The sequence below is a fragment of the Grampus griseus genome (genome assembly GCF_964374135.1).
Source record: "Grampus griseus genome assembly, chromosome: 5".
NCBI classification, from domain to species: domain Eukaryota; kingdom Metazoa; phylum Chordata; class Mammalia; order Artiodactyla; family Delphinidae; genus Grampus; species Grampus griseus.
In genome coordinates, this window is record NC_138998.1 from 65,440,342 (window position 1) to 65,728,699 (window position 288,358).

Sequence of the window (288,358 nt, forward strand, 5' to 3'; positions counted from 1 at the left end):
AATTTGCCTGCCAACTCCTCATGCTTCAAGCCTCTGAGAAACTTTTCTTTGATTCCTTTACCCCTTATTCCCAGTCCCCATGCAAATCATGTCACCCATCATGATATATTTTCCAACTTGCCTTTACTTTTTCCTCATGGCAAACATCACAGTTTTAAATATGTTTACTTGTATGATTATGTAGCACCTGCCTTCTCCCCTACACCGTAAACTCCGAAAAGGTTGCAATTCTGTCTGCTTCATTTATTGTGAAAATCCCAGCACTTGGCGGAGAGCCTGGTTTATGTTGGGAATGAATGAATGATTCCTAGAGCATACTGTTTTCTTTCTTCCTTGCTTACATTTGTATGTGGCCTTGTTGTTTTCAAAGGGTTTTCAGGTTCCTGTCATTTTAGGTAGGGAAGGGTGGTCATTACTGTCCCAATTTTTGTCTGATGAAACTGAGGTCCAGAAAAAGGAACTAACACACACTCACTTAGCTGGTGACATGTGGAGCTGTTGACTCAGTTTAGTGCTTTTGTTTTAATTAAAATAAATTTTTTGATTTGAAAAAATTGTTTTGTTCTTTTATTTATTTGTCTAGTGCTCTTTCTATTAGTAATTTTTAAAAATAGTTTCTTTTAGAAATGATTTAATGCCCACAATTGAATTTTTTTTTAACCTGGAAAAAAATAGTAACCGCTTCCTAGAAAGATCTAGGTAAAATATAATCTAATTTTTTTTCCCAGTATACTTATTTTTTTAGAGCAGTTTTAGGTTCATGGCAAAATTGAGCAAAAGGTACAGAGAATTTTCCTTTGTCTCCTGCAACCCCATGACTTTTAAAACTTGATTTCTTCATGTGACCTATGCTAGAGAAGAATGTGAGGGGAGGATTTCACTGACTTGATCCCATTTCTTTGGGGTTCACAGAACTTCACACAGGCTGTATGTAATATATATTGATTAAAGGAAACAGTGTCTCCATCTGAATACATTTAATGTATTTTTCTTATGAGAGCAATTGGTCAAAATGAAAACATTAGTTTTTATCAAGCCAGTGGCTTAAAAAATTAAAAATACTCTCAAACATATCTTTTGCATCACAATATGTCTATTACAAATTATGCTTTTTTTCCTGTTGTTTACTTCACTTTGTCATTGCTTTGCAATAATGTAGAGACTTGAAAGCAATGCAAGAAATTCCTCTATAGAAATTCCATACATTAGCCTTTTTTTCCCCACTGAGTCATACTACTCTTTCATTGTTTCAAATTAGTAAGGTCTATTGTTTATTCTCCTACAGTCAGAAAACCATAGAAACCCAGAACAGTCATAGAACACAAACTTAGTTCAAATGAAGAGTTATGTATATCACTACAAGTATTTCACTGAATTGATGTATATTAAAAAAATACTCCTTAATTTGTATACTATCTCTGATTTATATCTCAGGTTATATAATTCCTGAATATGGTATCATTTATTTTCATTTCTGTATGGAATCAGCCAGGCTTTGATTCATTAAGGAAGAGAAATTTCTTATCATGTAGTATTTTTTTCTCACTTCTTTGAAAAAAGGGAAGTTCATAGAATCATAAGATCTTAACGGTGGCAGGAGATTTTATAGGTCATTTAGACCAACTGCCTTTGAATCTCCTCTACACTGTGTCCTCCAGAGTCATCTTTTGCCTGCTTGAGTGCTTTGTGTGATGGGGAAGTCACCGCCTCACTTCTACCATATACACCCAGGGGTAAACCAGGTCGGTTGCCTACCCGACTAAATGTGGTCCCTCTAACCCTCCAGCGAGTTGCTGGCTTGTGCAGTACGGGGCTTCATTATGTCTGGACAGTAGCTTCCCTGAATCTTGGACACCTGGAGAGTGCTCTCTGCTCTCAGAGCCAGTGTGCGATTGTTTGGACTGTCTGGTAGCAAGGCAGGCTGACTTCATGTGGGGCTGGAAGCATGGGTAAGCTGACAGCAGCTTTCAGAATATGGAGATTCCGGGCTAGCTGTTTGCTAGAAAAAGACTGTTTTAAGTGAGCCTGGGGTTCAAGATGTCCCCCTCAAAAGTACATGACTGCCAGTGGGGAGGATTAAAAAAAGGGGAATATGTAAATATGTGAATTAATTAGTCTTTTTCACTGATTATTTTTTATTTACCGTTGGGCAGTACAGTTTTAATAAATTGTAGTTTTTAGGATCTCTTTTTCTTTTTTTTTTTTTTTCTTCATAACAACTGTCCAGAATGCTGATAGAACCACAACTTTTTTTTTTTTTTTTTTTTTGCAGTACGCGGGCCTCTCACTGTTGTGGCCTCTCCCGTTGCAGAGCACAGGCTCCGGACGCGCAGGCTCAGTGGCCACGGCTCACGGGCCCAGCCGCTCCGCGGCATGTGGGATCTTCCCGGCCAGGGCACGAACCCATGTCCCCTGCATCGGCAGGCGGACTCTCAACCACTGCACCACGAGGGAAGCCCGGAACCACAACTTTTCTAAGTAAGATTTTATGCACATTCTTTGTCACTTGTTGGTTCACACATTATTCCTTACATTCGTTTCTGCATTCTGTAGAATAACATAATTTATAACATAATAACATAATTTTAACCATGTCAAATCAAAACCCAACATTTATGGTACCTTGTGAAATGATGTGGTTTGCTCAGATATTTCCATCTTCCTGTAGAGGAAACTGCAATAAAGGTAGCACCTTTAGATTTTTTTTATCCAAATGAGATGGAGTAATATTTTGAGATTTTTTTTTTTTTTTTTCCAACCAGTGTTTCTCCCTTCCCTCTCTCTGCACCCCTGTAGTTAACTCAGCACTTGATGGCTTCAGGGGAGGCAGGGAAAGGGCTGAGCTCAGAAATAGCCTGCTTGTCCTTCTGACATTTGTCACGGAAAAGCCTAAGCCCTCAGGGGAACTTTGAGAGTTTTGTAGAGAAGGTGAAAGGTTGGTATTTAAGGATATAGACAAAGTATTTTGGCCAGAAGCAGGCAGAGGAGAGAGCAGAGTATTCCTCTGGGCACTTTGTAAGCCTGTGAGGGTGTGTGGGTTGGGAGAGAATGGGGGAGGGAGAGAGAGGGAAAGAAAGAGAGGAAAAGGGAGAGGGGGAGAGAGAAAGGATGACTCAAAGAGCTCTGTGGTCCAGAGGGAAGAAGGACCCCTCCCCGCTACTTCCCAGCAGCACTGATGGAGCAGTAAGGATATCCTAAAGAGAAAATGGCAGCCTCCTGCATGGAATACAATGTAAAAATTGATATGCAGCAGCCTTGTAAGAAAAATTTCTTTTCCCCAAGAGTGATAGGGAAACAATGGAGAGTTATCAGATATAATGAGCCATGCACCATGGGACAGTGGATACAGCAACTCAGGTGGACTTATGACTGTAACTCTCTTGTAATTGCCCTCTCACCTTGCTACTGCATATGGAGTCCTAACTATGGCATAAGCTTGGGAGAGACAAGGAGAGGGGGAGAAGTCTCAGGAAGAACTGGCAGTAAGTTTGTCCACCAACCCACCAGAATAGAAACTCAAGATAGAAATATTACATTGAATTATAGAAAATGAATGCTTATTGTATACCTAGGTGAGAGGACTGAGAGGCATACTTGCGGTACAATCAAGAACTGTTTTTCTCACTTAAAAAAATTAAGGTAAAATTTACAAATAGTAAAATTCATTCTTCTAGTACAAAGTTCTGTGAGTTTTGGCAAATATTTAGTCTTTAATCATCACCACAATCACGATATAGAACAGTTCTCTCACTCCCCTGAATTCCCCAGTGTTTCTTTGTAGTCAGTCCCTCTCCCCTGGCAACCATTGATCTGTTTTTTCTCCCTGTGATTTTGGCTTTTCAAGAATGTCACTTAAATGGGATCAAAACTATTGAAGCCTTTTGAGTCTAGCTTCTTTCACTTAGAATAACGCGTCTGAGATTCATCTGCATTATTGCAATGTATCAATAGTTTGTTCCTTTTTATTACTGAGTAGTATTTGATTGTACATATGTACCATGGCTGCTTCCAGGTTTGGGTGACTGCAAATAAAGCTGCTATAAACGTTTACACACAGGTTTTTGTGTGGACATAGGTTTTCATTTTACTTGAGTAAATACCTTGAAATAGGTTTGCTGCACTGTGTGATTTATGCCTAACTTTATAAGATACTGCCACATCAATTTCCAAAGTGGCTACAACAGTTCACATTCTCATCAGCAATGTGTGAGAAGTTCTACCTGCTCCACTTTGTATTGTCAGTTTGTTTGTTTTTTATTTGTTAATCTAATGAGTATGTAATGGTACTACATTGTGATTTTAATCTGCATGACTTACTTGCCATTTTTATATCTTTGGTAAATTATCTGTTCAAATGTTTTACCCACTTTTAAATTGTTTTTTAGTTTAGTAGCTGAATTTTGAGAGTTTTTAATATATTCTGGCTACAAGTTCATAATCAGACATATCATTTGGAAATACTTTCTCCCAAACTATGCCTCGTATTATGCTCTTACCAAGTGTCATTAAAAAGCAGAAGTTCTTACATTTGATAAAGTCCAATATATCAAATTTTCTTTTATGGCTTATGCTTTATCTAATAACTCTTTGCTCATTCCAAAGATATAAAGGTTTTTTCCCCCTTTTTCCTTCTAGAAGTTTTATAGTATTTACATTTAGGTCTATGACCCATTTTAAGTTTTGCATAAGGTACAAGGATCTATGTTCTTTTCGTTTTGTTTTGTTTTGTTTGCTTGTTTGTTTCTTTGCAAGTGGACATCCAGTTGTTCCAGGACTTTTTGTTGAAAAGATGACTGTTGAAATTGCCTTTACACCTTTATTGAAACTCAGTTGACCATGTGTGGGTCTGTTTCAGAGTCTCTGCTGCATTTCATCAGTCTGTATGTCTAAACTTTCTCTATATACCGAACTGTTTTGATTATTATAGTAGTTGACTATATATAGTATCCTATAAATAGTAGTATAAATCTTCCAACTTTGTTTCTTCTTTCAACATTGTTGCCTTCTTTGCCTTTCTTTGTAACTTTTAGAAGCAGATTGTCAATTTCTAAAAAAAAATTCCCACTGGGTTTTGACTGGAATTGCTTTAAATCTGTAGATCAATTTAGGGAAAAATTAACATCTTAATAACCTTGAGTAATCTGACCCATAAACATAGTATATAACTCCATTTATGTAGGTCTTCTTTGATTTCTTTCATCAGTATTGTATAGTTTTCAGCAAAGGTCTTTTATATAATTGGAAAGATTTATACATAAGTATTTCATGCTTTTTGCTACTATTGTAAATAAGACTTTTACATTTTAAATTTCTAATTATCCGTTGTTAGCATGCAGAAATATGATTGACCATATATCCTGCACTCTTGCTCAACTCATATGTTAGTTCTGGTTACTTTTTTGGATACATTTTGAGATTCTGTCTTTATGCAATCATCTTACTTGTGAATAGAGACTCTTTTATTTCTTCCTTTCTATCCTATATTCCTTTTTCCCCCTTGCCTTGTTGCACTGGCTTGTACCTGAATAGAAGTGGTGAGGACAGACATTCTTTTCTTGATCCTGGTCTTAGGGGAAAAGCATTAGGGAGAAAGTCTTTTATCATTAAGTATGATGTTAGCTTAGCTCTTTGTGAGTACTCTTTAGTAGATTGTGGAAACTCACTTTTATGCCCAGTTTACTGAGAGGTTTTCTTTTTAATCAGGATGGATGTCAGATTTTGCCAAAAAATTTCTCAGTATTTATTGAGGTGATCTATTTTTTCCTTGTTTATTCTGTTGATATGATGAATTACACTGACTGATATTTAAATGTTGAACCAGCCTTGCATTCTTGTGATAACTTTATTTGGTCATGATGAATACAAAAAGGATCAATTGAATCCTTTTTATATGCTATTGGATTCTATTTGATAGTAATTTGTGGAAATTTTGCATCTATATTCATAAGAGATATTGCTATATAATTATATTCTCTCCTTCCTTCTTTGCTTCCTCCCTTCCTTCCTTCCTTCCAATGGCACCAGCTCTAGGGCAAGCTTTGCTGCTTTTGGAGAGAAGGAAACCAATTTGTTGGGCACAGAGATTATGCCAGACATCTAGGTGCTGTGTATTCAGGTTATCTTTTTTGACTTCAAAAAAATTTCATAGGTGGGGAACCAGTACTTCCTAAAATCTGGTAATTTTCTTCTTATATGAACTTGTCCAAATGATAACACTGCACTCTTTTTTAAAAAAATGCTCTAGTGTTCTTTTCTGATTTTAAAGATAATGCATGATTGTTATAGAAAATTTAAATTAGAAATAAAAATAAGGGGCTTCCCTGGTGGTGCAGTGGTTGAAAATCTGCCTGCCAATGCAGGGGACACGGGTTCGAGTCCTGGTCTGGGAAGATCCCACATGCCGCGGAGCAACTAGGCCCATGAGCCACGACTACTGAGCCTGTGCGTCTGCAGTTTTTGGAGATATTAAAGTGGGAAATGTTTTTATCTCCCTTATGCTTTCCAGAGCCTTTCCCAACCATTCAGGCACTGGAGGTAACTTTTCTTAATAGACAAAGATAATATTTTGAGAAAGTAAAGTACGTAAAGTAGGGATTTCTGTTTTTGCAGAAGTAAAGGGAAGACAACACTTATTTTTGCTCTAGTCACCTACTGTTGGAGAGGCTTGATCCCAGGACATACACACACACTGCTTGGTGGGAGCTTGTGGTTATATTGCCCAGCTCTGCTTAAGGCAGGATATATGTGTTCAATTCAGGAGTGGAGCATGAAACTGAGGAGGAAGAAAAGCCCTTTCTATGTAGTAAAACTGATATTTTGATCTTTGATGATTCCTGAGTCATTTCTTAAATGGATCAGATCTTGAGAGGAGAAAGGAGTGTTACGTACTGTCTCCCAATGCAAACTTCAACAGATTGGTACATGGGCTGGGCACCTTGAGCAATAATCCCAAGGGCTGATGTTTGGAAGCTGACCTCCGGGAGAAATTGAGCCTTGCACAATAGCTAGAGCAATAGGTGTAGGCTTTGATACTTTGGTAAGCCAAATTCTTGTGTGTATCTGACTTAGGTGATTGGCACTGGCTTACCTTTTACCCATGTAGCTGGATTTCCACTAGTACACACATCTACAGTGTACTTTGGACAAAAGAAGGCATAGATTTGTACAATGCAGTTGGTGTTTCATTATACAAACCTTTAAAGTATTAATAGTTGACCAATGGTTCCCTGCTGTGTATTTTTCCAGGATTGCAGGCTGTGTTTTAAAATTATAAAAGCTAAAACTGAGTTCCACAAAGTAACAGTAGGTGAGACACGGTGTCTAAATTGTATTAGGTGTTAGCCTTTAGCATTAGATCAACGTGCCTTATTTCCCTTACTCTTTATCTTATTTGAAATTGCATTTGGTTCTGGGGCAAAGGAGAGAACAATAGAGTTCTAACTCTTATCATCATCCCTCTCTTTCTCTGTGAGACTTTCCTTGGGCTCATTACCTGTTTGAATCTACTATCAACTGAAAAATCTCTTTTAAAAATCCCTCTCAAAGAAATGCAAATCAAAACTACACTGAGATTCCACCTTACACCCATTAGGATGGCAACTATAAAATAGATAAATACAGATATAGCAAGTTTAGGCAAGGCTGTGGAGAAGTTGGAACACTTGTGAACTGTCGGAAGGAATGTAAAATGGGGCAGGTACTGTGGAAAATGGTATGACAGTTGCTCAGAAATTTAAAAATAGAATTAACTTATGACCCTGCAATTCTACTTCTGGGTATATACCCAAGAGAAGTGAAAGCACAGTTTCAAAAGGATATTTGTACATCCATGTTCATAGAAACATTATTCAGAATAGCCAAAGGGTGGAAGCACCCCAAGTGTCCATTGACAGGTAAATGAATAAATAATATGGCATATACATACAATGGAATATTATTCAGCCTTAAAAAGAAAAAGATTCTGAAACATGCTACAGCGTGCATGAATCTTGAGGACATTTGCTAAGTGAAATAAGCCAGGCACAAAAAGACAAGTACTGTATGTTTCCATTTATATAAGCCATCTAGAGTAGTCAGACTCATAGAGACAGAAAGTAGAATAGTGGTTGCCAGAGGCTGGGGGAAGGGAGGAATGGAGACCTGTTTAATGAGTGTAGTGTTTCAGTTTTACAAGATGAAAAGAGTTCTGGAGATTGGTTGCGAAACAATGTGAATGTACTTAACACTACTGAACTGTACATTTAAAAATGGTTAAGATGATAAAATTTATGTTTTACATATTTTAACACAATTTAAAATAAAATAATAAAAAAAGGCACTAAAAATATTCTTCTCAAAGAGAAGTTAGAGTTGGCTGTATCCCCCTTTCCTTTCATATCAATTTGCCTGTCCTCCATGATCTCAAACTTTCCCTTAAGGAAATCTCTCTTTCTCTAGTTCAAACAGTCTTTCTTCCTTCACCTGAGGCAAAGTTTAATACAAATACTTCACTGGGAGGTACAATCTCAGGCAGAGAGAGTGAGGGAAAAGAGGGTAAAGAGGAAAAGAGGGTAAGGAAATACAAGGTGGGAGTTACTGAGCTGTCCACATCTTCATAAGCAATCAGTTGTTGTTCAATCAGGGGGGTCATCTCTGGAAGGAGGAGGGAGAGGAATTAACCTGTCAGCTCCTTACAACCACCTGTTACTCAAACTTCTCATTACAGAGAGACTCCCTTGTACTTAGTCCTTGGGGAAGCCGGGTTCCATACCCTATGGGTTTGCACTGCATCCAAGTCCAGAAGTGGTAGAAGGAAGCAGCACCTTTGTGACCTGGCTTCTGGAGCTACTCTGGTTGTAGCCAGAGCAGGCACAGTGGAGACCCTGTTAGCAGATGAGGAGGTGTTGGAGATGGCAGAGGCATCCCGAGCTCTCCATGGGGAAGAGCTGAATATCTGGGAAACAAGTGAGAAAGTGTGAGACCTGAAAGGGCATTTTAACTGTGCCAAACACAGAGACATACTAAAGGAAAAATACCAAATCGATAGAGATGGTGTCCAGCCTTGATAAAAATATTAATCTGATGGTACAGCATGTTCAAAATCTGACCATGGAATGCTGGGAGACGTGGACAGACCAGATCCTGTTGAAAATAAACACAATTGGAAAACTCAGAACTCATGACTTCATAACTTTCTCTGTGAAGGAGTCCCTATGTTAGTAAGGGTAAGTGATACCAGCTGCTGTAACAAAACGCCAAATATCAGTGTTTGGGTTCTAAGCATCTTTGCCACAAGCATTTTTGCTGTATAACTAACTTGCTGTAAAAGAGAAAATCATGAAAAATAAAAGAGGGAATTAAAAAGAATGTAATGAAACATGAGATATGAATAACAAAATTAAAAAGACTCCATTGTGAAATACAAAATATTTGAATACATTTAAAATGTGTGTAGGTTCATGGCAATACTGTGCAAATAAATGGCTTTGTTTTGTGGGTTGTACCTAAGCATTTGTCTTTCAAGTCTTTGGTTCATAGTGTTTATACATTTTTTTTTTTTTGGCGTGTTGATTCGTCTCCTTGTTCGGCATCACACTTTTTCTTTTTCGCTAAAATTTCTTCCTTCATTAAGAGAGGTATCAGTGCCAAATACTAGGATGAATGTTTGTAACTGAGCTTTGTATTGTGTTGTTTGCTCTTAGCATCTTGTCACATGTTTGTTGACAGACATTCTGGAGTTCTATGGGAAATATGGGTTCAACTCTGCACCTATGAGGCCCTGGGCCTCTCTCCTCCGATGTAGTGTATTTCAAAATAAGAAACCAACTCTTGGGCTAAATCAACATCATCTGTCAGCTCAATAAAGCCATCAGTAATATCAGTAACTGGAAGAAATACTAACACATTTCAACCAGTTAAAACCAAACTGTCAAACCAAAAACTGTCAACAAGTGATTTTATCTTTCACAGCAAAACTGCCTTAAGATAATTAGTTATGCAATGAAAAGTTTGTGGCAAAAATGTCTATAGCAAAGGTGCTTACTGCAAAAACACTAGACATGCAGTGTTTGTCAGAGGCAGTGGCAATAGCCACTATGCTTACAATGCCTGCTTAAGATAGAGTGTGGAGGCTATATTAGCTCTCAATCCAGAGCTGATGTATCAGGAGCACAGGTTCAAGGTAGAGTTGACTATTTTTAGAGGTTTAGTATGTTGGATTGAGGAAAACAAACAAACTCAACAATGACTGATGCCTGGGGCTGCGACCACTGAAAATTTCTAAACCTGGAAAAAAAGCAAGAAAGTCAGTCTCTGAAGAAAAGTTGAAAGTATGCACAGGTGAATTCTCCCCACATGCAGTTAGGGTAAATATCCTTATTCTTAATTTAGTGATTTTTATTCTTACCAAGTATAAGTTCCAAGTTTTGTTCAAAGTAGACTCTGGGCAAAGAGATTGGTAAGGCTGAAAGGTGTGGATATTATTTTTTTCTCTTTACTCTCCTCTACTCAGATATCCTGGTTATCTGCTTGTGCCCTGGCAACAGCTACATGTCTTAATGTTCTATACTTGAGATCTAGGGCATCATTTTCACTGGTGTCTTTGTGCTAGGGGCTGGGAATTTGCTTGTGGTTTTTATATTTTGATGGTGTGGAGCAGGCATTGTGATATTTGTGTCTATTAACTTTCTGGTGTTTAAAACTCGTGAGCCACGAGAAAGCCGTGATTAGATTAATTTAATTTGGAAGGTATTTAAGGAACTACCCTATTCTATTAACAGAGTTCAGGCTGAGGATGATACCGGAACTCAGACTCTGTCCAGGGTTCTGAGCCAATCGACCTTCTGGCTGAAATGAAAAAGAAATAGGGAAGATTTTGTCTCTTGGTACAAAACATACAATAAGAAAGGACATTAATCTTTGGATCTCAATTTCTGCATGAGAATTTGATAATAGGTTGAAATTCTTATTGTTCAAATCTGAAACATTTTTATATTGAATTTTAAAAAAAATTATCTTTACTTTGACATTTGATCTCATTGTCTCTCTATATATTGAATGATGCTAAAGGGAATAATTTAGAATGACAAGAGAATGTTTGGTCTACAGTATAATATGAATTCCTCTTCTTACCCATTTGAATATTTTATAGGCAAAAGGTAAACTGCCCACCTTGGTCCCAGAAGATACACAAAGGAACAACTTGGTTGTTTAAGAGTAACTGTCATAAAGGTGGGAGCTATATTACCCCAAGAGTCTGCTGGTCTCTTCCCTCAAAGTGAACAGCTAGTCTGTCTTCAGGTGGCCTGTAATGTAAAATGGTTAAAAGACTTTCTCACACTATAAGTGTGATAATAAACAATATCCAATTTGAGCTATAGACCACATTGTGATTTATCTAGGAAGAGGTTTGCTATCCTCTTCTTCCAAAGGCGAATAATGAAACACAGGGTGTAAGAATTTGCCAAAAGTCATGCAGCTACTTTATGGTCTATAAACTATTAGTCATTGATATTCCTGAACAATTATATGAAATGGGAGATAGACTGGAAACAGAGTCTTCAAGATAAGATTTGAAACAACATAAACACACAAGAACAGATTTAAAGATGTAAAAATTTATTGTGTGTTCAGATATAAAATTCTACTCTATGTTGTATCTACACTCAATTCAACATACATTTGTAGGGTATAATATCTACAACGTATATTTAGGAATCCTACTACACATAGGGCAGTGAACTAAGTATTGAGAAATACACTAAAACTAAAAACTAAAACACAGTATATTCCTTGTCTCAAGGGTTCACCATCTAGTTAGAACCATAAGAAAAAGACACTATGACACAAAATCACATATATTCAGTGCTATAAGAAAGACCCCATGTATTATATAGGTCCTATGATTATGGAGTATGACCACTTCTAAGTTGAGGTGACCAGAGCAAGTTTTGTGAAAGAAGTGTTGTTCAAGTGTGCCTTGAAAGTCATTGCTCTTTTCCAGAGGTAATCCTTCTGAAACTTTCTTATTCCCATCTACATGGACTTCAGTGGTGATCACCAATTGCCACACTCTTTGGCCTCCCTTAAATTACTCCAAAATTTATTTAGCTGCTACTTTTCCTTATTCATGCATGCATTCATTCATTCATTTATTCATTCAACAAACATGGTTTTGAGGATCTACGTGGCTTTAGGAGATGGAGACACAATGACCACCACCGCCACCACCATCACTGCCACCAGAACTCATCTTTATGTCAAAGAGCTTACAGTTTAGTGAGGAATACTGACCACCTCCCCATCGGGGGGAAAAAAAAATTGATGCTTTGAACACAGAGCATGGCAATTGCTATGAGAAAAGTAAGAACTGTGTACTTTGAGTTCACATAAAAGGGACACCCAAACAGACTTTGGAGGCCAGGAAAGCCTCCCAGAGAAAAGTGATATCTAGGTTTAGACCTGAAAGATGAATGAGGGTTGGTTGGCTAAATGGGGCTGGAGAGGCAAAAATGTTAAGAGGACTCAGGAAATTTTGTCTAAATTATAGCTGAAAGGCACACCTGGTCAACCTTGATGGTGTGGGTCAACGGACTTCAGGGTTTTGAAATCTAAATTTCTCCTCATTGTCAGACACTCTGCCTGAGCCCAGGTTATGTTGAGATCTCTGCAGTTTCAAAGGAATGTGGGAAAATGGGAAAATTTAGTTGACTAGGAAAGCATTTTATTGTGTAATGGAGAAAGGATTACACTTGTGGGAAAGCTAAATTATTAAATTGTGCAGAACTGTATGTGCAGAAGTCTTTTATCTCAGAATGAGATAAGTGACAATAAAGGCACAGATCTGTATATTTTAATTTTCTTGGGGGATAAAACCGTAAGAATTATAGGAACAGTTTAAGTAGGAGTGGATTTTGTCAGTTAGGTAGAGAACCCTGAGTGGTTGTGAATCTTAGTGCCTGATAAATTTCTTTTAATAGGATAAGATAATCTAATTTAAGTATCAGTCCTTATGGCTCTGAGTCCTTATGGCTCTGAGTCTTTTCCTGGATACATTAGAAGGCTACATCTCTCAGCAGCCTCCATGAAGCTAGATTAGGACTGAGTGACTGATTAAGATTAAGGATTAGATTAGGATTGTGTGACTGAGTTTTAACCAGTGGAATGTAAACCACTTCTAAGCTTGGCCTGTGAAAGTATCTCATATATTGTCTGCCTTTCTACAATATATTTTTTGTATCTAAAAAGCAGAAGCAACTGAATCCCTGAATCATGGCTTAGGAGAACCACTGAGTAGAGATAAACTACGTCAAACTGTATCATGAGCAAGAAGTAAATGTTTGCTGTGTTAAGCCACTGATATTCTGGGGATTATTTGTTACTGAGGCATAGCTTGGCATACTCTGACAAATACACTCCTCCACTTAGAGGTATTCCCGTGCCCTTCTTTGGATTTTGTGAGGGTCATTTATAAAAATAAGGCTTGATCAATCATTGGACATAGAAGGTGAGGGAGCAAAACTCAAGAAAAACTTTTGCGTTTTTTGGTTTGTGTAAGTGAAATGGTGAATTGAAATGAGTAGGTCTGAGAATTAAAAGTATGAAATTAATTTTGGACATGTTATGTTAGAAGAATATTTAGCTTTATATCATGAATGATCTTATAAATATCACTGAGGGTATTTTGTGTATATACTTGTGGTCTTATAGGTTTAATTTCCTGTAGAATCTATGGATATAACACCTACATTTGTTGATGGGTTTGTTCCTTCACGGCTCAGCTGAATTCTGGAGGAATTTTTCTGATTCCTTGGTTCAATGAATTCCCCAGAGAGCTGTGAAGATGCTTATTCTTTCTGTGCTGGAATGGCCTTGAGTTGTCCACCCACTCAAAGGGAGTAGATTGTTTAAATCATAACAGCATATTTGTGCTCCTTTCTCCTCGACTCCCCCTCCCCCCAAATCTACATTTTCCTGAACATTTTTATGCACCATACTCTTGCTCTTTTTAAAGATAGTTCTCCTTAGATAGATGGTAAAAGCCAACACAAAATGTCAAATCCAAGTTTGTTGCACAAGCAGTTTGGAAGGTCAGAATGATGTCCACAAGATATGTACCAGCAGCTAACTCAATTTTTGATTTCCCCAAATGACTTTTTTCTTGTGAAATCTGCTTTTCACATCTTCCCATGTTCTTCGCTTAATGGCTGCTTTTATATTTCAAAAAATAACCAGGAAGAAGTACTTTAGAAAAGTTATTGTTTTTGTTTTTCTTTGAAATCTCTTCCATTATTCCTTGGTGTTTTTTCCTAGAAGAGTATTTTGCATAGAGTGGGGACTAACTACGTATTTGCTGACTGGTTTAAAGATCTTAGTTTGGGCTGGAAAGAAATTTAGGGATCATCAAGTCCAAGCCTATCTGTTTATAGATGATGAAATGAAAGCCTAGGGAATGGGAATGTTTAGTCCAAGGTCACAGGAGCTGATTAGGTACAGACCCTCTGTTATTACTAATGCTGTTGCTTCTTTAATTATGTGCATAACTCAACAGTTTCACAAAGCCATTATTTATCTCTTCTGATCCTTACAATAACTATGTAAGCTGGAGAACACAGACATTGTCAATCCTTTTGGGTTTTCACAAACAAGGAAATTGAGGCCCAGAAAAAGCAAGTCAAATCGTTGAATTATCTTATTCGTTTATTCCACAAATATTGATTGAGCCCCTTTTGTGGTCCAAGGACTGTTCTTGTTTTGTTATAATTATGAATGAAACAGACAAAGTCTCTGCCCTCCTTTTATCCAGGAGAAAGAGAGAGAAAGCACTATAATAAATAATAGCTGAAATGAGCGAGCTTGCCTCCTGACACTAATCCAGTGGTGTTTTTGTTAATTAACTAAAACAAATGAAATATTTGATTGATTGATTAATTCTCTTTTAATAAGGAGAAATAACCCCTTCAAAAATTATTCTGTAAAGAATGCAAAGCCTTTTAGATGCAGCAATAAAAACAGGGCTTCAGAGAGTTGTATAATTTTATGTGCTCAAGAGAATATGGGGCAACGTCAGTACATGTTCCCTTTCTCTCCAGCTTTTTATGATTGGTCTGTAACAATAATAATAACAACCAAATATTTGTGCAAGAAATGTATTTGATTCAGTGGGTAACGTTTGACAGCCTTAACTCATGAAATATTGAAAAGTTCTTGCAGGAAGCTCCAGCAGAATATGGAATACACAAGAAGGTATTCAGAGAACAGAAAAATAAAATCAAAGGAACCTGCTACCCAGTCTGTTTCATTAAATATGAAAATTAAAATGCCTTAACAAAATGCTTTCTCTTCCTCTCTCCTCCCAACAAACAAAAGCTTTGGTAGGCAGCCTGAAATTACTCATCAAAGAAAAAGACCAGGCTCAGATTCTAAATGGCTTCTTTTGAATTAAGCAATTAATGCTAAAAGGAACATGTTGTCTCCTCAGCATTTGTAAGGTAAAACATTCATTGTACTTCCTGGCACTCTGTCAAGGCTTTCCTTGGCCTAAGCCAGCAGAGAAATGGTTTGCTGCCTGTGCTCTTGACCTCCGGTAATCAGGAGAATTTGGCTGGTTCACTTGACAGCAGCCATGCTCCTTAAGGACAAGAATGTGCCTGGGAACGATTCTCCGGGGGCCCTCTCGCCCAGACCCTGACTTGCTGGTCTTGGCAGGTCCATCGAAGCGGGCGTCTCCTCCATTTACAAAATAGGGATGTTCCCCTATGATCAGTTAGGTCTCAAAACGCATTAGAGCGATGCCACAGAATATTGTCTTTCCCTGATTGTATTTGTTCTGATCAGATCTTTCAGGAATGTTGCCTTCCCCCTTAAAGATACTTATTGTTCATTCGCTCACTCACTCATTCAGACTTCTATTCAGAACGCATTAATGAACGGATTCCAGAGTGTGGGAGACAGTATGGGGAAGGCTCTGGCGTGGGGGCGTGAAATAAGACATGGGACCTGTCCTCAAGGGCTGCTCAGTCTGATGGGGTGTGGGGGAGGTCAGGCAGGAAAACTCCTTATGACAGTAAAACGCAGTGGCTTAGAAGAGAGGCAGTTGCAACGTGCACAGGGGGCTCGGAGGGGCCTGAGGGCTCTCCTGTACAGGGAATAAAGCAGCGGTTCCCTAATGGGGCTCTGGCAGGAGAAGGCTGGAGACAGGCTGACCAGAAGGGCTTGGCTAACTCTTCTGCCGTCCCCGCCACCACCCGCCTCCCCTCAAGTGAAGACTTCCTCTTTTTCTTGCTTTGTATGGACATATTTCTTAATGAGTTTTTTTTTTTTTAACATCTTTATTGGGGTATAATTGCTTTACAATGGTGTGTTAGTTTCTGCTTTATAACAAAGTGAATCAGTTATACATATACATATGTTCCCATATCTCTTCCCTCTTGCGTCTCCCTCCCTCCCACCCTCCCTATCCCACCCCTCCAGGCGGTCACAAAGCACCAAGCCAATATCCCTGTGCCATGCGGCTGCTTCCCACTAGCTATCTACCTTACGTTTGGTAGTGTATATATGTCCATGACTCTCTCTTGCCCTGTCACAGCTCACCCTTCCCCTTCCCCATATCCTCAAGTCCGTTTTCCAGTAGGTCTGTGTCTTTATTCCTGTCTTACCCCTAGGTTCTTCATGACATTTTTTTTTCTTAAATTCCATATATATGTGTTAGCATATGGTATTTGTCTTTTTCTTTCTGACTTACTTCACTCTGTATGATAGACTCTAGGTCTATCCACCTCATTACAAATAGCTCAATTTCGTTTCTTTTTATGGCTGAGTAATACTCCATTGTATATATGTGCCACATCTTCTTTATCCATTCATCCGATGATGGGCACTTAGGTTGTTTCCATCTCCGGGCTATTGTAAATAGAGCTGCAATGAACATTTTGGTACATGACTCTTTTTGAATTTTGGTTTTCTCAGGGTATATGCCCAGTAGTGGGATTGCTGGGTCATATGGTAGATCTATTTGTAGTTTTTTAAGGAACCTCCATACTGTTCTCCATAGTGGCTGAACCAATTCACATTCCCACCAGCAGTGCAAGAGTGTTCCCTTTTTTCCATACCTTCTCCAGCATTTATTGTTTCTAGATTTTTTTGATGATGGCCATTCTGACTGGTGTGAGATGATATCTCATTGTAGTTTTGATTTGCATTTCTCTAATGATTAATGATGTTGAGCATTCTTTCATGTGTTTGTTGGCAGTCTGTATATCTTCTTTGGAGAAATGTCTATTTAGGTCTTCTGCTCATTTTTGGATGGGGTTATTTGTTTTTTATTATTGAGCTGCATGAGCTGCTTGTAAATTTTGGAGATTAATCCTTTGTCAGTTGCTTCATTTGCAAATATTTTCTCCCATTTTGAGGGTTGTCTTTTGGTCTTGTTTATGGTTTCCTTTGCTGTGCAAAAGCTTTGAAGTTTCATTAGGTCCCATTTGTTTATTTTTGTTTGTATTTCCATGTTTCTAGGAGGTGGGTCAGAAAGGATCTTGCTGTGATTTATGTCACAGAGTGTTCTGCCTGTTTTCCTCTAAGAGTTTGATAGTTTCTGGCCTTACATTTAGGTCTTTAATCCATTTTGAGCTTATTTTTGTGTATGGTGTTAGGGAGTGATCTAATCTCATACTTTTACATGTATCTGTCCAGTTTTCCCAGCACCACTTATTGAAGAGGCTGTCCTTTCTCCACTCTTATGAGTTTTTGAGAGCAAAGGACTTTATAGAAAAAATACGGGCAAACAATATAAGTTGTCTTTATTAACTCCTGGTAGCACGAGTCAATATCCTCCACGTTTCACACATGAGGAAAATATTTATCTTAAATAAATATTTGCTCTTTTGTAGTCATTGTTAAAAATAGTAATCCTTAGTTCTTCCTCCATGAAACCTACCTACTGAAGTATTTTTGCATTCAATTTGGGAAGGTTAGCAACTGGCTAGGAGCAAGGTAAATATTTGTTTTGTTTTGTTTTGTTTTTGCGGTACACGGGCCTCTCACTGCTGTGGCCTCTCCCGTCACGGAGCACAGGCTCCGGACGCGCAGGCTCAGGGGCCATGGCTCACGAGACCAGCCGCTCCGTGGCATGTGGGATCTTCCCGGACCGGGGCACGAACCCGTGTCCCCTGCATCGGCAGGCGGACTCTCAACCACTGCGCCACCAGGGAAGCCCTTAAATATTTGTTGAATGGGTGAACCATTGCAGTGACTAGACCTATTTTCGTATAGAAGACCCACGTTAAAGAAATCGTGACATTTAGTCTGTTATCTTGAAAGTGAAATAAACTTTATACCAAAGCAACAATAGATCTTGCAATGAGATCCTAAGTGATTCATCCTGACTCAGTTTAATAGGTGATCTTTTAGGTACCTGCCTGCACTAAGTGCTCGCTTATACCTTCTGTTTTCTCATCTTGGATGATAAAGGTAGATTTTATTCACTTGATTAATTTCTATGCAGCTATATGAAGAATTGTGCTTATACTCAAACCATAAGTGTTATTGTTTTAAGCATTTACTTTATGATAATAATGTTGCATAATGGGGGGAAACCCGTATTCTAGAGTCAGAGAAAGTGCTCCAAATTCCTGTTCTGTTACAAACTGGCTGTGTAACCTTGGCAAAATTTCGTTCCTTCTCTGGGTTTCAGTTTTCTCCCATATGAAATGGGGATTCTAATCCCAGCTGACTTCCCTTATTGTTTTTGAGGATCAAAAGAAATAATCTAACTGGAAGTGTACTGTGAACTATAAAGTGTTACATAAGTGAAGGTGCTTATTATTTGTTGAGCCCTGGGCCTGCCAGACCATATGATCTTTTCCAGGGTTGTTTGTTTATAGTTGATTAATTCCTCCCTGCTTCTCCTGCTTTCTGAGGTCCACAGACGTAGGGGATTGGCAAAGAAATGAAAAGCTACAGCTTCATGTAAACAGCTTCTCTCCCACTTAATCCTTCTTTGGTCTCCCTATTCATGTGTCTTCTTAATAACAGGCACAAAGGAAACAGCACCTTCCAGCCCCACGTTAGGATCCTGGCAGTTCCAGGACCTCAGACCTCTGAGCAGACCATCCTCTTCTTCTGCAAGATGCTTCATGGCAGATTTTACATTTTTTTTTCAGTGAGAGATTTCATTATCTGTTCAGAAAATGGAGCTTCTGGTTTTTAGCTGTTGTTATATTTTGTTTTATTTTGAAAATGTCTTTCATGATCAGCAAAGTGCTTCTGCGGGAACATCGCCCTCGTGGCTTTCCATCTTTATTGTCTCATGTCAGAGTAACTTTCCTGACAAAGTGCAAGGTGGATTTCTCCCTGCCAACGCAACAGGCACTGCTGATGCCTGGAACAGAGGTCGGCTCCTTCCCTTAGTTTAGAGCATCATTATAGATAATAACAATTCTGGAAGCAGGACTTTCCTGGCAGTTTAAGTTTGGGGGATGATACATGAGACAGAAAAGCCCATTTCGAGCTATGAGGTGCTGACATCGGGAAAATTCCTTGTTCCAGAGGAAATAAGTCAATTTGACTCAGAAGACACATGGAGGGGAGAGCCATGCTCTTGTTAGGTGGCATGACCTTCTTCTAGTATTAAAAATATATACCATTCTACTTTCAGACAGAGCTTGAAGGTTATGACTTTCTCTTTTTCTTTTTTTGCAATACCTTTTATTCTTTTTTTACATAAAAATTATTTATTAAAGTATAGTTGATCTACAATGTTGTGTTAGTTTCTGCTGTACAGCAAAATGATTCAGTTATGCACAGATGCAAACTATTATATAGAGAGTGGATGAACAACAAGGTCCTACTGTATAGCACAGGGAACTATATACCTCTTTCTTTAGTTGAGGGAATCTGGTCACGGAACCAGGCAATGAGTTTGGCTCCTAGTTTTACAGCTTACTAGCTGGACAAAAATAGGTCCGATCTATGTTTATTTATAAAGTGAGGATAAAAATATCTGCGTTACCATCCCCTGATGTGTTGTGAGGATTAAGTGACAATTCCTTCATGTGCGTGATGCCTTCTGATTTTAAAGCATTTTCTTGTAAGAAGTGGGGAGCACGAGGTTAAGAGCATGGGTTTGTGGGGCAGCAATGCATCTGTATCCCATTCCAATTATATCCTAGCTTTGTGGCCTTGCACACTTTGCTTAAACCTACTGAGCATGGATTTCCTCATTGTTCAAATGAGAATTGTAATACCAAAGTTCCAGGGGCATTAGAAGGATTAAATGATACATGTGAAGTACCCAGTTCCTGGCTTGTGATGTGCACTTTCTACGTGGTTACTAGTTATATCTTATTTGATTTCTACCTAACACTGTGAGGAAAGAAGAGCATCTCTTTTTCACACGGTTTCCATTGTGGAACAATTGGTAACCTAAGGCCCCGAAAGATGAAATGTAATTGAAGTTACTCTACTTAAATCTAGCAGGAATATTCTGTAAAGCAACATATAAACTTAGAGCCTGTGACCACTGCTGGTTAGAATTAAACTACATCTTCCCTTTGAGGCAGCAAACATCATTCCTGAAGATGACCTGGGGGAAAAGGCAGCCGAGATTTAATGCTGTGGATTCACGGAAAGCCTACTGCTCACTCAGTGGCATGCTTGGAGCCTGGGGCATCCCCTACAGAAGATCCTGGCTTTTAATATTTCTGATACACCTCCGAGGTGGAGAGAAGGAATGCGGGAGTCTCAACCTAAAGGGAAGATTGTGATACGGGAAGTTGTTTTCAGTAACCAGGCAGCGCAAGACCATTACTCAGATGCCTGCTCCGTCAGACATCAGGGTCCCGGAGTGCAGGATGTCAGACCTGGAAGGATCTTAGAAATCATCTAGGCAATTATATATGTGAATAAACAGACACTATTTACCGATGTTGAAATTCTACCTGTAACAGTATGTACTGTTACCAGTGGGCCAAGTTCGTGGTTAATCTGAACCAGGACTTGGCCTCTCGATCCCCAATTTAGAAAGTCTCACCTTTGCTTGGAGGTACTGTAGGAAATCTTGGCATGAACATAACACAGTCTTTGCCCTCAGAGCCAAAAAACGAGATCAGATGTGGACATGTGTGACTACAATCCCAGGTAAAGGTCTTAGTTCTTTTCAAAGTAATGTGGAAAGTCAGAAAAAAAAACAAACCATACCTGTTTTGGAGAATCGGGGGGAAGACTCAGAAAAAGAGGTAGCCCTTGAGCAGAACCTTGATGACCACATGATGGAGGAATAAGAAGTGTATGCAGTGAAAGACCTAAAGCGAAAAGATGGTCATGTCCTTATAAGTTTAAGAGAGTCTGAGTTCTTCGTCTTCCCTCAGCCTCAGTTACTCAGGAAAGAGAGAACAGGCTTACTTCCCCACGTGATTAGGTGATGTATGTGAAAGTGTTGTGCTCAGTGCTCCCTCTTTTTCTCATTCCCTCCCCAAACCAGACCACAGGTCTCAAGAGGTGGTCTATCATCTGGGCTGTTGGTTGTTCCGATTTTTCCTTGTGGCTTAAAAATGTGCCTAAGACTATCATTGGGCTGTTGAGAGCGGTGAATCATAAAAATACCCTAACAATTAAAAAATAAATTGCGTACAATCACAAGTCAGAGAGAAGGGATTCCTCTGAGTCACACATTCCCTGTGAACTCACTTTGCCAGAGTTGCATCCCGTTATGACTAACCTTCGTGGGTTATTCCTGGAGCAGGGACTGCTGTAGTGCATAGGTGGAATCTTTGCGCTAGAGGATGCTCAGAGCCGAGAGCATCAGCAGTGTATAGAGAGACTGGATGAGCGAAGGAATGGCTGTCTTAAAGAAAGGGACAGAGTATTGGAAGTTGGGTGGAGGTACCACTGACAGATTTGGTAAATGAAAATATAGGACACCCAGTTACATTTGAATTCCAGATAAACAAACATACGGTTTTTAAGTGTATCTCAGTTATCATGTGGGACATACTTATACTAAAATCTATTATTTATCTGAAATTCAAATTTAAGTGGGCATCCTGTATTTTATCTGGCAACCTTAGGTGGATGAGGCAGAAAAGTCTAAGGGGGGTAAATGATAATAAAAACACCTTTTTAAAGAAAGAGTTTATAATTTTAAAAGTGCCCTTAGTTCTCTTGTCTCATTTTGACCTCACATTAACGAATAGCAGGACAGGTCTCCTAACTTTAGAGATGGTGAAAGGTGAAGGTCCCAGAGGTTAGGCGACTTACCCAAGGACATGACATGGATGGTGGCAGTTAGCACCCAAGTTTTGAGATTTCAGGTTTACCAAAAAGTTGCAAAAATAGTACAGAGCATTTATGTTTACCCTTCACCCAACTCCCCCTAACATTAATGCCTTGTATAACCATAGAACAATAATCAAAACTAAGACGTTAACCTTGGTACAGTATTATTCACTGAAGTACAGACTTTATTCAGATTTCACCAATTTTTCCACTAATATCCTTTTTCTTTCCCAGGATCCAATTCTGATTCCCACACTACTGTCACTGCCACATCTCCTTCGTCATCTGCCGCCATCTGGAACCGTGCCTCACAGTTTTTCCTTGTCTTTCATGATCTTAACACTTTTGAAGAGTACTGATGAGTTAGTTTGTAGAATAACCTTCAATTCTGGCTTACCATGGTTTTTTTTGTGATTATACTGAAGGTATTGGGAAGGATAATGCAGAGGGGATGTATATTTCTCAAGGCATATCAGATTACGTTGATAGGTACTACTGGAAACATTAACATTAATCACTTGGTAAAAAAAGGCATCTGCTGGATTTCTCCACTGTAAATTTACTATTTTTTTTTCCTTTGTGATTACTAAATATTTTGAAAGGACATGCCTTGAGGAGGTATAAATACCATGTTTCTGTTTAAACTTTCACCAACTAATTTTAGCATCTATTGGTGGACCTTGCTTACCGCACGATTACTGTGGTATTCTGGCCATTTTCTATTTTTCTTATTCCTTCTACATTTATTAATTGAAATTCTTCTGTAGGCAAGAGTTGTAGCTTTACTCTCATTTAAACTCAGTTATTGTAATTCTGAGTTTATTGCTCCTGTCACTAAAGCACAGGTGAAAGAGAAAGTAAAAGGGTTTGGTTTACTGTAAACGTATGGTTGTTTCAAGTGTGCCTTGGAAAGGGAATGGGAATTATTTTGTTCACTTCACAAGTATGGATCAAACACTTATTTCTAGATAAGGCATTGGGTGAAGCACTGTGAAGAAAAGAAAGATGTACACATATCTCAAGGAGGCTGATAAAGGTCAATACTTAAGGCACTTTATGAAAGTGATAATGAAGCTTTTCAGTTGAATACTGAACGGATAAATGACTGCTTTGGTGGTTATGGCAAGAGCAGGTGTATCCAGAATGCAGTTATCAAGCTCTCACTGCAAGGTCCGCTCTGCGTAGTGTACAGCAACCCCAGCCATATGATGATGTATGTGCAGATCTTGGATGCCTTCGTTCATAGAGTTATAAGCACCGTAGTCTCTCTTAATTCATAGAGAGAAGAACCCAACTAAAAGATAACCATTTGACTGCCTTTGGGGCACACAATTCCTTTCCTGCCTGAGAGAAACTAGGAGGCTTCAGAGAATTCAAGCATTGTTCCTCAGTAGGAAATTGGAAATTACTTGGAAAAGTTAAACTTCTGTTCTTGGTGCTTTCTTTCTTAACAGGGGACTGAAACAGACCATATAGGTATAATCCCAGTGACCCAGATATCATCAGAGGATAAAGGACTGGCATGGTCAAACGATTTCTAAGCTGTAGCCTGTTATTTTAAGCAGCAGTCAATAAAGCTAAAGGACAGCTTTAAAGAGAACACTAATTGTCCTTTTATGTGCAGTGTAATGAGATCCATCTAGGGGCAGATGTCGCTTCTCCCTGTGTGGGTCAGTGGTTTACTGTCCTGCCTCCTGTTGGAGGAATGCTTTGCATATTCAGGCGCAATGTGAATTGTTTAGAACACCCCATGAAGAATGCTGATGTGAGGAGAACCCAGCTCCATTGCACTAATACCATTAAAAAAAACAAAAAAATCTTCCCAACTGTTGAGCTTATTCCAACTACAACAGGCCTTCATTTACATTCTTACTCAAATGCAGATAAGTTTGCGATTCAGGTAGTAGCCTGTATTTTAAAATGAAGAAACTGAAGTCCAGTGCTCTTCTGTTATTTTTGCTAACAATGGTGGATCCCGATCTTGGACCGAAATGCTCTGATTCTAGAGTGTGTATTTTTTACCTTAGGCAGTGTTGCCTGGGGGCAGTGATATTTCAAAATTCTTTATGACTGTACGTAGAGTAGCCATATGTCCCACTTTGCCCAAAACGGTTCAGATTTATGCTTTCTGTCACGGCATAATTATCAATAGTTTGACTTTCTACTCTAAAAAAATGCCCTGTTTTGGACCAGAGAACATAGGGTCACCCTATTTATAGGACGGCTCAGAGAAATTCCAACTTGGGTTGCATGCAGTCTTTAAACTTATGTTAAGGAAATCACTAATAAACTACTTAAATATTTAAAAAATGATTGTCATTTAAATATATTATGATGCATTCTGATGGAATAGTATGCAGATATATATTATATACATATATTAAATGACCTGGGAAAAAAGCTCACAAAAAAGGCAAAATTATAGTAATTTAGTCCCAGTGTAAGCATGTGGTTATAGCTGGGTAATGAGATGGTTGATTTTCTTTTCTAAAAATACGTTTCTGGATTTTCGGGTAGTCTACAACGAGCATGTGAAACATTTGTAGCAAAAAATAATCTTTAAAATCTCTCATTTAGAATTAAGGGGTCTCCTTTGATAGGAGACTATGAAATCACCAAGTTGAAGAAAATAAGACCCTATAAGTGGAAGTCTAACAACATAATAAAATCCTTTTCACGAGTAGAACAGAGCTTTATATTGCCAAGAACTTTCTGACCATGTTTTCTCATTTAAACTTTATAAGAAAGCTCACAGTCAGTAAACGAATTCCCTCCCCATTTTGCAGGTGAAGCCAAAATGCAGGTGTAGAGTGAATGAGGCAACTCTGGGACCCCAGAGGTTGTCCTACTTAAGACTCAACACCACTGACTCTTTTGCTAATCCTATATTGGCTTTTTTTTTTTTTAACATCTTTATTAGAGTATAATTGCTTTACAGTGGTGTGTTAGTTTCTGCTTTATAACAAAGTGAATCAGTTATACATATACATATGTTCCCATATCTCTTTCCTCTTGCGTTTTAAAGCTATAAGTGTGACACTGAGTTTATAGTTAGAGTTTGTAGTTAGAGGCTAATTCCTTTGCTCATGCTGCTAGTCTCTCATTGTGAGCACAGCTAAAGGAGAACGTAATGCTGCCACAGTATCACACAGGGGAAATTAAGAGAAGCTTTTCCTTTCTGTAAGCCACCATTTAGCCAGCTGTTAATTTCTATCTCGACCCATTCAAAAGTAGACTGACTACAATGTAGAGACTTAGGCCCCAAGCCTGACTTTGTTGTGATTATGCCTGCCCGGTGATGATTTATGACGACTTGCTTTTTTTTCTCTGGTCCTGGATTTCTCCATCCACAGAATGAAAATGGGTAACCGGATCATCTCTATGGTTCTCTCTGGCTCTGAGAGGGTGTGATTCCAAGCTTCTGAGCTTCTGGGGAAAAGAGTGGATTCCAAAGCTCTATTCCAGAAGCACCCTGTCTAATTGGGGCTCTACTTTTCTTTGCATCTGGAATGAGCCCAAAGAAAAGGTCATTTTTGCATACATCTTGAGGTTGTGCTCCAATGTCCTCATTAAATAACAGGAGCCCAGACTGGCAGACCCAGGGGAATATTCAGTCAAGGAGAAAAAGGCCAAGTCGTTACCAGAACACTATCATCAGAGCTGTAAACACAGCATTCATTCATTCCTGGGTTTTAGCTGAAAGCCTGTTCCATTCTGCTCACTCTCTCCTCATACAGGTTCCGTTTGTCAAATGTGTGTGACCAGTCCGATAAGTCACCATAGGTGGGAAGGGAGAAAGAGAAAGAAAGAAAATTACAACCGTAAATAGACTCTGAACATAGAAAGATCAAAATAGACAGGCTCTGGCTTTACTGGATGAGTCACCGCAGCAGCCCAGACCTCAAAAACAAGCGTGGCTTCTCTCCTTAGCAGTCTTCCTGTCTGGAAAGGAAATGCCGCTCTGATTGGAGGTATTGGCCATTTTACAGACTTCAAAGCAACTTAGGCAACTGAACAGACAAGAGAGGGAACAGGTAAAACAGTTTTTCCAAGTGCTTGTCTGGAGAGCCAGCTACTTAGCTCTGATTTGAAGCTGCATGGAACTGCTCTCATCTTTAGCCAATGGTGTTTTGTTTTTGTTTTTGCTTTTGTTTTTGAGTATGGTGGTCTTCAGTTCTGGTGCAGTGTGTGTATCTTTTTTTCTCTCAAATAATATGTTATTTTCTGGCTAAGACTTGGTTTTCAGTCACTGAGCTGAGTGCAGTGGGGGATGGATATGAGGACCATCTAATGAGGAAGTGGGACAAGTACACACATCACGGTATTATGAAAGAAAATGTGCGCTGAAAACAGGAAAAACATGAGACTATGAAAGTGCAAAGGAAACAGAGGTGGACCTTGACGAATGGCCTACCAGAGTGTGAGATTAGTGTGAAGGAAGGCCTGTGTGTATTCAGGATTCAGTGAAGAGTCCAGGTTTAGTTTGGCGTGTCGGGTACAAGTAAGGGAGTAGAAGAAATAAATCTTGAAAGACAGATTGGGACCAGATCCAAAAAGCTTTTGAAGGCCAAGATGAAGTTTTGGGTGTTGCCCTGTATTCTGTGGAGTTGGGGAGGGGGAGAAGTGTGACGCTATGGAAGATAACAAGTCAAGTGTGGGGAGAAGAGATGAAAGAGAAGTCAGATCCAGGAGGGTCACTTAGGAGACACTGCCTAAATCAAGTGGGACCACTGTGGCATAATAAGGAATATACACTACTCAGTTTTTGTCCCTGGTTCTTCGCATAGAGCTCCTCAAACCCTTGTCATTTCTTGAGTGATAGAAGTAATAAGAGCATCTTTTGCTCTTCTGACACAGAGCTCCTAAATCCCTTGGAATTTCCTGGGTGATAGGAATGTCTTTTTTTTTTTTTCAGTGAGATGACTGGTGTTTGGGGGTCCCTAGATAGCTTCAGGATTGGTGCTGGTTGCCAGAAAGAGAACAAGATATGATTAGAGGGTTGGTACTTTCAGCCCTATCTCCCAGCCTCTGGAATGGGAAGAGGTGCTGGAGGTTGAATTAAACACCAATGGCCAAGGATTTAATCAACCACGCCAACGTAAGGAAACCTCCATAAAAGCCCCTAAACAATGGGGTTTGGTGAGCTTCCAGGTTGGTGAACATATTGAGGTACTGGCAGGGTAACACACTCAGGGCAGAAAAGCTCCATGCTCCTTCCCCCATGTGTTGCCCTATGCGTCTCTTCCATGTGGCTATTCCTGACCTGTATCCTTTATAATAAATCTGTGATAGTAAATAGTGTTTTCTTGAGTCCTGTGAGTTACTGTGGCAAATTATCAAACGTGAGGAGAGGCTTGTGTGAAGCCCCTGAATTGATAACTCTTTGGTCAGAGGTATACATGGTAAAACTGGCATCTGAAGTGGGGACAGTCTTGCGGAAATGAGCTCTTAACCCGTGGGGTCCACCTTAATCCTGAGTCATTAGCGTTAGATAGCTGGACAATTGGTTGGTGTAGGAAACCATCCCACACACAGTTGGTGTCAGAGGACAGCTCGTGGCTCCCCACCTAGAACATTCCCTCTGGGGTTAGAGAGGAGAATATCTACAAGAGAGGGTGAAGTTCATATGTCTAAACTTCTCATCGAGTCAGTGAAGATATCAATGTAAAAATGCTCATCATCATAGAATGTGTTAGTGTATGTTGAAGTCATTGAGCTGAGGGGTCAGGGAGACTCAGCTGCGGCCAACTCAGCTTGACACAAACAAAGGAAGATTGCTCAGTTTGTAGAAATATGGGGTAAATAGGTTTTAGCTGGCCTACTCACACTGAAGGCTTGATTTGCTGGTTGGGGTTCTGAATACTATTGGTTGGCTACTCAACCACATTTTTTTCCAGCCTGTGGTTCCTTTCCAACCATGGTCCCAGTTCTTGGTCTTTGGAAGGCAGTGGTGCTTGGAAGGAAGAGCACATACCTATATGCTGGGTTTGCTCTGCTGCCTGTCTGATCTTGGGTAAATCACCTGCCCTCCTTGGGACTTGATTTCCCATCTGCACAATGAGCCTGTTCTGTGATTCGGTGTCCAGGGCCCCATGAGACTCCACTAGTTTAAGATGTATATTTAGAACAGGCGGTCTCCATTGTTAATATTATCTTTCACAATACAAACCCATCTCATTGAACCCTCCTGACAACCTTAGGAATAAGCAGTGAGGGTAACATTATTTTAACATATTTTACAGATGTGTAAATCGAAGCATGGAGACACATAGAATGTAGGTAATTTCCCGAAGGATGTAAAGTGGTTTAATGATACAGTCAGGACCTCGGCTACCTGACTTTCAGCCCAGTGCTGTCTCCACTCTCCCAGGCTGCATGGATACCTAGGAAGGGTCAGTGAAATACACTGAAAGGAACACACTCAATTTCCATGATGGTTCTTGAATATCCTGTACTTCCATTGTTTCTCCCCAGTGAGGCCAGGCCATAAGAAATCGAACCATTTTACGGGGTCATTATAAAGTTTTACTAGTAAAAGACATTTCTTTAAAAACCACTTCCATTCATTGGGATGTGTGCAGATGTCAAACTCCTCTGCAATCATTACTTCCATGACCAGCTGCAAGAGGTTATGCACTTGGACGTGATCAGCAGGCAGAGGCTGGACCATCTGCACTCCTCAGTGTGGGCCCCTCTGGCCATAAAATCATACTAGTTCTGGGCCAAAAGGGACCTTGGAGCTTATCCAATCCCATGCCCTGTCCAGCGATTTATCTTTTCCATAATGGTTATAATTGTTGTCCAGCAACTTCTTGAACTACTTCTGGAACCTAGACCTGTATTGTCAGCTCTCTGTTAACATCTTCACATGGTTGCCCCATTGTCAGCTCACATTCAACAGGACTGAAGCAAAATCTGTGCTATCTTCCTCAAATACTTCTCTTCTCAAATTGCACTGCCACCCATTCAGTCCAACAAGCTAAAACTTGGTCCTTTTAAATCCCTTCCTCTTCTGCATTTAGTAAGTCTTGATTATGCGTCCTCTGAGATCTCTCTCACATACATGCTCTTTTGTCCTCACTTCCACTGCCCCTCTTCAGGGCCTGTGCCATATTTCCCTGGACTAGCTATGTAGTTTCCTAACTTGTTTCTCAGAGACTTTGATAGGCAAATAGGCATTTTAAATTTCTAAATGGGAATACAGGATGCATTTCCAGTACTTATTGGCCATAGAGCATTTTTTTTCCAGAGCATCTCCTGGAAAATACTAGTTTAGCCATTCCAGATGAATTGTAGCCCCCCATCACTGGCACATGTGTCCACCCCTCTTTGTCACTGCATTTGTTATTTCCTCTGCTTAGAATGCCCTTCTCCCTGACTCTGGCCATCTGGGGAAGTCCTACACATATTTCACGGCCCAGTTCAAATGTCTCCTACTCCCTGAAGCCTTCTTTGATCCCACGTCCCAGAATGATGTCTGAGCTCTCAGAGGACCCTGTACTTGTGTCTCTTATGATGTTTAAGTTATATTCTAGTTGTGTGTGTTAGTTTGTATCTCCCAACAAATTCTAAGCTCCTTAAGGGCTGGGGACTATATTTTATTCATTTCTTTGTCACAAGTCTGGAATGGTGATTCTGTTCCCTTTCAGTGCCTTTGACATTCATTGAGTAATTTATGGTGGATGCTTGATGAACTTCATGTAATACACAAGCTTACAGTTCTAGGACAGTGCTCTCCAGCCTCTTCACCTCCACCACTACTACCTGGTCTGGATGGCAACCTGTGGGGGTTATGTTGGGACAGGGGAGCATTGAGAAAGGGAGATGGGATGAGTCTATTGGCAATTACAATACAATACAATTACAGTACAAGATCTGTATGGGAGGGGACTTCGGGGAAAGGAGAGCCACTCCTGGAGAGAGGATATTGGGGAAGATTCCTGAAGCTTCAGTATCAAATCTTATATTTACTGCACCTTCTCTGTGCAGGGCATTGTGCCAGAGCTGTGGGAACATATGAACCCTCAAGGAGCATCTCGCAAGTAGTTGGGTTGGTAAAGACTCCTAGTTCCCATGAACAGAAACCCAACTCTGCTAGCCAGGCTACAAAGATAAATTTATCTGGGTGTCAGAACCCAGGGGCAAGGAAGTAACTAGGTCTTGAACTGAGCTGGAACCAAAGGATGGAGAGCCATAGGGAACCCAAGAAGCGGCTCTACTTTTGCCCTTGTTCTTTCCGTGTGCCTTTTCTGTGTTTTAATCTTCCTTCTTGCTATAGGCCAATATCATTGTTCCCAGCTCTTTGTGATTCAGAAAGCTGTGTTCGGAATGTGGCTAGCACTGAATATCACACCAGCTGAGTTACCTTGGGCACATCATTTTCTTAATTCTCCTCCCATCAATGAGATGAGAGATTCGACCAGCTCAAGTGTCAGCTGGGATGGTCTATTTTGACAAGTAAGTCATTTTTCAGACTCGGTGGGATTATAAATAAATATAAAACACATTAAGAAATAATGACTCCCTGGGAAAATCCTTATCGGACTCTAGATTTCAGTGACGTTGGCCAGCCAATAAAACCTGTTCTGCTAGAACAAGTGAGCATAAGATTCCCTTCTGGCATGTAACTCTTCTGCTTTGGAACATTCCAGGCCTCTCTAACACATGCTGCTTTCTCCTCTCTTCATCTTTGTTAAGACAGCAATTACCTCTCCGCCCTGTCTCCCATTTGAATTGCATCCCTGGGCCACTCCAAGGATAGTATGCATATTTGAAACGTATTTGCCGAAGTATCTTTCAATATCTTAAAATAGCTAAGCAACTCTCAATTTGAGGACAGTCCATGCATTCCCCATCTGTGCAATAATAACGCTTTCCTGGGTATACCACTACAGGATTTACAAAGATTTTTTTATGTCTATTACCTTATTTGGTCTCTACAATAGACAGTCGGTCACCGAACAATCCTTATTGAGGGCTTACAACATACCAAGCACTGGGTGTGTTCAGTTTTGAACAACATGGACATGACCCCTGCCCTGATGGAGCTTACAGTCTAGAGGGACCGAGTTCATATTTTTATTCGTAGAGACAAGGAGACGAAGGTGAAATGATTTGCCCCTGGTAGGTGATAGAGCTGGAACTCAGCTGGACTGCCCATTCCCAATCCAGGACCCTAATGTAGCCATCCTTGTGTCTCACCGCCGTTGGAAAATCCCTGAGCTTCCCCTAGGTGTTAGCTGAAAAAAATAGTTAATGCCACCGCAGATGGACGTGAGAGCAGCAAATAGAAAAGCCCAAAGTAACAAATAGAAGAAAGTAAGTAAATAAAGCAATTCTTGAAAACCCCAAAGTGGGGGAAGGGGAATAGATCACAAACCAAAACAAGGACAAGAGCAATAGCCACTGGAAAACAAAAACAAGAATGGTTTGTTCCCTTAGAGCTGGGACCCAGCAGGGTGTCCTTAAGTTGTACAAAGCGGTGTTTGATGCGAGCATCTCATCCTGCTGTGGACAGAGCTCTACATTTGTATCTTCCAAGCATCCCTGATTGACAGGCTGAGCTGGACTCCGATGTGAAAAGGGCATGGTTTTACCTCTTGCCTTTTGAAGGATGATCAATAGGGGTTCCAGTGGGGTGACAGTGGGAGACGGGGTGAGCAGGGAGAGGGAGGAGGCCTCCATTCATGGGGCATGCTTCATGCCCATGATACATTCTGTAGGCTTTTCTCAGGCCAGTACCCGCCCCCTCCTCACATCTCTGTAGGTATCAAGTGCAGGGGTGGGTGGATGCATAGAAAGAGAGATATGATCTTTCTTTTCCTGAGCTGTAGGGAGAGAGCTTGTAAAGTTAAATGGGCATTTACATTTGCCTCTGTGCTCTTCCATCTTTCAGCTGAAGATACAGCCCCAGGGCCCCCAATCCCACAGCTAGTGGACGAAAGAAAACAGAAGCAAAATAAGAAAGATGCTTTCTCACACAGTCACTGAGGGTTTGAGTGAGACAGTTTCTCTGCCTTAAGAGGAGGGAGATGTATGTCAACCATAATTCCACTATAATCCAATAAGGGGCATTTACAAGTTCTGTGAAACCCCCCCAAAAGAAAGCCATTAACTCCATCTGAGTGGGTTCTTCAGAGCTGAACCCTGGAAGTAGGAGTTTGCTCAGTAGAAAAGTATATAGTTGGGGTTGAGGGGCATGACGGAGGCAGAGGAAACGTGTGAATGTGCGTGCTGTGTTGGGGGTGTGTTTGATGAGATACTCATTGTGTTTCTGGTAACAGTACATTTTATATGGTGAGATAAAATAGATGATTGCTTGGGTTTTATGGTAGGCTACCGACTTTAACAACCAACCAATGAACCTCAGTGGATGAAGAGAGTAGACTTTCATTTCTCACTCAGTTCAGACCCTAGAGCAGGTTGGCAGGGAATTATGCTCCAGATAGCCATTCAGGGGCCCAATTTCCTTCTATCTGTGGCTCTGTCCTCCCGTAGATCCTTGAGTCTTTGCCACTCAGCTGGTGGATGGCAACAGAGAATGAGGCAAGAAGTTTAAAGATAAGACCAGGGAGTCGTAGACTTTACTTCTGTTCATATTCCTGTGGCCAGAACCTAGCTACGTGGCCACACTTAGCTGCAATGGGGTTCTGGGAACTAGCGGTTAAGGGGAGAACATGTATTGTTGAATAGAACAGTCTCTACCACAGCTTGGAATCTGGAGTACAGGAGGGTGGAGAGAATAAAGGCATTCTGCATCCTTGATGAGAGCTGATGAAAGCCTTCTAGCTTCCCTATGGGAAAAGCACCTGATAAAGGAGTCAAGTCAGGCTCTGGGTGAGAGGTGCCCGGTTGCCAGACTCCTCAAAGAAAGAAGATGGATGATCCTAACTGAAAAGTGTTTGTACCTAGACAAAAAAATTCTGCTCCAGGCACGAGACAATGGACAAGAAATCATTTCAGCTCAGCTCTTAAAATGGGAACAAAAAGAAACGCAGCCAAGTAGGCAAATTATAGCCCCAACATTTAGAGCACCATGTGTTTACTGTATGTTCACACACCAGCTCTCAGCTGATCTTCAAAATATCCTTGGAAAGAGGACCTGGTTGAATATTATCATCCCCATTTTAGAAGTGGAGAAACCTATGCCCAGAGTGGTTAGATGACTTACCCGGGGTTGCACAGCAAGTAAAGATAGACCTGCAACTCAAACCCATATTGTGCTCTTTCTATAATTCCACAGATCCGCCTCTGCATGGGGGAGATACTGACCACACTTTAGGAAGCTGACCCAGATCCAGTCCTGGATATGAAGCCAGGAGCCTGGGGAAATTCTCCTCCATTACCCGCCCTTCTGTCTGCTTAACTTTTGGAATTAGTGAACCAACTCCTCATTCAGAGAGCACGTACGTGTTAGCTGTCAAACAGCACATGAAGCATCTGATAGCCCTGATATCACTGTTTGTATTATCAGACAATTACCAGCCGAGCTCATATTCATAATTTGACTAACAACTCGCGACAATGATTACTTTTCCTTTCCTGGCAAAACAAATATAGCAGCATTTTCTTTTCAGCATCAGCGCTGATGCTCCTTGGCATTCTATCAGCTGAAGGATTTTTTTTTTTTCAAAAAAAAAAATGTTAGTCGTACTCCCCCACATCTCGCTAACTTTACAGTCCCCCATGGCATCTGTGTGCAGTGAACTGAGCTGTTGAGACTAAATGTAATTTGCAGTCAAGCTTCTGTTAACATGGAAATGTACCGGCTGGTCTGCTGCAATATGGGTTCTCATTCTGTCTAGCATATGGTTGCATTAAATCCAGTCTCCAGAATGTCTCTTGTTACCACATTGTCAATCCGTGCAGAGCAGAGAACCCTAAAAAACCACTAAAGGAACATATTTTTGGAATTGGCTCTTCTATTGGATCTTGACAAGAGCTGTCCAAAGACATACTTGGTTACTTGAAATGAACTAGCCCTGTCAGATCTATACACACAGAGACACACGGGAAACTTGAAACCTGGTTAGATGCTCTGTACTCACAAGCATAGGCATTACACTGGAGGACAAAGGAAGGGAGAAGGCAAAGGACTCACTCAGCTCCATGAGTTACATTTGAGACTGGTTTATTGATTTTTTTCCTTGATATCTCTGTGTTCAAAATGTCACAGAATATTAGGTTTGCAAGGGACTTTAGCAGTCTTTGGAGCACTGGCTCTGAAGTAGGGTGAACCTGGGCATGAATCTTGATGCCATCCCTGGATTGATGCCATAGGGCACTTTCTGAAGCTTCGTGTAACTCAGTTTCTTCATCTATGAAATGGAGGGTGTTAAGAGTACCTTCACAACTTAGGATGTTGTGAGGATTAAATGCCTAAGCACACACCTGACTCAAGCAGTTATGCCCCTTAGTATTCACTACCTCTTCCCTACCATCCCCATTCCCAAATCAGATGTTTCACGTCTCTTACAGATTCACCCTTCATTGTTCTCTTGTTCTGGTCTTGCATCCCTTTGGTGTCCAGGATGTCAGTCTCTTCTAAGGCAGCCCATTCTCTTCTGTATGACTCTGTGAAACAGTTTTTCCTTATATTAATCACAAATCTCACCCCCACCTTGAGCCTTTCTTCTGGGACACACAACAGAAGTTGAATTGGGTGGTAGCCCTTTGGTATTTGGAGAGGCTATCAGGCACCCTGCAAACATTCTCTACTCTCATGCAGCACCTCTTATACCTTCAGCTTCCTATTCTGGTGCATTTTTTTTTTTAATTTTTAAATTAAATTTAATTTATTTTTTTATACAGCAGGTTCTTATTAGTCATTCATTTTATACACATCAGTGTATACATGTTAATCCCAATCTCCCAATTCATCCCCCCACCCCCCGGCGGCTTTCCCTCCCTTGGTGTCCATACGTTTGTTCTCTACGTCTGTGTCTCAATTTCTGCCCTGCAAACCGGTTCATCTGTTCTGGTGCAGCTTTGAGCCCCGCCTCCAGCCTGGCCGCTCTTCTCGGACTTGCTTGGGGTGTGTCCATGCCACAGTGAGCACAATATTTGGAGGGGGCGTGTTATCTGCTGGGTCCTATCTGGTGATGAGTGATGTTTTGCCAGACTACATCAAGCTTTACAGAATAGACGTCTCCTTGGGAAATTCAAAGATACCAATTTTCAATAAATCACATGATGCTTTAAATTCAGTGGGAGAGGGAAGCTTCATGCCTCCAGGTCTTTGCATCATTTTGTGGAGAAAAATCATTATTTCAAGGTAGTTGATGCTCTCGTTGTGCAACTATTCTGTAAATAGGAAGTTTTATACATTTTACTGGATGTGCTCCAAGCGGGAATCACAGGCATAGAAGGTGTATGAAACACCAGAGACCTGGGACATAATATTCTTTCAACGTTTGAAGAGTACTTTGGAGGATCGGGACAACATGGGGGAAGAAATTCTACTCATTCATTCATTGATTCATTTAGTCTCTTAAAAATTATTTGTGGGCTTCCCTGGTGGTGCAGTGGTTGAGAGTCCGCCTGCCGATACAGGGGACACGGGTTCGTGCCCCGGTCCGGGAAGATCCCACATGCCGCGGAGCGGCTGGGCCCGTGAGCCATGGCCGCTGAGCCTGCGCGTCCGGAGCCTGTGCTCCGCAACGGGAGAGGCCACAATAGTGAGAGGGCCGCATACCGCAAAAAAAAAAAAAAAAAAAAATTATTTGTGTGCCAGACACAGTGCTAGGCACTAGGGATGTAGTGGTAAATAATCCATTCCTGCCACAAGGAAGCTGGCAGACAGATTAAGCCACAATTTATTACTTGTTACTCACTTCAAAGCTTCCATATGTGTAATGAAGGAAGAAAACAGGATTCTAGCTGACAATAAGATAGGGCCCTGATTTAGATGCGGTGGGGCGTCAGGGAATGCTTCTCTATGCTGTATTTAAGTGGACACCTGAGAGTTGAGTAGGAACAAGAATGGGAGAGACAGGAAAGTGCATGCGCAAAGTCCCACAGGCGAATGAGCACAGAGAGTTTGAAGAACTGGGAGAAACAGAGTGACCAGAAGGGGTGACCGGGAAGGGCTTTGACCATGTGGCCTCACTAAGGATGGTTCTCCAAGGCCAGAGGGAAAAACAGTGCATTTCAGGCAAAAGGGGCAGCGCGCGCACACACACACACACACACACACACACACACACACACACACACACACACACACACACACACACACACACACACACACACACACACACACACACACACACACACACGGGTCTGAAAGGGCACTCCAGGTCTGAGAGAAGCTCCATCCTCGCCCCTTGGGTGTGCTGGCGAGAAATTCAGGGCGTGGCCAGAAATGGAGAGGGAGGCGGGGCCATGTCATAACTGGCTTCATAAACTATGCTGAGGGATTGCTTATATCTGGAGACACAATGGAAGCCCTGAGGATGCTCTAAATTGTCTTTTAATTTTTTTTTTTTTTTTTTTTTTTGCGATACGCGGGCCTCTCACCGCTGTGGCCTCTCCCGTTGCGGAGCACAGGCTCTGGACGCACAGGCTCAGCAGCCATGGCTCACGGGCCCAGCCGCTCCGCGGCATGTGGGATCCTCCCGGACCGGGGCACGAACCCGCGTCCCATGCATCGGCAGGCGGACTCTCCACCACTGCGCCACCAGGGAAGCCCCTTGTCTTTTAATTTTTAAAAATCATATCTATTTCCTCAACTTGTTCGAAAGCTTGTAGGAGGAGGGCAGGACTATGCCTTTTATATCTCTGTATCCTACTCCGCACCTCCAGGCTCAATGAATGTCACTTAAATTAAATTCCATCTCCTCTTTGCCACTTTGTTCTGATCCGTGATCTAGGGTGGCTTTCACTTTGTGATTCTCTGTACCTCGTCGTGACATGATGCTAAGGTCCCTCGTCACGAGGAATCTGCAGCTTCTGAAGACCCCAGAGGATCTGACTTCAGCCCTGCGTGGTGCTTGCGACTTGCTGCCTTCTGCTGCAAAGGTTTCACCCAAAGGTGTGAAGGATGAGTCACCCCATGATGCAGGTTATTTTCAGCTGCCAGTTGGCCATTTCTTATTGAGATCACAGCAATCTGAGGCTTGTTCGACTGTTTAGCCCAGCACTGAGGCTCAGTGGAGAAACTCATTGGCTCCATTTAATTAGGGAAAGCAAACACTTCCAAACTTCCTTTACTCTCAGCCTGCTTCCCACCACTTCATGAATATATTTTAAAAAAATTTTGCACTTTTAATGTGGTAATGATTTCCTTAATTCTTTCAGCATCAGAACTCTGTAGATTCAAGCTATTTAGCTAGACAACAAGTAGAACAATTAGACAAGTGGTAGTATGAATTGTTTGTGACAATATCTTTTGGTATTACTAAATAGCAGTGTTTTGGACTCAGTTTTCTGCGTACAAGCTAGACAAAGGCAGTCTTGCAAGTTTAGTCTTAACTATTGCAAATATTAAGAACATCTTTATTTTTTTTCAGAGCATTTTACAGTTTTCAAAAAGCTTTCACATTAATCACTGATTCTCATAAAATGCTGAAATCAAGTGGGGCAGGTGGAGTCGTCTCCATTCAACAGATGAGAATAAGGGGGCTCAGAGCAGAGAAAAGATGTCTCAGGATGGCAGTTATCTGCATCAGTTCTCTCCATCCCTACCCCCCCCCCCCCCACTTAGACTGGTAGAGGGTTGATAATGAAGACACAGATTTCAGGCTCAAGTGGCTTGAGATACAGTTCTATCAGTAACAGAAATAGGGATGACTGATTCTCTGTGAAAGATTCTAAATTCAATTTAGGAGGTACTGAGTTTCCGTGGACTGGAGGACCCAGAGCTGGATGGGTAGTGTATGGCTTTGTCTCTCAGCTGCTCCAATACTGCATAAGCACTGTCTTCTCAACCTGGTGGGGATCAACGTTTCTCCTAAGTCAGAAACATTTCAAGTTGGCCTGAAAGCTCACGGTTAGACAGCGGTCTCTTAATCCATCCCAGCTATATTCTTGTGATCCACTGCTCTTCTATTCAGGCTGACCCCAACACAGATTTGGGTGTAGGTGACACTGATTTGATACAGTGCTTTCATATTCTTTATCTCATTAGATGCTCACAGCGCTTCTGTGAGATGTGACTTCTTATTTCTGTCACGTCACTTAGGATTGAGGCTCTGTTAAGGTGTGAGGTTTATTCAAGGGCAAACAGCCAACAGTGGACACTGGAGGCTTAAACCCTGGACCTCTGTCTCCAACATTATAGCTTATTCTACTGTTTCCAGTGCAGCTCCCCGGCCCTTCTACTTTTCCCTTCCCTTTCCTCTCTCCGCAGCTTTCCCATCCTCCCATCCTTCCCTTTTCAGGAACTCTTCCTGCAGTCTTCCAACGAGACCTAGTTTCTAGGAAGTCTCTCAGGTCAATCACACATAATTTAGTATGAGTTCGAAACTTTGAGTTCCCTCTCCTAAAGGTATACGTACTTTCGTATTTTTATTCTTTGGTCTGCAGCTGCTGTATCTTCTCCCCACTTGCTGTAAAGAATACTTCCTGAGCACTTACTATGCTCCTGGCACTGGGGATACAATGATGAACAATCTGACCTCACCCACATCCTCCTGGATTTAACACACTTGGGGCAAGAAAGCTGTTTTCTGTAAGTGGACTTCTGAGATCCGCATACCTCATAGGCAGCCATTTATTCCTACAATTTTAAAGAGCTTTTAGCCTTCAATCTGGGGGTTAGGGAAATCTGCCAGGTGACAAATAGGCAATGAAAGAAAAAGGGACATGAAATACAGATGTGACGTCGTGCACCAAAATGAAGAAGCAGGAGGTTCTGCTGTCAAACTGAGCATTCGACGTAACTGGTGATGTTTCTCAATAGCCCTGGGAACAGGTAACATTTTGACAAGTTCGTAAGGGTTTCCCCTTTGAATAAAGGGGTCTACTTGGCATCCTAATACAGGACTAAACGCTGAAGCCAGGAAATAATGAGTTTTATCTAGGTTCCTGCTGAAATTTTGAAACAGATTATTACACAGCTGATCTGTGGGCATTTTGAGGAAAAGGCACTGATCACTGGAAGTTCATGCAAGTGTACCACTAACGGGTCATGCTAGACACACCACATTTTCTCTTCTTATTGTGCCACTAAATTGGTGAATCAGCAGGATGAGGAAGTTTTAGCAACAGACTTCACACGGCTTCCTGTGATGTGATTTTGCATAAGATGGTGACATATGAGCAGGATTGTGTCATGCATTCACTGGTGTCACAGTTAGGTAATAAAAATGTCTCTTAAGGGTTGCTAACAGCTCCATGTCGGCTAGAAAGAGATCCCTGGCGAGGACCAAAGGCTTTTTTCAATATTTTTTATTCATGACTTGAAAGGTTCTCTAGAAGGAGAAATGTCCAAATTTGCAGATGACACCAAACTAAAATGAAAAGCAAATGCCACAGACTGGCACAAAGAGATGGCCTTGTACATACAGTGGAAGGAGGCCTGGTCTTGGAGGAAGGCTGGGTTGACCTTGTCTCTTGTCTCTGACCCTTAACAGCAAGGTAACATTGAACAGGGGTTAATCTCTGGTGGTTCAGTCTCATTACCTATAAAGAAGCAATATAGTTGCTTGCCCTTTCAGTTCAATATGAGTATCTAAAAAGAAGCCTAATATGCTTGGCATGTATTTTTAATAAATTAATGCAATATTAATAACAATAATGAAGCTTTAGTATCTAAAATGATCTAGAACCTCTAGAACGTGGGACTGAAACCAACATGATGAAATAAATCAAAACTTAGGTATGTGAATGCTGGTGGTGGTGGAGGTATCAGGAGTAAATTTATGACACTCAAAGCTTCTAAGAACCCACAAGGACTCAGAGGCAAAACATATAGAAATCAATTTGCACTGCAAAATAAAGGAGCTGTTATAGCGGAGGATTCCTGGACTGAATGTCAATATTATGACGTAGTATGAGTGTGTTTCGTGTTTGGTAATTGCAGTCATTGTTGCTTTTGTTGTGGTCACCCATTTACAATGCTTGGTGTCAGTTTATTTATCTCTTGTAAAAATAAAGTACAGTGTGTGTGTGTGTGTGTGTGTGAGAGAAAAAATCCAGTGAATACTCTCTGGGGATGTAATAACTGATTAATTTATTTTTCTTTGGGGAGAAGGGAGCCTCCCATTCCATTTCCTCATCTCCCCTCCAGAGGTAACCACTATCGTAAATTTGTCTACCATTCACCATTTTCTTGCTTAGGAAGAAATTGGACGAAACGTGAATATATCTCTATGAAAAAAAAGAAAAAAAGCTTCTAAGAAGAACTCAGCGTATGTTAGGCACTTAAATAATGTGTGTTAATGATGGCTTAATTAGCTGTGTGTGTTTGAAGAGGAAAAGCACAAAGGAGGATTTTATATTGATATTATATTTTTCTGATATCTTCATTTATTTGAAGGGCTGCCGTGTTGAAGAGAATAGGAACGTATTTATTCTGCATTGTTCTAAAGAGAAAAACCAGGCCCAAACTGGTGGGCGTTAGTAGGAAAGAAGCTTCAGATGACATTAGAAAACTTGCTGTGGCAATAGAGCATTCCTATAATGGATCCGGGTGATTTGACGGATGGCAGACCTTCTATTTGGCCAGCTGAGTTTCCCTGGACTGGCTGAAATAAGGCCAGTGCTAGTTGCAAGGGGTGGGACGGTGTGGGGAGCATGGAAGCAGGTTTCATTTGTGCATCACCATTGCTGAATGCCAGTTGTGCACTGGCCACTGAGTCAAGTGCTGAGGGCCAACGTGGAAGTGTGCAGGTCCCACTTTCAGTGAGACCACAGCTACTTGGGGAGAAGAAGCCCCGAAGTCTCCTTGGGGGGACTGAGGAAGACTTCTCACAGGATGCCACCTTTAGGCAGACACTTGGAGGATTGGTAGGCGTTTTCGAGGCAGGCGGGCATTCCATAAAAGAGCATGGTCAGTGCCAAGTTTAGATGTCTGAGATATCATAATGTATCATCATTGCTCCCATAATGTATTTCTGGGAGCAGACGCTGACAGGAAGGCAAGGGTTAGAGCATGAAGGATGGCAATGCCTTGTCATCAGGTCTCAGGCTCCTTCCCTCTGCATCTGCTGTATCATGTGCATTCCCAGGTTAGAGCACGGATCCCACTACACTATAATTGCTTATGGGTGGGCTTCTCCATGCGCTGTGAGCTCCTTGAGGACAGAGACCATGTCTCATTCAAACGGGTATCTTCATGGCCTCCCCCGAGCTTGCCCCAGCTTATAGACTCAGTTAGATCTTATTGAACGAAAGACTAAATAAATAAAAGCAAAACGGCTCTCATTTAAGGGATGGGTCCTGACACAATTTATGAAGAGCTTTTGGGTTCTTTAGATGTTTCTGAAGCTGTGCTGAGTGTAACACCAAGAATTACTCCTAGGGAGCTGTGTCTTCTGCAGGGTATTTCTGTTAATACTTGTAGTGATTGCTAGCATTTATTTAGTGCACCTTGAACCGGTAGTGTGCTAAACACTTTACATACATGTCATTTAACTAGCACAGCATCCCTCTGAGCTCTGTAGATACTCTCCCCATTCTATAGATGAGGAAACAAGGATTCGGAGAGGCTCAGCAATTCACCCATGGTCACACAGTTAGGACGTGGCATAGCCAGAACTGGCCCAGGTCTGCTGACTCCAAAGCCTGAGTGTTAACCACCCTGCTATTCACTGAATGAGGCATGTCGCCCAGGGCGGGGCAGAGTTAGCCAGTGAGTCCCATCTCCAGGGAGACCCCCCTTAGAAATGAGAGCCTTGCATGGTTAAAAGAAGCTGAACTGTCCAGAATCTTCTTGACTCACATCCCATTATAAATTCTGCTCTAGCAGTGAGAAAGGAGAGGTCTGTAAGAATAGGATGAGTTTAGAGGAGCTAGAGCATCTAGGATGATGGCAGAAACAACATAGAAGCTTTCAAAGTAGCAAGAAGGGAAGGCTCCTGCCTTCCAGGGCTGTGGTGAGGAGAGAGACTCACAGAAACAGAAGGACGTGAAAAGGTGAGGCCCCTTTTGCCCCTGGGCGTTTTTAGTCTGGGACCTTCTTTGGAGATGTTTCTCATTGCTTTTCATTTGGACTGGGGATGTCTTCCATTTGGGAGCCCTTTGCTTCTGAGAAGCTCCAGAGCAGAGCACAGGGTCCCCAGGTAAAGAGGGGAGGTGCTCTATGCTCAGAGCACCTCAGGTCTGCTGAGCTGACCATCCCAGTACTCTCAAGTGGAGAAGGCAGGAACCCCAGGAAGACACTGTCTTCATAAGTCAGCCTGCAAGTTTGGCTGACTTTTGCTTGCTGCCTGGGTCTGGCAGACAGGGGTGGGCAGGAGGTTAAAGAACCTCGACAGATGGCAGCAATCAGTGGGTGTTGGTGGCCATTTTTCCTAAGTGCTGAAAAGATGGTCACCTTGTGCCTGTGACGATCAAACTCAACTCCAAGTTCCTCTGTCCTTCCTAGAACACAGCAGCATAATCCTTCCCTAGCCTCCAGGAGGAACGTTTGCAGAGAGAGGCAGTATCGAGGGAATGCAACGGCCGCCTGAGGTTCTGATTCAGCGATGTGAATTCTCCTGCCCAGTCACAAGCCCTGATGTCTGCAGAGATTTGCTTGTCGGTCTGCAAGGGCAGAGATGAAAGGCAACTTGCCCTAAACCCTTCCCCTCCCTTCTGATTGGTATCCACACACTGCCATCTGGTGGGAACTGTTGGTCACTGCAATTTGAATGAGAACGTTTACTCAACGAACGCTTTGTTACGAAGCAGTAATGAACAAAACATGGTTCCTGCCTTTGAAGAGTTCCCAGTCTAATGGAAGCACTTGACATGTTAGCAAGTAATTTTAACTTAAAAAGCACCATTTTAGGAGTGTAAAGTGTAAGTTGTTAGGTAGTCTGGTTGGTAAGTAAGGAACGTGGGAAAGAAGCTATAGACAAAAAGCTGGAAGAAGTCTGAGGCCAGACCACGAAGGACCTTGAATGTCTGAGCAAGGGAATGAGTCCACTCAAGATGAGTTAGCAGGAAAAGATGGGATCAGATTTCGTTGGTAAAGTAATATAGACAAGTGTCTGTACGTATGATTTTAAGCATCTGGACCCTCTTGTTTATTTGAAATCTTCTATGGAAATCCATTATGTGAACGAGGTGAAGCCATAGATATTCAGATTGAAGCAGAAGTGACAGTCCAGAGCCTGAAGAATTGTCTCCCATCTCCCATCTCCCATCCTTGGTATATACGGATGCTCTGGGGCAATATTAAGGCCCAGCAAAACATGGTTTGATACCTACCACTGTGGAGGGTCCCTTAGCTAACATGATCATCTCTGCCTGGTTTTGAAGGTAACTACATCCTTCCCTCCTATGACATGGGTCTTCATATACTAGGTTCTAGATCTTTTAAATTAATCAAAAAAATGTGTTGCTTATTTTTGATTTTTAAAAATACTCTTTTTTTTTTTAGAGTAGTTTTAGCAAAATTAAGAGGAGGGTGCAGACATTTCTCATATACTCCCTGCCCCAACACATGTATAACCTCCCCCATTATCAACATCCATCACCAGAGGGGTACATTTGTTACAACTGGTGAACCTCCATTGACACATCATAATCAACCAATGTGCACAGTTCGCATTAGTGTTTCACTGCCCTAAAAATACTCTGTGCTCTGCCTGTTCATCCCTTTCCCCACTCCCTGGTAACCACTGACCTTTTTACTGTCTCCAAAGTTTTGCCTTTCCAGAAAGTCATATAGCTGAAATCATGCAGTATGTACCCTTTTCAGATTGACTTCTTTCCTATGCCTTTTACTAGAGTTGCTTACAGTTTTGAAAACCCCATTTTATGGTAACCCCCATTTTATGAGTAAATTAACTTTCTTAAACACTAAACCTATATCACCCGGTCCCTAGCTCCCGTTATAAGAGGGCATCTGTAGCAAGGTGACTAGACACCAGTCATCTCTGCAGTGTCTATTAAGCATCATTTGTCTACTGCCCAGTCTATTAACTCACATTCAGTATCTACAGCATATGTTCCATCCTCAGCCCACAGACCATCTATGAAGGAGTTTTGAGAAGGAATCTTCTGGCTCTCACTAATGTCATGCAACTTGTTGCTTTCATTCTAAGAACTGCACTCTGGGAAAGTATTCAAGAGCCTTTTGATGAGTGGCTGAATTATGGAGAGCTGCAGATCTTTCTGTTCTGTAAAGATGCGTAGCCTCTGGATGGCATTTGCCACAAGGAGAGGGATTTCAGTCTAATTGATCAATAGTGACTGTTCCCTTGATGGCCCAAAGCTGCTTTGTTCCCCTGATGTGGTTATCCTTCTACCCTTTCAGATCTACACTTTCATATTCAAAACACAAATGCCACCCACCCTACAGCACTTCCTCTCATTCCTTCTCTTGCTCCTTGTCTTTCCTCACGCCTTGCCCACTCTTTCTGCACGATGGGGTCAGTTTGCTCTCACCTTCCCACACTAGCTTCTCTGTTTCAGGCTTGTGTCCGGAACTGCCTCCTTCTTGCCATCTGGCAGCTGACATCTGCCACATCTTTCCAACTCAGGCTCCCACCTTTTCTTGGAAGCTTTCACAAAAAGATGTTAACTTCCATTCAGACTTTTCCCAGGACTTGATTATGTACCCAGAATTTTCCACATGGTTGAACAGGTACTTTAGCATAGACTCTTGCCTGTATTCCTTAAGTTAATTGTTATTTTCCTGAGGACACATTGGCCAGTGTCCTTTTATGCACCCAGTGCCAAGTTCAGTAAACATTAACCGAGTGAATAGCACACTTTGGAGTGAATGGGTTGGGGCCGTTCTGTTTTATTAGAGAAAGTGGAAACGTAACTTAGCCTATAGCCCTTGACGAGCAGCGAGGCGAGGCCGGAAGGTCTTTGCCCACTGTCTAGCTTTCGTATGAATATCCACTGCTCACTGACCTCACTCAGTTGTAACTGTTGGTTTTGATGCTCGTCTCCCTTTGTTAAACTCTGAACTCCTCGAAGGAAGAAGCCTTCAGTGCTTGGATTGGGACCTGGCTCACAGTACATGATCAATAACTACTTTTTCAATGGATTTTCAATATAAGAACCCATATGGATACAGAAGACATGTGGGCCCTCAGTAGAGTTTCCTTAAGACCGGATGTCCCTTTTTTTTTTTTTCTGGAATAATTTCAAATGAAAATCAATAAGTAAACACAATGCAGTGCTACTCATGCATTGGGGTTGTTCAGCTTCCTTTGTAGCTCCCTGAGGGCAGGGAGGGGTGGATGTTGAGGGAGCGAGGCGGGGCTGGAGGTTCTGACGTCTGTATTAGAGCCCTGGCTCTCCCAGCTCCTGCATACGTGACCCTGGGTAAGTCACTCATTTTAGGGCCTCAGTTTTCCCACCTGTGAAATAAGGACATCGACTCTCCAGGACCTTCCATCTCTGACAGTGCCTTGGATTTCGTTGGTTTTGTCTCAGGTACCAAAAAACCCCCAACGTTTTGATTGAAACTGCTGAGTAATTTTCAATTAGTAAAAGTCCAGTGTTGGCTCCCATCCGCTTCTCAAGATGTCTGGGCGAAGATCAGTGGAGATAATTCAAATGGCATGCATGCCTCCAAAACGAGTCCCTTAGCGCTGCTTGTCCTTGGGGTGCAATAGGTTCGAGCATTCAGAAGAGCAGGTGGGTTTTGCAGTTCCTGTACTATTAGGCACTCACCAATGCTGAAGAAACTGATTTGACTTGAGAGGGAGAGCTGATATCCAGTAACAGTCTTCTCACTTTGTAATGTAGGTACGTTGGAGATGTTCTATGGAGTCAAAACTGACCCGAAATATAGCTAAAACCACTGCACTGCAAAGGCCTTTAGAATAGGGTACTACTTTGTACTTAGTAACTGAGGGTGTTAAGTTCCCTTGGTTGGGACAAAGGGAAAGTCACTCCAGTTAGATCGAGCGATGGAGGATTAATTTTAAGGGTGCATACATGTGAAAACAGGCCTCTGGGTTCACTGGAAGCCAGGTGAATCTTAACCATCGGGCCTCACCCAGCGCCTGGAAAGGGAAGGCGATCTGGATCCAACAGACTGACTTAGACCTGCTCTAAGGACTGTGGGAAGGAAGGCACACCTGCTTTGATCCTGCGCTTCGTCTTCAGTGCAGCTCGGCTGCTGTCATGTCTGCTTCTCTCAGAATCTATCCTTTTCTCTCCATGCTACCAAGCTTCGTCATTTAGTCCACGTTATAAAATCTGGTGAGACATGATCTGATTACTGTGGTTAATTACCATAACCCCTGGCTGGGTAGATTGTTTTCTTCAAGTCATTCCATAGTTGTTGATTAGCCTATATTTCAGCAACCCTTAGGTCATGGGCACTTCCTGGTCTAAACAGCTTTGGCCAGAAGCCAGGTTCTAGCCTATGAACATAACTACTCTAAACCCAGAGGGAGATCCCATCACTCAGTGAAGACGGTACCAGGGTAGTTTCCTTTACAGAGGACTGTGTGATGGTGGGGCAGTTGTGTCTGCTTGACTGGGAATGTTCGTTCGGTGAAGAGAACACCTTAGAAGAACTAGGATTGCCACACTGGTATTTACACAGCTATCTTATGGAAGTGGTATCAGGTGTGTCTCAGATCACTCTAGAGGAGAGAAATAGGACAAAGGAACAGGACATATATAGGGAAACATCTTTTAACTTAAGGAAAATATTTCTTCTGACAGTCAGAGCACAATATAGATGGAGTTGGAGGTTATATCAGATAATGAGTTTACCATTGCCAGACTTTGACAGGTATCATCATTAGCACTGATTGGGCGTTTACGTGCCAAGCATGGCTAGGGTTGTTTCAAGTAAATATTTTAGTTCTCTTCATCTGGTTATCAGTCAAGATCTGTCTTAATTCAGGTTCCTTAGAATCAGAAACTGAGAAGGGATTTGGGTGCACATGGTGAATTGAGGGTATGCTCTGCAGAAAAATGTCACCAAGGGAATGAGGAAAGGGAAGGAGAGGGAAGGGAAGAACCAAGCAACAATGTGATCTCAGGTGACATCAAGGCTTGTTCTGATTCAGGGCAGGTGTGGAGTAGAATTCACACAGGAGAGTGGTTCCCACCTGAAGCAAGAGGTCTGGGCTTCTTGACTCCTGGATCAGTCAGTCATTGAATATAAGGGGTGAGGGATGGGGTAATCTCGCAAGTGTCTCTGGGGAGTCAGCTTCCATTAGCCCAGGGTGGTTCTTTGAACATCACGTGTGTAAACTGTTAGCTGCACTACCTTCAGGGGCTGCAAGATGGGTGCACCAGTTGGCAAGCGGGATCTGGATGGGGCACCAGTAGCATCTATTCCAGATCTCCCCCCTGAGTCTACTACAGGGGCTTGGCTGCAGGCAAAAAAATCTCTGGCTAGCGTAGGCAAAAGAAGAACTGATTGGAAGCCATAGAGGGCTGACTGATTTGAGGAGAGGGAGGGGGACTAGATTTGGACCATTGGCAGAAGCCAACGCAGTCTTAAGAGGGCCAAGAGGATCACGTCTCAGAAGACCCTCAGTGCAGTGAGGATCTTTCAGCCATAACTGACTAGCTAAGACAGCACCATGTCTAGATGCCACTGGACTGGACCAGAGCCTCTGTGAGTAAATCCCATCATGCCTTCAAAGCCGACCCTCTGGTTAGAAGCATCTGTTGGCCAAATCGAGATCATATGTCCATTTACCGAATGTCTGGACATAAAGAGAGGGAAACTCTTTTGTTTTTCTTGGATGGGAAGAAGACACTTCATCTTATCCATAACTCACGTCCTGGGATATTCTTCAGAAATAGAAAGAAAGGTTGGATGCTGGACAGAAAATGGAAGGCATGTGCAAAACACCTCCTGAGAAACTTGCAAAATGGCTATTGTTACTCCCATTTTATAGGTATGAAAACTGAGGTTCAGAGGAGTAACTTCATTCACTGATTTAGAGAGGTTAAGAACCTTCAATCATTTATTCATCAAATATTTGTGGAGTGCCTACTGCGTGTTAGGTACTCTTCTAGGTGCTGGGGTTTCAGCTGTGAGCAAAATCGTCAAGAATCCCTGCCCTCATGTAGTGTACATGTCTGTGTGTGTTGGGGGTGATAGAGGCAGAAAATAATAGATAAGTAAATCCTGCAGTATATCAGATCAATATAAATACTAGAAAGAAATATAACTCAGGGAAGGAGAGGAGGGAAGCGGCCTTATTGTGAAGATTTTGCCATTTTAAGTTGGGCAGTCAAGGGAGGTCTCGCTAAGACAGTGACGTTTCATCAAAGACCTGAAGGAGATAAGGGGGTGGGCATGTGAGGGTCTGGAGAGGAGTGTTCTCAGGCAGAGTGGACAGCACGTGCAAACTGCTATGAGGCACGGCTGCACCTGGCAAGCTCAAGGACCTGCATGGAAGCCAGTGTGTTTGGGGCAGAGCGAGCAAGGAATAGAGTGGCCAGAGGAGGTAACTGGGCTAGATCACAGGGGCTTTGGAGATCAGAAAATGTATGGAGCAGAGAACTGACGTGATCTGACTTACATTTCAAATAAATCACTCCGACTGCTGTTTCTAGAAGAACTCCTGTGTGTAGGGCTGGGGGTGGGGGAGGGCAGTGTTGGTAGAGGGATGGCAAAAGCAGGGAAACTGGTTAGGATGTTACTGCAATAGACCAGGTGAGTGATAATGGAGGCTAAGCTTGCTGAGAATATAATCAGAGTTGGGCTCTGCGGGAGGCTACATAATGGTCCCCAAACATGTCCGTGTTCTAATCCCTAGAGCCTTATGGCAAACAGGATGTTACAGGTGTGTTTAAAGATCTTGAGGTGGGGAGATTATTCTGGGTTATTGGATGAGCCCAGTGTAATCACGAGGGTCTTTATAAGAGGGATGCAGCTGAGTGAGAAAGAGAAAAAACAACGTGAGGATAAGAGAAGGAGAGAGAGAAGATGTTACACTGCTGGCTTGGATGATGGAGGAAGGGGCCGTGAGACAAGGAATGGAGCTGGCTTCCAGAAGCTTCTCTGAAAAGTCAAAGAAAAGGTTTTCCCCTAACGCTTCTAAAAGGAATGCAGCCTTGCAGACTTCTGGCCTCCAAAGCTATAAGACAAAATAAATTGTGTTGTGTTTTTAAGCCACTACATTTGTGGGGATTTGTTATAGCAGCAACAGGGAAGAAATATAAGCTATATTATAGCGTTAGAACCAACAGTGTTTACTGATGGAATGGATGCAAAATGGGAGAAAAAGGAAGTCGGGGATAACTTTAAGAGTCTGATGGAGTCACTGGAAGGATGTCCTTTATTGTGATGGGGAAGACCTGCTCTGTGACAGTGAGACCAAGTCCATCTGGCTGTGCCCTTTCTCCCCTTACTATGCGAAAGAGCTGAGCCAGGATGACATTCATGGGAGATGCACCCAGCTCAGTTGGTCAGATGGGTTTCTCCACTGCCATCACCCTTCCCCTAATTTCCCGGCAGAGTTCACACTCTGTTGCAGCTTCTCTCTATCAGCACTCCCTCACTGTGCTCTGATGCCAGCAGGTAGCACAGAGCTGGATGAGATTAGACACATATATTTTATTTTAAGGCACAGCTGAGAAAACACTCAGGAAATAAAAGTCATTTTGACGTAACCTGTATTATCTGGAGGCCTGTTGATGGTCTGCTGATGGGGTTCTCAGGCTGTGGGATAGATTCCTTACACAGAGCATCACTGAAACAGCCGCCTACAACACTGCCCTTCTCTGGCTATCCTCAGCAGGTGACCAGAGTCCTATTAGAGTAGTGAGGGGAGTGACAGGCCCCTCTGACTCTGGCTCTGGCTCTGGCTCTGGCTCTGCTACTCACCTGCTGTCCCTCTCTCATCTTCAGCTTCAGTTTCCTCATCTGTAAATTGAGAGTTCCGGAGCCAATGTTTTCCATGAGGCTCCTTGAACCTGGTTCTCTGGTTCTCACCAATATCAGCGGTGTGTCTTAGAAGCTTGAACGAGCCTTCAGCCAGCCATGGTTCTGTCTTGCATTCTGAGGAGCAGGCACTGACCTGCTTCTCTCATCTTCTCTCCCCTGCCGTCCCACTGGGCTTTATTCTGACCCTGGAGTGATCATTTCTTAGGCTGCGTTAGAGGGCTTGTTTCTGTTCCAAGTGGTCCGCGATTCACATGTCCACAGGACTGAGCTGTGAGGCTCTATCTATTCAGTAGAGTCCAAGGCAGATGGCCACACTTCCTTTCCAGACTGGACATCAAATGCCAGGGACTCGGTGAGGGGCACCTTCCTTCTGGCTCGGAGCTCTCTGAGGCAGACACACAGGGCAGGTTCCGGCCACCTTCTGTTCTGGTTTGCCTAATGATGCTTTTGGTGAAAGACAAGGAAGAAGAGAAAAAGCAAAGAAGGAAGAGATTAGACTGTTTAGAGAGTGTGGCAGAAATCCTTTACCTTTAGGGAGGACATGTCCATGAAAATAAGACACAAAACAAAACACCCTCCTGCTGCCTCCCAGGAGGATGGGCACACCTGCTTTGTGAATGTGCCCCCCATCTCCTTCCCTGGACCAGGTTGATGAGTTGGAGCTTGCTGGGTCTACGTGACAGAAGTTCTCATAAATTCCACCGTCCTCTCTCCTTTCTGGCTGTGGGGAACCTGATCTGTCTAACAACACCAAAGACTGAATTACTAGTGCCGTGTATTGTGCAATGTGTATTATAGAGACTAATAAAAGCTTGAATAAATAAGCAAATGGATTAAAAGGATATTGTCTGTTTACTGCAGGACTTTATTAATGTTACATCACTCTGTTCTCAGGGATTACATTTATAAAACAAAGACTCTGCCCAAACCTTTTGTGATGGAAAAGATATTGAATGACGACCTCATAGTTATTCACCATCACCACGGGAGAGTCCCTCAAACCATCTCATGTAGGAAATAGTCACTATCATTATTTCCTGGTTTTCAAACTGTTCTTACTAATTTGTATCACTCAGTCCACCAAACAGCCCTTGTGAACTAGGTTTCATTATTATTCTCTTTGGACAGCTGTGGAAACTGAGGCTCCCAGAAATCAAGTGGACCTAAAGCCTTTTAATACCATCAAATGGGAAGAGCAGGCATCACCTTTCTTAAACCATCCTTCCCACCAACGTGGAATTACACTGGCCTCCATTTATTTAGTTCAGTTTGCTCCCATCTTGTTGGCTTCTCTCTGTTTTCCTTCTTTTCACAGCTCTGTTGGCTTCTTTTCTCATTCCCTCTTCTGAGGAATAAAACCAGATTACTCTCATTTTCACTGCAGAGGTTTGCCCACTTCTCTGAAGCTGTCCGCAAAAACACATTTTCTATCTCAAGAGCTTATCAAGGTATTTCTTTTTCTTTTTGCCCTAGACAAAGGCAAATTTCTTCTTAAGAAGAATTATTGTGAAAGCTGTGAAGACAATAAAGCTTATTGCCTCCAGACTTTTCTTCAGAGTAGCTGGTAGTTATTCTTAAAATGATAAAAATGTACTCCACTCACACCACATTTACACCCTGCTGCCCTGGGTCTGTGCCATTCTGTGCTCACAACTTTTTGCTTCAATGTTGAATCAAAGTATACTCTTTAAAAAATATTTTAAATGGTAATTAATCTGAGCAATACACTTAAAAAAAGATAAAGTTTCTTTCCAGCTTTTCAGATAAAGAGATAAGCAAGGGAAGAACCAACTCTGAGAATTACAAAAGTTACCCAAGGAATAGGTCTCCGAAGGTGGCATATTTCATCAGGTAAAGGAAGAGATGGCGGTGGTATTTCAGGTAGAGGAAATAGGATGGACAAAATTAGAGAAGCATAAGCAAGCATGGTGTGTCAAGATCATAGAGAGGGAGAGACCAGGGGAAAGTGAGAGATGATTCTGGAGGAGGAGGGCTGGGAAGATAGAAGGACAGAGTTATATCCCCAGTCCTGGTGATTTCTTAGAACTGACGGCAAGCCCAATAGAGATGAATGATGGGAAGCTTTCATAGACTATGGAGCGCTGCACTAATATAAGGCAGCTGCGTTTGCTCATACCGATATTGTTATTCACGTGTTCTTGTCATTGTTATTATCAATGACTTGAAGTCAGCCACGAGTCCCACACAGGAATGATTTGATTCAGTGGCTGGTGTTTTTAAATTATCTTCTATGTTGTTCTTGGTCTTAGGAAGGCAATGTGGGATGGGCAATGAGAAACAGGACTTCTGTTTTTCTCAGGTCCTGCAGGTTCATACCCGTAACTTTGGGGTAAAGTCTGTTGTGGTAGGTGATGCTTTGATGGAAAGTTTTTTTGTGGAGTTTGAGCTGCAAAGATTCACTGTCATCAGTCTTGTAAGCATTGCAAAAGAGTGTAGGAGGTGGCCTTCTCAGACATTGCCACTCTCTGCTTCATGTCATAATAAATTCTAAAATTCAAATTCCAAAGGAACACCTCTCTGGTGGTTGGGTGGGCAGATGGGTGGAGGGGTAGACATTGCTGAGAAGGAAGTGGGTGGAGTTGTCAGCCTGAACTGAGATGGGCTACAGACCTCACTGGGACTTACAGATGTCTGGGATGTCAGTTAGCACCTCTTGACAAATGATCTATGAGTTGAATTTTCTGAAAGAAAAATAAAATTGAGTGGAAGGACCCTAGGCAGTCTGTGAGTTGACTCTGGGGATCTGATTGGGCGATTTCTTCTTCACGGTGGGAAGATAATCCCACATGGGCATCAAGGGGGTGGGGACCCCCTGCAAGGTGCTGCTGTATTATTTACAATAATCTTTGGTTGGCGGAATACAATAGACTTTGGTGCTCAATAAACCCCTTCCTTAATTAGAAGTCTTAGGATCGGTCGTCTATTTTGTACTGTTATTTTCTTTGTTTACTTTTAGGTTTTTCTCAGTGTTTGGTAAATTTTCATCTTGAATATGTCAGCCTGTCTCAGTTGTGCTAAGAAAAACAAGGAGAAAGATTATGTTTACCTTGAGTGAAGAAGAAAAGCGGGGAAGTATTTCTCTCTCATCCTCCTTGCCTCCCCAGCCCTGGGAGATGGGGACTTAGCTTGGTGGTGGCAACAGGCATCAAAATAAAAGAACTCCAGGGAAAGGTGAAAGCTCAGAGGAAGTGTTGGGATGCTGGCGTTGCCCCACCCTCTTCACCTGCCAGAACTGTTTCCATGTATATTCTTCTCTGGGGGATAAAAATGTAGATCACCAAATGGAAAATTCTTGTGTGCTTCATATTCAAAGCAATGATTCCTTCTAGGGTGTTTTGTTTTTGTTTTTGTGTTTAAATCCCTTATGAGTAGAATCTATGGAGTAGAGGAAATGAGCTTTAACTGAAAGGGCACCTCATAGAGATCCGGGTTGGATCTTTGGCTTTGCACGGTGGCATGACCATGGACACATCCCCGAACTTCAGTTTCCTTCCCTGTAATGATATTTGTAATACCTACCTCATGGGATGATCAGGAAATTTTAGGACAGTGTGTGTGAAGTACCTATTCACTGAGTACGTGGTAGACATGTACATGTACAGCTTTTATCGTTATTTTTTTTATTATTATTTTTTGCGGTACGCGGGCCTCTCACCGCTGTGGCCTCCCCCGTTGCGGAGCACAGGCTCCGGATGCGCAGGCTCAGTGGCCATGGCTCACGGGCCCAGCCGCTCCGCGGCATGTGGGATCTTCCCGGACCGGGACACGAACCTGCGTCCCCTGCATCGGCAGGCGGACTCTCAACCACTGCGCCACCAGGGAAGCCCTATCGTTAATTTTTTATTACATATGACTGCTGACGTAATCTAGTAGAAGATCAGCATGGAGGGCAAGATTAGAGGGAATAGGCACCGTGGTCTTTCTCCCCTTTCTTTTGTTACGAGAAACCACATGCTTCGGGAAATAGCACATGCATTAGAATCAGACTGCCTGTGTGGCCGTGAGCAACTAATTCATTCACTCTTTTTTTTTTTAACATCTTTATTGGAGTATAATTGCTTTATAATGGTGTGTTAGTTGCTGCTGCATAACAAAGTGAATCAGCTATACGTATACGTATGTCCCCATATCTCCTCCCTCTCCCTCCCAACCTCCCTATCCCACCCCTCTAGGTGGTCACAAAGCACCGAGCTGACCTCCCTGTGCTATGCAGCTGCTTCCCACTAGCCATCCATTTTACATTTGGTAGTGTACATATGGTAAGCTGGGACGACGTGAGAGAGTGGCATGGATATATGCATTCACTCTTGCTTCTCCTAGCTTTCTTCAGCCATCGAATGCAGGGATCTTGTGAGAACCAAACGATACAAATATGCCAACTGCCCAACAGAGTACTTGGCTCCCTAGCTTAATAAATAGTAAGTTCTTCCTTTTGTCCTTCTTATCCACATCTGCCTGCCTCCCCTCACCAACTACTTTTTTTCAGGTGCCACGACTGTACAAAATATTTCATTCTCTAGGATCAAAAGCCCCTGGCACTAGGTCTAAATGATTGTGCCTAGGTCTTTATCTGTTTTTTTTCACCTTTTATTTGTTCCATTTTATACCATTCCTTTCCATGAAATAAATGTTAATTGAGCACCTATTATATGCCAGGGATGACAGGACTTACTGTGACTAAAGTGACAGTTCTTCTCTCAAAGAGCTCCCAGATCAGGGAATGGCAGAGTCCAGAAATAATTATATAATGAGACAGAGACTGTATGTGCTGGAAAAGAGGTGAAAGAATGTCGAGGGTAAAAGTCGAGGCAGGTAGCACCTGAGCGGTGGCAGGTTGGTGACAATTGGAGGAAACTCGGTGGAGAAGGTCAGTTGAGAAAGTCTCGGGCTATGAAGACTTCCTCTAGGTGGAGGTGATGGGGAGGGGCTCCAGGCAGAGGGAACATCCTGAGAAAAGGCTTGGGTGTAGAAGCGCATGAGACACATTTGGGGAATGGTGACAGTTTGGTTTGGATGGAATATATGATATATAAAGGGACATAATGGGGAATAAAGGTGAGGCGTTATTGTTAAGAGTCGTTAATGACAGGATACTAATTTTGTACTCATTTTGATTTGCAATGAGGAAACACTAAGAGCTATTTTGAGAGGACAAGAAAGGTACAGTGAGTTGTATCAGAAGTGATGTTTACATCTGGCTCTAGCAATGGCCAGGTAATGGTATTTATCTGGGTCTGTGATGGCTAGTATGGCAGCATTCCAAGTTCTAAGTCAAGCAGACAGTAAGGACTCAGAGGTGGGAAAGCCTTGGGAATCGTTTGAAAACAGATTAATCCAGGATGCTGTGAATATAAGATACAAGTAGGGGAACTGACCAGATGAATTTAAAGTAAAGACAATGGGATTCTGAGGGTTCATATCAGTGATGCTGGTTTCTATTTTAAAAGAGATCAGAGTATGTGTAAGTCTATCAAAGAAAGAACCTAAATAAGTTAACTTTGATTACTGCTTCCTTGAAGTCAGTTTTCTTGGAAGGTTCGTATGCTATTAAAGTTTTGTTTAAATTGCTGTAAAATTCACATAACATAAAATTACCATTGAACTATCAAATGCATTTACATGTTGTTGCAACCATCATCTATTTGGTTTCAGAACTTCTCCATCACCCCAAAAGGAAATCCATAACTATTAAGCTGCCACTCCCTACTCTCCCCTTCCCCCACCCTTTGACAAACACAGATGCATGAATGGATAAACAAAATCTGGCGTAGCCATACAGTGGAATATTATTTAGCCCTAAAAAGAAATGAAGGACTGATACATGCTCCACCATGGCTGATGACCTTGGAAAGCATTATGCTATAGAAGCTTTTATATTTTGTATTATTTCAGTAGTAATGACAAGCGGCATCAATTTTGATGCTGTGCAGTGATAATTTGCAGTTGCAAATATTTGCGTAGGTCACAGCAATTACATTTCAACGTAGTGATTTTTGAATAGGGCTCTGGTAACTCAGAGATTTTTGATGTATTTCAGAGGTTCGCGCCACTATTGTTTTTTTTCTTCCTTGTAAAACCTGTCCATACATTTCTCAAGTTTGAAAAACTGAGGGTCTGCCAAGGATCACTTGCCACGGGGAGCCTCCCGGAGTATCCTGCCCAGCAGCTCAAGCTTAAGTGCTTCACGGAGCCAGGCTAGAAACATAACGGCACGAAGCCAGCTGGGTGTCCGAAGATGGGAAACCACGACATCCTGGAAAGGGCATATGCCTCCTCTAAAGAGGGAAGCCTCCTACCAACTCTGGATTTTTCATGGGAATTTCTCAGTTAGTAGATTTCAGCATCTCATTCAAAAAAAATTGTAAAAACACTCTGGGCAAAACAAACAAATCTGCAGGAGTCAGTTAAAGAACGCTACTAGAATACACATCGTGTGGTGAGATAAATCTGCTTTTGAATTCCAACTCTACCTTTTAGGTTCCCATAACTTTGGGCCTATTTCATAACCTTTCTATGCCTCTTTCCTCAGCTGCAAAACGGGTCTAATGATGCTGTCTCCCTAATAGACTTGTCATGCCTTTAAGTATATTAACGCGGTGCTGGCAGACTACAAGACCTTGATATTAGATGATATTATCAGCTGAATGTTAATAATGAAATGAACGGCACAGATTCTGATTGGTTCTGCTTTTTGGAGGTCTTGGAGTAACTTCGGAGGAGGTTGGGGAAATAATCCTGATGGCGATCTAGTACCCCTTGTGTTGAATGTGACCTAGGAGACTGTCTCTGAGACTCGTCACTCTGAACAGCTGTGTGATCGTGGTAACTAAGGGTTACTTAGTCTCCTGGGGAGCAGCTCTCCCACCTGTAAAATGGCAATGATATATAGTACCTTCCTCACAGCGTTTTTGTGGGGATGAAATAATTAATATTCGTAAGTCGCTTACAGCAGTTCCCGGCACATAGCAAGCAACGACACAGGTATTTGTTAAATAATTAGAAATAAATGAATATAGGACACACGTTGATCCAACATAAGGTTCTTATGAATACATCTTCCTCTGAGTGACTTCTCTCTGAGGCACTGATTCAACTTGACGGTGCCTTACTTTAGTTGCTATTTTGAATAACATTTTAGAAGGTGCTAGCTCAAGTTATCTGTGTTGTGATTCAAGACGGAGCTGTGATCAACACTGACATTATTCAGCTCATCTGGAGACCTTTGAGAATGTCAGGCTTGTTCAACAAGAAAATGTTTTGCGATTTACCTTCGGTTGATGATTATTTCTGAGCTGGGCATTATGACTGGTTATTTTAATGATTGATTTCAGGCTTAAGCCCTAACTTTTCTAGGAGATGAACAAGCTTCTTTAATCAAATTCTGTGGGGCAATAAGGTACAGTGTAAAAGGAAATACTGGACTAAAGCTAAAATATATGACTCTGGGGAAGTCACTTCTCTGTGTTAGTTTCCCAAAATGTAAAATTAAGGAATTAGGCTTCTGTGTATACTGAGACCTCCGCCCAACTTCTTAAAAATTAAATCCTATAAGTACCTCCAATATATACCCTGGGGGGAGTAGCATCGTGCTGGGTGACTTGGGATGGTCACCCCCCAGCTCTACCCTTTTGGGCTCAGCCTATGTCTCATGGTAGCCCCCAAGACATCTTGGTTGACCCAGGGCCCCCTGAATCTCATTCTGAAAACAACTGGGTAAGATGATGCTTTTAGCTAACAGACTCTGCTTCTAAAAAATATACATTTATTTTCAAATAAGGTGAACTTCTTTTTGCGTGATAACTAACTAAATGATAAATATATACAGACAGGAATAAATTTACTTGTATTTTACTCAGAGCTGGGGATTTTGCTATGTAAATGGACCCCACGCTAAAATGAAACATTCTTTTGTAGTACGAACAACTCCTGGATGTCTCTGTTTTCTAGATTCTGTGCTTTCCTCTTCTTCTTAAAGTGGGATGCTGTGGGCTTGGTACACGTTTGTGAAAACTTAGGATACTAGATTTTTTGGTTCGGTTTCTAGTTTTTGAGTCACTGGCATTTGTCCTTCTTTTTACCTCTCTTCAAAATTGGGATCATCTGAAAGAAAAAAAAAAGCTTCCATTTAAAAAAAGGTATCTGAAATTTCACAAAGTATGCTGGCATCACAGCATCCCATGAATATTTAATCATCATCATCAAGACAGGAGGTTGGAGAAAAAAATCAGGTTGTGATATTTGGGAACAGCAGGTGTGGGAAGGAGGGTGTTGACACCCTCTGAAAACGGATATGGCATGTTGTGTGGCAGGTTCCCTCTGCAGTCCCACGTCACCTGGGTGCTTTAAGAAAACTCTAGAGAGTGGCAGCCTGTCCTCACTGACCCCACACCTGAACGTGGCAGAGAGCCTCTCTAGAAGCACGGATGGCCAAACTCCTTCCTTTCACTAGAGCCTTCAGGCTTTCTCTCTTGTGAACCTTCCCATCATGTGGGTGGCTCTGGCCCCTGTCCCTTGCATCTTTAATTCTTATTATCGTTGCTAAGCAAGCACCTCTCTTGTGTATAATAAGGCAGTGAGAGAACAGGAATCCAGCTATGAATTTGGGATGGAGAGTGTTGAAACTCAGAGTTCACCTAAGACCTCTAGCATCCTGGAGTCAGGAGCAAGACAGAAATAAAAGGGCTGTGGGTCATCTATGGACAAATTATTTGTCTTCTAACTTTATCACACACTCCACTCTGCCCACCGCTCAGCTGCATGGGTTTCACCACTGCCTCCTTGCAGGCAGATGGATTCAGCCTCGAAGCTCCTGCCCCTGAGTTTTTCACAGGCTGTTCCATTTTGGAATTTTCTTGTAGTAGATTGAGAAAGTCTAACACTCTACTTCTCAAGCTTTTGTGTACAGAACAGCTCTCTGGCAGAACTTCTTAACATGGAGATTCCTGGGCCCACCCCAGGGGTTCTCACCTAGCAAATCAAGAATGGGACCCGAGAATATGCATTTTTAGTGAAAAGTTCTCAAGCCAGTGGTGCGGACTGCCCGCACATCAAATATCTTCAGGGTTGTCTTTCCTGGACCCGGCACTAAAGGATGCCCTGAGCTGAAGGTATGGCCTGAGACTGGGGTCATGAAGCCCACACTGCAGCTCTGGCTTTGGTTCAGATGTCACAGAATGTTTCCGACATGCCAGATCCCTCATGTTGCAGGAGTGTGGCTGGGTCAGGGATGAAGTGAGACAAAAGGGACACTCCCTCCCCTTCCCCATGGGATTGGGGAGGCTATCTGAGGCTGTCACATCTCACAGGAACTCATCAACTGTCAAGACAATCAGGGAATATGGTCCTTAAAACATAATAAAGATGAAAGTTAAGACCAAATTTCTTGGCCTAGTGTTGAAGTCCCTCAGTAATATGGCCTTGGCCTCAGAGGCCACTCTTCCCTTCATCTTCACATGTCCCAACAGAACAGAATGACTGTGCAAGTGACTGTGCTTGGGCTGGGGGTGTCAGTCCAAACTGAGTCACTTGGGAGTGGGAGCCTTATTGCCCAAGGCTTGATCTGGGGGCCCAACCCACTCCGATATGCTTTTGTCACTCAGAGTTGTATCCTCTTTGGCATCAGAAGAATTCTGTAGCAGTTTCTTCTCTGGGTCACTTCCTATAGTCAGAGCTCAACTTTTTGAATTGAATTCTTTTGCTGTCTTCATTATTTTGCCACACCAACTTAGGTTCTAGAATGTAATCTTACTCTGAAGATCAGTCTTTTGGTCATGACACTGACATGGAGGTGATAACAGTTGGTACTTAGAACCATAGAATGCCAGCCCTCGAAGGGACTTCACTTTGAGTGTGTCTGATCGTCTTCATGTGGTTGACCAGGAAGCCAAAGGCCAGAGAGAGAAACTTTCTCAAAGATGTATTTGCTCAGGAACACCCGGAGAGAGTTAGTGAACTAGGACCCAGAAGTAACTCTCCATACCTACACAGATGTACAATACCTTTTATCCTAACCAGTGCCCTTCCTATTTTCCTTGGAGTCTCAGTGTTTCAAAAGCATGTCTTATTTGCATTGTAGTTTATATTACTCTATTTATTTACGTGTTTAAATTTGGTCAAGCTTCCCCCCCTCCTTTGATTTCTTTCCCGCTGAGACATGTGAAATGACTCAGGCTCTCAGAAGAACTTGGGATAGGAGAAGAGACCCAATGGTAATCATTTCATCTTGCTGCAGTTTTAAGATATCAGGATCATCTTTGATTTAATTTGACCAATATAAATTGAGGAGCGGAACCTGCTGGTCTCTGCACTGGGTGTGGGAGTATGTTATCTGTGGGACCGAAGAATAGTATTTTTCCCCCCGTGTGGATCCCAGCTACATAGAAATGGGAAGGATCTAAAAGAGAATCAATGACAAGAGCAGCCGGGAAGCTGACTCACAGTGTGAACTTGGGTCAGTCCTTTCTCTAATCTGCTGCGGTTTGTTTCACTGATAAAGGAAGTTGGGTTGTGACGGCTGTCTGGGTTCTTCTCTGAGATCCTGCCCAGCTCTGCCATGTCAGGTGGTGTTTGGATGGTTTCCACATCCACTCCAGGGCAGCCCACGTTTCCACCTGAGCCCTAAGAGCAGGGAGGAGCCCAGTACTTAGCAGGAATGGTGAGACACCCTGGCATGAGTCAGGCCCCCAAGCCTCCCAAGAGGGAGAAGGTTGATACAGAGGAAGCTTATGGCCAGTTCCACGTTCTGGTTTTCTATGTATAAGGAAGGGAGGTCCATGGCAAGGCTCTGCATTGGGGTGATCCCTTCAGGGCCATTCCTGCCTGGCAAAGCTGCCCCATTGTTGCCCTCTTCCTAACGATTCTTAGTTTTCTTGCTTTGGGGGGCTGGGGGTGGAAGAGAAGGGGCAGGACTGACTACATAGTTTGTGACCCCAGTGCAAGATGAAAATGCAGGCCCCTTGTTCAAAAATTATAAAGGCTCTCAAGATGGTGACAGCAGAGCAAAACCAAACATGGGGCCCTTCGGTAAGCTGGGCTGTGTACAATGTTCAGACTGCAGGCCCGAAGCTGCCCTGCGGGAGGGTGGCTCAGGGAGTGGGGTGGGAATCTGGGGTGGAGAGGGAGGGACTTGACTCGGCCAGTAGACCCCAGACCATTGCCTCGAACCAAAGCCAGAAGTGACGAGAAGTCTTCCCCAGCTGCACTGAATGTGGAAAATGGCACAAGGGTGACTACAGCCTGGTGCCCCGAGAGTTTCAAGCAATTGCCCTTAGATTCTGTGGCAGTCAAGAGCAGACTTTATTTTGCAAAGGAGAAGCACACCAAGATAGGAAAGGGGATTCCTGGAAGGTCACACTGCTGGTGAGTGACAAATGGGGATTAAATCTCAGACCTTCTAGTTTCCGTGCCCTTTCTCAGCCTGGAGCTGAGTAACAACAAAATTGTGCTCTCTCATTGTGGGTTAAATTGGAACTTGAGAATAAGAGCGAGATGCAGGAAGGGAAATGAGATAAATGATAATTGAATGGAGAAAACAAAACAGTTTAGGAAGCCAAAGCAGTTTGTCTGAATCCTATCTGATGCACAACACACAGCAAAGCAGACAAATGTCTGTGCAGCAAAACAAAACTGGAAGAAGATGATATTTTCAAATAAAATACGCATATTTCCAACCAGCCTTGAGCTCATCTGATAAGGGACAGATTGTCCAGAGTAAATAGAGAGAGGAAAAAAGATGCTTTGGGCTGAATTTAGTTCCATGTCAAAATCATGGGGGAACTTATTGCTTCTTTCTCCTGCTTGTCATCTCTCAGGCATCAGGACCTCATGGAGCCAGGAAGGGGAGCCCAGTAGATCACATATTCGTGCATTTATTCATCCTTCCATCTATCAGGCATCTCTTGAGCACCTCTGTTTCCTTAGTGGATGGTACCTCTAGCTCCTGTACCATGCTAGATCCTGAAAAGAATGTTTACGAGATCGCCCCTACCTTTACAGAAAGTAGACAGCTTTGTATGAGGGGAGAAAACTAACCACAATGGGAGTAATACTAGCAATGCCTGCTGTGTGCTATTGGAACTCAGGAGAAGGAGAAAGTCATACCACTTACATGCCTCAGTTGATAATCAGCCTGCTGGTTCCTGTTTGCTCCAACAACTGCTGCCTGGATCTATTTATCATCACTGTGCTCCTTTTTCCTAAAAGACTCCTGGGGAGGGCGCATAGCTGGGGAGTAGGGATGTGGGATTCTTATAGACAGAATCTATTTATCCTCAGTGATGCATGGCTATGTACCAATCCTCTGCACTGGGGGTGGGGGGAAAGCTAGGGTGGAAAAGGTGGTTCTGGTTCAGATGTGGTGAGGATCCGTGCCTACTCATGCTTTCTCCTGTCCATCTGCTGCCCCCAGGACGTATGTAAGAGAATAGCCCTGCGGAGGCCAGGATGAGAGCTAGCTGAGTGCGCATCAGGGTGTTACTCCATCTCCATCTGAAAACTGGCGGGAGAGGAGGAGGTCTAATAAACCAGTGTTTCCTAACCCAAATAAGGAACAACTTAACATTCTCTCCCAGGGAGCACAGGATTGAAATAGCGGAGGAAGGGGAATCAATTGTAAAGGCTGTTGCAAAAGAGAGAGAAGAAGCAACACTCCAAGAGAAATGATCTCTAAGTGCCTATCTAGTAAAATTTTTCTGTGATTCTGTGCTCCTCAGCTGTTGATTATGTTCTCATCCACCAGGAGATCTGTACATAGCTTGTGATACAACTGGGAACAGTAGACATGAGGCAAATCCCACGTGTCATCATATGTCCCATCATAATAGCACTGCCCACTCATGCCTAAATATTAGCATTTACAAAGCTGGCGTTACCTCCAGAATCTCGCCCAGGGAGGTGGGTGGGGTCTGTATTATAATTCTTATTGCACAGAAGAGGAAACTGAGGCTTGGCGAAGACTAAGGTACTTGCTGCCGATCCCCTTGGGCGGCGGATGAGGGACCAGAGCCCATGTTTTCTGTGTGACGTTCTTTCTTCTGATTGTTGTCTTTCCTGGATGTATATTGTTTCCTGCTCCAGTTACCGCAGGCTGCAATGTGACAGGAGTGCAGCAGGAGCTGGGAGGAGGGTTCAGCAGCCCCTGGAAACCAGTGATAATTAGATAGCCGCCACGTGGACACATGGTGTCTTTTCACAGAGCATCTTGCCCTTTAAACTAACTCAATGCAGCAATAACTTCAACAGCAATACATTGGTTGGTCCCCCTCCTAAATGACCGGGCTGGGATCCAGCATCTCTCTGCTCCTCTCCGCCTTTTGCCCCCATCCTGAGCCATCATAAAGACACTTGGAGCTCAGTGGGAACAGTATTTGTCTCGCAATTACTTCTAATGGCCCTGTAGTTTTGTGGTGTGTAAGTGGTGTGACCTACATACCAGTTACGTGAAACTTTTCATCCTGGAGTCTATATTAAGGAGGACAAAAATCAGTGAGATCAGGGAACAGTGGCTCAGTCCATCCCACAGTTAACATTTATATCCAACTCCATTGTCTATACTTGTTGAAATGACAGCTCTTCTTAACAGCCCAGAGTGAAGGCTGCCTCTTCCTCTGTGAAGCCTCCCTGGATTGCTCTTTCCTGTGACTCACCACAGTGCTTGTTCTGATCCTATCTGAGGTGTTCATCATTTTTCTACATATTTCATCTTCCTGACTCCTTATGTCAGAGGCTGTGTCTAGTTCATTTTCCGATCCTTGTCTGCTCTGAGAGCTGAGACTGGCCAAGGTCCTTGCTCAGTTAACTACTTGCTGCATGAAAGCATAAACTGATTACATCATAGATACTGTGGAGATGTGTAAAAAAGACACGTGGACCTGTGATTCTCTTCACAGCTCATATTTTACTTTATAATGACTCTCTAAGTAGTAAACTTTTATTTGGGTTTCAAAATCTAAGATTCAATTACATTTTCTAGCCATTGTTGCCATGTCAAGTCTTATCCTACATTCGTTTTCATAGGCTGCCTTTCAAATTCCATCCACATCCCTGAAGGAGGAATGATATCCTCAATTTACAGAAATATCAGCTCAGAATGGTAAAAATATGACTTGCCATAAGTTGCAAAGCCATTAAATGGCAGATCAGGATTCACTGACTAGATACTAATTGATCACCATTCATTCAATATGCATTTATTTGCTGCTTGCCACATACTGGGCATTGTGGGGAATCTATGGGAGAATAAGATGTGGTCCTTGCCTTCAAGGAGCTCATAGTCTAGTGAGAGGGACATCCACTTAAGTGGAAAAGAGTGTCATGTAGCAAATAGTCTAATAGGAATACTGACCGGAGAGTTTGTGTTTGTTCTTATAGACATACTGCTCTACATGCCTCTCCTCTCCTGATCTGAAAGTGATGGTGATACTCAAAATCACAAATAGCCAAAAACCCAACTCATCGATAATGTTAATAAAAGGAGGATAGTCTTCAGGCTTAAGCTTTCTTACTGTGAATGGGAAGCATACAGATGCCAGGGAAGAATGGACAGCAGGCTGCTTCTGCCCACGCCATCATAAGAGGTCAATCAAAGAGGGAGTGGGCAGAAAAATCCAGGACTTCTTGAAGGAGTGGACAGGAGAGAGAGGTGTGTCATTGTAGAACAAGAAAAGCTCCACCCACAAACCCAGTTCCCCATCTCTGACAGGTGGAGTTCCTCCCTGTAAATATCTCCAGTCCTTTCATTTGACCCTTCGTTGGAGGTTGAGCACGTCACTCTCAGCCCTCTGGGTGAGGCAAGATTCAGACCGAGTGGGGTGACAGCACGAAAACACCCTCTTGTTTGGCTTCCTCTGAGCCAACCACATCTCCACTGGCCACTGTCTGTGGTCTGGCCCCGTTTGTCCAAGAAGAGAGGAAGATCCTTGAGGACTGGCCAGAGTCTACTCAGGTAAGGCCAGGTGGCCTGTCACTGGTTCTACAAAGAGATGGGGCTCCTCTCTATGAGCTGATTCCTCTTGTCCCCAACTTGTGTCTCGCGTCCCCTCCACTACTGCCTTGTAGTTCCATCTAGACTCATATTCTCCATGACCCGATGAAAAATGCTCTATTCCTTACTGCTCAGGGTTCATGAGATTTGTAGACCAGCATTTTCAGCCTACAAAATCCCTGGACATACTTCTCTCTCTATTGATTTTGATCTTAACTGCCCTGTAAGAACCTTCTCTATTCAGTGGCTTAGGAACTGAGGCTCAGTGAATAGAAGTGATTTGTTCAAGTTTGATCTGCAGACTAAGGCCAAGATTAGATCTGATGCCTCCTTCTCTCTCCCTCTCTGCTGCACCCCCTGCACCCCGCCCCCCCAAGCAGGTCACACCTTTTCTCTAAAAGCCAAGAGAAGTGAAAGGGCTTCCTGAACTGTCAAATGGCAAACAAAAGGTGTTCTTTTCTTTCAGGCAGATTGAGAGGGATATTTTGAATTCATCTGAGAGAGATTTTCTAGTGATATCTAGGCTTCATCAAATGGACTATTTTTAGAGAATGGATGAGAATATGTACGTAAGGTGGCCTTGTTAACTGAACACTGTTATGCAAATTGGAGAATATCACTACGAGGAGCCTGACACATGCTTTGGCTTTCATTTGGGGCTGAAGTTTATAGCAATACAGTCCTACCTTAAGAAACAGGAAACATCTCGAACAAACAACCTAACCTTACAGCTAAAGCAATTAGAGAAAGAAGAACAAAATAATCCCAAAGTTAGCAGAAGAAATCATAAAGATCAGATCAGAAATAAATGAAAAAGAAATGAAGGAAATGATAGCAAAGATCAATAAAACTAAAAGCTGGTTCTTTGAGAAGATAAACAAAATTGAGAAACCATTAGCCAGACTCATCAAGAAAAAAAGGGAGAAGACTCAAATCAATAGAATTAGAAATGAAAAAGGAGAAGTAACAACTGACATTGCAGAAATACAAAGGATCATGAGAGATTAGTACAAGCAACTCTATGCCATTAAAATGGACAACCTGGAAGAAATAGACAAATTCTTAGAAATGCACAACGTGCCAAGACTGAATCAGGAAGAAATACAAAATATGAACAGACCAATCACAAGCACTGAAATTGAAACTGTGATTAAAAATCTTCCAACACACAAAAGCCCAGGACCAGATGGCTTCACAGGCAAATTCTATCAAACATTTAGAGAAGAGCTAACACCTATCCTCAAACTCTTCCAAAATATAGCAGAGGGAGGGACACTCCCAAACTCATTCTACGAGGCCACCATCACCCTGATACCAAAACCAGACAAAGATGTCGAAAAGAAAGAAAACTACAGGCCAATATCACTGATAAACATAGACGCAAAAATCCTCAACAAAATACTAGCAAACAGAATCCAACAGCACATTAAAAGGATCATACACCATGATCAAGTGGGGTTATCCCAGGAATGCAAGGATTCTTCAATATACACAAATCAGTCAACGTGAATGACAATTTCTTAATGTCAACAACAGTGTTATGAGGCACCGATTAAAACAGCCCTGGGGAAATACTTCAGCTTTTCTGTCTTACTGTGGTATGTGGAAAAACAAATCTCAATAGGGGGGGGAAAACATCCCCAAATCCTTTCAGATTGACTCCTACAATTTCCTCTCTTATGACAGCTATCATTATATCTCATTGTTCTACAGTTTTAAGAAAATCTCATCTTCAGTGATTATGTAGTTTATTTTTTTAAGATGCTAATTTTAGCTATCATTTTTTTTCTTCATGCGCTAAAGGTTGTATCTTTCTTAGTTGTGGAAGGAAATGTTTCCTTTGTGTGTGTGTGTGTGTGTGTGTGTGTGTGTGTGTGTGTGTGTGTCTGTTTGAGTTTGTTATGACAGTACTAATATTCATCCCCGTGGGCCCACCACAATGCAGTGGGTTGCAATGTTATGTAATTTATAGCAGGCTTCTATATATTCTTAAGTGTCTTTCTGGCTGTAAGGGTCTTGAAGAAATCACTTAACCAATTACCTTATTCAAAATAGAGAAACTGAGGCTCAGAAAGATGACACGGTGTGCACAAGGCCAGGCAGCCAGTAGTCTCTGGGGCTGTAACTCTTTCACTGCCCACTACATGTAGTGAATGGTGCTGGGCACCCCTAAGTAGAAGCATTAGCTCTGTCATTTTGGGGACTATACCTAGATGCCCTTTAAGACTCCTTTCAATTGCAAGTTTTAGGTACTTTGACTTCTCCTTAGCGTCTAGATGATTGCTGTGGAAGCTTGGACACGCGGGTAGTGGTGGAGGTGGTAAGAAGTGTTTCGACCTGTGTTTGATTGATTTAATGGGGAGGAATGAGACGGGAAGGAGACAAGGATGACTCCAAGATTTTTTTGAGCAACTGGTAGGAAGGAGTGGCCTTCATTGGGGTCGCAGAAGACCATGAGAGGAGCAGGTTTTTGGAAGGAACAGCAGGAGCTTACTTTTGGAAGATGATGGAAATGAACTTTATTTATAGAGATTGTAACTTGATTGATCCACAGAGTATTTTATTTTCTCTCTCCTACCCCTGTAAGTAGTCCTGGTAAGGGTTATTGCTTACTTTTTTTTTTCTTTTTTTCAGGGAAGGAAAATAAGGCTCAGGGGGTTGAAGTCATCTGCTCTAAATCACAGAGCAAATTAATACCAGAGGGGATTCACACCTGGGTTCAAAAAGTCGAATTCCCCTTTCTCTTCACTGCCACTGCCTCATACTAAACAGATAATTTTGGAGGTCACTTATAGTTTTAGAACTCTCTATGAAGTTCTAGAGAACTTTCACTTTGTTATTATTTAAGGACCTTTCCTAAATCCCAGGAATTCACACTTCTCAGGTATGTCTCCTGAGCTGCATGTGCTGTTATACCAGACGCAGGATGTTTGGGATCCTAGGAGGCAACTAGAACTCAGCATCTGCATCAATGGAAACTTGCAATATTAGGAAAGAGCGTTTCAAATATGGTCAACACAGGGCTTCAGGTTGAACCATCTGCCTGCTGGGGGGTGGGAATGCACTTTCTTGGGCGGGTAATCTTGGACTGATTCTCACATCAATCTCTTCCTCTAGTAGTGAATTTCAATCTGCTTGCTGACATTCATGGTACATTCTTAATTCTGTCTGCTTTCTGTCCACTTGAGGTTGATACACTGTTAAAGTTCTTTCTGTTTACGTGGAGCCCCAACCACACATTTCAGGGTCAGGATATTGCTAGTCCCTAAACAGGGATACAGTGAAACACATATTATTTGATCCAGCCCTGGACAATGCAGGTTGTTAACCAAAATTGCAGAAAAGGAGACCTGCTTGAAATAAAGAGACGTTTACTTTGGGTTTGTTAGGACCGCTGGACAGCGAAATAGAGGAAGCTTATAAAGGCAAAAGCTGCAGGGCTATTGAGTTACACAAGTTGTTTGTCAAGAAGTAGAATCGCAGCTGGCAAGAAGTGAGAAGCTTGTTAAGCAAGGATTGGTTGCGATCTGAAATGGTTGATAGTTACAAAGCAGGACCTTGACACCATAAAGTTGCAGCTGTTGGCTGTTGTTCTGAGTATGCTGGTGGTGTCCTTGGGTAAAGAAAAATTCAGGTTCTCAGTGGTGACAGGGACATGTCTGAGACCAGATCCTCAATGGCCACTCCATTCCATTTTTGTCTACCTGAACTATGATTATTCCATTATAATGGCAATTTGTCATCAATGTCTAGAATAAAAAACTTTGCATATCATTTGTCCCCTCCCCCCCTCAGCCCCCCACCCTCCTGCCTGCTGGCAGGTGTTCTCTCCCATCACTGATGGCACCAAAAGGAAACATAAAATATAGCTGTTATCTTTCAGCAGCAGGTCATACTGGGTCCTTGGCGCCTGTTTTGCCTTGTGCAAGAGCTCTTCGATCCAAATGTATCTAGATAGCTTAGTGTGATTCTTTGGTGCCCCTAGAATGCTCCTACTGCACTAGGCTTTATCCAGCCCTCTTGTAATTATCTATTTGCAGATCTAATTCTAATTCTTTCACCGACAGCGTGCTCCTTAAAAAAAGAAAGAAATTATATTTGCAGGTTTTCTTCTACTTTCCACCTCTCTCTCTCTCTTCCCTAGCACAGTGATTGGCACAGAGAAAGTCCCCCCCAAATGTGTTTGAAATATTAAATTAAATGAAACAATTTGTACCATGTAGAGCTTCACGATGGAGGTTAACCTAAGTCACATAAGAAAAAAGTAGAGTATCCAAGTTAAGATATCCTTATAAACAGAATTAATGAATGAGGCAAATCAAATCTCTAATTTGGAAGCTAGCTGGTGTGGTTCATTTTGCTCTATAGTTAGGGATACATAAACCTGTATAATGGATGTGTCCGTTTTGAAATTTTCACATCATCATTACTCATGCCTATAACCCTCAGGAGTGCCAGTACAGTCATTAACAGCTGTTGGTGTCATAAACATTCGTTTGATTGTTAATGTATTTAATAAATGAAGAAGTCTTGTGGATCAATAAGACGAAGGAGATGAAACTAATAAAAATGTTCAAACATACACTCCCCTAACCTTTCAATCTTACAACTAAAAAACAAAAAAGCATTGCAAATTTAAACAAATATTGTGCTATTTTAAACTATTTATTGCCAAATATATATTTTTAAATTATGAAACCCTCTCCTGACCTGCAGAAAAATGGGCTTCATATTCTTTTAAAATCTTTTTGTAATTTTTAAAAAATTGAGGTAAAATTGACATCTAACATTATATTGGTTTCCGGTGCACAATACGCTGATTTAATATTTGTATATATTGGGAATTGATCACCACAATAAGTCCAGTTACCATTCATTACCACACATAGTTACACATTTTTTTTCTTGTGGTAGGAACTTTTACGATCTACTCTCTTAATAACTTCCAAATATGCAATAGAGTGTTATTAACTATAGTCACCCCCAAGACTTATTCATTTTATAACTGGAAGTTTATATCTTTTGATCCCTTTTACCTATTTAGCCCCCTCCTCACCCTCTACCCCCAGCAGTCACCAATCTGTTGTCTGTATCTGTGAGCTTTTTTTTTTTTAAAAAAATGATTCCACATATAAATAAGCTTCATAATCTGCTAAGACTTAAGCTGCTACAACATTGCTGGGAGGGGCAGTTTGGCCATGTATACCAAGAACCTTAAATCTACAAACTCTTTGACCCAGCATTTCCATTTCTAGGAATTTATGCAGAGGAAAAAATTAAGGATTATGAAAATCTGTACCTACACGGATGTTCAGTGCATGGTCATTATAAAAGCAAAGGGGGAAAAAAAGCAACGTGAACAAGTAAAAATAAGGGGTGAGTTAAATAAGTATGGATGATTATATAATGGAACCCTACACAGTCACTAATGTGCTGTTGTAGAAAATTATTCATGAACTGAGTAGTGTAGCACAGTGGTGGAAAATAGGGGCTTGAAATCTGAGAGATATTTGATCAACTTAAAGCTCTTATCACTGACTGTGCAAACGAGCAAATTCCTCAACCTTTCAGAGTTTCAGCAGACTAATCTGGAGAATGAGGATCATTGTAACTAATCTGGAAAATGAGGATCCTTGTAATACCTGGAGCACAGGGCTATGGTGAGTGTGAAATGAGCCAATGCAATTAAAGCCCAGTGTTCGGTACATAGTAAGTGCTTAATAAACATTGCTGCCGTTGTCAGTGTCAGCATCCTCGTCAATATGTTAAGTGTAAAGCGCAGCTTTTGAAACGATGTTTACAGCATAACTCAGTTTTTGAAGTAGAGAAAATAACATTATCTGTCATAAATGTAGAAGAAGTCTTAAAGGATATACATCAAAATGATTGACTTTCATTTTCTCTGCACGGTCGATTTAAGGAAAGATTTCTTTTCCTTCTTTGGCTTTTATGTATGGCCAATAATGTAATAAGAAAAGTTAAATGGGTCCAATGAATCATTAACATCCATCCCTAAAAATAAATGAACATTTATCAATGCAGTAGTTCTTTGCCTGTGTTATCACCGTTTCCTCATTGTCAAGTCACTAAAATCTCTCCATACTATTGTTAGGAAGGCTATATATCCAATGGTTGGTAGTGCTTGGTTGATTACCTCCAGGTCTCCCTTGCTCCTCTATCCTTGTCCTTCTGCCATACCCCATGTGGTGTGCACCATAAATACCTGTTCTGTTCAGAACACTCAGTGTTGACAGTGGGGTGTCAAGCAGCACAGAGGGTGGTTTCTGACCTAGAGGAGTTTAGAGTGCCCTAGAGGGAAAGGACATTTACCTTAATGGTGTATGTTTCATCTTCATCTTGTTGAGGTCCTTCATCTTGTTGGGAAGGTCCATCTGTCGCAAATGAGTTTTGGTAGCTAGGGAAACCTCCTTTAAGGAGGTAGGGCTGAACGATTATTAGATGGACTTTAAAAGCAACTATGTTTCCATAGCCCACAGGTGTAGTCATCTTTGACTAGGATGGAGTCCTTCTAAGCTCCTTGTGTCACATTACCTTTGATGAGATTTCTTGTATGACTGTTTCTTTACCCACCACTTTTTGGGGTCTTTGATTTTTATTCTATTTCAATTAATTTCTTTTGTAGCCATAGCCCTATGACTCTGACTTATATTCACTTGGGATACTTCCTTGAATATATTTTCCCTCAATCATAAGTATTATGTATGTTCAGTGCCAAAAAAAAATTGGAAAATTTAGAAAGATGTAAAAAAAATGTAAAAATCATCCATAAGTTAGTCATGCAGAAATAATCATTTATAACATTTTGGTGCATGTGCTTCCAGTGCATGTGTGGGTGAGTTTTAATATTATTTTATAAGCTGCATTTCTGCTTCATAATAATATATCTTTTTGTGACAATTAATATTTGTCTACAGAATTATTCTGTGAGATCTTTTATAACCTCCCTCTCCTAAAGATAAACTCCTTTTAACACTTCAATATGTGAATTTCTAGTATCTTTATTTGCCTATTTGTATATACTTGTGGTTTTGAAAATAAAACCATAGGATATGTGTAGCTTAGGACCCTACTTTTCACTTAGCGTTATTCTGTGAATATTTTTCTGTCATTTAATTGTCTTAAAAAATACCATCTCTGAGGGTTGCATAATATTCCACTATGAGTGTGTACATATAGTGTAATATAATAAGTACCTCTAATTTAGGATTGATGCTTAAATCATGATCTCCTCTTCTAAGTTCTGAACTCCATGCAGGAAGATCCAGTTTTGATTCTTCTTTGTAGTCTTGTAGTCAATTGACAAAGATAAAATCCTTTGTTCTAAGTGAAATGAACTCTAAGTGGAAGCCTTTATGATATTCAGGGATCCAGGAAGCTGTGACTGGGTTATTTCAGAGACTGGTAAAGAGGCTTTACTCACAATGTTGTAATTGGGTTGGTGGGAGGGAGAATTTTACTCTGGGTGGACCAGGTCTAGCTGGATGATGTCCCAGCCTAGAAAGGTCAGCCCTCTCTGAAGTGCCGCTCTCATAGGTTGGAGGAATCAGCTAACGAAACCAAACAAGAAGTTCTTACCATTCAGTGTTCCTTGCCTGTTAAATTCAAAAACAAAAACAAGCTAGTAACTTGGTCTCTTGTTCTTATTCGTTTCTTTTCCAGGATGCTCTTAAAGATGCAGTTTTCTTTAAACATACAACCAAGGACTAGAAAGTTTTGATTTGTAATGGGATAAAGGTGATACAATTAAAAATATTCCAGCCTTATTATTGTTGGTATTTGACCTGCTTTGCAGATGACCTCTTAGCTCTCCACCTTGATTTAGAATGGAGACTCCCCATCAGGTCTGTGTGGAGTCCTAGACTACCAGAGCTAGAAGGAAATGTGGGAGTCAAGTGGTTCATACCCTCTTAGTAAAGGTGAAAAAATGATGCCCAGAGAGAAGAAATGACTTACATCTGAACCCAGATTTCCTGACTCCTATCACTTTAAGGCATTTTCCACCATCACTAGTTAGTGTAGCGTCTTCTCCCAGTTGTTCAAAGTTGCTCTCACATAGATTCAGTTGATTATTAGACTCCTTCTATCCATCCTTTTCCTTAAACCTTTAAAACTATGTTTTGAAACCCCACTATATTGTAAGTACTTTGTTAGGGAGGCCTTTAGATCCGTTAGCTCCCCTAATTCTTACACTGTCCTACAAGGTAAATATTGGATCCATTTCACGTTTGAGAAAACTGAAGCTCAAAATGTTTAAATTGCTACCCAGCCTCAGGCAGCTGGTAAGTTGTGGAGTCTGGATTGAAGCCCAGGTCTGTCTGACTCCAAAGCTTTCTCTGCTATGCCAGCCTACTTCCTGATACAGGAATTGATTACATGAAATGAATCAATTTATGTCTTTACTGTTCCTTATCCATTATCTTGTGGAAAGGTTGGCTTCATTAATTCTCCAAACATTATTGTGTCTTTGAGTTGTAGGTGAGTGATCTTGACACATAGCCCACAAAGTTGTGTTTAAATAAAAAATAAAGGCATCTTTCAGGTTCCAATGGAGGAAGCTAAACTGCATGGCTTAGCCCCTCCTACTGATTGGCTAAGCTCCCAATGAGCTAAACTGCGTGGCTTAGCCCCTCCTACTGATTGGCTGAGCTCCCAATGAGCTAAACTGCGTGTCTTAGCCCCTCCTACTGATTGGCTGAGCTCCCAATGGAGCTCAACTCAGTGTTTTTTGGATTGGTTGAAGATGGCGGAGTAGAAGGATGTACGCTCACTCCCTCTTGCGAGAGCACCGGAATCACAACTAACTGCTGAACAATCATCGACAGGAAGACAATAGAACTCACCAGAAAAGATACCCCACATCCAAAGACAAAGGAGAAGCTGCAGTGACACAGTAGGAGGGGCACAATCACAATAAAATCAAATCTCATAACCGCTGGGTGGGTGACTCACAAACTGGACAACAATTGTACAGCAGAAGTCCACCCACTGGAGTGAAGGTTCTGAGCCCCACGTCAGGCTTCCCAGCCTGTGGGTCCGGCAACGGGAGGAGGAATTCCTAGAGAATCAGACTTTGAAGGCTAGAGGGATTTGATGACAGTATTGGGGGAAACAGAGACTCCACTCTTACAGGGCACACACTATGCAGTGTGCGCATCAGGACCCAGGGGGAAGGAGCAGTGACCCCATAGGAGACTGAACCAGACCTACCTGCTAGTGTTGGAGGGTCTCTTGCAGAGGTGGGGCGTGGCTGTGACCCACCGCGGGGACGAGGACAGTGGCAGCAGAAGTTCCGGGAAGTAATCCTTGGCGTGAGCCCTCCCAGAGTCTGCCATTAGCCCCACTAAAGAGCCGGGTAGGCTCCAGTGCTGGGTCGCTTCAGGCCAATGGAGCTCAGCTAAGCTTCAATTAGGATTGAAGCTTAACAATGGAAAACAAACAATAATTAAAGTTTTGCAAAAGTTGAAGAAAATAGAAGCATGAAAGGGAAAGAAAGAAAAAAAACCTTTTTCAAGTTAAGTAATGGCATCTCTACTAAGAGAGAGAATGTATTCAGGGAGAAGCGCTGATGTCAGAAGAGTCATGGAAGAGTTAGCAGGCTTGAAAGAAATGTAGGGCTATGTTTTGGGATGTGGATTCCCTTGGCCAGGCATTTTTTCTTGACCTTTTTTCACAGAAAGATGGGCTATACCACGACTTCTAATTCTTTTGACGTAACACAGGAGGAAAAAGGAAAATTATTTTCCTCTAGTTCGTTTCAGACCAATGTTTTTGAAGCTGGCCTAGGTCAAGGTTAGGGTGGATGGAATGGCTCCCGTCCACAGCCCCCCAACTGTGCCTCCCCAAGGTTACTCTTTAAAACAGGGTCACTGCCACCCCTTTCCTGTCCAACTCCACATAACTTGCTATGACCTTTTGCTGGGAAAACTAGAACTTCTGCCAAATTATTCTGTCCAGTCCCTCTGTAACTAAGGGCTTTGTTCTCAGAGGATCTGTTCACTGGAGGTGCATTGGACTTATCTCTCTAAGACAATATTTCTCCCACCTTTTTCCATTACATAATTTACATAAAGAGTTTGTAACTTCTCGGCCCACATAGCAGTTTCATAAATTCTTGTGATAAAACTTGCCCAAGAGACACTATCTGTCACCATCTCTCAAAACGTCTTTGATTTTATTTCCTGAATGCAGCTTTTGCATATTAGTGGGCAGGTAAAAGTCATTGCCCAAAAATACAGTTATCTGTGTATAGGAAAGTCTTTATTTGGGTATGAATTTTAGTCTTCTTTTGACTTTAATTTTTGGAAAATTTCTGAGGGCTAAATTTTGGTGTATTTACTGTATGAAACTATTTTTTCCCCTTGTACTGGAGAATAGGTAATGTGTGATGAAAATGTGAATGCTTAAAAAACCTTTACGTTTTCAAATGTTATGACTAGTGCCAATAATTTTTTCTTATTTTATCTTCTTTATAATATTTTCATTGTAGAAAATTAGAAAAGATAATTAAGTAAAAAAAAACTATAATCTAAATTACCCAGAGAAAACCTATGTTAACATTTTTGTGGATATTCTTGTAATACATTAGTTACACATAATGATATTTTGTTTTGATAAAAACTAAGATCATTCTATGTCCTATTTTATAACTTTCAAAAATATACTGTGGATGTTTTCCTATTGTATTTGTACAATGTTAATTATAACAGCTACATAATATTTTATCTAAACTACATTTAGGTGGTTTAGCTATTAAATAAAATATAATATAGTATCGCTATTTTCAAAAGGGCATTGGCATAAGGAATGTACTTAGATTTGCCACTGGAAGATGATGAATTAAAAAGATAGCTAGATATATCACTTGTTTTAAATGATCTCTCTATTTTGTATGTTAAAATATACCATCACAGTTTCTAATGATGTACTGATTAATCCCACTTCCTTTGTCATGAGACCTAAATCTATAGATAGGTAACGTTATTAGAAAACCAAAGTGACCAGCTTAGAGATACCTGCTGGATATGATGTTGAACTATCTAAGGTCCCTGCTAAATTCAAGATTCTACATTCAGTCAGTCCCAACAGGAGAGCTGGTTTTAGCTCTCTCTGTAGCATTTTCTAATAAGTTTATCCACTGACTGGGCTTTGGTGGGAGAATTACAGAGTTTCACAGTCAAACATTGATGGTATTTGGAACCTGGCATTACCTATTTTCAGGGGATTGCAAGAGAAGAAGTAATGAATAACATTAAATAGGAATAGTACTGGTTATTGTAGATTGGTCCCAACTCATTAAGAAAGGAAGATGGGGGCTTCCCTGGTGGCGCAGTGGTTGGGAGTCCGCCTGCCGATGCGGGGAACACGGGTTCGTGCCCGGTCAGGGAGGATCCCACATGCTGCGGAGCGGCTGGGCCCGTGAGCCATGGCCACTGAGCCTGCGCGTCCGGAGCCTGTGCTCCGCGGCGGGAGGGGCCACAGCAGTGAGAGACCCGCGTACCGCAAAATAAATAAATAAATAAATAAATAAATAAATAAGAAAGGAAGATGGAACTTCCCTTACAGATAACAGGGAATGTATTTTGGAGATGTGTCAAACATTTCCTTGATCTCTTTAAATACCATGCAGTGTCACAGTTGAAGTTCTTAGATGCAGAGATACAGCCAAACAGTTATACTGTGAACTAACCTACTTTGGTGACACTTATCTCAAAAGAGAAGCTTTAAGGAGTGGTCAAACTTATCCATTCAGTTGAATTTCTCCATCACAAATAGGACATAAAGCCACAGATGTTCTTCCACTGCTTTTGTATTCTGAAAGGATACTCTAGAGCAGGAATTGACTCAGGAAGTATGTGTGCAAGTAACTTGGGCAGCATCAAATTCTGGCCCTGTGGACTTTGGTTTCCATTTGTTCCCCAGGGCTGGGTGGGAAGATGGCCTCCTGGGAAGGTTTGGCACAGCCCTGGTCTCAGTACATTGCCTCTCCTCACCATCACCCACACCCACACATCTTGCCAGTAATTTCAACTCAGTCAATATAGAATTGACCTTCCCTAAAACCTTTGGGCAGTGCCACTCTCCCTTTGGCATCTTTCAGAGACTGCAAATAGCACTGCTCAAATATTATTTTATTGCCTTCTCCTCCTATGATAATATACTAATGGCTCTTCAAAAGATGCAAGATCAAGGCACTCCATCATTTACAAAGTACTTTCACAACTTTTTTATTTGATCTTTACAAAAAAATCTCAGAAAGTAAGCAAGGTAGGTGTCTCCATGCACATTTTTGCAGATAAAGAAGTTGAGAGGTATTACTAGGACATATGCATACACTTAGTATATGAAGATGACATTACTGACCACACTTAATAATGTTTGTTTTCCCTGGTCCATATGCTACCCCTATCTTGATCACTCTGAGTAAAGTCATACATTTACAGAAAGGCTGATCAAAACCAAACATCAGGGCTTCCCTGGTGGCGCAGTGGTTGAGAGTCCGCCTGCCGATGCAGGGGACGCAGGTTCGTGCCCCGATCCGGGAGGATCCCACATGCCGCGGAGCAGCTGGACCCGTGAGCCATGGCCGCTGAGCCCGCGTGTCCGGAGCCTGTGCTCCGCAATGGGAGAGGCCACAGCAGTGAGAGGCCCGTGTACCGCAAAAAAACAAAAAAACAAAAAACGGAAAACAAACATCCTCTCTCCCGAGTTAGCCAGCCTTGAGATACACATTCACAGAACCAAGGAAATCAGAGTATCAAGGTAGCATTTTCATTTTCTCAGTGCATTTACTATTTATTCTGGCTAATGTTGCTGGTTGCTTTAATAGTAGTTGTAGCAGGTCACACATAAATATACATTTATCCTTACTTTCTAAAATTATGCACTTATAGGTGTGTATAATTCTATTTTCTTAGACACATATTTTTGTTTTGTTTTCTTGCTGAAATACAGAAACAAGAAAAAGCCTTTCTGGACAGATGTTACTGTTCTTCACCTGTGTCTCTTATCTAACTACCTTCAGCAAGCTAATATATATATACTCTATATATACTCTCTATATATACTATATATGCGTACTCTATATACTATATATATATTTTTTTAATTTTTATTCTTTAGCATTCTGAACCGTGCACTTTTCTTAAATCATCTTGTAATGAATCTGAACTGCTTTGGTTTCTCTATACTTGTATCCTGGCCTTCATTATTTTCATGAGAGCTACCCCTTTGCTCTAGTTCTCTTGCCTTTTCTCTCTCTCTGGTGGAACTCTCTAGACCTATTTAGATCTTCTTGCACCTTGTAGAACAGACTGAATTTCTGTTTACATTCTCGCCTAGTAGGAGTGAAAAAGGGTCAAAGTTGCCTTAGAATATTCCTCTAACACTTTCTTGTATTACTTATTTTGTCCAATTAGGTGTCTTGTTTAGCATTCAGCATTTTAGGAACTCAATGTACACTTCATTATTAAACCACAGACTGTCCTTCAGGGATGGTGACCCACAAGATGAGAAGGTAGCAGTATTGTTTTTGTGACCCTAGACGCTCTGCTTTCTGGTCTTTTCCCACCCCTTTCAAATGCCTGCTCCCCAACAAGTATTGCCCTTTGGTTTTCAGATAAACTCTCCTCTATTCCCTCCATCCAGCTCTTAGGAGAGGCTCTCATATTTGCCATTTACCCCGCAGGGTAGTTTCAGGCAGAAGTGAGCTTTTCCTTGTTCTGTGTCTCTTGTGGTATAGATATCTTCTGTGACATCCTCTGTGACTGAGCTCAGTGTGCCAAACACAGGGTCCAGCATCCTGTGAGCATCCAAGAGGACAAGTGAGGGCATGGTCCCTTCCCTCACGGAGCTCACGATCTCCTCATGGAGACCAATTACAGGCAATGACTAAAGAACTGGTTGATAAAAGATCATGGTGTCTGTGGAGAGCACAGGTCAAATTGCATTTCTAAATTGCCATTTATGCTAAACTTGAGGGAACTGGTGAGCTTGGAGCTTTGTCTAGAAGAAAGGGTTTCAAATCATCACTTGTCAGGTCCCACTCCATCACATCTGAGGAGAGAGACTCTCTAAGATGAATCTCCTTTGTATTTTCCGCCACGGGCGCTCCATGGAGTACGGATGTTTATTATTGATCCATTTGTTCAGTTGATACATAATGAATGCTTTCTATGTGCTCCACTTGGTGCTAAGGATACTGTAGTGAAAAAACGCAAAATCCTGTCCCTATCATCAGGGATCTTACGTACTAGTGAGGAGGCTGTGAAAGTTAAGGCAAGTTGACAGGTACTGTATGATAAGTTCTGTTGTAATGATAAATACGGTCTACAAGGAGAAATAGTGGAGAGGCATATAAGTCATGAGATGACATTGGCCAAGGAAGCCTACAGCTGCTTTCCAAGCTGAGACAAATAAGGGAAATGGGAGTTAATCAGGTAAAGGAAATGAGCAGGAGGTTGGTGAATTTATGAGTCTACAGGTAGAGTAGTACAGCTGAAGCATAGGATATAAGTGCGTGGTGGGGTGAGGAAGATGGGAGAAGAAGAGGGAGAAGATAAAGGAAGGAAAAGACTTGGTGAGACATGAATCTCTACAGGTTAGTAGGAGTTCAGATCATGAAGGTCTTGCCTACCATGCTCAGGAGTCAGATTTTATCTAGAGGGCAGTGGGGATTCATTGAATGGTAAGTGACTAGTGACACGATACAGTTTGTATTTTAGGAAGATGAGTCTTCCCTCTGTGTGCTGCATACATTTGAGAGAGTAATATTGGAGAGAAATCAGTTAGAAGACCTTTATGATGATCCTCAAGAGATGAACGAAGGCTATGGCAAGGAGTGGAGCAAAGTAGAGAATTCAGTAGCTACTAAGGAATTAAAAACTGTGGGACTAAGCAGCTGATTGGTCAGTATTGGGCAAGAAGAGGGAATCAGGCAGCTCTCTGGCCTGGGCAACTGTATGGCTGTGATCTCCTTCACTGAGCTTGGAACAAAAAGGGGGAGCATGTTTATGGGGGAGGTAAGAAGATGATAAGTTCATCTTTGGACAGGAAGAATTACCTGTGGGCCAGCAAAGAGGACAGATCTAGTAGGCAGTTGTGTAGATGGATTTGGGGCTTGGAAGAGAGATCTGACTGTAGTTGTAGATATGGGAGTCATAGATCTACAAACTGTGGTTAAACAATGAGAACAAAGGAGATAGCTTAGTGAGAGCATACAGAGTGATTTCTGGCAAACATCAACATGACAGGCATGGAGGTATAGTTTCCATGAAGGAAACTATAAGCCATGAGCAAGGAAGTAGGAAAAAAAAAACAGAACTGGGAATCTGCCATGCCCAGGAACAGAAGGAAACAAGAATTTCAAGAAGCATGAGTCAGCAATCAACAGTGCAAAAGAGATCAAGGGAGATAAAGAGTGGAAAGTATTGGCTTAAGTCATGAGAGCTTTGTTGAGATTATTTCAAAGATGTGCTAAAATCTGTGGATTAAGGGGTGGATGAGATAAAATGAGAGACAGCAAGAATGGACCATTTTTTTTGAGAAACTTGGTCATGAAAAACAAGAGATCCATTCATCCTTCTTGGACTTTCTAAGGTCAAATGAAATAAATGTGCTCTTTTCCTCCTGGGAAGCTTTTAGATCTCCAAAGAGAATGATCAGAGTCCTCCACATTTTCTCTCTTCTCAACTCAGTTTCTCCAGTTCCCTCTGTTGTTCTTCCTGTGACGCAGTTAGTGGTCACTCACCGTCCATGTGATAACTTCTTTAGAAAAGAGGAAGGCCATCTCACAGGCCGTGGGTCCAAATGACCAGTCTGGTAATGGAAAAAGAAGAGGGAGGATTTGAAGAGCATCTGTTGATAACAGGAAGTGTCTCTTCATTAATTCACTTAACAGTTTACCGTGTGTTGGAAGTATACCAGGCACTCTGACAGAGGAAAGTGATGATCTGTGTAGCTTTCAGAGCAGTGTCTTCAGGACAGGTCCTCAGAGCCTGGCTTCGTGGGGACAGGAGAGGGCTGACCTCAGACTCCTGGAGAAAGGAGTCACCCAGCAAGTTCCTCTTGCTTCACAGGCCAGCTAAGGCTTCCTAGGAATTGAAGGCAATGAAAGCAGGAAAGAGGGCCCTGAAACCCTGGTACTTCCTCTAACTTGCTTTGTGACCTGAGGTGGTCACTTCCCTGATCCCATGGGAGCATCTGGTTTCTTATTTGTAAACCGAGGGTGTTGAGTTAGATGTCAACTGTCTGGCAGTGATTCCATTAAACCAACTGAATATTCACTTTGAGAAAAATAATCCTATCAGGGTGCCAGTAATGTGGTGTTTCTTGACCTATGTGATGGGTCCATGCGTGTGTTTATTTTTATGATACTTCCTTGATCTGCACACTTACGACTTTTGGAATGCATGTCCTACTCAATAAAAATGTTTATAATGAAAACGTCATTAATATAATAAAGGCTGTAGTTTTTATTTGGGGGAGAAAAAGGCTGTTGTTAGCATTTGGATGAATGTCTTTCCCTGAATTTCATGAACCTGTACGTGAGAAGTCACAGTTGGCCTAGCAGGAAACCCAGGCTCTGGGACGACTTCCTGAAACAGAGCTCCCAGACAGGAACACCTGGTTGAGGAATGTGTGCTAGTGCCCCTCTCCCTGGCACCAGGATTAATGCTGGGTAGGTAGTAATCCCTGGTCTCATAACCCACACACTCCCCTGGGACGTCCCAATAACTGGGAAAGAGGCTGGCTCTAATTTCTAGGCATTGTCACCATCTAGTTTCTGAATCAGCAGACTCAAAATCAGGGATCTTATTACGTTAGAGAGAGAAAAACATGGAGCTGCTGCCAGCTGAATTGTTGGCCTTTGTTGATTCTTTTCATTTCTTTGCTCCTTTCTTTTTCACTTGTACAGGAAAAAAAATATTTGAGTGCTTACAAGACCCCCAAAGTACATTGTTGGGACCAATGTCTTTAACCTGGTCAGTTCCTCGCATGCTTCTTTATTCTTTCTTTGGAGCATGTAGGGAGGCTGTTGATTTAGCCTTAATTATTCTCTTCCGCAGGAGGAGAATGCCACCACTTTCCTGTCCCCTCTCTGCCCTAGGCCAGCTGCAAAGTAGATGCTTCTGCTACTGCCTGAGATAAGTCATTACCCTTGATGTCTGGCTTATAGGTTGGATGCCTTCTACTTTTTCAGACACATCTCCCTGACTCACAAATCCTTGTACAGGTTTATATTAATACTTACCTCCAGAATTCATCTCGGTGGGGGAATTCCATTTATTCTGGGATGTTGAGGGGAGAACCTGAGAGATCAGGTTATGTGGATAAAATAGATAAGTGTTTCAAATAATGAAAACACACACAAAAACAGAAATTGTTATCCTGGACAGAGAAGAAACAAATGAAGGGGCAAATTTGGACCATACACAATGTGACTCACCTCTCCACAACTGCTCTAAATCTTTAAGGAAATTGTTAATCTCATGAAGTTCTTGAAGCAAGTGGAATCTTACAGTGCTGAGCCCAGACACTGCATCTGGGTTGACTGTGAGGGACCTATACCAGCAGGGATGGAGGTGTGACAGCAGAGAGAAGGGAATACAGAGGACGCATGAGGAGGATTCCAGAGTTTCATCCTGTCAGAGAGCCGAAGTTTTAACCAAGTGTTACCAGCTCTTCAAGGGGTAGGGGCTGGATGTGGGCAGCTGACATCTGAATTACACGCACCATATTACCCACCATCCTTTGAACACACCCTTCTCCTCACACCTCACACCTTTGCACCTTTGCCAGGAATGTCCTCACCCATCCTCTAACATGCAGTCAGCTCTGAGACACCTTTCTCCATAGCTCTAACTTTCCACCCTCCCCAGCCTCTCTCTCCACTCACTTCTGTTTCCATTGTATTTGTGCACATTCTTTTTTTTTTTTTTTTTTTTGCGGTACGCGGGCCTCTCACTGCTGTGGCCTCTCCCCTTGCGGAGCACAGGTTCCGGACGCGCAGGCTCAGCGGCCATGGCTCATGGACCTAGCCGCTCCGCGGCATGTGGGATCTTCCCGGACCGGGGTATGAACCCGTGTCCTCTGCATCGGCAAGCAGACTCTCAACCACTGCGCCACCAGGGAAGCCCATGTGCACATTCTTGTATTCCGGCTCTATCATATCGGTCTGCAGTTATCCACTTATGTTTCCATCACCTCCACTAGACTATGAGCTTCTATAGATGAAAGACTGTGGAATGTGTTTCGATGTGTGTCTGAGTGTAAGTGCACGTGTACAGAGCTATTTCCATTCATGCCCCACAAAGGGCTTCATTACTCAGTGCACAAGCATTTACTGAGCACTCATGGATGACGCATGAGGTAATGTGCAAACAACAACGGATCAGACATAAGACTTGCCCTCAGATCTCCGACCTAACAGAGAAACAAGCAAGACATCCCTTCATGCATTTGAGAACTTGTTCTCAGTGCCTGTTCTGGATCATCCCATGCCAAGTGCTGTCTCTAGAGATGAAGATAGCACAGTCCCTGCTCCAGAGTTGCTCACAGCCCAGGAGTGAAGCCAGGAGAGCAAAGTAAATGGTGACTACAGAACAGCGTGACATACACTACAGGAGTCAGGAACTCCAGCGTCAGTGTAACCTGGACTGGGTGAGTGGTGGAAGTGTTCATGGAAATGGGCAAAGTTAATTTCAAGGGATCTATAATCTCACCGAGTTCTCTAGCCAATATCCTTATCTTAATCTTTTCCGTATATTTTTGAGGAAGCCCTTCTAAAAATTAATGTTTTGTGTGAGAAGCTCAGCAAAATTCTAAATTTTTCCTTTCTTAAATGCAAGAATAGATATTGAGGATCTAGCATGTCTCTGGCCATGGTGCAGGTGGGGTGTCCAATGTTCCACTGTGGGTGTCCCTAACATCTCTGGTCGTTGGGGATATCCACTTGCATTAGAGGTAAGTCAGAGGCCAAACCCCAGAATTTCCACAGTGGGTGCCTGAATTCACGACTGCCAGCACAGTCCTCCTCCTTTGACCTCACAGCATTTGCATCACAAGGAAGTAACCTGCTCAGCTGGAGAGGGGATGGGGAAGCCATATTGAATGGCCTCTGTAGGCTTAAATCTGGAATCTTCTGGGCACTGGAGAAAAATGAAATCTTGTGGAGTGATTGAGCTGGAAGGAATAATTTAGTCCAACAACTTCAGACTTCAATACATTTTCCCCCGGCAAATGAAAGCTTCAGAGGAAGTACAGAAACAGATAAGTGGGTCTGTTTTGATTGAAATGGGTGAGTCATTTTCAGGAGTACACATTTGCCAACCATAAAGTCTGCCCCTCATTTTGTAGATGAAGAACTGCTTTGCAAAAGGGGGGAAGCAATTGCCCAGGGTTACCCAGTGAGGGAGGCAGGGAGTGGGGGCCCACACTTCTTTATCCGGGGCCTGTATTCTCCCCTCATCCTCCCAACCCCGTCTACTGAGTGAAAGTTCAGGTAGCAGAGCAGAGGGCCCCGCCTGGCAGAAGAGAAGCTGGGAGGGAAGAGACCCTCCATAAATTCCACTTTCTCTCAGGACACAGAGCAGCCCTGCTGGCATGTTATCACTAATGTACAAATGTGAAATTGTGAAGAATTGTTTGCCAATTTTCTTATCTCAACTGGCACAGAGTTTCGAGGTGTTAGAGTACTGTTGTGTATCCACTGCACATCCCTCAGCTGTTCTCACAGAGAGACCCAGGAAAGGCTGCACACATAAATTACCTTTATGAAATGTCAAAACTAAAAGCAGATTTTTATTTGGGGACTGTGCCTCGAGAAAGTTAACCCCTTCACGTGGGTAGAGGCATCACCATCAGAAAAACACAGTTGACATCTTTGAATGCAACCCAAGCCACAGGAACTAAGGCTCACACTTCCTCCCCAGCCCAGCGCTACCTCCCCTGCAAGAGGGGAGCATTTCTTGGTAACAAATCATAGACTGGGGGCTTCCCTGGTGGCGCAGTGGTTGACAGTCCGCCTGCCGATGCAGGGGACACGGGTTCGTGCCCCGGTCTGGGAGGATTCCACATGCCGCGGAGCGGCTGGGCCCGTGAGCCATGGCCGCTGAGCCTGCGCGTCCGGAGCCTGTGCTCCGCAACGGGAGAGGCCACAGCAGTGAGAGGCCCGCGTACAGCAAAAAAATATAAATAAAATAAATAAATCAATAAATCTCAGGGAGACTTAATGGAGCTCTTAGGAGACAGGCATGGAAAGTAAAGAAAGCAAGGTTGAGACTGGCCGCGCGGGCTCTCCAGAGTGGCAGAGAGAGCAGGGAGCCGGGAAGGACTTTTTAAAACTAGATGGACAAAGAGGAAAAATCGTGTTGTGGAAATGGAGAGTACATTGCCCTAAGAAGGGGTTCACCGTGAAACAGCCCCGAGTTTTACCAGTATCTCTATGTAATGTCAGTCCTGCTTTCTTGATCAGAAATATGATGCTTTTTGTTATGTCCAAACTGTTCTATAGTAAACTCTTGAGAGAGGGAAAAAAAATCCCCAGACTCCACGTTTCTTTGCCTCTGGCTGGGGTTGTGGCCACTCAGGCTGATTAGTAGAAGTTCTCAGGGTAGTTATTCATCTTCTCCGGGAGACACATATTCATTGGAGGTTGACTATGCTGGATCTCCCTTTGATTTTAAGAAAGCAAAAATAGTTATCTCAAGATTGTACAGTTTGTCTACAAGGACAGAAATCTCCCAGTGCATCGTAGAACAGAGTTTTCCAGGGCAAGTGTTACCGAACCGCGTCCATATTGACAGAAGCACAGCAAGTCAAAATGCTGATGCGCCCAGCGTTGCAGCAGAGAGAAGGCTTATTCAGAAGGCAGCCAAGCCAGTCTCACATCTGCCTCCTTGAAGGCGAGGGGCTCTGAGTATTTACGTGATCAAGAACAAAGAAGCGGGGTGGTCTGAGGAGTGGAGAGCGCGGGGAGTGTGGGGAAAAATGATTGGAAAAAGATGCAGTAATTGACAGACATTCTGCGCAGATATAACTAGCCCACAGGCCTTTCATGTTCACAAATGGAGGCGCTTAGCATGATCTGAGAGTGGAGTCTTGGCTCTCTGGCATCAGAATGTCAGAAAGCAGATGGACACTTACACATGCCCAGTTGGAGGGTCAGTGGTCCTCTCCAGTCCTAAATGACTCAGCTCGAACTAGCCACAGCTGACTCCAAGTTCCTGGAACACACCTCCGGCAAATATCTTCTCACTTAGGCTACATGCTGCTCAGAGGACATGCAAAATCTTAAACAACCTTGATTAGTGAAGGCAGGGGAGATGGATTTGACTAATGATTACCCATGGTTTTATAAGGAGATTGGAAAGTGCTAGAATGTGGGGATGTTTCTGGCTCTGATGGTCTAGTGTGGAGCCCCAGAATGGAATATTAAGCAGGGAATGTGAGTTGTGGGATACAGATTCAAGTCAGGTCCACATTATGACTTCTATGGGCCTAAACCTCTTTTGCCTTTGTGAATGTCTCTACCAAAATAATATCACTATTGAAATTTATGTTTCTATAACTGTACCTAGTTCAGTTTCTTATTAATTACTTAATTAATTAATCTATTTTGGTTTTTAGGCAAAATGTAATAGATTTGGGGTGACCTACGAATTTCATCTTTTCTCTGATATGAGAAAAAAACAACAACATTTTTTTGACCTTAAAATTTCATTTTTCTCTTCTGATTTTAAAATACATGAAAACATTTCCCGAGCCGCTAAAAGTTTTGTGGACCCAGACACTGTGCTTCCTGTGCCTAAGGATAAGTCAGCCTGATGCCAGGTGAAGGAGGAAACTTCACCTGCAGTGTTGGGTGGGGGAAAAGCTGGAGAGAACCCCTGCTTCACGGGAGCTGTATCTTCCATCCCAAAGCAAAGCAAGGCTGACAGACTGCAGGCATTTGGCAAAAGTGTCTTCAGTTTACCAATGTGTAAGTCTGATAACTGCTTCTCTGCTTTTCTTCTAAATGCTACAACTTGAAGCAGTGAACTAGAGCCCCAGAGTCTGATTCTGTGTTTTGATTCTATTTAGCTGTGTCACCCTGGGCAAGTCTTTTACATCCATGTTCCAAAATTTGCAGAATGAAGGGGTTGGACTGGACAATAATTCTCTAGCTATCATTTATGCCCTATATGCCTCTGAAATATTCTTAGAAAAAGTCCCAGAGAGATACATGAAAGCAGGTACAAAGGGAGGCAGGTATACTTAGACGAGGATCCAGAAATAAGTTATTTACTGCAATACAATATTAAATTTAGCTATGAATTTGCTGGAAGCTGAGAAATGTAGAATTCTTATTATCTGACCAAAAAAAGGGTAGCACTTCTTTATGGATTTATTTGGCATTGTTGGAGGAGGTCATCCAGAGGACATGGTTGCTAGCTGACCGGCAAGTGGACTGGGCCATGGGCGGTTCCTCACCCCTGCCCTGTCCATGCAATGTACATGTACATTTCACCCACCATTCCCACCGTGGCAGCTCTTTTTGAGGACACAGCCTTGAGAGAGCAGTGTGGTATTGAGACCATCTGGACTGAATACATGACTGGACCCAGTTAAGGCCTCTCTATAAGCTTTTAAGATGCTGGCGGGCAGGTGTGGAGATCTACTCACCTTGAGGCCACCCAAGACAAGCCTGGTATGTAAGTTCCCTTGCTTATGAACCCTGCCACCTGCCAATCTGGAGTGGTCTGCTGCTTTCTTCGGTCTCTTTTGGCCTTTCTGTACAGGGCTCAGTTTCAGATTTCACCCAGGAAGCTCTCCTGAGTTTGTGAATCAACACATTTATTCATATATTTTATTTTTTATTACTAAAGCAGAACTAACATGATATAAAGTTTAAAAAAACCCAAATATTCATTTATGATCAATCTATCAATAAATCCAAGTATTTCCCTTCTGGTCTTTACCAATGTAAAGATTATTCAATCATCCCAGAGAAAATCTGTTTTTTGCTTTTCTTGACCCAAGAAGATACATCCTTTACTCCAGCTGCTGCAACACATATTTTAAATGTCTGCTCAATATCAGTTGGGTAGCTTAGCAATTCCTTGGCCACTGGGTGTTTAGCTGGTTCCCAATTTTTCATTACTGCCTAGAATATGAAAGTAGTGCAGTGTTGTAGGCTTTTCTGTTTTTAGGATAACTTTCATTACATGAATTCCCTCAAATGAGAAGACGAGGTCAAAAAGTATGGACATAATTCTTTGCTAAGCCTTGACCCTTTGCTTCCTTTAGAAATTATACTGCCTTTACTTTCTTGAGCACCACATGCTAAGATAAATTTACTGGGCAATCTTAGGGAATGATGATCCTTTTCAAATCTAAATGGCTCTAGATGGGTCTGAGGCAAGGCGTAATTTATCCAGGTACAAGCTTTTAGTATTTCAATGTATATAGTCTGGTTAAGCAGAGATAGGAGGATGTGTTTTATTGAATTGGGAATAAACATTGTCTGGGCAGGTGGCGCTGAGGACCGTTGGGGGCTGCTTCGACGCATGGCACTTCTCTCATATCCGGGAGGCTGTTGAAGAAGTTACGTTCATTGTGCTTGCAAAGATGCCCCCATGACTGCAACAGAGCTGGAATCATTCTGCACTGAGGTGGCTGGGCTCAGTTTTTCTACGCTTCATGACTGTCAGAATTTAACTGGAGCTGCGAGTTTCCTTCTTCCTGGACCTCAAAATCTCAGTCTCCAAGTGCTTCACTTCCCTTCTCCAAGTATTTCCAGAGAAGACAGCCTGAGGGAGAGGAAGTGGTGCTAATTAAATCCTCCCTCTGTTTTCCAGGCACTGGAGCCTTTCACAGATGCCTGTTGTTAGGCTCCAGTTCACAGAATTCTGCAAATGCAGAAGCAGGCTTTCCTTCTCCAAAGGCACAAACCTTCCTTCACAGGTTACAGGGAACTCTAGAAACACACATCCTCCCAACAGCCACTGTAATAGAGGCGGCAGACCTGCAAAAATAGAGCATGCAGTTGCCAGGGAGGCCGCAGTGCCTCAATGCTCTCTCTCTCTCTCTCACACACACAGTAAATTTCTCTTGCTTTTCCATGCGTGCCCTTGTATTTCCCACAGGCTAATAACTTTAAAAAATCATCTGAAAACTCAGCGAGGTCCTTTCTGTTGTGAGACAGTGTGCATCATGGTGGGCTTGTTGGACTCCAATCGTGGTTGGGAGTCCTGAGTGGAAGGCTGTGTGCTGTCACTACTATCTAAGTGTGCCCTGGGGGGGGGGGTCCCACCAATTCTGGGATCCCCAGAGAGATGGAGATAAAACCATCCTTCTAGGGCTGCTGGGAGAATCAGAGGAAATAACCTGTAGTATGATCTACAGAGGGTTTTTCACTCGTGAGTCCCTAACCAGCTGTGTTTTCCCTCCACTGAAGCCCCTCGGGGTGACTGTGTATGTTTACATTTTCCTGAGACAATGCTGGTTTACTCCTATAATCCTGGCATGATTGTTAATAACACTTTTTTCATGCTCAAAAGTGTCCAGGGTTAGGCAATAAATTATATGCTCATACTATTTTTAGCTCTCTTGAATACTTGAATTATTCCCAGTTTCAATAATGCAAACTTGCCATGGGTAGGGGCCATTGCTCACTTTCTGGTATTTCACAAGAACAAAGGAATGGAATTTGTCTGATTAAGAACTCTGAGGCAACCTTGACACTAAGATGGCATTTCCAGTCCCACTGTGATGCTGTGTGTGAGACCCTCCTACCTTGTAGCATTGGTGGTGTGCGTGCTGTAGCCATAACTATGTGGCCTCCGCTTGAGAATGGCCACTTGACTGAGGGCACTTTTTGCTAAGCTAGCATGTACCTTCTATTTTGTTTTGCTTTGTGTTACTTCTTTATATTTACAAAATATAAATAAATCTATTGTGTTTCTATTTATTTTAAGTCAGATGTAGTCATTGTAAGCATCCAGAGACTTATGAAAACAGAAAATAAAAATCACCTGTAACCCTATCACCCAGAGATAATCATTTATTTTTTAATTGAGGTAGAGTTGGTGTACAATATTATATAAGTTTCAGGTGTACAACATAGTGATTCATAATTTTTAAAGATTATAATCCATTTATAGTTATTATAAAATACAATACCACATTCCCTGTGCTAAACAATATACCCTCATAGCTTATTTATTTTATACATAGAAGCTGGTACCTCTTAATCCCCTACCCCTTTCTTTTTTTTTTTTTATTTTTTATTGGAGTATAATTGCTTTACAATGGTGTCTTAGTTTCTGCTTTATAACAAAGTGAATCAGTTATACATATACATATGTTCCCATATCTCTTCCCTCTTGCGTCTCCCTCCTTCCCACCCTCCCTGTCCCACGCCTCCAGGCGGTCACAAAGCACCGAGCCGATCTCCCTGTGCTATGCGGCTGCTTCCCACTAGCTATCAACCTTACGTTTGGTAGTGTATATATGTCCATGCCTCTCTCTCGCTTTGTCACAGCTCACCCTTCCCCTTCCCCATATCCTCAAGTCCATTCTCTAGTAGGTCTGTGTCTTTATTCCTGTCTTACCCCTAGGTTCTTCATGACATTTTTCTTTTCTTAAATTCCAAATATATGTGTTAGCATACGGTATTTGTCTTTCTCTTTCTGACTTACTTCACTCTGTATGACAGACTCTAGGTCTATCTACCTCATTTCGTTTCTTTTTATGGCTGAGTAATATTCCATTATATATATGTGCCACATCTTCTTTATCCATTCATCTGATGATGGACACTTAGGTTGTTTCCATCTCTGGGCTATTGTAAATAGAGCTGCAATGAACATTTTGGTACATGACTCTCTTTGAATTATGGTTTTCTCAGGGTATATGCCCAGTAGTGGGATTGCTGGGTCATATGGTAGATCTATTTGTAGTTTCTTAAGGAACCCCCATACTGTTCTCCACAGTGGCTGTATCAATTTACATTCCCACCAACAGTGCAAGAGGGTTCCCTTTTCTCCACATCCTCTCCAGCATTTATTGTTTCTAGTTTTTTGATGATGGCCATTCTGACTGGTGTGAGATGATATCTCATTGTAGTTTTGATTTGCATTTCTCTAATGATTAATGATGTTGAGCATTCTTTCATGTGTTTGTTGGCAGTCTGTATATCTCCTTTGGAGAAATGTCTATTTAGGTCTTCTGCCCATTTTTGGATTGGGTTATTTGTTTTTTTGTGATTGAGCTGCATGAGCTGCTTATAAATTTTGGAGATTAATCCTTTGTCAGTTGCTTCATTTGCAAATATCTTCTCCCTTCTGAGGGTTGTCTTTTGGTCTTGTTTATGGTTTCCTTTGCTGTGCAAAAACTTTGACGTTTCATTAGGTCCCATTTGTTTATTTTTGTTTTTATTTCCATTTCTCTAGGAGGTGGGTCAAAAAGGATCTTGCTGTGATTTATGTCATAGAGTGTTCTGCCTATGTTTTCCTCTAAGAGTTTGATAGTCTCTGGCATTACATTTAGGTCTTTAATCCATTTTGAGCTTATTTTTGTGTATGGTGTTAGGGAGTGATCTAATCGCATACTTTTATATGTACCTATCCAGTTTTCCCAGCACCACTTATTGAAGAGGCTGTTCTTTCTCCACTGTACATTCCTGCCTCCTTTATCAAAGATAAGGTGACCATATGTGTGGGGGTTTATCTCTGGGCTTTCTATCCTGTTCCATTGATCTATCTTTCTGTTTCTGTGCCAGTACCATACTGTCTTGATTACTTTAGCTTTGTAGTATAGTCTGAAGCCAGGGAGCCTGATTCCTCCAGCTCCATTTTTCATTCTCAAGATTGCTTTGGCCATTCGGGGTCTTTTGTGTTTCCATACAAATTGTGAAATTTTTGTTCTAGTTCTGTGAAAAATGCCAGTGGTAGTTTGATAGGGATTGCATTGAATCTGTAGATTGCTTTGGGTAGTAGAGTCATTTTCACAATGTTGATTCTTCCAATCCAAGAACATGGTATATCTCTCCATCTATTTGTATCATCTTTAATTTCTTTCATCAGTGTCATAATTTTCTGCATACAGGTCTTTTGTCTCCTTAGGTAGGTTTATTCCTAGATATTTTATTCTTTTTGTTGCAATAGTAAATGGGAATGTTTTCTTCATTTCACTTTCAGATTTTTCATCATTAGTGTATAAGAATGCTAGAGATTTCTGTGCATTAATTTTGTATCCTGCTACTTTACCAAATTCATTGATTAGCTCTAGTAGTTTTCTGGTAGCATCTTTAGGATTCTCTATGTATAGTATCATGTCATCTGCAAACAGTGACAGCTTTACTTCTTCTTTTCTGATTTGGATTCCTTTTATTTCCTTTTCTTCTCTGATTGCTAAGGCTAAAACTTCCAAAACTATGTTGCATAATAGTGGTGAGAGTGGGCAACCTTGTCTTGTTTCTGATCTTAGTGGAAATGCTTTCAGTTTTTCACCATTGAGGATGATGTTGGCTGTGGGTTTGTCATATATGGCCTTTATTATGTTGAAGAAAGTTCCCTCTATGCCTACTTTCTGCAGAGTTTTTTATCATAAACGGGTGTTGAATTTTGTCAAAAGCTTTTCCTGCATCTATTGAGACGATCATATGGTTTTTCTCCTTCAATTTGTTAATATGGTGTATCACGTTGTTTGATTTGCGTATATTGAAGAATCCTTGCATTCCTGGCATAAACCCCACTTGATCATGGTGTATGATCCTTTTAATGTGCTGTTGGATTCTGTTTGCTAGTATTTTGTTGAGGATTTTTGCATCTATGTTCATCAGTGATATTGGCCTGTAGTTTTCTTTCTTTGTGACATCCCTGTCTGGTTTTGGTATCAGGGTGATGGTGGCCTCGTAGAATGAGTTTGGGAGTGTTCCTCCCTCTGCTGTATTTTGGAAGAGTTTGAGAAAGATAGGTGTTAGCTCTTCTCTAAATGTTTGATAGAATTTGCCTGTGAAGCCATCTGGTCCTGGGCTTTTGTTTGTTGGAAGATTTTTAATCACAGTTTCCATTTCAGTGCTTGTGATTGGTCTGTTCATATTTTCTATTTCTGATTCAGTCTTGTCAGGTTGTGCATTTCTAACAATTTGTCCATTTCTTCCAGGTTGTCCATTTTATTGGCATAGAGTTGCTTGTAGTAATCTCTCATCATCTTTTGTATTTCTGCAGTGTCAGTTGTTACTTCTCCTTTTTCATTTCTAATGCTGTTGATTTGAGTCTTCTCCTTTTTTTCTTGATGAGTCTGGCTAATGGTTTATCAATTTTGTTTATCTTCTCAAATAACCAGCTTTTAGTTTTATTGATCTTTGCTATTGTTTCCTTCATTTCTTTTTCATTTATTTCTGATCTGATTTTTATGATTTCTTTCCTTCTGCTAACTTTGGTTTTTTTTTTTTCTTCTTGTTTCTCTAATTGCTTTAGGTGCAAGGTTAGGTTGTGTATTCGAGATATTTCCTGTTTCTTAAGGTAGGATTGTATTGCTATAAACTTCCCTCTTAGGACTGCTTTTGCTGCATCCCATTGATTTTGGGTTGTCATGTCTCCATTGTCATTTGTTTCTAGGTATTTTTTTATTTCCTCTTTGATTTCTTCAGTGATCACTTCATTATTAAGTAGTGTATTGTTTAGCTTCCATGTGTTTGTATTTTTTACAGATCTTTTCCTGTACTTGATATCTAGTCTCATAGCGTTGTGGTCGGAAAAGATACTTGATACAATTTCAATTTTCTTAAATATACCAAGGCTTGATGTGTGACCCAAGATATGATCTATCCTGGAGAATGTTCCATGAGCACTTGAGAAAAATGTGTATTCTGTTGTTTTTGGATGGAATGTCCTATAAATATCAATTAAGTCCATCTTGTTTAATGTATCATTTATAGCTTGTGTTTCCTTATTTATTTTCATTTTGGATGATCTGTCCATTAGTGAAAGTGGGGTGTTAAAGTCCCCTACTATGAATGTGTTACTGTTGATTTCCCCTTTTATGGCTGTTAGTATTTGCCTAATGTATTGAGGTGCTCCTATGTTGGGTGCATAAATATTTACAATTGTTATATCTTCTTCTTGGATCGATCCCTTGATCATTATGTAGTGTCCTTCTTTGTCTCTTCTAATAGTCTTTATTTTAAAGTCTATTTTCTCTGATATGAGAGTTGCTACTGCAGATTTCTTTTGATTTCCATTTGCATGGAATATCTTTTTTCATCTCCTCACTTTCAGTCTGTATGTGTCTCTAGGTCTGAAGTGGGTCTCTTGTAGACAGCAAATATATGGATCTTGTTTTTGTATCCATTCAGCCAATCTTTGTCTTTCGGTGGGAGCATTTAGTCCATTTACATTTAAGGTAATTATCGATATGTATGTTCCTATTCCCATTTTCTTAATTGTTTTGTGTTCGTTATTGTAGGTCTTTTCCTTCTCTTGTGTTTCTTGCCTAGAGAAGTTCCTTTAACAGTTGTTGTAAAGCTGGTTTGGTCATGCTGAACTCTCTCAGCTTTTGCTTGTCTGTAAAGGTTTTAATTTCTCCATCAAATCTGAATGAGATCCTTGCTGGGTACAGTAATCTTGGTTGCAGGTTTTTATCCTTCATCACTTTAAATATGTCCTGCCAGTCCCTTCTGGCTTGCAGAGTTTCTGCTGAAAGATCAGCTGTTAACCTTATGGGGGTTCCCTTGTGTGTTATTTGCTGTTCTTCCCTTGCTCCTTTTAGTATGTTTTCTTTGTATTTAATTTTTGACAGTTTGATTAATATGTGTCGGCATATTTCTCCTTGGATTTATCCTGCATGGGACTCTCTGTGCTTCCTGGACTTGATTAACTATTTCCTTTCCCATATTAGGGAAGTTTTCAACTATAATCTCTTCAAATATTTTCTCAGTCCCTTTCTTTTTCTCTTCTTCTTCTGGAACCCCTCTAATTCGAATGTTGGTGCATTTAATGTTGTCCCAGAGGTCTCTGAGACTGTCCTCAGTTCTTTTCATTCTTTTTTCTTTATTCTGCTCTGCAGTAGTTATTTCCACTATTTTATCTTCTAGGTCACTTATCTGTTCTTCTGCCTCAGTTATTCTGCTATTGAACCCTTCTAGAGTATTTTTCATTTCATTTATTGTGTTTTTATCGTTGCTTGTTTCATCTTTAGTTCTTCTAGGTCCTTGTTAAATGTTTCTTGCATTTTGTCCATTCTATTTCCAAGATTTTGGATCATCTTTACTATCATTATTCTGAATTCTTTTTCAGGTAGACTGCCTATTTCGTCCTCATTTGTTAGGTCTGGTGGGTTTTTATCTTGCTCCTTCATCTGCTGTGTGTTTTTCTGTCTTCTCATTTTGCTTATCTTACTGTGTTTGGGGTCTCCTCTTTGCAGGCTGTAGGGTCATAGTTCCCGTTGTTTTTGGTGTCTGTCCCCAGTGGCTAAGGTTGGTTCAGTGGGTTGTGTAGGCTTCCTGGTGGAGGGGACTAGTGCCTGTGTTCTGGTGGATGAGGCTGGATCTTGTCTTTCTGGTGGGCAGGTCCATGTCTGGTGGTGTGTTTTGGGGTGTCTGTGGACTTATTATGATTTTAGGCAGCCTCTCAGCTAATGGGTGGGGTTGTGTTCCTGTCTTGCTAGTTGTTTGACATAGGATGTCCAGCACTGTAGCTTGCTGGTCGTTGAGTGAAGCTGGGTACTGGTGTTGAGATGGAGATCTCTGGGAGATTTTCACCGTTTGATATTATGTGGAGCTGGGAGGTCTCTTGTGGACCAGTGTCCTGAAGTTGGCTCTCCTACCTCAGAGGCACAGCACTGACTCCTGGCTGCAGCACCAAGAGCCTTTCATCCGGCTCAGAATAAAAGGGAGAAAAAGTAGAAAGGAAGAATTAGTAGAAGTAGAAAGAAGGAAAGAAAGAAAGAAAGAAAGAAAGAAAGAAAGGAGGGAGGGAGGAAGGAAGGAAGGAAGGAGGGAAGGAAGAAAGAAAGATGATAAAGTAAAATAAAATAAAGTAAGATAAAATATAATAGTTATTAAAATAAAAAAATAATTATTAAGAGAATAAAAGAAAAAAATTAAAAAAAAAAAAGATGGACAGATAGAACCCTAGGACAAATGGTGGAAGCAAAGCTATACAGACAAAATCTCACACAGAAGCATACACATACACACTCACAAAAAGAGGAAAACGGGAAAAAACCATAAATCTTGCTCTCAAAGTCCACCTCCTTAATTTGGGATGGCTCGTTGTCTATTCAGGTATTCCACAGATGCAGGGTACATCAGGTTGATTGTGGAGCTTTAATCCGCTGCTTCTGAGGCTGCTGGGAGGGATTTCCCTTTCTCTTCTTTGTTCTCACAGGTCCCGGGGCTCAGCTTTGCATTTGGCCCTGCCTCTGCGTGTAGGTCGCTGAACGGCGTCTGTTTTCTGCTCAGACAGGACGGGGTTAAAGGAACCGCTGATTCGGCGGCTCCGGCGCACTCAGGCCGAGAGGAGGGAGGGGCACGGAGTGCGGGGCGGGCCTGCAGCGGCAGAGGCCGGCGTGACATTGCACCAGCGTGAGGCGCGCCGTGCGTTCTTCCGGGGAAGTTGTCCCTGGATCCCGGGACCCTGGCAGTGGCGGGCTGCACAGGCTCCCCGGTAGGGGGGTGTGGATAGTGACCTGTGCTCGCACACAGGCTTCTTGGTGGCGGCAGCAGGAGCCTTAGCGTCTCCTGCCCGTCTCTGGGGTCCGCGCTTTTAGCCGCGGCTCGCGGCCGTCTCTGGAGCTCCTTTAAGCAGCGCTCTTAATCCCCTCTCCTCGCGCACCAGGAAACAAAGAGGGAAGAAAAAGTCTCTTGCCTCTTCGGCAGGTCCAGACTTTTCCCCGGACTCCCTCCCGACTAGGCGTGGCGCACTAACCCCCTGCAGGCTGTGTTCACGCCGCCAACCCCAGTCCTCTCCCGGCGCTCCGACTGAAGCCCGAGCCTCAGCTCGCAGCCCCGCCCGCCCCGGCGGTTGAGCAGACAAGCCTCTCGGCCTGGTGGGTGCCGGTCGGCCCTGATCCTCTGTGCGGGAATCTCTCCGCTTTGCTCTCCGCAGCCCTGTTGCTGTGCTCTCCTACGCAGACCCGAAGCTTTCCCCCTCCGCCACCCGCAATCTCCGCCGGCGAAGGGTCTTCCTATTGTGTGGAAAACTTTCCTCCTTCACAGCTCCCTCCCACTGGTGCAGGTCCCGTCCCTATCATTTTGTCTCTGTTTATTCTTTTTTCTTTTGCCCTACCCAGGTACGTGGGGGGTTTCTTGCCTTTTGAGAGGTCTGAGGTCTTCTGCCAGCGTTCAGTAGGTGTTCTGTAGGAGTTGTTCCACGTGTAGATGTATTTCTGATGTATCTGTAGGGAGGAAGGTGATCTCCGCGTCTTAGTCTTCAGCCATCTTCCCCCCACCCCTATCTTGCCCCTCCCTTTTTCCCTCTCCTCACTGGTAACCACTAATTTGTCAGAGATAATCAGTATTAATACTTTATTTTATTTCCTTTTAGATTGTTTCTAACCTCTGTCCTACCACACATGTATATACATATGTAAGTCCAGGTAATATTCCTTCCTTCCCTCCCTCCCTTTCTCCCTTTCTTCCTTCCTTCCTTCTTTCTTTCTGAATTATTGTAACAAATTTGAATAACATTATTCATAATATTTTATAACATTTTTTCCACTAACAATTGTTTTTTTGGACATCATTCCATGGTAAAAATATATCCTCACATTTGTAATGACCACATTGTATTCACTGTGCAGTATAACGTGTCTTATTTAGCCAATTCTCTGCTGATGGATCCTTAGTTTCACTATATTTTTTTGGTATTAGATGCAATGTTGTGTGAGTGTGTAATGTTGCTATTGTACACAATGTTTTGCTATTAGACATAAAATTATGTACTTTTCTACTGTTAGACACAGTGTTGTAATGTACAACCTTCTATATTTATGTCTTTGCATTTGTCTGAATTATTTCCTTAGGATACATTTTTATTTATTTATTATTAAAATTTTTTACTGAAGTATAGTTGATGTACAATATTATATAAGTTACAGGTGTACAATGTAATGATTCACAATTTTTTAAGATTATATTCCATTTACAGTTGGCTATATTCCCCGTGTATCCTTGAAGATACATTTTTAGAATTGCAGTCTTGCGGTTAAAAATATGCTCAGTTCTAAGTGCTTTCGTGCCCTATTACTACCCAAGAAGTACACAAGAAGGTGCAGTATCATTGCTTTTAACTCTTAAATAAGCTTGCAGGCTAGTAGGTTTTCAAGCAAAAATGCTATGAAAACTTGAAGAGAAATTGTCTGATAATGATCTCATACTGCTGTTCCCTTGTTCAGCTTCCTGTCCCTGGGAATAAAGACGGGGAAAATGGAAATACTTGCAGCTTCCTTTTCTCTGTCCAGAGGGTCTCTGCTCCTTTCCCCTGGTAAACGTCCACAGAGGACTGCAGAGTCTGTGTTATTGAACTGCATCCATCAGTGCCTCTGCTTAGTTAATGTGCGGTGGGTTTGTCAGTTTCAGGAGCATCATTTGCTCATCATACACTGTTTTGTCATAGCTAGGACACAGGCGACTTTTTTTTTTTTCTGAGAAGATTGTTTCTTCCTTTGTTTTAGGCTGAAGAAATGTCAACCATTGGGAGTTTTGAAGGATTGCAGCCTGTGTCTCCGAAGCAAGAGGGAGATGACCAAAACTCTGAGACTGATCAGCTGTCCACGGAGGAGGGTGACCCAGGCACTGTCTCAGGGCCAAGGCAGACTTCAAGGCTTCCAAGTGTGACCGAATCAGCACTCTACCCCAGTCCCTATCACCAGCCTTATATCTCACGGAAGTACTTCATTACACGGGTAAAATAATAAAATCATGAATTTAAATACTACATAAAACTTCTCCTTAAAAATATCCTAATATCCTTCCATATACCACATGTTTTACCAACTGTTTTCATGTTCGTTATCTTGTGTAATAGTCACAATAACTGTGAAGTAGTCATCCTTATCTCCATTTTATAGGCGGAAGATCTGAATTTCGGAGAAGTTAAGGGTCTATTTTTGACTACCAGATAGTATCAAGGAGAAGCATGTTCTCCAGCCTCCATGAGTCTTTGGCTCCTGAGTCCTGTATTCATGCTAGACCTGACCTCAATAAATTAATGCTCTATGGAGAGAGAACCAGACTGGCTAGAATATAAGGCTGGGAGCCCAGAGGGAATATTTGTTGTAAGTCTGGAAAAGACATGGGTGATGGAGTGGAAAGTGTTACTGAGCATGGGCTAAACCTCAAGGGTCTACACGGGCATGCTGGTATAACACTACGGGGACAAACACTTTATTCCAATCCTATAGCTGCAGTTTGGAGCTGAGCTTCTTCCGTGTGCGTCAAAGCAGTGAGCTTGTAGGCTATCATCAACTGGGGGCAACACTGCAGATTGTGCTCTGTGGCAGCAGAGAGCTTCTTCAAGTGTACATGGAACATCTCTTTGTTGAAAAAAAACTTTTCAACTCAACTGCTAAATAAGTGGTGGCCAAGAGTTTGAGACTATTTATAATGCTTTAACTAACAAACCCTGATTTGTTAGCCTTTAAAATATATCTTTGGTTAAGATAAAGTTGTAGCTAAAGAGACTCAATATGCGTGTGTGTGTGTGTTTGAAGATATATACCTATATTACCTGTATTCAGTGACTCATATGTGCAGAGTGCTTTGGCATGTTCTATACTATGTGTGTGTTTGTGTGTTTTTGCATAGGGAAAGAAAATGGTTTATTTTCTAAAGTATAAGAACTTTATTGAATATGCAAAGTTAAGCTTAAGATATAGCTGGGAAAGAAATCAAAGCATCCCTTAGAGTGTCCTTTTCTTTGATAGTGATGATGAGAGATGAACAGGATTTGACGAGAGAAGAACAGTGATGAATGATATAGAATAAGGGCTTTATCATTGGAAGCTGGTTCAATTAAGAGAGCTGCCTGAGAAGTCTATGCAAAGCTGTTGTCTTTGCATCTGATGATGGGTCTGAAGTTGCTATAGATCAACCAATTGGCTGTTGTGAAGTAGGAATAGGAAATAGGGAATAACCTCAACCTGGATGGACAAACTGGAATTCCTTTTGACCGAGCGGCTCCCACCATGGAAAAATGGAACCTGTGTTTGTCTCCCACCAAGTTTGAACTTGAAGATGTGAGTCACTTTCAGGAGAAGCCAGTGCTCTTCTCCACCGAGTGAGCTGCACACTTACCCAGTTCAGGGAAGGAGGATCTGAGGGAGGAGGTCTGACTGTAGCAAAAGGAGCTGTAGGTCCAGGGGCTTCCCCACCCCCTCCCATGCCATCAAGTAAACAGGAGGTTGGCAGCTGTGAACATGAGCTGCACTTGGGCCTGATTGTCCTGCCCTCATCTTCAATAAGGAATCATGACTGATGTTTCACTTCTGCCTTTCAAATCTGACACAAACGTCTCTTGTGGCCAACACTAGTTTAGAAGCAGACAGGAAAGGAAATTCTAGAAAATGTAGTTCTAGCTTAGCTAAACTGACACAGTCTAAAGCTACAACAGAGCTTTTGTTTGTTTATTTATTTATTTACATGATGCTTTTATGTGTGTGGCTCTATGTAGCTTATAAAATACAGTCCCCTGGAGAAGCACTGTGAGGTAGGCAGGAAGGGGCTTATCACTCTTGTTTTAGTGGTAAACATATTGAAGTTTCAGAGGAGTGAAGTGACCTAAGCCACGTAATATTAGTGTAAGAGCTGTAGCTAGACTCTGTACCTTCTGTCTCTAAGTCCGGTGCTCTTTCTGCCATAATGTACAATTGAACGTATGGCCCCCTAGTAAAGATTTTCAGTGATTGACTACGATTCATGTAAAGAACATCTTCTCCAATAGGTGTATAGAAAGTAACTTTAAGTTCTCAAGAGCTTGGGAAAGGAAAACCTTCTTCTAATCTTATCAGTGAGTCTGAAGTAGACCTGAGGACTCTTTAGGAGGTATCTGTAAAGGCTACGTTCCCAAGCAGTCAGCATTAACTTTCCTTCAGACCAAGAGACAAAATATGAAGAGGTTTTTTCTTTTTTAGCATGTGAGTATAATGAACGTGCTTTAATGCATATGAGGATAATGAAAATACAATTGTTGGTTCGACTGAAACAATGATAAATATTATTTTGAATAAATAATGATCCAGTTTTACTACCTTGTAAACCACAAATCTGCTGATGTGGTGGTAGCTGAGGAAATGGGAGGAGACATTGTATGTATGTATATGTGTGTGTGTGTGTGTGTGTGTGTATATATATATATATATACACATATATATAAATTTTCTCATCTTCAAAGTATGGATAAAATGTCAGTTTTATATGGGAGTTTAAGCTAATTTTTAAAGAGTTCTTAATACAGTGTAAGACACATCTATTAACATTTCATAAACAGCATCTCTTGCTATTCTAAATGCTTTCTTTCTCTTTTTTGCTGACTTGGCATTCACATTCCTGTTATTGGTAATAGGAATGATATTAAGATGCCCATGACCTCACCATGACCCCTAAGGTGAGATACAAATGTAGACCTATAGGGTCTGTAGCAGGAAAGAGGTTCAAATGAAGGAAGCTAACTGATTTTCTCAAGGGATAATTAGATCAGGCCAGGGCTCTGAATGACTCAGATCTATGAAACATACATCATAATGTTTTGCTTCTTAGAGCTGAAATGAGATCTAAGGATGATATGGGCCAATGCTTCTCAGTCTTTATCGTGCAAACGGATCACCTGGAGAGCTTGTTAAAATACTGGTTTGATTCAATGGGTCTGGGATGAGGCCTTAGATTCTGCATTTATATAAACTCTCTGGCAATGCTCATGCTTTCTGTCCACCTACCACACTTTGAACACCAAGTTGCTAGTCAATTCTCTAATTTTTAGAGGCAACTAAGGTCCAGAGAGGGGCAGTAGCTCACCCAAGGTCCTAACAGTTAGTGGGCACTGACTTGCCCAAGAGGTTAGTAAGTAGCAAAGCTAGGGTTAGAACAAATGTTCCCCAATTCCCATTCATAGTTCTGTGATCCCATGCAGTGATTTAAAATAAATCAGTTTATTACAGTGTAAGAATTTTAAGGATATATCTTGCAAATTCAGAAAAGCAGTAAGTGACTGAGTGGAGAAATTCCTTAGCCATGCATTTTATTTTATTACAGGGTTCTAAAATAATTTCACAGGAGGTGGTTTATTGAAAAAAATTGGAAGATGTGGGCAAGCAAGATAAAAGTCACCATAATTCCACAGTTCAAAGTTAACCAAAATATATGAATGTGCTTTTATACATTTTGGTGAATAACCTTACTTTTTCTTACATGTACATTTTATTGTGCAAAGGAATAGAATTACATGCCAAATATTTATTATGTCAATAACTGTAGTTTCATAAAATCATTTTTAACACTCTATAATATCCCGCTATGGAGATGTAGTACAATCTATGTAAGTTTTGCTGGATATTTAAGTTGGTTCTTGTTCATATCTGGAAAGGAAAGTTATTCCTTGGCTTGCTGAGGCAGGATGGCACTCAGTTACTCAGCTGCCAGGAGTGGACACCCAATGCTATAATAAGAAAGAGGATCAGTATATGAGTTTCAAGCTGGTTATGCAAAGATGTGACTGATATGAAAGTATAGATCAATTTAAGACAAACAAGGCATTTTTAGCATCATAATATCGTGCATTAGATCACATCTCTGAATACCTGGTCGTAAAACAAACCAGTCTGGTCCCTTCAACCTCTTGTGTTCTTTTATGGGTCACTCTGGGTTGTTGCTTTCTTCCCTCAGGCTTCCAGCCAATTATTTATTTACTGCAAATTTGCCGTTCTGATACAGCTTAGCATTCTTTCTCAGAGCCAGGAGGGGCCTCATAAAATATCCAACCCCACCCCTGAGACACATAAAGAAGATGTGACTTGTCCAAAGACAACCAGCAACTTAGGGGTCATAGCAGGCCAGGAACCCAAGACTCCTGGAACTTTCTACCACCCATCCACTGCCTCTGGCCTTGGACAATGAATGAGGAGTCACAGTAATGAAGGTCTGAACCACTTGCTATCAGTGTGCTTGGATAACCTTTTCCTCATATTTTTGTTCATCTGCTATTATTGCTTAGACATATCTAAAAATGGCCTACTGTCTTCTCTCAACAAAAGTACCCCTCAAGGCTAATAACTTGAGGTATATTATGATAATCACTTTAGTCGTGGAGAGTGATATTCAAAAGCAACTTCTTATGAAAGGAACAATACTTGATCCGCATGGGGAAAGATATATTTAAACTCCCTGTAGGACTCTGTATTTGCAGATACCTTATCAGAAAGTTGAAAGCGATTAGAGATGGGGAATTATCTCTAAATTTATACTTGAGAATGTAAATTACATACAAACTAATGGGACTAAAACTCTTTGATCTTTTAATATTTAATTAATGGTTCCCCATGGCCTTTTTATAGCCTGTGTTCTATTGTGAGCAACAAGATTTTAATAAGCAGGTTTGGGACTTCCCATTGTGTGGCAAGATGTTGTTGCCTTTATGACACTAATTTGACTTTCATACTCTCTCCTTTTCCCTCTTCTCTTACGACACGCTTCCCCATGTCTTGCTCTTGTACTGGGAACAACTAAATATATTAGTTGTATTGTTATTGTCTGTATGAGCTTCTTTGTGATTTAGAAATTATATATCTCACTGGGCAAAGTGTTTCTTGAATCCCCTCCTTACACTGAAATCCTTTGAAGATGGTAATAAAGTTGATGTTTCTATCTGAGGGCAGACACTTAACAATCATGAAATAAGAAGCATTTCCTTCATTTTCAGGGAGAGACAAATCTGTCTGGGCTTTACAAATCACATCCAATTCACAGCAGGTTTTCTTACCTTATGAAGATACCACAAAGTAAACTCTTGGTATGACGACACCCTCAAGGGAGAGTTGATTGTGTCTAAGTCCCTAGGAGCATTCCTTTCTATCTTGTCCCATCCTCTCACTGTCTAGCTAAGGGGTCCAGTACATGGGAAAATATTAGTAGCAGACATGAATATTGTTTGTGTGGCTCCTGGCCCTGGGCTATTCTAGCTCGAGGAAACACAAGGAGACAAATACATATGTCTTTGAACTTTCCTCAGTACGTTTGTTTTGATTGAAAATATTTAGTGCTAGACTATTAGAGAAAATATTGACCATTAAGCTATGTAGTGACTTATAAGTAAGCATCCCCCTAATGATTTTTTCTTAAAATTTAGAATTAGAAATGTATTTGTACTCTCTTGCCAGGCTTTCTCTGGTCGAGTGATGAGTACATATCATTCCATTATACTTTCGTATGAGTCTTAGAGTGCAAGGAGTCTCAGAGCTAATTGTTCAGTAACCATTTGATCCCCCAATCCTGGTACAATGATTTCCCTTCTATTTCATGTTAACAAGAAGAATGATAATGAAGTCTTTTATTCTTCAGTGTTACCAAATGTTTTCACCATTCCCTAACAGCTGTTACAGTTAATGATATCTTATCCATCTAACAAATGCTTACACCGATGCATGGAATGACAAGGTGACTTACCATGGGTCTCACAGCCAGCAGAAAGGCTGAGATTTAAAACCTTGTCCCAGACACAAGTCAAAGTGTTCACACACTTTATTTCATTTTTGACACTAAAAGGCTGAAGTTAATTTATCATAGTAACCAATAATAACAAATGGAGGAGAGTAAAATACTCTATCAGGATATGATGCATAACTGTTCCATAGAGGCATAACTGATATTTCTGCTGAAGGTAAGAATTCAGGCAGTGAGGACACGGACAGAACTCCAGAGACTTCCAAACTGTTCTATAAGGAATACACTTCATTTTTAGTGTTTAACTTTTGAAAATGTGTATAGCCAAACAACACCCATCCACTGGCTCCATCCACCAAGTTCCTTCCCTACCCTTAGGGAACCGCTGTTAACATTTTCTATGTATCCTTCTAGAGTGACTTTAGGCCTGTACAAACACAAATACTTATTCTTACCCATTCTCCTCCTTTTCACACAAAAAGTTGCCATATTTACCCTTTCTTCTGAACATTTTTTTCCTTTCACTTAATAACGTATTTTGAAATCAAAGATTAGTACATGTTTCTTCATTTTTTACATATTTATCATATTTCATTGCATGGATATGTCCCATAATATATCTAACAACTCTACTATTGATAGATATTTGCATGGTTTCCAAGTTTTTGCTATCCACAAACTAGGCTGCAAAGGACACTTTATACATATGTCATTTTGTACATATGCAAGAGTATCTATAGTATAACTTCACAGAAATGGAATGTGTGGATCGAAGATTAGATCATTTTGATAGCTTTTGCCAATTGCCTTCCATAGGGAAGACAAGTAAGGTTTTGAAAAATTCTACATTCTTTTATTCATCTTTACATGTTTTTGGCAAAGTATCTGGCATAAAAGCATCCAACAAAATGCTTATTTTAGGATTATTTCATTATTCTCCAATTCCACTTATAATGTTTTTCTTCTGAAAAGTATTAGTTTCACTACCAAGTTATATTAGCTTGAGGCAGAAATTATGTGACTACACGAAAAGAGACAGGAAAAATAGCCATGATGAGTCATCAAAGAAAGCATCATTTTTTAGAGAACTTTGACCAGTGGGCCTAGTAGAGTCAGGCTGTATCACGGGGAGCCAAGGATGATGGATGATGGGAGAATTGTCACAGAATCAGGAAATTTCCCTGCAGGGTAGTCCAGCTGGATTACTGGAAACCAGTGATGTCGACACAATCTCCTGTGTCAGTGGGAGCTCAAGGCATATTTGACTAGTGTCCCAGAACTTACTGATTTTGTGACACACAGGTTTCAGCAAGCACGGGGTACCATACTAGCTTTCTGACAATCCTTTAACCAGCAGCAGAGGATGACAAAAGAGTTGGAAATCATTCAGTCCCCTGGCTGACTGTCCAATCCAACAGGAAACTTGTTAAAATTGAAAATTAGAATCTCTCAGTGTAAAAGGCTATGGTCATATTTTCTTAAAGATTTCCAGGAGGTTTTGATCATCAGCTTGGCTCAGAAAGCTTTGGTTCAGTCTATTCAGTTGTCTTATAGATAAAGAAATGGAAGCCAAGGAAAGTTAAATAATTATCTGTAGGCCACAGAATTTATTCATGACATATCTGGAATATGAACACAGGTCACTCAATTCCCTGTAGTTGTCCTATCCATTTCCTGGATGACTTGTGCTGTGTGGAATGAGTGGAAGGGAGGGGGACAGATAAGTACTTGAAGTTCTGTACCATTTACTACCACTTCATCTGAAGCAGCTCCATTCTTTTCCTGTATTTTACATGTGGACTCATCTAAGATTTTTCTTAACTGGTGGACTCTGTGGCTATAGTCTTTCAAAGCCTTTTATTGTAGTTTGAGAAAACAAGCAAACCAAAATCCTACAATCACCTCACCTCTGAGAGAAGATATTTGAATGGGTCCTAGCTAGGCTAGTATCCCCATTTCCTTCTGGGAGAGAAAGGTCTCAAGCTAGGAGGATTAGGAATGTTAATGTTTGTGGAAGATTAGGTGTCTAGCATAAAGCCCTATTACATAGAGACTATATGAGAACTTGTAACATACTAGTCCCAGGGTTGGGCATGAGACCAGCACTATGTTGTAGGCCTAGAAGTGGAATGTCTGGGTTTCCTGTCTTGTCTCTGTCACTTCTTGGCCGAGTGAACTTGACGAGTTATATACTTCCCTACACAGACCCCTGTTTTCACACTTATAAAATGGGATGGCTTCTAATAGATAAGCCCTTGGTGTAGTGGTTCTCAACCTTGGCTATACATTGGAGTTATCTGGGATGCTTTAAAAAAATCCTGATGTACTGTTAGGTGAATCCAGTCCACTGAGTATCTGATATAATTGGCCTGGTGCACAGCCCTGGCATTAGGATTTTCAAAAGCTCTGCCAGTGATTCTGATGGGTAACCAAGGCTGAGAGTAACTGCCTAGAGAACAATGGTTCTTATAGTAGAGTCCCACACCAAGAGCATCACCCAGGAACTTGTTAGAAATGTAAATTCTCAGGCCCACCCCAGAACTACTGAATCAGAAACTCTGGGGACAGTGCCCAGAAATCTGTTTTAAGACACATTTCAGGTGATCCTGATGTGTGCTGAAGTTTAAGAATCACTGAGCTAGAGGGTCTATGAATGTATTATTAAGACAGGGTTAATCCATTTTTAAGCTAGAGGCAGGCTCATAGTAGGAATTCCTTTTGGGATAAAGGTAAAAAAAGAGAGGTAAGGAGACAAAAAATTCATTTCCCAGAGCCAGATAAAACTATAGTCAGAATACTGGAAGAAGCTTTCCTCTTTGTGTTTTATGACCATGTACTCTTTGAAGAGAGAAAGGTTAGATTTTAAAAATGTATGTATTGCTAAATGCATTGAACTTCCTGATACACATTTGTTTATTAGAAAAACTGGTGCTCTGAAAATAGCTATCTTCATTTCTATGAGAAAATGTGAGTAAGATTATAGAAATCTCACAGGACTTGCATCACTTTTGTCCCACCCAAGGAGAGCAACTTAGTGAATACCAGAGTTTAAGACTAAGCTCTCCAGCAGGCAGTGCCTACAACAAACAGGCAACTCCAAGAATTATCTTTCCTGGTCAACTTTTTGGAGGAATTGCTGGGATATAGTAATTAATCATAAGCATGAAGAGGACTCAGTCTTCTCTAAACTAGGTATTCTCTTTCTCCTACTCAGCCAGGGGCCATTGAGCCTGCCACGGAAGACTTGAAAGGCCACATTGCCAAGACTTCTGGAGAGAACATTCAAGGCTTCTGGCTCTCGACAGAGTGAGTAGTTATGACTAAGTGAAGGGCAGTGGAAATCTAGCCTTTTCCTTGACAACACCATAATAGAATAGGAGATGGCCCAGTGGAAGAATTTCTCCTGCTTACAGTGAGATAATTGATTGACATATCGAGCAGGAGAGTAAAGTTTCATGGTGCCCCATGGCTGATGGTATGACCAGGTTTGACTTCTACCACTGTTTTCCAGGCTAGTTGCTTCACTCAACCATCACTGTGACTACCTTAGGTCAGGCCCTCATCAGGGCTCTCAGGGACCATTGTATTAGCCTCCTAACTGATCTTTCTGGTTCCAATCTCTGTTTCTTGTAAGCACTCTCCCTCCAACCACATCAGGCTACTAACCATCCCACTCTGGGTACAGTGGAAAGGAAGGTTGGGAAAGAGGATGAATGAGGTCAACATATACATTGTGAATTTTATCATTAGGTAAATTGGGTACAATAACATGAGCAACAAAACTAGGGAAATCATGCAGGATAAAGACAGGCCACCTTGGAGGCGGGGAGGGATAGATTGGGAGTTTGGGATTGACATGTACACACTGCTATATTTAAAATTGATAACCAACAAGAACCTACTGTATAGCACAGGAAACTCTGCTCAATATTCTATAATAACCTAAATGGGAAAAGAATTTGAAAAAGAATAGATACATGTACATGTATAACTGAATCCCTTTGCTCTACACCTGAAATTAACACAACATTGTTAATCAACTATACTCCAATATAAAATAAAAATTAAAAAAAAACAAAACAAGCAAATAAAAAGCCCTCAAAAGAAAGGCCACCTGTCCAGAGTTAAGATAAAAACCAAATCTAACACTTAAGTGCTTGTCATTTTAATGACTGCTCCATTCACCCTCAAGGCTTATCTTAGCTACAGGGGTTTTCATTGCCAGACACAATGAAGATGGTTAACTTTCTGTCCTACCCTGACACTCTAGTGTCTGTGTGACCTTTTTTTCACCCACCAGGTGACTATTAGGAATGCCATAGTCCTTATAGTAGTAAGTAAAATATGCACATAATAAGGGTAAGAGGCATCTCTTTTCTTCTGCAGAATCCATGATATTAAATGGAGATGCAATTAGAACTCCATTTGAGATACTTCATTGGTTCAGTAAGTTTTCTTGGTAGTACAAGCACCAAAGGTTCCAGCCGAAAAGCTCAGTCATTTCTACACCTGAGTGAAGAATCATTTTATCTTTCCCTTCTGGGAGGGACATCTTCTTTGAATAAATTTTAGGAGGACAACACTGGGATGTTTAACCTTCCAGTCGAGCAGAACAAATCCCTCAATCAAAGGAATGCAGAAACCAAATAAACTGTGAGTCCATCTTTCTGACCACCATAGCATATTTTTGTTTCAAATGGGTTCCAAAACTTGAATTAAAATGAATTTTTGAAAACCAAGCTGACAAGTTCTGAGCATTTGTGTCTTCATCTATGAATTGCAGATAATGATATATACCTGACAAGTTGTTATGAAGACTAAACAAGATAACATTGTAAAATTCTTAGCAAAGTCCTTAGCACATAGTGGATTTTCAGTGGACATCAGTGTCCTTCCTCTGTTCTCAAGTACTAACTATTGGTAAAAGGCAATACTTTTTGATGTTGTTATTGGTAGCCTCTACCTTTATTTCTATCTTGTCCATCTCTATCTCTATCATCTCTGGGTTACCTTTAATGAAAAGTCTTTTAATTTATTCACTTTCACCAACTTATATTTTATTCTCTACTCTCCACCTCCCATCTGCAGAGTAAAATATGATTTGTGCAAATGAAAAGGCTGCCTTGGGCTTCCCTGGTGGCGCAGTGGTTGGGGGTCTGCCTGCCGATGCGGGGGGCACGCGCTCGTGCCCCGGTCTGGGAAGATCCCACATGCCGTGGAGCGGCTGGGCCCGTGAGCCATGGCCGCTGAGCCTGCGCGTCTGGAGCCTGTGCTCCGCAACGCGAGAGGCTGCGGCGGTGGGGGGCCCGCGTACCGCAAAAAAAAAAAGAAAGAAAGAAAAGGCTGCCTTGATTAAGCAAGATGTCTACATAAATTCTGAAGGTCACGTCAGAAGTAAACACTTACCTATTTTGTTTCTACAATGTATCTCACTTTTTTCTACAATATATCTCATTTCATTTCTACAATGTATCTCATTTATAAGAAAGAATGCACAAACATGGTCTTTCAAATCCAGTGGTGGCTACTTTTGAATTCTCAAATAATAGAATCAGTAATTTCTTTAAGGATGCATATTTTGTTTGGTTTTATTTGTACAGAAGTTTGACTTGTTTTTTTGTTTGTTTGAATGTTTCTGCTCAGTGATTGCAGTGGCCTGTAGATATCAATTTTTGGAAGATAAATCTGATTGTGTGATCTGCATTGAGGTTTAGCACTATAATTGTGTGCTTGATTTAACATCAGCTAGGATGATTGCTAACACCAGCAGTTTTCAGGTAAATATGAACAGCTTTGCCCCAAAGACGCAAGCCTTGTACTTACCTCTGAACCTAATAGGACGTTCAGAAAGTTGGTAAGAAATCTCTGGCAACTAGTTTTCTATTTCTCTTTTGTCTTGTGGTACCCATTTATATTAAGGACAATAATGAGGCATGTATCCTATGCATGTAGAATTTCAAGCAATCATATTTGCTTATTTGCTATCAGACTTTCTTCCTTTGCACATTGGAACCCATTTCTCCTTTTTAAATGGTAGTGATTTTGTTTTCTTTTTTGGTCATTCTTCTCTCTCAAAATTCTTTTACTTCTCCCACAACCCTCCATCAAAATCTACTTTCAGGAAAAGATCTGATTCCAGTCGTTTTTACCAGTGTAAGACATTGCCAGTTTCTTTTCTTTTCCTGTTACTCTTTGTAGCTGGTTCAGACTGCCTTCATGTAATGGAAGGAGGAGGTACCAGTTGTAAAGAAAATGTTCAGGCATCTGGACTAAATGAATGGGCTCCCATTCACTGTGACTGTTCAAGCAGAAGATAGGAAGCTGTTTGTCAAAGGAGGGGCATGCATACGTTCTGAATGACCTTTCAGACTTAAGTCCTCTGTTTATTTGTAGTGCAGCAAAAAACAGCAACAGCAAAACCAATCAAACAAAAAACAAAACCTCCAAAATAACAACAGCAAGACTAAACAAAACAAATGTATAAACACACAGGCCCAGAAAGGTGAGAACCTGGGCTGCTCTTGTCCCCTTTCCTCCTTTTTCTAATGGAATAAGACCCATCCATTCCTGAGAGTTACAGGGGCTGTAACATAGACCTATTTCCCCAGCCTTACCAACCACACAAGACTCTTTTCAAGCATAACACTTTTTTTGTATGTGACAGAAAAGGCTGGGCTTCATGTACATCAACTTTCAGCTCCTTCTGGGGAGATGAGAAATCCCTGGCTACTCATCAGTGGTTTAAAGAATATCTGCTTTCAAACCAGTATTCCAGTTTCAGAATGATGAATAGTAAAAAACCTTTTAATGTAGTATATAGCACATGTAAAAGTATCTTCATGTCCATGAACTTGCTTTACCTTCCCTACATCCTTGTTAGTTGTATGATTCCCATTTTATAGATGAGAGGTGGAGACTAGGGAAAATGAAGTGGCCAGATGAAGATCCCATAAGTGATAGAGCAAGAAAGATGGACCACCACACTCCTGCGTTAGCTGGGTTCTGATTCTTTCCCCAAGTATATACAGTGTAGATGAGGGGTAACTGATAAGCCCAGCTCCATCTTTAGTCATGGTTTGTCAGACTCCTAGAAGTAGTTTGATATAGGAGGGCAAGGTGGGAGCTGTTGAGAGGAAACTTGAAAAGGACTTATGGGCCTTGTGTATCATGTTTAAGAACTTCGATTCTATCCCTTAGGTGATCCGGAGGCTCTGATGGGTGAGGCTCTGTATTTATATTTTATGAAGATCACTGAAAGTCCACAATCCCTTATCCAAAACCCTTGCATCAGCTGAGAATTTTTCATATTTTGGAAATGTAAAACAATGCATATGTTGTTTATTTTATGCCCCAAGTGGAGGTCTGGGACTACCCACCCTAATCAAACATATTAATCTCTTTTCAGGGAAACATGTGATATTAAAAATAGAATAAATCGTCATCTGGTTCAGATCTGGTTTTACCGCAAAGTGAGTTTGCACCACGGCTGCAATTTTCAGAGCTTTGTTGAATTTGAAATTGTGGATCAGGGTCTGTGGCCCGTACATGTTTGAAATGTGGAGGATCAATAAATGGGTGGGAGTTTAGGTGACACCTTAGATACTTATGCAATATCCATGAAGGTCTGATCCAGTGGCATGCTGGAGCTGGTTCACACTTGCTCATAAGAGGTGAATGGTAGGATTTCAGGAATTTTGACAGTCAGTTGTTAATTCTTAAATTTAAATTAAATAGTTTTACAAGTTATTATTATATGTAAAATTAAATAAAATTAGTTTCACCCCCAAATAAATTTTTTTTGTATTTTATTTTATTTATTATTATTATTTTAAACATCTTTATTGGAGTATAAGTGCTTTACAATGGTGTGTTAGTTTCTGCTGTATAACAAAGTGAATCAGCTATATGTATACATATATCCCCATATCCCCTCCCTCTTGGGTCTCCCTCCCTCCCTCCCTATCCCACCCCCCTAGGTGGACACAAAGCACTGAGCTGATCTCCCTGTGCCATGCAGCTGCTTCCCACTGGCTATCTATTTTACATTTGGTAGTGTATATATGTCCATGCCACTCTCTCACTTCGTCCCAGCTTACCCTTCCCCCTCCCTGTGTCCTCAAGTCCATTCTCTAAATCTGTATCTTTATTCCTGTCCTGCCACTAGGTTCTTCAGAACCTTTTTTTTTTTCTTTTAGATTCCATATATATGTGTTAGCATATGGTATTTGTTTTTCTCTTTATGACTTACTTCACTCTGTATGACAGATTCTAGGCCCATCCACCTCACTACAAAATAACCCAATTTCGTTTCTTTTTATGGCTGAGTAATATTCCATTGTATATATGTGCCACATCTTCTTTATCCATTCATCTGTCAGTGGACACTTAGGTTGCTTTCACATCCTGGATATTGTAAATAGAGCTGCAATGAACATTGTGGTACATGACTCTTTTTGAATTATGGTTTTCTCAGGGTATATGCCCAGTAGTGGGATTGCTGGGTCGTATGGTAGTTCTATTTTTAGTTTTTTGTTTGTTTGTTTGTTTGTGGTATGCAGGCCTCTCACTGTTGTGGCCCCTCCTGTTGCGGAGCACAGGCTCCGGACGTGCAGGCTCAGCAGCCATGGCTCACGGGCCCAGCTTCCCTGTGGCATGTGGGATCTTCCTGGACCAGGACACGAACCCACGTCCCCTGCATCGGCAGGAGGACTCTCAACCACTGCGCCACCAGGGAAGCCCTATTTTTAGTTTTCTAAGGAACCTCCATACTGTTCTCCATAGTGGCTGTATCAATTTACATTCACACCAACAGTGCAAGAGGGTTCCCTTTTCTCCGCACACTCCCCAGCATTTATTGTTTGTAGATTTTTTGATGATGGTCATTCTGACTGGTGTGAGGTGATACCTCACTGTAGTTTTGATTTGCATTTTTCTAATGGTTAGTGATGTTGAGCATCCTTTCATGTGTTTGTTGGCAATATGTACATCTTCTTTGGAGAAACATCTATTTAGGTCTTCTACCCATTTTTGAATTATTTTTTGTGTGTTTTTGATATTGAGCTGGACGAGCTGTTTGTAAATTTTGGAGATTAATCCTTTTTAAGTTGCTTCATTTGCAAAAATTTTCTGCCATTCTAAGGGTTGTCTTTTTGTCTTGTTTGTGGTTTCCTTTGCTGTGCAAAAGCTTTTAAGTTTCATTAGGTCCCATTTATTTTTGTTTTGATTTCCATTTCTCTAGGAGGTGGGGCAAAAAGGATCTTGCTGTGATTTATGTCATTGAGCGTTCTGCCTATGTTTTCCTCTAGGAGTTTGATAGTGTCTGGCCTTACATTTAGGTCTTTAATCCATTTTGAGTTTATTTTTGTGTATGGTGTTAGGGACTGTTCTAATTTCATTCTTTTACAGGTAGCTGTCCAGTTTTCCCTGCACCATTCATTGAAGAGGCTGTCTTTTCTCCATTGTATAGTTTTGCCTCCTTTATCAAAGATAATGTGACTGTATGTTCATGGGTTTATCTCTGGGCTTTTTATCCTGTTCCATTGATCTATATTTCTGTTTTTGTGCCAGTACCATACTGTCTTGATTACTGTAGCTTTGTAGTATAGTCTGAAGTCCAGGAGCCTGATTCCTCCAGCTCCATTTTTCTTTCTCAAGATTGCTTTGGCTATTTCGGGTCTTTTTTGTTTCCATACAAATTGTGAAATTTTTTCTTCTGGTTCTGTGAAAAATGCCATTGGTAGTTTGATAGGGATTGCATTGAATCTGTAGATTGCTTTGGGTAGTATAGTCACTTTCACAATGTTGATTTTTCCAATCCACGAACATGGTATATCTCTCGATCTGTTTGTACCATCTTTAATTTCTTTCATCAGTTTCCTATAGTTTTCTGCATACAGGTCTTTTGTCTCCTTAGGTAAGTTTATTCCTAGGTATTTTATTCTTTTTGTTGCAGTGGTAAATGGAAGTGTTTCCTTACTTTCTCTATCAGATTTTTCATCACTAGTGTATAGGAATGCAAGAGATTTCTGTGCATTAATTTTGTATCCTGCTACTTTACCAAATTCATTGATAAGCTCTACTAGTTTTCTGGTAGCATCTTTAGGATTTTCCATGTATAGTATCATGTCATCTGCAAACAGTGACAGTTTTATTTCCTCTTTTCCAATTTGGATTCCTTTTATTTCTCCTTCTCTGATTGCTGTAACTAAAACTTCCAAAACTATGTTGAGTAATAGTGGTAAGAGTGGGCAACCTTGTCTTGTTCCTGATCTTAGTGGAAATGCTTTCAGTTTTTCACCATTGAGAATGATGTTGGCTGTGGGTTTGTCATATATAGCCTTTATTATGTTGAGGTAAGTTCCTTCTATGCCTACTTTCTGGAGGGTTTTTATCATAAATGGGTGTTGAATTTTGTCGAAAGCTTTTTCTGCATCAATTGAGATGATCATATGGTTTTTCTCCTTCAATTCATTAATATGGGTTATCACATTGATTGATTTGTGTGTATTGAAGAATACTTGCATTCCTGGGATAAACCCCACTTGATCATGGTGTATGATCCTTTTAATGTGCTGTTGGATTCTGTTTGCTAGTATTTTGTTGAGGATTTTTGCATCTATGTTCATCAGTGATATTGGCCTGTAGTTTTCTTTTTTTGTGACATCTTTGTATGGTTTTGGTATCAGGGTGATGGTGGCCTTGTAGAATAAGTTTGGGAGTGTTCCTCCTTCTGTTATATTTTGGAAGAGTTTGAGAATCATAGGTGTTAGCTCTTCTCTGAATATTTGATAGAATTTGCCTGTGAAGCCATCTGGTCCTGGGCTTTTGTGTGTTGGAAGATTTTTAATCACAGTTTCAATTTCAGTGTTTGAGACTAGTCTGTTTATATTTTCGATTTCTTCCTGGTTCAGTCTCAGAAGGTTGTGCTTTTCTAAGAATTTGTCCATTTCTTCCAGGTTGTCCATTTTATTGGCATATAGTTGCTTGCAGTAATCTCTCATGATACTTTGTGTTTCTGCAGTGTCAGTTGTTACTTCTCCTTTTTCATTTCTAATTTTATTGATTTGAGTCTTCTCCCTTTATTTCTTGATGAGTCTGGCTAATGCTTTATCAATTTTGTTTATCTTCTCAAAGAACTATCTTTTAGATTTATTGATATTTGCTATTGTTTCCTTCATTTCTTTTTCATTTATTTCTGATCTGATCTTTATGAATTCTTTCCTTCTGCTAACTTTGGGGGTTTTTTGGTTCTTCCTTCTGTAATCGCTTTAGGTGTAAGGTTAGGTTGTTTGTTTGAGATTTTTCTTATTTCTTTAGGTAGGATTGTATTGCTATAAACTTCCCTCTTAGAAATGCTTTTGCTGCATCCCATAGGTTTTGGGTCATCGTGTTTTCATTGTCATTTGTTTCTAGGTATTTTTTGATTTCCTGTTTGATTTCTTCAGTGATCTCTTCGTTATTTAGTAGTGTATTGTTTAGCCTCCATGTGTTTGTATTTGTTACAGATCTTTTCCTGTACTTGATATCTAGTCTCATAGCGTTGTGGTCGGAAAAGATACTTGATACAATTTCAATTTTCTTAAATGTACCAAGCCTTGATGTGTGACCCAAGATATGATCTATCCTGGAGAATGTTCCATGTGCACTTGAGAAGAAAATGTATTCTGTTGTTTTTGGATGGAATGTCCTATAAATATCAATTAAGTCCATCTTGTTTAATGTATCATTTAAAGCTTGTATTTCCTTATTTATTTTCATTTTGGATGATCTTTCCATTGGTGAAAGTGAGGTGTTAAAGTCCCCTACTCTTATTGTGTTACTGTCAATTCCCCCTTTTATGGCTGTTAGCATTTGCCTTATGTATTGAGGTGCTCCTATGTTGGGTGCATAAATATTTAAAATTGTTATATCTTCTTTTTGTATTGATTCCTTGATCATTATGTATTGTCCTTCTTTGTCTCTTGTAATAGTGTTCATTTTAAAGTGTATTTTGTCTGATATGAGAATTGCTACTCCAGCTTTCTTTTGATTTCCATTTGTATGGAATATCTTTTTCCATCCCCTCACTCTCAGTCTGTTTATGTCCCTAGGTCTGAAGTGGGTCTCTTGTAGACAGCATATATATGGGTCTTGTTTTTGTATCCATTCAGCCAGTCTATGTCTTTTGTTTGGAGCATTTAATCCATTTTCATTTAAGGTAGTTATTGATATGTATGTTCCTATTTGCATTTTCTTAATTGTTTTCGGTTTGTTATTATAGGTCTTTTCCTTCTCTTGTGTTTCCTGCCTAGAGAAGTTCCTTTAGCATTTGTTGTAAAGCTGGTTTGGTGGTGGTGAATTCTCTTAGCTTTCTCTTGTCTGTAAAGGTTTTAATTTCTCCATCAAATCTGAATGGGATCCTTGCTGGGTCGAGTAATCTTAGTTTTAGGTTTTTCCCTTTCATCACTTTAAATATGTCCTGCCACTCCCTTCTGGCTTGCAGAGTTCCTGCTGAAAAATCAGCTGTTAACCTTATGGGGATTCCCTTGTATGTTATTTGTTGTTTTTCCCTTTGTACTTCTAATATTTTTTCTTTGTATTTAATTTTTGATAGTTTGATTAATATGTGTCTTGGTGTGGTTCTTCTTGGATTTAGCCTGGATGGGAGTCTCCGCACTTCCTTGACTTGATTCTTTCCTTTCCCATATTAGGGAAGTTTTTGGACTATAATCTCTTCAAATATATTCTCAGTCCCCTTTTTTTTCTCTTCTTCTTCTGGGACCCCTATAATTTGAATGTTGGTGCGTTTAATGTTGTCCCAGAGGTCTCTGAGACTGTCCTCAATTTTTTTCATTCTTTTTTCTTTATTCTGCTCTGCCATAGTTATTTTCACTATTTTGTCTTCCAGGTCATTTATCTGCTCTTCTGCCTCAGTTATTCTGCTAATGATTCCTTCTAGAGAATTTTTAATTTAATTTATTGTGTTGTTCATCATTTTTGTTTGCTCTTCCGTTCTTCTAGATCCTTGTTAAACATTTCTTGAATTTTCTCCATTCTATTTCCAAGATTTTGGGTCATCTTTACTATCATTACTCTGAATTCTTTTTCAGGTAGACTGCCTATTTCCTCTTCATTTGTTTGGTTTGGTGGGTTTTTACCTTTCACCCCAAATAAATTTAAAACAAAGGTAATATACTCAAAATGCCTCATCCTCTGATGATTTTACTTCACTTTGCTGTTATGTATGCTCTGGGGGTTATTTTTGCCTATTCTATTTGTGTGGTGGAAATAATACAGGACAGTGTGTTCCTGCCCCTTTCTACCACCTGGATGTTCAGTGATATCAGGTTGGTAGCTTGGAATTGGCCCCGGTGGCAGCAATTATCCCGTGAAAATAAGCCAACTAGAGGTCAGAGTTTGATTTATTGTTTTGTTTATTGTCTAAACTTAAGAAAGTAATAGAGTATATGTTAACAATGCAGATTAAGTTTAAAAGTGAGTCGTGTCTGTGGCTATAATATTGTCATAGCACAAAAAATTTGAGGAAATATTCTTCCAGAATTCAAAAACTATTATCCAATTTAGCAAAAAGTCACCTTTTTCATTGGTGAATGGATGAAGTCTGTACAGGTGGCTGAGGAAAGATGAACGCCAAGCAGAGGTTGCAGGGTTGCAGAGGGTCTGTGTTCTGGCTGGGGCAGAGGCCATTGGCTGTTCTCGCATCAACCTGCTGACTCCCAGCCTAAGCTGGATATTCCAAAAGGCCTCTTCTTCCTCTGTATCCCTCTAGTGCTCTCTACTGCAAAATCGTAACATGGGGGCACACTTGAAAGCAGAAGTGCTTAAGAGAATCTGATGTTTATCATAGAGCATATACTGAAGTGTGCATTAGGAACTGAGAAGCAATAAGTTGATAACTGACATAGCTGGGCTTTGTGGATCTTTGTGTTTAATCATCTAGGAGGAAGGAGTTCAGGGTAATGCTTGGGCTTTGGCCTGGCAAGCTGATGGGCTGTCTGTGCCACAATTCTAAGTTAAGAAGGACATGGTAACTCTACCTTATTGAGAAACCACCATATGCCAAACTTTGGAGGAGAAACTGTGCACACAGTCTCACTTAATCCTCCCAACAGTCTTGTCATTCACTTTTTACAGAACTTGTTGTATAAAGTTGTGGGGAAAAAAATGTGCCTGAGGTATCCATCGTGCCTCCTCATAGTGGTATTGAATAGATGGTTCTACGTATGTGTACAGATGCCCTCTTCATTATTTTTCAAAAGGGACAGTAATCCTGACGTATTTATATAGGCCTGCCTTCTATAGGTGCTAAGGGCATGAAATAACATTAAGTCAGTCAAAGCATTTTCCAAGGGATATCACCCAAACTAGTGCAGATTAAATTCTTTGACATGTTCTAAATTTAGACAGATATATCATTCAGCAGATTAGAAAAATGAGTTTGAAGGCACTTGGGTAGCAAATACAAGGAGGATGGACAGAGAGACCAAAAGGAGAACTGGAGAGATGCTATCAGCTCCAGCGAGATCCCAGTTAGCTGAAACCATTAAGAATACCCTAAGGTATTCTTAAAGTGTACCATATACACTAATATGTATAAAATAGATAATTAATAAGAACCTGCTATATAAAAAATAAATAAGTAAAATAAAATTTAAAAATTCAAAATTCAAAAAAAAAGAATACCGTAAGGAGACTTCAAGTGAGACTCAGGCTTCCAGCCCAGCCCAGCCCATTTAGGAATTTTATAACTTTATAGCTGTAAAGACAGGATGATGTTTATCTCCTCCTCGTACTGTCTTTCTTGGCCCTCTGGGAAAGGACTTTTACAATAAATAGTGCCTACGCTTTTAGAAGTGATCCATTAAGCCAGTACCAAGGAGAACATCTTGACACTCTGTGGAGTCTCAGAAAAGTGCGATACGATGGCAATGACGTGGCTCTTCAGTCAAATGTACTCAAGATGTCTTTGTCTGCGATGGTTAAGGAGGCGGGAGGAGATGAGATCTTCCCTCCACACACATTAGTGTGAAGTGGTGGTGAGGGTTGTTGTTCTCATTCCCCTTATTCCTGAAGGAGAGGACTTGCCTCTAGTGGCTGGGATCAAGTAACTCTTGCTCTTCATCTTCATGGCAAATACTTTCAGCATGTTTCATTGCCTACCTCTCCTGAAACCCACCTAGGTTTTTATCCTCAGACTTTGGTGAAATCCGACTAATTATCTGTGTTGGACATAAAGACAGTAGAATGAAAGTGAGGTCAAGGAAGCAGCCTGGTGTCATAGAAAGAGTCCTGAATTTGGAATCAGAAGACTTGGGTTTGATTCCTGGCTCTGCTACTTATTATCAGTGTAGCTAGGTGAACTTGAGTGGGCTTTCCATTTTGTTTTTCTAAATTAGTGAATTTGTTTTAATACAGTCTTTAATCCATTAGAAATCCACTGCTCTTGAAAGAAGCACAGCTACTATTAATGTTTGGTATATATCATTCCAGCTTTTCTCCATGCAATCTTCTGTCAAAGATTGTTATAATATTAATAGATAACATTTACTGAGCACTTAAACTGTACCTTGCGATAAGTGCTTTCCATGCATTTGCCGTTATATTTGTATAATTTATATAATTTTGATGATCTCTAAATGGCATTTTTCTTAGGGATTTTTCCTCGTATTTTTCTTGGTTATCTTGTAGTTTTTGTAAAGTATTAGACAGTTACTTTTAAACTGTCAGTGGCTACACAAATGTAAAGGTTTATATTATCTTTTTAGAATTGAAGCACCAAGTAAGGGAGAGTTACCAGTGGGCCAGAGTAACATTCCACAACTGGAAAGAGAAATGAAAATGTATAAAGCATTCCCCACTTATTTTTTGATAAAAAATAGTAGGTAATATTCCTGTAGCACTTTATAGTTTAAAAATTACTCTTCTTCATTTAATTCAATCTTCAGAGCAATTGTCTGAGGCAGGAAACATGAACTCCAATTTGCAGATGAGGAAATCAAAGCTCAGAAGAGTAACACATACAAAATAGATAAACAACAAAGACCTACTGTATAGCACAGGGAACTATACTCACTATCTTGTAATAACCTATAATGGAAGAGAATGTAAAAAAAGAATATATATGTATATATATGTATATGTATGTATTGTATAACTAAATCACTTTACTGTACACCTGAAACTAACACATTATAAATCAACTATATTTCAATAAAAATTTTTGAAAAAGAAGAGTAACACAGCTCTAAAGTAGCAGAGACAGGGCTCCAATGCATTATTCTGCCCTGACTTTTGCTAAAATGATCTTTTGCTACTGTGCCCAGATTCCATGTGTGCCCCTTCTCAGACTGTAACCCAATGGTTAAACTCAGAATTCTGTTTCTTGGGCTTGGTGGGGTAAGTGGAATTGTGCAGGGCATCTCTGCTTAATTTAGAATGATTTCCCAGAAGAAAGAACTATCCTAGATGTTTAAATAAAAAGAAAGGCATCCGGGAAGCGAAGCAATGTTGAGGCAGAGGAGACCAAACGATTTCCCAGGCACAGGGTGCCACTGGAGTTCACTGGTCCCCAAAGCAATGCCTGTGTTTGCTTTCACACCTGCACTCATGTTTGATCCTCAAACAGACCCAGGGAAGAAGGCAAGAAGGAACTATTGGTTTTATTTTCTGGTTGAAGAAACCCAGAGATTAAACGACTTATCTAAGGGCAACCACTTATTAAGGGTCACAGGACAGCTTGACTTCCCGGGACCTCTCTCTCAGCCCAGTTGTCTTCTCACTGTACTGCTCTTGCTGCCTTTTGTGATTTTTTTTCATCTCCCAACACAGCCATCACCACGGTTTAAATTGGTTAAATGATCTTTGTGCCTGTGTCTGGTTTCTTCATTGATTGTCTGTTGTTTTCAGGGAGGAGGACAGTGATTCGTTGGGCAGGTTCAGAGACCTTTTCCTCTTTTCCTCTCCAGATCTTTCTGGCCTTGTGTTGTCCATTTGACTTTATTTAGTCTTTTCCCAGAATCAACTAAAAAGTCAGATACTTGTAGGGAATGGTGGCTGCCGTTGATGGGCTAAGGTCAATCATACTTTATCTTGTCACAGTATAATTAGGAATGCTGAACTACTTTTGTAATGAAAAACACTGCTACTAATAATTTAAAAAATAAAGACACACATAAAACAAAAACCCCAAGTAAACTGAGGAATCGGGGATTGCTAAACATTTTAGTCATGAATAATAAATGTAATATACAAATTAACAACCTGAAATGTATCTCCTCCCCAACCCCACTCATTTTTGCATCCTTTCATTTATTCTAGACTTTGCTACTCAAAGTGTGGTCTTGGAATCAGCAGCAGCAGCATCACCTAGGAGCTTGTTAGCAATGCCGACCCTCAGGACCCACCCCAGTCATACTAAACCTGGGTCTGCATTTTCATAGGATCTCCAGTTGATTCCTATCATTAAAGTTTGAGAAGCACCGGTCTAGATCACTCTCATGCTCATGCTCTGAGGATATCAGTGGATTCTCACTGCCTATATACCCTTCTGTTGCATCTTTAAGACCCTACATGTCATGGACCGAATTTCCCTTTCCAACCTTATTTACCATTATGCCCTTTAACAAATGCTGCCAATCAGATTGAATTACCTGCCGTTCCCCCAGAGTTCCTGACACAATACCTTGGCTTCATGATTGTACTCATCCAATTTGCTCTATCTGGTATGTTTTCTCTCCTTCCTGTTCATCCAGACCTTTCCTGTCCTTCAGGGACACTGTGCCTGTAAAGCCTTTCCATATTAATTCAACCAGAATAATCTTCTCTCCCTTCTCTGTGCTCACCTTATACAACATAATATAGTTCATGGTGTACATTGTGAGGAAAGCATTCCTTAAGTCAGGGCCTGATTCGGAGTCACCTTTGTCCAAGCCCAGCTCGGCCCACCTCCCAGTACTTAGTACAGTGTCTGGCATTTGGTAGGGGCTCAGAACTGATCATGGGCTTGACTTGCATCTAATTCTGATAGAGCCATCTATTGCCTGAAGCCCTTCACTGACACTAGCAGGGTCCATCCATCGAGTCCTAACTCTATTACCCTGGGCCTCCAAGCAGCTCAAAGCCCAACGAGACTTCCTCCATCCTTGGGTGAAAGCACTCAGGCTGAAAATGCCTCAAATCTATCAAGATGTTAATGACCTGTGGCAGGACTCTGGCAGGAACAAAAGCACCTCTGTTGCCAGAATCCATTTATACTGGGTGGGTGTTTTCGACAACCACTTAATTAAACACATTGCTTTTCTCTATAAATTCCTCCATGGCAACAGCCTCAACCAGATAGCTAATGGTCCCTAAGTAACCTGAATTACAGGACAGTGAGAGCATTTAGATGCTGCAGTCACAAACGTACTTGGAAGTGTTTGTTTTCCCAAGACTGCTACGAGTTAAGGAGGTGTCAGGAAGAGCCAAGAGGTGAAAAGAAAGTCTGATGAAGCTAAATGCCCAGCTCCATCATTTATTAGCTACGTGACCTTGGTATGTTAGTCTCTTACGTCCTCTGGGCCTCAGTTTTATCATTTATAAGATGACCATGTAAAGAGGGATATTAATTTAAGAATTAAATTACTTAAAATATATACAATGCTTAGACCAATTTTGGCCACATAGTATGTGCCACCTAAGAGTTTGCTTTTATAATGGTTATTATTATTAATAATAATATTCACCCATTTATACAATCATTTACGTGTTTACTGAGCTCCTTACATAAGCCAGACTCCGCCCTAAATGATGAAAATACAGAAACAAGTAAGACAAAATTTCTGTCTTCAAGGAACTCTCAGTCTTGTGGGGAAGGAGGACATGTAAAGGAAGTCACAGCACAGTATGACACTTGCTGATACACGGTCTTACAAATTATTCTGTGGGAGCTCAGAACTCAGTGTGTCTGTATTGTTGACATAGGTCAAGGGAGGAAGAGAAATTTCCAAAAAAGATATGATGGGAAAGAACATCTCAGGAAGAGGGAAGAATCTGTGCAGAGTAACTGAGACAGGCTCAGGGAACCACAGACAGTTCTCTATAGCTGGATTAATGAGCAAGAGTCAGAGAACTAGAAAGAAGTTGGAACGTCAGGAAGGAACCAGAAAGGAAAGAATTTTGAACACCAGGCTAAGGAGCATGGATCACATTTTTTTCTTGAGTCACAAATTGGAGATCCATAAGCCATTTCCACCCTGCTAAGTATTTTTCAAAATTTGAATTTGAATGTTTTTAGTTAAGGTATGTGCTTCCAGTTTGCCAACACCTTGTCACTTCCCATTGTCTCACACTGGCCCCTCTTCATTCCCTGATGCAGTGGTGTGTGCTCGGCTCTCCCACTCATGATGGCCAGCTGTGTGCATCTCTTCCAACTCCAGGTCCAGTGACGTCACCTTGGGATATTGAAATCAGTCATGACAGGAGAATTTATACCAAGGAAATAAAATCAGGGCTTCATCATTATCATTATTGTTACTTTAGAATGTGTTTACCATTTACAGCACACCACTGCCTTTGTTTCCTTCATGACCACTATATAGGCATTGCTGTCTTGAGTTAAATAGGGTGTTGACATTATTAGACAGGCAATAGATTCTGGAAATAGTTGCCCAATAATTTAAACTTAGTCTTGATTATTTAGGGGACTGCCAATGTGTGGTTTATTAAAGAAAACAAATAAGACCTCAACCTTAATATTGAGGCTATCAACACATTTAGGTCACTACAGCTGTTATACAGACAACTATTATAGTCTCTTACGAATAAACGTGCTGCCTGATACACAAAGAGGAAATTGTCTCCACTCTATTGGGTCCCTAGGTTATCCCAAAATGCCCTGTTGTAGGGAAAGTAGGTTGGGTTTAGGAAGAGTAATCAATGTGAAAGAGAAAAGAGCCTCTGCTTCCACTAGTATGTTCAATGGAAAGAACTACCGAGTTTAAGAATTGCTGTGGCTTCTGAAAACACTGTGCTATGTGAATTAGTAAAAGTGTAATCTTCTGAGCAAGGAAACTTACCAGGGAAATTGAGAGGAAACTGTATAATGATGAAAGGGTCAATCCTTTCATCCAAGAAGACAGAGAAATCTTAAATATGTATACACCAAATAATAGAGCTGCAAAAGTTTTGAAATGAAACTGATAGAAATGAAAGGAGAAATAGACAAATCCATGATTACAGTTGGAGACTTCAAGACCATTCTTTCAATAATTGATATAAAAAAATGGGCAAAACTTCAGCAAGGATTTAGAAGAACTTAACAACACTATGACCCAATCAGCATTCATAGAACTCTCCACCAAGTAACAGCGGAATACATGTTCTTTTCAAACACCCACAGAACATATACCAAGATCCACCATATCTTGCACTACAAAGCAAACGTCACCAAATTTAAAAGAATTGAAATCATACAGGATATGTTCTCTGATTACAGTGGAATCAAAGAAGAAATCAGTAATAGAAAGATAACAGAAAAATATCTAAATGCTTGGAAACAGAACAACATACTTCTAAATATGGGTAGATAATCCTGAGGTCAAAGAGAGCATTTCAAAGAAATTAAAAAGTTCATTGAATTGAATGCAAATAAAGACAAAACATATCCATAGCTGTGTGGGATACAGCTACAGCCGTCCTGAGAAAGAAATTTACAGCATTAAAGGAAAAGTGCTCAAATCAGGTGAAGGAACATCCTAAGTCAATAGTAGAAGCCTCAGCTTCAAGAAATTAGAAAAAGAAGAATAAACCCAAAGCTGAGAAGGAAAGAAGTAATAAAGATAAAAGTAGAAGTTAATAAAAAACAAAAACAATGGGAAAAATTAAAGAAGCAAAAAGCTGGTTCTCTGAAAATTTCAATAAAGTTGACAAACTGCTAGCAAGGATGACCCAAAAAACAAAAAAAGTCATAAATTACGAATATTAGGAATAAAACAGGGGCTATCACACAGACCCGACAAACACCAGAGAGATAATGAGGAATTATAGCCAACAACTCTACACACATAAATGTGACAACTTAGATGAAATGAACCGTTTCCTCAATACACACACCCAAGATGAAATAGATAATTTAAGTAGCCTTATAACAATTAGGAAATTAACTTTGTGATTAAAACCTTCCCCAGGGCTTCCCTGGTGGCGCAGTGGTTGAGAGTTCACCTGCCGATGCAGGGGACACGGTTTCGTGACCCGGTCCGGGAAGATCCCACATGCCGCGGAGCGGCTGGGCCCATGAGCCATGGCCGCTGAGCCTGCGCATCTGGAGCCTGGAGCTTGTGCTCCGCAATGGGAGGGGCACAGCAGTGAGGGGCCCGCGTACCGCAAAAAAAAAAAACAAAAAAAAAACCTTCCCCAAAAGAAACATCTAGGCCTGGATGGTTCTACTGGAGGATTCTATTAAGCATTTAGAGAAGAATGAACACCAATTTACATAATCTTTTCCAGAAAATAGAAGAGAAAGGAATGCTTCCCAGCTCATTCTATGAAGCCAGTATTAACTTGATACTAAATCCAGACAAAAACAGTACAAAAATAAAACTACAGACCAATACCCCTCATGAATATAGATTTAAAAATTCTTAACAGAACTTTGGCAAATAGAATTCAGCAATATAAAAAAAATAATTATGTACCATGACCAAGTGGGGTTTATTCCAGTGATTCAAGGCTAGGTCAATATTAGAAAATTAATCCATGTAATCCACCATATTAACAGGCTAAAGAAGAAAAATCATATGATCAGATCAATAGATGCAGAAAAAGCATTTGACAAAATTCAACATACCCATTCATGACAAAATCCCTCAGAAAATAACAGAGAGGAACCTTTTCAATTTGATAAAGAACATCTATATCAAACCTATAATAATTAACATCATGCTATTGGGAAAAGACAATGTTTTCCCCGTAAAATTGGGAACAAGGCAGGCGTCCACTCTCACTACCAATATTCAACACAGTCCTGGAAGTTCTAGTCAGTGTAACAAGGCAAGAAAAGTAAATAAAATGCATACAGGTCAAACAGCAAGGAATAAAAACTGTTCCTAATTGTAGATGGCATGATAGTCTATGTTGAAAATTCCAAGGAATCTACCAAAAAGTTTCCAGAACTATTAGATGAGTTTAGCAAGTTTGCAGGGTACACGATAAACATACAAAAAATATTTTAGTAATAATTTTTTAAAAATAAAAAATCAATTATATTTCTATACACTAGCATTGAGGAGGTACAAACAAAAATATAATAACATTTATAATCACTCAAAAAAAGAAAAATATTTAAGTGTAAATCTAACAAAATATGTATAGGACTTACACACTGAAAGCTACAAACTGCTGATGAAAGAAACAAAGATCTAAATCCCATGTTCATATATTGGAAGAATCAATATAGTAAAGATGTCAAATTTGACATACAGGTTCAACATAATTCCTTTCAATCTCAGCAGGATTTTTGTAGGTATGGACAAAACTATTCTAAATTTTTTTTTCAGTTTGCCTGTTTTATTTTTTTATTTTATTTTTAAAATATTTATTTATTTATGGTTGCATTGGGTCTTCGTTGCTGCACGCGGGCTTTCTCTAGTTGCAGTTCACAGGCTTCTCATTGCAGTGGCTTCTCTTGTTGTGGAGCATGGGCTCTAGGTGCACGGGCTTCAGTAGTTGTGGCATGCAGGCTCAGTAGTTGTGGTTCGCGGGCTCTAGCGTGCGGGCTCAGTAGTTGTGGCACAAGGGCTTAGTTGCTCCGTGGCACGTGGGGTCTTCCCGGACCAGGGCTCGAACCTGTGTCCCCTGCATTGGCAGGCGGACTCTTAACCACTGTGCCACCAGGGAAGTCACTATTCTAAAATTTTTATGGAAAAACAAAGGAATTAGAATAGTTAAAACAATTCTAAAAAAGAAGAATAAAGTGTTTCTCACTGGCAAATCCTATTTTCTACTCTATAACTTCAGCCCCTGGCCAGAGCTGATTGGACAAATGGGGGCTAATCGGTTAGCTGATGTGAGACTCAAGAAGATAACTCAGAGGAATGATTTGGGCTAACAGAATCCCTTATCTTGAGAGTCTGAACTGGGAGATTTAGGACAACAGAGGCCAGTTAGCTACGAGAGCAGATTCTGCAAGTTCATGTATAGTCAGGACTAAGGAAACAATAAGGTCATAGGTAAGGTGGAATTAAAGAGGAGCAAACACTGGCAGTAGGCAGAAGGCCACATCAGTCAGGAGGAAACAGATGAGATGCATGGAGCGATACACAGACATCATGAGAGAGACAGCCCCTCGAGAGTGCATTTCATTCCTTGTGACTTTCTAGGTTTCCTAAATCCCTACTGTGTTATGGTTCCTGTTCGTAGATTTCTGTGGGATTCCTCAGAGTATTTTTGTAACACATCTCCTCTTCCTGGACTTGCCTGATGTGGGATGTGTCTCCTGTACCCAAGGAGGTGTAACTAACACAGTACAGTAAGCAAAAATCTCTCCCATTTAAAAGAATAAAACAAGGGAGGTGGCAAGATGTGAGCGTTTGTTGTATCCCATCCCTCTGTTCTTCCCTCTCTGTTGCCTCCTCAAAATTAGTCCTTGTTCTCCTGCCGCTTCTTTGGCTTCTGATCAAGTGAATCCCCTAAAGTGAATTTGGGGGAGGCGGGGAGGAGAGAGCCCCTCGGGGGTGGGCCTCTTATTAGAACCTGGTGTGCCCAGTAGCTATGCAACAGCTATTTAGTTGTTTTGTGGGAAAGAGAGAAGGATGGGGTGTGCCCAGAGTCTTCTCTTTTGTGTAGCTTTTAAAATATCCTCTTACTGATGGTACTGTGGTGGGGGAGAGCACAAATGCCTGCTGCACGGGGAAGACACGTGGGAGAAGCCGCTAGATGGAATGTATATGGCCTGGGCTTGGGGGGTCAGAAGTGCTGGATTCTCACCATGGCTCTGTCATTGGTACTAGATGCATGTCACTTTATTAAGACTTGGTTCCTCCACCTGTGAAGTGGGGATAATAACCATTTAACGTGAAAACATTCTCAAATTGCAAAGAAATCGTGGTGATTTCAGCACGAGATGTGGCTTCTGCTTAAATCTCCTTCCACTCTCCTCCTTGTTCCTTTTGCTGTGGTCACGCTGGCTTCCTTGCTGTTTCATAAAACGTGATGGATCCCATCTTGTGGACTTTGTTTTCCAGGGGGAAAAGTGACCATTGTTTTTTTCTGCACTCAATTGGAGCAATATGAAATTTCATGGTAGGACTTCTCTTACTCAGTCAAAAAGTAGTTCTGTGGATACAAAAGTGGATGTTTCCAGGTTCATCCTTGTCCATATTTTACGGGGACACTTTGTCCTATACTGAGTGGTACGTGTTAAAGATGTGTTGGAGAAATGAATAAATATTCCTGAGGCCTTTTTAGTGTACCTCCAGAGAATCATCCGTACTTTGCAACTCATGCTTTTCCAACACTGAGATCTTCACCAAACAGCAGGAAATGAAAAGCTGATAAGAGAGTCTTCTTTAAGGACATCAAATAGATACCTAGGGTTCCTTTTCCTGAGCCCTGTGGGCAATGGGCTGGGAATCCAGACACCTGAGTCTGTGGACCTGTGTTCTCATTATCCAGTCTCATCATACCCATTAACTCTTCCTTAGGTGATTTCACCTCACATCTTAGAGAACTGTGTATTCCTTAAGAGTTGAATGTTTTTCTCAGTATTCCCAGTAGCTAAGTGCGGGGCCAGGTACATGGCCGGCTGCATGGGGTAGTGGGAAAAAAATGAACCACAGGAAGTCAAGTCAGGGGACGGGAACAAGGAAGGTTTGTGGACATCGGGTTTTTATTAGAATACTGTGTTTACTTGGAGGGTCCCCTATTTTAAACATATTGGAGAGGCCCAGGGAGAGATTAACCAAATGATTGAAAGAACTGCATGTGGGTTATTTAGCTAAATGTTTTATAAGACTTCACTTAACTCAGGGGGAGGCAAATTGCTCTGCTTCAATGCCATGCATTTTTCATCTGTTTGTGTTTGAATTGTAAACCCAAACTGGATTCTCTTCAGGGCCTGGAACCCAGTGGGTGCTCAGGGAATATGTGTGGAATGAATGATTCAGTGTTTTCCTCCTGAGTTGCTGATTCTTGGCTAGCCAAGGAGCTGTCTTCCTCTTTCAAGAGCTGGTTATTCTAAGAGGCTAGAGGGGCACAGGAAAGAAGATTGATTTGTAAATCAGGCATAATCATTCTATTCAATATCAGAGACGATGTCTTAGTGGTGTGTGTGTGTGTGTGTGTGTGTGTGTGTGTGTGTGTGCGTGTGCATATTCGGGGGAATAATATTAGAAGAATATATTTGGGGGAGAAAAATCATTTCCAAACCATAAACTGATTTGACACAGACTTAAAAGAGCAACTGAGAGTATTGTTAGGAGTAGGGCTGGGGCGACTGGCAAAGCATCTGGGATGGTTTGAGTAATGGGGTGGGGGTCCTGGAAACTTGCTCGGATGGGTCCCACCTGTCATTGGTGGTTCGCTGTTGCCCTCTGCTGGCCAAACTGTTGTAGTACCAGGAAACTGCAAATCTCCGGGAGCAACTAGGTTCCCTGTTTTCACCAGGAGGTCTAGGCCCCTTTCCCATCAAAGACGGGAAATGCAGCTAGTGCTGAGGAACAGCAGTGGTAGGAGAATGTAGCAAATTCTCTGCCAGGAGAGACAGGCTCTCATCACTGTGGGGATGAATCTTATGATTCTAATTTTTTATTCCATGCTCTGTTCATTTACTAAGACCTTGCTCTCTCTTTGGCTCTATGCTGGGCACAGTGAGGAGACCCAGATAGGGCTCAGTCACTGACTCTACACCATAGGGTCTTCCATCATGTGTGTGGGGAACGGAAGGAGAAGTACAGAAAATTGTGACTAAGGCCACAATTGAAACCTTGATAAAGGTTGTGTGTATTTAACGGAAAGAGAGATGGTATCTACTTGGGGGCGAGGGAGGTGAGGGGAAGGTGCCATTAAACAGATAGCATTTAAGCTGGGAACCTGAAGGATAGGTGATTTTTTTACTTAAAAAATATCTCTTTTAATATTACTCAGCCATAAAAATGAATGAATTCACAACATTTGCAGCAACATGGGTGGACCTAGAGATTATCATACTAAGCAAGCAAAGACAAATATCACATGATATAACTTATGTGTGGAATCTAAAAAAAATAAAAGATACAAATGAACTTATTTACAAAACAGAAATAGACTCGCAGACATAGAAAACAAACTTATGGTTACCAAAGGGGATAGTGGGAAGGGGATAAATTAGGAGTTTGGGGTTAAAATACACACACTACCATATATAAAATGAATAGCCCACAGGGACCTGCTGTATAGCACAGGGAACTATACTCAATATCTTGTGGTAACCTATGAAGGAGGAGAATATAAAAAAGAATATATATATTTATATATGCGTGTATGGCTGAATCACTTTGCTGTATACCTGAAACTAGCACAACATTGTAAATCAACTGTATTTCAATAAAAATTTTAAAAGATATATCTCTTTTACCATAAAAGTAGAAAGTTTATCATAAAAAATTAAACTTTGGCTAATAAAAGCATGAGAACAAATGAAAGTCTCTTGAAATCCCAGCACTCAGATATAATCAGTGTTAACATTTTGATCTATATATTTTGCTGTTGTTACAAAATTGGAAGTACACTGAAGGTACCATTTTGTATCCTCCTCTTTCTCACTCTTTTTGTATGAACATTTTCCCAATGTTACTTTTTTTTTTTTTTTTGAAAATGTGCTATTTTATGGGGGAGTATTTCAATTTGTACAACTGTGGATAGGATTCTTCAAGCAGCATGAGGAAAAGCATATAGGTTGCACTGCACAAGAATTGTTAATTCTTCACCAATTCATTTCAGAAATAGTTTTTGGACACCTACGACAGTGGTGACACCATGCTAAGAACTGACTCTCTCTTTGTGATGTTTACAGTATAGGAGAGAAGACTGACATGAATTAGGTAATCACAGAAATAACTATAAAATTGCATCTGGGAGAAGTGCTGTGAAGGAGAGATGTGAAGTTCTATGAAAGTATATATTAGAAAGAAGAGAAGTAGTCCTGGAGGTCTGGGAAAGCTTTCCAGAGTAAGGAGTAATTGAGCTCAGCACTATAGGAGTTAATTAAGTAAAGAAGATCAAGAAGAACGTGACCGGCAGAGGGAACAGCACGTGCAAAGTCCCTTCAGCAGGAGTGGGCGTCGTTGAGTCCAAGAAACTGAAAGTAGATCAAAGAGAAGGGAGTGCAGAGGTCTGAAATGTCGTTGAAGAAATAGGTAAGGCCTGACCCTACAGAGCCTCTTAGACCAGGTGAATATTGTCATTTCTTGTAAGAGCTATGGGGAACCGTTGAAGTGTTTGAAGCCAGGGTTGGGAGGTAAAGGACAGACAGATTTGTTTTTATTTATTTTTTTATTTATTTACTTTTGGCTGCGTTGGGTCTTGGTTGCTGCGTGAGGGCTTTCTCTAGTTGTGGCGAGCAGGGGCTACCCTTCGTTGCAGTGTGCGGGCTTCTCATTGCGGTGGCTTCTCTTGTTGTGGAGCACAGGCTCTAGGTGTGCGGGCTCCAGTAGTTGCGGCATGTGGGCTCAGTAGTTGTGGCTCGTGGGCTCTAGAACGCAGGCTCAGTAGTTGTGGCACATGGGCTTAGTTGCTCTGCGGCATGTGGGATCTTCCGGGACCAGGGCTCAAACCCGTGTGCCCCGCATTGGCAGGTGGATTCCTAACCACTGTACCACCAGGGAAGCCCCAGATTTGTTTTTAAAAAGGTCTACCTCATTGCAGTATGTATGAGGCTGGGAGGGAAATAAAGTATATGTAGATAAACCAGGTCCAGGTGGCTAGTTGCCCAAGCCCAGTGAGAAGGGGACTGCACGAGTCCAGGCAGGAGATGTGGGAAGACTGGATTAAGATAGTGAAAGTCTAGTTGGAGAGAAGTGGATGGTTTTGAGAGATGTCTGGGTAGTAGAATGTTTAGGACTTGGCATGTGAGGTGAAGAAATAGGATGTGTCCCGAAAGACTCCTAAGTCTCTAGCATACATAACTGGATAGAAGAAGGGTTTTCCCCCATGATAGGAACACTGGAAGAGGTCAAAGTTTGGAGGGGACAGTCATAGATGTTTGCTTTGTTTCCCAGAGATAACATTTTCAGGAGTGGTATAGATCATCACATCAGCTCCTTCCAGAGATAGCTCTTACCACACTTGCACACCACACTGAAGGGTCCTCTATTTGGGGGTGAGTGGTCCCATGGAGAAAGCAAACACTATGCCTGGATTTGCTGTCTCCATACTTATTTCAGGGCCTTGAACTACTACTTGCTAGGTGTCAAGCATTGGGCAAGTCATTTTAAGGGTCTCTGGACCTTAGTTTCTTATCCTTAAAATGAGGGTAATAGCTTTTAGTCCAAAAGATCGTTGGGAGGATTAAACAAAAGCATTGATATTCAAGAGCTTTGTGAATGTCCGTGGACTACACAAACACAATATGTTATTGTTATTTCTACTCCTATATTTGTTCTGAATATTACCGCCAAACTTATATTAATATTAGGAATATAAAATTCAATGTTTTCTCCAAGAGTTCTCTGGGAAAAAAGGTGTGATTGAAGTCTAAATAAATAAATCTACCACCCAGAAGCTAGAGATGGTGGCCCCAAACTATGTATAAGCCTGTGTGTGTACTTGGATTCAGACTTTTCCGACATGTAAATTATGCAGTCTGTGTCACAGCAGAGCACTCTGTTCCTAAAAAGAATTCTCTCTCTTTTTTTTTTTTCCTGAATCCATCCTCTACCTTTTAAAATAAATCTCATTATGGAGTGCTGACATTTTCAGTAAAACCATTAAACTAAAATCTGAGGATTTTTTAGACTAAAAACAAGTCTGGTTTATTAGGCAGCAGCTTATAACTTGCTGCTAAGTAGATACAATCTATTTAGAGAAATTTATGTAGATATCTGATACAACATTTCAGAATCCTCGTCTCTTTCTGACTAAGACGGAGAATGTTAAACAGATTATCAAGAATTCTTTCCTTCTCTTGGTGGAGTAGAAGTTGAATATTGCAGCATTGTTAGAGCGGATGGAAACCATAGGACCAAGATTTAAACCAGATCTCTTGACCCTACATCACTAACACTAGTGATGTACACTACTACCGTATTCTAGTTCAGTGGCTTTCAATGTGACTTTCTTCAAAGGGTGGTGGGGAGATGTAGAGCTAATACTTGTACAAGCATAAGGGCCGGCATATAATAAGGCATGATCTCATCTTTCTTTCTTTCCTTTTGTTTCTCCCTATTTCTTCCTCCTTCATCTCCCTTTTTCTCTCCTTCATGTCTCTTCCTGTTCCTCTTCCTGTTGATTAAACTTTTAATTTTGTCTCGCCTGTCTTTAGACTGCATTGAGGAATGGCACATATTGGGGTTACCCAAGGACACTTAGGTCCCTGACAATGATAATAACAGCTCATTTACAAACCACCGATTGAGAATCATGTCCCTTAATCCTCTCCCCAAACTTAGGCGATGAGTACTGTCTCCATTTCACAGATAAGGAATGTAAGCTACAGACAGGCTCAACAGCCAATCTTACAGAGTTAGTTAGCTGGAAGTTTTCATCCCCAGTTACTCACCCAGCCCAAAGGCCTCCAAAATGATTATGATTGGCACTCCTTTACCACTCAACAGCTATTTATTTAGAGCAGGCTGTTTGACAGGAACAGAGTAAATAGCCCCGCAGGCACAGTCACAGCCCTCATGGAACACACACACACACAAAGACACGACACACACACACATAGGGATGATCCTCAGATGACACTCACTGGCATTGCCCTACCCTCTGTACTTTGGTGTCCATTCTGATTTGTCAGTGTTCATGTGGTACCAGTTACTAAACTTTTAAGATATCATTCCTTCTTACAAACTATGAGAAGTGCTGAAAATGGAAAAGGATCAGAAAGCTTAAAAAAATGTAATAGGGGGACAAGTTTATATCGGAGTTTAAGAAATCTCCTTTGAGTGAGGCATTTGAACCATGACTTGAACAATGAGTTTCTCAGCCTACTATGAGATGGTGCTGGGCAGAGGCCAGACCATACAGGGACCTGTAGTCCATATTATGTAACTTGGATTTGATTCTGAAATCAAAAAGATGTCATTTAATAGAGTGAACAGGGGAGTAACATCATTCCTTTTGTATTTGAAGAATAGCACTCTGGTTACTATGTGAGAATGGATGGGAGCAGGGTGCCCAGTCCTAATTTTTACATTAGATTGACTCTGTGTAGTGGGGGTTCAGATATGAATCAGTCACAAATCATCCTTTTCTGTCTCTTAGGGAAGACAAAACATGCACTGAAACGGTTATCATATAAGTCATGCAGTGCTATATACAAAGGCTGTAGCAGACAGACAGCAAAAGCGTTGAGAGTGAGGAGAATTTCAGACCATGCTCCCTTTCTTTTAACCAGAAGCATTGCTTCTGGTTCTCTCTGTTCTCTCTGTTGGAGAGATTCTTAACTCAGAATTTTCCATGCATATCCTGAAAGGCTCTCAAATCTGAAGCAAATCAATTCAGTAAACACTTACCCAGTGTCTGCTTTGTCTTTGGCTTGTAAGAATCTCAGTTCACTTGTTTCACTATGTTTATACCATAAGAAAATGACAGAATGAGCTTGAAATAGTGATGGCTTGGGTGGAGGTCACTGGACCTATATTCAAGTCTCCTTTTTTTTTTTTTCTATTTTGTGGTACGTGGGCCTGTCACTGTTGTGGCCTCTCCCGTTGCTGAGCACAGGCTCCGGATGCGCAGCCTCAGCGGCCATGGCTCACGGGCCCAGCTGCTCCGTGGCATGTGGGATCCTCCCAGACCGGGGCACGAACCCGTGTCCTCTGCATTGGCAGGCAGACTCTCAACCACTGCGCCACCAGGGAAGCCCCAAGTCTCCATTTTATCTTCAGTCAGCAATGCGACCTTTGGAGATTAGCATAAATTAATGCCTAGTGAGTCATCCAGATTGAGTTAGAACAAAGATTATTTTTGGTGTGCTTTGAGGAAGATGTGCTCCATGAAGGCTTTCTAGAGAACTGGGAAGACATGGAGGAGCATGAATCAGTTGACTGCCAACATGATACAATCTTGCTATTCCCCTAATAGATCCTGTCAAGGCTAATCATCTCTGAGCTCTGTGGCCGTAAAACCTCTCCCTGTGGACTCCCCTGGTGGCACGGTGGTTAAGAATCCACCTGCCAATGCAGGGGACACAGGTTCGAGCCCTGGTCCGGGAAGATCCCACATGCCACGGAGCAACTAAGCCCGTGCGCCACAACTACTGAGCCTGCGCTCTAGAGCCCGTGAGACACAACTACTGAGCCCGCATGCCGCAACTACTGAAGCCCGCGTGTCTAGAGCCCGTGCTCCGCAACAAGAGAAGCCACCACAATGAGAAGCCCGTGCACCGCAACAAAGAGCAGCCCCGCTCACCGCAACTAGAGAAAGCCCGCGCGCAGCAACCTAGACCAAACACAGCCAAAAAAACCAAAAAATAAAACGAACAAAACAAAACAAATCCTTTCCCTGTGATCCTCCACTTCCCTCCTCCCTTGGTCATGGGGCTGGAATGAGAGAGAAGGGATGGCATTCTTCAGCTTCTCTTTCTTCCGAGGTGATCAAACCTCATTATTTTCTGTGTCAGTAGATATGTTTCAGACAATTCCATTATTTTCAACTTGGAAAGATTATGCAAATAACTTTTGTTCTCTGTGGTGATTTTTTACAGGACAGACCACTGGAACAATGAGGAGAGGATTTTGCTGGTCACAGACAGGATTCTCTTGATCTGCAAATACGACTTCATCATGCTCAGCTGTGTGCGGTTGCAATGGATTCCCCTGAGTGCTGTCTATGGCATCTGCCTGGGCAAGTTTTCCTTCCCTACAATGTCACTGGACAAGTGAGTATGATGTCTTAGACTCAGGAAAGTGGTGCAGTGGGTGTGGGGCAGGCAGGGGAAACAATCACCACGTTCAGTTCAGTGCTGTAAGCTGGGAGAATCCAGGGGAGAACAGTGACGCTGTCGCCGAATTCATCAAACAATCCTTGAGTTTCCACGCTACGTCAGACACCAGGGATACAATTTTAAGTACATTTGTACTTTAATATGAGTACCTGACAAGTCAGTGGTTGAATGTAAAGTGGAAAGAGCTGTGGGGACATGGAGGAAGCGGTTTTCACCTAATCCCTGTGGCAGAGATTAGAGAAGCTTTCCTGGAGAAGAGCTTGAGCCAATATTTGACATGGGGTAGGAGTCAGCCGAAGAACAAAAGCTTAAGAATATTCCAAGCAGAAGGAAGAGAGAGCAACCAAAGGAATGAAGGTAGGAAAAAGTTCTGTAGAGTAAACACCATACAGTACCACTCCCATCTGTGAGGTAAGCCTGAATACCCCCCTCTCCTAAGAGTGCTGTCACCTGCAGAATACCCAGCGCTTTTAATTAAGGCAGTCTGGTTCTAGACACCTTGGTGCCTTTATTCGTGACATTTTAACCCGTGGCTTCTAGCCCCAAGCAATTGACCATTTCTACCCTTCCTTGCTGTACAATGTTCCTGCAACTTTTTCTACAAAGGTAATGCCTACCACACAGGGTCAACCAGGTCTGAAACATTCCAGGGAGAGGTGCGGCCAAATACACCAGTGTGGCTTTATAACAGCAACCACTGGAGGGCCTTGTTCTTGGGGTCCTGCTGCCATCCTCACCCCCAGCAGCTGTCACTTGCCTTTGGGAATTGAAATTATTCTACAAAGCTTAATGAACAGAACCCAAGATGGCTAATAAGACTTCTTGAAAGAAGTCTCTTTGGGATCTTTCCTGGAAGCTTAGTGGAGGAGGGGACATCACCTCTCTCGGAGAGGTTGACAGTTACCAAGAGACCTGGTGAGGTCTATAGAGGAGGGTTGCTGAACTGAGCAAATTCTTGTTATGGTCTCAGGAAGAACTGACTTTCTTCAACATTTTAAATCTAAGCCGGAGGACAGCTGTCTTCCTCTGAACCTCTGAATGTGAACTCTTCCCATGGAACTGTGAGCTCTTTTAGGGCAGGTACCTTTTGTTGTTGTCCTTCTTTAAGCACCTGGCTGAAAAATCTTTCTAAAATACTGAAAAAAGTATAGGCCGATCAAGTGATTGGGTTTCCTTACATAAAGCATATCATATCAGAAACCTATTTCTTATTTGCTCTTTTCATGGATGCTAGAAATGATTGATTTAGTTCACTGACTTTTTTGAACTGGTGGATTTTTCAATAATATAGGCACGTGGTAAACATCTATTTAAATATCGCAAAAAATTATTTATTGTCAGGATATCTCTCCTAACCCAGACTTTCAGTTTTCCAGAATTATTTTCAAAGGTGATAGTTAGCAGTTTCGTGTGTTTTATGCTTTTTTTTTTTTTTGAGAAATAATCTGCAAATATATAAGGATAAAAATGTCTTTGTATGTATATATGTGGGTTTACACATATTTGTAATATTGATATGCACATACATTTATCACAAATTATTTTACCCAGCGGGTACACATACCATAAAATGTCCTGCCTGGAGACTTTATTATGTAATCATGGAAAGATTAACTTCAGTCCTTTTAATAGTGCAGAATATTCCATTTCAAGTCTAATCTATCTATCCAGCCCCTTATTCATGGATATTTATTTTTATCTTCTCTACTACAAACAAAGCTGCTATAAATATCCTTGTCTACAGGACTTTGCGCATATGTGCAAATGTATCTGTAATGTAAATTTCTGCAAGCGGAATTATTAGGTCAAAAGTCATGTGAATTTCAACTGACAGCTACTGTCAAATTGCCTTCTAAAAAGGTGATGCCAGTTCATGCTCCCTCAGTGTGTGAGCATCCTTTTTCACACACTGTCACCAATATCCTGTATTATGAAACTCTTTTTCTTTGCCAGGGAAATAAAGAAAAATGTCTTACTTTTGTTCTAATTTCCATCACTAGAATTTGAAGGAAGTTGAGAGTGTTTATCTTAGGTTAGAAAGTAATTTTATTTCTTTTTCTGTGAACTGCCTATTTTTCATCAGAGCCCATATGTTTTCTATTGAGATATTGATTTTTCTCTTACTGATTTGTAAGAGCTCCTTATATATCAAAGAACTTGGTCCTGTTTCTGCCATATATATTGCAAATTTTTTTTCCCGTTTGTCATATCTCTTTTAACTTTATAATGCTATGTTTTACTGTCTTTGAGTTTTAGGTTGTCAAATGTATCAATCTTTCAAGACTTCTGAGTTTATTTCTTTTTGAGAAAGGTTTTCTCCACACTGAAATTATAAAATATATTTCCACCTTTTCTTCTAAAGTTTTTACAATTTATTTTAAAAAATAGTTAAATTTATGTTTCATCTGGAATTTACCTTAAGTAAGAAAAAAGATAAGCAATCAACTTTATTTTTTTAACCAGATGGCAGGCTAGATTTCTCAACATCATTTATTCAATGCTCTCCTTCATCAATATATATTTTACCATGTGTATTTGTGTTTATTTCTGGATTATCCATTCATCTGTTTACTAGAGTACAAAATGATTTTAATTATTATAACATTTTATTACATTTTAATATCTGGTAGAGTTACTCGCCTCTTATTAATTTTTTACAAGAATTTATTTATTTATGCATATTTAGTTTTCCATCAGCTTGCCTAATTTAAAAAAATCCTATTGTTAATAGGATTTTCGAATGTTAAATCAACCTTTCAGTCTTAAACACACTTAGTCATGGTGTATTATCTTTTCTATACATTGTTGAATTCAGCTTGCTAATGTTTTATTAGAGAGTTTTGTGTCTATGTTCATGAGGATATTAGTGTATTATTTTCATTCTTTTGTAATGTCTTTGCCAGGTATTTGTGTTATGCTGGCCTCAGAAAACAAGCTGGATAGTGTTCCCTTCTCTTTTATTTTCTAAGAGATTTTGTGTATAGCTGGTGTTCTCTCTTCCTTGAATGTTTGATAGAACTTACAAAGGAAATTTTCTGGGCCTGAGATTTCTTTGTGGGATAGTTTTAGATAATAAAGTTAATTTGTTTTATAAATATTGAGTTACTCGTATTTTTTTCTTCTGTGTTAGTTTTGGTAAATTATATTTTTCAAGGAATTTGTTGTTTAAGTTGTTTTATTTGAAAGCATATAGTTGTTAATATTCCATTGTTATCCATTTAATGTCTTCTTTCTTAATTTTCGTGACCTGCATTCTCTCTCTTTATTTTTTCTATTGATGAACCTATTGATTTTTTTTTTTTGGTTTTAACAAGAACATGCTTTTCACTTTGCCAATTTTCACGATTGATTCTATGTAGTTGATTTCTACTATTCTATTTTTTTCTTTCTTCTACTTACTTTTTGGTTTACTTCTCTTTTTCTTTTTTTAACTTCTTAATGTGGAACCTGAGGGCATTGATTTTAGGCCTTTCTTTGTTTCTAACGTGAGCATTTAAATCTATAAATTTCCTTCTACACACTGCTTTCCCTACATCTCACAGATTTGGGTATGTTGTGTTTATACTATCATTCAGTTAGAAAGATTTTCTAATTTTCCTTGTGATTTCTTCTTTGACCCATGGATGCTTTAGAAAGTGTACTGGAAATTTTCCATATATTTTGGGTTTTCCTAAATATTTTAACATTACTGAGTTTTAACTTAGAGAATATACTGTCTTTGACTTTAATCCTTGTAAATGTATTGGGACATTTTTATTGACGCAACTATATAGTACATCTTTCTGAATGTATCATGTGCATGTGAAAAGAATTTTGTGTTTAGTTTTCTATAGATATCAATTAATTCATTGAGTTTGATAATGTTGTTTAGATTATGGGTTTACTGATTTTTGTCTACTATTTTTTTTTTATTGGTTACTGAGAGGGGAATGTTAAAATCTGCTATTATTGTGGGATTTTCTCTTGTCTCTTTAATTTTATTATTTTTTGCTTCAGGTATTTTGAGAGTCTATGTTAGATGCACACACATTCATGATTGGTATGCCGTTTTGATGAATTGAGCCTTTTTTCATTATGAAATGTTGCTTTTTATCTCTGGCAATACTCTGTCTAGAAATCTATTTTGTATCTCATATTATTATAGGCACTCTATCATTTTTATACTTATTTTTACATAGTATATATATTTTTTCATCCATTTACTATCTCTCTTTGTATTCAAAGTGCATTTCTTGTAGGGATCACATAATTGGGTCATACTTTTAATCTGTTCTGATCATCTCTGCCTTTTAATTAGAGTGTTTAGTTCCTTTTGTAATTTAGTAATTTTGATATGATTGAAGTTAAGGATACCTATTACTTGTTTTCTCTTTCCCCCTTCTACTTTTAATTTCTTTGTACTTTTTTCAACCTTCTTTGTAAGTATATAAATATTCTTCAAATTATATATATAATTACATATATATAATTCTTCATAATTTTATATTGGGTTGGCCAGAAAGTTCGTTCAGGGTTTTCCATAAGATCTTACAGAAAACCTGAACAAATTTTTTGGCCAACCCAATACAATATATATAAGCTTTTTAGCTATAACCTTTTACATAATTTTGTAGTTGCTTTAGGCAGATTTTCTCAACCTCAGCACTATTTACACTTTGATCAGGATCATTCTTTGGCGTGGGAATCTGTTCTGAGCACTGTTGGATGTTTAGCAGCAACACTGGCCTCTACCCACTGGGTGCTAATAGCACCGTGCCTCTGTGTTATGACAATCGAAAATATCCCCAGACATTGCCACACGTGCCCTGGGGGTAAAATCACTCTGAATTGAGAACCACTGTTCTAGAAGTTATAATATAAATACTTTTCACCATGCACTTAGAGTTAATATTATAACACTACACTTAATATTATAACACTACACTTAAAACATAGAAACCTTGTAAATACATTGTTCTAAGAATGTAAATGTTGGAAATGACATGATAAAGTCAGTGTAGTCACAGGAGGTAACAAGAATGAGGCTTTGAAGGAAGAAGTTTATTACACTCACAAGTCCCAGAAAGGGAGTCACCATTTGCCATGTAGGGCCATAAGGGAAGACACAGTGTCCATCAAGAAGCAGAGGGGCAGGAGCTGGGGGACAACTTAGGCCATGATCTTTTTTAGAGTTTCCACAGGAAAGGCAAGGCAGGGCAGGGTAAACAGTTTATGATTGGCCAGTATGAATAATTTTGATAGACTTTAAACTGCAGGTGGTTCCTGGTTGCCTGGTCCCTGGTTCTTAGCTAAGGCAAAAGAATATTGCCTTATGGGAAGTATGGGCCAGATAGAGGAGGTATGCCTCTGGATTATTTAATTTGCATATCAAAGTCCATGTGTTGGGCATTTTGCTATCTCTAAGAGTTGGCTACCCCTAAGAGGGGCAGTCTCTTCCCTGCCAGAAAGATGTCAGAACATTATAATACACAGAAAATTAAAATATATGTATACAATATACATATAGCTCCATTTATATCCCCTCCTCACTGCCTTTTACATTGCAGTTGTCATGCATATTACTTTCATGTGCATTTTAAACTCCACAAGATAACATTATAAATTTTACTTTAAGAAATCATATGTATTTCAAAGAAATTAGAAAATAAAGTTATCTTTTATATGCACATGTTTTCATTTCTGATGCTCTTTGTTTGTTCCAGAAGATTCAAGTTTCTCTTTGAGGTCATATTCCTTACACATGAAAAATTACTTTTTAGCATTCCTTGTAGTGTAATCTACTATGATAAAATTTCTTATTTTTTATTTTTGGGGAGGTCTTTATTTAGCCTTTATTCTTAAAGAATATTTCCTCTGGTTAGAGAATTCTGACTTGACATTTGTTTCTTTCAGCATTCGCAAGATGTTGTTCCACTGTTTTCTGGCCTCCATAATTTCTGGACAGAAGTCCACAGTCATTTGACCTGCTATTCCTCTGTGTATTCTCTAGCTGCTTTCAAATGTTACCTTTATCTTAGTTTTCAGAAGTTTGACTATAATGTGCCTACTCCCTTGAGTTCTGCTATTAATTTCTAGTTTTAATATTATACTGTGTTTAGAAAATGTCTTCTCTACTATTTCTACTCCTTGGGATTTACTGAATATTTTTACATTTCAATTGTTAATTTATATCAACATTTCATAAATACTTGAATGTGCAGTCTCTGCTTTCTTTGTATAGAATTCGATAAATGGTACTTAGATCCATTATCATTATGTTCTTTGTGTCTTGTTTGTCTTTGCCTATTATTCATTAATTAAGTTTTTTTGGCTACTTGATCTACTCATAGACTGAGAGAGGAGAATTAAATTTTCCTTAACTATTATGCTTTTTTTTTTTAACTTTGTGACTTAACATTATGAATGTTCGTATTGTCTTGTTTGATGTAGGAACATTTATAGATGTTGAATCCTTATTTTAGATTATACTCTTTTTCATTATAAAGTTTATCTCCTTTAATGTCTTCCTTGCTTTTGGTCTTGTCTGCTGAATATTGCAAACCTTATGTCCTTTTTATTTGAATTTTCTTCATATATTTCTGCCTGTTTTTTACTGTAAACTTTTGGAGTTTCTTTATTTTTTGGTGTGTTCTTGTATGCAGCATATGATTGAATTTTACTTTGTGATCCAACCTGAGGGTCTTTTCTTTTAATTGGTAAGATTAACCTGTTTATACATATTAATGTGACAGTTACAGTCTTAGTTCTGCCATCTTGATTTTTGTATTATTGCATTTTTCTAAATATATTACCGTATTTTCTATATTTCCTTTGTTTTCCATTGAGCATATTTTTCTTTAATCAAGAAAGTTTAGAGTCTTTTTCTACTAGTGACTATAAGTGTAATTTATAGTAATCTTAATTCTATCTTTTTTGAATATTATCTATTTACTTCCTAAGATAAACTCATTTACATTAACAACCCACTTTTTCATCTTCTTTTTATACTTCTCTATCATTCATTTTTTAAAGTTGCGTATAATTATTATTATTAGTTATATCATGGTTATTTATTTAAAGAATATGCTTCCACTTGATATGCCATCTTCGGCAGTGTATATTAAAGCTCCATGGTGAGACATAAGAAATCTGCATATTCATACTATTCTCACATCCTCTCATCCTTCACCTCCCTTCTTTCATTAGTTTTACCAGACAAATTTCACTTTTTATGGCTTGTTTTATTTGATTTCCCATGAGGCACCTGGTTATTACCATAGAGAGTTGGTGTATTTCTGGGCCTCCTAATTAACTTGTGTGGCTTTATTCAGATTTTCATCCTGGGTTAGAGTAAGAAAGCGTGTCCCAGCAGCTAGCATGCTGTTAAAAATTAAAATGCTTATTCTGGGTGCCCCCCAGGTGTAGAAACATGGTGTGATGAAAGGGTGGTTTTTAAAGTTCTGCTCAGTTTTTTTTAGCAAACCTCCATAGTAGAGTTCTGAACAGAGGATAGAGTCTTGGATTTCAGTCCTAATTTTACAACTGTTAACTTTGTTTCCTCATCTTTCAAAAGGTCGTTCATACTGTCATTCTGTTTCATTAATAGTCTTATTGTACAGCTCTAATGAGATAATTTGAAAGCACTTTGTAATATGCCTTATAGATATCACGTGTTAACAAGTTCTGATTTTTCTCCCAGATGAAAGCTTTTGTTAACATGGAACTAAGTAGATTAATTTGATTTTTTATCTTTATTTCCAAGTCAGTTAGCCCTTCTTGGTTGGGCATTAAGTCACCATTATAAGTCAGAGTTCATCAGGCAGGGAAAGGAGGAAGAGGCAAGGGAAAAGCACCTGCTAAATAATCATAAACTGAATCCAGAGGAAAGCCTGAATAGAGTGAGCACATTCCCTTGTTATAAGAAAATGCAGTGACTTAACATTAGCACCTGCTGGCTGCAGAAGGCAATGCTGACACTGTTTACCAAGAGCTCTTACCTCCCTCGTGCCATTTGACCTTCAACAGCAAGAATAAATAGCATGGACTGACTGCATTTTAGAGATGAGAGAAGTGAGACCGAGAGGGGTCCAGGGATTCATTGCGCCATCAGCTATTTAGTATTAGAGTTGGGCTTCAACATCAATTCTTCTAACTTCCTGTCCAGTGTTCTTTTCCTTTAATAAATAATATTTTATCTCCTTTTCTTCTCCCTCCCCTCCCCTCTCCTCCCCTCCCCTCCTTGTCCCTTTCTTTCCCTTCTCTCTCCTCTTTCTCTGTCTATGATCTTGCTTCTGTGTTTTCATCCTCTGTCCTCTCCTTTCCTCCTCTCTGTCTCTCTGGGTGAAGATAACCTTCACCAGAAGCAGAAGATAGCTTCTGCTTCTCTTAAGAAGCTGTGAAGAGGTCTATTGGAACTTAGCAGAACCTGTGCCAGTGTATCCCACGTATTGGTACTTACAAAACAGAGTTGTTCTGTTTTATTCACTGATTTGCCTTTGGCTTAATATGAAGTGAGAGTGTGATGGGAAGAGACACCTACAGGCTATGGATCATTTATCCGTGAGATGAAGGAAGATTCTCTTTGGGTTAGAACATTCACCAGACACAAAACCAGGAAATGGTAAAAGGTCTGGTTGATCTTACAGAGTAACTAGCTTAATTAGTTGCTAGTACATAGCCTTTATTGTTCCTTATCTGAGATGAGAACCCTATATCTTATTTCTATCATAATTGGATTCATTCCCAGATTTTAATTAAAATTTAATTTTTGTAATCCTGCTGTGTCTATAACCTCCCAGAAAAGTGGAGGAGGGAGAGGAAGACTCCGTTTCTATGAGATTAACCATTAGGTTAAAGCTATGACCAATTTTAGCCACAGCAATTTTCTTACTGCTTGAATTTAGACAATTCATTTTAATTCCTGGGCTCTCAATTTCTGATCTATAAAATGTCAATAATAAAAATCCCTGTCAGGCCTAACTCATAGGTCATTATAGATTTAAATAAAGGATATAAAAGTGTTTTGTAAATTGTAAGGTGTTAAAATAATTGTTACTTAAAGAGTTCTAAAAATCCATATTTACTTGCTAACTCTCCCATTTTTAAAAATATGCCCACAAGAGATAATGATGAGGAAACTGAGTGGTCAAGTGACTTGTATGTAATCAAACAGATAACATGATGGTGGGGTCTTGAACATGAGATCCTCTGATTTCAACTCCTCCCTTTGTCATGCACCTAGTTCCTACTGGTCCTCAAATGCATTGTAATTTTTGAGGATAAATGGGCCCCATTTCATGACCTCTGTTCCTATCTGAAGTCTGTAATCAGGAGGTAGAGGGTAAGTAGTTTAGAGCTTAGAGAGCAGGTTCTGAAGTCAGGCTGCCTGGGAGCCAATCCTAGATCTGCTTCTGGGTGACCTAGAGCAAGTCACACAACAATCTGTGCCTCAGTCTCTTCACCTGGAAACTGGAGAGGGTAATAGTATCTATCTCAGTCCATGTTGAAGATTAAATGAGATAATACGTATAAAATATTTAGAAAAATATCTGGTATGTAATAAGCACTTGAAGGATGTAAGCTTCTATAATAGGTTTGGGAGAAAGACACTGATTGAGGATTCAGGGATCAGGGTCCTGATCTACCTTCTTAATCAGGAAAGTCTCCTCCCCTGGCTGAATTTCAGTTTCCTCACTTATAAAATCTCTGAATTTTTTTTATGAAGTATAATGTCTGGGACGCCCTCCTCTTTCATGTCTTCCTCATGCTGATACTAAGTCGACAGGGGGCAACTCCTAGCATTTACAATGTTGTATTAGTTTCAGGTGTACAGCAAAGTGATTCAGTCATTCATATATATATATATATATATATGCATGCACACATGTACACACACACATATGTATTCTTTTCCAGATTCTTTTCCCTTATAGGTTATTACAAAATACTGAATATAGTTCCCTATGCTATACAGTAGGTCCTTGTTGCTTACCTATTTATACATAGTAGTGTGTATACATTAATTCCAAATTCCTAATTTATCCCTGAATCTCTAAATTTTTTTTCCTTTTTTAATTTTTTTTTTTTTTGGTCTTGAAATCCTATGCTTTGTGGTACTCTATTTATGTAGCAATTTCCCCAAGTCATTCATCTTAGAGGGCTGAATGATTTCACCTAATCAATTACTCCTGTGAAAAAGGTCTAAGATTTTCTGCTGGAAAATATTGTTGCTGTCACATTGATATGCCAACAAAAGCTGAGTGGGAAGGTCAGGCCTAGAAATGCCTTCCTGCAAGAGTAGGCATTACACATTTATCTCTCCATGCCGTTGAAAATTTGCATTCTGCAAAATATAAGGGATAGCAATGCTGCAGGAGAGAGGCTCGGAAGTTGCTTGAGGTGGTCACCCCTCATCCTGTCCATAGAGACGCTGGTGAAAGCAGGGGCTAGGAGCTGTCCCTGTTGACTTAGTATCAGCAGGAGGAAGGCATGAGAGAGGAGGGCATCCCAGACATTAACCCATCCCCTCAACCTTGCTCCCTGAGATCCAAAGGCCAACGAGCTGCTCCGTGACCCCAGAGTTCTAATTTGGGCATACGTTTGTCAGATGAGAGCTTCAAAGGGGCCTCTCCTCTGCTCTGGGTGAAACCAGCTCATGGCCCAGGCTGATTCTGCTGGCTTCGTGTCTGTCAGTGCGTCCTAATCACTGTTATAAAGTGTGGTTCTGCGGAACGCCTTGTAACATATTTTCCTATTGCTCCAGCAACATCTCCTGTCTAGACAATCTAATTATGAGCATGGAGCAAACAGCTGAAGTGTTTGCCACCCCCAAGGGTTGCCTAACTCCAGGAGTGGCGGTGGAAGGACAGGGGAGGGGGTGTGGATAGCATTGGTTACTTCTTGTTGACCAGAAAATTGAGTGCTCCAAAGGAATCCAACTAACTTTTAATTAAAAAGAAATGATCTGGTGGAAGCCGGCATTTTGTTGTTTTTCCAAACTCCCTGGAGGATTAAAGGTAGCAGTTCATTTCCCTCCAATCACATCTTTTTCTTGGCTTCAAAGGTGGTTTGTGGTCTCTTTGCTTAAAAAAAGAAAAAAAAAAAAAGCCACTGACTTAGTCATCTGCCCTCCCAGCAGCGTTCTGAAAATAAAAAGCGCTCCCTACATGTCTGTTCTTTCAAAGTAGTAACTCGATTACATTCACTGAGTCCTTCCTGAGCTCTGGCCATGTAGCAGGCATGATGATGACAAGGTGATGAGACCTGGATTCTGTCCCCAGGATGTTTATGGTCTCATGGGAAGACAGACACATATGATGTAATGCTTTAACCAGGCTTTGATGACTACTCCAGTGGAAAGCCAACAGTGCCATGGGCACAGGAGAGGGAAAGAGAATTTCTCCTGGGAGATATGGGAAGGTCTTAGAGAGGAGGTGGAATTTAAGCAGGTCTTTATAGGATGAGCGGACTTGGGGCAGAGAGTGAGGAGTAGTTCAGGCATAAGCAGACGAATGCCCAACTGGTGTGATCATGCCAGTTCTCCTGTGGGGCTGGGTCTCAGCTGTTGAGAAGGCATGGTGGAAGCTTTTGAATGGTTTTGGATAATTATATGACGTGTTTATTTTTATTCTTTTAAACTTTTATTGGAGTATAGTTGATTTACAATGTTGTGTTAGTTTCAGGTGTACAGCAAAATAAATCAGTATACGTATACATATATCCACTCTTTTTTTTTTTTTAGATTCTTTTCCTGGATAGGCCATTACAGAGTATTGAGTGGAGTTCCCTCTGCTATACAGCATGTTCTTATCAGTTATCTATTTTATGTATAGTAGTGTGTATATGTCACTCCCAATCTCCCAATTTATCCCTCCCCCCCCACCCCCTGGTGACCATAAGTTTGTTTTCTACGTCTGTGACTCTACTTCTGTTTTGTAAATGAGTTCATTTGTATCCTTTTTTTAGATTCCACATATAAGTGATATCATATGATATTTGTAATACGAGGTGTTTAGGTTTTAATCATCTTAGGATCTGAGACGTTGAAGGTTTTAGGGGATGAGCTAAAACAATTGGCATTTTTCTTTGGGAAGATTGGGGAGCAACAATATAAGAGATGGTTTGGAGGAAACAGATATTGGAGAAAGGGGCAGGCTAAGGGAGACATTCTCAGATTCTCTGAGGGTAGAGTTGGGAAATTATAATAATTTGAACTGGGTCAGTGGATGAGAAAAGGAGACCATGGATGTGAGATTTGGCTGCAGTAGAAACTCTGGCAGTAGAAACTCCAAATCAGGTGTTCTTTGTATGGGAGGGGGAGTGAGGGAAGGAGCTGTGAGCCTACAAGTGGAAGACGCTTATCACGCTTATTATTTGGGGGCCTGCTTGGCTAGGGGAAAAGTCGATGGTTGGAATAAACTATTCACGCCACTGACATTCACCAAGCATTTGCCATTACCAGATGCTGGGCTGGGCACTGTGATGCCATTGTGCTAAAGAGAGAGTTTCGGCCCTCACGGAGTTCACAGTCAAGGGGACAGTCAAATTATCATACCAATAAGTGTAAAATTACAACAGTGAAAGTGCTTTGAAGAAGAGCTATATGCGGTATGTGCATTATAGATTGCTAAGTAACTACTTCAAAACTTGGTAGCATAAAATAAAAATCATTTATTATTTCTCTGTTTCTGGGTCAGGACTGTGGGTGTGGCTGAGCTGAGTCCTGTGGTTCAGGTCACTGGGGCCGTGACATCTCAAGCTCACTCATGTGGTTGTCAGCAGGCTGAAGTCCTTGATGGCCAGAGAGATCGGTTCCTGCCATGTGAGCCTTTCTCTAAGACTACTGACAACATGGCTGCTGGCCTCCCTCACAGGGAAAAAGGGAGGAAGTAAGAGGGAAAGAGAGAGATTAAGCAAGACAGAAGCCACAGTCTTTAGGTAACCTAATCTTGGAAGGGACAGTTTATCACCTCCGCCATGTTCTATTCACTGGAGGCAAGTTGCTAAATCCAGCTTATGCTCAAGGGGTGGATGCCGCACGAGGCCATGCATGTCAGGAGGTAGACGCTGGAGGCTATGGGACAGGTAGCCTACTGCATGAGGGCGATCAGAGCATTTATTACAGGATTTAGACCTAAATCGGAGAGTGAAGATGAAGGAAGAGTTCTCTGAGGAAGGGCTTCTGGAACTCGGACTGAAAGAATGAGTAGGTGTTGACAAGGTGAAGGAAGTTATGGAGAGCGGTCCAGGGAGAGAGAAGAGTTTGTATAAAGGAGGGAGAGAGCCTGGCACCTCTGAGGAACTCCAAACAGGCCAACATGAGGGCCCAAGGGACACCGATGTGGAGATGAGTTTTATATTTAGTTGTTGATGAGCTATGGCTTTTGGAAGAATTAGAGTAATTCAGCTTGTATCTGTCACTTGCACTGGCATTCCCTAGAGGGAAGGGGTTCACAGGTAAAACTAGTTTGAAAGCCCTTGCTGTAAACTGTAGGACCATTTCTGGAACTGCTGGAAAATGGGTCTGATTCAGTGTATAAAATGAGTCAAATTGCCCACTTATCTCTTAGAATAATTACTTATTGTGTAATGCAATAATGTTCATAAATCATGCTGGGCTACTTGGGGAAAGGTATATAAACACAAGGCATTATCAGTGATGATGGAAACAGACTTGGGGGATTAAAATCAGATGTGCACCTTGATGTTATGGCATTTTACTCCCAACTAAGAGACCTGGGAAGTTCATGTGAGTTCTTGAGGAGGGTTTCACGTTAAGAAATCGAGGCAGCAAGGTGTTGGGAGGTGGACGGAATGGGTGTAGGCATGGAGAGACAGGGTGGGGGCTGAGGAGGTCTCTCTTTTTAGCTATTTGCTCTGCTATTGAAGGGCACTAGCCTTCATCAATCCAAGTCAAATGAATGTGACTACTTAGAAAGGCACCATGGAGATTCTGCTGGGCTGGGAATAAGAAAATCTGAATTTTTATCCCTATTGTGTCTTCAGTGTTCGGTGTGTCCTTGAAAGAGAGTTGTTTCCCCTCTCAGAGCCTTGCTCTACCCCCATGTAACATGAAAGGGATGAAATTAGACAACCTTTAAGGTCTCTGCCATCTTGTGGACCAATGATTTTATAACCTTCTTTCCACCATTGCTCTTGTGAAATGAGAACAGTAAGAACTCCTTGTCAGCAGTCAAGGAATATTGTGACCAATGACAGTTTTTGTTTTGGGAAAGTGTTTAACATTGGTGGCAGAACTTGAACTTTTGTGCATTCATTTTGCAGACCCCAGGGAAAGATGGAACCAGTGGAGAGAATACAGGCCAGAGTTGGTGTTTGATACATTTTTTTTTCCAGCTTCAACTGACACATTCTTCTTCTTTCTCCTCTTTTTTACCCCCCTGCTCTTCTCTTAGTCCAAACTCCCTGGACCCAGCCATATAGTTCATATTTTGGAGTTAATAAATATCTACCATATAGAGTTGTGAAGATTAAATGAGAACACTTGAGGAGTGCCAAGCTGATGACTGTTATAGGTGCTCCAGACACATTACTTTCTTTTTGCTTTCCAATATGCTCTGCTTTTTTTTTTTTTTCAATTAGGAAGGTGGCACTCTACAAGTATCCTTTAAAGTATTACAAAATGCTAATAGAGAGACACTACCTGAAAAGTTACTGAGTCACTGATGGGACAGTTAGGACTACAGGTCTATGCTGTAAGTTTCACAGGAAAGAAATGTTAATTATTCACTCAACTCAAGGCCTGTTACTCTGCAGCAAAATAATGGAGAACTGGAGCCTGTTTTCTGATGGAAGTAGGAACTTGATGAGTTGGTTTGAGAAAGCCTAAGCCCTGTTAATGGGAGATGGGGTCTTTCTGGGAGCAGGGAAAGTTCATGTTAAAATTCTCCTAGGAACAAGATGGTAGCCCTCAGTTTAGACCAAGCAGGAGGCACGTATAAGAAGGGACGACTCTATAGGTATGCATGGAGAAGTGGCCTTAAACCCAGTACACGGCCATCTGAAACAACTAGGGTTATATTTTTTTTTACCATTTGGTGATGCGGCAGCAGGCAGAGGAAGCTGGTTCTAGCGTAAAACCTGACTTACAATTAAGAACATTAAGTAATTAATAATCTTTGATTTTTTAGTTAAAAAGTTGTTTCAGCTACTTCATATAGTTACAGTCTTTGTGTGTTGCCGTTGCATTTTTTTCTCCTTCACAGTAAATTGGATATTGCTGCACCTGGATTCTGGAAACAAGCTTTAATTGTAATAGTTTTAATGTGATGATTTGACAAATGGAAGACAGTGCCTAGTAGTCTCTGTAGGGAAAGAAAGATGAATTATATATTGGTCTTGCCCTCAGTCTGAGCTGTAATTGGGAACAAGGAGAGTAAATATATAGAAAACTAATTTTCACAGAACAAAACATAACATGACAAACCCTAAGTGAAAGACAGAAGCAATGTATTATGGGAACAATGATGAAGCAATTATTTCTTTTCTTTTCTTTTCTTTTTTTGCGGTACGCGGGCCTCTCACTGTTGTGGCCTCTCCCATTGCGGAGCACAAGTTCCGGATGGGCAGACTCAGCGGCCATGGCTCACGGGCCTAGCCGCTCCGCGGCATGTGGGATCTTCCCGGACCGGGGCACGAACCCGTGTCCCCTGCATCGGCAGGGGGACTCTCAACCACTGCACCACCAGGGAAGCCCCAATTATTTCTTTTTAAGGTTGGGAATTTTTGCTAAAGAGACAGACTGATGAATTTTGGTAGAGAGCAGTAAGGTGCCTCATAGACTAGGGGAAGAGTATTATCAAAAGATGTGATGATACAAAAGTATAAAACATTGCTTCAGAAACCATGACTAGCCTCCTGGGTGGCTGGAGTGTAGAGAGAGTGGTGGGAGAGAGGAGGGGGAGAGGAAAGCCTGTTCATGGAGAATGGCAAATGGCAGAATAAGGAGGTTGTATATAGTTTGATTGGCTAGTGGGAGTCATAAAGGTTTCATTGCAGAGAGGTTTTCTGCCTCTCTCGTGTCCCTACAGCCTATAGTACATTAGTATGTGGCAGGCACATTACTGTGTACTCAGTGACTGGTGAGTACCTGACCACACCAGATAGTGGTGTGTGGGATGAATTGGAGCACTGAGAAAAATATGATCGGATCGTTGAGTCAGTCCTGGTGAGAAGTGTTGGATGCTTGACCTAAGTGTGGAAAGGAGAAGTCATAAATGAGAATCTGAGTATCATTCTCTTGAAGGCAACACTGATTAATGGCCTCAGACTCCAATGGAGCAAAGTCATTGAGATTTGCTTGGACGACGATGAAATCTGGAAACAGAATTGCCTTAGGGTTTATGGACCTACCATCTTCAGCAAGTATCAAGTTACATCACGTACTGCGATGAACTGGGCAACAGGCAAGGATTTTGTCACACATGCTCTTGACTTTGCCTTTGGAAATCTGTGCCAAGAATGCCCTGGATTTGATCTTGGGTGCGGTGCTGTCCACTCACTCATAATGCCCTGGGAGGCGTGTTGACAAGGATGGTGGGGTTTTGCTGAGCTATTTCTTGGCAAATCTCTGAGAGGAGGCGTTCCCCAAATGCCACAATACTGTTATTTTTGAGTAATGGACTGAACCCAGGTGCCTGATTGGACAGGGCTATTCCTCTAGATAAATATTTGGTTGCCAGGAGGTTATATTTAAATGAGAAATACCTCCTTAGGAAGTTATTGCCTAGGAATTCCTGCAGAGGGCAGGATCCCACCCCTGCTAGGAAATGTTTGAGAACCACCCTAAAATGTTTTCTGTACTCACTATACACTTAGTGTGAGGGCATCCACTTTGAGGTTCTCTGAACTCTGTTGCTCTGAATTACAAGAAAACCCAGCAGTGTTAGAGACACTACATTTCTCTGGGGGAAATGCTTCTGGTCTTCAGGGTCATAATGGCAGGACTCTGAAGAACAAATGGAATCCAAGTTAGGGATTTGGCTTTAAAGAGAGAAGTCAGTTCTCTGAAAAAGAGCCTGGTTCTTTCTGGAATCCAATCACAGAGTCTGGGAAGCTAGGGAATTGGATCTTTCAGACGTAAGTCACTCTTGCCTTTGCTATTGCTCTTTGTAATCCATGTTTGAATGTTGGTTTTTCAGGCCCCACCAGTTTAGCTTTTTCTGGTCTCTCTATGGAGAGCATCCTTTTAGTTTATGTATTTTCTTTCCATTTTCACTGAATGAGACTATTAGGACTCAGCAATTCAATCTTATAACGTTTTTGGGAATCATCTGTCCTTAGAAATTCCCCAGTTAACATCCTCATGTTTTTTCTTTTAAGAACTCAAAACAAAACACAAATGAAAACACACAGCAAAAAACCAGGCATAAGCAAAAACACAAGTAAAGAGATGATCACGCCAATGTTCTGGATCAGAGTTCATTTTTTGGATCCTCCTCTCAAGATCCATCTTAAACATATATGACAACATGTGGCATCAAGGTCACAAGCTGGGACTCTCCCCATGATTTTCTGAATCATAACTTAATCACTAGTGATGTATTATTTATTAGTATTATTTTATTTTTTAAATATATGATTTTTGTTTTTAACACTTTGGATGCCTTTCATTAGGGGATCCACTGACATAGATCATGTCAGAAAGAAGAAACCTTACCCATGTGTACCAGCTAAAATACAAGTGAGAAGAGGCTAGTTTAACAGATGGGGCTGAGCCCCCGGGCTATGTAGGGTCTGTTTTGGTGAGAATCCATCTGGAGGAATGACATGGGGACTGGGGGACACTTGGCAGAGTCAAAGTTCAAGATTGGTTTCTTCTGATTTATTGCAGAAAAAACTGCTATTTATGATGTGTTTAAATTCTTTCAATGTGCTATTATTATCATTCAATAAATGAGAATGAGTGCCAAGAAATATAGGTTTTTGGAGTTGGAAAGAAATTTAGAGTATCTGGGTCGATCTTCCTCATTTTATAGATGTAAACTGTGGTCTTAGGGGACTGTGGTCCAGACCCCCAATGGCAAAGCTGAGAGTAGAGCTTAAAGATGGAGAAACAACCAAGGAGGTTGTTCATTGACTTAAGTCTGTAAATTCCAGCATTTTAGGTTTTCTTCTCCTTATGTCATCAGAAAACAGGGAATCTGCTTTTTAGAAACATCTAGAGAATGACTCATTGGCCAGGTAGATAGAAGATGTAGAATAAGAGTTTCGACTTTCCATGAATGAGCTCCTGACATTACACTTGAATATCTTCTCTCTTCTCTGGACTGTTTTTTAGACATCTGTAGAGTGATGAGAGCAGTCTGTGATCTTCCAGGTGTCTTTCAAAACCAAAATTCTATAATATGAAACTGTTATTGCTCTTAAAAATAATAATAAGAGTGATACACTAAGGTGAAAAAAAGGTCCAGGTGGTTTTATAGAAATTATACTATATGGAAGTAGTTTTAAATTTGACCTGATCTCAGCATTTAATCCCTTGTGCCTTTGTCAATTGTCATTGCTGGGAAGAGTCTTTCAAAAAAAGGTTTCCCCTCATTGCTTCTTAGAATTTTCAAATAACCATCTCTTTAAATCCTAATTTTCTTAAAATCTATGCAGTTTCCCTGGGCAGTTGCTGGGTGGCAGCAGAAGTGCTGAAGTGGTGGCCTATGTAAAAAGCAGAATGGCAAAATCATTCCGAGACTCATTGAGCACCAAGTGTATGCCCTAGTCCGCATAGCAAGTGAGTGATACAGCTGGAAGGGCTAGTAGGGCTGGGATTGGCAGGTAAAGGAAGAAGCTGTCCTTTCCCATTGTTTGTCACTGGTCCTTTGAAAAGGGTGGTAAATAATTATGGTAGCCACTACAATTTACTGAACAGCTGCCATGGACCAGGCACTGCCTTAGGCTCTTTAGATATGTCATTGTGAATTCATATATCACCATTGGCAAGGTGTTATTATCCCCATATTACAGATGAGAAAACTGAAGAAAAGAAAAATTATCTGAACCATGCTGAAGGTCACAAAGCCATCCAGCACTTTACCTGGGATGAAACACAGATCCCTATGACACCAAAACCTAGACTTTTCCTACCATGGGAGTGCTGAAAAAATAAAGCCAACAACAGACATCTCACCTCTGTTTCTGAGGTGGGTGAATCAATGGGTCAGGCAAAATTTTGGCTAGAGAGAGAATAGTAATGTCTGTTCCCAGTATGTTAGTGTCCTGGAATCTGCAAGACACCTTGCACACTCATTATTTGATTTGATTCTCCTCTCTCTCTCTCTGTCACACACACACATGCATGTGCAATCTCATAATAAATGCAGGAAGGTTGGTTAATTTTGAATTTTATAAGTGAATAAACGGAGACTCACTTGAAGGTGAAGTCATCTTGGCAAAGTCCTCAGTAAATAGTGCAGTGCTGGGTCTCCTGATCCCTAGGCTGGGGCTTTTTCACTAAACCACAGTGCCTTGAAGAGATGGGTTATTTTCTCTACACGGGCTGTCCTCTAAGATCAATTGGACCAAACGTAGAGGGACCGTTCACCTTTGCCTTAATGCATAGAACTGAGATGGTCTCCATCCATTTGGTGGCCCTCATCTTTTAACACAAGCTGACTCCAGCCTGCATTTATGATGATGCCTGTGTAAGCTGCAGCTGGTTACAGAGCTCTGCACAGAGTATATGTCTCACTTAAGTTTGCCCATCATGCACATAAAGAAACTGAATGTGTTGCTTCTTTACTGAAGGCCCTCAGTTTGTGCCAACATTCAGACAAACTTAGCTAAATGAGTCCTAGCAGAAAATAACAAAGAAAGCAATCTAGATATCTTCGCTATTTTTCATGCTTATGTTTTACATTATTTATTTTTGGATAGAATATATATATAAGAACTTCTTTCAAATCTTGAATATTGGAGGTTGCATCAGAGAACTTCTGGAACTAGAATGGGCCTTAGAGATGATCTAGGTCCAAAAGAGGGAAAGTTATTTATTTAAATCAAACTCATTTACAGAGTCATGGGTGACTGGGGTGTCCTGATCCCTTGGGACAGGAGCTTGGGCTTGAGAACCAAATAAATACGGATTTGAATCCTGACTCTCTTATTTCCTGGCAGTGTGACAAGAGGTTAAACAGTTGATGTCTCTGAGCCCCAGTCTCATCTTTAAAAATAGAGATAATTATAACTACGGGTAGTTGGTTAGTCTAAATAAGCTAGTATATTCAAAAGCCTAGTGCTTGTATACTTTGTCTTTCTTATCTAGCCTGATGCCCCAATGTCTCTTATTTGGTTTGGATTCTAATGAGATCATGTGTTTTAGAGTTTACAGCACAGATGAACTACATGATACAGGAGTACAACTCAGTCCTTGATAGGAAAAATACAGTGCAATCAATCCATTTGTAATTTATTTACGTCATAGATTAACCATGTTATAGCATGCCTTTCCCATATGTAGTTTTAGCATCTCTTATCACATTGGGATCTGCTTTGACTTGTATTTCTGAACCTGTATAATTAAGTGTTATATTATAGTGGGCTTCACAGCATTGGGTAATGAAAAGAATTCTGGCCTTATAATCAGTGGAATTTTGTGCCAACTCGACCAGGCACTAGCTATGTGATTATAAATGTCTCCTCTTGAGGACTATACCTGAGCATTTTAGTTCAGGTGATCTATAAGTTTCTGATAAGTTTTCAGATTTGGTTTGTCTATATTTCTTCTACTGGTATATATTGAGACCCCTGTTTATTATGACTGTATTGTGCTCTAGTGGGATGTGAGCAAGTGTCATTCTTCTAACTCAGATCAACCTAATAGTGCAGGTTTTAGCGGCTTCCTAACCATAGACTTCTCCTGCTAAATTGGGTGGGTTTATGGTTATTTTTGTTCTTGGTTTTTGTTTTGATATTAACTGCAGGGCCCCAATACTAAATAAGATCAGCAAGTTCACTAGTCAGCTCAGGCAAGGATAGACCTTTACAAAGTACCCCAGGTTACAGGAAGATGGCACTAGAGACTCTTGTCTCAGAAAAATGAGAAGGCCTAGGATCTGGAATGGAATGGAATCACAGAATCACTAAATTGGAGACCACCCAAAGCAGATACCTTCTCTCCAGTAAACCTGACAAGTGGTTATCCAGCCTCTGTTTTCAGGCTTCTGGTAAAGGAGGATTCACTATTTCTCGCCTTGTCTGTCCCACTCTGGGAGGCTCAGGTTAGAATGGTCTTTCTTCTAGTGAGTTGAAATAAGCTCCTCTTGAAGCTATCAACTGTTGGTCCTAGTATTGTCCTCTGTAGCTACACAGAATCAAACGTCAGTTCATTAACTCAACAGCTACTTAGTTCCTATTATATGTCAAACACTGTGCTGAGCTCTGGAAAGGCAAAATATGACATCTTTTTTTCAGGGGCTTATAGTGTCGCTGAAGAGCTAGACAAGTACAATGTCAATTGCAGTGTGATGTAACAATTGCTGCTTTAAAATGGAGACACAGAGGAGTGCATCTTACTCAGAGAAGGAGGGCAGGAAAGATACCCCAAAGAGTTTGAAAACCAAACGTTTTTATGTCCTCCTTCATCTCTATCCTCTGCATGTTAACTGTACTTCTAGGATGTGACAGGCAGTGTAATTTTGGAAGTTACAGAAAGGCTCGGGAGACTTGAGTTCTAATCCCAGTTTTGCTACCATTGTCCCTGTGAGACATGGAACACATCAGCCCATGTCCTGTAGTAGAGGACGCAGGTAGCACCATTTCATGTTACTAGTCCTGGACGTTTTAAAATAAACAGTCGACGCACTCGTCTGATGAATCTCCCGGTACTTCCCTCCTCTTTATTTCCGTTCCTCACTGGTCAGCCTAGAGTAGAAAATTAGCACTTAATTCTCCCTGTATCTGGACCTTATCAAGTCTCACTGAGCCCCCCTCTTCCATACTATGTACCTACATGGGGGTGGCCCTTAGCTTGTGCCTGAACAGTTCCCAGCACTAAATTAAAAAGCATTAAATTTAAAAGCACACTTAGAGAAACCCACAGAAATTTTAAACGTGTCCAGGCAAATTGGAAGTTGCCCCTGGGATCTTTCCCTTGACCAGCACAAAAAAAGATGACTAAGGCAATGTCTGCCCACTCCTGTGTGGAAATAATGTTGCGTTTGTCTGAAGGACAATGAAAAAATTTATGTTGGAGATGGCCTGATGACAAGTTATTTTGTGCCCCAAATGCCTTGATATCTCAAATCCTTTATTTTTAAAATTCTTTCATTCCAATTTTTTTCACTGATCCTTGGAGGGATTTTCAGAGAAAGAGCTCGTGGACCAGACTCAGGGGTCTGAGAAGTCTTTTAGAGCTGAGATAGGCATTACTCCCACATGCTTCAACCAAGCTCTGATAAGCTCTGGGAACTAAAATAAAATGAAAATATTGGGTGAATGGAACATCTCACAATCACTGGAGGGAAATCTCTTCATGATGGGATATGGAATCCAGTCTCCAAGTCCATTACATAAAATATTATTTTCTTTGGAATAGGAAAAAATATAATTGCTATTTTTTTTGGCCAGTCTGGGTAAATTTCAAGGTCAATGCCAATCTTTCTTGGGAGGTTTTTTATATTATGCAGGACTTAAATCAGAACATGGACTCAAAGAGACAGTGGAGTCACTGAATTTTGGATTTTGAATGACTCTCACATATGTGGTAGGGAGAGTAGTAATTAAGGCATGGGACTTAGGTAGCAGCACTGAGAGTTCTCTAAGACCATGTTGTCAGGGTATAGATTTTCTAATGAAATTTCAGTAAACTTCCACCACTGATTCAGATTTTTGCAAAAGAGTCCCCAGGATTTTCTACCTCCTCTTATTTGATTTTTTTTCTAAAGGAAAGAAGGCTTGTCCCTCAACTTGGCAATAGGTATTTCTCATTGATTTAAAAACATTTGGAGAGAGTTGACTAATTTTGATCATATTTGAGAACATATGACTAGCTGTCCATTCGTACCTTACATTTAATTTTCATCTGTGCTTCTTCTAAAACAAATACAAGACGCTAAGTCTTCCCAAGAGCATATCTTGGGAGTTTAGTGAATTTTGATATATGTATAAAAGTGAAGTTTATTATTTACTGTAATAAGCCACTGTAAGCCACAAAACCATTCATTTATCAAAAATGTACTAAGGTAAAGGCACTGCACATATTTATGCCTTTTGATTGCTCTAGGAAGAAGAGAATAGAAAATGCATCACCTATAGGGAGGCCTGAGGCCTTTTCCTTTTCGACTGATCTCCCCCAGATCAAGCTTCTACTCGATAACTTGGCTCAGACACCAAGTAGCATGTGTAAAAGTAATATTTCAAACCAGGTTCAAACAATCTGTTCAACTAGAATAAGCATGCATTGGGTATGAATATGTGTATATCACTATATCAGGTGTTGTAGAGATATAGAGCTAAGTAACATAGTCTCTGCTATGAAGGGTGCATTTTGCAATAGCTAATTTGAGTATACGGACAGCTATGCTTTAAGATGCAGTAAGCTTTGCCATTGGAACGAAGTTGGCACCAAAGAGAGGATTCATACAGCTGAGGCTGTATCTGGGGAGCATAAAAGAAATACTTTATGACATGACTTTGAAGGAGGGAGCTAGAATATTGGTGGTGAGCTGGGTTGTAAAGAGAGGGTTAGGGGAAGAGTGTGGTACAGGTGGAAGGAACAGCAAGAATAAAGCCATATGGTCAGGAAAGAGCAGGGAAATTCAGAGAAGAGTGAGTGGATGCAGTTTTGCTGGAGTATAATGCAGGCATAGGGAATGATGAGCCTAGAGATGGGGCCAGATAAAGGAGGGAGGATTTGAATGCCAGTATAAAGTGTTTGTATTTTCTTGGTGGAAATGGAGCTACTACTGAATTTTAAATGAGGAAGTGCATCCATTTAACAAAATTTTTTTGAAGTGCTCTGTATAGGTCAGGCAGTGTGTAAACTATTGACAATTCAAAGAAAGAAAATAGACGATCTCAAACCTCAAGGTCTGCAGGGAGGAGAGGCAAATACAATTATTTTGATAGAGGTATGAGTACCAAGAGGGATATCTTGTTCACATAACTAGGGGATTATGGGAAGTTTCTTAAAGGCAATAAACCTTAAGGATTGGATGGGAGTCATCTAGGTGGAGGAAATGAGAAATTCTGCTCCAATAAGACCCTTGGAACAATTTATATGATTGTTAACACAAGGAACACCGGGAAGAGAGATTTGAGTTGGAGGGATGGGGAAAGAAGGATGGGGAAGAGAGGGAGGCCAGTTAGGAGGCTGCTGCAACAGAATAGGTAAGAGAGGATGAGCCTGGACCACTGAGATGGCTGTGAGGATGAGGAGATGGTGACTCCTATGAAAGAAGCAGCAGCAGTAGATCACGATTTGATGCTGGGAGTGGGAATGGGGGTAGGAATGGCAGAAGTGGAGGAGAATGAGAAAAGGAGTTAAAAACAATGATTGGCAGTCTGAGAGGTGAGGAAGATGATGCTATTATTGTTAGGGAAAGTAGCAGTCATGAGAAGCTGGTTTCAGGGGAAATGTGTGGAATTCAGTGTTGAGTGACTACTGAAAAGCAGAAAAAGCAAATTTCCTAAAACTGGGCCATGAGCAAAATTCTTGCGTTATGATGTCATAGTTTCTCTTTCTTCCTTCCTGGAAAATTTCAGGACATAGGACAAGTGGCCAAATGTTGCCTCAAGTACATTTTAAAGTGCTGTTGTCTAGGGCAAAAAGATTGTGTGTATTAACTGTAAAGTGTAAAAACCAGATATTATTAACAATTCCTTAGCTTGGCTTATGGATGTTCTAAATAATACCTTGGGATTATTTATGATGACAGGTTTGGCGTTCTTCTTGGAACATATACCTGCCCCCTTAAGCAAACTTCTTCCTGGGGAAGAAACCAACAGAGGCAGGGTTTTCTCCAAACACCTAATTTTCATTTCTTTTTCCCCTTTTCTTTTAACATAGTGGGGAAAATTATTGATTACTGGACCACATATATATATTTAATGACCCCACATGCTTTAGGGGTGAATCATGGTGGCCTCCTCTCCTTGCCTCCTTATTACTTCGTTTGCAACTCCATCTCTGTCTCCACTGTAATTGCAGGGCGGGGGGAGATGCTGCTGGAGGAGGAATTAGCTACACTGTGGTGGTTTGGCAACAGAAAGGTAGAGAGGAAATAACATGGGACAGGAGGTCTGTGTGAAACATGTAGCCTTGTGGCTTTCTGCCCCCAAGGCAGCTTCCCTTACAGTTCCTAGCCCTCCGAGGGCTTTCAAGACATTGAGTGTAAGATGGGAGTGTAAGACGCTGCTTTTGTCCCCAGTATCGTTATCTTGCTCTGACGGGGCAGCTTAAACACAGATATATGCAAACACAACACCTCCTACTCTGCAATCTTAGGGGAATTTCAAAACCCCTATACATGTTGCAGAAAAAGGGTTAATTCAAAGTAAGGAGAGGAATTGATTTGGGTTGTCTGGTGGAAGAAGGAATGCAGATAGTAGGATGAAGTTAAGAATAAGAATGCAACACAGTTCTATTCTATTAGAAACAAGCTTTTTAAAATTTTATATTGGAGTATAGCCAATTAACAATGTTGTGATAGTTTCAGGTACACAGAAAAGGGACTCAGCCATGCATTACATGTATCCATTCTCCCCCAGACTCCCCTCCCATCCAGGCTGCCACGTAACATTGAACAGAGTTTCCTGTGCTATACGGTAGGTCCTCGTTGGTTATGCATTTTAAATATCGCAGTGTGTACATGTTGATCCCAAACTCCCTAACTATCCCTTCTGCCTATCCTTCCCCGCTGTTAACCATAATTTCGTTCTCGAAGTCTGTGAGTCTGTTTCTATTTTGTAAATAAGTTAATTTGGGTCATTTCTTTTTAGATTCCGCATATAAGGGATATCATACGATATTTCTCTTTCTTTGTCTGACTTACTTCGCTCAGTATGACATTCTCTAGGTCCATTCATGTTGCTGCAAACGGCATCATTTCATTCTTTTTAATGGCTGAGTAATATTCCATTGTATATATGTTCCACATCTTCTTTTTCTAAGTTGTAACTCAAGCCTCCCCAAATCAAAATGTGCCACTTACTAGGGCTCTGCACATGTCTGTGCTCTGCCCTCGGCACATGTTTGCCCAGTGGGCAGAATATAGAAGACTACATGAAAGTTCATGGATTGAAGTGCTGAAAGCCAATTAACCATTCAGGGAGACCAATTGTTGGAAAACGATGTATAGGCAACCTCAAAACAAATGCACTGAGGAGCATGGGTAGCATCAATCCATGCATTAGAGTGTAGTTTCCAGCTTTCCTAGTCCAATGTCACAGTCTACGTGGGAATCGCCATTAGCTAGCAAAGGGAAATAGGTGTCTGCTCTGACGTGCTCAGAAATTGGGAACTCACAACCTCTTGAGGCAGCGTGTTCCATTTTCTAATGAGCTATCATTCAGAGAAACTTCTCCTGTTTTGCCAAATCTGCCCCATAGTGCTTCTTTTGCCTCTGTAGCCAAATGGAAGCCTAGTTCTTCATATCCATACACGTGTTTCTGATTTGTGAACGTGTGATTTCTCAGGCTTTGTGTCTCCAGGCTGATCGACCCTCTTCACAGAGGACGTTCCCTTCTGTCAAAGTCCTCTGTCTCTATGCCCTTCCTCGCACCCCTGCTGGCTGATTTAGGCCTGGTGCCTTTTCTCTGCATGGTGTTCTGTCTTTGTGGAGTTAAAATGGTGCTGTGACACGAAGGCTCAGGAACAGCGAGGGGCCTGGGAAATCTAGGGTCTGGATCATCAGAACGAGTGTTCTCAAGGCAAGCATTTGGGTAGTGGTCACCACTCCCCTGAGTGGGGAGAGCAGCAGGGGTCCAGAGGCCAGGAGGAGTCTTGGGTCTTCTCGCCCAGCATGGGGTGTCAGAAGCGGATGCTGGGAAGTGGATTGATGTACAGACTGAGCAAGTAGTTCCTCCAGATCCATAATGTCCCATCTCAGTAACGTGGTAAATGATGCTGTGAGGAATGCCTGTTTCCCTCTATCTCAGTCATAGTCCATGTGCTCATTCCATCAAGTTGGGTATGGCATCATGGAAGGAGAAAAGTGCCAAGCACTGCTCAATGTTCTTGGGAAGTGTGTACGTAGCATAAAATAATAGAATTCCACAGGTCAAACCTTTCAGGATATGTGTGAGGTCAGGTATGTTCTAGGCTGGAAGTCAGCAAACTTTCTCTTGCTAAAGGAATAGATAGCAAATATGTAAGACGTTATGGACCATACAGTGTCTATCACACTACTCAGCTCTGCTGTTACAGGATGAAAGCAACTGTAGACAATATATAAATGAATGGATGTGGCCGTGTCCCAATAAAGCTTTTTAAAGTAATTACAGGCAGTGGGTCAGACTTAGCCACAGGCCCTAGTTTGTCAGTCCCTACCCCAGAGGGTGGACAGTTGGCGTTATGGAGGGCAGTCCTTGGCGGGTCATAGCAAGGCCTTGTTGTGTCCTGTTCAGCATTCCTGTGCGTGATTCAGTTGAAGGCAGAGGGCACACCTGGTCAATCTGCCGATTTCAGGAAATCGAGAATGTTCTCTAATATATTATGCAACATGATTAGGGTGCAGGAAGAGGAAGGTATAGTCTAGTGGCTAAGCGCACTGCCTTTGGAGTTAGGTGGACCAACATTTAAATCGTAGCTTTGCCATTTTCTATTTGGAAGAATTCTTACTAACTTGTGTAAGTTATTCAACCTCTCTGAGTTTTATTTTCCTCCTCTGTGAAGTAGCCCTATTTTTACCTGTCTAAAGGGCTGTTGTAAGGATTAAATTAGATGATGTATATCAAGTATTTAATGTGATATCTGGCACATAGTAAGTCCTCAATGAAAGGTAGCATGAGTAACCTCACTGAATCAATCACAGGAACAAAGGAAGCTGTCCAGTCTGGAGGAGAAATGACATGAGCTGATTCATCACACTGAAGCAGAATCCCCCAACTGCTCCTTCACATTGTGTCTAGAGACATTATCAACCTGTATATCGTGACGTTGAATGGAACAGTGCAGAAAGGTGATTCGCTCTTTAGTGAAGTGTTTATGGAAAGTTACAGAGGGGGAACTTATGAATAAAAGGGTAGACTGGGTCCAGGCCTTCAAATAGGCAGAGCAATTAGAAGAAGAGGTCTCTAAACAAGGAGTTAGAATAGTCTGAATATTCTATTAAACCACAGGTTTTTATCTGGAAAATCTCTGAACTGGATCTGCAGCCACTTCCTGTGATCTCTGTGGTTGGATGGGATTCCTATTGCAGAGGACAGAAGGGAGTAGTGATATTAATAACCTTCTCTTTTGCTATTTAGGGATTTTGCTGTTAATATAAATCCTATATCAGCAGCATCAGCTGTTTACAGGACTATCACCATGCTAGACTTGAAGATATTTCAGGTGGTGAGCTGGGTTCTACTTAGCTTTGGGTCCCTCTAGCCTAGCAGAGTATAGGAGAAATTTTTTTTTTTAATAAGTATGAGAGTCATACTTGAAATGATAAATTAGTTAGGAAAAAATATAGCCTATGTGATATAGTAAATTCTAAAAGGAAACATGGTCTACTCAGCAAAGTTTTTCATACGTTTATGACAGAAGAGAAACTATCTAAAAATTACTTAGTTCTCATATTTATAAAACAGAGAAAGAACATTAAAGTAAAATGAAAAGAAATGAGAAAATAGAAATTAAAAAAAATAACAGTAGAAGGTAGCGCAATAAATACACAAATCATCTAAAACCTGATTCATTTTAAGGCAAAACAAGGAAGATAAAGCTGTCACTAATATGAAAACAGAGAATTAGCTACTAAAATCACTAATTTTAGACAGAAATAGATAAAATTAGGAAAGAGAAAAGAGTATAACCACTTCTGGAGAAAAGATTAAAATAATCATAAGAGAATACTACAAACAGTTCCATGGGAAAATATTTGACATCTGAAAGGAAACAGATGATTTCTGGGCAAAATGTAAAATACGGAAACTAATTCATGAAGAAGAAAACTCCATAAAACCTATCTTCATGGAAAATATTAGAAGAATGAGTCAAAAGTGCATCAGAATTCATATCATTTCTTTCTTATTTGTAAGCACTTAAGATACTTCTAATGCCTTTCAAACTTTTAGAAAAAAAAAAGAGTATGAGTGTCTTGAGTGAGCTGAGACTCAAACACAGTTCATTTAATAGATGTATTAATAATAATAGGTGAAGAACTTGTGGCTCTTTTTATGTCCTTCTTACCCACTTCCTCCATTTCTCCACTCTCCTAAGTTGTAGAATAGAGACAAGGGCGTAAATCCTTTCCGCACGCAGCTCCTTAGGGCTAAGGGAAAGCTATATAAATGGAGATTTGGAGAAGCCTTGGATCTTCCATTAAAGTGGATCTGATGATCATGATGGAGAGAACAAAGGACTTGCAAACAGCCTGGTTTAAAGTACCAAACCTATCATTGCTGTTTCCATTATCTTAGGCCAGTTAACCCCTCTGAGTCTTAGCTTCTCTGTAATATGGGGATGATGCAATTGCATTATAAGGTTGTAATAAGGATGAATGGATACAACACATGTAGCAGCCACTGTTGATTGCCTACCCAGCAATCACTTACCCCCTTCTTCCATTCTAGCCAGAACTAGTTTTATTTGTGTATTGATTTTCTTCTGAGAAGTATGTGATTCAGAGAGGGGGCTCTCCAGGACTTAAGATGAGTGATTGGTGAGCTCCCTCTCTTGTCAGTGAAGGCTTTAGGGTTAAGTGTATGACCCAATTCAGACATAACAGCTAACATGTAATAGGACTTTCTATGAACCAGGTGCTATTATAAGGTCTTTACATACATTTACATATATCCTATGAGGTAAATACTGTTAACCTCATTTTATGGATGAGGAAACTAATGAACAGAGAGGTTAAGTAACAGGTCCAATGCAACACAGTTAATAAGTGGTAGATCTGGGTTCAAACCTAGGAGTCTGGCCCCAAATTCTCTACTCCTAAACACTAAACAATACTGCTTCTTAACATAAGTAAATGTCTGGGAGGACCATATATAACTTTATAAAGTCAAAATGTATAATAATTGGTATTTTTTCATCATCCTTAATTTCTAAATACAGACTTAATGTTCATTGTAAGCCTGGGTTTCACAAGGATTGAACGCTAGTTGAGCAGGCTAATTTTTGTCCTCCATGACTGTAGCTTTCTGGTTTGACTCTTTTTCCTGCTCAGGTATCTACTAGTGTCATATATTTTCTTCTTACCCCCCGGGTCCAAACCACCACCCAGGAAAGATTTTGAAAGTCACCTACAAGACGATTAGAAATGGTTGCAAGCGGGCTGAAAGAGTTCCCTAACCCAGGGCAATGTCAGTAGGCATCACAGAGCTTTCCAAAATAAATGAAGCATGAAAAGTGGAATTTTAGGCATCAGCCAGTGGATGAATGGTGTTATTTTGGGCAGTGGGTCATCCAGGCGCTCCTGAAGTCATATCTTGTAGGCGTTTGTGTATTCTTTCAGGATGCCAGGCCAATTCTGTTTGCTGCTTCTGCACACCTTTATCTGCCTGGACATGCAGTTCAAAAGTCAGAGAGAGTCGGGGAGAGGGCATTAAACACGTGGTTTCGAGCCTCATTTTGTTTTTGTCTCTTTTCTCCTTTGATTTCTTTCCTCTCTCTTATTCTTTCTCTTTATTCCTCTCCTGTCAGTTCACTCTCCCCAACTCCCTCTCAGTCATCTCCTCTCTCCCTCCCTCCGTCTCTCTCTGTTTCAGTCTCTCTCTTCCTCTCTCCCTTTCCCCTCTTCTTCTCTGCCTTTCTTTTGTAGCTGTTCTAAAGAAATCATATTTTCTGGATTTTCTACAAAATCGCCTTGGGGCACTTCAAGGAATATCTTTCCCATCTCCTTGTTTTGATTACTTCGAATAGGTATACACAGCTGGCCCCTTTTCTTTTTGAGTGAAACCACAATCCACTCAGCAAATCACTGCTTTTCATTTTGCTGGCTGGAGGGAAAAAGGCTCAGATAGGTGAGATGAGGATGTGGAGGGGGGATGGGAAGATAATGACAGATTTGATGATAATGAATATTTTCTGTGTCTAAATAGTGAAAGTCTCGTCCAAGTCCTCCAGCCAAGCTCAAGTTAAACTCTTGGTGTGTGGGTTTAAGAGCTCTGCAACCTGGCATGCTGGGGCTGGTTCAGAGGGACTGATGCTGTATATGTGGAATTTTGTGGTTGTCTTTCATTATTATTACTGAGTAAACCATGCATATCTAAAAAGGAAACTTTAAGTCGACCCACTCTCAAGGTGAATTAGTATATTGGGTCTGAGTTACCTTGCCCATAATTTAAATTACCAGAGGTTTATGTATTAATTATTAAAGGCTTTGGCGTTCCTCAACCATTCATTTTCATTTTTATATCAAACCTCAGTTATTTGTGCCTCATGTTTGTGCCTAGTTTTTAGAGTAATGGGACATCTTAGATCTTATGGACTGCTAATCATTTTCAGATCCATTAAATAGGTATTCGTCTTCCTTCAGCATTTAAGACTGGGAATGTCTCTTAGGTGACTCTTAGGTTTTATTCTGGTTTTTCTTTCAAAAAGACAATGAATCATTTATTTTATATCAATAATGAAAATTAATAAGATTTTCTTATAATATGACTTGGCAATTTGAATGCTATGAAATTAGAGTGCTTTATTTTTTTAAAATATATTTTACTAGAGAGTAACTGGATACAGTTAGAGTTTACTGACTATGAAATTGATGTTTTCAACAATATCCTTAAAAATAATATTGGATGGAGTCATGAAAGCCAAGAGGGAGGGTATTTTCATGATGGAGAATGGTTAGCAGTGACCAGTCAGTCACTGCTTCCATAAACACCTGTTAAAACTGAGCATGGCAAGGAATTGTCACTGCCTCCAGCCCAAATGTTTCATTTAAAAACAGGAAAAGTAAGGCATGGGGAGATGAAGTGACTTGTCTAGATCACAGAGCTAGAAACTAGCAGAGCCAGGATCTAAACCTGACTTTTGTGTTAAATAAATCAAACATCTGGATAGAGGGACTGACACTTTGAACTTTGCCATTTTTATGTTTTGCAATAAACAAGATGACTGGAGACTTTCTTCCTTCTCCTATGACCAGAATTATATTAAAAGCAGGGCAGAGGGGGCTTCCCTGGTGGCAGAATGGTTGAGAGTCCGCCTGCCGATGCAGGGGACACGGGTTCGTGCCCCGGTCTGGGAAGATCCCACATGCCGCGGAGCGGCTGGGCCCGTGAGCCATGGCCGCTGAGCCTGCGCGTCCGGAGCCTGTACTCCGCAACGGGAGAGGCCACAGCAGTGAGAGGCCCGCGTACAGCAAAAAAAAAAAAAAAAAAAAAAAAAGCAGGGCAGAGCAAGGACATTTAACAGAAAAGGGATACACAGATATTATTAATACAACGGCAGGTATTCAACGTGGTCCCACTCATGTTCCCAAGCTCTGGATCAATGTTGTCCCATTAACTTCAGGAAGAAAATGTTCTCCCTGTCCTCTGTCCTCATTTTTTCTTTCCCTTTCAAATTCCCCACTTTTCCTTAAGAATGGACTTTATCGTTCTTCTGTAATACTGGTTGTCACGTTGTTGGGAGAAGAAGGGTGTTACAAGTAGTTTGGAAAACGTTGATGGATTTTGATTTGTGAATCTTTCTCTCCAGTACCTGCCAGGACCCAGCAGACCTGTGGAAGGTGGGTCTGCGGTGCTGCAGGGCTCCACTTAGTGAGGCACTGCAGCTTTTCTCTGTCAGAGAGGGAAGCGTCCTTCCGGGACATCAGGCCTGATGTGTTCCATGGAATCACACACGTAAGAGAGGTGTTCGGTACTCCAAGTAAATGAAGACATATCAGCCTGCATGAAGTCAAGGATTTCTTCCTGATGCACGTCCAGAATGTTATTAGACTAACGTTCATTGAGAATGTCTAGAAGAGAGAAGTGTTTCCCAAAGTTCTTTGATCATAGAACTCTTTCTTCATAGACTTTCTGCATGTAAATATCAGAGGCACTGTGCATAATTTAACATTTCCTTCTCACAACAATCCTTTAAGGTGGGTATTAACTCTGTTTTACCTGAGAGTCAAAGAGGGTAATTCACTTGTCCAAGGTCCTGCAGTTCTAGTGGTCCAGGTAGGATTTGAACTCAGGTCTTTCTGATTCTACAGCCCATGATCTACCCTTTATTCAATTCTGCCTGTACTTTCTCCATAGAGACTTCTCTGACTTTCCACACATGATGATTTATCTTTTCTAAGTACTCTAATCCATTTATACCAGTTTGTATTAGATATTTTGAGGGCTGTTGTCCAGTCCATATCAGTCTGGTTTGCATGGGGGCCCTGCTCTCAAAGGTGAGATTCCAGAAGTCATAGTCTGATCCCTCACTTGACTTATATCTGCTACAACTCGCACCCTACCTCCCTCTGCTGAAAATATGCTGGCTTCCTTGGTGTTTCTTAAAAAATGCCAAGCAAATGCTCTGATTTCAGGGTCTTTGCATTTGCTCTTCTCTGCCGAGAACATCACTCCCCAGGTATCACGTGGATCGATCCCTTATTTTCTTTAGATCTATGTTTAAATGTCACCTTTCCAGAACCCAGATCACCCTACAGAAAAAAATAATTTTCCCTGTTGTATTGATCTTTTGCTTTAGACTGCTTTATTTTTCTTTATACCACATATTTCCACAACATATTATATATTTGTTTGTTTCTTGCCTGTCTTCATGAACCAGAAGGTGAGCTCCACAAGAGCTAAGACTTGTTTTTGTTCACTGCTGTATCCCCAGTGTCTAAAACAGCTCCAGCCTAGAGTAGGAGCTCAATAAATAATAGCTGACGGCAACTAAGTGAATAAATGTTCATTCTGTGCTACCCTACAACCAGGCCATGGGAGCAGATATCTCTCCCAGGCAGGAGCAATCATATTCTCCCACCCAGGTATTTGGAGTCGGGTCTGAGAGACACTAAGTGGGGATTAGGAATTGAGGTTGTGAGTAGGATGAGAAAATACGTGTAACCTTAGATTTGGAGGCCAGCCATGTGCATGGAGGCAGAGGAAACATCTGGTCTTTTTCCAAAGAGAGAATGATGACGAGGCTGCACAGAATCTGTTATGCACAGAGGCATAACAGAGTGTGTGGCCTGGGATAGAGGGAGATGGAATAGCTGTCTGGGTTCCTGGGTAGCTTTCTACTTTCTGTTCTCTACTTCTTAGGAAGCCAGGCTGAATTTCTCTACCAGGTTTGGGGAGAGATCTCTGTATTAAATTCTTATATTAAATTCTTTCTTTTCACTAGGTGAGCTTGAGTGGTTAGTTGTAGGGATTGTTTTGTAGCTATTGAGTGGCTTAAACACTTAGACGTTCAGGGCTGGCATCCATGATGGCTCACTGAGGCCATCAGGAATCAAGCCTCCTTTCATCTTCCCATTCTGTCATCCTTCGCCTGAAGACCATGGTATTCATGCTTGTCACCTCATGGGCAAGATGGCACTGCACCTCCTGGCCTCACTTCTGTACGTCATACAAGAGAAAAGGGGAAGGAGGAAGAGGCAAAGAATGTTCTCCTGGTGAGGCTTTGCCTTTTCATTTTGGACAGAAAGTCTTCCTTGGGGAATGCTACCTGTATCTCATTGTCCAGAAGAGTGTCCCATTCTTAAGCAGAGAAATCAAGTATTTTAGCTTTTAGATTTTTTAGATTCAGATGGCAAAGGAAAAGGAGGTTGTAAATGACTTTTGGTTAGCTGGTCAACAGAATTTGATGCAAATAGAGGCCCAAAGAACCTGCTGTGTATCACAGAATTGAGCCTTAATTGCTCTCAATTGTTTTCTCTGTCCAATTTGAAAGCAAGACATTGGGAGAAGGAACACATCTAATGCTTGTTCTGTGACCTTCAGAGCATGCAGTATAGTGCTGGACATATAACATGTATCCATATGAAATGTGATCATGGATTTTAATTTGTCTGAGAATCTTATTTTCCATGAGGGAAGGCTCAGCTCCAACCATATTAGTTGCCGTCTTCTCTGACTCCAACAGCATTCCTTGTGTAACTTCATGTCTTAACTCTTCTATAGCTCCACTGTAAGCAGTTGCTGGTTGGGCTGGGCCTTAACTTTCTTTTATACACTTCTAACAAGGCTATCTTCATGGTCAGTGCTCAATGAATGTGTAAAAAGTGAATATACATGTCATTGAGTACCAGATCTTAGAACTCTCTGTGCCAGAGGGTGAATAATCTACTCATTTTAAAACTTTTTTGGTACTGTTTAATTTTTGTGTATTTTTCTAGAATTCAAATAAAAGTAATGTTTTATTTGATTTTAGTAATAAATAAATAAATAATTTTCCTATAGATTAAGATTCTCTAAATCTTAAGATTAAGATCCTCTAAAAAGGACATGACTATAAACTTTGCTGAAAATGATTAAAATGCTTGTTTTAAGTGGTCATCTGCTAGTACTGTGATGATAGACTTCGGCTATGAGCACCAGTGAGAGGGAAAGTGGAAGCCAACAGATAAGACGAGAAAAGAAACAAGAAATACTTTAGATCCCCCGCACTCCAGGCAGCTCAGAGGGCATTGTGATTGTGATTTTTCCAGGAAAGCGTTTCTAATATCTGAGCAATTTGCTCTGGGTACTGATGATTTAAGAGGGGAAGTGTTCAGAGCTTCTGGTGTTGCTTTACTGTTCTAAGTGCTATGGGCATCACAATATCTGTCATTACCAATGTCAGTCTGGTTGAAGATGCTGAGTTAGTGTCGCCCAGAAAAATCACCAGGGTTTGTAATGAGTGTTTACTATATCAGCATTTTCAATGCAAAGTCAAATCTTGAAAGCATAACTCAAATGTGTTCATCTTTGTAAAAATTTCCCCAACTTAAGGTCTGATTTTTAAAGAAAAGAATTAGTTGGGAGTATGGGGAAAGATTTAGAGAACTGAGTTCACAATGATGAAATAGGGCTATATCACCTAACTCTATACTCATGGAAATTAGCATTTTGATTTTTAACAAACAGTTTATATTAAAAACAGTGACAGAGGAGAGAGAGAGAAAAAGAGAGAATGATGTGCAAAATGTGTGTGTGTACATGTCCAAAGTTCAGCTAAATAATAAAACTAGTTTCAAATTTTTTGGCTTTGGACAAATAATGTTGCTACTACACTTTTATCTTAAAAAGTACGTAATATATTGTGTGTAACAAGCAGATGCTGCTATCTGTGAAAAAATGAGATAGCAAAGTTTATATACTCTGTTTAGTTCTTTCTGGAATCTGTAATGAGATGGCAGTGAGAAGTAAGAACATAATTCCAAAGGTCAACATACATTGTAGGAGGAAAGGAAAGATAAGTATAGTATAAAAAACTACTATGAAAAGCTACATACTATTTACCATATAATTTTGGGTTTATGCTTATTTTTAGGAAGGGCAAACCCCATGACCATAAATCCCTAGTAACTGACATCCAGAGCCAGCTGTGTAAAGGACCCTGGGGGTTCTGTATTTCATCTCCTCTTTTTTCTGCCAACCTTGGACTCTTCTCCATTGTCCCCTTTTGCCTTTCTTTTCTCTTTCCACCTCAGCAGGGCCAGGGGCCCTTTTAGGCCCAACCCTGCGCAGTGGAAATCATTTTGAGCCAACCTGCACTTTCAGAATTCCTAAATAGACTTCATTAGCATATGCAGGAGCAAATTCACCTTTACAAGGGCACCTTGCTGCAGAGAAGGAAGGAAGTACTCAGATGTCACTGCATCTATCCTCAAGCCACTGATTTGTGTGCCTAATACTTTGAGTTTGGAAAATAAGCAGCTTAAGATGGTTTTGGAAAAGACTCCAGCTTATTATGAGGTGGTCGAGTTTCTGGGTGCCTGTGTCTGTGAGTGAGCCTTTTTTCTTGTTTTCAGTTCCAAGCATTTAGGGCAAATTTTATCCTGTGTCTCTCACCAACGTGCAGGGTAGGCCTAAGACTGAAAACCTAGGCTGACGATAGCTGCTTTGGACCTTCAGCAAATGTGGAGGCCCAGTGATGGGAGGCACTCCACACCTGCATTTCTTCCCCTTGGCTGTCTCCACCTGTGTGCCTCACAGGCATCTCAAGCTCAACACATCATCTCCGCCTGCCCCCGCCCCCCATCTCATGCTCCCCCAGCAAACCTGTTTCTCTTCTGCAGGCCTTTATTTATGAGGATGGCCTCATTATCTTCCCAGTTATCCAGCCTTGAAAAATCACTCATCTTTGACTTTTTCTTCTTATTTCCGCCCATCTAATCAGGTTGTTACATACTGTCAAGTTTATCTTTGCTGAATTTCTTAAACCTAACCCTTTCCATTTCCAGTGTCGGGTCCTCTTCTGGGTCTTTATCTTTCATTTTCATTTTAATGATTATGGCTGTTTCCTGACTGTGCTTCAATGCGGCGGTTAAGAGCCTGGACTCTCCTGACTTTCTGTGCTGGCTTAAGTTCACGTTCAGCCATTTACCTACTAGAGACTCTTCAGAATATCTTTTATATTCTCTTTCTTTTAGTTTCTTCATCCATAAAATGGAGATGATGCTATTTTGTATTTCATAGGATTGTGAGGATTAATTGAGACTATTTAAATGTCTTAACACTGCACTGAATAAATATTAAGTACTGTAAGATGATTAGATTTTCCTGCCTCCACTGTCCACTAGTCCTTAAATTCATGCAATTTAGCGCTACCAGATTATCTTCTTCAAATATCACTCTGATCAATTTATCTCTCTGCTCAAAGTTCCACCTGTGATGCTACATTTTCTCCTTATGCTTCATAAACTGGATTACAGAAAATCTCAGGTAACAGAGAGTTGTGCTAGGGGCTACGAGAAGCCACAGGATAAACATGCCTTATCCTCCTGAAGTCTAAATTTTGATCAATGTTAAATGGTTTAAATTTTAGAATATTAATTCTTGTTAAAATCAATCCGTGCAAATTAAATGCAGTAGGAAACAGAATTACATGATTTTAATGACAGATGATAAATTTTAATGACAAATGATAAATCGTGTGTTTGTAGTGAGTGGCTTTGACCCTACAGCACTGATGATATTCCACTGCAAAGTGTGAGAAGTAGTAATATACACCTTCATAGCTTGACTCAAAAGATCTTTGCAGTATGATCCCAACCTACTTTTCTAGTCTGTCCATTCCTAAATTCCCTTTATATAATTGAAAACCTCGTCGAATCAGACATATCAATGTTTCCCATACATGTCCCATCTTTCCTCTGTCAATAAATGGACTCACCTGGTTCCTTCCTCTTGAACTGTTCTAAACCACTCGACCACCGCCACCAACACTCACACACATTGCATGTACTTTCCTTTGGTCTAAATTCATCCCTGTCTTACAGCTAGAGTCTTGATGATGAATTGATAAAGAGAGGTATGAAAGGTGACTTGAAGGTTTTTTTCATTGAGCACCCTAATGTAGAAAGCTATGTCTTAAGCCATGTTAGAGATAAATAAACAAATAGATATATTATTTGTCATCAGTGGAATCAGCAGTTCAGGGGGGAGCATTGATTAAAGAGAGGTTGGATCTCTTTGGAAGGAATAAGGTTTTGTGAAGAAAAACTCTCTGAATGATTCCAGGGCAGAGAGGAATGGCTATGTTTGACTGCAGACTGCTTTAGGTAGAGAAGAAGTCGGGGACGTGGTCATTTTGGAAAACCTTTGCAGATGTCTTTGGAGTTATATGGGCTGGAACTAAGTCGGGTAAACCCCCTCTTAAAATAGTGGGTGCAGGGGCCGACCTTGGGGTATTTGGGGAGTTAACTGGATGAGGAAGTTTTTGATGATTGTGTGACTGAACACTGAGGCAGTCAAAATTTAGTTGAAAAAACCCTAGATAGACCCAGTTATAGACCAAGATCTGACTTCTACAAATTTTGTGACTTTAGGTAAATTGACTTTCTGAGTCATAGTTTCATCATCCAAAAACTAGAAATGATAGTAGGGATATGAGTCAAATTAGGTGATCTGTTTATATATAAAAACACTTTGTAAATTTTAGTGGAGTTTCCCTATCTGTGAAATGGAGATAATAATATATCTCCACAAAGGTTATGCTGAGGATTAAATGAGAAAGCCATGCAAATCATTTACAAAGTGTTTGAAAAGATGATGCCAAGGGGAATAGGTATTAGTCATCATTATCATGATCATTATTATTACTACTTATATTCTACACCCATGAAAAGGTATGATTTTATTATGGTAGCATTTTGATTATGGTTTTGCCACTAATTTATTGCTTAGGGTTTTAAAGGAGTAGTATCACGACTCCCTTAACCCCTTGGCAAAATCTTCATCTCAGAATTCAAGTCCTTAATTATTAGAGATTTTGACAATTATCTTTATTTGCATAGTGCTTTGTTTATTTCAAAGGGCTTTCGTAAATATTTATCTCATTAACTCCTGAAAACAATCCTGATCATTAAGCAGGGTGAGAGTGACAAACACCAACTGGGAGATGGACAAAACTGTAGCCAGGAGCATTGTTTTATGGTCACGGTCACAATACAAGCTTATGGAGGATACAGTGGATCCATCTGCTGCCGTTGCAGAGACCTCGCAGAGTTCCGGTTTATGCCTCTACTCATCCATGGCTGCCCTTTGGGGGAGCTTCTGGAAGACAGGTACTAAAAGAACACCGATGCCTTTTAATTTTCCGCATACCAAGTGGTGTTCAAGGACATCGGAGGCCTTGTTGACTACTTCTCAAATTCACTTTTTAAAAACTCTAAAGACGTCTTTTTTGTTTTTGCTTGATGATTCTGAATATAGCAAAAAGATGTAATTTGTTTGAAAGCTTTCTACAGCATCAGTGTAGGAGCTCCAAAAAGCGAGTTAAAACTTTTGCAATTGCAGGATTTACAACAGAATATTAAGAGGGATTATCTCTGGGTGGTGGGATTAGATGTAATTTTCCTTATTTTTTGCTTTTTTGCTTCTCTGTACTTGCTGCTTGTTTTTTACTCCTCATTAAATTTTATGTAAAAATAGCAATTATATTAGGTTGGCAACACTACCACACTTTGGAGCTGGTGTACGTCCCCTCTACTTGCTACCTGGGTGACTTTGGAAAACTTCCTTCACCTCCCTGTATCTCAATTTCCTTATCTATGAAATATGATAATAATAACACACAGCTCACAGAGTTGTGAGGGATTAAAAGAAATAACATAAAGATCATGGCATATGATAGGTGATCAATTAATATATATCTACCACCACCCTAACCTCTTCTTTCCTACTCTTCAAACTTATAGTAGTTTTAGGCTGGAAAATAATTCTATGTGGAATAAAATATACACATTTGCAAAACTAAGTGAATGCTTTAAGGTGACTAATTACCCAAATCTCAATTCTTTCCCACATGTCCTTTGGTGACAGGCTCTTACAAGATAGTCTAATTAAATGCTATGTGGCAAAGAACAGAGAAGCCTGCCAGGTTATCATAGACAGGAGGCTGTGAAGCACTGTTTGCAAAGACATCCTTAGCAGTGAGGAGACGGAAGGCAGTAGCCTGTGCAGTGTGGAGTGTCTGGCTTTCTCCTGGGACAGGCCAGAATTCAGGCATCCTGGGGTCCCGCGTCTGCTCGCTTTGGCCCTTGTTCAGATCACTCCGCCTAATAGGAACCTGCGGCCTCCGTTTCAGAGCTTGGGCTCAGTGTAGGCAGCTCTCTCTAATTGGTTTATGTCATTCTTTAGGAATTTCTTTTCTTTAAAGTTGGCGACTTGAAGCCAGACTGTGAGAAGAGATTCCGTGACATCCATATCTGTTTTGTTTTTCCCCAGGTTATAAATGAGGTGTTGTGGCAGCTCCTCTGGCAGTGTCCCTAGATTGGTTCCCAATTTCCACAGAGTTGGAGGCCTGGGCTGTGTGGATGGGAGGCCCCCATCTTCTATCCTCACCTTCGCACACGGGGAAGAGCCCTGGTGGCAAAGTGCCTGCAGGAACCAGCCACTTTCCTTTTACCCTCTGCATGTAAAACCTAGGGCCTCCAGATCTGGGGCCTGGATAATTGAAGAGCTCTTTCATTCCTGGTGAGGGTTTGGCTGAGGGAAGGTGGGGAAAGATGTGGCAGGAAAGGGAGCAAAGAAATGTCAAGGGTGGGTTTGCTACAACACAGACTCTTCAAACTCAGCAGGATGGGGAATAAACCCATATTCCTCCCAGACCTGCACTGACTCTTCTGGTTAAGGGCACAACTGTCTTCTCACTCACTGAGAATGAAAACTTCAGGGCCATCAAAAAGCTGAGAGAAGGGTGCACTAAACAATTCTTCAAGGATATTTCCAACTTGAGGTCAAGAACCTATTAGCTTTGACTCTGAAGTCTACCTCTTCTTCATGTGTCTGTGTGTGAAGATTGTTCTTTATTAATATTAAAAAAAATTTCTCTTAATGTTCTGTTATTCAAATTCTATTTGACTAATATTAATATTGCTAAAATACTTTGTGCAGTAATTTGCAAGGCATATCTTTTTCTATCACTTTATACTCAGTCTTTACGTGTGTTTTTGTTTTGGGAGCATTTTTTATAAGCGGAACATAATGGATTTTACTTTCCTTCTTTTTTTAAAAAAAATTGACAGTCTCCATAATAGAACAGTTTTACCTATTTAACTTTTTTTATTTTTAACATCTTTATTGGAATATAATTGCTTTACAATGGTGTGTTAGTTTCTGCTTTATAACAAAGTGAATCAGCTATACATATACATATATCCCCATATCCCCTCCCTCTTGCGTCTCCCTCCCACCCTCCTTATCCCACCCCTCTAGGTGATCACAAAGCACCGAGCTGATCTCCCTGTGCCATGTGGCTGCTTCCCACTAGCTATCTATTTTACATTTGGTAGTGTATATATGTCCATGCCACTCTCTCACTTTGTCCCAGGTTACCCTTCCCCCTCCCCGTGTCCTCAAGTCCATTCTCTAGTAGGTCTGCATCTTTATTTTCTGTCTTGCCCCTAGACCTTTTTCTTTTTCTTTTTTTTTTAGATTCCATCATATATATGTGTTAGCTTATGGTATTTGTTTTTCTCTTTCTGACTTACTTCAGTCTGTATGACAGGCTCTATGTCCATCCACCTCACTACAGATAACTCAATTTTGTTTCTTTTTATGACTAATATTCCATTGTATATATGTGCCACATCTTCTTTATCCATTCATCTGTCGATGGACACTTAGGTTGCTTCCATGTCCTGTCTATTGTAAATAGAGCTGCAATGAACATTGTGGTACATGACTCTTTTTGAATTATGGTTTTCTTAGGGTATATGCCCAGTAGTGGGATTGCTGGGTTGTATGGTAGTTCTATTTTTAGTGTTTTAAGGAACCTCCATACTGTTCTCCATAGTGGCTGTACCAATTTACATTCCCACCAACAGTGCAGGAGGGTTTGCTTTTCTTCAAACCCTCTCCAGCATTTATTGTTTGTAGATTTTTTGATGATGGCCATTCTGACTGGTGTGACATGACATCATTGTAGGTTTTTCTTTTTTTTGCGGTACGCGGGCCTCTCACCGCTGTGGCGTCTCCTGTTGTGGAGCACGGGCTCTGGACGCGCAGGCTCAGCAGCCATGGCTCACGGACCCAGCCGCTCCGCGGCATGTGGGATCTTCCCGGACCGGGGCACGAACCCACGTCCCCCGCATCAGCAGGCAGACTCCCAACCACTGTGCCACCAGGGAAGCCCTCATTGTAGTTTTGATTTGCATTTCTGTAATGATTAATGACGTTGAGCATTCTTTCATGTGTTTGTTGGCAGTCTGTATATCTTCTTTGGAGAAATGTCTATTTAGGTCTTCTGCCCGTTTTTGGATTGGGTTGTTTGTTTTTTTGATATTGAGCTGCATGAGCTGCTTGTAAATTTTGGAGATTAATCCTTTGTCAGTTGCTTCATTTGCAAATATTTTCTCCCATTCTGAGGGTTGTCTTTTGGTCTTGTTTATGGTTTCCTTTGCTGTGCAAAAGCTTTTAAGTTTCATTAGGTCCCATTTGTTTATTTTTGTTTTCATTTCTTTAGCAGGTGGGTCAAAAAGGATCTTACTCTGATTTATGTCATAGAGTGTTCTGCCTATGTTTTCCTCTAAGAGTTTGAGAGTGTCTGGCCTTACATTTAGGTCTTTAATCCATTTTGAGTTTATTTTTGTGTATGGTGTTAGGGAGTGTTCTAATTTCATTCTTTTACATGTAGCTGTCCAGTTTTCCCAGCACCACTTTTTGAAGAGGCTGTCTTTTCTCCATTGTATATTCTTGCCTCCTTTATCAAAAGTAAGGTGACCATATGTGTGTGGGTTTATCTCTGGGCTTTCTATCCTGTTCCATTGATCTATATTTCTGTTTTTGTGCCAGTACCATACTGTCTTGATTACTGTAGCTTTGTAGTTCTTTTTTTTTTTATTATTATTATTTTTATTTTAATATTTTTGTTACTTCCTTGTTCCAGGTCTTGTGATTCCTTCACGCAGAGGCTCCTAAATGATCTCATTTACTTTTTACTCTCCCCAATCCAACCTGCTTCTCAAGTTTTGACCACTTAATCTTCTTTAAATCAAAGCTGCAGTTAAGTTCATATCTATACTCTTATGAAAAGCTTTTCTCAGCTCCCAATTGTTGATAGGATCATATCTTACAGGATAGGGATAAACTCATTAGCCTAGTTTTCAATATGTTTTATTACCTGACTCCCGTCTATTTGTCCAACCTCTGGGTTGACTTCTCCCACGTATACCAGGCTTAAGTCACACTGGAATACTCAACATTTTCTGTGCAATGTTTGACAATTTCTTCTGGGAATATGATGCAATATTCTAAGTTCAAGGGAGTAGCTGGATATATGAAATATGTGAATGTCTCCCTGTCAGTTTAACCTTCCCACCAGCTGGTTCTGCCCATGGGGGACTGACTGGTGATTTGAACTGAAGTTTAAGTTTGTAGAGAAGGATTAGTGTGAAGAAGATTTGGGATTCAGTGTTCAGACTGTGTTGCTTCTGCAACAGTGATATTTAAGATCCTACAGATGGGAAAAACAAAACAAACAAACAAACAAAAAAGAAAAAGAAAAAAGCAAGCTTTTCTTGGAACTACTTCTAAATAATGTAACAATCAGATTGATGGCATAATATCACCATATGAGACAGTAAAATTTGTGCTTGGGACCCAGTTTACTTCTTGAGTGGGGGAGACTGAGCAAAGGTAGAACTAGAATGATAAACTAACATTACTGAAAGACTCTGCATCTTACACGATTTTTGCAGGGAGTTTGGCCGGGTAAAACCTACTGCCAGCCTGCCTCTACCCGCTTTGGAGAGATGAAGAGTAGGCTGTGTATCTTAGGGGGAAATACATAGGCCTTAAGGTCAAATAGACCAAAGACAATAATTCACTACTTTCAGCTAGGCTTTTTGAATAGTTTGCATTTCAATTTCCTCATAAATCTAGAAAATGATATCTGCTTTGAAAGATTGCTATAAGGTGTACAGGCAATGAATGTAAACGGTCTGATTATTAAATAACAGCCATGTTTCTTATCATACCAGGCCATGACTTACCAGAGAGAGCTCTCTATGTACACACTACGTGCTTCCATGCGGAACATGAATGTTCCCCTTTTCTGTGTCATCCCCAATCACTCACCTCTCACACACACACACACAATGGGGGCAGTGGAGAGAGAGAATTTCTCCCTTATTTTAGCGCAGGGAGCAACTGGTTCATGACTTAAGTGTAATATTAATATTGACAGTTCTCAATATTCATCTTGCCTAGGGTGAGAAGTAGAAAAACTCTGACACTTTCCCACATTCATGCCTTCGTATCATGTCTTTCTATTTGGAATGACCTTTCTCATCTATGGGTATCCACTTCTTCTTATACCTGCATGTTCCAATCGCTACTTCTTTCAGTATTCACTGATCGTTAAGTCAGTGGTGAAATCTCTCTTTTTGCTTTTCTTTTCATGGTTTTCTCCTCCCTTCTTTCTTAGACCACGTATGTCTTTCCCAGTAGACTGTGAACAGCCTAATGCAGAGGACTTCCCTGGCTTATCTCCAGTGAATGCTGCTGGGGCAGTGTTTGGACCAGTGAATGCTGTTAGGGCAGTATTTGGTCCCACTGAGCCCACGTTTGCTGAATGAATATTATTGTTGCTAAGATAGAGTTCAATCCTTTACATCTTTAAAACTCGATTGTCTCTATGGCTTTAAACGGAAATTCATCTTTGTTTAGTATTCAGTACTTAGTTAACATAAACTCTGTTGGGCATCACTCTGATTACAAAAAGGGCCTTGGTCTCTTTGTCCTTTAAATTATTATGAAGAAGCTACTTTGATACTCTGAGACTCATTTCTTCTCTGCTGTCTGTAGAAATATGTGGGGATATGGTAGAAGAAGGCTGTAGTTGGACCGGAAGCATCTTTAGGGGATTCACGTATGTGCAGATTTTAATTTCAGTGATTAGAAGTTCCCAAGGGTGCATGCTACTGTATGAGGCATGATGCAGGATTAATTAAAGACGATGCTCAAACTGTCTTTGTGGCTCTTACAGCATTTTGGATAATGCTCATAATACAAATGGAATTAATTTTGCCAGACACTGAAATGTTTTGCCACTTCCTGATTATGTTGCGGGAAGGTGATTTATTTGGTTTCATTTTTAAACTATCTCTTTTGTTTTTAACACTTAAGTCATTTCTTAACCTTTGGCCAGGTTAGGAGATAGGAGACCTATCTATCAATCTATCTATTTATCTATCAGTGTCACCTGTTTGAGGTTCTATCCTCCTTAATTCAAGAATTAGTTCTAAAATGGAGGTACATTGTATGATAAGCTGGTAATTCAATGCCTGTCTTGCCATGATATAGCATGTTGAATTCCTTTTGCTTTTGCCTTGAGCTTTTAGCCTACATAAGTAATCGGAAGGGCTTGTTTGTTCTGCCGTATAGTTTCTGATCAAAAACTTCTTTATGAAAGACCAGGTGCCAAAGGTGGAATTTAACTATGAGTTATATTTTCCATGTCTACTTTCTCCAAAAGTCAATTTGAAAAATCAACTTTTCACAAGATATTTTAGCAGCAGCAGGTGTGAAAAAGACTCAGGAATTACAAACTGTACTTGATGGTAAACTCCAGGTAAGTCAGCCGTGTGGTAAGTCACCAGCACGGCTTATGTTGTTGTTGGATAGATTAGCAGATATGCAGCCTCTAGAAAAAAGGAGCGGGCTGTCATAGTGTATTCCACAGTGCCTGAATCACTGTTGGAGTGTTGTTTTCCTTTCTTGGCCACATACTTTAATAAGGGCATTGAGAAACTGGAACATATTCAGAAGAGGGTAACTTGGCTGATCAGGGATTTTTGACCTTGTCAAGTGAGGAATGGTTGAAGGAACTAGGTGTTTGTTGTCATTGTTGTTGCTTTAAAACACACACACACACACACACACACACACACACACACACACACACACACACACACATACACAGAGGGAGATTCTATGATAGAAAGTTGTATCACTGTCAACATTTGAATAATCTTCAAGCAAACCTAATACAAGTCAATTTTCTTGATGAAAAATGAATTTTCTTGAGGGTTTCTGTTTTATAATTCCATTATATGGTAGGAAAACTGTCTCAATTTTAGCATTTGGATTTTGCCTTGAACTATAATAGATTACCAGAAGAACCCTCTTCTCTTACATACCTGCCTTGCAATTATGTACAAACCATTGTGCCTTCCACCAGCCAACCAAGACCCCTGCCCTAGGTCCTCACTGTAGATAGCCCTCCTTTGATCCTTATCTAGCTGTGCCCATCCCTACAGGGTGAGGAGCATTTAGGGCCAAAGGGCTATGCCCACCCATAGCCCATGTCCCTCCCTCCCAGCTACTTCTTACTAGGACCAGTGGTATTAGGATCACCTGGGAGCTTATTAGAAGTATAGTCCAGAACCTCGGGGTCCACTCCAACAACTGAATCAGAATCTGTGTTTTAACGAGTTCCCCAGGTGATTCAAATATGTATTACAATTTGTCAAGCATTGTTTTAGACCATGCTCTGGGTACCTGAGATGCTAGAATTCTTGGCCCAAGTGGCCTTACACCTGCTTTCAGGGCTCTTCAATGGGTTTGTCCTCCCAAGAGCATACCATGCTGCCAATGGACATGTACTTAGGCCTGAGCGGTGACCAAGAGATGACCATTTAGGAAGCACAGCTATGGATGGAAGTTGGAGAGATGGGCTAATCGTTCTCACTCATGTATGCAAAGCTGCCACACTGACGGAGAGAAAACAAGGATTGAAATAAGAGGGAGGATCTCAGTTCTCTATCTGTATTGTTGCTCTGGGCCTGGGTGGAAATATAAAGCTCTGTGGTAGAGGTAAATCTTAAGTAAAAACAAAATCATAAAACCAAGCTCATATGTATGCAAAACAATACTATTTCAACATGAAGATAAATCAAAAACCCCAAGTAAACCCTACCTCACTTACCTCAAAGCAAATATACACTGTGGAATGTAGGTAAATCAGTTCTATTTCAGGAACTGTCTGGAATTTCTTAACTTTGTACATAGCTTAGTATTTTACACCATGTTCCTTCTTGGTCACACACCCTCCCCCATCAAATTATGATTTGGCAGATTTTGCAAAAATGCAAAAGAAACTAGCAGGAGGGCAAGAGATTTCAGACTCTTCTTTTGATTTAATTTACAGAGCTCTGCTAAAGGAGTGCTTTAAACCTGTTTTGAGAAGTACCAGGCACTCTATATATAACCCTACAATAGTTCTGCAAGGTAGGCATTCTTATCTTCACTTTGCAAACCAGGTAACAGACTATGAGGATTAACGTGACTTCCCCAGACCATGTAGTAAATGAAGACACTGAAATTTGAACCCAGGTCTGTATCCTCTAAACTTTATGACTTCTTTTAGTACATCAAAGTACCTCATTAAATACCATGGGGTCTTTTTGTTGTCTGAGTTTCACTTGTGATAGGCAGAGTATATTCCTTTTGGGCAGGGATGGAAGGGGCCACTGAACACCCGATTCTTGCTGAACAGTTTAAACGGCTCACGTTGACCGTGACCAAGAGGGAACGTGATGTTCATTGTGACTACATTTTTGTGTGGGAGTTAGAGATGGACATTTTTGCTTTGTCCACAAAAGGTACTGTATTAAATACCATAAATAAACTTCCCGAAGAAGTGTTTTCATAAACTTAAAGGGAAAAATAAGTAAGTATATGACATTCAGTCTCTTGAAATTTATTCTGTTTCAGTTCCCCCAAACTGGAAAAGCGAAACGTTTGCAGCCATCGGAGCATGATCCAAGGGGCAGTGTTAGGAGAGGATCTGGGTTTCTGCTCTGTCAGTCAGTCTTCTCTGCCCATTGCCTTTCTGGGCAACCCTGGTTGTTTCCCAAAGGGCCATGGAGAGGTGGGCCAGGAGTTTGCAATAACTGGTCTATCTAATTGCCCTTTTATGTATTCCAGACAATCTACTCTCAACCTGTCTTGAGAAGAAATGAAACAGATAAGATTCAAAAAATGTTTTTCTCAGAAGAAGCTGTGTTTTTGGTTGTTTGTTTTTTTAACTTAGCTACTCTGTGCTTGTTGAAACTTGGTTATTTGGGGGTGCTTAAAAGTAACTTCCTTTTAAGAAAGGAACAAAAACTTACACAAGCCTGAAGCCAATGCAATTTGCCAAATATACCAATTGATAATAGAGGGAGTTGCCTCAAAATTGTTTCCTTTATTGTGTGGCATTTTTTCTTGGTAGCTCTGCAAGAGTTAACCTCTCCTCTGTGTACATGACAGCCTCTTGGCACAGAAGGATCCCAATATGGGACTGGCATGCCAGCCTCAGCAGCACAGTGCTTTCAGAGCAGGATCACAGATAGACTACCTGCACACAAAAGTACAACCCCTTCTGTTCTGGGCATTTCTCTAAAAATCTCATTTTATGTATACCTTAGAATGGATGGATTCCCCAATCTCCCTTAAACAAACAAAAATCAATTCAAGAGCTCATTTTTAAAACTATGAAATTCAGAAATGTAGACTAACGAAAGGAAAAAGCAGCGGCCAGATCAATCTAGTCTGAGGGATGAATATTTCTGTTGTGTTGTGATTTGTATTTTTAACAGTAAAGACCATGGGTCTATTCATTTCAAAACTGGCTGGCCATGAATTACAAGGTGGATATTGTGAAGGCAATGGCCATGGTTTGGGCATAGACTCTATTCTTAAACAGTTCCAGTTCATCTGATGATATAAGACAAATATTCAGAATACTTTCATGTTGGTGAAATGATCACACATGCTGTAAGATAGGCTCAGCAAGTTGAATTGTTTGGTTGGAGGCTTGAGGAGTTCTGGCTTTGAATATTGGAAATGAATGCTAGGACTCTGCTGTTTGAGGGCTTGAATGTCATGCTGGGCAAGTGTTTCGAATTTGATAGGCATCTGTAAGTGCCTTTAAGTTTCTGAGCTGGCTGGATCAGTACTGTGGAGAAAGGCAGAGGGTGGGTTAATTTAGATGAAGAGAGAGTACAAATGAAAATGTGAGCTCCAAAATGGCTGTCTTTCTCACTTTGTCCAGTTTACCCTTCCCCCTCCCTGTGTCCACCTAGAGGAGTGGGATAGGGAGGGTGGGAGGGAGCTGCAAGAGGGAGGAAATATGGGGATATATGTTTATGTATAGCTGATTCACTTTGTTATACAGCAGAAACTAGCACACCATTGTAAAGCAATTATACTCCAATAGAGATGTTAAAACAATCAAACAAACAAACAAACAAAATGACTGTCTTTACATTGGCTCACTGGGGAATGAACGACTGGTTGGGATAAATGTCTCTTTTTTTTATTGATTGATTGATTGATTGAAATATAGTTGTTATGTAACATTTTTATATTGTAAAAATGTTGTGCTACTTTCTGCTGTACAGCAAAGTGATTCAGTTGTACCTATATATACAAATCTATTCTTTTTCAGATTCTTTTCCATTATAGATTATTACAAGATATTGAGTATAGTTCCCTATGCTATACAGTAGGTACTTATTGTTTATCTATTTTATATATAGTAGTGTGTATCTGTTAATCCTAAACTCCTAGTTTATCCCCCACCCTTCCCCTTTGGTAACCATAAAATTGTTTTCTATGTCTGTGAGTCTATTTCTGTTTTGTAAATGAGTTCATTTGTATCATTTTTTTAGATTCCACATATAAGTGATATCATATGATATTTGTCTTTAACTTACTTCACTGAGTATGATAATCTCTAGGTCCATCTGTATTGCTGCAAATGGCATTATTTCGTTCTTTTTCATGGCTGAATAATATTCCAGTGTGTGTGTGTGTGTGTGTGTGTGTGTGTGTATGTGTGTGTGTGTGTGTGTATCTTACATCTTCTTTATCTCTTCATCTGTTGATGGACACTTAGGCTTCTTCCATGTCTTGGCTGTCATAAATAGCACTGCTATGAACATTGGGGTGCGTGCATCTTTTTGAATTATAATTTTCTCCAGATATATACCCAGGAGTGGGATTGCTGGATCCCATGGTAACTCTATTTTTAGTTTTTTAAGTACCTCCATACTGTTCTCCATAGTGGCTGCACCAATCTACATTCCCAACAAAAGTGTAGGAGGGTTCCTTTTTCTCCACACCCTCTCCAGCATGTATTATTTGTAGATTTTTTGATGATGGCCATTCTGACTGGAGTGAGGTGATACCTCATGGTAGTTTTGATCTGCATTTCTCTAATAATTAGTGATGTTGAACATCTTTTCATGTGCTTCTTGGCCATCTGTATGTCTTTTTTGGAGAAATGTCGATTTAGGTCTTCTGCCCATCTTTGTTTGGGTTGTTGTTGTTGTTGTTTTTGATATTTTTTGTAGTTTTGAGTGTGCCTGTCAGGGACATATTTTCTCACTTAATTAAAGCACTCCCCACTGATTCTCCAGTAGCTTCTCATTAGCTTTTTCTTCTTCTTCTTTTTAAAAAGTATTTATTTATTTATTTATTTATTTGGCTGCACTGGGTCTTTAGTTGCGGCACACGGGATCTTCGTTGTGGCATGCGGGATCTAGTTCCCTGACCAGGGATCGAACCAGGGCCGCATGCATTGGGAGCATCGAGTCTTAACCGCTGGACCACCAGGGAAGTCCCATCTTAGCTTCTATGTTAGGATTAGGCTGCTCCAGACCTTTCACAGTCCTGATCAACCACCTAACCTCAATCTTACCACTTATGTAGCCTTCTTCTGGCCTGTCTCCCACTACCCTGCTGACTCGTATGTAGTCAAACTGGAAATAGATAAGAGCATCATAAAAATACAAATCATGACACATACACTGAATTTCTCTGTTTCTCTCCCCAACCCCAACCCAAATGAGTCTTTGCTCTCATGATTTCCTCTGTCTTCAGTGCACTTAATGCTATTCTTTTTCAGTCACCTTCTTGACTTATCAAAGTCCTCATATCCATCAAACCCCAGCTAAAAGACCATCTACTTTACAAAACCATTAGACTGCTCTGAGTTTCTTGAAGACTTGTTATATGTTCTTCAAGCTCTTTGCATGGTACTTGGTATAGGGTTGAAGATCATTAAACATGTGTTAAATAAACGAAACCTTCTTTGATTCAACTCTAAGGGATTGTTCCAACCTCTAAGTCTTATTTACAATTTTATCCAGAGCAATTTCTCTGGGCTTTATAGAGGAATGTTAATAGGGATTTGCTCATAATGTTGACACTCAAAGCAATTGTTAAATATTGTGGGAGTTACACTCTAAAAGGTTTGAAGGAAGGATCAGAATATGAGGCTCCTTGTACAGAATATCATAACGCCAGTCTACCAGGGTATGTCTCTAAGGATGACAAAATGTCATGTCATCTTCATCAGTGGCAAGCAGGTTATCATTTTTAATCCTGGGATCACAATTTGTTTCATTCTGACAAGCATGGAGCTCCAAATGACCTTCTAAAACATGAGCATTTAGGTGCCCAAGACTAAAAGAACCATACAGTTTCTTCTCCTTTATCTAAAACTTATTTGCCCTCAACCTTATGGGATTAGCTTTCCATTTAAGTGGCATCTGTGAAACCAAAGCTTTTGCTATAAAATGGACACATTTCCCTTTAGGAAAGGGACTGAGAAGGGTTTTTGTTTGTTTGTTTGTTTGTTTAGTTATTTGCCCATGACTCCAATAGTAACACATTCCTAGTTAACCTGTCAGTAGGAGTATAGAAATAGCAAATTAGAAAGAAGAGCTCTGGAGTCAGGAGTGTTGATAGCAGCAGGAAATGACAGCCTGATGGTGAGAGAAGAGAGAGCTGTTATAAGAACTAATAAAGTTAGCAGTCAAGAATGTTTTAGAACTTGAGTAATAGCCTTACTCTTCATATACAACAGTTGGCTTTCTTAAAGGAAAACGTGAGAGGATAGGAAAGAAGTATGGAGGTTTAAGTATTAATCTAGGTACTCTTCTAAATTTCTGTCTCTGTTTTGGCAAAGTTAATGGGTGAAGGACATAGGACATACATGAATAATAAATCCCTTCCATGTCTTAAAGTCTGGGGTTCGTGATGATTTTTATTAAGCCATAAAAGAATTAGTTATTTTTAATATAAACTGTTCAAGAAAGTAAGAATGTAAGTTTTAAAATGATATCCATCCAAATAATCCATCCGTACAACTTCTGGAAAATAAAAAATTTCTGTATGTCATTTAAATGAAACCCCATAGTAGATAATCCTTGGCTCTTTCTGGTCAGAAATGCTGGATATGTGCATAGTTGAGTGTCTTCTAGAGGGTAACTAATCTAGAGCCTTCAGTATTTTATAAGAAGGGTGTCTTAGTCTTTTGGGGCTGCTGTAACAAAACATCAAAGACTGAGTAGCTTATAAACAATGAAAATTTCTCTCTCACAATTCTGGAATCCGGGAAGTCCAAGATCAAGGTGCCAGCAGACTCAGCGTCTAGTGAAGGCCTGCTTTCTGCTTCAAGTATGGTGCCTTCTCTCTGTGTCCTCAAATAGCGGAAGGGGTGAGGGACCTCTCTGGGATCTCTTTTATAAGGGCACTAATCCTATTCATGAGAACTCTGCCCTCATGACCTAATCACCTCCCAAAGGCTTCACTCCCTAATTCCATCATCTTGGGCATTAGGATTTCAACATATAAGGTTTGGGAGGACACAAACACTGTGAAAACATAACAAAGGGAAATGAAGATCCAGAGATAGTGTGCCCAGCTCTAAGCCACACAGAAAGTTAGCATTGGTGCTAGGATTAGACCCAGGTTTTAGTGACTGCCAGTTCAGGAAACATACTGCCATAACATGTAACATGCTAAGGATGGACTCATATGGCATTCAAACTCGTAGGCATCCTAACTTGGTCTGTGAATTTATTTATTCATCTATCATCATTAAAGAAGGAATTATTAAGTGATTGCTATGTACCTGGCACTATAAGTGTCCATGTTTTTTACTTTATTCTAAGTATTTGCTGTGAGCACACACACACACACACACACACACACACACGCAACAACAGCACTGTGACCCATGAAATCTTAGCCCCTCAAAGGTCATCCTTTGGTTTGGACCTCAGTCTTCTTCACCTCAACCCTGAATGTGACCACCTCAAGGACAAGCACATCTAAAGTTTCCCAAGCAGATCAACTTCTCCTTTAAGGACCTTCAGCCCTGGAGCTTCCATACATTTTTTCTGTTACCCTTTTTATAATTATTCACCCTCACTTTCTCTGAGTTCTGCTTTTGTTTTCACCCTAGGTCTTTTATTCTGCCGTTTAAGATGATTTCTTCTTCTTCTAGGAGGAGAAAGGTCAGGTCTCAGCAGCCGTCTGAGAATTTCTCTTAGCCATTAAGTTATCCTTTGGCTTTTTGCCTAATAATATACATTATTAATGCACATTAGTTTGGTCTTTCTGCACAGATATTAATTTATTGGGACAGAAAAGGATCTTAGAGATGATCTAGTTCAACTACCTGGTTTCACAGAGGACCCTTGGAGCCCAGAGAGAAGAAAATGGTTCAAGTAACTCGGCAAGTGGATGGCAGATCAATCCGTTGAATGCAGGCTTCCTAATGCCACACAAAGTTCCACCTCTGACACCACACTGCCCCTGAATTCTCTCTTTATAGACACCGCTGATCTGTTTTTAACTTTATCACTCACCTCTTCCTCAAGGAATGTAACTCACAGAGTTTCTTGGTTACCCATGCCAGTAAATGGTTAATCGCACTGAGTCCAAGGCCCTGGAAACTTCTGGGAGGGAGCCAGGTGAGCAAAGAGAGCAGATAAAGGCAGCACCTGCCTTGGGTTTGGAACAGCCTGGGGACACGGAGAGAATGTAAACACATTCTGCAAATCTTATTGTCTGACTCTGTGCCAGCGTCTTTTGGGTTCTTGTCATGGAAAATGTTTCCTCTGAAGTCATTCATTGAACAGAGGAGCACTGAATACCCTCCAGGGTGCCAACCCAGTCCCCCCTTTTGTCCAGGTTAAATAAGCAAGGAACTAACATTTCATGGGCCTAGAAGGCCCACCTTTCAACAATACAGGCTGGGAGGTAGGGAAAAGGAGCCATTTAGAAAACACACTGTGCTGTTCTGAACTGCTCTCTCCCCCTGGCTGCCCGCCCTCCTCCTTCCTCCTGTGCGGCCTCCCTCTGTTTGCTCACCCATACTTACAAGCACACGCCCTGCGTTTAGAGCAAGCGTTAATGTCTGTGCTTCCTCGTAAATCTCGGTTTGCTGCCTGGAGCTATGTTTTTAATTCTGTGGTGGAGCTTTGAGAGTCGAGAATGAGTAGAAAGGAGGGGCAGCGGATGGATGTAGTAATGGAAGCTGCTATTGCTCCTTCCGGGGAGCTAGACTCCTCATTTGCTTCTTTGAACAGGTAGTTTATACCTCAGCACAGCATCTGCGAAGGCCAGGATGGAAGGAGAGGGGGCCGTCGTGGGAAAAGATGTTGGCTATCTCACACTGTGCAAAAGGATGCATGGCTTCTCTCCGAAGAAAGAAAAATGTGTGGAATGAGCAAATGAACCCAGTCTGGTGACCGGCTGGCATATTTTTCTACTTCAGCTAAAAATGACTTCAAGGAGAGGAGTCTGACAAAAATAACTTTTGTCTCACAAAGTTTGTAATTGAAGAAAGTTTTCCCTTCATTGAACTTGAGCTCCTCTTTGTGTTGTTAAACCGTATTTATTTTCCATGATTGGTCCTTTGGCCCTCGTTTGATAGCTTCTTCTGTGTAAGCCTCATCGCTTCAACATGGCTTTGCTTTTCTGGGGTAGGAAGCAAATCTTCTACTGGGCTGCTGTGATGGTTTAAAGTAGTAATTGCTTGGGCCTTCCACCCTGCCAGCAACTGTATTTGAGTAGAATTTTGCATCTGAATCACTGAGTAAAACGTGTAATTAACATGACTAAAGGAAGAACTCTGGTCTTTGAAAATTCTGGTCCTCAGTTTATATATCTATAAAATGAAAGAATTAGAAACACACCTCTAAGGGGCCTTCCAACTCAGTCTAGGATCCTAAAAATCTCCAGCTATTACTATAAACCCTCTTCCTCTACCAAGTTCTTATATGAGTCCTAATGGATCCTTTCTTTTACTTCTATACCTTTCTGTGAGGTTTTGAAATTTATCAGAAGTGAAGGGTACATTAACCTTCTTGCTTCCACTACTGTGACAATGGAGGCCAGATCCAGTTGGTGTCTTTGAGGATAGAAAGTGCGAACAAAATAAGTTGCAATAGGTGAGCTCCTCTACTTCCGTAATGGGACCGTCAGATTTCTATGTGTACCTGTTTAGGCCTGGGAAGCAGATAATAGTAAAATACGCCCAGAGATCATTAGAGCATGGGCATCTGGAGTTCAGGGATTGGGCCTTATCCATTTCTCTACTCGAGATAACACACTGCACAGAGAATGTGCTAATTAAGTGGTGGAATTGAAGATAGACAACTTAGGAATGTTTCAGAGAACCAGCTCTAAGGTGATTTAAAAGATCATTTTTAACCTATTATAAAACTTTTACAGAACTAGGCTTATTCAGTCTGAAGAACAGAGAATTGAAAGGGTGTTTTAAGGTGAATGAGAGTCTCTCTGATGGATTTAAGTAGGAAATTATATACATCAATACACTGATGGGAAACAGAAGCTGAATGCATAAGAAATACCCTGGGACTCAGAATCAGATGAAAGAAAGGGATTAATAGGTGAAGCAGAACATAGAAGATTCCAGCACCTCCTCTGTGCTAAAGATTTGCTCCTCTGGTTTTGTCTATGTCCAGAGATCATGGTGTTTATCCTCCCTCTTTTTATTCTCTTCCACTAGTGGTTCTTGACTTGATGATCTGATTAAACCTGGTCGTACTTTTTATCTTATGTCCTGTTAACTTCATCTATTTCTATCAAAAACATTTAAAAATTGCTTATAAGTGTTGAATAAAATGAAAAAATATATAAAGGCTCTAACAGTACCCAGTAAGCATTATGGTACATAATAGGGACTTAATGTTTGCTCAGTCGGACAGAGCCTTCCAGCATACAAAACATTTTTTCATTCATTATCCTCTTGTCCCTCACAAAATTGTTGTTACCTGAAGATGAGAAAGGTGGTGTGAAATGCCCAAAGACACAGAGCTAGCGAAAGCCAGGGTTTACACTCAGAGTATGATATTGGGAAGAGAGCTGCCAAAAGTCTTTCTTTGCTAAATAATTTGATTTTGGCATTCTTTACCTGGGACTATACTCCCACATTGATTAATTTGACCAAAGCAGCTCGGCGAGAAAGACCCAATCTTCTTACCCTGACAACATAACATTTTTGTAATTTCCCCCTACCCTTCTAGTGCTAACTTATTTTCCTATAATCTCATAATTGCTATTGTTGAGCATATATAAAAATTTACAGTTCCTTTTGAGACAGAGATTTTCTTTCTGACCTTTAGCTAGGATCCCTGGGCAGGTTTTTTGCCCACAGATCATGGCAGGCTCCGAAGGGCAATTCTTTTAACTCTGTGTCTATTGGAAATAAAGCCGGCTATGTTGTGTAATGGCAGGAGCTTCACTTTGAATGTATTTTGTGACTATAGCCCAGGATGGTGAAAAGAACCCTAACTGAAGTCTTGAGAGACCAGGGCTCTCACCAGCTCAGCCCTGCCTGCTGAGATGCTTTGAGAAAGTTTTAGTCCTTCCTGAGTCTCAATTTTCTCATCTCCACTCATCTCCAGAAAGAAGACACCGGGCTATAGCTTCCAAAAGCCCTTCTAGCTCTGACATTCTACAGTTTATAAACCTTAAACTACTCTTCCTCCACATGGTGGCTGATTTGTGCTTTTTCATGTTTTGTAAAATAGCGTGGTAGGTGCTAAAGTTTCTGAGGAGTGATGGGATAATACTGGGTGTAGGCTTTGCAGCAGAAGATCTGTTCTACTTAAGGAGGCTATTTTGGTACCCCTAAATTACAGAAGCCATAATCCAGAGGCTTCTTAGGGATCCTGTATGTCCTTGACAGGGTGAATGCTAGCAGCATCATGACCATAGCTGTCTATACCATTTACACAGTTACCGAAGTCATGGAATATCACCACATCGAGACACCCTGAAGGACATATGGGGAAACTGAGATTCAGAAAGAGAAATGAGCTTGCCTATAGTCGCATAGTCATACAGCATTAAGTGTCAAAACCAAGACTAACACAGCACTCCCTGACCTCCTGTTCACTGCATTTTTTACTCTACTCCTGTCACCTCGGATGACCACTCTCATGGTAAGCACGAGTAACTGTTTAATAAAGCATTCCCAGTCATAAAGGGAACTATATTCTCTGCAGTTGCCCTAAGGAGACATTTGACAGAATATGATAGATTTTTATACGACTCTAGTACTAAAAGTTTTGCTGAGAAATACCACCTTAGTTTTACCTTTGGAGAGACTGCGTGGTTGTAGATTTCTCTTCCCATCTATCACCTTTGGAGCCCAGGAGAGAAGGTTGGCTAAGCTTGTATGTTTAGAAGTATACTACATCTCTGAGAAAGGGCATTGCCACACTCAAATTGATTAATTATTTAGAAATAGGGCCCCTCTTGAATTTCATGCTTAAACTTCATTTGAGGTTTCCCTAAAGCGAAAGATATAAACTGTATTTACTAGGAAAGCTATCTTGGAAGAGCTTCATTGCCTTTGAATAAAAGCAAAATTGCACCCAGCACATAAATTGACATATGAAGCGTAAATAATTGTATCGTGCAAGTTGTTTTAAGGGACTCAAGCCAGAATGCTCCATTAACTAACATGCATAGAATATTCATTGAGCTTAGGGCTTATTACCAGGCCAGTGGGAAAAAAAAAAAGAATGAAGGAAAGTACAGGGTGGGAAGATAAATGTCAGTATAGCAGCTGGGGAAGATAAATGTCAGTATAGCAGCTGAGAAAATGAAGGGTTAGAAAGGGAACTTTAGAGGTATTTATGATGTTTTTATTTTCCTCTCTCTTCTTTTTCTTTCTTTTTTTCCCCTTCCTTGGCAAAGGATTAAGTACAAAAAAGGTGGATATCAGCCTTCAAATATAATCATTAAGAATCTGAGAACTGAGCAGCAGAATGAGCCAGGCTCTTTTCTTACTTCTCTTTTGAAAGAAGAAGCTGAGGAATCAGCCCGTTGGGGTGTTATATGCATACGTGTGAGATTGTGTTTACAGACATTTCTACACGGATAAACATTCAGAAACCACAGTGACATTCCCAGAGGAATCCTGTCTTTAATACAGGAAGTGACAGCTTTGTGAAGGCATCACAATTGAGCTCTAGTTTTCCCTTGAGGTCTGGTTCTTCCTTCTAGATCCCAGGATTTAATTTCTAGAAGAAACGAGACCTCTGTGATGTTCCATGGGTCTGCTTAGAATTACAGGCAACTTAGTTTTAAAGCTTGTCGAATACAAAGCACCTGAGCTAGGCTTAATCTCCAGGGACCTCTTTTGCATTCAGAGATGTCTAAAACCATAAACCATAAATTCTGATGGGTACATGCAAAAGCAGAGGCCGCAGAAATTACAAATTTGTTATCCAGTGTGGCCACATTCCCCTGCCACAACTTTCCTCCCATCACCACTCCCAAGCTGACTTTCTCTTGCTCTGTACTTGGGTTTACCAGATGACCAGGCTTGCGCTGTAACAGATGGTTACTGCCTCCTACAAAATGTGGGTCAGGACTGTGACCAGGCATAGTCTTCCTATGAGCTCTGACGTGTTTGTTGCTGCAATTTTGGTAGAAGGAATGTGTGCAGAGAATAGAGAACCATGAGACGTAGAAGCTGAGGTCGCAGGGTATTTTGAATTGGTCATCAACCCTCTTAAAGATCAGGCATACCCTCTTGGGAAGGTCCCAGTTCTTCCCAGTGCTTGGGAAGTCCCAGTTCTTTTCTCAGTCATTTCTTGCTTGAGTTTACTGCTTAGTGGATACTGTAGTTGTAGTCATCTTCCTTCTCCTCGAAACTGTCTCCCATGTTGCTGATGTCTTCCATGTTTCAGTTCCTGTCCCACCACCTTGACTCTTCCTTCTTCCTTCCTCTGTTAACTTTGACCACCAGAATATTGGCATGAGTTCAGTATCCGTATTTCCAGCCGTGGCCTCTGTGCAGAGCACCAGTGTCACATTTCCAGCCACGCATTTACCCACAGAATTCTCAACAACATCTTGAACTCATCATGTTTGAAACCAAATCCACACTTTTCTTCTCACCTCCTAAATTTCCTGTAGCAATTTAACTAGTTGGTCAGCCAATTATCTCAGCATCCATAGAAAGGCTGACTGGGGCATTACCTTCCCTTCCCACACTTTTCTGTTTGTTTTAATCTAATGAAAATGGCTAATCTAAAGAAAAACTCCTTTCTTGCAGGAGACAAGGAGAAGGCCTTAGGATGTACTGGGGAAGTCCAGAGCAGCAGTCACTATTATCCGGTTGGAACCCATGGTCCACTGAGGTGCCTTATGCTACCTTCACTGAGCACCCTATGAAATACACCAGTGAGAAGTTTCTCGAAATCTGCAAGGTAGGAGACGGCTTGGGCATCACTCTCCAATTAGCTTTGTTGGTGAAGCTATGTGCTTTTAAACCAGGTATTGTTAAAAAAAAAAAAATAAGATACAACCTGGGGTTTATATAGATAAAAACTATAAAAGTTTATAGGACTTTTTCAGTAAACAGTAGAGATGTTTTATATTTGAAAAAATATATATAGCAATATTTATAGTAACCATACCACTGCTGTTTCCTCTTTGCTAATCTCTGAGCAAAAATTGTAGTGTAATATTGTTTTAAAATTGCAGTAGTATTGTTTGTCTGTGTTTATTGCTTACAGGGTACATGAAATTTTCTGGGTATAATTAAATTTGAATTATTTTATTCAAAGAAGGAATTTGGAATAGTGTGAAATATGAAGTCAGATATGGCTCGGTGGTCATGTTTACGTCACTTTTTTTTCTGGGACTTGGTAGTCTCATCTCTAAAATGGACACAGTGAACAACTGCCCTTCCTCTCAACCTCACTGGGCCATTGTAAGGTTAAATGGGATAAAGCATATATAAATGTTCTGTAAATCGTAAAGCAATTAAGAGTTATTTTTAATGCCTTTAAATTTCATCTCCCCGAGTAAATTTAAAATTCATCAGTGGCAGGGAGGTCCCCTTCTACTATTGTTTCATCTTCCCTAGGGAGACTTAAGCAGTCCTTGGACACTCTGAGTAGTCAGGAAGTGAAACAGCTGGAGCTGTAAATGCAGTGAACGAGCAACCTGTGTACTTTCGACAAAACCAGATGTTCACATAGGAGTGTGCTTACGGCCTAGAAATTCTTGCCTTCTCTGTTCTCTCTAAGTTTATCTTTATATGCTGTCATTCACTTCAGAATAGCATAACTTTATTTGCTATAAATTCAAAACATGACAGTCTACATCTAAAGTCCTGTGGTTGGATGGCATACATTGCATTTCTTGCCTTATTTTAAACACATTTATTCATACAAGTGAATATGTATATGTACAAACAAATATTTTTAATTGGTAAGTTCCCTATTTTATGAAAAAGGATCTGAGGCAAAATGTATGTGGTTAAAGGCCAGATGGGGCCTCCGTTCCCCCTAACCTGTAGGTGAAGTTGGCTTGAATCCCATTCTGCTCTCAGCAAAGCTCAGTTGTCCTCTCAAGATTTATGCAGATGTCCTCAGGGGCTTCTGGTCTCCAGGTTTGCCTCTGACACCAAGCTCTTGCAGGCACTAAATTAGTTCTTTGTATGGATCGTTTTGCTAGTCTCCCTGTTATACTCCTAGTTCACAATACCTCAACCCATGCATCAACATCAGCCCCTAGCCTGACTCTTAACCACCCAAAATCAACAATAACAAAAAACCAAAATGAAAACCAGAAAGAACATAACACTGACACAAAGGCATTTATGTGAGAGTAGACTCACTGAGGACTTCTGGGAGATAGAGTGGGAGTTTACATCACAATAATGCCCCCAAATTCAAATGGAATATCTGTTCTCCTTATTGTTAAAAGACCTTATTAATAATAATGCTCGGATACGTCGCTTCATAGTCTCCTCTCCTTTTCTCTCTATCCTGCTCTTGTTCTTCCCCAAACTCCTGTTCCTTTTCTCTTTCTTATTAAATGTGCAGTCATTTATCTGTTTCTTTTTTCTTTTTAACACTTGTTAATCCAACTGAAAGAACTTAATAATGTATGTTTCCAAAGCTATTTCCTGCCTTTAAAGGAAAACTGGTTCTAATAATTAATTTAATATATATTTTGAAGTAGTAGTAATTCTTTTTATTTTAAGTCAAAAATAAATACCAACTGCCTGGGTTATTATGTCCATCACTTCCTGGGCAAAGTCTTCTCTTATTTCTCATATCTGGTGTGTTTAAGCACTTGTTCTCTTGTCCTTGTCCTTTTGTACTTGTCCTCTTGTACTTGTCCTTTGCTGGAAGAAATTCAGGGTAAAGGATTAAAAAAGAAATTGTATGAACTACAGAGATATGCCACTGCATTAGTCTAATACTTGATAGTGCTTTATTGTTTTTCTGCCATAGAGAAATAAAATTAATAATTTAGAAGGAAGCTAAAAAATAAAATATCAAAAGGGGAATGGAAAAAAAGGGGGAATGGAATAACTGTTCCCCAAATGCCCATGAACACAATTAGCAGACTGGAGCATTAAGTTTTGCCCAAGACTTCCTGTCAGCCAAGGCTAAAGGGGAAACTTGATGTTCATATAGCTCTCCTTGGATGGAAGAAGGAGCAACAGGTGTGTGTGTGTGTGTGTGTGTGTGTGTGTGCACATGCATGCATGGGTATGAGCACCATGAGGGGTTGGTTAGTTAGTTGGTTGGTTTCCAGTCAATCAAACTACTTTTTGAATCTGTTAAGTGTATTTTCTTTAAGGCTTTTCTCATTAAATTATTGTTTTAAAGTCTTTATTTCGTTCCTGAAAACAGTCTGGAAGTTTTATTTGCCAAGCCATTTCTCAGTTAAAGGCCACCCCGAGTCCCAGCTCCCTAAGAAAACAAGCGATCTCTGTCTGGGATATGAGATGATGACTACTCTGATCCAATTCTTTGTGTCTTGGTTTCTCTTTTGTTGTTGGTTTTTATGTCACGAAGTTATTTGTGTTCAGGACATTTTCCAAAATTGGCTTTGATTAATATTCAGTTTTATTAGTGTAAAAGTATAAATAAGAAGAACAGTAATTCTGGGGGTATAGAATCTTTTGTATGAATATTTTGACATAATAAGATTTTAAAAGGGTGATATAAACTAGTTTTTTCATTTCCCCTATGAATGAAATAGGAAAAAGTAGAACACGGGGGAAATGCATAACTAAATAAAACACTTGAAGCAATTTAATTCAATTTAGCAAACCTGTTATGGCAGAGGAGAGGGAATCATGTACAGCTGAGATATCCACAGTCAAAAATTTCAAATTATTTACAATCTAATTGAATAACTTATTTTTAGAAGTACTTTTATAAAATTCATTTTTTTTGTTTTTACTCAGTCTTTTCTTCTACAGAACCTGGACTCTCTCTATTTAACAAATGTTTTCCGGTACCTAAAATGTGCAGCTATTCTGACTGTTGTTAAGAATACAAACATAAATGAGACAAGATTCTTCCCTTTGTGGAAGGCATTGCTTAATAGAGGATGCAGATAAAAATGCAAAGATTTTTAAATAAGTGCTAAAGAACTGAAACAGAGTTTGGATCAGATGAAGAGAATTGGAGATAGTTGAAGGTACATGGAGTACCTTAGAGACAGACAGTTTAGCTGGAGTTTAATCTTGTATATTTCCCACCATAATTGTATTGGCTCAGATGATAGGTATAAGGACCTAAACTAAGTTAGGAGTGCTAGGAATGGAGAGAAGATGAAGAGATTTTGAGATATTCAGGGTATCAATGGAAGACGGTAACTGGCATGATATGATAGGTGAAGGAGAGGAAGAAGTCAAAGATGACATGGTCTGGTTTGGGTAGGTGATGAGTCCATTAATTTGAATGAGGAAAACTGAAAAAAGAGTAGGTTTAAAGGTTCAGTTGAAGACATGCTGAGTTTGAAAGGTCCATGGAATGTGGGGTTGAGTTGGTTGCCAGGCAGTTAGAAATTTAGGTCTGTCCGAAGCTCAGGAGAGAAAGTTGAGCTGTTTATATAGGTTTCATACCACACAACACCGGGTCGAAGCTGAGTGATGGGGTTGATTGGTCAGAAAAGTACCTGAGGAAGAGGAATTAATGGAAAAAATTGCATTCAAATTCAAATTTATACTATCTCTAAGTCCTTCAGCACTGATATAAAAAAATCACTGTCAAATTTATGAAATACTAGGTCAAAATACATTACTTCTTTTACCCAGCTCACTAACTCTATATCACTTCTACTTCCGGTAAGTGTGATGGTCAAATGGCTTCTTTCCAGACATTCTTGCTTATCTCCAAGTCTTACCAACTGTTTTCAGCTTGTGCATGCACATACTTTGCATTACTCATATAAAACAGTTGTGAAAATAGGAAATAATATTTTTGGTATTGATTTTATATTACAAGACATAAAATGATCTCATCAGTTATGTAATTACACTTTATATTTATTGATTACAATTTGCACGTGTTCATGTAATTCAAGTAACAAAAACCCTTTGAGGGCAGGATGCTATCTCCACTTTAAAAGTGAAGGTACTTAGAGTGACTAAGTGAATTGACTGAGGTATTATAATCATAACTGTATTTCTACACACAATTTGCAAATGCTCAGGGAAATAGTTAAAAACCAGAAAGAACTCTGTGTGTGTGTGTGTGTGTGTGTGTGTGTGTGTGTGTGTGTGTGTTTATTATAGTCTTTGCTATGATATAATATGATATGATACTTTACAACCAAGGTTAATTATTCTCAATTGTTCCATCCACTTTATATTTGCAACTTTTAGCATTATCTTTCCCCTTTTAACCATTTGTAACAGAATCAGTTTTGTTTGCCCAATGGGCAGCAAGCCAAACGCTTAGGTGCCCAGGTTTTCAGCAGAGAAAGGGTTTATTCACAAGGCAGCCAAGCAAGGAGATGGATGAACAGATCTCAAGTCAGCCTCCCCAAAGACAAGGGGCTTGGGATATTTATAGGATAAAGAAACAGGGTGGTCTGAGGCATGGGGAAAGGTGATTGGAGGCAAGAAAACACTGAGGTAATCTGTGTTCTGTGCAGGCGTATCGGATTTACATTCTTCTTCTTAGGGTGCTTATTCAGAAAATGATGGTGTTGGTATAATCTGAGGGTGGAGTTTTTGGCCTTCTGACATCGAAAGGTCTTCCTCTGGACACTTACACAGTGGAACGGTCAGTGGTCTCGACCAGTTTGAACTGGACAAGACTAGCTCCATGTTCCTGAAAAACAACTCAAGCCACCATTTCTCTGGCTACCCATAAGTTAGAGGCGTTATCTATAGGGGGCAGTTAAAGGAATCTTGCGATATATTCTCTAACCTACATGAAGCTTGGAGGGCATGCAATTGGCAGGAACAATTAAAGAGAGCTTAGTCAATGAAGGCAGGTTACAGAATAGTATTTATTAAGCAAGTTTTAGTTCAAGGGATCTAATTGATGACTGCCCTTGGTTTCACATTGTCTTGCTGGATTCTTAGACTGTGTGGAGTCTTGCTGAGAGGAACTAGTGATTGAGCTGTAGAGCTGTAGAATGATAGTGAATGGATCGTGGATGCTCTACAGCTTAATCAAAGTGATTTACAGACCAACCCTTTTTACTTTTGTCTGGCATCTTTCTCCTTATTTTCAAGGGAATTATGAAAGTGAACCAATGTTTTAGCAATCAAATGTAACTTTATATTCTTAACCCCTTGGTTTCCTGCTACATTAATTCAATAAATATTTATTGAATTATTTATATATTTTTTCTTTTAATTTTTTTTGGCCACGCGGCTTTTGGGATCTTAGTTCCCTGACCAGGGACTGAACCCATGCCCTGGCAGTGAAAGCACTGAGTCCTAACCACTGGACTGCCAGGGAATTCCCTAACAAATATTTACTGAATACCTACCTGGCATTGAGTACTACGTGCTGAGCAATGCTGTAGATAATTGTTGGGATAGCAAGAAGAATAAAACAGATTTTGCCCCCAGATATTTATAGTGTAGAGGAAGAAGGCAAAAAATGTAATTAACAAATTATAATTTAATGTGCAAATACTGTTGATAGAAAGATTCAAAGTTTTTATCAGAGCCCAGCAGAGAGAACAGTTAAGTCCAAAAGTTAACAAATGTGATAACATTTGATGTGAAACTCAAGGTAAGAGTGATTTAAGCATCAAAGCAGGTGGTGAAAGACATTTTAAATAAAAGAAACATGATTAGAAGCTGCACATTACAGAAGTGTATAAAATGTTCTTGGACAAAGAGTCGTTCACTTAAGCTAGAGTTTAAAGTGTGTGTGTGTGTGTGTGTGCGCGCATGTGCGCGTGTGCACGGGGAGGGTTGGGAAAATGGAATAGGATGAGGATGGAAATTTGTAGGATGAGGATTTGTAGAAACAACCCTTTTGTGTAGGAAAAAAAGCTTTTGCTGCATCTTCCTTTTTCCATCTATATTCCTGAACATACCCACAGTCATGGTGTCTCTATAAAGATAATTCCAAGTAATACGTGCAAGGATGATATAAACACCTGTTTATCTTCTGTTCAGCTGTGTGGCTTCCCAAGGGCTTTCCATTGCTGGGTATTGGATGGACGTTTTACTCCAACATGCTTCACTTGCTGCAAGGGGTGGCTGAAACCTGTAGCCTGAAGGCTTGGAAAACCTGCTCAGCTAAAGAATGTGGGCCTGCAGGCATGAAACCTGGTCTCTTTACCCAGTGTAAACAGGAAGCAAGTGATGGTTGTAATAAGGAAAACTGAGACTCTGGACAGTGAACTGCTGGCAGACAGCATCTGAAGCAAACCAGGGGCCCAGTCACTCAGCTGGTAAATAATCGCTGTAAAGTCAAGAAGAACATTACACACACACACACACACACACACACACACACACACACACACACACACACACACACACACACACACACACACACACACACACACACACACACACACACACACACACACACACACACACACGCGCGCGCACACAGAGCTATACTTTACCCTAACCAGCACACAGACCCTATGTAACCGGAGTTGTTAAAACCTGACCCTCTGTTTTTGAGACTGGAATAAAAGAGAGAGCCAGGGGTGGGTGTAAAAAAGCTTTTAGAGAAAAGTATGTGGCTGGTGGCATTCATATCAAATGACACCGCGTTCCTGTCACACAGATTGAGTTCAGGTGCTTGAAATGCTCGAGAGCCAGCTTGGGGACTTGGCCTTTTGTCTGCCTCCTTCAATGCACAGCTTGTCCCTCTGTCTTCACAGCCCCTCCTCTTTTTAAAGGGCTCACAGAAATGACTAGAAATGAAGTGCATCTGACTCGAATGAAATGCCAAGTTCACTGAGTATGAAATAGTGTCAACTTTTTCTTTCCAGCACTTTGATTCTGAGGCCACAGAGAATTCTCATGAAATAAAGCTTATGATGAGGACTCTGGGGAGGCATCCAGTAACCCAAACTGATATATATTGATCTGTGAAAAGGCATTCTGACAATCCAGAGAGTGTTGGCCATGGAAATGTTGAGGTGAATTGATGAATTGCACCTTGGACTTGAGGAAATCATAGTTCGGTGATGACAGTGATGATGTAGTTAATGATTTATTGACAATATTCATTACTGGCAATAAGGCTTCCTTTAATGCTTTTGCAATATGACTCCAAATTCCAGCCTTATCTTATTCACCTTCCCCAACCCTTCCTGAAAGACATTAGCATGTGGGCACACACACACAGAGCTTATTACAAACCCTTTGTTTATTAAAGTTAGTTTAATCTATGTAACCAACCTATGAATTTGATGGTATTAATAGCCTTATTTTATAGTAAGGAAACTATAAAATTCAGAGAGGTTAGGTAACTTGCCCAAGGTCACACAGCTAGTGAGGGCCATATCTGCAATGTAAGAGCAGATCTGTTTTATCTTAATACTCATGTTACATCATGCTATATACTTCCTTTAGTTCAGTGGTTCTCAACAGGAGATGATTTTACGCCTGGGGCACATTGGCAATATCTGGGCAACACTATTTGTTGCCATACCTGGGGTTGTGGTGACACTGGTATCTGGTGGGTAAAGCTAGGGATGCTGCTTAACTTCCTAAAATACAGAGGACATACTCCCCTGCAGCAAAGAATTATTTGGTCCAAAACAGCAATAGTTCCAAGGTAGAGAAATCTTGGATTAGTTGTATAGATGGCCAGCCATACTTCTGACTTTAATTCTTAGAAAACTGGATGAAATATTTGAGATGCATACATGAAATGCAACAGAATAAAAAATAATTTTTGCCTTGAGTATTTGGCGGGGCATTATGGAAGAGATAGGATTTGAGCTTGGTTTTGAAAAGTGAGTTTTTTCAAAACTCATTTTTGGTTTTTTAGTTTTTCTTGGTTAAAAAAATGAGCACTATAGATCTTTGTGGATTGAACAGACTGTCAGAGCTAGAGGTTCTTAGGCAAGCTTAATACAGTGGGTTTTTAAAAAAATTTTTTTAAAGGAAAAGACTTTTAAAAATAAGATCTTACTCAGAGCCCAAATACATAAAACCTACAAAAATTAAGCAGCTCTGATCGATGTGACTATAGGGACTGAAGCTTACCTTTTACCTTTTCTTCCATATCTTCTCCCCAGATCCTCAGGTATCTGTTGTTTGAATACTATTAATAATAGCACTTTCTTTCTTTTCAAAAGAATCCTGGTTTGGATGATAAATTATATGGTCACCCAACCTATGAAGAAATCTAGTGTTCTAAGGAACAAGTTATGAAAATTATTGAGTCTGATTTTTTCTCTATCCCTTTTGAAAATAAATTTTCATAATTTATTTAGAGGAACATAAATTTATTTAGAGGAACATAAATTCTTTCCTAAATATTAGGATTTCATTCAAATGCTTCTAGCAATGTACATAACTATAATATAGATATCAAAACCTGGAAATTAAACATTGGTACAATACTATTAACTAGACTACAGACCTTATTTAAATTTCATCAGTTTTTTGTTTTGTTTTTCCTAATGTCCTCTGTCTGCTCCAGGATCCAATCCAGGATCCCATATTACATTTAATTATTCTGTCTCTTTATTCTGTTTCACAGTCTTTCCTTTATTTTCATGACCTTGGTGATTTTGAAGAATACTGGTCGGTTATTTTGTAGAATGTTCTCACTGTGAGTTTGCCTGATGCTTTCTCATGATTAGATTGAATTGAATTAGATTTTTGGGGGGCACAGATACTGCAGAAATGATGCGTCCTTTCACTACCTCTATTGCAGGCTCACGATGCCTGTATGTCTTATTACCAGTGATGTTAACCTTGATCACTTGTCTAAGATGGGGTATGCTATATTGCTCCTTTGTAAAGTTAGTATTTTTCCCTTTATAATTGATAAATATCTTGGAAGAGGTACTTTGATGCTCAACCCATATTTTTTGAAGTCATGGTTTCTGAGTGGAATTTAATATAGCCTTTGGCATCTAGGGAACTTTTATTATTTTAAAATAGTGCATATCACAGGTTTTTACAAAAGTGCTTTCTGGAGTCTATCATGCATATTAAAGAAATGGCATTCAAAGTCTGAAACTGAAGGGAATAGGACTAAGGAAGCTAAAATCGTTCTTGCTTGTAAGTGATAATATTTATATCTATGAATAGTATGCTTTAAAAATATTTTTGAGCAATGCACTTGGGTCTAATGAGGTTGGTATTTACCATCGTTATCATTATTATTATTTTCCCATTTTCAGATGTGTAAACTAAGGCTCAGGGAGATTAAATGATTTTTCCAAAGTCTAATCATCAGTAACAGATAGGGCAAGGGAACATACTTTTTTCCCACTATATGCAGTGATGGAATGGACATGGTTAGATTGCAGTGAGTTCCATATCACTGTATATGTCCATGTAGAGGAGTGTGGCTTCTTGGAGAGGATGAGTGTAGGCAAATTAAACAATAGATGAGTGGCTGGAATCTATAAACCTAAGATCACTTCTGACCTTGATTATTCCATGTTATTAATTTATTCTTCCGATTTTGCTTTTCTCTCCTGGAAACTTAAGAAAGAACACTTCTTTCTGACTTTTTTTTTTTCTTTAAGATACTGATGATGTATTTTCTTTTCTTGTTTTTTATAAATTTTATTTATTTATTTTTGGCTGCGTTGGGTCTTTTGTTGCTGCGTGCGGGCTTTCCCCAGTTGCAGCAAGCAGGGGCCACCCTACATTGCAGTGCATGGGCTTCTCATTGTGGTGGCTTATCTTGTTGTGGAACACAGGCTTTAGGCATGCAGGCTTCAGTAGTTGTGGCATGCAGGCTCAGTAGTTGTAGCTCGCAGGCTCTAGAGTGCAGACTCAGTAGTTGTGGCACACGGGCTTAGTTGCTCCGCGGCATGTGGGATCTTCCCGGACCAGGGCTCGAACCCGTGTCCCCTGCATTGGCAGGTGGATTCTTAACCACTGCACCACTAGGGAAGTCCCCTTTCTGGCTTTCTTATCCAATCAACTAAAGAAATGGTGGAGTTTGCCGTAAGGGACGATGTCCTCCTTTCCAGAATCCCCAGGCTACATGACTATAGTTTGTTTCATTCAATGATACTAATATTTAGATCCATTCTAAGGTCTTAAAGAGGATGCTAGGCCTGGGAACTAGTAATAAGAGGTAACTTCTGTCTGTCTTTGTCACTATAGGCTCATGGAAAGCAAGCAAAATCCTACCTGTCTGTTGGATTCTTTAGTCAGTGATATTTAGAAGTGAGTCTGTTTTTTAAATTAAAGTTTGACATTATCTAATTCGGTAAATATTACTTGAACTAAAGTAGAGGGACAAGTACCTTAGTTTATTTTGAAAACCCACAGATACTGAGGCACTCTAGCAAACTCTATGTTGTTTATCATAAAGTCACTATTTTTTTTTAACTTCTGATATTATCCCCAAACCATAGATTTAAATGCATCTTTTCAAAAGAGCAAACTGAGGCTCAAAAAGCGGAAGAGAATTTACAATGTCACAGAGCAAGTAAATCAGCAGTTTTATTTGCATGGCTTTTCTTTCTTTCTTTTTTTTCCTTATAGGTTAGGTCAAATAGTAGTGATGGACATATTCTAAATTTTAGGTTCTTTTTCTTACCAACAGGGAAACTAAACCTCCAATGGAGAAGTGGTTGCCCAAGGGCAATTTGGTATAAAATTAAGAATCCAGGATAAAACGTATATTGAAAATGGGATTATGGGGAAAGACTACATTCTCATTCTTCATTGAATCGTCATTCTGTATTAGTCCCTCAAAGCCAAGATTGGCCTCCTCATGGAGAAAAGGAAAAACAATGGTGTCTTTATTGAACATGCTTAATAATTTAGATTGATATTGGAATATACTCTAAAAGTTTTAATTTAGACTTGTAAGCCAGTTGCCTAGGAAACATATTTGGATCTTACTGTGAGTAGGCCCTTATTCCTCATGTTCCTTTTTACCATGGTGCAGAAAGTGGAGTAATTCTGGACAAATCATTTACCTTCTATTAGTCTTGATTTCCAACACGGGAATGATGATACCTTCTTTTACTTACCTGATAGGCTTATACTGGGATGAAATAATGGATATAAAAGAGCTTATTGGAAATACAAAGATATGAGCTTTCCTAATTCATTTCCTTCTTTATATCTCTGTTTGCAGTGCTCCCTGAATCACCCTCCTCTTAACCCAATTCAACTTGATTTTACCAAAAGAAGGAATTTTTTTTTTCACTCATTTAACTTAAAGTTCAGGATAGGCTGATCCAGTAACCCAAATGGCTTTGTGAAGAATTACTCTCTCTCCATGTCTTAGTTCTTTCACTTTTGTTGGTTTCAGTCTCAGTCAGGTTCTCACTGTGTGGCCAAAATGACCATGAATACCTCCGGGCTTGGATGCTATCAGATTCACAGCCACATTGGTCATGTGCCCATACCTGAATCAATCTCCTCGACCAGAGGAATGGATTCCTCTGACTGGTTAGGACTGAGTCATGTGCTAAAGTCAGCTCTGCTTAAGCTATTTGGACTAAATGGAAGAATGTGGTTCTGCAAAGGAAAATCGAGGTACTCTTATTGGAAGAAGAGTCTCAAATGGAGGAAAGGTTGCTGGCTAGGAAAGAACAGCTGCTGACAGGCCCTCTCTAACCTCATTTCACCCATTGAAACCCTATTAACCCTTAAAGGATTGTCTCAAGAGTTTCCTTTTGAAGTCATTCCTAATCCTCTAACCACATATGATTTCTCCCTCTTTTGTGTTTCTTTAGCATCATGTGCCTCTTTTTGCTGTTTATTTTCGTGGACTTTGTACGATCATCACAAGTTCATTTTTTATGTTATTATAGTGTCACTTCTGTGAGGGCAGAGACTATATCTCCCTTGTCTTTGAATCTTCAGCAGTACCCGACTGGTGTCTGATCCATAATAGACTATCAGCAAATATTTATTAAACTGACTTCTTAATTTTGTACAAGTTATGAATAATGAAAAATAAACAAGATGTGGTAGCTAATTTTATTATGTACATAATTTATTAACGGAATAATTTATTAAAAGACTAACAGAAGCAATGTTAACAATTCTGAGATATGATTTCTGTTTAAGAAGTAAGAATAACTGCAGCTCCAGGAGAGTGGTCAACCATTGTGAGCACGGGCTGGGGAGGAGGTGTCTCTGGACCTACTCTGCATTCACTAACTCTGTGCCTTCTCCTCTTTAGTCGTCCAGGTTCATGTCTAAGCTTGTTCCAGCTATCCAGAATGCCCACAGGAATTCCACTGGATCTGGAAGAGGAAAGGGATTGATGGTGTTAACTGAACCCGTTTTGATTGAGACCTACACGGGTCTGATGTCATTCATTGGAAACTGCAACAAACTTGGCTATTCCTTTGCCCGGGGGAGTGTTGGTTTTTGACACTCTTTTGGGGGTATAAGTACATCATCCATAGCTACACCATTACTGAAGATTCTGTTTCAGCCCACCGTATTTTTGGACTGAAACAATTAGTTATTGTTAAATAGTATTACATGATTTTGAAGATTCAATATCTTAGGGGACTTAAAAGCTTGATTAGACTGATAAATGCACACTTCAGACTTTATATAAGGATAATCAAATTTCTTCAAACCAGAAAATAAATTCTCCTGAGCCCATCAAATAATGTTGGCAAATGAATGACAAATGAACACCTGATCATAAACTTGGCGAGGACCCTCTGGGTTCTTGTTTCTCTGTCCTCTAAATGTAGGCTTGTTCTGGGTTTTTATTTTCAGCCCTCTGATCCTGATCTTCTCTCTCATTGGGGTCTCAATCTATATTATTTTAGCTACCTTTTTTTATGGGGATGACTTCCAAATCCATATTCTCATCCCTGGTGTTTAAGACTCAGTTTTGCACTTCTGTCTGCTGATCATCTATATCAGTGTTCCAATGGCCACTTACACTCAGCATCTTCAAAATCTCGGATTTCTGTATGGGATTTTAATGGTCCCAGTCATCATCCCTGAAATCCATCAGTTTTGATGTCTTTAAACTTCTTGCCAGATACATTCCATATAGTATCTGTCTTTGTCTGGGCTGCTATAACAAAAATACTACGTACTGGTCGGCTTATAAACAACATAAGTTTATTTCTTGCAGTTCTGGAGGCTGCAATTCTGAGATTAGGGTGCCAGCCTGGTCAGGTGAGGGCCCTCTTCTGGGGCTCAGATTTCTTGTTATATCCTTACAGGTAAAGGGGCAAGAGTGTTCTCTCGTGCTTCTTTTATAAGGGCATTCATCTCATTCATGAGGGCTCTGCCCTCATAAGCTAAGGCCCCCTGTTTAATACCATCACAATGGGCTTTAGGATTTAAACATATAAATTTTGGGGGGACATAAACGTTCAGACCATAGAAGTACCACATCTGTATGTGACTTAGATTGTGCCCAATGCCCAGATGTCAAACTTAAGGTTCATTCTTCTTTCAAAACTGTTCATATACTCCTTCTCCTTTCCATTCTCACAGGTATGTTATTAGATCATGTTTTAAATTCTGTTTACCTGGATATTTGTTATAGACTTTTAATTGGTATCCCTGCTCCAAGGCTGACCCTCTTCTAATCCATTTTATACTTGGTTGCCAGACTCCTAAAGCACAATTTGATCATATCATTCCCTGTTCAAGAACTTTCAATGGCTCATTTCCTTTTGCAGGGTTTTTTTTTTTTTGTTTGCTCATGTGTTTTGTTTTTTTAACAGCAGACCTTTCCTTCTAATGAAATCTGTTTCAGTTGCCCAATATGTAAAACAGATAGAAGTAGGACCACTAGGATTGAAATAGAGATGGGAATGCCACTGATCTCCTCTTTTTTGGGTCTCAGAAGTGCCTCTGTGGAATGTCTATGGATCCCACAGGAGTTTAAGAAGAATGTTTCCAAAAATACTCTTCTAGCTCATTCTGTTTCTATTTTCTTTTCTCTCATATTTCCTCTTTGTCGCTCCTTGACTTAGGTCTAATTGTGAAGAACTCAGGAGGTCATCTCATCTGTTTTCATCTCTAAATTTTTTTTTCAATTTTATTGTATTTTTAATTTATTTTGAAAAGAAACTTTTAATGTTGAGCACTGTAAACATTATTATAATTAGCTCTTTGCCTGTCCAAAGGACCAAAGTTGAGACACCTTGGCTGGTATTCAAGTTAAAAATTCCAGCTGTTTTTTGGGGGGTGGGAAGGGGGAAGGGGGTGCTTGTGTGAAGTCTAAAGTCTTTTCTTCAAAATGCTCACTTCCTCGATTTCAAAGATTTCCTCTGATATTTCACAAACATCAATTTGATGGAGGCATTCAAAATCCAAACTTTGAATAACCCTCATTTTATTTTGTCTTTATCTTTGTTTACTTCCATTAGTAGTTCTCTCCCTCTCTTTCCATTTCCCAGCACCCACTTTTTTTCCCCTCATGACGGCAAATATTGGTATAGTCCCCAAGGCAGGGAACTTCTCTTCAGACTGTAAAAGGAAATGTTGAAATCCTTAGCCGTCCTGTCAACAGTAGTGGAATGAAAAGTCGTTGGATTGTTTTGGCAGTGGTTCTGAAGCAGGCACAATTGGCAAATTATTATAACACCACTGCCCGAAAATCCCCATTTGCCTCAAGGTAGTGGCGTTTGTTGACAGAAGCCTCCGAAATATCCAGCACATTCTCTTGAGTTACCATTTAAGGATCAGTCTGACAAGTGACTTCTTTCTGCTTATTTATTCCCCTTGTAACCTAGGCTGGACTGTTCCCAAATGACCTTCGAAAGGACACAGTGCAGCATCATCAATGGAGCAAATCAGAAAAGATGAGAGGAGGGAAATATCTCTTAGCCCTGAGGTCAGTCTGTACCAAGAGGGTACCAAGCTTGTTTAGTGTGGAGAAGAATGATCTCAGAGATGACATGAGAATTGTCTTCACATTCCACACAGATTGTCCTGTGAGATATTCCAGAAACTGATAAATGGGATCTAGAAGGCAGGATTATGACCAGAGGATGAGAGGATTCAGGGATTTGGATGGCAGTTTAAGACAAGAAAGAACTTCTTATAGTTAAAAATGTCCAAAGATGGGAAGCTTTGCTCCTTGAAAGAGTCTCCCATCACTTGATGTGTACTAGTAGGGACTAGATAAAGTGGATATTGTGAAAGGGATTGTTAAAGGGATGATTGATAAAATCATTTAAAACCAGAGACCTTATGATTCTCCAAATAATTGTTGTCGATGATTAGGTAATACATCCTTTTTTTTGGAAAGAGTTGAATCAATCATGTGAGACCCTGGAAAATTACCTGAACTTTCCTAAGGTTTAATTTCCTCATCTGTAAAATGGAGACGATGCTATCTCTTTTGTCTACTTCATAAAGACCTTGTGAGGATTCCAGGAAATGAGGTTAAATTATTTTATTAAATAAAAATCATTGAGTATCTGCCTGTAGTGCAATGTCACTTTGGCAGCAGAAGCTGGGACACCATCCAAGGGAACTAAATTCAGTTCTTCTGGGAGTTGTTTTTTGGTCACCATGGACCTGCCGACCACCTCTTTCCCATTTGACACATGGTATTCTCACTTGGGTTCCTTGTCCATGAGCTTGACAAGTAACCACAACCCACAGATCAGGAGACCTATATGTATACCTGGGCTTTTCCTTCAGGCTATCATCTGAACTATACCAATAACGTCTCCCAAAGGGGCATCCTAGGTCTGATTGGGAATAAGATTTGATACAAGAGGCATTAAGTACAAAGCATAACATCATAAAAATGTCATGGTTGGCCATTTTCTCTATCTGATCTTTGTCTATTCAAGAAACCCTACTAGAAAATCTCCAATAAATCTCTGTTCAGAAACTATTTGAACAATTCTGTTGGCAGATTGCTCATAGTCTTCTGATACATCTTGGGCAGCTCTGATGGTTAGAAAGTTCTCCTGTTGATTTAGATTCGGGAACATCCATCTGCCATCTCTTTTATTTAAAAATAACATTCCCATGCTGGAGTAGGTTCAGCTTGTGTTTCAGTACCTGAATGTGGGGCATTGGGGTTACGGAACCAAGGTTGATGGATTCTCTAACACGTGACAAGAAGGGGAGCTGCCATGAATCACCACGCCTGGCCTCCCAGTGGGCAGTCGGGCCTTCTTGGAGGCTGACATTTGACGAGCCTCTAAGGCAGAAAAGAGAAGCCAATTTATGAGGATCTTTTGCCTTGCACCCCCTTCTCATTGTCCCTTTGCTGAAGCCTTACTAAGGAAGCCCGATTCATAGAGCCCTGGGGCTAAGGAAGCAAAGAAACCATCGAATCTAATGCTTTCATTTCACAGAACACAGAGCAAAGGCCTGGAAACTGGAAAGAAATTGCTCAAAAGGCAGATGGCGAATTTTTGGCAGTATGGGGATTAAACTCTAAAGCTTCCAATCTCCAATTCCAGCTCCACTGCTCTTTCCGTATACCTCCATTCCCAGGAAAAGGCACGTCATCTAAATCGGCGTATCATAGTTTCTGTGTTCATTCTGACGTGAGAAAACAATAGGTCACCGTTGTTCAGGGGGAATTTCCAGAAATTACCTGTATTTTCTTAAAGGCTAAGGTCACTCATGGAGCTCTCTGATGTCCTATCTGATTTAAAAGCCCAAACAAAGCTGCGGAAGCCAGCAGATATTTTGTAAGGCAGCCTTACCTCTGCCTGGCATTTTGTGGGGCAGAAGAGGGGAGGGCAAAAGTATTAAATTCAGGCTTAAAAGCTCCTCAGAAATTCTTTACACACAGGAGACCAAGTTGGAGAAAAGAAGATGACTCCTGCCAAGGGGAAGAAAGAGAGAGATGAATGCCTGTGGTTTTCAAAGGTTAACGACAACAACAAAGCCCGAGTATTTGCACAGGGATGAATGTTCATTGGCTTTTGGCCAACAACTGTACGAGGGCTTGTGCCCACATCCTGTAGCTGTGGTTTAGGGACGCTGCTCATGAGTGACTTCTTATGCTTAGTGGCAGGAAACTTTAGTCACTGATGTGTAAACTCACCTTTGGTCTGCACCTCCCACAATGTGCTCTGAAGGCAGTTCGGGGACCAGGCCTCCTGATTTTCTTACAGATACCAGTTCCTCAGAGATTAAGGAAGAACTCAGTTTAAGGCCTTGGGAGGGACTGAGACTTGATCAGTACTTACCTTACTCCACTCAGTTGTAGCAACCCCTTAGGATAATTCTATAGCCACAGGGAGGAATTATGATATCCTCTGCGAAATCCTCCCTTTAACCTCAAAACCCAAGACAAAAAAACACAAGCTCTGTTTCATTTCAGGGCTGCAATATGAAATATGAGAGGCGAAGTCAGGAGGTTGCTTCTGAGCCTAGATCTTGTATCTGATGAGCTATTTTACACTCAGTTTTTAAAAGTTTGTAGTAAACTCAAAGTCTCCTTTTCAGTGAAGCTAAATGGAATTTGCAAGAAATCCCTCAAAAAGCAGATGGTGAGTTTTGGGCAATACTGGGATGAAACTCTAAAGCTTCCATTTTCCTGCTCCTAGCCACTGCTCTTTCCATATATCCCCATTCCCAGGGAAAGGCATATCATCTAAATCAGTGTTTCACAGTTGTCATCTAAATCGGTGTATCATAAGTTACTTTGAGGTGAGAAAACAATAGGTCCAGTTTAATTAACTCTCATGTTTTTAGGTAGATATGAGAGACTGTGATGCTACATTATGGGTAGAGAGTATGTTGATATCAATTTCTCTGAATTACCACCTCGTCTCTCACATCCTGTCCACAGGGCTACCTCATGCATCTCAGGAACTACTTTTCCTTCCTTTTGTATCTCCTGCTCACTCTTTATGGAATTATTGAAACAGATTGGAAGGGACCCTAAAGGTCATCTAGTTCAACCTCCTACCTATTGCAGGAATGCCCTCAACCAAAACACACAGCAGATGCAGGCTCAGCTTCTGCAAAAACATTGCCAGGGCAGAGAATCCCTTGCTTTCTACGGCAGCTAGTTCTACTGCCAAGCAACTGCAGTGAGTTGAAAGTTTTTCTAAATATTACATCCAAACCTTCCTCCCTGGAAAGTTACCTATTTGGTCCTTGATCTTCCTTTGAAGTTACCCCGGGTAAATCAATTTCCTATTTCATATGGCCACACTTCAAATAAAGGCAGCTAACTGGTGCTGTCCCAACAAAGTAGTTTTATTTTTGTTTTTTGACACAGACCCCCGGTTACCACAACCGTTCTTCATGTGCTGGATTATCCATAGCCCCTGTTGAACTCCTCCTTGTTCGTGGACTATTCTGTTTGGTTAACATTTCTTTTAAAATATTGTATTCAACACTGGCATGGCAATTCAAATATGGTCTGACCAGTGCAGGTTAGAATGTAGTTGTTCTTCACTTGCCAATGTACTGTTATTAATGAAATCCAGGTTTTCTTTATTATACTATTTGTTCACATGAAGCTTATGGTCAACTTCATACTATATATAATGCATAACATTATTTTTCTGATTTAATAATATCATTTAAGGAACCAATGAGGCCACTTTAGTGTGGATTAATTGTAACGAACCTGGATTAGCTCCTAGTAATCACTGCTTTTCTCTTTTGACTTTTAAATTTATTTGTTAAATTTTTTCTAAAGTATGTATTTAATATTTTATCCAGAATCAGTGTCAGACTTATTTTTCTATAGTATCTGGCAACCAACATTATTTTTAAGTGGGATTTTTTTTCTGTCTTCCGTCTAGAGGACAAAGTGGGAATTGTTACCATGATGGGCAGCTGAGCCAAAGAGGTACAGTAATCAGAATGGTTTACTCCATAGAGATCTTTTTTATTTTTTTTGTGGTACGCGGGCCTCTCACTGTTGTGGCCTCTCCTGTTGCGGAGCACAGGCTCCGGACACGCAGGTTCAGCGGCCATGGCTCACGGGCCCAGCTGCTCCGCAGCATGTGGGATCTTCCCGGACCGGGGCACGAACCCGTGTCCCATGCATCGGCAGGGGGACTCTCAACCACTGCGCCACCAGGGAAGCCCCATAGAGATCTTTGGTATTGGTTAGCTGATCATTTTGTCCTCAGAGCAAAAATAGATGGGCTGTCCACTCAAGTTTTATTTGGTCTGTGTAGGCAAGAGTAAACAGAAGGCTGACGTGAATCAGCATCTGCCACCCCACTGTTACTGGAATGTGGGGTCCAGCTGCTTGCCACTCTAAAGCCAATAAAAAGACAAGGTTGGTGGAAAGGAAATTTGCTTTATTTCAGGGGCTAGCAATGGGGTTGGAGGGGAGTGTGGACTCATGTTGAAAGGCCAGCTCCCCCATGCTGACAACCAGTGGGCAAGACCTTTAAAGGGGAGATTCAGGCACGTATAGGCAGAGGGAGGGGGCTACATGCAGCAACAGCACAGCTAGCTCTGACAGTCATCTTGAACTTGATCATGTGGTGGTCTGATCAGCATCATCTTGATTGTTCAAAGTACAGTTAGTCTTCAGTTCCAGAGTCAGTTTCTTCCCATTTCCTTGAGGCCAGTTCTCGGAATTGTGGCAGCTTATGTCATGGCTACAGTCTGGTCATTATGTAGTTAACTTCTTCCAGCTGGTAGGGGTTTCAGTCTCTACAAAACAGCTCAAAGGATATGGCTCAGAGTATTATCTATAGCCCTTGAGGAGGAGCTAAAGGTCCTTGACTTTGCTTAATGACTAAACTATTATTATATTGTCCTGTTTGACTGTTTTCCTTTGTTTCTGCATTTTCTCACTTCTCTGATTAAAGTTCTTCTTTGGCTAAAGTTTTTCTACAGACAAAAGGCAGGCAGAGGACGTGGGGGAGAAAGGACCGTAAGGTCCTGCTCCGTTTCACCACAATACTATTATCTTCATTGAATGCAGATTGCCCAATTCAATGGCAATAATTCCCACTGTCATTTTTGGCCTATGGAGACTAGCCACAATGAAACTGTTTTAAGAATGTTGGGTTTCCCCTCACGAATGTATTTCTCTTGGCCTTGGTGAAGGAAGTGTCTCTGAATCTTCTGAGGGGATATAGTTAGAGGGAAACTGAGAAGCTCTTACATAATAAATACACTTGAGCATCACAATCTCCCTAAGCCTTTGGATACCTCCTTCTAGCATTTCAACTTCATTCAGTATACCCTTCCTCTGGGTACACCTCTCAATCAATTAAGCAAGCAAATTATTGGAGCCATTTTTTCTCCCACCAAGCCTTTTTATTGTTTCCAAAAAAGCAATTTTGTCCACAGAAAATCCCAGTGCCCCACATTTGTTACAAAATCATTCCCTAGGTATGATGCCAGGAGAAAACAGTGAGACCTGGAATTCCTCCCACCAGCAGCATTTTCTGAAATGTAGACAGTTTATCAAATATAATTTATTCAGAAAAAATACAGTGTTTTAAGAATTTAATTCCAAAAGAAGACTGAAAAAGCCCAAAGGCTGAGCAGAAAACAGCCTCTGTAACAGCACGAGGTCAGGTCAGGCTGAGAACAGCCAGCAGGGTCAGGCTCTGAGGGAAAGCCCCCCGGTCCTACCAGCAGACGGCGGTAGGCACAAGAGCCCCTCCCCTCCCACCAGGAATTGATGGCGGTGGCCATTCTTCTTCCCAGGCTGCCCACCCACCCCACTGGGGGCTTCCTGGTCTCAACCAGGACAGCCGCTCGCCCAAGAAGCCACAACTGTTTAACACTGTGCTACCTCCTCCCAAGCAACCCCGCCTCTCCTTCTTCCGCTTCAGGCGTCGCTCAAGGAGTCCTGCCCCGCCTCTCTTGGGGGGGGGGGGCGGGGGAGGCTCCTCCGCAGGAACCAGCTGGACCACAGGGGCACATCTGACTCTACCTTTTGGAGTGTTTTGGGGTCTTCCTTTTTGGGTGACTTTGTGGCCAGCCATTGCAGTATCTTCTGGCTGCTGCTCCTTTTTGACCAGTAAGTGGACAGGAAGCAGACACTCAGGAGTGCTGTTTCGGGAGTCGTTCACCAAGGGAGAGACTGGATGGAAGGTGGTGTTCTCTGTGGGGTGGCTAAACTTCAGAGCTTCTTGAGCTAAGACCTCACCAAAGCCCAGCCACTTAGAGACTGCCTCCTCTCCATCTAATATGGCAGACCTCCTGGGGTGGATGACGTTGATTCAAGCCTTTGCAGGAACCCACTGTGATGATGGTGTAAAAATACAAGAACCCCTTCCAACCCTCACCCCCCCAGCAGTCAAAGATCCCGGCCACTGTCAGCAGCCTCCAGCTGTCCCAGACTTTCTCCCAGTCCTCAGGTCCCTATGCAGCACCCACGCTCTCTGACCTTTGTTTTGATTTGGGGGAAGTAGATGAAGTAGGGTTGCCTCTGGCTTCTTGCCTGACATGGCTGCCACTCACAGAATCCATCTGCTAAAACAACACAGCGTCTTCCTTTTCCCAGAGGCACCTTGAAGGACCGTTTCTCCATTATGGTGTCACTACAACAGCTGGGAGTGTTGAACTGCAGCTTGAAAGGATCAGCTCCTTTGAACCAAGACGGGACCAAGCCCCATCGCGTGGCAGCAACGATATGCTCAATTGAGTCTGTGCCCTTCTCCAAGTGCACCCGGGACAGGAGCACTGGGCTGCTGGACTGCAGGCTCTTGTACGAGGGGCAGTACCGGTCCGGGTCCCTGGCGGTCCCTGTAGGCGCAGGCCCTGGCGAGGGCCTCCCTGGGCAGGTGGCAGTACATCCGCCTGCATACCCTCCGCGCCACCTTCACACTGTGGGTCCCTCCACATCAGGCCCCACACCCGCGTGTCTCTCTGCGCACCCTGCGCCAGGCCCCCCTGTTGGAGCCATTTTTAGTGACTCAAGCACATTGAATTCAGAATCTTACCCTGGTACCCTCTAATCAATAACATTTTGTTTGTCCCAACATTATATTGCTGCCACCTAGATCTAATACGCTTTGAATCAGTTCCCATACATGTTTTCTGTTAGTATGAATTGGCAAAACCTCAAAATTATTTAGGGGCACGTTGCACCTTCTCATGAATAGTATTTTTTTAACTTATTTGTTAGAAGCTGAATTTGGTTATAAGTCTAGAAACAATGCAGAATGAGAATAGATTATTGTACATTTAATCACGAGCTGACTGACTACAATTGTTGATCCAATTGTGGGTTTTTTTTTGTTTTTTTTTTTTGCTTGAGTGAAACGATAAATTCCCTGGCACCTGGTATTGCCAGTTATAGATCTGGCAAGTTTTTTTTTTTTTTTTACTTGATATTAAAAATCATCAGTGGCAGTTTACTGCCAGGTGTTAGGACCAGCCATGTGCATCAACCTTCTAAACCTATGTCATATTCTAGTCAATAGGAAACTTGATCACCTCTCTGTTCTGTAAGACATGGCATTGGTCTGTTTTCCTGATGCTATCATGTAATGACCTAACCAGGTGAACAGGAAGTAGAAAGTATTCCAAAACTTGTGTGACACACATCTCTCCAAATTCTGAGGCTTATATCACCGAAAGTCACATTGGTGATTTTTCCAGGGTGTCAGTGGTCTGGGACATGTTAAGATACGCCTCCTAAGGGAAATGGCGAATTTCTGCCTTCTTATCACTGAGAAAAAGCCACCATGCTTATTGGGGTTCCTCAGATTATAGAGGCAACAGTTATCTCCTTCAGGTCTGCTTTTTGAACCTACTGGTCAAGTAATCCCAAAGGCTGCTAGTTTTGAGTAGGGGACAGAAAAGGAAAAGGCTCTGCAACTGGTCCAGTCTGCTGTGAAAGCTACTTTGTCCCTTGGGCTATATCCCCAGTAGATCCAGTGGTGCTTAAAATCTCTGTGGCAAATAGAAATGCTGCAGGGAACCTTTGGCTAGCCCCTCCGGATGAATCACTGGATAGACCTTAGGATATTAAGCAAAGATATGCCATTCTTTTAGATAACAGTATTCCTTTTGGATTGCTCCTGGGCCCTAGTAGAGACTGAGCACTTGACCACACACCATCAAGTTGCAGTGCAGCCTAAGCTGCCCATAATGAACTGGATGTAGTCTGACCCACCAAGTCTTAAGTTCAGGCGTGCACAGCAGCACTCTCTTATCAGCTGGAGGTGACATATACCTGATAAGGCTCAAGTAGGTCCAGAGGGCCAAGCAAGCTGCATGAGTAAGTGAACAATGGTACCTATTCCTACTACATTTTCTTCTCTCTCAACCTACACCTATGGCTTCATGGAGATTTCTCTACAATCAATAGACTGAGGCAAGAAAAATAAGCCTGATTCATAGATGGCTCTGCATGACTTGCTGCGTCACCTGGACGTGGACAGCTGTGACATCTTCTCCATGGTGGTCCTGAAAGACGATGCTGGAGAACACGCCTCCTAGTGGGCAGAGTAAATGGAATTCCATTTCCATGTTCTGCTTCAAGACTACTTTCTAGTTTATAACTGAGGAAACATATCTGGAGTAGGGGTGTGATCTAGTTACTCTCACACGTTGTCTCACAGAGCCACCACTGCTTCCTAGTGGTAGAGACATGATGCCGTCTTCCATTTTGCCTGTATCAGGTTGGGTCCATTTCCACGTAATAGCAACCATTTCACAATTTTAAACACAAAATGTTTTAATATATGGAATTAAGTATTTACAACATTGTTACAAAGGCTGGAGGCACAGGCTGGGACTCCGGAAGTGATTCCCAGAACAACACTGCAAAAGTGGCACACCCAAGGATTAGTTATCTCTGCCATACAGAAGAAGCTAGGCAATCAGGAGGCTGCTATCACAAGAGCAGGTACCAGGAGCACAGCCCCTTAGCTATAATTCAATAACCAGGAGTTTTTTCCTGGAACTGTTGGCTTCAGAGCCTCTTTACATCTGCTAGATCTGTACCAGCAAAATGAATACGACAACTTCTGCCCCCATCCTCCTTACTTACTCTGAAGTAGGATGTGGGAAGAGCATTCTGTTTATTCCTCTTAATAGTGATTGCAAGAATTTATTGAGTATCTATAGGTACCAAGCAGGGTGCTAACATCTTTGCATTCATTACATCAATGGATCCTCGAATGAATCTCTCAATATAATATTAATGTCAAACCTCCATCTTGAAATGGGGAAAGTAAAAGTACAAAGAGGCTAAGAAACTTGGCCAAGGTTCTGTACTCATTGGTAGAAGACCTGGATTAACCTAGAACTCAATCATATCCAGAATCTAGCTACAAAGGAATCTGAGAATTGTAATGTTTAGTTTTCTAACTTCTGCAGTTAAAAAAAAAAAAAAAAGCCTACTAAGACAAGGTTGGAAGAGATGTTGAGCTGGTCATTGCACTGAATCCTCAACCTGACATATTTAAGATAACTGTTGAACTATGTTTCAGCCTGATTATCAACTCCTTGAAGTTATCCACGTTCCTCCTCCACCATACACAGTTACCTAGGTAATTGGTAAATGTGTTTTATGATGCTGATCTCATAGGCATTTGGGTTTCAATCCATGTCAGTAGCACTTGTTTAAGCTTCCAGGAAAACACTGCCTCTTTGTAGTCTGGTTTTATAGAGCAGCAGACCCACTTAGGCCTTCTCCCTGACTTTAAAAAGAAATAATATATTGATTTTACCAAGTCTTTTTTTCCCCAGACTTTGTTGTGGTTAAATCAAAAATACATAGCAACACTCAGAATGTGTCATCATTACAGAAAGTGAGGAATAGCATTTTCCTGGGGTAAAAAAAAAATCATAAAGAAAACTAGCTGAGTGATGCCCGGAGCACCAGCCAGGAGCTTGACAGCTTTAGAATGGAGCTAGTTTACCAGAAGTGTAGGCCACACCTAGAATAAGCAGAACATGATGACCTGGTAGGTATTCTGGCCAGAAGGAGTGTGTCAGGAAGAAGAGATGAGCTGAGGCTCTCCCAGGCTACCACCAGCTTCAGGGAAAGTGAGCTGCAAGCAGTAGACGCTAGCCAACTGATTCTAGTGACTTTTCAGATGATGATTCCGACAAGAGAGGTGGAGAACGTAGGAAGTAAAAATGACTTCCACAGGAAATACAACGTGTTCAGATTTGGATAAGTTTAGTATGAAGGGCTGTGGGACATAAGTGAAAATATTCCTGTCTCATCAACAGGTACATGTGAAGGTATGTTGCTCAGGAGGCAAGATCTTTGGCTTGAGATAAAGGCCAGGGAGTCATCCAAGAATGAGTGGTAGCTGAAACCTTTAGTGTGGATGAAATTGCTTAGAGTGAGGATATAGAACTTTCTGCAGTGATGGAAAATTCCAGAATTCTATGCTGTTCAACACAGTAGGCCATTTGTTGTGAAATATGGCAGATGAAACTTAGGAACTGAAATTCTATTTTATTTTAACGAATCTAACTTCATGTGGCTAAAAATGTCTAGTGGCTATCCTATTGAATAGCACAGGTATAGGAATAAAGGAAAAGATGCTGAAAATGAAATACTTAATAATAGCAATATTGAATATCTGAGCTTATATTGATAGCACCAAAGATAAAAAAGAACACATGACTTTTTGAGGGTTTTTTTCGCCTCTCATATTTTATTAAATGGTAAAGAAAATCCAATGATACCAAAGAGTTGTGTCGGAAACCAACAGCTTCCCAACTCACCTCTTCCCACTTCCAGCTTAGTGGTAACTTAAGAGCCTTTCTTTCTGGTTCTGCTGGTAGTGACCTTCTATTTCTCTATACTGATTCGTCAATATCAGATATTATCTGTTGACTGCCTTCTATGAAAGGACCAGACTTAGTTCACATATACTATCCTTCACACTTCTCTTTCCTCTCTACCTGTTTATTTTCACTTTTCTATTGATAAAATTTGTTACTTAAATAATACATTTTCACTTCTATTTCTCTATCAATATTAGTTTCTATTTCATCTCCCCTCTGTGAAAATAAAGATGTTGGTGAGATAACTCTAGATTTCTCCAGCAACTCTTATTTTTTGCCTTTTGTCAAATATGCATTTACTTCTACCTTATCCAGGTTATAAACATTTACATTCTGTTCTGGAATCATATGAAGTGTGTCACACTTGTCTGCACTTGGTAATTCTGAGAAAAGAAGTGATGAGGCTTGTGGAAGGAGGAACGTGAGACAAATTATCTATGCTTTGCTTTAGTTCTCCGTTTTACTTTGCTGGTGCAAAAATAATAACTCATTGTCTATATGTCTCCAAATTTACCATATAGTATCTTATGATTTTCTTACAGGCTTATAAGTTATTAATATCCTTGTTTTGCAGATAAAGAAATTGAAATAGAAATAAATAGAATGACTTGACCAAGGTCATGCAACTGGAAGTAGGGAAGTTGACAGTCAAGTTAAGTTTTCTGATGACATATCACCTTGCAAATCTTTCTCAGTAAAGTTCCCTGACCACTCAAGTTTGCAAAAAAGTAATGGGTTGGGTTTCTTGCTTTAGGTTTAAAATCCATGGTTCATTTTGGAGCAGAGAAGTTTGAAGCTTGTATTCTGTGGCCACATTTTCTTTCAAGGAACTGCAGAAATACCTCCAGGCATCTGGGTACATCATGAACACAAGTTGGCAAATGCTTACCTATCGGTAAAGAATCATACAATATTAAACTAACATTTACCGAGCACTCATGTGCCAGTGTCCGGGTTAGGATATTTCATACTCATTATTTTATTTGCCCCTCACAGCAACTCTTTAAGTAGAGAACATATTAGAGATGGAATTGAGTAATTTGAATGTCAGTAACTCACCCCTATCATTGAGTCTTCTCCTTCTTTAAAATGGGGTAGAATAACCTGTCCCCCAGACATATTTTGCAAGTGTGCATATTTGGAAGATGAATTGAATGTGTAAAAGGAAATGAGATTAAGTGGTTTGGTTACTTGGGAGATAGGTGTAGACAAACATAACACTGATGAGTAATAGTGAAGTCTTATGAGGCTTTACTTCCGTTACCGGCAGTGAAACTGACCCCAATTAATTGGCATTGGGAACTGCTCTCGTGCACAACGCAAATGACTCCGAACACTCTTCTAAATTGCTAAATTCCAATGAGGATCGTGATAGCATGATTGTGCAGTAGTGATGGGTTCCTGATCCACAAAACCGACCCAGGATATTTACTATCATTTTCAGTAACACTGTGATTAATGCAAACTCATTAAACAGGTATCTCAGGCAGGAGAGAGATCCAGATTTTATGCAGCTTATATGACAAGGGGGCTCTCCTTGAGCAAAAAAGACTGTAATACTATAAATACACAATTAGGCACAAAAATGAATGTTTTTGAATGGCACAATACATCCCAATCAAATATCATCCCAATCAATATTAAAAAGTATAGATATTACAAACCTGAAATTTACTACAAAATTAAAAATTCAGAAAATAACATAATACCTTTGTTAATTAGCACACTTATGTAATAATACTTTGTTCATACTCATTGTGACTGCATATTATTTGACTACCTCTTCCTACGACAAGGGGAGCAGGTGGCCTTGGGTCCTAAGCCAGAAGTCAACAGTGTGGGCTGCAACAGCAGAGTAAAATGATAATGCCGAGATTTTGGTACCTATTTCACTTATACAGATTGTTTTTTAAGAAAGTTAAAAAAAAAAAAAAGGGAATTCTCTTGCGGTCTAGTGGTTAGGACTCCGTGCTTACACTGCGGTCAGCTAAGATCCTGCATGCCGAGCGGCTCGGCCAAAAAAAAAAAAAGAAAGTAAAAAAAAAGATCTGTGTCTCCTTCCGCATTTGATCCTCAAAGGCTGTTCCACCTGAGGGGGTCTGGGGTCCAGGAGTGAGGTTCCCTCAGACCGTCCACCTTGGTCTCTCCAAGGATAACCAAGGAAGACGGGCTTGAGTAATCCACACCATGGAGTATTATTTAGCCATGAAAAGGAATGAAACACTGATGCAAATTACACCATGAATGAACCTTGAAAACATGATGCTGAGTGGGAGGAGCCAGTCATAAAAGACCACATGTTGTATGATTCCATGTGCATGAATGTTCAGAAGAGGTAAATCCACAGAGACAGAAAGTAGATCAGTGGTTGCCCAGGGCTGGGTGGTGGGGAGGGTGGGAGTGACAGCTAAAGGGTACCAGGTTTCTTTCTGGGATGAAGAAAATATTCTAAAATCATTGACGGCTACGGATGCACAACTCTGTGAATATACTAAAAGCAATAAATTGTGCTTTTTACACAGGAAAAAAAAATATTTTCCATAAGGAGAATTGTTCATTCATTTTTTTCTTCAGTTTATTGAAGTGTATTTTCATAAAATTATTATTAATACTTTTGAAAAGTTTCATTCAACTTTACAATTCATTGTTGATAATGCAAAATATTCATCAAGTTTCTTCCACATATGAGATATGAGATTTGGAAGAATTTTCATGGGCTACCTCTTGGCTCTACATATTTTAACCGTTGTTCTTCTCCACTACCCTCATGTTTCCTGTGCCAGATAATTGAGGGACTATTTGTATCTTCATAGGAGCTGAACTTTGGTCTTGCCCTTTCTTTGAATCTTGTTGCTAGTTGGTTACGGAAGTAGAGGCCAGTCTTCAATCAAGATAATGGATAACTTAACTCTTTGTGAAAGTGAGTGGGAACCATATAATTTTATCCTACCTGCTTAACCACAACTCAATGCTAATCTACCTCAACGTCCCTTTAACCATATCTCACAAATGCCTATGGTCATTCTGACACCCAACTGGAGGGGACGAGTGATAAAGGGGGAGACAAAATGGAAAGGAACAGCACTTTAAACCAATTTCAGTTAAATAAAATTTACTTTTGAAAATGAAGGAATAAAAGGAAAGAAAAATGGCCATGGGCGTCTATTGCTAGGGCCCCTCTCGCAGCCTCAGAATGGACCCATTAAGGGAGGTATTTTGAAATTTAATCTTTATTAGCTTCACAAAAAATCCACTCTGACCCTAGGATTGTGGAAGGAGTAACAGATTTGGAGTGCAAAGTCTTGATTCTAGTCCTGGCTTTCCCACTGATTCATAATATGGACCTTGGACAAGTTATTCACCCCCTGGCCCCTCAGTCATTCCTTTAAAAAATAAGAGTTTGACTAGGTAACACCCAGTTCTCTTCTCCCTCTGACATTGAATTGTGTCAAATAGAACTGGCTGCAGTAGCAAAATCCACACAAATGGGGACCTTCCTGCCTTCATGGTCTCAGGGCACATATCATCTAGGCCTAAATTCAGGAGGCAGAAGCAACCCTGGCTATTTTCACTCCGTTTTAGAAGCAGCTGCCTTGGTTTTCAAGAATGCAGTCATCTCTTCTCAAGGAAAAAGGTGTTGTCTTTCCAGGGACTCTAGTCCCCTGTGCATCCCAGTGATCTTGTGAGTCAGTACAAGATTGATGAGGGGCTTGTTTCCATGGTGACCACTTCTGCTCTTTCCAGCAGCTGGAGGGCTTAACCCAGCCCTGACACAGCTTCCTCAGTTGGGTTGGGCATCCACTTAACCAAAGCATTCAGGGCAGGACTTGACAGCTCGGCACTTTGGGCCCTGGAAGGGATTCCAGAAGGGAGAAGGGTGGGAGCGTGGTGAAATGACTCAACTGTGCTCTCATTTTTTCCATGGGTTAAGGTCTCAAGAGGTGTGTCTTAGCTAGAAAGGAACGTTAATGGCTAAGGAGGCGTAAGGGACTCTCAAATGCTGAATGAAACATTTCTTGGTGGGTGGGGCTGTCCAGCGAGACTTCCCCATCGCATTTGCTTCTGACCTTCATAGAACAATCTTCTCTCTACCCTGGTCCATTGGGCTACACTGACTACATCTCAATCTCAATAAATACACCTCTTTCACTACCAATCAATTCCCTGACAGTTTCCAGGTCTGTCCTCCTCTAGCTGCTTTTCTGCAGGTCTGTCAATGTCAGACCAAGAGCCACTTGCTTGAATGGAGAACCATGCCTAAAATTTAACAGACAGTCACAGCTGTGTTAAGAGGATTCAAGCTCGAGTACATTCTAAAATAGAACTTGGCCACAGAGGGCATGGAGACATGCCCTGCTCAACACTGCCAGAGAATGTGGCCTGAAGCTTGGGTTTTCACGCCTGAAACTCATTAACCCCAAGCCTGCATTTCACACATCATGTCCCTCCAGAATCTCTGGCTTCCTTTCTTCAAACAGAACACCCTTTTCTCCCTCAGTGGCTTTGACTGGTCCTTGACTTTGTTATTGATTCTACTACTCACCCAGAATGTTCTGAATGCCAAGGCTACAGTAGGAAACAGAATGTCCCTGTGGGGGAAGACTTGCTCTAAGTATTAGAATTATTGGATTATAGGCATGTAGAGTTGGAAGAGATCCTAGAAATCATGTAATTCTACCACCATCATCCTACAGTTTGGGCAAAAAGAGGACCAAAGTTTATGCAGTGAGTTGGGGTCATTACCGAGAAAGTGGAAACTAACTCCTTACCCTGTATTTCTTTCTATTAGACCATTTAATAATCGTTATTCTTAACTCTAAATAATTTTGCAAAGATACTTTAGGTATGTTTTATAGACTTAGGTGCCTACTACAAACATCGAGCTAATTGCCTCAATCGTTTAGTTTGGGAGTAAAACCGAGCCTAGAAGTGCCAAAGAACTTATCCCCTGACATACACAGGCATCCTAGATATCGTTTTCCGTATCCAAATCTCCACATACAAACATCATAGTTCATAACCAAACACACTGATGTATACATATATTCATTCAAGAGGCTGTCAAACTACGGGCTGTGTGCAGGTGCTGTCTCTTGTCCTGTGAACTACTGAGAGAGGAAATAAGATAATGCTGAGGTGGGAGTCCCTCACACAGCAAGAGAGCCAGGCATGGCCCTCTCCCACCCTTGCACACTGTGACTGTAGAATAAGGCAGATTGGGATACCTATTTTTAAAAGGTTTAAGATGACTAAGGGAAAGAAGAAGAGAGAAAGATTAATTTAAACTAAGTCCAAGGAAGGCTTTTGGGGACGGTAGTATATGACCAGGTCTTAAAGGATGGGTAAGAATTTTACATGCACACAATGGCAGGGGGGTGATCATCAAAGAGGGAGAAGTAGTGTGGACACAGCATGGAGATGGGGAGGGCATTGAGGGTGTTGTTGCCAACTTGTGGTCAGCTGATGCTATATCCCATGGCTGAGTCAGAAGGAGGAGGAAGCACAAAATTCTACTCAGATAGAGGGAATTCTCAAAGAGTTATATCTAATTTCCTAGGTGTGAATTCCCACCTCCAGAAAAAAACACCAAGTAGGTAGGACTTTCAGATTTTGAGACTCCCTCATTTTAGCTATTTCTCTCTAAAGAAGTCCCAAGATCTTCCTCCTTGCCTCAGTTCAGATCTTAGCTTTCTACTTGCTAACACTAAGATCTTAGGCAACTGATCCAATCCTCTCGGATCCTTTGTTTTCTTATCCATATACCTCCTCTAGGGTGCTTGTGAGAATTTAAATAACATAAAGCCTCAAAACTGCTCAGAAGAATACTTGGCACCTATGAGTAAGTCCTTCCCTGTGAGTTCAGCCTCCCAAGGCTTGAAGACGGATATGGCAACCAGACTAACTGGGCCAGTTTTTGAGGCTTGGGTTGAATCGTTGACAAACCACAGAGTCAGTATAGTTATGCGTAGGGTGATCAACTGTCCCAGTTTGTCCAGGACTGAGGGGTTTCCTGAGATATGGGACTTTGATTGCTAAAATGGGGACAGTCCCAGGAAATCAGGATGGTTTGTCACCCTACTCTTGTGATTAAGAGTGGGGCCTCTGGACCCAGTCCATCCAGGTTCCAATCTTAGTTTTGCCGTTACCATATGCAAAAACATGAACAAGGTACCCAACCCTCCATACTTCAGTTTCTTCATCTGTAACATAAAGACTAAAATAATAGTACTAACCTCGTAAAGTCGTTATGAAGATTAAATAAGTTAGTATACATAATTTAGCTCTTTTTAGTAGTAGAAGATACCAAACTTTCTTTGTCTTGACCCACCTAACTCTAAGTTCCTTAGATAATCCTTAAAAAAATAACTTGTGAAAGGAATCAAATTAATTGCTACTTGTGTACTTACACACTCTCTGTCTTCACAATGGATCTGAGGTGGAGTGAATCTCTTCTCTCGGTGACCCTGGCACCGTGGGCTTGCCCTGTCCTCATATCGTGGCACTGTGTAGCTTGATCTTTTGCATCATTGGGTATTTGGGTTAGAACGTGGCTTATGACTCAGAACTTTTCTACTCCCCCTGAAGGGAGCAGGGTTCCGCACTGGGAGTCAGGACACTGGGCTCATGAGTTCGACCTTGGCCACAGCCTTCCCTCTCTGGATCTCAGCTTCCTAATCCTTTAAATAAGGGGGTTGAATGGCATGACTCCCAAGGTCCTTTGGTTTTGAGTGAAGACATTGCAGGGATACATTTTCTTCTTTTCCCTTTCTTTCTCTAGCTCAGGAAACAGAGAAGGGAGAAGCAGACAACAGCAGTCTCCTTGCATGTCCCAAGATGTCTCCCCATCCTAAGGAGGGGAATTCTGAAGCCTTACACAAAGGCTAGTGTAGGCTCTGCCCCTCTAATTATGGCCCATTAAGGCCCCAGATCCCTCCTGTCTGCAGAATGTTCTATTTAACATTCTCCCTGGCGGTGCCGTCGCCAAGGACGCAAGCCATTGCACTCATTTCTGTTGATGTTTATGTTGAGAAAGTAGATAATCCTCACTGCAGTGACAAGTTGATTGAAGCAAGTAAAAACCGAATAGGGTTTAGAATTCTAATTGCTGACAGATTCATAATGGTGTGTGAGCCTGGTGTCTGCCTGGCTGCCCTGCTGTTCAGAACAAAGTGTGAAGTTAAAGAGTATATTGTTTCTGGTATGAGATTTCTCAACCCCAGAATTGTTTCTTTTCTGAAGGGAGGTAAGGGAGAGAAATGTGGCTTTCTGAAAATGATGAAGAAAAACACCCAGAGGACTTAAGGGGAAAGAGACAATCAGGTGGGGTTTTCTAGTGAAAAGATAAGTGGAGATGGGTGTAGGGGGAAAACATCTTGAGTTCTAGTTGGATGGTGACATTGTGTCACTTGGGGCAAGTCACTTAACCTCTCTGACCTGTTAAACGGGTCTATTAGATTGAAACTGTTTGCAATTTTGTTGTCTTACAGTAGTTTTCTATTAAATATTTCTAGGAAGAATAACACACAATCAAACAAACTCAGAATAGTTTTGATTTAATATCCCCAATCCCCTGGCACTAGCTGGGAATATACATTGTCCATTGATATCTATATGTGTATGTTAAATTATACAAAGTAGATCACAAGGATTCACAAATTTCTAATATCGGCTGTCCTTGGGTTGATAAGGATGTCAGTAAGACTAGGGGTTGGGAAAAATGTATTTCAACTGTAGCTGCATAGCTTTATTTCTTATATAAAATATTTGAAAGAAATATAGAAAAATATGAAGAATTATTAATTATAGGTAGTGAGAAATACAGGTGTTATAATAGTTAAGTACTTCTCCTATTTCTCTAAATTAAAAAAAAAAGTTGACTAAATATTGTTGCTTCTTCAAATTCGAATATTTTGTGATTTGGTAAGGCATCCTTTTTGAACCTCAGCTTTCTCATTTATAAGATAAGAAAGTAAGTCTAGGTGATCTCCAAGATCCTTTGAATCATTAAATTCTATCTCTGGTAAGAAAATAAAAACAAGATGCCTAATTGATAGGGAAGGAAGAACCAATTTTAAGCAAGTATGCTGGAAGATTGTGTTGGGACCCTCTTAAAAGTAAAGGTGATTATTTTGTCTTCCTTTCAACTTCCAGTAATTCTATGTAGATATATAGTTCCCAAATGCTAATTTAAACATCTAACATTTGAGAATCACCCACAGTATTTCTCTGCCTTTGCAGAAATTACCACTATGATGAAGAGGAAAGTGGTAATTATTTCAGAGGAAGAATGGGCTCTTGCAATGAAGTGTGGTTTGGGAATTAGAAGATTCAGGATTTTAGTCCTGTCTATGGTACTCTCCATCTAGGTGACTGAGCAATTCACTTTAACCTCTCGGGGTCCTGGTTTCCTCATTTGTAAAGTGAATGAATTGGACTAGGTTATTGTAAAGGTCTCTTCTGTAAGGAAAAAGAAAGAAGCAAATATTTTACTTGATAATAAAACCACCCTGGGAGAAAGATGGAAGACAAACAGCAACAGATCAGGAATGTCATAGGTAGAGTTCATAGTGATTATAGCTATTAGACTAGCTGTGATCAGTCTTTAGGTCATCTGGAAGCCAAGTATTCCACAGTTTTATTTCAAGGTGAAGTCATTCTTTCAGTTCCTTCTCTCTAGACTCTTTTTGCTATCTTCTCTATAGCATGTGCACTCTGTGCTGCTTTGCTCTTGTGCTGGGCTGGGCTCCTTACTTATCTTTGTGTCCTGAACATTATTTTTCTTGATGCTCTGATTATTCTCCATGAAAACACACACACACACGTACACATATGTATATACACACACATTTGAGATTTTTCAACCTCAGAAATATATATATACATATATATATGTATATGTGTGTATATATATATATATATATATATATATATATATATATATTTGTAGCTCATGGTCTTTGATTTCTTAACCACTTTCATTTTCAGGAGTATCCCTCCAGTGTGCACTCTGGGTAACTTCCTAAGACTTTGGTGCTGAAAATCCTTTGTGATGGATCATTTCATGTTTATAATAAATAATTCTTTTACTCACTCATCAGTTATCACTGGGTGGAGTTAAAATGATTTTACTCTTCTTGAAACAAAATATAGAATGCTTTTTTTCATAAATAAACTTTAGTTCTGTACTCTAATTGCTATATTATTTTGTCTCTTCGTATCCTTATCTCATATCAATCTGACTTCTTTAGAATCATCTCCTGGATTTATACAAGTCTTTCTCCAGTAAGATGGTGAAAAGCTTCAGGCACATTATGAGCTAATAAATTGACGGTTTCTAGATTAAAGCAAACGCAGAGACAATGATTAAAGAGCTTCTACACTAGTAAAGTGAATAATAAGCACTCAGAGATTGTCCGTGGATAAAGGATCCCTGTGGGCATATTTCAAAGTCCATTCAGTGGCCAGGGGTTGGAGAGCTCTTCTAGAAGAAGAAATACCATAAATCACTTGCTCTTCAGATTTTTTTCGAAGGAGACAGAGACTGAAGCCATGACTCAGGCTTGCCAAGATTTTAGACCTGTGGTTCCACGAAGTCTAAGAATTCTGCAGCTGAGACCACTGAGTTACGTCTCCAGTATCAAAACCCAACTGAGCATGGATAGTCCCCTGGCATCCTGAAGACACTAAAATAGGATGGTCCTCTACCTTTCTCTAACCGTTTTTTTTTTGCCAGTCACGACTTCCATTCTATATTATGGATGGTGGTGCAAATTCAGGAAAAGGTACCTGTTGGCCATGCCAAACACAAAAATTGATTAAACAAACACAATTTAACCATTATGAATATTCAATCCTTTTGTTAACTTTTAACACCTGCTTTTTCAGAGCCGTTGATTTTTCTTTAATGAGAAGTCTCACCCTGACCAGCTTAAAGTGTAATTGACAGAGAGAAAACAGAGCCTGGATTATTGTCACTGTCGATGGACCACAAAGAAGACAAAACCTGATGACAGTGACGTGTGGGGGGGAAGTTCCAGTGATATTGTATTTTCTGATCCACTGACAATCAACACGTGTTTATGGAAATCACTCTGTCACTGGATTTCCATCACAAACCTTGGGAAAGACGACTGAGAGAGTGAGGGGAGAGGAAGAAAGATTTGGAATTATCCCCGAGAGAGATCATAAATCTTCTATAGGGGTTGATTTCTTGTAACTATTTCTTGCCTTAAGAACAGTTAAGAGTCAAATGACTACCCTGAACTATTGCTTTTCTGCTGACATCTAAGAGAAATACAATATCTTGATATTAGACAAGAGAAAGAGGATTGAAAGTTACGTAGCTCATTCTTCTTATTTAAAGACAAGGAGACCAGAGAGTGAAAGCCCACGATCACACTGAGAACCAGAGCTGGAAGTTGTATTTGATTTTTTCACTCACAGGCCCATGTTTAGTCTGAGCTTTGGAGGTAGACTGTATTGGCTTTCAATTCCAGCTCCTCACCTTAAGAACTGTACACTCTTGGGCATGTTACTCAACCTCTGTGCCTCAGTTTCCTCATTTGTCAGTTACAGATAATAGTAATATCTATTTCATAGGACTGTTGTAAGGAGTAACTCATATAATTCAGGTAAAGTGCTTAACACAATCCCAGGCACATATTAACACAATATGTATTAGCTCTTCTTCTTCTTATTATTATTATTGTTACACCATACACCTGAGGGCATAGTGAGTCAGATATGTGATCCCTGGACAGCGAGGTGTGGTAGGAAGATAAACCTGATCCGATCCCCCACTGTCATCAAAACACTTTTGAGACTCTGCATTGCCTTCCGAAATGCCTGCCTTCCATATCCTCGGGATAAGGCTCACAAGACCCTTCCTGGTTGGCATCAGCTGATATTCCCAGCCCCATCCTTGGTCATCTTCCCTCCTTATCCACGTGTCTGCTGTTCCCCTTCCCAAGGTTTGATCAGTCCCACCCTAGTTTTGTCAACAATCCATGACCTCTCTCATCTGCAGGGCTTCACAATTGTCCCCTCCACCTGACAGATGCTCCCTCTAAGCTCTTTTCCTTGTTAATTCCATGGACTCTTCGAATTGATTTGCTCCACCCAGGCAACCCCTGAACAATCTGGACTTACTTTTTTAATTTCCTTCATGACACACGTTTGATTTTCCTATTTCCTTGTCTATCTATCTGGCTTGACTAGATATAGACCCATAAGGTCAGGGATTATATTTTTTCCACTGTTTTATCCCAGCTTTTAGAGTAATGTCTGCTTTGTGGTTGCTGCCCAATAAATATTTGTTGAATTGAGCAAATGATACACAGGATTCCTTTCTCCCTAGATAAAGAATCTTGCAGCCTGAACATAATGCAAGCTTTTGTTCTATTCCCAGTTGCTGGTAAATGGGAGCTTACAGGTCGGAATCAAAATCACCGAGGTAGCAGTTTCCCAAGAGGGACCCATCTGAACCTTTGACTACACATGAGCAGGGTTTAGGAAAGAACATTGCTGTGCCCTGAGAGAGGCCTGGAATATAAACAATCCAGCCATGGGAAAGAGAGGAGAATGGTGATTAGGTCTCTGTGCTAAGCGAGGCACTTGAAGATATAAGATTTGCATTGTCTCTCTGGGTAATCCTCCCTTACATTTTCTCATGATTGCCTGCAATAAGATTTCTTAATCATTTGGGGGGTTTAGAGTGTGATCCCTTGAATGTATAATTATCTCCATTATTCAAAACAAAGAAGACGCGTGCCAGTCGGAAAAAAATAAAAATGTAGCCTCCAGCAGAAAACCAAGCTCAACTCTCTCCCTCACCCCCAGATTCTCTTTTCTGTTTATTCCCAGTGCCTTCCCTTACATGAAGCATTTCACATCCCTGTTTCTGAGGGCCCTTAAATGGAAGCAGCAAAGTAAGAGTAAGTACAAGCAGTGGATGGGTACTGGGACCGAAAGGCATGTGGCATTCAGTTCAGACCAGGTTAGATGGCCAGATCTCACAGTAGAGCATGTGCTGGGCCAAAATGAATTTGCTGCACACCTACATAATTAGTTTCAGTGTTGTTTTGTCTTGTTTTTTCTTCTCTCCTCCTTAGGAAACACATTATTCACGTATGCTCCTGAACTCTTGAAACCATGGCTCTGGTTCCTACAGCCTGTTCAGTCACGGGCTTGCTGTCTGTAATCCTGGGGACAGCCCCCCTCACCTCTACTCCAGACCACTTGGTATAATAAGAAAGGATCCCACGTGGAGTTTAGATGAGTTGATTCTGGAGATGTCTCTGCCGAATACCAGGTGGGCGACCTTGAGATCTTTCTTCTCCTTCAGTTTTAATTTTCTCATCTTTAAAAGAAAGCATTGGTTTACAAAGGCTAGACAATTTTGTTTTTTTTCTGTAAAGGGCCAGATAGTGGATATTTCAGGACTTGGGGGCCACATGATCTTTTTTGCACACGCTCTGCTCTGCTGCCGTAGCACAAAAGCAAGCCACGGCCAATAAGGGTGAGTGTGGCTGGGCTCCAGTGACACTTCATCTATGGACACTGAAATTTGAATTTCATATAATTTTTACATGTCATGAAGTATTATTCTTCTTTTTCATCACCATTTAAAAATGTAAAAACCATTCTTAACTCATGGGCCATATAAAAGCAGGCTGCAGGTCATAGTTTACCAATCACTGACCCATATCTTAGTTCGCCAAGGAGGGTCTGTAAAAGTTCAAGGGAGACGTGTGCCATGAATACACAGCAGCACACTTTGTTCCATTGATCTGGTTTGCCTTTTTGTCACAATACTTAATTTACCTTGAATTTCAAATGCAATTAAATGTGGGCGTGTGATTTTTTTTTTTTTTATCAAAGGGAGCTTGAAAAGACTGAGGAAGTCTTTTAATTTTGATTTTGATGATCTCCAAGACCAACACATTCATACTCTAAGAGCTCCTGGAATGGGGTTGCAGCTGATCTTCAGCTTCTAGGGTGATTCTGGGCCACTGTGGACCAAACAACATTTGTTAAATTTCATTTATTCATGGCCGTGACAGGGAGCTGAGGCATGAATAATACAAAAGAGCGGATACAAAATCATTTATACTGCATTCAGCTTTAAAATACATCATGGTTATTTTCTCCCTCTGAAGATTTACCTTCTTAATCCCTTTTGCTGATATGAAAATGAGTTTGCATTACCTGAGCTCACAGTGGATTATGGTAGAATTGGGATGCAAAGGAAAGATGTGCTAGAAATGCAATAAAAATGACACCCCGGATTAATTCTTCCTTCTCAAAGCCTCTTGACTCTCCTAGCCACTGAGCTTTTTCTTTTTCACCAGTTTCTTCATTGCTCCCCCTCATCGGAGCCATAATATTGTCTTTCCCATTCTGACCATTCAACATAGCCTGACTCTGGTCCTGGGACTTCCCTGAGGTTTCCTGTGTGGCAACACACTCCCGTGCTTACCTGGTTTTGAGACTAGGACCTAGAAAACACTGCATAATTTGAATAGTTGACTGACCCATAAGGAACTGACTAAGAATGGTGTGTCAACTTCAATTTAAAAACTTTTTAAAGGTACTCTGACGGTGGAGATCTGCCTTGGCTTGCACGTGAGTAGAGGTGGAATAGCCCTCCATCTGGTGATGATTTTTTCATAGTGCCCTCTTTTTCCACCCAGGAAGGTGTCACCACTTTCCAGGTTAGCAGACCAACATACGGATGCCTTCTGAGCAGACTCAGCCACCCTCTTCCTCCGCATCCTGGGCCTGCCTAGATCCCCTCGTAGGCCGTCCCTAGGATGGCCTCCTGTCCATTTGCTGACATGATTCTGCACTGGGACTCTAATAGCTACCTGAGATTCTAAGGGCCAAAAGGAATTCTTGTGACTTACATGCATTTTAACTGGACAGGAGATAAATCAGATAGGGATACATTCTGTGATTTCACTTGGATAGGAGATTAATAAAGTAGGAGGAATAAGATACCCTGCAGGGTCATCTGAGCCTGTCTCTTAAGACCCTGCAGCAGGAGCTCCTGGATGATTGAAAGGTTGGGGGTATGGGAATTCTGGATTGTAAGTGCTTTTTAACCCTTCCTTCCTGGCAAGGGATCCCAAACGTTCTGTTTTCTGGAAAGCTGAATAAGATTTTTAGATATTAATTAATATTTTTACCTCCTTCCAATTTCTTGGATCCTGGGGCTATTCTCTTTAGCCTCACGCTGTCAAGGTGAATTGTTACTGCAGAAGCACAGAAACAAGATAGGGGGAAAGGCTTGAGTTTTTAGTTTCAAATTAGGCTTTTCAAAGCCCATGACAGAAATGAAAACTTTCAGAGCAAATGCGGTAGAACTTTTCAGAGTCTGGCTCTTCTAGAAATTCATAATGAAGGTTCTGGCATGGATTGGTTTTGGCCTAGAAGGAAGCCTAGAATGGTTTTCATATCGATGGTAGCTAGATAAAAATCTGGAGATGGGGAAGAGAGATGAACAAACTAGTGAGAAGCTGAGGAAAGTTCCTGAGAAAGTGACTCCCCCCTACTCAGTGGTTCACTTGAAAGAACTGGGAGGTGAGTGGTTAAGTATTACACTTTCCCCAGGTGAGGTGATCTGAGATTAATAGCTGATCAGGAGCTTACTTCCTGTCTGGATTCTAGCAGGTTCTAGGATACTTTGTCTAACACAGAGGAGCGGCGCTGAACAAGGATTGGTGGTGCATCATGTCTGGGCAAAAAAGAACAAAGACGTACCTCAGAAGGGTCTGCAGCCTCAGAGTGGCATGGAAGGTATGGGAAATGCTCCAGGCATCAACTTGGAGGGTTCAGAGATAGCAGCCTGTGGATCTGGAAAAATCTCATGGTCAGGAAAAAGCAAAGTCAAATAACAAACTAACAACTTTTGCCACCAGACAGAACTGGGATTTCAATTATATAAGATATCTATATATAAAGATTTATATCTTGATATATATCTATATATAAAGATTATATACAAATGTACTGTATTACAGTTTTCTTTGTGTATCTGTGTTTTCTGTATTGGAAATACCATATGTGCTACACTTTTTAATAGCACGGGTAAAGGAAGGCAATATAATGAGTGTACGAGCTTCATGAAAGAATAAACTGGAAGGGAAATTTGAAAGCAGAATGGAAAATATAAGATGAAGGAAAGAGCTGTGGGGATCGTGTAAAGTGATGACGGAGGTAGTCAATGGTCCTGCTCTATGTGTTTCATCAGAACATATGTGGGTGGCAGGTTCTAGATCTAGGGACCAGACCTTCGAGTGACAGGAATCTTTAGGGAGCATGACTCAAGCCACTTCCTATGAGGGAGTCACTTGCAGAAGATTTAATGGAATTATCTTTATCATTTTCATACATCTGAAGGCTGGCATGGAGGAGGCATTATACTTGTGCTCTAAGGGTTAGAGTAGGACTAAAGTTATGGAAGCTCCAGGAAAAATGATTTCACAAGGTGAAGTAGCCAGTGTTGTTCAAAGATGGGATGAACTGTTCCTAGGAGTTAGTGAGTTCTTTCTAGAGGGAGTTTTCAAACAGAAATTGCAGAGCCATTTGGCAGAGAGCTGTACAGAAAGGATCAAACAACAAGTTCCAGTCCAAACCTGAGATTCTAGTAGCTAATGACGGCCCTGTGAAAACATCGACAGAGACAAATTGATCTCAAAGGCTCAGCAGGATACGGGGAAGACCAAAAATGAGGACCTAACTCACGAAGTCATTTTCTGCTTGTATGCCTTTGGCAAAGTATAATGACTGGACACATCTTCTAGCATAGACTTTCATTAGTTGGTTGGATAGGAAGATTTCAGGTTTATTCTAAATACGGAGACTTGAATATTGCCTAAATAAATACTGGATAATTTGACAGCGAAGAGTAGTTTGAGAAGAGAGTTGTTATTCTCATTTTTTAAATAAACATACACAAGAAGGGGAAAATAATTGTTTCTAAAGGCGGTTTTAAAGGATCAGAAGCTGGGATTGAGGAAGAGGCCACAAAGCTCCATTTTACTGTGGGGTGTCATTTTTCAAATGGCTCCTAATCACATTCCCGAGCCTGTCTGGAAAGGCCAAAATATTAGTGTTCTTAGGTGCAAGGCAGTTAAGTGATTACTGTCTCGTGCCAAAATATCTTGGTTTCAGCTGAGATCGACACAGCGAAATTACAGTCTCTGTGTCCTTAAGTTGGCCTCAGACTTTTCTGACAAACAAAAAGACTACAGTCACGCCACCAAGGCATGTGTAGAACTCAGGGTAGAGCTCAGAATCAGGATCTTGTCTCCTCCTTTGAGTCTGCAATTCAGACTTTAGACATTGGACAGTCATCTTTTTGTCCAGAAATTTCACATCACATCCATTCATTCAGCAAATGCTTTTTTAGTACTTCTTATGTGTCAGTCATGTTAGTCACTGCGGGGCTAGAAGATAAAGTAGGCAATGTCCTGGCCTTCAGGAACGCACAGTGGGAGTGGAAATCCAGGAAACCACGATAAGAATGCTCTGCTTTGCGTTACAATAGAGTCCTGGGAGCAGTTAGTGGTGGACTTCAGAGGGTTGACGCAGGCCAACGTTTAGAGGTAATTAGGTTTTAGGCAAGAAGGCAAAGATGGAAGATTGTGACTGGCAGAAAGAGTAACATGTATTAATGTCTAGGGGTGTGGAAGGATAGGAAGCCTTAGGGTCTCAGGCTGGCTGGAGGAAAAGGTGGATGGATGTAGGGGATTGCAGGTTAGAGATGAGGCAAGCCAGGTGAGAGGGACCCAGATGCTAAAGGACTTTGTGAGCTAACGCAGAGTTGGAATTACATCCTGAAAGTGATGGGAGATGTTCCTATTTTACAGGGTTGCTGAAGAACCAATGAGATAAGACATGTGAAAATGTTTTGTAGGAACATGTGTATCTAGAAATCTGTTTATATTTTCTGTCATTTCAATTTTGTGGGGAAAATCCTTGGACCATAAGAGAATATAATCAAAAGATCGTAAAAAGAGATAAGTGCAAAGCTTTCCGTGGTGGGAAAGGGCTCAGTGAGACTCAAAGCCAAGCTAAGCACACGATAGGGAGGCAAGAAGGCACCCTAACGCCTTCCAGTAGCCCAGGGAGGGTATGGATGTCTCAGGGAAGCAAGCGCTTGTATACATACAGAACGTGACTCCTTGAAATTTACACTGGATGTAAAAGACTACAGACCAAGTGAATTTACTTGCTTGGCAGCCCTGGAAGAGTCTAAGAGTGCCCTGGTCCTTGAGATTTCAACTTTTAGAGGAGCATAAAGTGAAAATAAAATATTCTAAAAGAAGGTGTTGTGACAGAAAGAAACACTAGAATCCAGGGTCAGATACAATCGGAACCACATTTGAATCCTGGAGATCACCCCTCCCTCTTTTTGTCTTATTCTTTTAAATTTTAATGGAATTTATTGAGATATACTTAGCATTTTGACCAATATTCACCCATGTTACCACCACCCCAGTCAGATATAGAATATTTCCATCCACCTAAAATGTTTCCTCTTGCCACTTCATAGACAATCCACTTCCCTTCCAGCCTTGGGTTCCTGTCACTATGAATAGTTTTGTTTTTTCTAGGATTTCAAACAAGTGGAATCTTATGTATTATTTTTGTATGACTTCTTTCATTTAGTGTATTCTTTTGAGTTTTTCATGATGCTGTGTACATCAGTGACTTTTTTTCCCTTTTTATTGTGCAGTAGTTGTCCGCCACAGGGTTACACCAGAATTGTTGATCCATTAACTGTTGATGGATTGATGGATTGTTTCCAATTTTCAGCTTATTCTTTTTTTCAGTAGACTCTGTTGGCCAGGATGTCAAAGACAGGGCCCCCAGGCACAAAGTATAACTTGCTACAATAGTCTGAAAGGAGAATTTGACAGCACCTATTAGTTTTAAAATTTCCATCCTTTTTGTTTTATTTAGCAAGTCTACTCTTTAGGATCTATTGTACAGAAATACCAATATTCACACAAGTCTGCAAGGCCATGGGTATGAAGCATATTTTTTAAATTCTCTACATTTATTCCTCTAGAATCTCCAGCCATTCTGCAGTGGTTTTTGTTGTTGTTGTTTTGTTGTTGCATCCTTACCTCTTACTCCTCCCTAGTGCTAAACTTTTTTAGCTGACCTGAGGGTAATTTAGGAAGGAATGCATTTTTTTTTAATGCACCCAGTTCCCCATCCAAAAGAACTAGATATCTGTATATTCTATGTATTGATATGCGTATTCTTTTTAACATTGGAAAGTTTTTATTACCCCATAGCTGCTAACTTTGGTTTTACTTTTTCATCCTTAATTCTGAATTTGTTCAGAATGTAAGAAAGTACCCGAGGAGTTTGTTAAAGTGGCTTGTTTAAAATGGTATTGTTCTTGCAATTCTCTCCGACATCCTGGGACACCTCATTATCTGGCTAGGTTTTAGCCAAATGCCTTTTCAGAGAGGTTGTTTTTTTCTTGAGTCATCTAATGATTTTGCCCTACTAAGTGGTCACTGTAATTATTTTTATCTTACAGTTAATGGCATTTAGTCACAAACCAAGTAAATACCTTTCAGAGAGAAAGACCAGGCAATGGCAGAGCACTGGGTCCAAGGAATTCCCTACCTATGTCTTGGCATCTCTCCAGCTGTCCACCCAAGTGCACATCACCGCATCCAGAATATCTACTAGCATCTATAAAACAGTAAAGTTGAAGATAGCGTATAGCTCAATGACATGAGCCAAAGTCAGATCCTGGTGATAGGAAAGTCTAGATCTGAAATTTGATCTTTCACTTATTATACATGAGTTCATTCATTCATTCATTTATTTAAGTGTTTATAGAAGTCCTCTTTTTTGTGCAAAACATTAGTCTAAATTCTGGGCCAAGAATAGGAATGGATCATCCTTTGGTTTTTAAGTATACCTATTTAATAAGAGAACTAAAATAGGCAAGTAACAACAAAAACAGTAACACTGAATCCTCACTCTGTGCCAGGCACTGTGCCAAGAATTTTACATCACTTTTATATTTAAATCTCACAGCAGGTAATGTTATTATTCCCATTTTATAGAAGAAGAACCTGATGTCCAGAGAGGTCATCCAACCAGATCAGAGTAGCGCAATGGTAAGTGACAGAGCTAGCTTTAGAACAAGGCAGTTGGACCCCCGGGCCTGTGTTTTTAACTTCCTCACTACACTGCTCTGGAAAAGAATTTTTCCACCTCATAGGTGCCATAAAGAGCAGTTTGAAAGTGGGAGTCCTTCTGGAAGGATGGGAGGGTGTAGTCAGCAACCCGTTATGGCCTCCCTAATCGCTCACTGCTTTCCTTATGTATCACTCATAGTTTCACACTTTTTTGCTTTTGCTGCTGCTTTGACTTCAGCTTGAAATGAGCTCTCCCCCATATTCTCTGAGATTCAGGTCAAGTGGTACTGATTTCACGGCGGCCTTCTTGACATCCACAGCCAGAGTTCATTGTGTTTTCTCTGCATTCCATAGCCAAAACTTGTTGCTTGCTCTGTTCTTCACTTTGCCTGATACGAGAGTTGATTTCTTTTTACCTATGTATTCTCTCTGTACCTTTCTTGAGTGCACAGTGTGAGTATTGTTCATCTTTTATGCCTAAGACTGGACATGGTAGGTATACCAGAAGTAGGTACACTTTGACCTGCCAGAATGCTAAGGGTTAAATGTAACCAAGAAGGAGTTGGATATGAAGTAGTTACATTTTCCTTAAACAATTATCATTTAGTCATCTGTCTTGAGGTCTAGTGCTTCTCCATCTTGGCTTGTCCAGAAGAAGATTTATCTTGAATCCAGCTTTCTTCCTTCTCTCCATCACAGGAAAGAAGAGCCGAGTTGAAGTAGTTTGTGCAAAAGCAGTTGAAGTGATGAGACTCGATCATAAATATTAGAGACCAATGGGTCTCTACTGTAACTCCCCAAAAGCTCAGGAACCTCCTCATGGTCTGGTGTATAAAGATTCCTTTCTCAACAACAATCTGCTCCCATTTCTTTAAATAATAAAACCACCGAAATTTTTCTGAGTTCTGTGCTGTCAGAGAGATTCAGAGATCCCTGGATCCTGAACTAGCAAAGCTCACGCAACCTCTCCATTTCATGGGCCTGAATATAAACTCTTGTCATCTGTCCTCTGAATGTTCACGCGCTGTCTCAGAGAGGTTAACTGATTCGTCCAAGATCACAGAGATACTTATTATGAATTTTAAAAATGAATTTCCCAAATCACATGGAGCTAAGATGAAGTTACCAGGCATTGACTTTCATTTTGGAATTTGAATCATGATCAGTTTCTCCTTTCTGTCCTATAAGAGATCTAAGAGAATATATCTGAACTTCTGAAAACACAGATGCTGTAGAAGGAAGGTTGAGTTTTATAAACTAAGGGGTTAAGACTATAAAAAAAAGGCATAGTTTCTAGTTTCCCTGTCACCTAAAATCCTGTTGGATCAGGCTGTGTCCCTTCCCAGCCAGAGTATTAAATTAACTGCAAGTTGCTCAGAAAGCTGTATCTATTTCAAGGTCTCAGCCCTGGCTGTGCCTTTTTTTTTTTTTTTCCATCTGAACTGTTGGGTGGGAGAGGGGTCCCAGAGGGTGGGGAGATAGAAGGTAGAAGAGAAGGCGGGGTTATTTCAGGCCTTGTTTCTCTAAGCCTTCAACGTCTGAGCCCCAGGACAGACCTTCCTGTTGTGAAATACTGGACCAGTTGTTGCGGTCTGAAGATAAACAACATTCCAGTAGTTCCCCTAGAGGCTACCCGAGGCCTTGTGCTTTTTAACATTTCCCTGGCCCTACGATAATCCAGGAGCTGAGGATTACTGCATTACCCGCTTCGGCACACACAGCAATTTTGTGGTCTCTGTGCTCTTAAACTGGGTTATGGTAATGAGCTCAGGGTGCGATCTGGATGACTCCACTGGCTCGTTAAACCCCTGAAACACTAGTATCTTTTGTGTAGCTTTGGACGCTCAAGCTGTGCTGATTGGAGGTTTGTAAGAACAAGGGTTTTTTGCCCTGATGTGCGAGGTTTCTGTCTTTATTAATGTTTGAGGCTGAGTTAAGACTCACCAGGGTTACGTAAGGGCAAGTTTGGAAACCAGATGCAAGCCGTTAACTAAATCAACCTGGGTTCATCATGAAAGGGTTGGGCCCCACTTTGCTGTACCCAATAGAACAAACGTTTCAAATGAATTTCTCATAAGTTCTTGGTTCTTATATAGGTAGGCGTGGCTTTAAAGGGCATAAAACCACAACAAATCAAACGATAGCTTAGACTTGCCTTTCACTTTATGACTGAGGATTTGAGTGATGATTCATGGACTGTGAATGTTGACCCTGGTCCCTGGCTTAGCTCTACCTGCAAACATCATCAGGGCCAACAAATTCGAGAAACACATTCTCTCTGTTCTGGTCACTTTCTACCATTTATCAATTTCACTCATAACCACTGTTATAACTGTTCCCCACAACTACCTATAAGACATATAAAGGGAGTATTACTAACCTCATTTTAATGATAAGAAACTGAGGCTCAGAGAAATGAAGACTTTTCCCAAAATCTTACAGCTGCCACCATTGTATAAGTAAAACAATTTAAATTTTGTTGCCTTTTGTGCGTGTATATGTATGTGTAATTGCTAATTCAGTAGATTTAAGATGGCTGTGACAGGCAGACATCTAAGGTGTCCCACAGTGATTTCTGACTCTTTTAATCCTTACAAAAAGAAAAAAAAAATTTCTTTGACGTAGCAACAACTTTACTATTAGGTTCTGGGTGTTGCAGTCTCGGATAGCTTGAACAAATATTCAGATTAAAATATCGAATGTGATATTTCCAATTAAAAAACAAAAGCATCATAAAACAATAGAAAAATGAATGAAAAGAAACATGACTATTTTAATCATTAACAAATAAATACAATATTATACCTTGCATCTTCTTAACAAGACTTGGCACCTGGCATGCCCAAGTTTTGAAACAATGACATAACAGTAACAAATTACAGGTAACTAAGAAGATAAATAATGAAAAGATTTATATGATCATCAATCTAAATGGTCATATATTCCTAGGATATAAAAACAGCTAAAGAGAGCAACATCTGTAATATGATAGCAGATTCACATTGTATGGAGTAGCACTTGAGGAGGAGGTTAAAAAAGAGAAATGAGTATAATCACAGTAAAAATGCCTCACAGGTTCAATGCCATATAGTTTTCCAAATTGTTTAATATAAATGATTTCTTTTAATCTTTATACAAATTCTGTGATGTAGTGAAGGAGGCGAGGTGGAGATTATTATTTCCAGTTTACAGACATGGAGACGGAGGACCAGAGATATTAAAAGTCTTGCCTAAGGTCAAAGAAGAGAAAAGGTTAATAATCAACTCTTGCCCTTAGAACTTTTCATTAGTGCTTATGCATTTATAGCTTATCATTTTGTAATAGTATGCACGTCAAAATCTCTGTGTGTTTACAAATGTATAATACAGAGTTTTGATGGCCAATAAATAGGGACATATGGGGAAAAAAGTAAGACTCCACATATTTTAAAGCAGCAATGGAGTAATTGCAAAATAATTTTACATTCCATTAAAAATCAATGAAAACTTTCCAATTAAACCAGCATTTGAATAATTCAAGAACTGTGTCACATAATCCCCTCTTTTCTTTTTTTTTTAATGTATATATATGTTTTGTTTGTTTTGTTTTTGGGGGTGAGATGTCCAGCATCTGTAAAATTTGCTTATAAAAAAGGGACTTTTCTCTTTGTATAAAAATCATTGTCAGTTAAAGATTAAACCGAATATGATTATTTATATTCTGTTTTTGAAATGTACTTTAATGTGTGATGTGGACTCATCAGACCACAAGGCACATTTTGCCAAAAAGCGTGATGAGAACGCATTCAGCACAGACAGCCAGAAGGAGGGAGTGGCACTTGGAGTTGGGGAACCAACAGCAATGGCAGCCATGACCCTGTAACATAGGGGAAAGCAGAGTGTTCCTAACTCCCACTCGAAGCTGACTGCCCAGGGCCAGTAGAATCAGCAGATGTCAGAGCTTAAAGATCCTCTGGTCCATTTACAGACAGAAAAATAAAAGGACAAAAAAGGAGAGAGGCTTGCTGGTTATCAGGAAGAACAGCCATCTTCCATGATTTCCGCTCTCATTTCCCCCTCGTATTTAGAGGAATAACCTGGGATTTGGTAGTGAGAGGAACAAGCACTGAGTGCATATTACATCACTGCCATGACCTCTGGGCTCTTCCCCAACCTTTCCTGTCTTCCCCAGGGGCAAGTGGGATTGACCTTTAGCCCACTAAGCAATGCCTTGGACTGAAGCTTGGTCATACATCTCCACGATCCCCTTCTTGGTTAGCTAGGGTCTGTCATTATGATGTGAGGGAAAATGCAATGTGCTACGACTCAGAAGTTCTGTTTCTGTACTTTCCACCTGTAAAATCTGAGACCAGTTCCTTAACTTTACAGGGCTTCCGTGTTTTCATCCCTTCCATGGAGTTTAACAGTTCCCTCCATGACACCTTCCCACATTTTTATGAGGATTAAATAAGACGGAGGGTATTAACATTTGTAAACCCTGAAGGACAACATAAGTGTTAATTAACACCATCTATTCCCAAGGGGAGTGTAGAATAATGCTTAGAAGCTCAGGATCTACAATTAAACAAAGTTTGTTCACATGTTGCTGTTGCCTCTGAGAAGCTGTTTAAATTCAGACATGTTGTGTCTCTTTGCTAGATCTCAGTTTCCTCATTCTGTAAAGGCATCCTCCCCTCAGTGGATGACTCTGAGGGTTAAATTAGGTAATACCACGGTGGCTGACACACAGTAAATAATCGGCACGTGTTTCTATTACTACGACACCACACCTACAAACTGTGGCTGCTGTGATTCCCAAACTCTGCAAGAGAAAGTCTTTCTGGAAATCCACACTAGAATTTCTTACACTGAAGCAATTGCCCGGGTGCTCTTTTGAGCTAGTCCTTAACTATCCTTGGGAATTTCATTGTTCCCAAGTTTTAAAAGGCAGCGATTTTTATAGTGGGTAGTAGAAGTGAAAAAAATCAAAAGAATTTTTTCTTTCCCATGTTTTCTTTTGTTTGTTTGGGTTTTTTTGCGGTGCGCGGACCTCTCATTGTTGTGGCCTCTCCCGTTGCGGAGCACAGGCTCCGGACGCGCACGCTCAGCGGCCATGGCTCATGGGCCCAGCCCCTCTGCGGCATGTGGGAATCCTCCCGGATCGGGGCACGAACCCGTGTCCCCTGCATCGGCAGGATGACTCTCAACCACTGCGCCACCAGGGAAGCCCCCCCCACCCCATGTTTTCTTACTTCTGTATTACCTCTAAATTTTTCTGGGAGGATAGTGAAGCTTGGTCGAGGGGTGATGGCAGTATATGAGGAAAGGGAACAAAAAACAGATTAAGGAGTTACCAGACTGGGAATCTAGTCCTAGGTCTGCTTTTAAGTCATAGTGTGAGCTATCACCTCAGGCGTCTCTTCTACGAATTCCAGTTTCCCAGTGGTGAAATGGGGAGGGTAAGATTAGAGTTCCTCAGTGTGGTAAATAGTCATGGTAAAGCATCGAACACAGTTTCTGGTACAGGATTAGTACTAAATACATAGTCATTTTCTCCCACTTTCCTTTTTAAGGAATTTCTAGTTCTGATATTCTATAATTTTAGAAATGTGTCTTTCGGCAAAGTGAGACCCCTCTGTCTTAGATATGTTGAGGTATTTAACATAAGGCAGAACCTAGTGGAAAAAGTCCCAGGAAATCAGGAGATGGTTTCCTGGTCTGAGAAACTCTTCCCTAGCCCACCTCTAAGACTGTTTCTTTAATGATAATTTTGGGATGTCCTTATGGTTGACACTATTGGGTATAAAGCAGTATGTACTTTGAGTCATTCTCTCCAAAGTGGTGATCGGTCTCTTGGTGCCAATCCATACACAGTGAACCACCAAAGTCCTTTAGAAGCCAATGTTTGTTAAAGGAGGATGGACTGTACCGAGCCAAGCCCTGCAGACCACACAGAGAATTGGACTTAGAAGCCCCACCTAATTACTTGCTCTCATTGGCTCTAATAACCAGTCAGCTTCACTACAAAGATATTATCTAAGAGAGCTGAAAAAGGATCTTAAGTATGCTCTCTAATCAAGCTCCTCATTTTATAGGAGGGGGAAAGAAGGATGAGAGAATACAAGTGACTGTTCAGGGATCAAAGATCAGTAGAAGAGGTAACACTGAAAGCTAGATCTCTTGACCCCCAGCTACAACACCACCGATGCCCGAAAATAATGTCAAGGGATAGAGAATACTTTTTTCTTCATGTTGAACTGAACTGAACTTCCACCAAAATTTCCAAATTTCCTCTAGACACTCAAGTTCCATAACTTAATGGACAATGTTCTGTATTCTTTAAACGAAAGACACTGCAGAGGCTATTTAAAATGGCCTGGAGGCTGAGCCAGCTGCCCTTGCATGGGGCCAATTTCTGGTCAGATACCACTTACTAAATGGAATCTCAATGCACGGATTCTAGGGTTTTGTCCTGTGGGTTTAGTTGGTTTGTTGGCCCAGCTGTTGGATGTTCAGGCTGTGTGGTCCCTTGCCTCTGTTGCCCCTCTGGGGAGACTTGTGCTTGCTAATGTCAGGGCATGGGTCCTGCAGAACCCAGAGAGACAACGTGTGTGAGGTCACAGGGAGGCCTGTTGCCTGGGGTGATGAGTTTAAGGAGAATCCTGAGGAAGCTGAGCAGTCAGGCAAATAGAGCAGAGGTTGTCAATCTTGAGCATCGGAATCACCCAGAAGGTTGGTTAAAACACAGATTTGGGGCCCTACCCCCCAATTCTCTGATTCAGTACATCTGAATGGGTCCCCAAAATTGCATTTCTATCCATGTCTTTAGTGATGCTCACACTACTGGTCTGGAGACCACACTGAGGTCCACTGGCCTACAGCATAATGAGTTAATGCACACAGTTGATATCCAGCCACACACAGCTGATGTCCAGTAATTTGAATGGCATATAAAGAATTCTAGAAGCTCTCTCTGTAATGGGCTCCCTGGGTAAGGACTTCAGCTTTTTCCTTTGGGTCAACTTGGGTCTTTAATGATCTGGCTAGCATTTAGGAAGGCATTTGATATTCTGGTTTTAATGTAAACACTTCCCACCTGTCCCAAGTATGTGTATCCCTTTCCAAGAGCTCCGACATTTCTGACATTGGCGGAACCCTAATCTCCCGTCTCCTCCCTTCTCGCGCTCTCCCTCTCTCCTGGCCAGCATCTGTTCTTTTCCCAGCTGTGGCTGCTTCATTCTGTCTGCCTCTTTCTCCTCTTGTCCCCAGCTTCTCACTGGCCCCTCCTCCACACTCGGATCAAAATACTCTGTTTTTATTTATTTACTCTACAGCTGTCAGTGTTGTGTCTGGGTCACTGCAGTGCAACTTGCAGGGAAATGCGATCCTGAAGAGTCCTTAAAACTTCAGCTACTTGTAGTCACTAATGTACCCACACTCAATAACACAGATGCCTTCCTTGGTCCCTGGATTGCTCTGAAAATGGCTGGCTTAGGCCTGTGTGTCAGGGTGACCCCAGGAGGAATGAAGCTAACAGTCCTTGGAATTTACACTCAACCATTTAAAGGTATTGAACAATTCTGAGTATTTAAAACTTTAGCACTGTAAAGGAGATGGAATTGTTCAGTGGAAAGAGCTCTAAATTAGGAGTCCGGAAACTACAATCCTAATTCCAGCTCTCCTACTAATAAGCTGAGTGACCTTGAACAATGAGCTCTCCCTCTCTCTTTCTCTCTCTTTTCTCTCTCTCTCTCTTTCTCTCTCTCTTTCTCATCCTTAAATTGAAAATAGTACACTTGGTAACTTCCTGCCCTCAGTGAGTCTAAGTAATAAAAGTGTGAGGACTCCCTTGAACGTTGGATTTCTCTATGGTGATTCCACATACTGTGCATAGCGATCCCAGGTCGGGTTCTAGGGGGTTTCCAATCTTTCACTGGGGTAACTGCAAAATGAGAAAGTTGTGGGTTTTGAGGCAAAGAGACTAGGACAATGAGAGCATTATAAGTTAATAAATCAACCAGCGAGGATTTATTCAGCAAATAATATGTCTAAAGGAGATTTGAGAGAGGCAACCTGGCAGGCATTTATTAAGGCACTGAACTGGACCAGATATAGGAAAGGTAATAGATATGAAAGAAAAATCAATGTGACGCAGAATGAAAGTGACCAGATTCTATGAGGCTGTGCTGTCTTCTGTCTTTCATATCCGTGCTCTGAGCTAAACCAACCTGAAGGGTGAAAGGCACAGAGTCATGCAGATAGCAGTGGGGAAATGACCTAATGGATGAAATGAATAACGAATACTGCCTGGTAAAATTTTTCATTCAGTTGCACTGATTTCTTGCATTAGTAGGTAACCTTTCTGGGAAGTGGTTACTGTCATATAGTTTAAAGAAAAAAAATCCTTCTTAATGCCCAAAGTGCAACACCGTGTGAACTTAATTTATTTTCTCTTCTTTAGTGCCTTAATTTTGTTTTGTTGTTACTAAGTGGTGACCACCAAAAAGCATGAAAAATTGCATTAAATAATAATTCATCTGTTAGAGCCAATTACAATTACAGCACACAATCACACCCTTTTTTCCATTTGATAGATACAATCCCCCTATAAGGTGGCCAAGTGATAACTGTTATTCTCCTTCTTCAAATTTGGGATCTGGGATCAGAGAGGATCATGGACTTTGTTCACATGGATAATGAGTGTGGTAATGTCACCAAAACACAGAACTTAATTTTCATTAATTAATTTAAGAACATTTAATATGTCTTAGAAATAGGATTTATCTGGGCTTATGAAGGTAGGCATGTTTCCTGTCCTCAAAGGCGATTCAGGGGGGAAGGCCAAGTGTGTGAAAGAGTGGGTGCAACCATGAGTTCCAGGTGATGTGATGACAGTACTATGTCAAGGAGGGGCGTAAAGCTGGAAGCTTCAGGAAAGGAAGTCACACGGTTTACTCTCAATCTCTAAGTTATAAAAGGTTCCTGTCTGACAAACATTTAGACTTCATTTTATTATAACTCTATGCCTTAACATCAAACAATTCAATATGTACAGTGCATATGAATAAGAATTTATGTAGAATAAATGCCTTCTAGAAATATTGACTGTGATGCCCGTTTCTGTAAAACAAATACAATTGATCACTTAAATTATAAATCAAACATAGTTTCATGATGATAAACATCTCAGAATATGATTTGGAAGATATTTTGCTGAAAAAAGAGTAAGGAAATGGCCAGTTCCAGGCATTCTGTCCAATGTTAAGCTATTGGACCATGGCAAGCCGGTAACCTTTCCTTCATAGGACTTGTGCTACATTGCAGAAACTTTTTAATTTAAGAATTTCCCCGACATTTTAGTCTTTCTCCTGCCTTCACTTCTTACCCTTCATTTTATATTTTCCATGTTGGTAAATTCTCACCCTAAAAACTCCTCTGTGAATAGCGGCCATTGCAGTAGGGGGTTTACTTATTTTTTATATTAGTTTTCAAGTCTTTGACTCCTTTCAGAACTAAACATGTATATTTATTATTATACAGCACTAGGGCATAACCTCACAAAGACAATATAGAGTATAGTTGTTTGTAAAATAAATCAATATGCCTGGTTAACATTTCCTCATTAATTGTTTCCAATGTAAGACATGCTCTGAACTTTACATGATGAAAGAATCTTTCACTGAACATATGCGCTAAATTCTTTTAATAAATACTTATTGGGCAAGAACAGCTATGCTGGGTGAACTAGTGGAGCTCTCAGAGGAGCTTTAAGAATGATTTAGTTAAATACCTTTATTTTAGAGAAGATCAGTAAATACCATAACTCACCCAACAATTCTGAGGCAGAGATGGCACTAAAATATTGCACTGTTGATTTCTGTCCTAAGAGGCTATTTTCTGTAACTGAGTTAAGGTCAATAGTATTTTCAAGCAGGTAATTTTCCCAGGCCCAACCATTTCACCACAACCTTAATTTAATCATAAGTTCTTGAGAGACTTCTAGTGCACCAGATGTTGTACCAAAGTTTGCTGAAGCTATTTGGGACCAGTGATTCTTGGAAATTTCAATCGGATATTTGCAGAGTTCCTAAGCAATTAATTGACAGTAGTATTCTATAGTGCAAAGATCCCTGGTCTGTTAATCAGTGAAGAATCGTACCAATAATTTTGGGGGAGCCCTTAAGCAAGTCCCTTGATTTCTCTAGATCTTCATTTTTCTTTAGTAAAATTATGAGACTGGTTTAAAGATCTCATTTTTTTCTTGCATTCTGACTCTATAACTCAAATTTGGCTATTGTATAGATAGGATGATAATGACTAGATGAGTCCCATTATCTTAAAGGGTATTTCATGTCTTGCAAATTTTAATTGGTGTCTCATTGTTCATTAAGTACTTTAAGTACTTTATATAGAATTTTAGTTTTGTTTAATTTTTAACAGGTATATATATATATTCATCAGTGTATGGGAATTTTGGATTTTGTTTATCCAAAGGTAACTATCCTGTGAAAGAAAATGGCTATAGAAACATAGTCTCTTTCATGGGAAGCCAGTCCACTTAAAACTAACTGTAAATAGACCATTAACACCTCTATACTTTTATTTATGAAACTGAGAGAAGTTTAGCCTTGGGTAAAGTCAGCTCAGCACACAGTGAGAGGAATGTGGTGGCCTGCACCTCATTGGAGAACAGACTAAAAATTCTTAAGCGGCCCTCAGTTGGAATGGATTGCTTCATGAATTCTTTCCATATCTAATTCTCATGATTCTGCAATAACTCTACTTCCTGAACGTAAAAATAGGCTGTTAGCACGGCAGTGAAATGGTGACTCCCTTCCACCCTAGGAAGGAAGGGTCTCTTTTAGATGAGTAACCACAAAGGTGGACAGGTCCAATTCCCAACCAGATTCACATTTTTTTCAACTCAAGTGAAATACCACTATCTGTTTTTTATTTTTACAATAAAAAACTAAATTTTGAGGGCCTGATATGACTGAGAATACTGAGCTATAGTGGACACATTCTTGGAAATGAAAGGTACTCTAAAAATACAGATATCATTGACCTGGCATCAGTAGGCTCTCACTACATCCCTTCATTCCCCTCCCCCCACCCCTGCAGTCTATCTTCAGTAAAAGTGCATCCAAATATAAAGTATATGGGTCGTGTCCCATTCCATGGGATCTTGAAATGTCTGGACTTAAAACGGGATAAAGCTAAAGCTGTGTTTGAAGTGTCCTAAACTAGGGCACCAAGAGCAGCTGCTCTTATTTCCAGCTGGATCCCTCAGCCTGACAGGGCAGAAGAGCAACAGCTACCTTGACAAATTCTCATTTCCAGGCATTTGGAGATTCAGCTGTGAAGATTACTCAAGGCAAAAAGCTGACAAGTCCAAAGCAAAACAAAACAAAACAGAAAACAAGAATCAGAATAAAAACAACAAAAATTATTCCATCCTTTTTAAAGGAAATAATCCATTTAAAATGTGAATCAAACACATACACTATTTAGATTGACAGATTTTTATAGCGTTCTGTAACTCTGCTGCTTCTGATGTTTGTAGTTATTCATATTCATGATGAGGAGATAGGCATTCGAAACTTTTCAGGTAGATTTTGAAGACTACATTCAGAAAATGAGATGTACCTGTGTAGAGGCTTGATCTATAGAACCAGGCTTAAAGTAATGAGGAATGACTTACAGTTACAGAAAAATTCATCATTTGCTTTATTATTACTACTTGCCAGTTATTGGGCTTCGACCTTATATCAGGAATTGTATTAAAATCTTTGTTTATGCCCTTTCATTTTTACCACGAGCCTATGAAATAAAGAATGGTAAGTGTCATTTTATAAATGTGGGAAGCGAAGCTCAGAGGAATTAAATTGACCAAGTTTACACAACTAGATAGGGGTAGATCAAGGATTCAAACTCAATCAGACCCTACTACAAGCCTGTCTTTAAAAATACTATGTTGAGTGGCAGGAAAAAAAATGGAAATTATAACCGATATCTTTCTTCCTTAACCCTGGTACTCCCTTTAATGCCATGATGCTACCCAGCCAAACTAGGTAAATCTAAATGCATTAATTGAGGAAAGAGGTGGCAGAGCTGTAATTTTGGCTTTTGAGCTTTAAAAGTATAGCTCTTGAGCAGGGGCAGAGACCAGCTGATTTTATACTCACCCCATATTGTCTTCCTCCTATAGCACACAGCTCATTGTTATTTTCCAGCCTCCTTTGCAGTTAGGTGTTGCCATGGAATACGAATGGAAGTGATGTGCACCATATCCAGGCTGGGAGCATTAAAAAAACAAATACCTCTACATGGGATAATCCATGTTCCTTTTCTTTCCTTGCTGGCTAGTTGACTGGAATGAGAGGACATGTTTGGCAAACTCAAGAGTGTTGTGTTAGACACGATGGAGCCCTGTTTCATTGCATGGAAGAGAGCCACTGTTCAGATGATCAGCAACACCTGTTTAAACTTGAAGAAATATATTTCTATTGTGTCAAGCCACTCCAATTTGGAGTTTATGTATCATGCACTAATACAGGGAAAAAAGCTTGAAGAATAGATTGAAGAGGATATCTGATGAATATGTATATGTGAGGGGAAGGGGTGGGGCAGGGGCTGGAGTTTCCCCACCTGGAGTCCAGATAAAGATTTCTTGAAAATACATAGGACAAAGACCTGTTTTTTTTTCAAGAAAAGTTTTTGTTTGTTTGCTTTTTGGGAAGGGATGTGTGTGAAGATTGATGGAGCCATACCTATTAGATAAAAATAGATTTATAAGATGTATCAATCAGTAGCAATAAACCCTTCTTGTCTGGATCTCAAATTGTTTCAAAAGCAAAATATTTATTAGACACTTTAAGTGTGAAATATATGAATACTAAGTAGATATTTGATGATACTAGGGAATTATTTTTTGTGTGCTAATAGGATTATGTCTTGCTTTTTAAAAGAATTCTTATCATTTAGAGATTGCCTAAATGTTTACAAATGAAATAATATGGTGTCTGGGATTTTCTTCAAAATAACCTTGGTGGGGAATGGGTGGGAGTATAGATAAGATAGGATTGGTTTGGGGTAGATGATTGCTAAATCTGGGTAATGGATACGTGGGGGTCATGATATTTTCTCTATTTTTGTATATATTTGCAACCTTTTATTATTAAAAAGTCTAAAAAAAGAAGAAAATATTTCCTAGGTTGGGGAGAGAACTGGGTTACGAAGCAATGAACATGTAGATATTATGAGATCCTGAAAAAGTTATTCTGCCACTTTTTTTTATCCCAGATTAAAACCTTGAGAAGGATACTCAAATCCTCATGTAGATTTGTAGAATTGGAGAGCTGAGAGGCCTGTGCCTTACTTCCCAGGAAAGCTTGGGCAAGAAGGAAAACCCAGTGTGGAACTGAGTGTGTGGTGTGTGCAAATAGAACCTTGGCCTCACAGAGTTTCCTATGGCCGAATGTGGCCCAGAGCAGCAGAAGGTGACCAAGGAAACACAGGAAGAGAACCAGACCTCTTGGCCATGAGAATGAGGGATGACTGAGCAGTGACCTGTGTGGACCTAGGGACATGAATCAAATTCATGGTGGATATCTCAGTGAATGGTTAGATGGCAGTAGAGGACCAGATGTCTCCTGGTGCCTCAGCATAAAATAAATCCTTTGGAACTGAACCGAAAACCTGGGACAAAGAGAGGATCCCTTAGGTGGCCAAGATTAAGTTTCTACCTCCTGGTAGAACCGGAATACAGCATATACAGTATGTTCAATTACACACAAATAAAATGAAAATTTTTCCCACCTGCAAGTTTGAACTACAATTCATATACACTACAATTACAGTGCCTTTCAGAAACCCAGTGATTAATTCCACCACATTTCAGTACCCCGGATGAAGCTCTAAACACATCCTTGTTTCTCTATTTTTCTTCTTCATTACCTTTATCTCAGCCCTTTAAGTCAGGTAAATATTTAAATTCTAAATTCCTATAGGAAAAGCTCTTCCAGGGAGGTAAGAACTCTGAGCTGAAGCCTGTGCTCTGCTCATAACTATTTGTGTGACAAGTGAAAATAATTTACCTTCCTGGAACTGAGATTCTTCTTTAGTGAAATGAGGCTTTGCCTCTAAATTTACATTCAAATTCTCTTTAAGAGTGGTTTTTTTTAGGGTTTTGTTTTGTTTTTTGTCCTCCAGGTGGCCAAGAATGTCAGGGAATGTCAAACTATACCGTGTAGATTCACTAGTTGACCCCATATGATGTAGTTTCATGGATCATAGTCCAAAATAAAATTTCTCAAACTGGATTAGGGGTTAAGATAGAAGTAGTCAGTGTTCTATGTGTATAATATTACTGGGGAAATCATAAAATGACAAATTCCAAATACTAGAAGGGATTTTAGAAATTATCTAATGCATTCTCCTTTGGCCGAGAGAGAGTTATTTGTCTGATATTACAAATGATAGTGGTAGAGCCCTGCTTTGAACACGAGTTTTTTTGGTTTATGGTTTTTTCACTACTCCTTCCAGCTTCAACTATAAAGCTGCAGATTTCAACATGTCTGTCTTTGTTGTTCATCCCAACTACTATTACTGAGCATCTGTTGTATACAGAATGCTATGAAAGCTATGTGAGTCATCATCATCGGGGGTGGTGCTCATATCTGGGGGGGGAGAAGCACCCATATTTTAAAATTATATCAGGTAACACAATTCCAAGTGGGCTTTGTTGAGAGCTTTCTTAGAACCTTAAATAAATGTTTTGGATGTAAAGTTGAAAAAGAGCACAGTTCAGGGAGACGAATTGTACGTGACCTGGGCCTTGAAATTTGGGTAAATTTTTCTGAAACGTGGGGTAGGAAGAATTGGGAAAGATATTTCAGAGTGGAAAAAAAGCATCAATAAAGTTTTAAAGAAAGAGAATGTAGAAAATTGGGGGGAAAATCTCTGTTTTACTGATGTACCCAGAATCACGGCAAGGCTGGAAGTTAGTCCTGGGGTTTGGACCTTGCCATGGAAGAGGGAGTCATTGAGTTTAAAGGAAGTGAACAATGGTGTGAGGTCAGTGGACTCAAGAGTCTCTTAAAATTAAGTTTGGCAAAGTTAACCAGATTCCTGTTTGGAAAAATACATTGTTTGCATGTTTCAGAAGTACACCTAAGCATGGGAAATTAACAGGGGGAACCTTTGTCTGAATCCCTAAGGAGGTAAATGAAATTAGGGTTAGCTTTACTGGGAACATTAAGTTTAAAATTTAAATTCAACTAGGTACCAAATTAGGACTGGGAAGATGCTGGCTTTAGGCCAGAACACAGAAATACAATGGTAAATTAACTTAAAGTGTTTTAAATTGTTTTAAAATAAAACCATTTGCTCATAAGACCTTTAGGGCTGTGTAAGGGCCTGAAATAATTCACAAGTTTGCATTTTCAGAGTGACAGGAGCAGCTGACAATGTCTACTATGATTTTCCTCCTGAGGGCTTGTTTTCACACTGTCTTACCTTCACACATCATAAGGTTTAGCTTTTGGTAATGAATACAAATAATTCTAAAATATGATATTAGGTTTGCCAGGCTCTAGGGTTCTTGTCAGTTTCTACCTGTGTTGCCTCTGCCTTTATATCTGGATGGTACTTACAAATAACTATTGTCCCAGGGGAATCATTTATGCCACGGAAATAGAAAAATAAATGAAATCTGTATGCTTTTTTAGGATAGCAGCTGATCTTGCAAAAATTCCCTCCATGTGTAGTTACTTAAAATGTGTAGAATAGTATGAACTCTGGCTCTGGAGCCCAATACCTGGATTTTAATTCCACTCCTACTACTTTCTTGCTCTGAGACCTTGGCAAAGGTAACTTCTCTGTACTTAGTTCCTTCATCCGTACTATGGAGATAATAATAGTAGCTATCTCATAGAGTTGTTTTGAGGCTTAAATGAATTATCATATGTAAAGAACTTAGAATGCAGCTTGGCAGACAGTAGCATCGTAAAAGTATTAGATATAATAGTAATAATTTTAATTAATTAATTTATTCAGTTGCATTAACCACTGTTCTCACGCTGCTCCTCACACACCAACTATGCCAGACTCCCTGTTCTTCCCAATCAAACCAGGCATGTTCCCATCTCTTCCCTTAGTCTTGAGTCATTCATTCTGATGAAATGAACTTCCTTCACTTTAACCTCTTGATGAAATGTTCTCATGCTTTAGCTTTTGGATCCTGTGACATTGCACTTTGCTTTTTTTTTTTTTTTGCGGTACGCCGGCCTCTCACTGTTGTGGCCTCTCCAGTTGCGGAGCACAGGCTCCGGACGCGCAGGCCCAGCGGCCATGGCTCACGGGCCCTGCTGCTCCACGGCGCGTGGGATCTTCCCAGACCGGGACATGAACCCGTGTCCCCTGCATTGGCAGGCGGACTCTCAACCACTGCACCACCAGGGAAGCCCTGACATTGCATTTTGAAGTCTTCTCACACCATGCCCTTCTGTAGCAACCCTTAGCAGAATTCATTACAACCTCTTCTGTGCTCCCATAACATTTTTCATATAATACCATTGTTGTATATTTATCCTTGTTACTAAAGTATGAGTCTACAAAATGTTGCCCTTTAGTCTTTTTCTCTCCAGAGCCTTAGACAGGGTCCTGTTCCAAATGAACACTGTATGGATAGTCATCAAATTAATTAATTAAATGGCACTGTGCATACTGATACCAGAAAAAGGAAAATCATTAGACATCATGAGACTCCAACAAAGATATCACTCAAGTTTGTTGAACTGTCTAGAAATAAGAATTTAAGTAAATTAATACCATATACAAGATTACAATGGATTAAAAAGGGGCTTTTCAAGAGTGTTTTCTATGACAACTAATGCCAATTAATTTTTATTGAGTGTGAAAACAATTATGCTGTGATTTCCCGCTACAACAGTAACAACAGGTTTTTTCTAAAATTGTGAAGATTTATAGCATGACATGTCACCATACTTCAAAAGCTTTTAGGTCCACCAGGGTTTATTTATCTAGTCACAAACACTAAGTTGTATTTATACACACATGCATGTGTATACACACACCACCAGCACCACTGTTACTATCCCCCTAATCCAATGCAATCTCTCATGGATCCCCTCAGTTAATTAATTATTAGCATGATTTTGAATTGGTGAGCAATATGAAATCCTTTCTTATCACCTTTGGGAATTCATGAAGAAAGAGTACTCCTAACACTGATGAGTCTGCAAGCTAAAATATGTCAGATAATTCAGTAGATATTTCCTAAAAGACAAAAATGCAAATGAATTATTTTAGTTCAGTGGAATTAAGAAAGATGCAATAACAAAAACAGCATAATGATAATAACAATAATGATAAATGTTACAATCTACCAGGAACAGAGGACAATCATAAACTTGTAGTTGATAAAGAATATTGTCTCAAAATACAAAGTTCACAAAATGAATTGGACAAATTCATAATCGCTGAAAATTTTTAACACACGTGTCAGCAACCGATCTACCAATCAAATAAAGTTTAGCACTGAATATGGAAGATTTGAAGACAAAATTAACTAGCTGATCTAAATATCCAAGCAATTGGTCACAAAGGGAGTTTCACCAAGTTTCAGAGAATCAATACCATGTTCTTGAACCAAAGTGGATTTAAATTAGACATCAGCTACATAAAAGAATGCTCACACCGACACTCAACAATAACACGTTTTCAAATAAAGAAACACACTCTAAAATAAGTCATGAGTTAGTGAGCAACTCATATTCAACTCAAGAAAGTACAAAAGAGGAACTGTGCAAAAATAAAGAAATTTGGAGGAAAAAAATGCAAATGGTAAGAACCAAAAATAATTTTTAAAAAAGTAAACAACAAAATCAAAGGCCAATTCTTAAAACAAACAAAAATTAACTAATTTTAATTGCATAAACCTCTACCCAAACTAATCAACAAAAAGAGAGAAAAGAGAATGGATTGGATAAATGTACTAAATATTCACTAATTTGTATTAAATTTTAATAAATAATTTTAAATGGTCAATAAATCTTAGGAATAAAAAGAAGAGATGACTGTTTTGTAGAAAAATATTAATTTTAAATTTGACTTAACAAAAATAATAAATGCATTAAATGAATAGTAATTATAAAAATTAGTTTGATAATCAAATATTCCCTTCAGAATATACAGAGGTCATGTTTTTAATGTTGATTTTTACCACACATTCAAGGAATATGTGTGTATCTATATATCTATATCTATATCTATACATACATAAATACATATATAAAATAGAGAATATATAGAAAAAGCAACTTAATTCATATTATGAAGTAGATATTATCTCAATCTCAATAACAGTAAAACTTATATGGTATTTTACCATTGTAACTGAGCAGGACCCTAGGGAGCCTTCCTGGGACACAATCCCCTGTCTCTTCTTCCTGCCTCTTGTTTGTAGAAAAACTTTAGCCTCCTAAGCCTTTTCCGAGTTTCAAAGGATAAATTTAATCAGAGAAGTGAGAAAATGCAGCAACAAAGGAAAACAATCAAGACAAAATAATAATAGTTTAGCCATTAAACAAAGTCAAGGACTTTTAGTTCCTCCTCAAGGTCTATAGATAGACCATATCCTGAGCCATATCCTTTGAGCTGTTTGACCACTACTAAAACCCGCACCAGGTGGAAGAAGTTAACTGTGCTGCCCACAAGCACCTAGAACCCAGACCAGTTGAAACCAGAAGGTTGATGATGTTGACTCCTGATTATCTCACCATCACCAACCAGAAGAAAGTCCATGAGCTGATCACACACCCTAAAACTCTTTACCTAACTCTGTCTTTAAAAACCTTTTCCTGAAAGCCATTGGGGAGTTCAGCCTTTTAAGCAATAGCTGCCTGGACTCCTTGCTTGGTGCCCTGCAATAAACTCTGAACTTTCCTTTACTGCAAGCCAGTGTCAGTAGATTGGCTTTACTGCACATGGGACAGTGGACCCAAGTTTGGTTTGGTAACACCATGTGTTACATGCTATTTTAAGAGTAAGTGGTAAGATGGAAATTCTTCTACACTGCTGGTGGAAAAATAAGATTATACAACAATTTTAGAGATAGCTAATAAAGCTGAAGATATATTCTTTGACCCCTCAATTTCTCCCCAAGAATTGCTCTTGTGTTCATGCCCTGAGAGATGTGTTTTAGGATGTTCATTGCATTGCAGTGCTGCATTAGTGATGAGTTAGAAACAATACAATACCCGGCAAAAACTGTGCAGTTAATATTTATAAACAAAAGCCATGTATATTAGTACAGATATATCTCAAAAACATAATATGGAATTTGGACAGTAAAAGTAGAGCAGCCTACAGAGATTTGATAAAACACAAAGTCAAAATAGAGGTTCTGTGGAGATAGGGGGTGGGATTCAAATCAGGAAGGAAATTATAAGTAGCTAAATTATATCTGTAATATTTTCTCTCTCTGAAAAGGAAAGAAAACAGGAAAAAAAATCTGAAGAAAAATAATAAAGGAATTGTTCCAGCATCCAGTTAGAGAAAACAAATCTACAAGATATAAAAATCCAGGCCAAAATCAGACATTACCCCAGTAACATTCAATTCTGGATTACAACAGAGCACTGTCTTCAGGTATCTAAGGAAATAAACTGTGACTAAAGGATATTCTACTAGTCAAGATTCATACGTTGTATAAAGACAGTTACAGGTCGACATTCTCTCACATGAAAGAATCCAGGGAGTGTAAGTATGCATGAGCCCTTTTGGAAAACATTTCTTAACAATAATATCTAGTCAATTAAAGGATGACTCAAAGAATACAGAAAAGAAAAATGCATGATTTAAAAAAATAATAAAGATGACTAAGTAAGTGACTCCACTTAAAAACAGAAAAAATGCAAAACAATTTTGCTAATTATGATAACAGAAGTATATTTGACAAATATTAGCAGTGTAAAATTAATAGAAACCACAAGCTGAGAGGAGGGATTTGATGCAGTAATTGTCAGAGTTCTCATACGCTCATCTTTTTAGCCAAAGGATCCACATTCAAAGTGCATAGTTAAAACATAATGACTTCACCTGTTTTTTTATACTAATTCTTTTAAATCTAGAAGAATTTTTTACAAAATAATATTTCTTGTAGCAAAGAAACACAAAAAAGTCAGCAACTTCAGATTAATTTCACTATTTATTGCTTCTGTTAAATTTAAGTAAAGCACTTATAATAAATGTTAACACATTATTGCATACTATTATATTAAATGATTATTATACTACTAATTATTATACTAATATATACTACTACTCAATAACATTACTCATGTTATTGGTTTTCCTCAGATACTGATGATTCTAATTTTTCTCTTTGTTTTTGTATTTAAGAATGTTTAATGTTTTGAGAATATGATTTCTGTGTTTTCCACCCTGTCTTCAAAATTGTAAAAGAGGGAGAAACGTGCTGTTTGTCAGGTTTTACCAATAGCTGGCATTGAAAATATGAGAATTTCCTCTTCCTTTTAAATGTAACCAGTCATCCAAGGTCCTACCCTGTGTCTCAGGTCTAAGCATTCATAATTACTGCTTTTGCTTAGCGCGAAAGCACATTTTTCTCTATTGTCTATTGCCTGGGGAGTGAGAGGTGTGAAGAGCAGATCTCTCTGAATATTATCCTGAAGGTTGCCCCAAGACTTCCTTTCTTAAGGATCTATTACCTTTAAACTTGGCAAACAAACATCCAAAGCCATTTCTACCTTTTATAGCAGTGCTCCCTTTTAAGTATATTGAACTGTGATTTTCTCAGGAATCAAATCGTGTGTGTGTGTGTGTGTGTGTGTGTGTGTGTGTGTGTGTGTGTGTGTGTGATATATATATATATATATATATATATATATATAAAACAATGATCTAGTATAATTTCTGTTAAATGGAGGTGAATCTTCCTTGTTTTCAGCACTGTAATTCATTTATATTGATTCAAAATTCATATATATAATAGATACAAGTACTTAATATATAATTCTATATTTATAATTTTCACATACATACTCACACGTGTACATACATTTAGTGATTTCTAAGGGTGGAAAAGATCAGAAGGAGGTAGTTACATGTTCACATTTGATTCACTTTCACTCAATATCTCTTTAAGTTCAGAACATAATCACGTTCCTTGTTTAAGAAAAAGTTACTTAACAGAAATTCCAGGAATTCAAAATAACACAGGTCAAGCTGTGTGTGTATGTGGGTAAGGATTTAAAATAATCCTTACATAAATAAATATCACTAATTAATACTCTTTTTATAAAAAATAAAGTTCTGAAGTATACCTCTCATCCTTTTTATCAATAGTAAGATAACTGACATCAGACTTTTAAAATTTGTTAGAAGTCAAATTTTTAATTTCAGAAATCTAATGAGTTATTGGAATTTCATAAATATTTTAGGACATGCACATTAATAAAGATATAAATAAACCATTTAATGTCATCATTATAATGTCTTACAATTTAAAATATTAAATTACCTGTAATAAGCCATATTATTGACCATTTTTTTTAAAAAAATTATTAGAGTATAGTTGATTTACAATATTATGTTAGTTTCAGGTGTACAGCAAAGTGAATCAGTTATACATACACATATATCCACTCTTTTTTAGATTCTTTTCCCACATAGGTCATTACAGAGTAGTGAGTAGCGTTCCCTGTGCTGTAACAGTAGGTCCTTAATAGTTATCTATTTTACATATAGTAGTGTATATATGTCTATCCAAATCTCCCAATTTATCCCTCCCTGCCCTTACCCTCTGATAACCATAAGTTTATTTTCTACATCTGTAACTCTATTTCTGTTTTATAGATAAGTTGATTTGTACCTTGTTTTAGACTTCTCATGTAAGCAATATCATTTGATATTTGTCTTTCTCTGACTTCCTTCACTCAGTATGACAATCTCTAGATCCATCCACATTGCTACAGATGGCACTATTTCGTTCTTTTTTATGGCTGAGTAATATTCCATTGACCATTTTTTTTATTACATTCACTTCTGGCTCTCTTTAATGGCAGTGATGTTAGTGGTGTGAGATTATGATTTTACCCCATAGAACTGCTAGGTTTCACTGGAACTACTGACCTCAGGATTTATACGAGGTAGAAAACCCCTTATTGTTTAAATTACTTTTGACTGGTTTTCTGTTATTGCAAATAAAAACACCCTAACAGGAAAAATAACTAACTTTTTTTAAAGTTACTGATAAAAATACAGTTTTTCTTTTAGGAGATATGTTTTTAAACTTATAAGTTGATTTTGTTTTGTGTAAAAGTTAAATTTCATTTGTAAATATTGTTTGCTTTGCTGCTGTCTGATGATGGTTAAAATGAGTTCTGAGTGCTATTCTGGCTTCCATGATTCTGAGAGCAGTTCCAGAATGAAGTTAAATTTTAACCTTCACAAAACAACCTAGCCTAGTTCTCAGTCACAATGGTTGAAATGAACTACAATATTCAGCATTGGTAAGGTACTTTTTCAGGCTATATAACAATGAATTGCTATCAGATTCATCATGTGGGTCCAGGAAGGTAAAACTGTTCTGATTGTGAACTGTTATCTATTGCATATACTTACCAAGGGATATATCTGCTCAGGCAACTGAGAATAAATCTACCTGCTTGGAACCAAAGGAAAGAAAAAATCATTTTCTGCACTAAGTTAGTATGAACTTAATTAAACAAATAGAATTTAACAAAACTTTACATTGACCAAGTGAAAGGGAATTAAACAAGAAAAAGATTAAAAAAGGGACACTAAAGTACTCAAAGTTTTAAAGAAAAATTTTTCATCATTTCTCCTTTTTTATGTTCATTGTTCAGAGGAATATACAGTATAGAAATTTATACACTTTAGTTTTTCATTAATTCATATGTAAACCTGAGGAACAGATTGAAAATTAAACATTTAACTGGAAACCTATATCTGGTAGGTGAGTACTTATGAATATATCTTGAAAACCAATATTTACTAGTAGTGTTTATAGCAAAAACCTTCACATAATGATCCATTGGTCTCAAATTTATAGGTCACTATTTACCTAGAAACAAACTGACATTTAAATATGCAAGTGCTATTCAGGACTGTGGGTGCCCAAATGTGTTTCTCCATGAGACTAAAGCAAACACAACAAGAAATGGTTTGAAATGTGCCAGAATTAATGTTTAACCTACTGGATTTAGAAACAGAAAACCTAGCTTTACGCTTTCATTTATTACCTTTGAGATTGTGAGCTTCAGTTTCTCATCTACAAAGAGGAGATAATAATGGTAATAATAATAATAATAACAATAACAATGGCAGCAATTTGACCAATCGAGTTAAGGGATGAGAGAATTTTCTTTAAATGAAAAATTTATAGAAATCCTAAATTTTAGAGTGTTCTGAATTGCTATGTGATGGGCCATGTAAAATATTACCTTAAAAAAAAAAAGGGGGTATGGTTCGTTTAACACTCATTCTGAGAAGAGTTCTGTTTACAGTTTTCATTTCGGGGCTTTTTTATTTTGCTATCTGGGATTACCCAAAAGCAATCATTTATTTTTAAGTTCTTAACCTAGTCCACCGGTCAGATGTTTCTAGGGGAATCCCACAAGGCCATCTTTATGGAGTCTTATAAGCACTGGAATTGGAATCTAAGAAACCTGGGGTCTGTTTACAGCTGTCACATTAACTGTGTGGATTTAGGTAAATTGCTTTAACCAAACTAATTTGGGGCAAACCCAGAGGTTCGTGAATAACAAATGAGATAACGGATATGAAACTGCTCAGTTAACTGCCTATGCCTCTGGTCCCCTTTGTGAACCTGAACAAATTGCGTTCTCTCTGTGTGCCTTGGTTTCCTCATGTGTAGAATGAATAAGTTGGACAGGATCGTCTCTGAATTCCTTCCAGTATTTATATTAACTCAGTCTGCAATTCACATTTAAAGAACTGTATCTTAATATTTTAAAGTGTTTAGACATTTTTGGGAAACGCTAAAGCGTAAGGCAAATATTTGTTTTTGTCATTGTTAGAGTGGGAAGATAAAACTGGTAAAAGGACTATAACATCAGGGGCTGCCATGTTTTTTATTCTGTTTTCTCCACGCTGCCCCTTTTTCTCTCCCTGAGCATGCAGGACTATAGTGACAGGATGGCTGGGGAGTCCAGACACAGAGAAGCACCCACATGCTGACTTTCCCTCCCTCTGTTTTTTGTTTTCAGTAAGTTCAAAGTAAAGATGAAATAAAATCTACCAAGGACTTGTGTACTGGACACTAAACTTAGACTGACCCAAAATCCCTAGCCAAAGAATTATTCCTAACCTCTTTACAATGAAGGCGGGTTTGGTTATACACTTTCGATTTTCTCCAGAGGATCTACTTGAAAAAAGTATAAAGGACATTGGAGGGTTTTTTATTCCTCAGTTTTCCATAGTTTCTTGCAACAAATGCCATTCATGAAACTTCTAAATTTTTAGTGCTTATCTCAGGAGGGAAGGAAAGCATCTATGGGACATCAGAGAGGAGAAAAACATGGTCTTACACCTCAGGTGCTGTCATGGAAGGGTTCCCTGAAGAAGAGGAAGAGGATGATGATGGAGACTGCAGGACAGAGAGATGTCTATGGGGAATTTGTTCTGGAAAAGACACTCTGTCCCACATTTTCCAGGTCCCTAGTGTCCTGTGGTCATATTCTCCCTTTGCATTCTCACTCCCTGTCCTCCTGGACCCACAGTTAGTATGATCTTGAAGTCTCCATCTCCCACTTCAGGAAGGTGGTGGTGAGAGTTTCCAAGCATTCTGAATTAAAGTCCATTTTCCCACACACACTTGGTTACATTTCATAGTCAGTTACTGTAACTGTTCTGTACAGTGTTATAAGTGCATCATAGACTAAGTAGCTTTTTGTGAGATAAACCTGGGTCCCTAACCAACATTTATGCCATGGTTTCCATAGGAAATTTGGATCTCAGTTCCAAACTACTGCTCAGTCTCTATGTTAAGGAAGACTTGAAGATAATTTTTTCAAGTATGACCTTCTAAGTTGAGGATAAGAGGCACATGAGAAATGAAGGTCCAGTCTAATCGTGGTTTGGTGCTTGACGTCTGCTGAGTCTGGGGAGAATGGCTTGGTCTCCCTGAGCTTCCATTTGCTTGATAGCAAAGTGAGATGGGACATTTCTACAGCGAGTTGATAGTTACATGCCAAGCATCTTCACAGACATGGAGAACAGACTTGTGGTTACCAAGGGGGAAGGGGGTGGGGGAGGGATGGATTGGGTGTTTGGGATTAGCAGATGCAAACTAGTACATGTATAATGGGTAAACAACAAGGTCCTAATGTACAACACAGGGAACTATATTCAATATCCAGTGGTAACACATAATGGAAAAGAATGTGAAAAAGAATATACATATGTGTAATTTCTTGCTGTGCAGCAGAAATCAATACAATATTGTAAATCAACTATACTTGAATAAAATAAATTAAAAAAAAGCCTCTTCTAATAATCCTTGTGTTTGATTCTGTACTTCGGACATATGGAATTACTAATTCCCTAGAACAGCCGTGCTGTCTCACACTCTGACGCTATACTCCTTCTGTATCCTTAAAGACTCAGCTCAAGCATCACTTCCAGGTAAATCTTTCTGAGCTCTGCACACATGCACAACACAAACATACACAAGACGGTCCTCCCTGGAGCTTCCACATGCACCCTGTGCTTACCACTGTTACAGCATATATCTCACTGTACCAACTTTAGCTCTTGACCTGCCATCTCTCACTTTCTGAGAACAGGGATCATGAAATTTGCCATTGAATACCTGAATATTTGCACATCTCCTGGCGTGTGGTAGGTAATCAATAAATATCTTTTGCACAACTGGATGAATGCATGAAAAAATGATAATGATTTTCCCTGCAAAAGCAAATCTCTTTATTTGTTTTATGCTGAGGGATGCCCTTGTAATTCATGGCTCAGTTTACCTGGGCCAAGCATTTCTTAAGTTGGGTGAGTAATCAAAGCTGCTCCGAGCCCTGCAGGGTGAAACCACTCTCCTCCCCTCTCATTCACCCAGTCACACTGACACACCCTTCCTTTACACTGTACCTTGGCCCCTAAGGCGCAAAGTGTTCCGAAGTCTGAGTCAGCCACCTCTGCCCATCCACATGCTTGGTTGCTGTTCAAGACTCGGATAAGAACCCATCCAGGTGCTCAACCTCAGAAAACCAACAACAAGGTGGTCGGGGCCAACAGAGACCAAATTAACCGAGTGCGGAATAAAAGAGGAAGAAAGCCCTAGCTGAGAGTCAGGAGACTTGGTCTGGTTTCTCCACTGGTATACAGCCGTATACAGCCTTCAGCAAGTCGCTTCTCTCTGGGCCTAGTCTCATCATCTGGGAAGTAAGTGGGTCAAGCTCAATGATCTCTGTGGCATTGTCCAATTCTCAAATTCTAGGATCTGAAATAAAGGGCAAGCCAAGTATTTTCCATACGTGAAAGGATAATGATATTTGTCTGTAGCAACTGTATCCACGGGGGAAGGACCAGGAGCTCAAGTTCGCTGTCAGTGATGATTCAAAACGCACACAACATACTCTCTTGGCCCTCGTTCCATGAATCATTCCAGAATCATTCCATGATTCTAAGAAAATTTAGTCTCACAGCCCCTATTTATTAGCAGTGGTAATGCTGTACTAGTACCAAGCAAGGGCCACGGTCTAGTCTGCATCTGCCGCTTAAAACAAGCGGCTCATGGGACTTCCCTGGTGGTCCAGTGGTTAAGACTCGCAACGCAGGGGGCACAGGTTAGATCTCTGGTCAGGGAACTAAGATCCCGCATGGCACGGCCAAAAAAAAAAAGAACAAGAACACCAAGCAACTCACTCACCATTCCCTCTGCACCCTCGATCTGCAGATTCCCCACCAAGCACTGCATTTGGGCCCTGTAAATAGGCTGGGATCAAATACTGATTTCTCTGGAACAGATCAATAGGAGTCATGGTAATAATAGCAGCACTACTACCAAGAGTACTACTTTTTATTCAGTGTGTAGTGCTTCCAAGACTTGTGCCATGTGCTCCACATGTGTACTCATTTTGTTCTTATAACCACTCTGTTAAGGCAGTGTATTTATCCTAATACAAAAGAAGATACCCAAGTTCATCGTTCATGTAATTCAGACAAAATGTATAAACTAGCTGAGAAAGGCTATAGGACAATTATAATCTCCCACATGTGTATAGCGTTTTAAGCTTCCAAAGGCCATTTTACAACATCATTTGGTTTGGCTTTTACTATGATGGCTGAGTCATGATTGTTTTCACTTTACAGAATGGAAACTTGAAGTGAGGTGAGATAGTAGTTCAGGTTTCTTGATCCTCAGTCCTGGGCCTTCCCAAGAAACCACAAATCAGTGTTGGGATTCCTCAGAGGTAAAAAGCGGCCCAGGGCCAGCGGATTCCCTGGAGAACTGACCTGAGGTCAGAGCTTAGATTGAGATGGTGGATGAGATCAGGCTATGAACAGATGTAGAGATGGAAGAAGGACAAGTGGAGGAGATTCATTTTGTTCATGGCTTCCTGGACCGTATGCCCATAACACCAACAGTACACAGTCATATCTGTGCTTAGCTCACTTTCAGCAGCACAGAGAACAGTCCCAGAGTGTGGTAAGAAGAGAGCTCATTCTGGGTGGAGATATTTCTGTTTCTGCAGGGGCTTTTGGTGCTTATTCAACTTGAAACTTCTAAAATAACTCATGATGTGTGGAATAGCAGGTGTTCACATTCAGTATATTTGCGTGGTCTCACGTTATTTGTTGTTCCGTGGCAATTTCTCCTCTTTTTTTCTTTTACCTACTGTCACGTCATTAGTCAGACAGAGTGAATCATGCACAATGTTTAGAAAGGAATTACATATCTGAATCCTTAGGACAAGGAAATTTGACATCTCAGGTTCTGGGTAGAATTAGGCTTGCCAAAGTTGGTAGCGGTCATTCTGTCATTTGGTGAAAGTCAAAGCTTAGAATATTCAGGATTGCTCTTATTTTATGAAAACTTAATTCACAAAAGAAGGGTGGGTGAAATTCGCTTTAAGAAACTGGGGTTCTACTTATCTTATGCTTTGCCCCCCTCCGATTTAGCTCTAGAAGTCTATAATTGGAAGGACGATCAAATCAAAGGCGGCATCCTTTAGCACCGCTCATGTTCATCCAGCTACGTGTACCTCCAGCCCCTGAGTCAGCGTGGAGTGACCACTCTCCTTCTGCTTTCCTTGTTCATTTCCATCGATCCTGTCTCCTAAATGTCCTCAAATTCATCTTTTGATCTCATTTCTATGTCTTTAGATTTGTCCCTGTGAACTATTGCAATAGCGTTTTAATCATCATCCAGGCTGCAACCTGGGCCAGATTACTGATAAGACTACAAATAAATTACCCCAATGTGTAAAACCTTCCATGGTTCTATAACCTCAAGGTAAAATTAAAAATCCTGCACATTCTGCCCCCTGAGCCTCACTGATTGCCCATCTACCACACATTTATTTAGCCATATTGGCTTTCTTGCAGTTTCCAGAACACTCTATGGGCCACCATGTCTCTGATTACAGTGATACCTTATCCAGAATGTATTTACTATCCTTGCCCCGCAAGTGATTTATCACACTTTCTTCATAAATTTCTTCTCATTGCATCCATCCCTGACTGGTCCCTTCCCCAGGCCTCCACTATCCATTTATCCTTTGGCAATTTACACAATCTTCTCAGTTCTGATTTCTCTATAGTTTCAGTTAATGGCCCATACATTTGTTTACTCACTAAAATGAATTTCTCAAACACAATAGCTGTGTTTTTATATCTCTTCTCCCTATAGGAAAACTCAACAAATATTATTAGAATAAATATTTAATAACATATTTAAAAAATGTTTCCCAGTGCAAACAGGGAGTTTACTCATATTCTTTTTTTTTTTTCCTAATGAATGATACAGGGAAAACCTTGTATCATCATGTTGATTTCTTTTATTTTCTGAGAATGACCCTTGTTTAGTAATAAAGGTTTGTTCCTTCAAAACTGTTTAATTCAGGTGTCCATACTTGTAGCATAAATGGACTTCTGAGAATGCCCATGTTTATACTCTTTACTGTATAACTTCTGGGAATAATTGCTTGGGATTCAGCCCCACCCTATCATCTCTTAATATTATTCCTACTTTCAAGTCGTCATTAAATCTTTGCATCAACACATTGTTCATTCAACCATTTTGAAAAATTTTGGAAAGAAATGTTTTTAGTTTACACCATGAAGAGCAAGTTGTCACTTTATAGCGAAACATCATTCTTATTTAGAGATACTAATAATATATTGGAAAGCTTAGAATGTTTCACCTTGTTTATATTGGATATGAAATGTAAATGCCATTTTGGTCTGTTCCTTTTCATTCATGGATAGTATTGTAATCTGAAAACCCTTACTTTGTATTCTGGCTCCACCACCTGCTTCATCTATAAAGTAGAGGTCCTAATTACACCTGCCTCATAGGGCTATTGTGAGGATTAAAAGATAGAATACATACGAAGTCCTAATAATGCCTGGAACACAGTAAGTAGATAGCTATTAATCTTTATTTTTGAGTTCCTCTTCTTGGCTTCCCTTACCTTAGGTCACTCTGTCATTGTGAGAACTGTCACTTTCTGATTCTGGATCTTACAAATATTACAGTGTACAAATGTGAAATTGTTTTGGTCATTCTAGATCATTTACATTCTCATATAAATTTTAGAATCATCTTACTTTCTTCAAAAAGCCTGCTGAAAGTTTCATTGGGATTGCAGTGAATTTAGAGATTAGTTTTGACAGGGAAGATATAAATAATATTCAGTCATCCAATTCATAAATATTGTATATCTCTCTAATATCATCAGGTTTTATTTGTTTTAATTTTTTTATTTCAGCAATATTTTGTAGTTTTCAGCATTGATATCTTGTTATACTTACAACTATATATTTGATGGATTTGATGATATACTAAATGGTATTTTAAAAATTTCAATTTCCAATTATGTGTTGCTTATTTATAGAAAGACAATTGATTTTTGACTAGTAACTTTGTTTCCTGTGAACTTGGTATATACATTTATTCGAACAGTATTTTTTGTGAAGTTTATTGGGCTCTTAATATTAACATTATTTCACCTATGAGTGACAATACTTTCTTTTTTCAGTTTTTACCCTTTCTTTTATTTTCCTTGCCTTATTGCACTGTTTAAAACTCTCACTAAAAAGCTGAAGGCAAAGGTTGAGGAGGAACAGGACACCCTTTCCTTATTCCCACTCTTAAGAAAGAAAGCACTTTAAGTCCCTCACAATTAAGAATAATGTTAATTATAGGTTATTTTTAGATGTCCATAGTCAGATTGATGAAATTTTCTTCTATTCCTGGATATTGAGAGTTTTATCATAACTGCTTTTTTGCACCTGTTGAGATAATGTATGATTTTTCCCCTTTGTCCTATTTATGTGATAAATTACATTGATTGATTTTCTTATTAAACCAGGCTTTTATTCCTGAGTTAAAAATCACTTAGTCACGATGTACTTATTGTCTTTAAAAAATATTGTTAAGTTTAACTTGCTAATATTTTGTTAGAAATTTTTGAATTTTTGATCATAAGTTATATTGTTCTATAATTTTATTTTCTTGTGATATCTTTGTCAAGTTTTGGCATTAGGGTTATGCATATAATTTGAAAAGTGCTTCCTCCTTCTATATATTCTACAGAATTAATATTAGTTCTCCCTTAGTTGTTTGTTAGAATTCATCTTGAAGCCATTTTTGACCAGGATTCTCTTTGTGGGAAGGTTTTTGATCAAGAATTCAATTTCCTTAATAAGTATATGAGCAGTCAGATTTCTTATTTCTTCTATGTTCATCTTGATAAGTTATATTTATCAAGGAATTTGTCCTTTATATCAAGTTGTCAAAGTTATTGATATAATGTCATCCATGATATCACCTAATTATCTTTTGACACCTGTAATGTCTCCTCTTTTGTTACTTTTATTGCTAGTTTTCTCTCCTTTCACAATTATTTAAAAAGTTTTTTTAGTATTTCTAAAATTTGTTCTTTTTCTAGATTTTTTTAAATGGTGGAAAGTTTGCCCATTGATTTTACTTCCCTTTTCTTTCTAACATAGGTATTTAAAATAACAGTTCTCTTATTCTTCTTTCTATTCCCGTTTCTTCCTGAAAAATTCAGCCCAAAGAAAGTTTGGTATCAAAATTGGGAAGAGAGGAAACACTATGGTGACACAGAGTGAGATTTTAGAGCTCAACTAGTGTGAGAGAGGTGTCCAAGTGCAGATTTTGGAGCCCAGCACAGGGCACTGGAGCCCAGCAGGGGTGAGGAAAGTTTCTGTGTGTGGGGAGAGGGACAGCTCAACATGGAACATTGGAGTTCTGGCAGTGGAAGGTAGGGACATGTGTCAGCAGTGAGGAAGATTTTTAACATATAAATGGTTTATCAAATAAGCAAAACTATTAAGTATCATGGGAGCCAAGTGCCTCATTGTTAGAGAAGGGCATTGCAAATATGGAAAGGGAAAAACAAAATGAAACTGTTGGTGTTAGGTTAGAATTGAAGACATCAATGTGAACTTTTCAGTTTAGATAGATAAATAGATGGTTTTCAGTTTAGATAGATAAATAGATACAGAGATAAATTAATTAATAGATATATAAATAAGCATAGGCATAAATGAATGTGTGTGTGCATTCCCTAGCTCTATTCACTAAGAGGACTTGGGAACAGAGGTATGCTTATATAAATGAGCATAATATCACTTAAGTCTTGGTTTTGAAATATAATTCTCCACTAAAAGAAACCAGGGATCTTTGAAGGAATGGCTATTTCCAGAGCTTGGGCAGAGAAAGCACGAAATGAGCCTGGAACATTCTGTAAGGCTGAAAGGGTAAAGAGATACTCTTAGAATGATGGGTACATGTCAAAAGGACAGAGAAGCTAGTTTGAAGGGGCCCCCACTGGCCAAATCTGGGTCAACTTAAGCACCCCAATAAATAATAAGATTGGATTATAGCCATTAGAATAAAATACACATCTATGAATCTATAAAAATATAAATAAATGATAAATGCAAAGTTTAATAAGTCACATAAAGTGTAAATTTTAAAAGACGGCAAAATGTGCTAAGGAACCTATACTAATAAAGCTTGTGATAAAAAAATATGTATCAGTAAATCCTTGAATTCCACTTCAGTTACATTTTAAATATCTTAGACTTATCCTCCATTGTATTCAAGTAGTATTATATTTAGTACTCTTTATAAGAAATTATGATGTAATATAATTTTAAATATCTTCTACCCTTCTGTCTTCCTACATATTTATTTATTTTGATTATCTATCTATCTAGAAAGATCTGAAATAATGTATAAATAATGTATAAACAATGGTTATTTCGAGTGGTAAGAATTATTTTTAACCCTACTCTTTCAACTTTTCTCTATTAAAAAATAATGATGTTTCTTTGTAAATATCTATGTGTTTTCCCAGGCAACTTTAATATGTTTGTGCTTCCACTCTTAGAGAGTATCCCAGCTGAAATTTTCTGTGCTTCTCCACATCCATTGTCCATCATCTTCCACCCTGCACTGTGACCTAGGAGGCTGACCTCTGGATCTCACTGTCTAGGCTCCCATTCCCTGAGTCTTCCAAATGGGTTTGGCCAATGGGAGACATCATCTTGAGATCAAAAGGAGGGTATTTGTCTTGCTGGCTAGCTTTCCATCAGGTGATGGTTGGGAAGTGGCTCCCATCTATGGCTACAACTCCTGTCAGCCACAGCTCCTGGGAGGAACCCTCCCTTACAGCTATAGGTCACGCCAGGTATTGGCAATTGCTTCTTGCACCTGCCCCTTGATGTAATCTGGGTACTTTATCATCCCTGATTGTTTTACCTAAACATGGTCCATAGTTTTGTAAATTGCTGTTCATTAAACTCTCTTCAACAACAGTGTGCCATCTGTTTTCTACTCAGACTCCAACTGGCACAGTATTTAATGACTCCTTCCTATGAAAATTATACTTCCTCTCACCATTGACTCACTAATTTATAGATCTTAATTTTCTATTACCAGCTAGATACCTTTCTAATTCTAAATAATAGACTACAATTTCTATTTCTTTATTTATACATTTTAGACTTCCAAATAGAAAAGATGAATAATTTAGGTTCCCTACAGTTACTAAAGGAAGGGATTTGTCAGACAGGAGGAGCTGTGCATTCTTAAAATTATTAATAGAAAAGTATCATGTTAAAATTACCTTTGACCTTGGTCCCTCAATTACTATATCCTCCATTTCAGCTGCAATTTTATCTTCCGATTATGTCTAAAAGTGTATTGCATTTTAATTTTAGATATGATATCTAATATATCCCAAATGATTTTTCCCACTAATATAAAATGTATTAAACAATAAAATAATCAGGATATGCAAGTATCTCATGAAATAGAGTATATAATCTAGATAACTGGGAACCACCTTTCTGCAGGTAACCTCATTGGGAAGTAAAGATCTTTTTTAGAAAGAGGCTTTTTTCATATTGAAATATCTGAGCAGCCAATTGTAGAAATCTGTCGCCATAGAATCCAACAAAGCATAGCACAGGTGTGCTAGGCCTGGGCTAAGTAATGGATTGTAAAGATCTCTGATTCCTTCCAATTTCTTGACTTCTGTGATCAGTGAGCTGGGGTAACGTCTATTGGAGAAGTGTGGAATCTCAGACGCTCTCTCCACAGGCTTCCCTAATTCAAATGATGGCCACACCATCCTTCCAGACCCTAAGACTAAATACCTTAAAGTTATTCTTGACAACTCTCTTTCTCTCACCATTACATTCATTCTGTCAAAAAATTCTGTGGGCTTTTTCTTCACAATTTACACCAAATGACAGGTGAGGTAGATTATTGTTTTAATTTTGTTTTGAGACTGGAGTCTCAAGGAGGTTAAGTGTGATAAGACTAAAGTCACATAGCAAAAATATATTATGAAAAATTAGAAGATGTAAACAAGAAAATAGTCAGCCTCACAGATCCCTCCCTTACCTGCAAATCCTATTCTTTAGTGTCACATCAAAAACATTTGTTATAATGATGTTTGACTATGCTTTATGCTGATGAAGGCATTTTTCTTATTTATAAAAGCATCCCTTTTTCTTAACCATGGGATACAACTCTTAGAGTCTCAACTGTGTCTATGATGTTTGAACTTGTTCCTGAGTTTCACTGTTGGCATTTTCACTTGTTCTTTTACTGCACTTTGACCAAGAAACTGATGCTAAGAATTTTGTGTTTTGTTTTTAAGTCTGTTTATATGGATTATAAATGGGTGAGGTTTAATTTAAAAACAGTAAAAATACTGTAGCAACAGCTTATATTAACTATTATTAAATTGAACATGACTGGTTTGAGAACATATTTCAGGTGTGTCTATGATAAAGGCAGTTTTCACTGTCCTTCCTATGTTTTGTGTGTTTAACTAGTATTTTTGTGTCTTTGTGATTGGGATTGTTTAGATAAAATTCCTTTATTATCCCTGAATCACTCCGGCATTTGTTTATTTTTATCTTTTGAACTTGTTTAAGTAAAAGGAGTAATCAGAAAATTAGTCTATCTCCTTTATTTTAGGACTAGATTGAAACTCTGGTAAGGCAACCCGTTTTTTTTTTTTTTTTTTTCTCTCTCTTAATTGAGTATCTGGACAAATAAAAATGAGAAAATACCAAAGAAATAGAATTGTGGGAATTTAATAAAGCAAAAAAGGTGGCTTTAAAAAGGTTTTAAAATAATATATCGATAACAGGTAATTTTAAAAAACATTATAAATAAGAAAAAATAGTTTATGGAAATAAGGAATCCATTGATAAGCAGTTTGGGGCAGTCAGATCTGTCTCATAACCTGCGCTTTACTGGTGGGAGTGAATCTTAAGAGTTATGTAAGGCAATTTATAGTACCTCTGATGGTTGATGTTAAGGTGTAGTATGAAGGCAGAGGAAGAGTCTGGATTACTTCTAGGTTTGAGGTTTATGCTTCCTAACTCTTAAATTACAAATGGGACAGAGGGGGTAATGTGACCTAGTTTAGATATCTGGATTTGGAGATTCTAAGCTTGGCTCTATAAGAACTAGCTCTGCCACCTTGGGGAAGTCATTTCCCTTCTGTAAGGCTCAGTGTCTTGTGTGAAAAAGATATACTAATCCTTTAATCTAGCTTTCTTATCCTACATCTTTTGACTGACCTGTATTCAGATTGGCTGAACTGTTTGAACTAAAAATTCAGAAAATTCTACTTGTAAATGCTTCAGTGTTTCTAATTGAATGCGTACTTTTGGAAGTGAATAATAAAGGTTCAAAAGTACTTTGTTTTAACCTTGCCTGTTAAGGGATATTATAGCCTTCAATATAGCACATTATTATGGCACAATATAGCACAAAAAGCATAAATAATGTTTATTTATTTAAGCATCTAACTAGCATCTTTCATCTACACGTTCATATGATAATCTATAACTACAAATATGAAAGTTAGAGTATAGCATCATACTTCATACCACAGCTATGAATTATTGAGCATTTAGTATATGCCAAAAATTTGGATACTTTACCTACAGTTTGATTATAACAAGTCTACAGAGTATAATATTAGCCCCACTTACAGATAACCCTTGAAGATGTTTAATGGTTGCCAAAGATCACACATGCTAATAAATGACAGAATTTATTTCATATACTAATTAAAAATCTTTTTCAGATATGAATTAAAGTATGGATTTGACTAACATTGAAGTATGTATTTTTTTCTGTAAACTAAATTGATAAGAAATGGGTCAAAAATCCCATTTTTTCCCAATAACATACTGTCACATTGAGCAAAGCATTTCCTTCCTCTGGACCTTGGTTCTACCCACTATAAATGGAAGGATTAAACAAGGTGATCTCTATTTGTCTCCATGGTCTTAAAATAACAAACTATGAATGCATTTCTCTGGGCTTGTATCCCTTTTTTCTCTCTCCATGCATGTACAAGTTATTGTGAGATCATATTTTTAAAGCATTATGATGTGATTTTTACTCCTAATGTTTCCTCCATTCATCCAGGTAGGCATTCTTTGTATTGCCTCAAAGAAGAGATGACATAGCAGAAATAAAAGAGAAAAATAGAGTTAGCCCTTGGCTTTTGAAAGTCTTAATTTCAGGGGTCTGGGTAGGATTCACATGCTTCAAATCAGATTATAGAGAATACTACAGGGTGTGAGGGAGAAGAGAGATGCTTCCCATTCTGGAGACTTCAATAGATCCCTTGGGTTGTCAGGGGGAAAGCGATTCTGTGCTGATGTGGTAAGTGGGGAACTCGGTAGGTCCAAACTGATCTTGAGTGGCACAGACGGTAGCAGCATCAGCAGCTGAAGACCTCCGAATCTCACCATCGCACTCACTTAAGATAGAGCCTTTGCTGGCTGGGGCTTAGGAGCCACATGGAAGTAGCATCAGAGCCACAGCCACTCACTCAATTTTCACTGGAATGAGAAATGTACATTGCCTGAGTTGAGGGATTTTTTCACCTATCTTTCATGTTGGCATCCAGCGAACACGACAGCAGTCAGCAAGCTGTCCAACAGAAGTGTTATCCTGCCCTACACTTTATCTCCATCCAACTTGCTCCACGTACAGACACTCACTTTAATGTGCCAGAATATTTATAAAGAAATATTATAAACTCGTCCACTCTAGATGGAGATTTAGGTCAGGAGCAGTAGAAGGACAGAATAGTATGGAAGACAAAGTTCCTTCCCTCGCCAACCAAACAGTCTTATTTGTATATGGGCGGGACTGAATGCAACCAGCTCTTGGTCTCTTCCACAAACTGATTCAGTGATAAAACACACTTTGTTAAAAATAAGTCCTGCGTGTTAAACTAGAATATATTAAGAATCCCAAATAGGGACGATTCCCCTTAAGGAATGAAACATAATATTTCAAGCACATTCCTCTATAAAGAAAAATTATTTTGGATTGTGGGACGATGCCCAAGGCACTATTGATGACCCTAGTAGTTACGCCCAAATTTAAAGTTATTTTTTATACATCTAATTAAGCTTCATGGGATCTCAGAGCCCTGAAGTTTATTTACCACAAATATTAATTCCCTTCTACTCTACCCAGGACAATGTGTGGTAAAAGGGAAGATTCTTTAACTCTCATTTCTAAAAGAAAATGGGATCAGATGAAAATATGCACCTGAGCCTCAGCATTTAACTGTGGATTTAAAAAGGGACAACCTTGGGTAGATAGGTGTCACTGGTTTTGCCCAAGTGCATTTATTACACAGCCTTTGATTACTTATGTATGTGCATAGTTTTTTTCCAGAAAATATCCCATTGTGCATTATTCCCAAGCATAATATATGTAATTCCAAACACCGATCACAACCAGCCCTAAGTATTAGAGAACTTACAGTAGTCATATGTGCTCCTTCTTCAATGTACTGCTGGCAGTGTGTACTCACTGCATTGAAGGAGCAAGACGAGATCTTTGAAAAAGAGAAAAATCTGTCTTTGAAACACTCTGGGATGAGGATATGGGCAGCTAAAGACATTTAGATGTCAGTTTATGGTACAATCTATTGTCCTTGCCATGCTTTTTCATCCAAGGTCCTTGCCATGCTTTTTCATCCATGCTTTTTCATTCAAAGGGGCCAGTTAAGGGTTAGAACTTTGGCAATAGCTCAAGTTTTTTTGTGTTCCAAGAAATATTACCATTACATTCTTGTTGCAGCAACCTAGAAACAATGGGTCTCCACCTTCATCCAAATTCCCACCTGCTGCCCCATTATTCATTAAATATGTATTGATTATCTATGCGAGTTCTTTTTCTGTGCAAGAATTGGCATGGTGCTGTGAGACGCTGGGTGAAAAAGACATGGTTTCTGCCCTCAGATTACTCTAGCCCTGCAGGGGAGAGACAGGGACTCAATCACATGATGCAGTGTATACATCCAACCACTGATTTTATGATTTTTTTCTTTGTGATATTGGATATTTCTAATAATTAAACATTTTATCAAATGATAAACAGTGATGAGCTGTTTTATTCAAAAAATATTTGCGATGAGCTACAGGGTACCAATTATATGCTAAGTGCTGGAGATACAGGCAAAACTGAAGACTGGGCGCTTAATGAGCTAACAGCCTGCTAGCTAAGGAAATCATTAATAATGTACCATAGACTAGGTGTACTGCCCAAAGATGAATTCTAAATACGTTTTGCATAAAAGTACCATTATTTAAATATCCATAAACTTCTTAAAAGACTATTTTGAATGGGCAAAAATAAATCTATGTTTATTTGGAAATGTGATCTCCGGTCTGTTTTGAAAAAAAAAAAACAAAAACAGTATGGCAAGAGGCAAAAGACTCAATCCTTGGAATCCTGAGATCTGGCTTCTAGTCTTACTCTTTCTGTGTGATTTTGGGAAGTCTTATCCACTCTAGGCCTTAGGTTTCTGTGCTGTAAACTTAAGAAGTCTGACCGATTCGTTTCTGACACCTGGGTCAATTCAGCGACTACAACTGTATAGAAATCACAGACTTGACTTCTTCGGTTGTCCATCCGCAAGGTCAATGGTGAAAAAAACTGACCATGTTGGTCTAAAATTACAGGACCAGCTGTATAAAGAGCTTCGTAAAATGAACTGAGAGATGGAACTTAGAAACCAGAGGGACTTCCCAGGGAGCTGGTGAAAATCCCTTCTTCCCCAGAGCCCAGTTCCTAGCTTCCATTGCAGATATAACAGTTTCAATGAAAAGAAGGCTCCTGAAATGAATCTGTTTGTGATGGCAAATTCTTAAAGATCCAGGACATCCTAATCCCTTGACCTGAAGTTGTACTGAATAGAGGGATTAGGGAATTTGATGTGAAAGGTGAGACATCCTGAGGTTAGAGTTTTGAGGTGATGTCACTGGTTTGGCCCCTTGCTTATGAGACCACAAGCAAGTTCTTTGCCAATGCAGGGGAGATTTCCTCCTTATTTGGTCTGTGATAAGTACTGGACAATCACAACAGCACTTATCACAAACAAAATATGAAGAAAACAAAATAGCTGTTTGTTTGCCTAGTATTTTCCCTTGAATCACAATGGACTATTGCTGAAGGGATGGTGCAAATACACAAGAGGCCATTTCTACCAGCTTTCTTATGAGAAATCATGTCCCAAAAGATGAACTGCCTTCTGTCTGGTCTATCTCATTTCTCCAACTATTGGTTTTGAGTTAACCTTGGCTAACTATTATTATGAATTTCTCTTATGAATGTATATTTTTAGGGTAAAAATTTGTATTCCTGATATTTTTAGTTCCTTAGTATAAAAAATTATACTATGGCTGTTTCAACCAAAACCAGTTTTGTGGACCACTATACATAGAATGAATAGAAGAGAGATTATTTTTGTGTATATTTGCACTGGAGATTATCCTATTATATGTTTATAAGAGACTGGTTGATGGTTGGTCTGGTGCATTATATTAATGGGGCAGACTCCTGACTATTTGGTTCTCAGACATGCAAAAAAAAAAACACAGCTTGCTGACTGTTAGTTCTCTCAATGCAAAGCGAAATATATGATGAACTTTGCTCCTCTCACAGAGCAACAGTGAGAAAATGTTCCTCGAATTATCAAAGGACCAGTATATTCTCTTTTCATTTATATTTTTCTAGCCAAATGTTCTTTCTCATGTGCCACAGGAGACTTTGCACTATGCAAAGGTTTTTGTCACTAGAGGGAGATGTAATCACAAACTCCCTTTAGTGGGTTGGAGTCCATGGGACAGATGGAAAGGCAAACGAGCCAGGAAATGACATGGCCCTATATCCTGCCAGAAATCTCAGTGGTAACAGAGCTCCAATGGGTATCTTACATTAAGCTCACTCTCTGGTATTCCGATGGCTACTTACCAGAAAACAGCTCATCCATCCAAACCTGCAAGGACATCTCTACTGAAAAATTGGCACTCTTAAGGGACCACAATTTCCATCTGTGTTTAAGTAAACACCTGTTACTGTTGGATATCATAAGTTGTTGAAAGCCTGGGCTACTTAATAGTATCATGAAATATAAATTTTTAAAGAATATTTATGGGCCCTGTGAATACTTCCCTTTTTAAGGAAACAAGAGAGTCTGGAATGTCAGAGGAGATGGGAAACTTAAAGGTGATCTAATCCCCTCCCCTCAATTTACAGACGAAGAGACTGGGTTTCAGAAGAAATTTGTTTAAGACGCTTCTTGGTAGTTACTTACTGAACTAGATAGAATCTGGGTCTCTTCATTCCTAATTCACTGTTCACTTTACCACCTTCCTTTCCATATGTCTTGAGCACCTAATATTTGCTGGGTTCAATCAGTCATACAAAGATGAGTGAGAGCTGTCTCTGACCTAAAGTAGTGTATGATTTAATTGTGGAAGCAGAATACGAGTAACAATCACTAGAAGACTATGTAAGTTTCTACAGTGGGGGGACACATAGAGGCTATGTAAAAACAAAAAACGCTAATTAGTGTACGTGGTTTGGGTTGCTTGTATCCCACACGCACACTGTAAAGGAAAATTTTCACTCAGGTTCCCTCTCCAAACCTTGCATCTCCCAGTACTCCAGCCTCAACCTCTCCTTCTGTGAATTATTATACATCTAAAAATATTAGTAAGGGTTGTTCAATGAAAAAAAGTGTATAAAAACATAGGTAATGTGTCATCTTACTTATATCACAAAGGATATGTGTACAGAAATGAAATTGGAAGTATGTGGTATAAATGTTAACAGCACTTGGTTTCTGAGGGCTAAAATTATGGATGAATTTTACTTTGTATCTTTTTATTAATTATTATAGAAGTAATAGATGAATATATTTTTATTATGAAAATCAAAATATGAAACTTGGAACTTTAAAAATTTTTAAAGAAATTATAGAATATGTTAGGGATATTGGAATTAGAAAGGATTTTATAAACAAGTCCCAGAAGGCACAAACCATAAGAGAAAAATGTTGATAGTTTTGACTACATTAAAATTTTAAACTTTTTTTTTTTATGACAGGACTCTGAATAAGAGCAAGTCAAAGATGGAAAAAAAATTCTTGCAACTCAAATAAATGATAATGTATGATGAAAACTGTGTCCAGAATTTATAAAGAACTCCTAAAATTAATGAGAAAATGTCAAATAAGCCAATAGAAATATGACCAGATGTTAAATATAGGAATTTTGAAGAAAGAGAAACCTGAGAGGTCAATAAGTGTCTGAAACTCCTCTAGCAATCAGAGAAATGTTCATTAAAATCACAGTGAAATTCACATCCCTCAGACTAGCAAATTGAAAACTTGGAAAATATCAAAGATTGATGAGGGTGTGGTAAGAGGAAGCTCATATACTGCTGGGGGAGAACAAATTGGGAAAATCACTAGCAGCACAAATTGACAATATCAAATAAATTTGAAAATACCATATTCTATGACTGAGAAGCTCATTTCTAGGAATATTACTTAGAGAAACACGCACATATCCACTTGAAGAAATATGTTCAAGAATAATCATTATGGGGCTTCCCTGGTGGCACAGTGGTTGGGAGTCTGCCTGCCGATGCAGGGGACACGGGTTCGTGCCCCGGTCCGGGAAGATCCCACATGCTGTGGAGCGGCTGGGCCCGTGAGCCATGGCCTCTGAGCCTGCGCGTCCAGAGCCTGTGCTCCGCAACGGGAGAGGCCACAATAGTGAGAGGCCCGCATACCGCAAAAAATAAAAATAAAAATAAAAATAAATAAATAAGAATAATCATTATGATAGAACTTGCAGGACTGAACTTGGGGTAACTTAAACATTCATCAATGAGAGAATGAATATATAAACACAGTGAAATTCTAGGCAGCAATTAAAATAAATGACCTGAATGTATCAAGATGGATAAATATTAGAAACATAATGTTGAGGGTAAAAAGATATCATTGGATACATACAATATAGTACCATTTAAAGTTTTTTAAATTAGTAAAAGATATTATTTGTATGTGCTTATGTATGTATTAAACTTATAAAGCATATGATGGGAAGGATATATATTAACAATAGAACAGATATGATCTCTGGGGAGAAAGAAGGGGGAAATAGAAGTTTAGGGAAGCATAGGATAAATTTGTATCATGAACTTTTTATTCCTCAGCATTTTTATGTCTTTGAAAACATGTTGTATTTCTTAAAGAATGATTGTATTTTTTCTCCCCAAAATATGTTTTTATTTCTTGAAAATTCTGAAGCCAAAATGGTAGAATATAACAACATATAAATCTGGTTGGTATGTATATGCATGCCTGTTAATTATTTTCCATATTTTCGTTTTTTAAATATTTCATGACACAAATTAAAACGTTAAAAAATCAAGCATAATGACTTTAACAAATTGTAAAAAAGTGCACATATGAATCTTTCAGAATATTGAACATGATATTTGATGACATGAAATGATTAACTTTTAAAATCTGGATAATTATCTTGTAACATGAAAATATTTACAGGTAATATTATGTCTGAGATTTTCTTCAAAATTATCTATAAAGGGTGAAAATGGGTAGGAGTAGAGATAGAATAAGATTGGCTTTAAGTTGACACGTATTAAAACTGAAAGATGCATACATGGGGATTCATTATACTAGTCTCTCTACTTTCCCACAATAAAAAGTAGAAAAATGTGCAGAGTTTAAAAAAAGAATGAAAGTCATAGGGGAAAAGAAAACAAAACAAAACTATGTAGAACTTAAGTTCCCCTTATAATTCACACCACACTGCTGTCAGTTCCAGACCTATTCCCTGAAATCCTTTATGCATTTGTATCTGTAGAAATGGAACCCTATGCTTCTTATACATGTTATCACACTGAACATATTCTGTAGCTTCCTTCCTCTCACCAACTACATTTGTTAGAAATCCACCCATGGCAGTACAGTTGTCCCCACGTAATTATTCTTAATGCTGCATTAAACTCCATATTAAACTCCATACAATATTCTCCTATTGATCTATTGGTTTTTAAATCCAATTTGACACTTTATGAATATACTGCAACTAACATCCTTTTGTAAATGTTATGGACTTATTTTAAAAGATTTTTAATTTAAAAAATTCTGCAATTGACATATATTTATAATATTTAAAAATTATATGCACATCATGAAAAATAAAATACGCAAAGGCTTCCAATGTCTTAGCCTTTAACACTGTCTAGGACATTTCCCCTTTTATGGGTTAAGTTCATCTGCTGGTTGCTTCCAAAACACTAAATGATGTGCTTATACCTCTATTATTTTTATTTGAAAATGTTATGTGACATCTTTTTTTTTTTTTTACATCTTTATTGGAGTATAATTGCTTTACAATGGTGTGTTAGTTTCTGCTTTATAACAAAGTGACTCAATTATACATATACATATGTTCCCACATCTCTTCCCTCTTGGGTCTCCCTCCCTCCCACCCTCCCTATCCCACCCCTCCAGGAGGTCACAGAGCACCGAGCTGATCTCCCTGTGCTATGCGGCTGCTTCCCACTAGCTATCTACCTTACGTTTGGTAGTGTATATATGTCCATGCCTCTCTCTCGCTTTGTCACAGCTTACCCTTCCTCCTCCCCATATCCTCAAGTCCATTCTCTAGTAGGTCTGTGTCTTTATTCCTGTCCTGTGACATCTTTTGACTCTCTAATTTTACAAGATGAGAATTTAACATTATTACACTATTTCTCATTTCTTCCCATATTTAAACTGTTTTCATATTATTTTTAGTTCTCCTATTGATTGTAACTTTAAATGTAAGTTAAACTACTTATAAGTATAGCATTTACACCTCTGTTTCTCATTTCAGCAACTTCAGACGGTGCTGTTTAGCTGCTCGCTATGGAAAATAAGGAAATTAGTATTCCTGTCCTTATTTTTACACAACCTTCCCCTTCTAGCTCTCAATTCCCGTTGACCATAACTTTCAAGGTTAGCATTTGATCTTCTGAAGTTAAAGATAATGAGTTTTTACTTCGTATATACATTGACTCTAAAAGGTAACTACAATAAGCAGATAGCACTATTACAATTTGATAATTTGATGCTGAAGTGTTTTAGGATGAATTTCCTTTTCTAAAAATCTAATGTAATGATCCCTTTTTGTTACTTGGTGTATAATTTTCTTAGAATCTGTGTTAACTGGATTTGCTTTTTTATACCCCATCAATTGCTCAAAATCATAGTCCATTTTAATTTATTTTATGTTTGTACTATGACTCTGCATAGCTCTTTTTTTTAATTAACATCTCTTTATTTTTAAAAATCAATAGCATGGCTTCACCAGATCCCCACATTTTTTCAGGCTCTTAATCACATGGTCAATTACATGGAATTCCCTTTTTCTTCCTTTTTTTTTTTCCTTGAAATCCTCTCTCCCAGACCCTCTGACACCCCACTACAATCAGGACTGCCTGTCCTCTGTGCCTACTTGCAAGGGTATTATCCTGGAGCTTCACTGTCCTCCCAGATCAGAACCTCTCTTTCTTAGATTCCATATTTTCTTCTCTCTTCAATATTTCCGTGTTTTGTTGGAGTATGTTACCTGTTGACTTGCTTAGATAAGATGTATAAGAAACAAATTTCGGTGTTATTGCACGTCTGAAAAGCTCTTTATTTTGTAACAAAAACTTGGACTAACAACTTGTCAGGATAGAGAATTCTATGTTAAAATAATCTTCCCTCACTGTTTTGAAGCTATTTTTCCACTACTTTCTAGTTTATAAAACTAGATGATGCGAAGTCTGAGACCAGTTTCATGCTTTCTTCCATAGGTATACTTTTCTTTCTTTTCCCTCTGTCTGCTTTTGGGATTTTAAGGTTTTCTCTTGTCCTTGATATTCTCAAATTCTGAAGAGGTAGGTAGTAGGTATATTATTTCATTCATCCCTGCTCTCTCTATACTTTGAGCCCTCGAAGTATGAAGACTGGTGTCCACTTTTACTTCAGTGAAACATTATTCTGTTATTTCTTTGAGAATATGTTCCCATCATTTCTCTTTTTTCTCTTTCTGAAACTTCTTTGATGAGTACCATGCTTCCTGATTGCTTTGCCCTGCCACTTGTATTTTTTTCATATTTTCTATCCCTATTTCTTTACCTTTACAATCTAAGAATTTTTTCCCTCAAACTATTCTTCAAATACTTTTCTAAGCTTCTATTCCTATGAATTTTTAATCTCCAACAGGTCTTTTTGATTCTTTGATTGCTGGTATATTTTTTTGCCTTCATTCTTATTTAATAGGTGAACTATCTTCTCAAATCTCTCTAACAATATAATTACAAATGTAAACATTATTCCTATTTCCTGTGTCATTCTTGTGTCTTTGGGGTCAGTTTTTCTTTGTTCATCTTTGTTTTTTATTTGATGGCATTTCCCACAGGTCTTGTGCTACTTTGTTTCTATTCTAGATAAATGTGAACTATTTAATTAGGCTTCAACTGGTTATTTGGGTTGATGAACCTAGAAATTCCTAAATGCAATGTGATATCCTTGATTCAATCTTGGAACAGAACAAAGACATTAGTGTAAAAACTAGTGAAATCCAAGAAAAATCTCAAATTTAAGTGATAGTAAGGTATTAATGTTAATTTCTTGGTTTGGGCAGATTTGTAAGATATTAACATTAGGAGAAACAGGGTGAGAGGTATATGGGAACTTTTTACTATATTTTCAACTTCTCTTTAAATCTAAAATTACCTCAAGATAAAGTTTACTACACACACTCACACACAGAACTCTATTCCCTTTGTTTCTTTTCTTGGCTTGGCCATTTTATAGGAATTGTCAAGACTTAAACTTCTTTAATAAATATTTATGAAGCACCTACTATGTGCCAGAAAAGGTGGTAGAAACTTAGAGG

The 288,358-nt window shown here is 40.1% G+C and overlaps 1 protein-coding gene, 1 long non-coding RNA gene and 1 pseudogene across 3 annotated transcripts; 1 reads left to right on the forward strand and 2 right to left on the reverse strand.

Moving 5' to 3' along the window:
• Positions 1-26,150: 26,150 nt before the first annotated feature.
• On the forward strand, positions 26,151-209,826 carry TPRG1 (tumor protein p63 regulated 1; the record flags this gene model as incomplete). Its single annotated transcript, XM_082654605.1, has 6 exons — positions 26,151-26,282; positions 98,901-99,131; positions 108,092-108,183; positions 136,754-136,927; positions 197,100-197,253; positions 209,632-209,826. The coding sequence occupies exons 2-6, from the start codon at positions 98,910-98,912 to the stop codon at positions 209,824-209,826; spliced, it is 837 nt and encodes a 278-aa protein (XP_082510731.1). The 5' UTR covers positions 26,151-26,282; positions 98,901-98,909.
• An 8,343-nt stretch (positions 209,827-218,169) lies between these two features.
• Positions 218,170-219,139, reverse strand: LOC309823136 (abasic site processing protein HMCES-like; annotated as a pseudogene). Its single transcript has one exon. The product of its transcript is annotated as an abasic site processing protein HMCES-like (transcript).
• An 11,537-nt stretch (positions 219,140-230,676) lies between these two features.
• Positions 230,677-254,557, reverse strand: LOC309822623. The gene is made up of 3 exons (XR_014296759.1): positions 254,437-254,557; positions 237,861-237,953; positions 230,677-235,458 (listed from the first exon to the last, which is right to left on the reverse strand). It is a non-coding gene; the product is annotated as an uncharacterized lncRNA (long non-coding RNA).
• Between the last annotated feature and the right edge of the window lie 33,801 nt (positions 254,558-288,358).